The sequence below is a fragment of the Zophobas morio genome, unplaced genomic scaffold (genome assembly GCF_036711695.1).
Source record: "Zophobas morio isolate AGI-343-1 ecotype UQ-CSIRO unplaced genomic scaffold, CSIRO_AGI_Zmor_V1 ptg000017l, whole genome shotgun sequence".
NCBI classification, from domain to species: Eukaryota; Metazoa; Arthropoda; class Insecta; order Coleoptera; family Tenebrionidae; genus Zophobas; species Zophobas morio.
Genome location: NW_026972122.1, coordinates 10,142,481 through 10,379,026, shown reverse-complemented (window position 1 = coordinate 10,379,026; position 236,546 = coordinate 10,142,481). Strand labels below are relative to the sequence as shown.

The following is a 236,546-nucleotide window of genomic DNA, read 5'->3' as shown; positions in this document are numbered from 1 at the left end:
CGCCCACCCACCCCTTCTTCATTCCAATTAATACTCATAATATTGTTCAGTTCTATCTTAACAAAGTTTTGACCCCGCCCACCCACCCTTTCTTCATTCGAGCTATTACTCTTGATATTGTTCAGTACTATCTTAGCAAGATTTACCCCGCCCACCCACCATTTATTTTCTTAGAGGATATGTCATTTACCAAAATTAGTTTTGTCTTAGCAGGTACTAGCCCCGCCCACACACGCTACTCCCATTCTTACTATTTTATCTTTGTTCAGTTGAGATCCACCTTTCATTCGGACTACATAGAATGAATCACTGAAATAGAGGTGGGGTGGGTGGGCGGGGTTAACTATATTTTCTTTGGTATAGTGCGAATGGAAACTAATAGAACGCAGACTGTTCAAAAAAGCTCTAATCGTATTATTTTTTGTTATAGTATTTTCTATAACCTTCATTTTTTATTTCAGAAGAAAAAAGATGAGAAAACGGGTGGGTGGGCGGGGCTGAGTTTAACTTTTTCCTACAGAATCTTTCATAACAAGCAATATTGAAAAAAAAATCACTTTTAAATAAGTTCTCAAAAAATTCAGGGTTCTAGTTATTGACGTGCTGATTCCCAAAAAATATATATAGCGTGTTTAGAGTCATGGGGCAATATTTTCGAAATATTCGGAATGAAATGAGGATTTTTTGAAATTTTTAAAAAGTACGAAATTTCAATGGCGATTCTGGAAAAACGATTGGAGTTATCGAAGAGATGAGGCCGGAAGTGACTTTTGCTGCCGAAAATCTAAAGAAAATGTATTTGGTTAAATTACGAAAAACGTTGAAAATGGGTCGAAATTTGAAGAATTTTGGAAACATTTCACTTTTAAAAAAGTTGTCTAAAAATTCTCAAAAAATTCAGGGTTATAGATCTTGCCGTGCTGATTCCAAAAATATAGCGTGTTTAGGGCCAGGGAGAATATTTCAGAAATATTCTGAGTGAAATGAGAATTTTTTGAAATTTTTAAAAATCACGATATTTCAGTTAGCGATTTTGAAAAAACGGTTGTATTTCCAGAAGAAACGAGGTCGAACATGACTTTTGGGTATCGAAATCTACAAGAAAATGTCTTCAACTAATGTCAAAAGTGGTAAAATCAGTTTTATCTTATCAAGTACTAGCCCCGCCCACCCACCCTCTACCTAAATCAACTTTATCTTAAAAAGTACAGATAATGAACGAGAAAAAAAAATGTGTGCTCAATTTCTCAGTACATGTTTAACTTGTTTATGCTTCGAAAGAATTTGACTATCAGCACGTTCAGATTACAAGCATCAACGGCGGGATATGTGTTAAAAGAAAATGAAATCTGACTGATTTTGTTTGGCGTAAACACTCATAAATTTGAGGGGGGAGGGTGGGGCGTGACATAAACGGACAAAGATTGTTATAAAATGATGATTTTTATTCGAAAAATCTGGATTCTAGAATAAAAACTCATTACCCATCCATAAATCATAAGTGCATAATGTAAATTTTGGAGATGACGTCATCCTTGGTGGGTAGGTAAATTTTGGTTAGCGTGTTGCCATATACATGATATTTCCAAAATACATATAAAATTTGATAATCGATTTGGTAGTTTCGGACATTACGTTGACACAGATGATAGATGGCAAATACACATAACCGACAGACAGACAGACGGAAACGAGATACCTATTTTTTCGTACTCTTGGAGTTATGAAACCTCTAGTCAAACGCTTGTTTAGACTCGATGACAATACTTCCTTGCGTTAAGCTCGGGAAGCGATAAATAGGAACCTATGAAATGAGTATGCAAAAAGGTGTGAACTAGAAATGATTTACGAGACAGCATAAATAATCAAAATAACCAGAAACAAGCACGAAACAGCACAAACCGTGCATATATGGCCACAGCATATAGCAAACGTCACAGGACAAATACCTGGAACTATAATAATTAATAATAATAATCAATGAGTGAAGTAACTGGCAAACTATTCGAAATATTAGGTGAGCAATGGGGAAATTTCAGAAGAAACAAAAATAATGGTCTACAACACAATTTACATACTACGGACAGTACGGGGATTTTTGAGTAATCATGATGACAGACAGTCGGGGCACTGTGGTACTTTTTATAGTCAGTAAAGGGCCAGTTTCAAGTTGGATTTACAATTTCGCAAGTCCCCGTTGCCATGGAAGATGCGATGACAGCAGTCGCGAGGACGAATCATATCGCGAATCGCAACTGTTATTGAAATTACCATAGCAACGGCATTTGAGATTTCGCAAATCCCCGTTGCCATGGAAAATGCGATGACAGCAGTGGCGATAACGAATCAAATCGCGAATCGCAACAACTGTCATCGCAATTACCATAGCAACGGCACTTGCGATTTCGCAAATCCAACTTGAAATTACCCCCTTAGACATTTTCAAGATGCCGGCGAGTGGAGGGAATTTCGGGTAATCAACATGCGCTAGGGAGATTTCTGACGACATCAAGATGATTTTTTGACATAATCAAGATGGTGGACAGTAGGGTGTTTCTGATGTCACTATAGGCCATTTTAAACGTTATAACACGCAACTACTTACACTTACTCCTTAAAATGAACGGACTACATAATTCATTACGTCAATTCCCAAAAATTTTATACAGTCATTCAAATTCCCGTTACAACATTAATTACTTATTTGTAATTATTCTTTATTGCTACGTGATTTAATCTCCATCCTTTACTGGGATCTTCCCCTCAGCACCAGCTGCTTCTAATCGGAAGCGGAAAAGTAATTGCATGGAATGATTTAATTACTTCTGTTAGAAATAATGTTCCAACAAGAAGGTATATTGCTTTAACTAAATATTTATCCACTAAGTCTTGGTTTTTGACTCCAGCAGACTCAAATTGTTAAACTGAGGGTAACTTTAATGTGAACAAACAGGCAACCGTCCATTCGTAAACCTGACAGTTTCAGAACTCACTCAAGTTGTTTGAAAAGTTGTGGATACTCTCTGACTTAGATGAAGGTGATCTGGGGGAAACAAATACTGAATATTGTTGATGTTACTTACATTTACTTGATGAAACTGGCAGAAAATCGTGATCATAGTCGCTTTTTACTTCCCGAGCGTAATTAAACAAAGTATAGTAATCTAGTACGAGCGACTTGCCAGTTTCATGTTTTCTTGACGTTTCATAACTTCTCGAGTACGAAAAAGGTGGTCTTCCGTTTCCGGCTGTCTGTCATCTGTCTGTCTGTCTGTCGTCTGTGTCAGTTTTATTAAACAGATAATCTCCGAAACTGCTGCCCCGATTGTTGTCAAAATTTGTATGTATATTAAGAATATTATGTAAAAGGTTAAAAGCTAAACAAAATTTGTCCTACCATCCCCACCACCAATGAGAGATATCATGTCCGAAATTTACAAAGTAATTGATTTTTAATTTTTTCTGTACTTGCGGTGTATTAATTCGTGTCCAGTTTTCACCTTAGACATCCAGATTTTTCGAAAAAAAGTCAAAATCATATAACAGCATGTCACAATTTCAATTTAAATCTGCAAAGACCGAATGCTCTGCAAACGCAAACGTTTTAAGGTTATCGTAACCATGATAAGGTAATCGTTAATTAAAATTTCTTCGTTTATACCCTCCCAAAAATTGATGATGTCATCTCAAAATTTTGCCGAATAAATTGTCTCTGAAATATGATGATTAAGTAATATCCTTGTAACAATTCAACAGAGAAGTATTATAGATAATTAATATTGTGACATTTCACTTATGTGAAAATTAAATTACATAATCACAATTCTGCATAGTTCCGTCTACAGCTGCGCTGACTAATAATGTGACAACAGCACAAGATGAGAAATTATCCATTCCAGAAGATCTGTTAAATTGCAATTTAGAAATGTTTATTTATTCTTTGGAAAATTTTGATGTGTTTTTCTATAATATATTATAATGCGTATGTATATATTTTCAGACATGCTGCACATTGATTAAAAATTAAAGTGAAAGTATTGATTCCCATAGAGCATGCAGTATGCAGCAGTTTGGGAGATTATCTGTCTGATAAAAATCGAAGACAGACAGACAGAGCAAAACAGGAGATCTATTTTGTCGTGCTGAGGGGTCATGAAACTTCGAAAAAAACATGAAAATATTTGTCGGATGGACTCGATTACAACACTCTCTTAGCTTCGGCTTTCATAAATAAAAATGCTCTTTATCGGGAGTATCTAAGTGATCAATTTCACAATCTTTCACATAAATTCTCTTGAATCTTTAAAATTGACTTCAACGTCCAAAAAAAAACGGCCAAATTATGATGCTAACGCTATAATAAATGATTATGGTCTAAATAATAGGCAGGAATCATCGACGAGACTTTCTTTTCGCACTTGTTTTGCGTTGCCTAACCATGCTGTAATCAAAAAAGTTCTTTCACTCTACGTTTTCACTTACATTAACTGCGCAACGTGTGAAAATAAAGTTTGTTATTAAAGCCGCGTTAAACTCAACAGAAAATGTCAACCAGAATAAAATAAATGAATGAATAATGCAGCTTCAGATGCATTCGAGAAAATTTCAGGAGGAAAATTTAATCCTAGTCTTTGAACTTTCGAATTATAAGAGTGGAGGAACTTAAACGTGCAACCACATCAGAAATCACTCATCGATAACTGTGCTTTGGAAACTTGCCGATTGAAGTTATCCGAAATTGGTAAGACTCGAGGCATCTCCGATGAACCGACGTTTCATATCTTGACGAGGGTTAGATATAAGAAGAAATTCTTTGAAGAATAGGTGCTGCATTTATTAATAATTAATCAATAACGCACACCGAACACCGCAAACTTTATCCACCTATTGATGAAGCTTGAAGCCATCAAAACATGTCGGAAATCAAGTGGCGTTTGAAGCAATGAGGATTACAGTGATTCGCTGTCGTCAAGAAAGGCACAGTTTTGTTGTAGAACAGTATAGGGTTTCATTCTGGCGGAATATATAATCTCAGATAGTAAGTAATAGTCTTCTGTTCACTTTTCTTATAAAATAAAGTAAAAATATAAACTCAAATATTTTACAGTGGAAAAATTCATTCTGCCGATGGATGCATGTGTTTATGTAGAGAATTCAAATATTTGCAGTTATGTATTAAAATCATAAAATAAAACCTGAAAGTTATTTTTAGGTCGTGGATGACTGTACCAACTAAGCGTTCCCATACCAAATTTATATGAGGAGAAAATATAATTGTAGAGTTGCAGATGTTGATACAGCAATTATTTGCATTTTTGTGATACATAATATAATATTTATTATCATTCGTCTACCTACTTGTATGTCTTTATTCGTCCTACACAATTGGAATAGTTTGTTGATGAGCAACCAGTAGAAGATATACGCCATGAAAACCCATAAATAACTAACTCTGTAGTTATGAATGTAAGTGGTGAATGGAAAAATCGTTTCTCTATTTATGATAAGAGAATTATGTCCTGAATCTGCTTTTAAATATATTATTTAATGGACGATATGAATTATAGGTCTAACACTAATTCTGATGAGTTTTTATTATTACTTCCCGAGCGTAAGCAAAGGAAGTATTGTAATCGAGTCCGTCGGCCGACTCTCTACTTTTACGTTTTCTCGATCTTTCATGACCCCTAGAAGACGAAGAAATAGGTCTCCCATTTCCGTCTGTCTGTCCGTCTGTCCGTCTGTCCGTCTGTCCGTCTGTCCGTCTGTCCGTCTGTCCGTCTGTCCGTCTGTCCGTCTGTCGTCCCGGATTTTTATTAGACAGATAATCTCCGAAAGTACTCGACCGATTGTTGTGAAATTTTCTAGTTATATTAAGAATATCATGTAGATGGTAAAACGCTAACCAAAATTTGTCTAATCATCCCCACCACTAATGCGATGACGTCACTTCAAAATTGTACATAGTAAATGGGTTTTCAATTGTATAAAATAACATAGTCCTACACATGTAGTTTACAACTCCGAATCGACTTTTCACCCGAAACGTCCAGATTTTTGGAAAAAAAATCAAAATTATAAAACCACATTTTGAAATTTAATTTTTAATCTGCTAACCAGAATGCTTTGAAATGTTGCAGATATTTTAAGGCTATAAAGAGCATCATAAATCTTTAGTCAAAAAATATTTGCTTATTATCCCCTCCAAAAACTTGATGACGTCCGCTCGAAAATTTGCCGAATAAATCATATCTAAAATGTACAAAATATGATCAGTCTGTACTTGTTATCTATCACTCCATTCATATTTTTTGGATTTGCATATACAGGGTGACTCAAAAAAATTAATGAATGCGTGAATTTATTTTATCGATTTAATCAGGAATTACAAAACCGAATGCTTTGAAATCTTGGGAATATTTTAAAGTTATTATAAGCATGGTAAACTTTTGTTCAAAATGTATTTGTTCATCCCTCCTAAAAAAATTGATGACGTCACCCTTAAATTTTGCTGAATAAACCCTATCTAAAATGCAAAAAATATGATGAGTTTGTACTTGTGATTTATCATTCCATTCATATTTTTTAGATTTTCTTAAGAGGTGGTTAAAAAAAATTAATGAAGTCAATTTATTTTATTGATTAAATTAAAGGCAACACTTATTATTAGTATTACACCCCAACCAACCCAATTTGGTAGACACAAAATTTGTTAATGGAAAAACTCGGTTGAAACATAAGGGTAGCACGCTTATTTACATCGACTTTAACATTACAGACCTGCATTTGTTTTATGCGCTCACTTGGTTCCGCGAATGTGGAATAGACATGTTTATAATCAACCAATTGTGAATTTCACCGTCAAGAATTGAAATAAAACCCAATGTTTTATCTAATAAGCGGAAGTCGAAGCAATAAAACCGATGGTCGTTTTGTTTACAGTTTCTCTGTTTGACTCTCACGTATGCTGTTACGCTTGTCATCTTAAATTAAGAATGTTTATACATAAACGATTTTCAGTTGCCCCTCATACTACTAGACAGCGGATTTCTGTCGGGTTACGTCACGATTATAGGGGGGACGTGCTGGATCGCCGGGTGATAGATAATCACCGAATTTAATCGGTACTAATTCCATAAATATAATTAACGATTTATTAATCAAACGGCTAAGTAAATGAGAACGGGAATTAACAGCAGAGTGCAACGAAACAGCGTTATTCTAATCTGAAATAAACGAAGTGCAGTCCGCAACCGCAATGAATTCGCATCCCGTACGAGCCGTACCGAGTTTGGCCTTGCCTAGCCCGACAGAAATCCGCTGTCTAGATATTACACACCGGCGCCGTATACGTGAGTAAATTGTTTCGTTATTTTATTGATTATAAGAAATCAATATTCAAAACGACCCGATTCATTTTCCCGAAAATTTGGGAATACAATAATTTTATTCTTAGTATTACACTACATCTATCCCAACTGATATACGTATCCTTGCAAAAATGTTGATGACGTCATCACAATTTTTTTTTAAATTCCCACTACAAAAATGTAATGAGAAAAAAAAACACAATAGGCATGCAGTCGTCAAGTTTCCGACAGCGAGGGAAGTACTGTCTAAACTCTTTAGACCAATTTTTTCATTCGTGATTTTGATTGCTCTCGAACGAACAGAAATGTTTGTTAATTTTAATCTTTTCACTATTTTTTGTCTGGGATTTAATCCGGATCTCATTTAAATTTTCAGGTTTGTAAAATCGAGATTACGGGTTTCGATTTTATATTTAATTCATTTAAATACAGGTCTTTATACGAATCTAAAACTTCGAGTTACACAAGATAATTTTGTAAATTGAGATCGAATTCGGATTCGATTTTTTTGTGAAAACCGTACTTGTCATCCAGATTTCTGTCCAAGTCCAGTTATTTTTGTTGAAGATTTTTTTTACTGTACTGTTTTAATTTTGCATAGTATAATTCGCCACTGTAAGAATAAAATTCAATGCTCAGGTTGTCGAATAAATCAATGTATGCGAATACATAATAACAAGATATTGATGTACTCTTTTTACTTCCGGAGCGTAAGCTAAGAAAATGTAGTAATCGAGTCCCCTAGAGTATGAAAAAAGTAGTCTCCCGTTTCCGTCTGTCTGTCTGTATGTTCGTCTATCTGTCAGTCTGTCTGTCTGTCTAGCATCTGTATTCAATGAATACAGGGTGATTAGGGTGATTCAAAAAAAAAATATTTTTTTTTTCGTGCAAAGAGGTTCAAAAGTTTCTTTTCAACGTAAAAAAATACCAGTTAAAATTTGAGCTCTTAATATTAATATTAAGACCGTCCGCATCGCGTTTTTCTATTTCCCATAAGAATAACATGGGAAAATTTTTTTTTGCACCTTCTGATTTTTATTGCTAGCCCGTCGTGTGTCGTGAAAAAAATTTAATCACATATTTTTATAGAGAATTGAACGCTCTACAAAAAGTGTCTCCTATGATTTTGCGAGAAACCTGATAGTTGAAGAGTTATTTTAGGCTAAAGTTAAATTTATCGCAAATTTTGACGTTTTTGATGCATTACAATAAATTTGATGGTCTTATTGGAATAAATCACCACAAAAAGTTATGCCCATTTTAACTTTAGTTTTATAAATAGTAATTGTTTATAATTTTATGCTGTAATAAGGTCAGTGAAACTCGATAGTTATATCGAATGTACTGAATTTTTTAAAACGTTAAAAGTAACGAATGACGTAGCTGAAAGAGGAATTGCGTTAATTGGAGAATATAACAATTATCTCACTAAGGATGAAGACCAACTACAGTATTTATTACAAGTAGTTCGAGAACATCGGCAACGTTATCCAGATTGTTTAAAAAAAAATCTTCAATAATAACAAAAATTTAAATTACATTGGATTGCTAAGTAATTTTCAAACGATTTAAAAGCCTGATTTAAAAGTAAAGTAAATAAATTTTTTATTCATACAATACCAATCGTCATTTGATTTATTCCTTCGTAAGTATTTTAAATTACTGAAGAAAAATATTTGTCTTTAGGTTAAATAAATTATGATTTTTTAACCCACTGATGCTGAAAATGTCCGGAAAGAGTTTTACTGGCCTTATTATAGCATAAAATTATAAACAATTACTGTTTAAAAAACTAAATTTAAAATGTGTATAAATTTTTGTGGTGATTTATTCCAATAAGACCATCAAATTTATTGTAATGCATCAAAAACGTCAAAATTTGCGATAAATTTAACTTTAGCCTAAAATAACTCTTCAACTATCAGGTTTCTCGCAAAATCATAGGAGACACTTTTTGTAGAGCGTTCAATTCTCTATAAAAATATGTGATTGAATTTTTTTTCACGACACACGACGGGCTAGCAATAAAAATCAGAAGGTGCAAAAAAAAATTTTCCCATGTTATTCTTATGGGAAATAGAAAAACGCGATGCGGACCGTCTTAATATTAATATTAAGAGCTCAAATTTTAACTGGTATTTTTTTACGTTGAAAAGAAACTTTTGAACCTCTTTGCACGAAAAAAAAAAAATTATTTTTTTTTTTGAATCACCCTAGTATTCATTTATATTAGACACGTAATCTCCGAACCTACCGGACCGATTGTTGTAAAATTGTGTGTGTATATTAGGAATGAGATGATTCAAAGCTAACCAGAATTTGTTTAATCATCCTCACCAACAACGTGATACCATCCCCTCAAAATTTTTAACAGTAAATATTTTTTATATTATATAGAGTAATATACTCCTACATCTTGTTTACGAATCCGCATTTAGTTTTAAACACAATTACTTTACAAAAATGTTTCTGCAATATTTGCTGCGTGCTTGGGTTGCGAATAAAGGTTTGGCACTAATGAGTTCGAATCTCGTTCCCGTTACATCTTTTTTTTAATCAAATCAAAAACGGTTCACCCCATTTACTCGAAAATTACAGAAATGTCGCACCGCAGATAATTTTTATTACAATAACGATTCCTCAGCCAAAATAATTTTCGAACCATTTTGCTGTATTAATCAGCTCATTCCTCTGGTTTAAGGAGGCAAAATATATCAACTTTTGTTTTCTTTTATGCGACCGCTGAAACTTGTACGTGATTATAGTCGAATTCTTTCGAAGAATAAGCATAAATACTCAACGTTAACCATTATAATGACAAAGACTTCATTTTCCCGTAGATTATCTGGTTTAAAAACATATATTTTCTATCGATCGCACTTGTGTGGACCACGGTACATTGCAATTTGTGTCCCCGCGGCGTGGGGCTGTTATTTACGTCATTCGTATCACAAAACAAAAATCACAAGATCAAATTTCATAATTTTTCGAAGAGGCGGGATTTCAACCTCTTTTTTATTTTTCTGTCTTTAGTTAAAATTCTTATTTCATACATATATTAATAAGATGTAAGAATAAAAGGTAAACCTTTTTACTTCCTGAGCGAAAGGAAAGGAAGTATTGTAATCGAGTTGGTTGACCGAATCTATATTTTACGTTTTCTCGACTTTTCATAACCCCTACAGTACGAAGAAATAGGTCTCTCGTTTTCGTCTGTCTGTCCGTCTGTTCGTCTGTCTCTCTGTCCGTCTGTTCGTCTGTCCGTCTATTCGTCTATCCGTCCGTCTGTCCGTCTGTCCGTCTGTCCGTCTATCCGTTTGTCTGTCTGTCCGTTTGTCCGTCTGTCCGTCTGTCTGTCTGTCCGTCTGTGCGTCTATCCGTCTTTCCGTCTGTCCGTCTGTCCGTCTGTCTGTCCGTCTGTCTGCCATCCCGGATTTTTATTAGACAGATAATCTCCGAAAGTACTGGGTCGATTGTTGTCAAATTTTGTATTTATATTAGGAATATCATGTAGAAGGTAAAACGCTAACCAACATTTGTCTAATCATTCCCACCAATAATCCTATGACGTGACTTCAAAATTGTATGTTGTAACTGAGTATTAAATTTGCAATTTAATTTTGAATCTGCAAAACCGAATGCTTTGAAATCCTGTAGATGTTTAAAGTTATGATAATCATGATAAATTTTTAATCAAAATATATTTGCTTATCTCCTCCAAAAAATCGATAATGTCAGCTCAAAATTTTGCCGAATAAATCCTATCTAAAATGTCCAAAATATAATGAGTCTATAGTAGTGATTTATCATTTCATGAATCAATGCGTGAATTTGTTTTATTGATTTAATCAAGAACTGTAAAACCGAATGCTTTGAAATCTTGGCGATAGTTTAAAGTTATCATAAGCATGATAATTTTTTTACCAAAATTTATTTGCTCATCCTCCCTAAAGAACTTATGACGTCGCCTCAAAATATTGCTGAGTAAATCCTATCTTTAATGTGCAAAATATGATCAGTGATACTAGTGATTTATCACTGTATTAATATTTTTTAGATATAGATTAGATTAGAAATATATTTGTTTATCAACCCCAAAAAATTGATGAGGTCATCTGAAAATTTTGCCGAATAATTCCTATCTAAAATGTGCAAAATATGATCAGTCTATACTTGTAATTTATCAATGCATTGACATTTTTAAATTTACTTATACAGAGTGACTCAAAAAAATTAATGAATCAGTCAATTTATTTTCTTAAATAAATCAAGAATATCTGTTTATTCCCCCCAAAAAATTGATGACGCCATTTCAAAATTTTGCCGAATAAATTCTAACCAACATATGCAAAATATAATGAGTTTTTTCTTGTAATTTATAATAGCGCTCATATTTTTTAGATTTGTTTAAACCAGTCGCTCAAAAAATTTTATGAATGAGTCAATTTATTTTATTGCTTAAATCAGGAACGGCTCACTCCATTTTCTTAGAAAATTTTGGGAATACAATACTGTTATTTTTAGTATTACACTGCACCAGTCCAAGTTGATATACGTGCCCTTGTTGTTTCTTGTAATTGTAATATGCTGTGACTTCTTTTCTTTTGTGCTGTGACTAGTATTTGATAAAATAAGAGTTATAATATTGAGAACATTTTGTTGGATTGTGGTTTAATTAATAATTTTAGACCTGTGTTTTGAGAAGACAAACCCATTCAAATCAAACTAATTTCTACGTGACATTCTTTCGGTGCATAAACATAAATAAATACTTCAGCGTTAGATTGCTATTACCTAGTCTTGAAGGACAAGGGTTGTTAGAGATACCTATATTATTTTAAGTTCAAAATGGTGGGTCATTAGAATCTGACAACGGACTGTCAGTCAGTAGCGTAACATCCACAATTTAGAAGGGGGTGGTTTTTAAATTTATTTTTTTAAAGCGCAAACAATAACACGCGGAAACATATATTTAAGTGAACTGGTCAACACACTAGACGAATGCGGATGAATCTATTATGCACTAATCTAAACAGGTACAGGTACCCATCTCAGGTAGAAAAGTTCATTATGACAGAGAAACGATGGCGGAAGCCTGTGAGTTCACTTAAAAAAATAATAATAAAATTCGCAAATTATCAAGTTTTATAATATTTCGAAAAAGTTGAATATGTTGTAATATAGACCAGGGTCGAGGAAAGTTCCGTCGAAATAACTTTCGACCAATTTTTGTTACTTTTCTTCATTTTTCCGTTGTTGGGATAAATGATTCAGGCTGCCATTGATCTACAATTGTATTGTATTGATTATATAAATGGGTTATATAAGATTTCCTATTTCTGTATCTATTGTTAAGCCGATGTAGCTATTTTTATCTCCGATGTGTTTAATTTTTCCTGTATTTTCTTATCAATATTGGAAATGGAACGTCACGCTACTATTGAACGATTTGGAATTTTATAAAACGGAATTCAATTTCAACTTATGAAACATGTTGTTTTGCACAGGAATGAGCTGAAATATATATATATACGACTTGTGTCGAAGTTGTTCGTGGTTGGCCGTGCAACTTAATTAATTTGAAAATAACAAGGCTGCAGCCGCAGATATTTGACCCTTTATTTGACAGTTATTTGACCGTATCTGTCAAGCTCAACAAACAACATTATTTTATTGTCAACATCATTATTTTAAGAATAAATTGCACGGTCTACTATAGAGGTTTTGTTTCGATATTATGATATTAAACGAAGCTGATACTAATAGCACGGCAATTATTATCAAAATGAGACCTAGATCGTTATTTAGATCTCTTGACTTTGGAGAAGAGGATATTTGCGATAACGTTTCTTTTTCAATTTCGTCAAAATTTATACATTTGAAAAAAAAAACTTAATAAATTTGAAGTTTGGAGAAAGAGATTGTTTGCCCAAACTGTCAGTGAGACAATTCTAATGGTATATTTTCTGTAATTGGTACGATGATCTGAAATAACATAATGTGTTTATTAAATTTCGTCGATTTATGTAATTTTGCATTATTATAATAAAATAAATAAAATTTTAGAAAGTCAAATTTTATAATTTTTCAAAGAAACTAAGATTTGTTGGACTGTACGTCAAGAGAGAGGAAAGTTCTGTATAACTAAACCATTTTTAGCAATATTATAATAATTTCAATATGCACTTAAATTTTTAAAATACGGCATTGACATAGACGAACATAGAAACTTTCGTTTTTGTATCGCAAGACCTGTGAAACATCCAGACAACTAGATCTCCAAAGTTGCTACATCACAGTCAGCTATCACTGTCGCTCGGAAGTAAAAATTAACCAAAGATCGTATCAGTCCGCCTAAATCAAACCCCGGCAACAGTATAACAAATTCCGGGCGTCCGTGAATAGAATACAAAATTTTAATCTCCGGAAACAAGATCGCGCATATTTCAGGGAACATCATTCCAATTTGGAAGAGGAGCGGCGCAAATTCGGCTTCCAATAAAATTTAACGGCTCATAAAAACAAGTCCGCAACGCGTTGAAATATGGCCCCGAATGCAGTCGGCCCGGCCTTATAAATAAGAAAGGCCTATGTAAAATGCAACTGCAGTCACGTGACGACATTAACATTGAACCTTGACCCAATCGGAGGGTCAGGAAAAGTGCGCGCGTCGTGGATTACTACATGCGCCGCGACGGCGAACGTCAAGCTCGTTACGGTTGAGTCAGTAAACTGTTGCTGAAGTCGTCGCGGCAACTCCTCACCGGACGCAAGAGTTTTTCGCGCCGGAGTTCTACTCAATTTTGGACGTTCACCCTGTAGACGCTCGCGTTTTTTTGAAATTATTTTTCGTGCGCAATTTAACACAAGACATTAATGTTGGAAATGTGACGTGAGCAATTTTTTTTTCAGAAGATGTCATTTATTATTTTAGGGTGTCTGGTGCTTTTGGATAAAATTTTAATTTCAGAGTGACAAGTGGAGTGATTTAAAAATATAAAGAGATGGCATATCTGTGCTGCGAATTGTGTTAATTGTTTGAATAAAATAGGGTCCTACGAAATCTTAGAGCGTTGCGGAAGCTTTCAAATGTGAGTGGACAGAGACATTCTATAATTTTTTTCAAATTTTCTGGACCAAGTGTGTACAGGGTGTTTCAAAAGCATTAATTTTGGTGTTTATTTCTCCTATGTTATTGTGTTTTTATATATATAGGTCAGACTATTGATTGAGGTGGGTCAAACTTCATGTTTTTTTGAACCTTCTGTTTAAACTGGGACGTGAATCTCAGTCACCACTTATTATACAATATTAAGCCAATGCGGTTGTAAAGGAATATAATCCTTTTCATAATGAAACGCTTTATTAATTTGCGTATTAATGCTTTGTTAGAGCAGCTCAGTGTTGTACATGACAACAATGTCGGCTTTTGCTGCGTTGCTAATTATAATAAAATTGTGAGTTGCAAATAAATAGTAGTCAAAGAATTCAAAAATTATCGGCCCATTTCAAATTAGATTTTCTTATTTTCAGTTTTCAAGTAGCCGGTTTGAATGAAAACAGATCCATTATTGCGTGCTTAGAACGTATTAAATTTTCATAATGGTTTACATCTAGAAGATGTAATGAGCCAATTTATACAGCATGTTCGAAAGATCTATGATTTAATGAAACGAGAAATATGCATATGGAAATTAGTGAAATTATTATTTCACGGTTTTATGCATTAAACACTAAAAATATTTCTTCAAGCAGCAAAATTACTTTTCAATAGTATGTTATCTAATCTAAATATAACAATAAAAACAGTCTGTGATGGGTCATGAAATTTTAATTTTGATGTTTACCTAACATTTAACCAATTGTATGTTGAGTTATCATTTAGTTCTAATCGTTTAAAAGTGATTGTTTTAACCGATCAGAAATAGAGCAATAGTTTTTTTTATTTTTAAACATAGGAAGATTTTGAGTTGCATTACATTACTTTTATCGATATTTTTTCAAATGTCTATTCTAAAAATGGTTATGTTGTTCTTGTCCTCTATAAAAACATTTATGTTATCAATGTTTTAAAAGTGTTTATTTTTGCACTTTTAGTTTTATTTTTTTAATCGTTTTACCCAGACGTCCAAGCTGTATACGACTATATTCAGTTTTCGAGTCTTCTTTCAGATATTTACAAAGAAAGTAGAACTGACGGTTTTTGTAACTGGTTATGACAATATTGTTAATATTTTTATTATTATTATTAGGTGTGAAAAATCAAAAATTGAGTAACATTGCACCAAAATCTATGAAAGAATTTAAAAAAGGGACTAAACAGAAATTTGTTTGGATTTGTTTTGATTTTTAGCCGTATTGTTGTTCACAAAATGTGTTATATTTTTCGAGATGATGTCATCAACACATTGTTAAGGATCAATACATTCCTTTGACATGTACGTTTATGTATTTTCAAAAGTTGGATCACACATTTTACAAGATCTCTTGCACAACCAATTGCTGAAGACAAAGATTTTCTCAAGTACAAGAAATATTGTTTTTCAGAACTTTTACCATAATATTCAGTAAAGATTTGTTTATTGATTCTTGAATTGATGTTAGTATATATACTTTTTTTGTTTTTGAAAAAATATATGTATTAGTTTTGACATGTTGATAGATCAGTGGTTGTCAGCAATTAAAAAACAAACGACAATTTAAAAAAAAATATTTAGCCATTAACTTTTCGGAAGGAATGAAAAATTTTAGCTGATGTGCTGTATGTATTTTTTTGGGGTATGAGTGATCAAAATAACGTAATTAACGTATTCTCTGCAGTGTTATCTTAACATCAGTTTGGTAGTTTCGAGGTTATGCGTGTACTAAACATGAAATTAAACTTTCATAAAATGACCTTATTAGATTATGTCTGTAGTCGTCGCCAGAAAAAAAAACTCATAAATTTTTGTAATAAATATCTTGGAATTTATTTTGAAAATGTAGGTTTGATCCATTTAGCTAAATTTTAATCTTAAATTTTGTATGAAATTTATGCCATATATTAGGACACACTATGTACAGTTCTGATGACGTCACAGTATTCAAAGTTATATGATGTAAAGTAAGAACCGAGAAGATCTCGTCAAACCAAACTTGGTGTTGTTTCTTCTCACTTAATAATTAAGTATTTGAAAATATTTTGCTTTCTTTCGTATCTCGCTTTAAATTTTGAGAATATTAAAATCTGAGACCTGGCTTTCTATTTTTTTTAGAGTCTGTGTTGAATCTCTGGAACGATCGGACTGATTGTTGTCAAATTTTATATGTAAATTAGGAATATCATCCAGATGGTAAAAAAAATAGAAACGCCAATTAAGTTTTATAAAACACGCAATTTTGTACTTATGGTTTATGAATCTACTGTGAATTTTTTACCCTAGGCTTACAAATTTTTGGCAAATTGGAACCATATCTACATAGCGTAACATAGCGTTTTTCTTAAACTATGACTGATATGATGTATATATTTTTTAATTTATAGAGGTTATCACAAAAAATCTAAAGACGTGGGATTTATTGGAGTGTACTTCAGGGGCTAGGGAGGTTCTATCTAAATAATTTTAGACCAATTTCTCTTATTTTGTTATTGAAATATACGTCAAAACTGTCATACTGAAAAAGCAACGCAGTGACCATTAAGTGTAGCCTTCTCATGTTATTCTTGGTATTTTTTACAATTTACCTGTAATTTTGCAATACCCAAGCTCGTTGATTGACAGGCATGTCAATTATATTAACCAGAGCTGTTTAAATTTAACAAGATAGGCCGTCAACCAATTAATGTCAACAACATTATTCATTTTATTTTTATTTGAAATTGGCAAACATATTACAAACAAATCTCTCCTTTAAATTTTTTTGTTTCGTAATTTCTTAACCTTGGTCCCAGGATGTAAGTTTTTCAATTCAGACTGTGGAGTTGACTAACTGTTTCCAAGTTTTGTTTTGTTTTGCTTGCTGATTACTCGACCGACATAGTGGAAGAGCACGTCTTAAAACAATGACCCGTATAATTTTCAGTGTTTTATTAATTTCAAAAAACTAGCGATGATAAATTTTCTGGATGATTAAACTTTTGTATCTTGTGGTGTCATTGATTCTTAGTATTATCCACGGCTAGTTTAACAAACTCTTCACAGCGACAAGTATCAAAATTCCAGATAATAAAATAACTCTTCTTAACAGCAAAAAAAAAAAATTCTACGTTTCTCTATCAAAATTGTAGCCTCTTTGGACTATTAATGTTCAAATTCTTTTCTTCACAAATTATTTGGCATAAATTTTGTAGAACTTTCATCTTCCATTACGAAAATGTGAAAAAACTTTTTACTTTCCTAGCTTAAGCTAATGAAGGATTGTAAGGTAGGCGAACTTAAAATTGGGACTATTTTTCAAACGTATTTGGTATTCAAAAAAAAACAATAATGTAAGAATAACATTATAAACTTATTTCTTAATAACTCTCAATGTTCCATTAACAGCCGCTTCATTAATTCTCTTGCGGTTGTTCCACAGCAATCGTTTGAAGTATTTTTCGTCATATTCCTTGATTTTCTTTTTTATTCGCTGCTTCAATTGCCTAAATATCGAAGCTGACCAGTTTTCTTCATAATATTAAGTACATTATTCTTTAAATGTGACCAAATAATGTTTACTTGAAGACGCTTTGTCGTTTTGGAAAGAAAAATAGGATTCATCATCATAAATGATGTCTTTTTTGGCACTGAGTTTAAAATCACCAAAAAATAGGGCATTTAATCTGGCTCTTTGTCGTTCTTATCGTTCAGGTGTCGATTTTCATGCATCTATTTTGGTATAACGGTTAATTCCTTTTTGTTTTAATATTTTCGATATGTGCCGATCTAACACATGATATTTTCTTGCAAACTTCGATACAGTCGCCCCATTTTTCTTTGAAAGTTTAACAATCTTCCGAATTTCTTCTTCCGTTAATTTTCGTCTTTTTTTTCCAGACTCTTCTTTCCTTTCTATTCCACCACCTCCATCCAATGTTTCCCAAACTCTATACATAGTGGTTTTCCCAATTACATACTTTTTTAATCCCTTAACCGTCGAATATGGAGTAATCTTTGGCTGCCTGACATACACTAAATTTATTAATTTTCTTTTTTCAAGTTCTTTTAGTGGGCCCATTGCTAATATGACAGTTTTGCTTAAAAATAAATTATCATCATAACAATCTAAACGTCATATTTAAGATAGCACTATGCAAATTGCTTCTTTATACAAAAATTGTGGAAATTAATTATAGTCCCGATTTTAAGTTCGCATACCTTAATAGGGTGCATCGGTCAAATGGCAACTTTGATGTTTTTCTTTCATGTTTTTTTGAAATTTCTTGACCCCTACTGTATGAAAACATCGGCTGAAAATTATTTCGACAGAACTTAATTTCCCACTAAAAATTTGATGACGTCATTTCATTTTCGACCACCTTCGAAAATTAGCTAAAGACATTTTCATGTAAATCTCGATATTCAGAAGTTTTTTCGGCTCCATTTTGTCGAAAACTCCTACCACTTTTCTAGAATAGCCAATGAGGAAAAATTTAACATTTTTGAAAAATTCGAAGCGTATGTCGAATATTTCGAAAATTTTGCTCTGGGACATGCTATACGTTTCAAATCGGCATTCTTGTAGATTTTTAGACCATTTTTCAAGTTCAAGTTTTCGATACCTTATGAATTGTTGATCATTTTTCGAAAATTCGTCAACAAACTTTTTTTTTTTAGAATTCAACTTCTAGAAGTTATTTTAGCCTCATTTGTTTGAAAATTTCCATTGTTTTACTGGAATCGCCGATCGAAATGTAGCAATTTTGGGATTATTAAAAATTTTTCGAATATTTCAAAAACCTTGCTCTGGAACAATAAAACTTTTACATTTCTCGAATCAGCACGTTGAGATATACAACTCAAAATTTTTGTGGATCTCTTCTAAAAAACTCAATTTTGCAATATATACTCCCCTTTTATGAAATTTTTTACCATTTTTCAACCACCCCTGAAAATTAGCTAAAGACATTTCAACCACCAGAAGTTAATTTATACGATTTAAAAAATAAATGGATTTTTAAATTGAAATATAAAATTTAATTTCGGATTTTTTTGTGATAACCTCTATAAAGGAAAAACATGTTAATGTATTGATAAACCACAACAACAGAATCTTTTGCACAGAGAAAATCAGAGAATATTTGGCCATGGTGTTATCAATTTGGGGGGAGGCAAGTTTCATTACGATTTACCATGCTTAAGATAACCTTGAAACTTTTGCGAGTTTCCGAACCATTTTGTTTTCCACTTGCAAAGCTAAATTGCAAATTTTGACTTTTTTTCCAAAAATCTGGATGTCAAGGTTAAAAACTCAACACGGATTCTAAACTATAAATGCAGAAGTTTGCTATTTTATAAAATTTAAATTTTAAATTGTATTGTAACTTTTGGAGATGACGTTATCTCATCATTGGTGGGGATGATAAATTTTGGTTAGCCTTTTACCATCTAGACAATCTTCATAACATTTATACAAAAGTTGACAACAATCGGTCCAGTTTCGAAGATTATCTGTGTAATAAAATTGCAGACAGACGATAGATGGATAGACAAACGGAAACGGGGGATCTATGGGCCATGACAAACCGATAAAACATGAAAGTAGCTAGTCTTTCGATGGACTCGACTACAATACTTTCTTAACTTACGCTTGGGAAGTAAAAATAGACCTCCTGTTTCTGTCTATCGTATGCCATCTGCTGTCAATGTCGATTTTTATTAGATAAATAATTTCCGAAATTACCGGATCGATTGTTGTCAAATTTTATATGTATTTTAGGAATATCGTGTAGATGGTAAAACACTAACTAAAATTTGTCTGATCGTCCCCACCTTCCATGTGATGACGTCATTTTAAAATTTTGTATAGTACCATACTTCTTTATCTGTACTTTAACAGTACATACAATTCTTTATTTAAGTTGTAGGGGCTATCATAGAAAGTAAAATTAAATTTTACAATTTTCTGAATATTTGTTCGACTATACTTCAGGCGCAAGGAAAGTTCTGTTTTCAACGCAACATAGACGCTCATGCCAATTATAGGATTTATGAATTTTTACGTAAATTGTTATATTCTAAACCCAAAATTGGGCTGTTTTTGAAAACATTATGAAAACTGTTGAGCAACATTTTAGATCAATACTGCTTATAACAGATTCGGATAATTTATTACCCCAGGCACACTTGAATATATTTTCCTCTTTTGTAAGCTTGATATCCGTCTTATGTCATTAATAAAAAAATTACGAACTACAGAAAATGAACCTATATTTATTTATTCATCTCAATATTATCTGTATATTAATTAAATTACGTTATTAGATGGATTATTGCTTCTGCTTCTGTAACATTCTTTTTTTAGATTATTGTTATCTTTCGTCCCCTTTGTCTAAAATGTTGGTAAAATGGTAGTGTTAAACGATACATTTTTAAAATTCATGTGTTTAAATTAGTTGAGGACGTCATCTGAAATAAATAAATTTTCACTGAAAATACGTCTAGGCAAGCGAAGTTGTTAATATTTCAGCAATGTTTTTTCATTTTTTAAAACTGATTACCCAGAATAACTGAAAAAACGGACAGATCTATTTTATATTACTATTGAATTAATAATTAAACTATATTATATGAATTAATATTAGTTAAAATAATAATAATAAAAGATGTACATAAATGCTTTTTAAAATGTTAAATTTTTCAAATATTTGTCCTTCCAAAACGGTCGAATTATTATTTTTAGCTTCACGTATCAGTGCTTCAATTCATAAAATAACAGCTGCTCTCCATCATGTAATGTATACTACTCTAATGAATAAATCTCTCTAAGCAAATACATCATTTTCACATGGGTTGGTGGGTTTGACTTCCTCGTAGCAACCTATTTTTGTCACCTCATAGCTATAAAAAATATATACAAAATACTGTGTGCACATCTGCAGTAAATTAGGTTTCTAGAATTTCATATATCCATGAAACCGAGATAACAGCTTTAGCTAACATTCTTTTAATTTGTTTTTTCTTTATAAAATGGGTAATTAAGATTAATTTGTGTAATATAATTTTTTCTTTCCCTAGTTAACGTTTCAAGCTTCAGTAATATTATGTGTTGAGTTTGAGAAAGGAACGAAATTAAGACAAATAATTTGTCTTAATTTTTAGGAAACAGTGTTGGTTTTTATTTTGTTTCTAAATCATCGTCTGCCAAAAATTCGAATGTTTCTTTTGAGTTATTTTAGTACCTAAATGTAGATTGCAAATTCTGTTTTTATCTGTTCAAATGTTGTTTCAAATGTTTCATAGTTCAGTTAACTGTGTATCTTTGAATAACTATGTGTTATTGTAGTTGTAATATTTATTAATAATTCACGTATATACTTCAAAGTGCTTGTGGTTAAGCCAAGACAATCTTGTTTCGGACCAAAGCCTTCATAAATGAATCGCCATTAGTTATTTAGATGCAAATGTGCAAGTATCCAGTAAGTGCTCCCACAAAAAAATTACCATTCGATAAATAAGAAATTAGTCCTGAAATAATTATTATACTGAAAGCACACTTTTCGGAAAACAAACAATAACTGGGTCAATTTTCTTTACACGAAACATCAAAATCGGACATAACTCGGCCAAAATTATTTCCCACTAAAAAACAGCTGCTGTCATTTAATTTAAGACGTAGGTAAAAATACCTCGCAATAAATTCTCCAAAAATATATATTTTAGCTTGTAAACGCAGCGGCGGCCTTGATATAACCCTCTTTATATAAGAAAATTTTATTTGTTAAATTTGGATAAAAGGTAAATTCTAATTTAACCGTGAATGTTTGCTTCAGCGAATATTTAATTGCTTTTTTGTACGTACGCTGTTTTCGTAATATTTATTCAACAGTCAAATCCGATATCTGCCTGGTTTCAGTAAGAGTATCCAATATTCAAATTCGAAACTGTTCGTTTATTCACAAATCGATAACAACTGTTTGGTTGTTGGCACAGAATCTGCTGGGCATTACTGCTTGAAATATAAAGTGGGAGAAAAATGGTGCATGTCTTTGTTTACTTTAAACTTTTCAAGCGTTTCCACTTTTCGCGTTTCGAAAGTGACTTTTATATTAGGCGGTTGCGGTTATTACATATTAGATGCACTCTTATTGCAGAAATAATTATAATTTCTAACAATATTTCATGCTATCTATGAAAGCAATCTGTACTACGGAACATAATTTATGCTACGTGAGTTATTACTTGATATCAAACAATGGAAAATGGTGGTTAAAATCAGTTTAAATTCATAGTTATTCACCATTTAATTATCTTCTTTTTGCATTGCATAAACATGTTTGTAATTTCCTCTCACACTGTTGCAAATTTTCATCGTAATAGTAGTAATAATGCATTGAAAATTGCGATTTCGTTCCATTTTATTGCGATATTTACAACTTTAAATCGTAATAATTGCAGTATCTGCAGGCAGATTTTCGTGTTTAATAGATACAAAGTAAACGGAAAGTGGGAACTCTTGTTCTCGGAAGGAAATATTTTTATTGAAATGTCTTAGGCTGCGAAGTCGGATTAATGATTAATTTCTGGATAACAAAGAGAAATGTGTAGTTTGGAGTCACGTTTTTATTGCTCCGTCAGAGACTAGTTTCACAGCATAACAGAGACTACAATAAAATTTCTTCTACGCAGTTGTTATATTTTAAGGCGTTTTCTGTTTACTTTTAATAATCGCATTATGTTTAATTTAATGTTTTGTGGATGTTTTACAGTTTGTAGGATACAAAAATGTCGTTTTCCTGGTTGTCTGTTTGTCGTCATTGTCTGTCAATAATGATGATCACTAAAACACTGGACTGATCAGTGGGAATTTTGGGCACACTTCGACTCATTTTCAGTCATAGGTTTTCACGTTACTGAACATAGATTGAATTTATTTTTCTATTAATGGGTTCATTATTCCGTTGTTCTAATGGCAGAGTTTCTGTATAAATACCATAATATCAAATTGCTTTTACGGTGTGCGAAGTGATAGATAGAAGCGTTTGCTTTGCATGTAAAAGCCTCGGGTTAGATTCCCACATCTACAGTTTTTTGCTATTTTTTTAAAAGATGTCCATTTAGTTTTTCCGTAACGTTTATAGTGTTCCATTATCCTTATTAAAGTTAATATATTTTTACACATGATAAAATTTGTACTAACTAAATTTTTATTTAAAAATATACTTGACATGCTCATCGTTAAAAATTATTTTAGAAATCGATTTACGAAAGCATTTTTAACTTCGCAACGTGATTAATTCTTCATGTGATCAAACTCAACAAATCAAATTTTTAGCATGAAGCTATAATGTTTCATTAAATATATATTTAACAACATTAATTTTTAACTACCTTTTTTGTAACTGACTGAAGATAATGATTATTTTAACCTCAATTTTCGCATGAAAAACAAGGCTTGGACACTGGAAGTTTGCACTATTTACTAATATCGGTAATAACCAGTTATTGTGAAATTTTACCTGTCACATTGAATGATGTCCGTGTGATGAACTTTTTTAATTACAGCAAATACAATATGCCCTTTTGATATTGAAAACAAAAAGCAACTGAATATTTAAACTAATATGCTTTTTAACATGTGCGTATCAGCTGGCAATTACTGCTCTACAAAAAACCTTTAACAGATGCAAAGCAATTCCAAATAATTTGATTACAATGCATTTAATCTGCATATGTGTCAATTTCGAAATTGTGTTTGTTTTAAGTGCATTAATCGGTAAAAATATGTTTTAAGTTCTTTTTAGTACCGTGTGATTTTTTAAATTTCTGCTCTCATTGGCCATGATGCATGCGTCTGCTGTGCAATTGAATCACCTGATAAGTATTTATTTTTAGCCTACGGGCTTAAAAGATTCTTGATTTACAACACTACAATTTTTTTCCTAATTAACAAAAACTAATTAAAACATTATATAAACCAAATAACTCATTGTTTCCCTTTATCCCATCCCCCTTGCCCCAGTCTTACTCTTGTCCTCTCCACTTCTTTCATCCCTTCCACCCCTCTTCCGTCTTCATTCAATATCTCTGTCACACTCTCCTCTCTTTGTTTGCTCTCCTCACAGTCATCTTTCTGTTATTATCTTTCTATAGTCTGCTTTGTACCTAGATTTACTTACACTCGCTCTTCTCTCTTGTTTATCTATGTCTCTGTTACGCATACACAACTCTTCCCTCATACTCACCCCCATTTCTCTCTTTCTCTCTATTTCCATCCATGCGTATCCCAGTCTTTCATAATATCCTTGTCTACCCTTGTGATGTTTTTTCTCTGCTTCCTTTTTCTTCCTTCCAGCATTCATACAATATCCTACATTCCTCTCTTTCTTTCAACCTTTCATCATACGTTACAGCTCTTTTCCCAGTGTATACTCTTAATTTCTCGCTTTTACATTCTTCTCTTACTATATAGCCTGACGTCTCTTTCCGTAGCCTTAACATCCACCTCAAATATTTTTCTTGTACTGCCTCCATCTCTGTATATTCCTTCCTTCCCCATATCTCCACTCCATACATTAATACACTCCTATCTAAACTATCAAACATTTTCATCCTTCTTTTTACGTCATGTCCAAATATTCTCTCATCTATACTCCACACCATTCCCATTATCTGCATTGCTTTGACCCTTCTTTCTCTTATGTGTGCTTTTACCGTGTTAGTTGTTGTAAACTTAAATCCTAAATATTTAAACTCCTTTACTGTGTCTATGATTCGATCTTCCCAACGCTACACTTTTTCGTCCCCGTTTCTTCCTTTTTTTCTAAACACCATCATTTTTGTTTTTTCTGCATTTACGTCCAGTTTCTTTCTTTTAAAGTATCTTTGCAGATTTTTTTTCATCTCATTCATTCCACATTCATCCTTCGCCAATATTACCAAATCATCTGCAAATGTCAAACACCATACCTTTTCTCTCCCCACCACCATTCCTTCCGCTTGTACTCCTCTAAACATTTCCTCGATATCGCTTATGTAACAAGCAAACAGACTGGGACTTAATGCGCGTCCCTGTCTCAATCCTTTCGTCGTCCAAAACATTTCACTTTCCATTCCTCCCACCCTCACACTAGTCACTGTCTCTCTATAGATCTCTCTTGCTGCTGCAATTAACTTTTCACTCAGTCTTCTTCTGTTCATGCACTCCCACAAACACTCTATGTCGACCGTATCAAACGTGGCTCTTAGGTCTACAAACAGTGCATATACCCGACCTCCTTCCTTTAGCAACCCTTTTTCTATTAGATGATGCAGGATGTATACATTGTCCATAGCCCCTCTACCTCTTTTAAATCCCGCTTGACTTTCCGGTAATATACCCTTTTCGTTCATCTCTGTCTCCAACTTTTCATTTAACACCATTGCGTACAGTTTATATGCCGTATTTAGGAGAGTTATTCCACGATAATTCTCTACTTTTTCTTTATTGCCCTTTTTATGAATTGGGCATATTTTCCCTACTCTCCATTCCCCGGGAAAACTCTCTTAATCTTTCAATCATCCCATCCGTCCCAAATATCCACACTTCGCTTACCAACCCATTCCTCCCTGGTGCTTTTCCTCTTTTCAGTCTTCCTACTTGTTTTCCTACTTCCTCTACTCGAATGTCAGCCTCCCGTTCTCTACCACCATTCCCGGTTTTACTATCTTGGGCTACAATTTTCTCTTTCTTTCCATTCAACAGTTCCATAAAATGCTTCTTCCACTGTACTATAGGTATGTCTTCACTAATTGTGATTTTGTTCTTCTGTTCTTTATTTATATACTGCCATGCCTTTTGGTCAATTCTTATGGCTTTAATTTTTTCTTCTTCTTCTTGCTGTATCTCTTCTTTCTTTTCTTTGCATCGTTTTCTATAATTATTTTTTGCTTGCCAGTACTCTTTTTTTATACCTTTCCTCCTTTTCCACCTTCGTAAATATTTCCTTGCTTCTGTTTTTAAATTTCTGCGTTTGCTATCCCACCATCTGTTTCTCTTTTCTAAATTTCTCGTTACAATTTATTTTCTTATAGCTGCTTTTTCAATTTCTCTTTTAAATTCTTCCATTTTCTTTTCAGTTCCTTCTTCTTTAAATTCCACTTTCAACATTTTTTTTTATAATGCTCAATTACTTTTTCATTCCGTACCCATATCGTCTTCTCTTTTTCTGCTTCATTACTTAAGCATCCGCTCCCTCTACTTATGCCCCTCTAGTGGCATGTGATCGGAGTCCGCTCTTTCTCCTATTTTGAATGTTTTTACCTCTTCTTCTACTAATCCGTTTACTATTACGTAGTCTATTACCGATTTCCCTCTTTTACCTATCCAGGTAAATTCCCCCTCCTCGTCCCCTTCCTTCACCCCATTCAAGACTTCCCAACCTCTTTCTTCAATTAAGTCCCATAGCAATTTTCCGTCTTTGTTTTCTACTTTATCTTTCGATTTTCGTGTGTTTTCCCCGTCTTCCTCCCTGCTTTTGTTCCCTATTCTGGCATTAAATTCCCCTCCTAACAGTAGAAATTCTTCTTCGGACTCTTCGATTTTTTCTTGTATTTCTTGTATTTCTTGTTTCTCATTCCTCTACTATATATTGTGCAGATTCTCCATCTTTTTTTATTTACAATCAGTTTTCTTTCAACCATGCCTTCCATTTCTATCAACCCCTCTTCTATTTCTTTTATACCTTTCTTCACTCCTGTTATGATTCCACCTTTTGCTCTACTCTTGCGTTTTTCTTTTTTTGTTCCTTGCAATTTCCACTGAAATTCCTTTGGCAACATGTTTTTCAGTTTGTTCCAGTCTCAGTCTAGTATCAAATGGATTTTGTATGGATAAAACTTTTCCTTTTTCATTGTCGTTTGAATTGATTTTCACTAACACTGTGATTCAGCGCTAATTGTTGCATTGACGTTTTGGGATTTTTTGTTGCGTCTAAGAGGACATTAAGGGCATTTTCATCATTTGTAGCAGTTTTTGGCCTGCCAGGTTTTGGACGTTCTTTAACACTTCCAGTTTTATTAAATCTTCGTACGGTTTTTGAAACCGTCGACTTAGAAATGAGGTCTCGCTCAGGACGAATTTCATTAAAAATTGTTACTACTTGAGCAAAACTTCGTCTTTTGTCACCATAACCGATAATCATTAATAATTCTATGCGTTCAGTTTACTTAGATGCACCATTTTTGCAAGAAACACCTTACATGTCAAACTAAAATTAATTGCAAATGTAACTATGCCATATTTCTTTTTTATTTATTCTTATTTAAAATAATTTGTTTTTCCATTTCAATTAGAAAAAAAGCTCTATTCAAACATGTATTAATTAGATGGTGCTGCCATTTCAAAAAAATCAACTTGGCCTTGCATCTCGAAAACAAATGAAGCAAACAATTTTTTTTTGACGAATAATTAGAGCACAACTTCTTGTACCCCTATAGCTAATTTCAGTTAATTTGTACAATTGGTTCTCACGATATTTAACCGTTTCCATACATTCTAGCGACCCTGTATTATTTATTATATCATTGACAAACAGTATAAGTAATAATGGACCTGGAGTACTTCCCTGGGGCACACCTGCTTTGATTATTATGACTATGAATCACTTAAATAATTATACCACTTTTATCGTTTACGTACAGTTTGTTTTCTGTCTCTAATAAAATAAAACTTTAGCCACATGCATACATTGACTCGTACATCGTTTCGTCTAAGATTTGACATGGGAAATCATGATTTTTTGTTTCAAAAAATCTGCCTACAGATTTGTGTTTAATATTTAGATTTTTGAGAATTTGATTGTATATTTTGTAATTAGACTTTTCCGTATTTCTTTATTTAGTGAAACCTATGTAGTACGTACGATATGATGTTTATTGAAGAATGATAAGAGTCTGTTGTATACCTATAGTTTTGAGAGGGCCGACGGAAGAGCTGTTTTTTAACAACAATTTAGTTTGCCTCTTTCGTGGATTGCTGTTATAATAGCTTCTTTTAGTTGTTTCGGAAAGTATCCATCTTCAAAAGAATTGTTTTTTAAAAATATAAGAGGCTCAATAATAAATTTTGAGATTCGCTATTTTATCAAACCTTGAAGATGTTATCTTATGTCTTGTCTACTTTCTTCAATGGAATTATTGTAGAAGTCTTTGTCACCATTTTTATTCTTTTAGTTACTGCTTTCATCAGGTATATTTTGGGGTCTTGTTAATACTTTTGGCAGTACTGTCTACGAAAATTTCTGAAAAAGTGTTTTATGTTCTTATTGTTTTTACATTTATTTATAATCTGCCTGTCTTACTTATACTTATTTCTACAAAGATGTTATATGGTTTCTTTGCGTTTTCTACATTGACTTTTTTTATTTCGTGCGCATAAGCCATAAGGAGGTACTGTAATCGAGTCTATCGGACAACTTGCCAGTTTCATGTTTTCTCGACGTTTCATGATATCTAGAGTAAGGAAAAAGTGGTCTCCTGTTTTCCTCTGTCCGTCGTCTGTCTGTCCGTCCGTGTATCCCTCTGTCTGTGTGTCTGTCTCTGCCGATTTTTATCAGACATGTAATTTTAGACACTACCGGATCGATTGTTGTCAAATTTTGTATCTAAATTAGGATTATAATGTAAATGATGAAACGCCACCTATGGAATGAGGTCAAATTCAAAATTTACAATAGTAAATTTGTTTATAATTTTATAAAATAAGATACTCCTGCACTTATGGTATATGAATCCGTGTTAAGTTTTTGCTCTCGACATCCAGATTTTTGGAAAAACAATCAAAATTATACAACAACATTTTGCAATATAAACTGCAAAATTGAAATCTCTTAAATCTTACAAACATTTTAAGGGTATCGTAATCATGGTAACTCGTTAACAGTTATTTACCTACATTCGAGTTGCTGTAAGTGGAATTTGACGGCGCGACAGCATTATCTGGAGCACTGCGAAGTTCTTTCAGCACGAGAGTTGTATAACGTTTTTTGGCGGATAAATGGGTAATTAATAAAATTGACTTGGATACTTATGAGCGTCAGAATTGTCATTCTGTCACTGACAAATGAGGTTATGACAACCGCAGCAAAATCATTTTATACTTTTATTTTAAAGGTGAAAAAATCATCTTGAATAAAAAAATAACTTGTGTAAATAATACTTTGGTAGATAATAATATAATAATCTTCAATATGGCAATAACTGTTTATTTTTCAAATACTCCTGAATGCCCAGTGAATTCGATGTTTTTACCGTATTACTGGAACATTTTAGGCATTGTCGACGCAAAAATCAGATTGCAGTTGGTGTGTGCGCGATTGTAAAAGCTGCTTTGCAATTCAAGGGTTCAAAATCAAAATTTATTCGTTTATGCTTTTCCAAAAAATTGATGACGTCATCTCAATACATTGGCGAATCAATCCTTTCTGAAATATGCAAAATATTATGATTCTATACTTGTGGTTTATCAATGCATTCATATTTTTAGAACTACTTATACAGACTCATTTCATTTTCCCGAAAATTTATTTAAAAAATTTTGGAAAACTTGGATTCGGGGGCAAGGGAAGTTCTGTCGAAATACTTAACCTTCAACCAATTTTTTTTAGAGTGTATGTTTAACGGAAATGCTTTTTAACTTCTCGAGTTTAAGCTAATGAAGTATTGTAACTGGGTCCATCTGGCGGTTTTCACATTTTCTCGACGTGTAATGACCCCTAGAGTACGAACAAATAAAGTGTTGTATTAAAAATTAGGTTATACAAAGAGGTTTTGTCACATATCCAACCATTTCAATGGACTTTTCAGTTGAACACCCGTTACTTCAGAGGCGTGGGAAGCTTTGTCGAAATTACCTCCGATCAATTTTTGAAAGTTGGTTTTACTGTCATTTATTAGTCTAAACTTTATAAAGTTAAAATTTCAACCATAAGAAACACCAAATAAAACAAAAAAAATAGTGCTTTTGGCGACCCTCATTTGGAGTGCATTCGTTGACACGTCTGGGCATCGATTCCATTAGGTGATCGATTTCCTCCCAAACAACTGAAATTTGTTGCTGTAGCCGAGCTAAAATCTGTGAGGGATTTTGTAATGTCGTTAGTGTATTGCCATCATATCCCATATGTGTTGGCTTGCATTTAAATCCGGAGATATGGGGGCCAGGACAAAATGTTTAAAATTTTTAGAGGCAGAAGACGGAAATGTTTATCACAGTCTTTAGTATGAACAAAGACAAAGACTGCTAACATAAATCGATTTTTCTTAATGTTGCATTACTAATGTCATTTACTATATTTGCAGTTGTCCATTTGTTTTTCTAATTTTGTTAGTTCGATATTCACTTAGTTGAAGTGGAATGGCACAGCTGAACTAGTAGCAAAGTACAACATGAAATATTTTAAATTTATTTAGTTTAGTTGTAAACTTGTACAGATATTTCTTTTTGCTTGAAATAATTTATTTTGAAATCAGAAAAGATTCTCTTAGAATTTTAATAACTTTTATACTAGAGTGATCAGCTGATCAGTTTTTATGTTTGAAAATATATTAAGTATCACTTAAGGTTTTTGATTTACATCGCTCTCTTGAGTGGTCATAAACACACTGCTGGGGTCCCAACGGCTGCATTTTAATCTGTTACCGTTTGCACCTTTTTATTTGATTTATCAAAAAAATTCTAATTGAAACCTTATTGTGTCCTGTTCTGATGTTTTTGTCCATGATGTTTCTAGTTTCTCTATAAAATTGTGCAATAACAATAACCCTGCGGAGACTTATGACACATTTATGTGAAGATTTCTTTATGATTAACTATTATTTTTTGCTAGATATTAGTTTGTATTGTGTCCCGAAATTAGACAAAAGTAACTGAACAGGTATGTACAAGACAAAACAATGATTGCACTTTCGTGTTTCACAATTTACTGTTCAACGACTTTAAGATAATTTTTGTAAAAATTTTATGTATACTTTTCTTATTACACACTTTATTTTTACAGAGACGTAGAAAAGAGTGAAACATATTACAACTTACTTAAACATATGAAACATTCTAGATTTTATTGGGTGTTTCGAATTTGTGCTTCGTGGTTCTATTTGTACATACTTGTTTATTCCTCATTACATAAAGACTGAAACGAACTGTTTGTAAAACTTTTAGTATCGTACCTAATAAAATATTTTTTGTAGTGCCCACACTAAGAAAGTTTACTCCAAAGAAATCTTCAAACATCCAATGTTGTAAGACAAATTTCTAAAATAACCCTAATGCGATTTGTTTTTCTGAACCTTTCCATTCATAAAAAAATTCGAAAATAAACTGTGGTTACAAAGCCTAAGAAGTAGTCAATCAAAATTTGTAAAAGGATATAGGGTGTCCCATTTAAAAAAAACTAACTGTGGTCCTCATCATTGACCGGTACAATTTTAGTTTTCAAGTTTTTTTTTGTTTCTAATAAACTAATAAAATGATATACCGAGAGACGTGCGCATCGTGACTCACTCTGTATATAAGAAAGAAATTATAGTATATTTTCTAAATGAGTCGACAAGTGAACACAGAAACGTGTATTTTGAGCTACATAATTTTGTCCGTTCTTTTATAAAATAAAGTGTAGATAGTGGGGAATTTCCGAATAGAGGTTTATTTATAAGAACTTTTTACACAGAAAGGACGATTTTTGCAGCTGTAGGAACATTGTTGACGTGATTTGTCCAACAATACTCAGTTTTTCGACTAAACTTCTCTAGTTACTACTCAATGTCAAACATATAACGTCGTACATCGCACATCTGTCAGTGTTAAACTAGTTCTGTTACTTCTGTAAGTGCTTTCATCTGTAGACTGACTATCTGTCACTATGCGAGTTCTCTATCTAACTTCAAATTATTGTTAAATGCTACGCTAGAGATGTTTTTATTTGATCGCTCGTTATGTACTTGGTAGTAGTTATTGTGATCAATTAGTGGGGTTGAAATGTGCTGTGTTGTAGTGCACATCAAAATACACAGAACCTAATTCTACACTGGCTACATTGGAAGTTTTATAATAAAAATACACAGAAATTTAAACCGTCAGATAATTTAACCAACCCATTTTGCGGTATTTGGCGACATTTAAAGCACAATTTTTGCACACAACCGCTGTACATTATTTCCATTGTGAATTGTATTGCGAGTTATTTAAACTGAAAATTTGCGAAACCTGAAATGGCAGAACTTCACGATTTGTTTTGTTATGTAATCTCTACACAGGTTTGTTATATTCGGCTCTTGCAATTTCGTAATGAGCAATTATTCTGATGCTCAGGCTGGCATGAATTTACGAAAATAGACCCGAACGGGTCATGCGGTAACCAGAGCGTTCAATAAATTATTTTTCCAAGCAATTTCTGTCACTTGCGGCACTTCGTATCCAATCTTTAAAATTTATCACTTGGTAAAAAGGTGTCTAATGGCACTATTAGGTTTTACCGTGAGATTTTTAATTGCAAAATCGATGCTTTTCAAGGTGGGGAGAAAATGAATTTGTTGACAATTGTTGAGAGTAAATAGGAGTAAATGTGGTTACGTCTACTACGACGTTGCTATTTTTCATGATACGGAATGGTTTAATTTCTGGTTATGAATTAATGCGGTGTTTTGGGCCATAAATTTTTAGTAATAATCAAATTGAAATATATATCTGCAGGATGGTCTTCCAGTCGAGACGAAGTGGCTTATAAAAGTGAAAATGGTGTTATTTTATAGGACAAGGAAAGGGAACATAAAAATCGTTATGGCAAAGTCTCTTTCTTGTCCCCCACCCCCAAGTTACATTGACAACGTACTTAATTGGTTGCGTATATTTTGTAAGAGGACGGTAACGATTTAATCGCAATTATTTTTTATATTAATCTCAATGAGTGAAGACATGTAGTGTTGGTAACGGTTTTAATCCTGCTTTAATTAATTAAGACTATCCACCAGTTTAAAATTAATCCGTCAATTTTCGGAGGATTAAGAGTTTTTAAGGGGATTAATAAATTGACAGTTTGTATTAACATTGGCAGTAGCAGAATGCTGTGTTTGAGGAAAGTAATGACCAGGAATTTGGAATGCGTCGACCATAATTCATAAAACAACACCAACATTGTTTTATTATTACATAATAATATCGATTATTCTTTGTCAAACACTCACGTTGCAGAATTCAGTGTAACAAATATTTACTTTTTGAAAATGTTGCAGATTTTTTCGGTTGATTATTTAATTTTTACGGTTTGTTGTACCAAGCTACACATTTAAGTTTCAGTTGAAATGCTTACAGAACTCCTTTTGGAACTTTCCGTAATGGCAAAAAAAATACGTGATTTCAGTATTTATATATTTGGGTTCTTTTGAAGAATTACTTAGTGTTTCGACTTTTAATGATTTACTTTGGTCTGAGAAAGCTTTCAGGATGCAATTCCTGCTGATTTGGTCTAGTTTTTGAATTGTTGCCAAACGTGGGAGTTAAATAGTATCTATATGTTTTTTATTTCAAACAAAAATCGACTTTACTGCTTGATAAAGACAGAGAAGCTAAGTAGCAAAGTGAATGGTATCTATGTACTCTCTAATTTTTTTTGTAATAATGTATTTCAGTTTGTGTTGCACTGATTACCAATGAGACAGAAACAAAATCGTGATCTTAATTACTTGAACACAAAAATGCTAATACACTGACCGGTAAAAAAACCGGTCACCCTGAAAAATTTCGCAAAACCAAACTTCAAAAATTATTAAATTAACTAGTTTTTCACTTTAGAAAGCTTTACTTTTAGACAAAATTGAATAAATCTCTTGCGTCTTACATTTACATCGACACGGTAGATCAGAAAATTGGTTTAATGCTACCAGTATTTCGATAGAACTTCTCTCGCTCCTAAAGTACAGAACAATAGATCCATATTTTTCGAAAAATTATAAGATTTGATTTTGCTAATTTTATTTTTTAAAATAAAGATATGCATGTAACATTAAAGTAAAGGTAAAGAAGCGTGCTAAGTGTTTCTTTCAAGTGAGTTTTTCGATGACAAAATTTTGTGTGTATACCTATTTGGATAGATGTAGTGTAATACTAAAAATAACAGCACTGTATACTCAAATTTTCGCGAAAAAGGAATGAGTCGTTCTTGATTTAATAAATACAGTAAATTGTCCCATTCATTAATTTTTTGTGTCAGCCGAATAAGTATGTAGTTGTAAAAGTATGTATAGGGTTATACCCTATGTGAAATATTTTGCATATTTGACAGAGAATTTATTCGGCAAAACTGTGAGATGACGTCATCAGTTTATTGGGAGGGGATAAATGAGTATATGTTGATTAACCTTTTACTATGATTACGATAACCTTAAACCGTTTGCAAGATTTCAGTGTTTTGGTTTTGCAGTTTCAAAGTTAAATTGCAAAATTTTGCTATATAATTTTGACTTTTTTCCAAAAAATTGGGATGTCTAGGGTGAAAACTCAACACAGATTTGTATCTTACAAGTGCAGGAGTATCTTTTTTTACAAAAATAAAAATAAATTTACTATTGCTAATTTTGAAGGCGACGTCCTCAAATTGTTGGTGGGGATGGATGATTTGCCAAATTTCGATATTTCCAATATGCGTACAAAACTTGAACAATCGATCCAGTAGTTTTAGGAGATTATCTGTCTAATAAATATCCGTACAGACGGCAGACAGACAAACTGACAATGAAATTGGAGACTTATTTATCCTTAGTCTAATAAGGGTCACGAAAGGTCGAGAAAACATAAGAGTAGGTAGTTGGCCGGTGGACTCCATTAGAATACTTCTTTAGCTCACGTACAGGCAGTAAAAAGCGAGGTTATAACAAATTGAGGTGATCCAAACTTGGAAGCACGAACAACTAAACGAACTACGAAAATCCAAACGACAAATATGATAGAAGACGATAGGTCTGCTCACATTTAGTAGTTTTCTCCGACCTAGGTTCCCAAAAATATTGGTCGCCAATTTTTTATTTTCTTTCTAAAGTAAACCAAAAGCACATTTTGGATGATAAAATCAACATTAGAAACTTAATTATTGCTAACTTAAATGTCACTAAGAAACATTATTATTAAACTAATTAATTACACATTCCGAATTTGATAGCTTTACTGGATATTTGAAAGTATACAAACTTCAGAAATTATTTTTTTAACACAAGAGCGAATGTAATAATTAATAACTAATCAATTAATCATTAATAAAAGATATACTGCTAGAAAATACACTTAAATTTAAAAAAAATCTGTTGACTGCGCCAACAGGAAAACACAACTTAAATTTTAAATATAGCAAAATTTAGATATTTTTGTTGACTGAAAGTTGCAGGAATTGGCAAATTGTATCATGATTTTGTAGTTTATTTCATGTATTTTTTTCTTCAAGGGTGCTATTATTACTAATTTATAGTCGTAGATTCTACTCAGTATATACAATTCGTCATTCAGTTTAATCTGGCCATTTAAAAAAATCTAACTGTGTAAACAGAACATTCTAACAGGTGTTTCTTAAGTAGTTTTTACTTTTCGAGCGAAAGGTAAGGAAATATTGTTATCGAGTTGTTTGGACGACTAATTCCTGTCATGTTTTTCGACGTTTCGTGACCCCTAGAGTACGTCTCCCGTTTCCGTTTGTCTGTCTATTTGTCGTCTGTGTCAAATTTTATTAGTTAGATACATAATCTTGGAAACGACCGGACCTATTGTTATAAAATTTGATGTAAATATGTTAGAAATATCATATAGATCATAAAACGCTAACCAAAATCTCCATCACCAATGGGACGACGTCATCTCCAAAATATACATTAGTATAGTGAACCAAGACCTATAAGGTTATATGGCCATCATAAAAGTAGTTGACCGCAAATAAATACCCGCTTTGTGTGGTTCGCACTAAGCTTACCGGTTGGCAATAAATCATCTTCTAAACATTTCTTGCTCATATTTAACAGGGCCGGCTTTCAAAGCGAGTGATTATTTCGGAACCCTCAGCGGCTGCAGGTAGTAAAGAAATAGTGGAGTGGTGGATTTTCATATTTAGTGAAAGCCGCCCCTGAACGAAACCACACGAGCCGGTCGAGCTGCAGTGGACACGTTATTTACGACCCTAAAACCTTTTCTATTGTAAACAACTTAACTTCGACACAATGGGATGATTTTATGATGGCCATATAACCTTATAACTCTTGGTTCACTATAAATGTTATTTAAATTTTATTAAATTAATTATTATTAATTACACTCTCTGGTACTTGGTAGTAATTATAAAATCTTATTATTTAAATTATTTCTAACGGTATGGTTAAATTCCCCGGTAACTTAAAAAGGAGTTTTCAAGAATCCCTACATTTTTTAAGCATGCTATAATTTTTTGGTGTTATAAAAAGTTGATGATAACCTCCCAAAAAATAAGCCCGTATGAGAGTATGAATTGAACTTTTACGTTGTTGCACAAGTTTCCCATCATATAACAACATGAATACAAAAATTTGAATTATAGTATCGATATTTAGCCCTAACAACCTTACGTGGATAACAACTGGCACAGTAGATGAGCCAAACTTAACTAAAACGTTTCATATACGTGAACCGATTTTAAATTGCAAAGCAACATTTTTGTCCTTATTTAACAAAAGATTTATTAAAAATAGAAGAGGGCCCAAATTGGATTCCTGTGGAATGCTTTTATTTATAGTTTCTGGGTCCGATAATATGGTTTTCAGTTCTCACTTCATCTGATATTTGATACGAAAATTTTGAGATCTGTTTGCTAGATTATTATTGTATAATAATTAATATATCAGCGTAATACAATTAAGAAAATGAGATGCTGTGATCCAAGCTATCAAAGACCTTAGGAATATCAAAATGTATACCCATACATACCCATACATACTGAAGTTGTTTGAAAATAGCGGTGTGGGTAAATTTTCCTTTAACAAATTCGTGTTGATTTCTCGTATCAACTAAATAGTTATACAAACTACTATAGATAATTTTTCAAAGATCTTAGAGAAAACGGGCAAAATTGAAGTTGGTTGATAGTGTGATATCTGACTTCGATCCCTGATTTTTATACAGAGGAGTTGCCAATGCATTTTTAAGCTTTTCTGGAAAATGCCTTATAGAGAAAAACATTGGTTATTATGGCGCTAAGAATAGGAGAAATCTGTTTCCGAAGACCATTTAGAATTTTGCAGGGAACACCATCGAAGCTAGCAGATTCTTTTGTGCCAATTTTTTTTATTATACTTTCAAATTCAGTGGGACCAGTAGGAAACAAGAAGAAATTCTGAGCAAACATAACACTAGATTTTGAAGGAGACGATCCTATTGACATAAAGTGGTCATTATATACAGGGTGTTATTGAAAGCTACGTATAAAAAAATGGACAGTTCTTCGCGAAGTCTAAGAAGTATGAAAAACTTATTTTGTCCTATCAAAATTATAAGGGGAAAATTAACCCTTATCCAACCTTTTTAGACGCTACTGAAGGATAAATAGGTAGAACTAATTTATTTTGGTAAATCCTAGCAACTGTAACAATAAAACTTTTGTCGAGAATAAATGTTGCTATAGAAACGAAAGATGATGTTTTTATCAGGGGCGTACAACGAATTTGCACATAAATTTTAATAACTTTTATCTCTAAAAGGAGAACACTTTTACCTAAACTTTTTTTAACTTTTAGCACCCATACTTTGAGATCAATTGTCGATTTTATTTTGTACGTACCTTTCAATAACACGCTGTATATGAGCTAAAATATGAGGGTAATTTATCAATGTACCCTTCGATTTTTTTAACTGTATAGTACTAAATTTATTGGGATACACTGATAGGAGTAATATTCTAAATCACTCTTCCTCTCTGATGCGTATTAGCATGTAAAAGTTTTGCATCATTAGATGATATTTTTTATTTGTTCCTCACTTGTAAACATCAATTTACCAAGTCACTGTATTCAACATGAAAATGTCACTTAGCTGTAGTAAGTTTCTTAAGAATATATGAAAATAACAGATTTGAAGGAAATGTTCAGTATTCAAAATGTCCAAATATAAAAATATTTCTCGAACTTCTTTGCAGTTTTTCTAATATCATCACATAATCATAAAAAATTTCGGTTGATTTTCTTTTGCCAGACAATGGATTTGATAAGTTTTCGTCTTAGGTCACAAACATTTTTGAAACAAAGTGCACGGCTCACTTATAAAAATATTTTGAAAACAAACATCTACGAGGTCTTTGTAAGTTACATCAAATATGCCAGTAGGAAGTCCTTAAACTTATTTGCGTCGGTCTTAACTCAAGCTGATTTTTACCGAAGCGCAAATAATATTTCTTCATCAGAAGTTTTATTTACAATTAAATTACTTTTGGCATTTCCAGCGTAATTTATTTGTTTGATTAAAAGAAGAAAAACACTGTTTTTCTAGTACATATATGATATATGATACATGTCAGATATGACAGTAAAAAAACACACCAGTCTCTCATAATAACCAACGAAAAGGAGAAAAAAAAACAATGCCTATTAAGGTCTAAAAAGATCGTGAATATAAGATTACAGTATACATAGTTGCAGTTTCTTTAATTTTTATGATCGTACACCCATTTTTTACACTTTCAACTGGTTGTAAATAAAATCATTCTTTCATTGGCGTCAAAGGAGCATGTTGTTTTTTTTATAAAGTACAGTAAGAAACGAGAAATATAGTTTATCATCACGCACCAGCCAGAGGGCGACTTTTGTTGACTGCAGGTTATTTACTCTTGGATTTCCTTCGCAACAATTTTCTAGTAGTGTTGGCTGCATCAGGTGCGAGATGTTCAGATTGCTTGCTTGTTCAAACATCACTGTTATTATTATTCCCATAAATGCTACAAAATAACACACACATAGTTTTCAACAGCAGTTTACTGGTTTCTGTTCGTTGATTTGACTACTTTGGAATGTGCTTGCAGATTAATCTACTATTAGCAGAAAACGCACGACTTTTAACTTACTCTTAAATTGTATGACCTAGAAGATATGTCAATAGTCAGACCTTAAAACACTTTTTGTCTCCTCGTAATTCTAATGTCTTCTAGTTATCAGTAAACGTTGTTTTCATAGACGATTGTTTTGTAATCAGCCGGTGCACACTACTATTTATCTAAACTGTCTTTGCTTGAGACATTCTCATTTCTTTTAGTATCAATGTAATAAGTTAAAATGTTCACAGTTAGATAGAAAGTCAAATTACGTTAATTTGATTTCTTTGTCTTGAACTTCGAAACGCCCTGTACATAAGACCATATATCACGAAGACATTGTCTGAGAAAATTGAAAATTGTCACAGCTGTCCATTCAACTTCATTTTAATAAAACGTAAAATTGTATTTTCTTTTTTCAGTGTTGGAAGGAAAGTTTAATTAATTTCCAACGACGGTATTGCACGATACCTTTTAATAATTACTAAGTGTAAGTAGAGAAGAAGCATCGATTAAATTAAGTAATTAAAATGAAAGTGTTCAGTGCGTCTAGAAAAGTATCGATAGCAAACAGGCGTCCATCGTGATTTAGCGCTAAATTGAATTTAAAACTAAAATGGAGATAAAAGCTCAGCATAAAGTGATGTCTGTGAACAACAAAGTAATTTACTAGAGTTGTGTGGAATATACAGCAGAAGATACAAAGGAATGCTTTCTCATAAACATGCAGGTAAGCTCCATATTTTATTTACTTTCAATAGATGGATAGATATTGCTCGCTGTGCGTGGAATTAAATAAAAGTATCCTACAAAGGGCCGATCTAGTGAATTGAGAAACGGCCAAGATACTCCATTATGCTCTTTTGTCCTGAATGTCGGAACACTTATCTTCTGTTACATGAGTCGTCTTGTAAATGGTGGCGATAAATTGTCTTAATATTACGTCTGAAAATAAAATCAGTTCTTTTCTCTTAAACCGGCAAAAGTTCTGCTGATCGCACTCTTCTTTGGGAACGAAATAAAGCGTAATAATTTGCCGGATTTGCAGAATTTGACCGTCGTTCTCACGATTTTGTTTTGGCTAGTTTTTGCACATTTGTAAACTCGTAGGGACGAATTTAAAGGTAATGAAAAAATTAATTTTATTCAAATTTGCTCCTGAGTTACGGAAAAATGAATATTCATTAAATCTTAAGAGACGAGATAATTTTGTTCAAAGAAAGTAATTAAAATGTAGTCGTACATACTTTCATTTATAATTTAAGCATACTTACAGGTAAATCACTATCTGTTAATACATTCAGTCGACATTAATTCTGTTTAAAAACACCATATAAATTTGATACTTACTGCAATCCAATTTTAGGAGGAAATGAAGCTGATTTTTGAATATTTTTGAACGTGTTCTGTTTCCTTAATAGTACAATATGGAATTTAGATAGACTGCTAAGGTTATATGGAAGCATAGAATTTGCAAGACCTATTAATGAGGTCGTTTGCAGCGGCATCGGATATTCCAATAATTCATTTGGTACGTGCTGAAATTTTAAATGTCGAGAGAACCGCCTTCAGATTTATTTAACTGTTTTATTTATCTGATACTGGTAAAAACTAGAAATACTTATTTTTGACTTAGTTTTTAAAAAAATGTAGATATTTAATACACAATTGCTCCCTCTATCTCCCTACTCGGTTTATAACAAAATTTCCGAGTATGTCCATTCATCCCCGACAGCCACTTTGCGCCAATGTAATGTTATTTACAACCAATGCGGTTTTTCTTCAGTGCATTGGTTATTGACTTTTACACAATGAACCTGATTTTACTGCTGCCATATAACCTTAGAAGAGATGGCCAACTGCAATCAAATCACATCTTATTCAACATTTCCTTCGCCATGGAATTCATGTTTTATCAATTCACAAGCTTTTCTCGGCCACTTCTATTGAAAACTACAGATCCGAATGAATCTTGTCATGTCTATGTGTAAGTAATATGTTTGACAAGATATAATATGGAATAAATCATTTCCCATTTTAAGAGTGTAATTGTGATGGAACAACTTTTTTTTTTGTACACGATCTCTACCAATCTACTTGTTTATGTTAATGTTAAGGGACTTATGCTGATCTTAGCAAAACCTTCGATAAAGCAAATTAATAATTCGTTATTAATTCAATTATTAGAAACCTATGAAATTTTAGGTAATTTATTAGAGTGGTGTGCCTTTGAGTGTACCTCAAGCATCTATAAAGGGAACATTATTGTTTTTAGGTTTCTTTAACGATGTTAGGGTTAACTTCAAGTGTAAATTTAGCCTATTTGGGGACGATTTAAAAAATGTTAAGGTAATAGTAGTAATCCTTTTACTTCTTACGATAGTGACATTTTATTTCATTTGCGAATATTTCGTTGTGCTCAAATAATACATCAACAATAAAAAACACACTGCCCTGTTAGGGTCAGTATTTTATTTGACTTAAAAATAGCTCTGCAAGATTGCCTAAATCTTAAACTGCATAAAGCTCTGAACGTATTCTTTTGAATCAAAAAATCTTATTTACTTCTAGGCTTTCCAAAATATTATCCCATATTTTAAAATAGAACTGAAATTTGGCCTTGGTTGTGCTTGTCTAAAAAAATGGGACCCTACGTTGTGTGTTTTTTTTTTGTTGTGGAATGCGTTCAGATGCAAGTGGTGGACCCCAAGGTTGGAAAAGTACACCGCTAAATAAAATTGAAAATTTATGGAAGACACAAAATCATTTATTCCTCCACTGACAAAAAAAAAAGAAAAAAAAATCTGCTACTAAGTTGTGCCTATTGAAGACATCTCGGCTACAAAAAAAAAACTTCGGATGAAATTAACTTAAACGTTCTGAATCAATGCAAATATGTATTTAAATATCACAAATTTCATAAAAACAAAGAAAAATCTGAATTAAAGTAACTGGATGCAAATACACGCAAGTTATTACGAGCGTGTGGCGGTAAATTTAAAATTATGGCAGTCCACAAGAGAACAAAATTCTAATAAAAAAACTGTGCAGCGGCAGCGGCACCAGAGCGTTATAAGATTGTGTGCTTTATTCTGGAGCACAGCAAAACTACCCATGGGGGTGTTGTAGCACGAGCGGAGTCTGGGGCTCCTGGTCGTGACTGTTCTCCTACCCCCGACGGTGATTCTATTCTATCGCAAAGCACTGCCGCTCAGCAACCCTCTATCACGAATAAACGTGCCTAGACGAGCAGGCTGTTACGGTCGGTTATCGCAAAGCCGACAGCGTCACGTCAGCCCCAGCGCCCTTGACTTCTAGGGTTGCATCATTTGCGCAGATGGCGCGACCGCCAGATCGACAAGGAACCGCGCACTCCGCTTCCCTCACGTATTATTGTGTTATTTACCTCAATTCCATTTAAATGTTTCTATAAAATACATATAAAATTTCTATAACTCGGACATTAAACTACAACTGAACAAGTGTTAAAGTTTCAAAAAGAGCAATAAACAACATTTAAATTCGCCATATACTCTCGTGAAATTTTTAAACAGCAAAGAATTCTTATCTGACATTAAAATTGAATATCAGACAATTTATATGATGGAAGCATTAATCAACAAAATATTTATATGGAAAAAAACTAGCAAAGATTTATAAAAACAAAAAAAAGTTCTGGTGTGAAGTAAAACTTGTGCAGACAAAAATTACGTGAGGTTAGAAACTGCAGAGCATGAAAATTTACCTTCAATTTAAATTATACAACAAAGAAAATTACTGAAGTTAAATTTGTAAGATAGAGAAAAATTGTATGAGGTGAAAAACTGCAAAGCTAACAAAATTACATGAGTTTAATATTTTATGTCCATTGGAGTTATTGGTTAATTTTTAAAAGTGAAGTTATTCAGCTGCATTGTGGTCCATTGTTTTACATTCCCTCAAACAAACATAAAAAAACATAATAGGCAATCGGGAGGTTCAAAATGGCATCGGACGAGTGCGTCGTTCAAACAAAGTAATGCGTCAAAATATGTCTCCCAGAAATGCGATCAATCCTGTGGCGCTGTGCAAATAATGGTCTAAACTCTAAATCAAAGGAATAAAATGCACGTCCTAGGTGACCCACAATGTTGTTAATTTGTTCAACGAGATTCTACAGTTCAAACATGTGCTCGGTTCGAAAATAGTCTTTCGACATGACTGTCGCGAGAACAAGGAATTTACCTCATGTTAAATTATGCCACACTTTATCAACGATTCAAACGAAGAATTTACATTATGTTAAATGATGCCACACTTTATCAATGATTCAAACAAAGAATTTACGTTATGTTAAATGATGCCATCCAAGTGTTTAGTTACTTAACACAATTAGCTTTGAGAGTTTAAATCGTGGCCTGTCCCCAGATTATCCTAAACAAAAGACACGATAAATAAACAACACAAATAATGTATCAGGCGTTGCGAGAAAAAGTTCTCGGTAATTTTCCACGTTGCAGGAGAATATGTCCAAGTGATATAATTTTCACGTTGCGAGAAAAAGATCTCGGTGATGTGATGATAATAACGGTGATAAAAGGGAAAAATGTATAATTCCCTCCGGTACCGTAGTCCACGACATTATGAATTCTACCTTACTTTCAAGGTCATTTTCCCAGAGTGGAATAACGTTAGGCTAATATTAACTGCCGTAAATGACCTATTAGCAATCTTGTGTGAAGAATTAAGAAGTGATATAATGTAACCAGAAACTTATTCGTAACTTGGTAAACAAGGAGTGAATCCTGACTAAGTGAATTTCATGAAAATTCCTCCAAGTGCTCTGTCTGAACAAATCTAATGTCAGTTAAATTGTGTTAGAACCAGTCAACGATTAAAATCCTAACATGAACTGTGAATTTATAAACAGTAAAACAAATTTACACCACATGTTAGCGTCAGTCAAAAATTCACTCATTTCCGCTCGGAAAAACCGTAAGAATTAGTTACGCGTGCTGGGGAAACTGTTTCGTCGTCGTCGTTACGATTAATTGTTGTTAAACAAAGGATTTCTCCCTTTTATCAACTACCAAACCACCTAAACTTAACCTAGCTTCCTTACCGCATGCTGTACTCACAACAAACAAACCAAAAGTGACCCCCTACCCACCCTCTACAAAGCAAGCAGCCCTCTCACTACCAACCCTCTAATTAAAATTTCTTAGCAGAATTACGCACTACCAGAAAAAGAAGTAAACGTGCCCATGGTTGCCTATGTTTAACGATTTTCTTGATTGAATTTTAATTCAAATTTGATCCCATAGCATACATTTTCTCTCTGAACAGACCAACTTAAGGTGTTATCGATATGTATCTCAAGGAAACGAGTGGTCTTGACTAATTCCCTGGTTTTTGCAGCTAATGTAATGGTAATTGTATGTGGAAAGTCTTGGGTATTCTGTTTTGTTTTAAAAATCATTATATCTGTTTTTTTTTATTTTCGTTAAGTTTGTTATTACAAAACCAATCAGCTATTTTTTCCAGTTGACTCCCAGCGTGTATTGTTTATTCGATTACATTTGAACCTCCTAATACAAGGAAGATGTAATTAGTTATTCAGGACTGGTGCAATTTGACCCGTTTTAGATCATTTATAAAAATTATCAACAATAAAGGATGTAGTATGCTTCCTTGTGGAATGATAGCTTTTATCGTTTCTAAATTTGAAGTGTAATTTACAATTATTACATTTACCACTTTAAATTGGTCTGGAAAGATGCCGAAATTCAGTGAATTATTTGTAATGTGACTCAAAGTTTGACAACATTTTTGAACGCAGTATTTGATATACATATCTATTTTCGAAACTACCGGATCGATTGTTGTTAAATTTTTTATGTATATTAGAAATATCATGTAGATGGTTAAACGCTAAATAAAATTTGGCCAATTACCCCCACCACCAATGGAATTACGTCATTTCTAAAATTTATAATAGTAAGTTATTTAAATTCTATAATATAAGATCGATCCTCCAGCATTTAAATCTGTGTCGAATTTTTACAAAAAATTTGCTTCAATCATTAATAGTCACTTGGTATTACATTACGTTACAAATCAGTTCATAGGTTTATAGCAGCCTAGTCGATAGCATTAGTACAAAATTTTATCAAACAGTATTTATTCGAAAATTTTGTTATAAAATTCTTGTTGTTGTATTTCAAAAAATATGAACCTTAAACAGTATTATAATAATGAAAATGTCCATAAGCAGACTTTTTCTGTAGATTCTCTGTTGTATTATATTTCTGCTTTATATACATACTAATTTTGAAGTAATTAGATGAATCGGTTGAGAAGGAGCGTCTGCATGAAATTATAATGAAGTAAACAGACAGTGTTTCATTTCGCCTAAAGGAAAACAAATTATGTGATGAGGAACTTATAATATAGTATCTATTTAATGAAATCATAAAATTAATTATAACAATTCCAGTTCCTCTAAAAGCAAAGATAACTATCTTTATTTAACAGTTGTGATAACCTATTTTGCATAAAATATAAATTATACTTAATATAGGAAGAAACTACACTGCTGTTTAGGTATTTACGCATAAATATTCTAGGACTATTCGAATTTTGAACTCTGCTAATGTTATACTTTTTTTCTACATTATACAATATTGTGCTGGTGATGTATACACCACTTTTCATAAAAAGACCGATTTCAGGATTGCCAACACAGTCTACTTGAGCTCGATAATTTAATCCTCTTCTAAGCCACTTATTTAATGTAAATTAGATGTAGTCACGCTACCAATATTTGGAACCACCCTTAAAGTGACTTCAATGGATTCGTTAGGAAAGTTCGAAAGATATAATTCTCTTAAAATGTATAAAAATCAAATAAAGGGGAACCAAACAATAAAAAGTGAAACATTGTAATATCTCATATTGATATTAAAATAGGCACCTACCGCTAATATGTAGATATGGTATTTCAATAATAATTAAATATGTTAGATGTTCGTTTTTTCACAAAAGGTGTGATTTTTATTCATTTCATAAGTAGAAATAATATTTTCTGAAGGAACATTTACCCCAACTAAATTGCCACAAACTAGACTTTTACAGTAGATTTTAATCCAAACATATTTTGTTATTGTTTGGTGTAACTCTGCTGCGCTAAAGTATTATTTTGGGAACTTGCTAGCAGTTATTATAAGTGTTCTACGTTTGTTAAAAAACACTCCGTCTCTAATTTTCTGTCGTCTGCCTGTGGTCTTTTGGCGACATGGTTAGACATAATCTTTTAGAAACTTAGAACTAAGAAAAAACGTTATACATTTAACGCGTATTTTTTGTGAAAATTTTAATGTTGTACAAAAATGTATTAAAAATTAAATTAAACTCAATAAATGGCATGTAAAATTAGAAAACAACTTTAAAAACTTAAATACTTTAGTGCAAAACAAAAAAAAAACTCCAACTAAAATAAAATTAACGCTACAGCTTACTTTTCAAAAAAAAATAGGTCTATACTTTTAATTAGCAATCGAAAAAAAAGCTGTGATGAGTAGACAGCGGATTTCTGTCGGGCTACGTCACGATTTTAGTGGGGACGCGCTGCATCGCCGGGACTCAGTAGCGGGTGATAGGTAATCACTGAATTTAATTGCCACTTGATTCCATAAATACAATTAACGATTTATTAATCAAACGGCTAACTAAATGAGAACTGGAATTAACAGCAGAGTGCAACGAAGCAGCGTTATTCTAATCTCAAATAAACGAAGTGCAGCCGGTAAATGCAATGAATTCCCATCCCGTACGAGCCGTACCGAGTTTGGCCTTGTCTAGCCCGACAGAAATCCGCTCTCTAGTGATGAGGCGAACGAAGCTATTCCTCCAATCGGTCAAGCAAGAAATCGGAACGGTACCTTGCAAGTTACGTTCATTACTGTGTTGGCTCACTGACCAGCGCAAAAAATTGAAGTTCGCTAGTCCACTCTGGTTATCATCAGGAAAAGTGGTTAAGCCACGTTAAAAAATAAAATTGTGAAATTTCCATTTCCAAACATAGTTTTTCACAATTGGGACTTCAAAAACAGTTTTTGATCCATTCAGAGCGGAAACTTTTCGAACAATGAAATGAATTTGAAAAATGCATAGAATTCAGAACGCAGTGTTTTGTTCAGATTTAGGGAATCCGTAGAGGGAGAGCGTCGTTAAAATCTCATGGCATAAATGATCTCTGAGTACGGTTAACCGTCTCTGCCACCGTCGTTAAAAATGAATGTCGTTTCATCTTAAATAATTGCATTAGTGAACAAATCCATTGTAACTGAGAAACCGCCGCCAACAGCTGACATTTTACAAGACATTAAAGAAAAAAAATGCTAGATATTACTTAGTTCGCCACAAACATAATTTTGAAAAAATACAATTTAAAATTAGTTTTTAATTAGTCAGTGTTAAGTCGGTCATTTTTGTGTTTGTATGTCCCTTGCGCTTGCAAATGCGATTTGTGTTGCGCGCTTGTGGTAATGACATCAAAACCTAATGGACATTTGTGATATCATCTAGAAGCAACCAATGCAACCTTAATTATTCGTGATGTGACAACAAAATTTTATGATAGCAATTAAATATTACAGTCCTTTCAGTGTATGTAATTAATCTGTCAACAGAAATCGGCATTTACTCTTTCATATTTAAAATAAATAGCGTCATTCCTTTAAGCAAGTACTTATCCAATTACAGGTGTTGTAACAATAATATACAGAGGTCATATTTAGCTGCATATTTTTAATAAATTGGTGCATATTTTGACCAAAAATGTGTGCATATTTTAATAGATATTTATTAGAAACAGCACAGTTGTTGAAAATGTCACCGTTATGTTCTAAATACACTCATATTGTTTTCTCCTTATTTTTGGAAATGTCCTGCACCATTTCATAATGTAAGCAGTGTGCAATATCATTCTGCAGTTCTTCTAAATTGTTACATTTTTGTTTAAATAGTTGATGTTTCAAATAATAGTGAAAAATCGAATCGCAAAAGGTAAGAGGAATGTAATGGAAATTATGGATTAGGCTCCAGGCTTATTGGTCGATGGCCATAAAACTGTTGCAAAAAACCCAAAATTACACCTGTAATGACCGTATGAGCTGTTGCTTCATCTTGTTGGAAGTAACCTAAACTAAGTTCATCTTCCGGCTGGTGTATGACTAGATGATTACCAGACAAGTATCTGGGAATGCAGAAGGGCCTCAAGAAAAGTATGTGACTTTTCAGTACTCCACATTATAAAATTATGCGAAATAACCTCATCATAATTTTCAGATAAAAGTTCATGCACGGTAGTACTCTTGTAAGGATCCACATATGTATAATCTTATTTTAATAACTTTGACATGTGCTTAAAACTATATATCAATTCTTAGAGATAATTTGGGCAGAGAAGTTATGCGGTTTGCTCAAGTTTTTCGCTTAAAAGATCAATAATATTATCAGTTGTTTTACTTTACTTTTACTTACATTACCCGTTTTCACAAATCCAGTTATTAAATGCATTCCGGATTTGATTTAATAAAGAAGTCTCCTGAATTTCAATTTCTGGAACTCTGCAACGTACTCATCTCTGCAAGCTTGCATTAAGTAGATCCATTCACCGCTGTGGAATGTTTCATTACGATAATAAGACATTGCAATAAATGTGTCTACTTCCAAAGAATATGTCTCTTTCTACAGAATAGACTCGACTCCTGAAATACAACTCGAGCAATCTAAATCTTTTTAATTCTGAATACACAAATTACTCTTTGAATTAACACAATAAAGAAAAAAAACAGATTTGTAATCGATGAACGCTAGTACAATGAAATAACGAAACAAATTTACTGGAAGACGTAAAAAAGTTTCAAATCTCATAATTATTCTGACAGACGACATATTGATTAAAACTCTAAAAGTGTCCATTTCTCTATTGTAAATGTATATTCAAATCATCGGCGCTCGAATAACAAAATTTGTCAAATTTGACATTTTGTTTATGTAAAAATGTTGCGCCACTGGTAATAGCCAGATTTACGTTCATTTAAAAATTCAAAAAAATCCCTGACAAGTAATCTTCGGCTTTTAGGTCGTTAAAAAATGAATAAAAGGAGACATTTTTAGGTCCCAAAATTGACGAATTAGGTTATAAAAATCTTAGTTTAGGTTAAAATCCTGCAGGAATAAATATTTGCTCAACGAAAAAGCATACATCAAAAAAATACATATTAAAAAAAAACATTAAACAAAACATTATCGAAACAAATATTTTGTGTAATAAACAAAAAAATGATTAAATAAACAAACGACCTATAGTTACGTCCATTAATTCTAAGTTATCGCAAAAAAAATGGCAATCAAATTAAAGCAAGTCGTATTTAACAAAAAATAAAATATTAATTCAAGTATTTAAAATGAGTTACAAAAGCAAACTATATATTTCTCTAAATTTTTGATTGTAAATTTATACCTTTGATCGCTTAATAAAACACTTTTAAGTTTTGAAAACGTGCGTTCCACATCACAAGAAGTGATGGGTGCAAAATTAAATATTGAACAATCTACGTTTTCATTTATGTAAGTATTGTTGGCAGCATTTCCATTACCGCAAATTACGTTATTTACTGAACATATAAAATCGTATTCTGGATTCTTTTATAATAGAGAACATAATTTTTGGAATGCCATTTCCCCCACCTTTCCTGGTGTGTTTTTTAAAGATGTATACACTTTTTCCACAATTTCCGTGCTTTGGTTTAATTTTAAACCTATATTTTCTAATTCTTCTATTGTAATAATTTTAAAGTGAGTTTTAATGTACAAGAGTTCATTTTTCACGTTTGCTTTATTCAGGAATTCTTGAGCTTTTTTAATTCTTTGTGCATCTGTGGCTTCAAATGACATTACAACCTAAAACTATTCAATATAAGAATGATAGTAAAAAAACCATTATACATTTACTGACTTGTTTTAAAACATCAAAGTGTTCTACATAAAACAATGCTGCTTGAATCCAAGTGCCCTACCTGGTTAATACAGGTTCAGGTGGGAGAGGTGTATTTGGTAAACTGTTTTTATAAAACTCTACTCTTATTGGTGCTTTTAAAAAGATTTTCTTAACATTGCTAATTATTCCATTGACATCTGGATAATTCAGTCTAATTGTTTCAGACACTAAATGTAACCCATGTGCCATACATTTTAAGTGTGTTATATTTTCATAAAACACCTTCAAATTAGTACCAGTTTTGATCATGTATGAAGCACCATCTGATACAAAACCATTTAACGTTTTTGTGTTGAGTTCCTTTTGGCCACAATAAAGCTACAAATTAACAATTACATAAATTATAATATTTTCAATGCTTAAAATTATCAGTAGCACACCCAATGATGCGTTTATAAATCTCGAGATTGTGTTGCTATTAGTTTTATCAAGTTGCTGCAAAGCTAGTAGAAATGGACGGCCAGCTTCTTCAGAAGATAACTTTCCAATTAGTAAATGGGCTATGTATCTTCCTAATCTGTCCGTCGTCTCATCGACGCTAATACATATATCATTATTGCCAATAGAATTTCTAATTTGTTTAATTACCTATAATTTATAAAATTTATGTTAAAATTAAATGAAAATTCTAGTGCTCACCATATCGCAATCTTTTGGTAAATATGTTTTTCTCAGAGTGCTTTCTGAGGGTAAATGCCTTCCTGTATATTTATGCATAAATTTTTTAAACTCAGGACAACTAACTTTATTTCATGGAATATTTGCTGCGGTAAATGCCCTACATAAATCGGTGCAAAATTGCGTAAAATCATTGTCGCAACTAATGTTTAATAAAGTCTGTTTACTGGATTAGTTCTCGTTCTTTTTATGTGCATCGCCATTGCAGTGTTGTTCAAAGTGTGATTTTTTTTCGCACTTAAACTAGGAAACAAAAATGTGAACATAATTCAAGCTTCAGTTTTTTAAATGTTTACTTACAACTTTTCCACACACTTTGCAGAATAACTCATTGTCTTTGGTTGTAGGAGGAAATTGAAAATTAGTGTCCAAATTATTCCCTAACCATCATAATTTGATTTTATCTTTCATGGATGATTTTACCTCAGGAATTTTGAGGATTCTTTACTGTATGCACAAAAATCAAAACCGGCCCCAGCACACTCACTAACACGCAAACACACTCAGTATCATTAACAATAAACTTCTAAAATAAAATGCTTTTTCAGAGATTCACCTCCTTCCGGCTATAATCTAAATGAAATGCAGGACAGTGTTTTAAGTTGGCAACACCAACCCGTACCGTTAAACTCAAGGGCGTTGTTTACAACCCATTTTTAAACAATCTGCCAGCCAAAGCAATGAATTCACGGAAAATCTCTATTGTGCAAGCATGTCCGCTTCGTTGGTCGTGGAATCCTATTTTAAGCCTTTTAAAATTTACAATTAGGTCGTTTAATTAACACTTTAGGTCTCTAACATGTAACAGTTATCTTCTTAATTTGATATCTTGTCCATGTCAAGTCGTGGCTCAGACTGACATCCTGTGTTTGTTTCATCCAAAGATGATTAATATTTATCCGGAATGTTTAAGGAACAACCCCTACGACTCTGTGTGGATTATATGTATGTTATAGCCCCTGGGAAGGTTGAAAAGTTTTGTTAACTATTGCGTAACTGCGCAACACCTACGCTTAACTTGATTTGAATCCGGTCTTCTAGATCCGCAGCCCTTTGAGACTTTACAACCGGTTGTAACTTAGTGCAGTCAAAAACAATCTAATACTAATAATAATAACGAAAAGTTGGAGTTCTATGTCTGCCAATTTCCAATTTATTTGCGGGCAATAAAAGTATTATCAGGTACTTTTACAACGCAGAAAATTCGAGCTACAAGATACATTTCGATGATTAAAACTTCCGAATGAACGTTCCACAAAGAAATATGGTTGTCATAAAGGTAAAATACGACACGAAATGACTTAAGTAAATAAAAAACCAACCGATGTTTGCAATTGCACTTAAATGCTATGCGTTCATGAATAAGAAATAAAGCTTCTCGCGCTTGTCGTGAGATGAAAATATTGGTTATTATGGCTTTTGTTGCACTGCGGCGATACAATAAAAACCCACATAAATATAAAATTTTATCGCATCGATCTGTGACTTTCGGTGTTCGGAAAGAGATAGTGCTCAACCCGTAACAACTCCAAACAACCCGTTTTAACGAATTTTAAAAATACAAGGAACATGAACTGACAAAGTGGAAATGCTTAATGCTTGCTTTTATATTCTCTGAATTTATAAGTAAGTAAATACCCGTATCGAGCGACAGCGTAAAGACGGTAGTCTCAATAAAAGACCACGACGTTCAGACAGACTGCTTATGCTTTAGAAATGTCCAACGTTTTTCCGACACGACATACATTGACAAAAAGTTTTAACCCATAAAATCACCAAGATTTATCGAATAGCTTTCGGGATTTGAAAACTAAGGCCATTAGCTTTTATCTTCAGATTATGCAGATAACAATAATCTGAAACGATTCTCGCGTTATCATTTCATACCTATTTGAAAATGCTGCTAAGTTTTATGTTTACGTAACTTTTTTTGTGGTTCTAACCGATCTAAGGTTATTTGTTTTTGCTTTTTGTGTATTAGTTTACAATAACTTTGTTCTGATAGATTGAAAGCTTCACGATCGTGACGTCTGTTTATCCTTCCACACAAATATAATAGCAGTGTTTGAACAATGTTTTCTTTAAACAAAATTTACCTATACTTCCTCTTTAAAATAATAATAATAATATTAATATCATACAAAACACTAAAACGTCAAGCAGGTTAACATCTGCATAATATTTATTAAATGGGGCGGGAATGATCAAAAAATATATTTTTACTACATAATTATTATTATTATTAAACTGCAGCCATAGTGTTGTAAGAGTAGTATTTTGAGTTCCCCAGCGGAAGTTACTTCGTGAGTCAGTTTTTGTACAGAGCATTCGCCCAAACCTGGCACGATTTCTTGCGGTTCACTTTTTTATTTTTTTAGTCAAAAATGTAAGACCTTGAAAGGTATTTGTGTTACGCACGATTGAAATACTTATTTCTCACGTAATTTACATAAGGAAATAAGAAATTCCTCTTATTTGATTAACCTACATTATATTACGAATTAAAATCTAATGTGCGATTAACCGCTATTTGAGTGGTTGAAGTGGATCACATGACCGATTAATTCCCTGATTAAATTAATGGCGTGGTTAAATGCTTCTGTAAACCGGGTCATAATTTTTTAAGTAGCACGGGTGCTAATGGCAATATTGTTTAGCGTGAAAAAAGAAATATCATAATTGGATAATCAATATCAAAAACAAAAAAAATGTAAACATGACACCTGTTGCAAACGTTTCCACATTTCCTTCATCCCGTTAAATATATTATTTAAAACTGAACTGCGAAGAGGCATTCAATGAAGCAGTCCTGTTAGAAAAAATCCATTTTTGAGACTATGTTGGTGAAATATTACAGTTGTGTTTTGTAGGTCATTTGTGATGGAAATCAAAAAAATTAATTACATTACATTTTGTAAAGAACTTCATGTTACGAAATTTTTGCATGTAGGAATAAATAAGTAGCACGCCCTAATTACCGTATTTGGTGAACACTCGAAATTTTAAGTAAAACTAATTTCTTTGTTCATAATATTGTTCTTGTTCGAACTTTTACATGTGCAGCATTGTTTTGCTCCAGATGTTTTTGCATTTTAGTTTCTTAAATTACTCTACATTTAAAAGAAATATTAAGTATTTTGAATTTTTGCAACGGTTAGAGATTTCAAATTGTTTAATGTCGATATTACAAAGCCCTGCAAAATTGGGCACGAGTTTGTTAAATGAATATCCTTCGTTCTGCAAACTGTGAGTTGAAAGCTCCAGAAATTATAGGTTGCTTTCTTATCTTTTTGAAGATCATTTTATTTATTCAAATGTATAAATTATAACTACACAAGTTTGAAAGTATCATACTTTTGATAAGTGAACGTTTTGAGTTATTTGTTTTACATTTGTCTGTCAACCGTCAAACCATATAAATAAGTGCTCCGTATATAGGGTCGTTTTTATTTGATACAACCCCTGTAACTTTTTATTTTTGAAGAAAAGTCCTTCTTGAGACAAGTTTGTATCGTACTAGAAGATCGATTTGACACATTTTTTAATTCTCCTTCCGGTAACACCGGAAGTGACATCAACTTTATATTTTAAAATGGAATGTGTAGTATATGTTTAATTAATTCAATGAGTAATAATAATATTAATATTAATAATTACTAATAAATGAATCGTTGGCATTCTTTACTACAAAAAAAATCAAAAGTAATTAAATTAATCATAAAAAAGTTGCTCAGTAAAACAGATGAAAAGTTAGTATTTCTTTAAGAAAATCTAGTAGCTTATATGGGCCTTTAACTGTGACCAAACTAATTCCATCGGGTTAAACACACAACGATATGGGAGCAACCTTAAAATTGTGTGACCGTGTTTCTTTGCTATGTTATCTATTACAAATTCCTTTTGATAGGTTCTTGTATTCCTCTTCAAAATATGTCTTTTTGGCTTCGGTACTGGCTAGACTTGATATTTTGCTTTGCAGTTTGGGAATGGCATGCCACGTTATTCATAATTATTGCGACGAAATTCCAGAGGGCAGACCGTGACGGTCGGGAATTTAGCCGATAACGCGTGGGAGTAGCGTGCTTCGGTGTCAAGCCTTGGGCCGACTAGTGCTGCTGAGAAAGTAGCACGTTTGGCCGACCTAGGCTTATGTGGACACCTTCACGCCACCGGGGATAGCGCCTTAGGTCGGGAGCGGCGGTGCTCGGGCTCCAGCTCTCTCACCAGGGAGGAGATGCTGTAAAACCGAAGTTACGGATCGCCAGGTGGTCTGGTCTGGTGAGCGGGTTTATTCCCTGCCACTAGTTACACGGCTAAAGTAATCTTAAATATCTACAAACACAACTTTACAAAATAAAAAAAAAATAAGAGAGCCGGCACGGTCGTTCCCTCCTGGACGGCGACTTGATTCAGGACGATTTTTTGCTCGGGGGCGACGATTCGAAAACGGTACATAAACAGGCAGAAAACCCAAAACGATACTTACGATGGTCGGTTTTCACAGGGCTCTTAACTTCTCACAAAAATCGTCACACTTGCAATCAGCCACAGTACCTCCTCTCTCCTGGAGATTTGACGAACCAATTTCTCTTTTCCCGGCCGCGTTGGCGCGGCTATCCCGGATTCGCCCGTTTTTGACCCGCGAAAATTCGCTTCATAACATTATTATATTCTATTGGTTGCCAAAGGTAAACTTTCCACCTTTTAAAAAAAAAAAAATACAAAGGTCTGTTCTCAGATCTGCATTTTTCGATAGTGGTTAAATATTGATACTGCCAATTACGAATTTCATTCCATGATGACAACTCTTTTATTAATTGTTTTATGATAAAAACCAATTTTCTTAAGGAATTTACTAAGAATGGTTTCCGAACAGGATATTTGATTCTGGGTTTTCAATGTTTAATTTGTAATATAAATTTTTAATATTACTTTTTGATTACATAATCGTTAAATTGTTCGTCGAATTAAACCTGCGTCGCTCCCAAGAAGTTAACGGAACTTTTTAGCATCCGATCTGGTGTTCCTTGGCGTTACTCCTTCTTGTATGACGTTCTATACGGTAGAGTATTGCGACGAAACTCCGGGAACGGCGGATCGGTGACGGTCCGTTGATATCGCGTGGGGGTGCCGTACTTCAGTGCCAAGCCCTGGGCCGACTAGTGCCGCTGAAAACAAACACGTTAGGCCGTCCTAGGCTATGTGGCCACCTTCATGTCACCGAGAGTGGTGTTTTAGGTCGGGAGCGGCGGTGCCCGAGCGTCTCCTCGGGAAGGGAGCACAGGAGTGGCTCTAAAACCAGAAGCACGGATCTCGAGGTGGTCTCGTGAGCGCCAGCGAAAACCAGAAATAAGACGGAAGAAAAGTGCTAACAATAAATCGACTTTGATTTCTTGCCACCAGCTACATGGCGAAGATAATCTTACGGCTAATTAAAATAATTTTCAAATAATTTGTGCATTTATTGCGTTTAAATTGTGCTACAATAATCATCACACTGCATAAAATACATAATTCAATTTGAGTTGTTCAGTGAATACTGAGTGAGTTAGCACGAGTAAATCCTTAGCTTGACGAGCCCCCAGGACGTGTCACAATGCTGCCGATGGAGGTGTTGTTGTTGCTCAAAGGGCTTCATCTCGGGTTTATTGGATACGACCTGGGTGTCGTTGGAGATGGCTCGTTTGACGGGGTCGCGGATTAGGATCAGGTGTTTCCTGGAGGGATGCATTTGTTGCACCCACCACCAATATTTTTTTTTGCATTTATTCCGTATAATTTATCCTACAATAATAATAAATGGCTAATTCAAAGACGTGATCGTTGAACTGGGACGGAACGTTTCGCGACAAATTGGACTGCGCGCTAATTTCAAAATACGATTTTTAAAGCCTTTTTACAGTAAGATGCAACGATTTGAAAAAAAAAACAATAGCTTTAAAGTGAAATAGGAATTATAAAATAAAAACCAGTTCCCCATGTTAGTTCCCTTAGCAAACTTAGATGTGACACCCTGTATAATTCTATTATATGTGAGTATCAGAGAGTGTTCTCGTTTATTGGTTCAACATGAAACGCTTTGTTTGATCGCTAAAATAAACGAACGTTTATTTTTTTAAATTACAGTCTCTGTGCATTGTACAGTGCTATAATTTGTTAGCTATGTCCTTTTTTAAATCATTTTCCACCTCTTTGATCAGTTTATTTATCCTTTACTGTTGAAGTATTTAAAACCCGTTTGGATGGCATAATAACCATTAAAATCCTCATACACTCATTTATTTGATGTGCTGTGAAATTTCGACTTACTGCAACTCATCTAAAATATGCTCTATCGTCCCAATCTTCCAGAAATTAGACCTATCCAAAATTCTGTAACACATTTCGTTTGGCTGAATGTAACTAAAAGTAACGTGCTATAATGAGCACTGAAGAAAAATAAAAAACAAGCTATTAGTTAAATAAATAAAATTCACTTGGGACAAGGATAAAATTATAACATTTCCGGGAAATTTCGATATCTCTCGGCCCAATATTTCTGTCGTGTCAGGAGAATTGACGCAAGAAGTTTTTTTATAAACTTAACATGATTAATACCTTTAATGCTGAGATATATTTCGCAAATGAAGTCTTGGGTGTGGCCTTAAGGACTGCACTGATATAATGTCACTCACGTCATGCCATTTTGAACTTCTGCCAAAGTTGAATTTTGTTGACATTTTAATTATATGTTAATGTGCTAGCGGAAGAACAAGTTTTAAAACATTTAGACATTTGGCATTTTAGCGAGCATTTAAATTATCTTAACCAAAATAAAACAAATTAATCACGGTGACATCATTTCCACTAAGACTTGAAGTCAGACAAGCGTGTAATTTCCAGTGTACACTGACCTAATTTGAGAGACGCTTATAAGAATGCTGAAGTTTTGCTTTAATGAATGTTTTGTTAATCAGAACGATAACAAACTCGGTTTTCATAAATATGCGCTGCCAATGGTTGGTTGCAATTTCTCTAGCATTCAGCTGTAACTTGGGAATATTACAGTTTTCTTTGTTTTGAATTCAGGGACTCCAACTTGTAATATTTTCGGGGTAAAACTTTGTGCAGTATAATATCGCCAACAGGGGTTGGCAAACTCATTGAAACTATTTGCAGCGGCTTCAGCTTCTTTTGTCTAGGTTTCGTGATTTCTCCATTGCGCTACAATAAAGATTCCAATCTCAGATTTTCGATTACTGACCACTGTGGAGCATCAATTTATTACAAGAAGGACCATATCTTCACAGAAGTTGTCGTTTGTCTTGTCGGCTAGAATTAATCGATAAATTTAAGGCCGATTTTATCGAAAGGGCACTATCTCCGACATTGTATCGTCTGTAGGCAGCAGTGAGAGTAAAATTAGGATTGCATAGAATTTATAAAAAGAGATCACGCATCGTATTGGTCAAAAATTTATAATTAATTGTAACTTATGAGAGTGGAAAATGACGATCATAACATTGTAAATGTTGGCGTTATGTACTGCACATTAAACCGGGCTATTTTACCAGCGATTTGACGAGCCATTTCATGGGCTATTTGTTGTTTTAAATTTGACACTTCCGCTTCATTAATTCGCAATTCTGTTGACTTTTGTCAATGAGAATTTCCATTTGCTGGAGTCTGAGATTAGCGATCCTGAATACAGAGGGTTTTTTGTGTGCTTCATGCATGCATTTAGGACGAATAATCAAACAATTTATATCATAAAGAAAATAGTAAAAGGTTTAATTTTTTCACAAAATACGCCAGCATAACTTTTTCATTAGCACCAGCGACGATGTTGTTTTCGCGTAAATTTTAAAAAACCGTTTCCTATATGTATTTAGAGCTTTGACTATACAGGGTTTTTATAAATGATTATAGGTTCGAAGTAGATCATGAACACGTGCCGCCTCTCGCTTTTAGACCATACTAAATGCCCGAGGACGCACGATAAATATCTCACGCATCTGTATAACTGGTTGCCTAAATGCTTGATATCTTTAAAAGTTAAAACTAATTCATTATAATAAAAAGAAACATTTATTTCTGTTAAACATCACAGTAAATGTTAAAAATTTTGTTCAGGGTACATGTTCAATCTCTCTTAATTTCGAAAATGTTCTGTAATCCTTTCGTCAAGACCCATTGTTCAATTTCATGTTGCAGTAGGAACTCCTGACTGCTGAGGGAATTTTGTTAAAGATGTTTGCGGATTCTGCTCAAGTCGTCTCAAATCATTAACAACTTGCTCAGATACTGAAGATCTTCCACGAGATTTTCTTTTGTTGTTGACACTGCCAGTGCGAACAAATCTGTTGATTACATCTGTAATGTGAGCTTCTAACGATGTTTCCTGGATTATTAAATCACGCTAAGTTTTAGATATGTTACACCATGACATAAAAATGTTGGAAATGTGGATGGATTAAGAAGGAACTGAAGTGTAAAGTAAATAAGTGTGTGGAGATTCCTATTTTTTGATCCACTTTAATTTATTGTTATTAATGTTATTAATCTTATTATATTTTTGCTCCTTTGAAGCATCTTGGATGTTTCGATATTCCGGTAACAGCTGGTTTTTCTTTCTTCCATGGATACCTTTAATGTAATTTATTGTAGTGCTTTGGCCAACTCCGAAGTTTTTTCTTTTAATACAGGACCCCAAATTGGAATATTATTTTGTCTCACTTTGCAAAAGCAATCATACACAATTTGATCCAAAGCAAAATTGGCTGTTTTTGGGAAATCTTTTTTCTTTTGTAAATTTCTATTTTCCATAAAAGATGTTTTTGTCCAGTTTTTTTCTTAAAAACTTCTGTAACGTGGGTTTTTCAAGTTCAACATTTTTCAGCGAGTTGTCGTATGTTGGTTGAGTTTAACTTTTCGACATGTTCAGTTCTTTCTATTTTTTCACTAACGCAAATATTTTTTCTGTTTTACAGACGTAATCAGTCGCCGTTTAATACGATACAAAATTAAAATAAGTTTTTGTTGGAATATTTAAAACCGCGTGTTTTTTCTACACACCTACCAATAAATAATTTGGGTGTTTCTAACAACGCTAACTTTCACGATATTTCCTTGGGAATATCAATACAACAAGAAAACATTAGTAGAAATGTTTATAAAATTGCGTGCGGTCCCAAACAAAGAGTTACTGCCTTAGGAGCGGTTTATTATTATCAGTAATCGAACTTTTGCAATCATTTTTGTTGCTCACTATGCGGAGGTAAATAAAAATCTTTGTAAATTTCAGAATTTGTCTAAATTTCACTGTCCGTGTCCCCCTCTGGGAGAGTCTGTTAAAAATAGGTTTTGTTATATTATTTTCTTATAAGTATAGTAATGTCGACTCTTAACAAAATGTGATAGATGTGTTCGCTATTTGGAGCTGTCCGACAAGGGAGATTTGCCGACTGCTTTTTTCGATAGATTTTAAACATATGACCACTTTTTACTTCCCGAGCGTAAGCAAAGGAAGTATTGTAATCGAGTCCGTGGGCCGACTCTCTACTTTTACGTTTTCTCGATCTTTCATGACCCCTAGAAGACGAAGAAATAGGTCTGCCATTTCCGTCTGTCTGTCCGTCTGTCCGTCTGTCCGTCTGTCTGCCGTCCCGGATTTTTATTAGACAGATAATCTCGGAAAGTACTGGACCGATTGTTGTGAAATTTTGTAGTTATATTAGGAATATCATGTAGATGGTAAAACGCTAACCAAAATTTGTCTAATCATCCCCACCACTAATGTGATGACGTCACTTCAAAATTGTACATAGTAATTGGGTTTTAAATTGTATAAAATAACATAGTCCTACACATGTAGTTTACGACTCCGAATTGAGTTTTCACCCGAAATGTCCAAATTTTTGGAAAAAAAATCAAAATTATAAAACAACATTTTGAAATTTAATTTTGAATCTGCTAACCCGAATGCTTTGAAATATTGCAGATGTTTTAAGGCTATAAAGAGCATCATAAATCTTTAGTCAAAATATATTTGGTTATCCCCTTCAAAAACTTGATGACGTCAGCTCAAAAGTTTGCCGAATAAATCCTATCTAAAATGTACAAAATATGATGCGTCTGTACTTGTGATATATCACTCCATTCATATTTTTTGGATTTGCATATACAGGGTGACTCAAAAAAATTAATGAATGCGTAAATTTAATTTACTGATTTACTCAGGAACTACAAAACCGGATACTTTGAAATCTTGCAGATGTTTTAAGGCTATAAAGAGCATAATAAATATTTAGTCAAAATATATTTGCTTATCCCCTCCAAAAAATTGATGACGTCAGCTCGAAAGTTTGCCGAATAAATACTATGCGTATAATTTGAAATATTTTCACATCGTCTGCAAATAGCAATTTCTCCTAAGAAATCGTGTCTACAATGTCGTTAATAAATAACAAAAACAAAAGTGGGCCTAAATTGGACCCTTGCGGTACTCCAGAAGTTGGTCTAATAACCTTAGATATAAAACCACGATATTTAACATACGTACTGTTCACGACCAAGTAAATAGGATTTAAACAAGTCAAGTCAACAGTTCGAAAATCCATAATGACACAATTTCTGCATAAGAACGAAATGATCAATTTGATCAAAGGCTTTTTGGAAATCCAAATATATGGCATCAACTTGTTGCTTTTGGTCAGTAGTTGGTATTGAGTAAAACATGCCAAATTGGTAGCGGTGGAGTGATTTTTCATGAAACCATGCTGATGAGGCGTAATGTACTGCTTGACCTTGCAATAAATATTCTTGTATATAATCGATTCAAACACTTTAGAAAAGTTGCTTTATAAGGAGATAGGACGATAATATGTGACTTCGGCTGGATTTCCTTTCTTGAGAATTGGACAAATTAAAGCTTTCTTCCAAGCGTCCGGAAAAGTTGCGCTACTGAGAATTAAATTAAATAAATGATGCAACGGTGTTACAAATATGTGAGCACAGTCTCTGACGAGAAATGATGGAATTCCATCCAATCCCATAGTTAACGAATTTTTGGAATGTTCTAGCGCCTCTAGGATCCTCTTCTCTGATATATAAATTAAGAAAACACCAGTTGTTTTAACGTCCGTTAATTCTGGCTCATTAATTGGAATTGAAGCTGCATTTACCGTGTTGAAATAATCGCTAAATGTGTCAACGATATTAATTTGGGACAATTGATTTCTGTGTTGTTGTAATTTATTGGATCTGGAATTCTAGAAGTACCTCTTTTACTTTGAACAACATCTGCCCTTCTTGCGGATTTTCTGGAACAACTAAGATAGCTGTATCTTAGGGGATGTTATTAGGACATGCGGTAGCTATGTGATCAGCAACTTTACAGGAGAAGTAAATCAGTTCATCATACGATGTGAATATTCGGTAAGTTGTGTCCTCGAATTTAATTAGTATGGAGGTTGGAAGCTCTACCGCGTACTGATATAAACATTTATTCTGAAGCTTAAAATGTGAACAAATTGATCGCCCGGGATACCTGCCCTTAACAAGGCCATGCATGACAGTAATTTAAACCGCAGCCGCTCCACAAAGTTCTCCAAAAGTTCATATTATGCGGCGAGTCGGAGTTATTAAGAGCCGAATATTTAAGGTTCGACCATTGAACTTAATATTTGAAAGATTGGCGACAAGACCATCAACAATGTTTGTGCTCGAAAAGTAAATCCGGGCAAAGAGAATATTTTTGGGATCAATGATATTGGCTATAGTAGTAACATAATCACTCAGTTTAGTTTCTTCTATAGCGTTAATAATTATGTCTTGTTCTTTGCTTGGAAAGATGTTTTGAACAATACGTGAATATGGGGGTCTTCCGCTGTACTCAGGATATGCCATTTTAAGAAAAATAAAGAGAAATGTGTACTATCCGATGTAGTTAGTTCTGGAATATCTCATTATGATTGAAGACTACCTGCTTGTGTGGCAAGCGCCAACTGATATCGCCAATGCCAAAGATAAGTTTTTGCCGTATAGGTTATTAGCTAAGGATTCTGGGACTCCTTCCGGACAAATTGGGTGAGCACCCGCTTCTCCCGTTTATATGGGGAGGTACGATTGTCGCGAACTCTTCTCTAATTGAATCTGGTATTGTAAATTGCCAGTCTAGAAGACAATGCGAGTAATGCAAACAGCTACTGTCACACCACTTTTCAAACTCCGCAAAAAAAATCGTTTCGTCTTTTGACCAAATAAACCTATGCCTGTTGGTCGAAACGGTGTTTGAAGATTCTGTTCACGTGTGAATGTTTGTTCATGCTAAAGTGTTCTTTTTCACATATACACTAAAAAAAAACTTACATACAAAACAGGATTAGGTAATATTCATTTTTCGCAACTTACTAATTTTCCACAAATTTGCAAACGTTTTCGCGATCAAATTTAATTTGATAGTATATTTTGTTTAGGCATATTAAATACTTAAGTTGTACCTATTTTTATTCTTTGAAAAACACAGCCACAGTCTGTGAGTAGGGAACAAAACATGTCAGAAATAGCCACGAAAGAAAAAAATCTGAATTCGAATTTTCATAGTTCTAAACATGTTCATGCTCTTAAAAGATGGAATAGGCAATAAGAAGTGAACTACTTTTTGAATATGCTTGTAAATTACTTACAATTTTTGTTTCCTACCACAAGTAGTTTTCATAATTCATAGTCTGCCATGCTGTTATATTTCAAAAGTCGATATATTCATCTAATATTTATGTTTTGACTATCCAGTTGCATAACATCTGTTTTACTTCAAACATTCAAAAGCATAACATTCGTTAAAACTCGGACACTAGTGTACACTAATAAACGAAATGTAATCTGCATAATAAAATTTGAAAACTCTGTCACTTTGTTTGTACGAGTACAGCTATGAGGACCGACGAAATTCACACTTGTTATTCAGATAGTTATTATGCTCTGATTTACAAATTTCATCAAAATAATGTTGATGGGTACATAATACTTGGAATTAATTTAACAACTATTGTGGGATTTCAGTAGTAGTTAGGAGTTGGATTAAATTTGGGCCAGTATTAATTAAAAGCTTACGTAGTGTTCATTTACTGCCTTCTCATGACAGTATCCTGCTACTTAGCCACGTTTTTAAAAGTTTAAGCTTAGAGATGTCTAAGTTAAAGGTTAAGTCGCAACGGTTATCGGTTGCAAGAACTGAAAATTCCTATTAAAATCTTGCGTGTGCGTTTTCAGGTAAATTTTATCGCATAACATTTTGTAAATATGTCAAATGGCTGATTTTCATCGGTTAAATTTTAGAATATTTTATTAAAATGTGGCATACTTTTTATTTCGATATTCTCCATGTCAACAAGTGATTTAGATCGTGCAAATAAGTAATTAGTTACATACATTAATTAGTTTCAGACGTTAATTTGAAAATGCAAAACCAGCAGAAACTATTATTCATAGTTGGATAGGTTTTTAAGTCTGTAATGTCGCAGTTTTTATTCACGTCTACCCTTTCAGTGTATTTCAAGTAAAAGAGGTGAATAACCTTCCGAACCATATGAATTGTGACATGTTTCCCCAGAACGCAGATACATCGTTGTTAAAAAATATGGGATTTTTTGTTGGTGAAATATATTCAAATATAAAGTTTATGACGTTTCCTCTGAGACAGCATGCAGTCTACATTTTCCCATGCTATATTCCGAAAAATATGATATTCCATTTAAAACACTTGTGTGTCGCTACATATAAAATGATACAGACAGGCAGCATCTTATGAGACTGTTTATTAATGATCCCATTTTACATAAAAAGACAGTGTTGTGGCATTTTAGGAATAAAGCTGTCATAGTCGGTGTAACCATATCTTATTAAATCAGACCACAACGCTACGCTGTTCGGATTGAATTCAATATATTGCGGTGGAACGGCCGCAGAAAATAAAAGCAATAATAAAAATCGTGAGAAGAGATGATTATTGTTCTGTTGTTAGTGTTTGTATTTCGGACTAAAGTAATAGAAGTTATTTTGTTACTTTTATTGCTTACTCTGTCTAGAAGGAAAAATAATTGCTTTGGACTATTAACAATGTCGTAATACAAATTTTTCTCGTGTTGTTTTTGCGAGTCAATGGTTTGTTAACTTTCTCCTAAGGCTTAATTTCTACTCAACTCTTGTGAATTTGTAAATGGGGTTTAATTATTTAGGTCTCCGCGGTTGTTGTTATTCATTATGTTGTTTCAGGAGAAAACTAAGTGTTGTCTTAAATTAAATTGAACTTGACATTTCATCTGTTTTCAGATTCTATTGTGAGCTTCAATGGAAGTGGAAAATTAACGAAGTTAGCATCGCATGTAATGTTATTTCCATAACAAAGGTTTACTGTATTCAGAGGTATTTTATTAGACGGATCAATGTTAAAATTTGCTACTCGTAATTAAACTTTAATGATGTCCTTCAAACGTCGGTAATTATTTTATACTTTCATAGGATGAAAATCAACTCTCTCAATTTCCTTGATGTCAGTTGTCATGTAATTATGGAAGTTTGAGTAGAACTGATCGTTCGTGCGACAACCTGTATAATAAATACGTGAATCCTTTTTGCTTGTCACTAATTTTAGAACTCTTTTTAAATATTTACGCTTTGTTGTCCATAAGTAAGCAGTGTCTCTGCAATAGCTAACCGCAATGCCGAAAGATTAGCGGATAAATTGACCGTATAAAGTATTTATCTGCGTAAGGCTTCGTCCGGTTGAGATAAAAGAAACCCACTTTACTATAATATTTTAGATCATAATATGTCGTTTAAACCATACATGCATTCTCTGGAGAGTTGTTTTAAGCACATTTTTTCACAATTTTCGGCACTGATAAATATAAGAGCTTCTAGTAATCATTCAGCAGTTTTAATTTAAAATATTAAATGAAACATTAGATTTGTATGACAAGCATTTGAATATTTTCGTTGAATCAAAAATATTAAATAATTATGACATTGTATTTGTAGATAAAATCTTACGATTTACTGCTGTGTTATAAAATCTACCACATACTTTTTTATAGGTTCGTTCAAATATTTCTTCCAGGGATTATTTTTTGATTGGGTCCTGATTCTCTTGAATTGCTCCTCTTCGTTTCTCTTTTTTCGCCATGTCAAAATAGGTTATATCCAAGGTAAAATACGTCAGATGCACGACAAATTATATTGAATTTACTAAATATTTCAGTATCAAACATTCAAGGTTTCAAGGAGATTACATACGGAATTTTCCTGTATGGAACGATACGTTTTTATTAGTGAGGTGAACAGCACATCAATACTGTATTTTATAAATTTATCGTAGACGTCAAATAACATTTATTTCCTCGCACCAATATTATTCCCATGTCTTGAGAGTTTACGTTTTCGAATTTGTTCCTTCTTTTGTAGGTATTTAATCATGATTTTTGTCACTTTTCGCCTGTTACTTGTAATCTCTTGGACACATTGCCGCGTTTTGTTTATATAGGGTATTTAACGTAGGAGTGCCAGCCCCACGAACTCTGATTGCAACACCTACAACCAATCACTAGATCAAACAAAAATGCAGGTATGAAATATGGACCCAGGTTGGTTTTCATTAAATAGGTCAGACGGGTCATTTTCGTACTCTTGTTTACTGGTTTAAAACAAACTTAGTTTGGTCTGTGAAAAATCTATGTATGAGTGCATCAAAAGTCTTTAGGTTCGTACTACGATTAAAACCAGTCCCTACGTTTTTTGTTGTGGGATGTTCAATACATATTCAGCATCTAATATCTCCAGTGTTAACAGACTTATTGTTACAAAATTTTGTTTACAAATTTCTCCATATAACGCAATTACTATTTTTTAACAGTTTACCATTATAATTTTTTTTATTTTAGTGAAATTTCTCATCACGTATTTTTAAAAATCAATATTTCAGTTATTTTGGAAATTTCGGAATGCAGTTCTCCACACTGTTTTCAGCTTACATAAAAATTGGTTGCCCGTTTCAGACGGCCTGTGGCCTGTCTGTTGGCGTCTATGTTGTTATTTGACCAAACTACTGAACTAATTGTTGTGGAATTTGGTATGCATCATGTAGATGGTAACACGCTAACCAACAATTTGGTGACGTTATCTTAAATTTTTGCAAAGTCTGTTACTTTACTTCTTATAGAATACTTCTGACTGATGAATCTGCCTTGATTTTGTACCCTTAACATCCAGATTTTTGGAAAAAATCAAATTTACATAATAAAATTTTACAGTTTAACTTAAAAGACTGCAAAATCAAGTTCTCTGAAATCTTGCAAAAGTTTTAATAGTTCGTAAGCCTGACAAGTGATTATCTATTTATTCCTCCAATAGCTTGATGATTTAGAATTGCTTATATACAAGATGACTAAAAAAATGATGAATGAAGCAATTTATTTTATTGATCAAATCAAGAACGGCTTGCCCCATTTTCCTGAAATTTTGTGGACACAGTACTGTTAATTAGTACTACACGGTACTTATCCAAGTTGATATGTGTTCTTGAAAACTCATTTAAAACATACGTATAACGTAATTCTTTACCTGTTTAACAGTTCACATTTGTTTTTATTTGGAATTATAGGGCTCATCATAAAAATAAAATTTACAAAATCCAATTTTCTCAGTTTATCTAAGCAGCTATTTGTTTGATTGCAAGGAAGATTCTGCTGAATTTGATGTTGATTATTATGAAATTTAGTAGATTAGTAGTGATTTCACTTAAGTGCTCTTTAAGGGGAGCGTCTGATCTAGTTTCATCCCATCTTATATATATGGGGAATATCATCACCTGCGGCTTCAGGAGTTGCATTTTAAAAATGTGAGACATATCGCTTTAAAAAAATATATTTTGAATTAGCAAACTTGAGTCCAGGAGATCTCTTAATTTATATTCATGTTTAGTATGAAGTTTTTAATAAAAAAAATGTAAACTTGATTTTTTTATTTTCAGACCACTGTAAAGATAAGAGGTACTCCGAAGTAAAGTGTCAGCTTCCTTGTGATACCTAAAATATTTGCAACTGAGAGTGGACAACTCCAGAAGCTGTATTTTACAGTTAAATCGGATAACCATCATATTAGTAGCGGTGTTGTGGTATAGTGGTCCAACTCTGACTTCGTTTTTATGGCACTGCAATCTCAATTACTGCAAGTATTAGGAACTCTATTGAAAATGTAAATAGCCGTGCCATAAATCATCTTAAAGGTTTACGGGCGCATACGGCCCTGTGTAGTGTAGATAGTTGGTCCCTTGATGTCAGGGCTATTTCCACAAGACAATACAGGCTTACAATAATTGGGAACATTAAAATCACTCACTATTAGCACATCAGCATCATAAATATCATGGCAAGACACAAGCAAATCAAAGAAATAATCCCTCTCAGCAATGGACGTTTTTGGGGGCACATACACACATCCTAGAATAAGATATTTTCCCGGTAGTTTTATTTTGAGCAACACAACATCAATGTTAAGCAGATTAGTTAGATCTAATTTAATACAATGAGCAGTAATACTAACATGTAAGGCAAGAAGTACTCCACCACCTCTTATTTTCTTATTTCTTTTGTTTCGATCACAACGAAATACATTATACAGGGTACCATCAAATATCTCATGATCATGTATATTATATTATATTGGCAGAAGGTATTGTTATCAGTATTTTCGGTTAGAACAGCGTTTCATTGGTGCCGTTTTAATGCCGATATTTACGAGTGACACAATAAAACCTATATTGGTGACAGTAGGAGTTTTGTATATAATAATATAAATAGAGTAGGTATACAAAAAAATATTATAATTATTTAAACATAACATTCTCTGCGCAATTAATTTGTTCAATACTAATTATTTTTAATTCTCTGTAAAAAAAAAACTAAAATAACTGCAAAACCCCACGTTTAACTTCCTGACCATAAGCTAAGGAAGTATAGCAATCGAGTCCATAGGCCGAATTGCCACTTTCATATTTTCTCGACGTGTCATGACCTCTAGAGTAAGAAAAAAGAGGTCTCCCGTTTCTGTCTGTCTGTCTGTATCCAGTTTTATGAGAGACGTAATCTCCGAAATTGCTGGACCGAGTGTTGTTAAGTTTTCTACATATCTTAGAAATATCATGTAAATGATTAAATACTACCCACAATTTATCTCCACCAACAATTTGATGACGTCATCTCCAAATTTTATAATTAAAAGTTGTTTTAATTTTATAAAATAAGATACTTTTGTACTTGTGGTGTGTGAAACTGTGTCGAATTTTCACTTTAGATATCCAGAATTTTTAGAAAAAATTTAAAACTGAATAAGAATATTTTGCAATATAACATTGAAACTGGAAAGCCGATTGATCGGAAATCTTGTAAATATCTTAAGGTTATCGTAACCATGGTAAATGGTTAAGCAAAATTTATTCTTTACTCTCTCCCAAAAAACTGATGACGTCATCTCAAAATTTTGACGAAGAAATCCTATCCAAAATGTGCCATAATAAGTTTTACCTTAGCATCTACTAGCCCCGTGCACAGGACATGGTATTTGCCAAATCAATCTTATCTTAGCAAGCACTAGCCCCGCCCACCCACCCGCTATTTTCTCAGAGGGTATGGCGTTTGCCAAAATCAGTCTTATCTGAGCAAGAACTAGACCCGCCCACTCGTCCGTATTTGCTCAGAGAATATGTCACTTGCCAAAATAAGACTTATCTTAGCAAGTACTATCTTCTGAGGAAATAAAGGGCGGGTGGGCGGGGCTAGTACTTGCTAACATAAGTAGGTAAGGTACGGTCAATACTTTTGGGTGTGATAGCACTTATATACAGTATAGTACAAACGGTTTGCTCCTGTTTTTGAGTTTGTCTGATACAGGTATACATATACTTATACGTTCCCGACCCTAAAATGCTAAGAACTGCGGATATGGGACGAAAACAGAAACAGAAACATTCCAGATGTCGCAATTGGTACAGTTTTACAACAGTTTGCCAAAATTAAGAGATTGAAAGTAATAATGATGGTTATTTGATCATAGAGTAATACACCACTATTGTACAAAAGAGTAAAAGAATATAACACAATAGGAAAATGGGGCATATACCTTAATTACAAGAGCTTAAAAAAATACTAGTTCATATTCACTTGACCTCTTTATTTTTTAGTTTACAATGCAATTTCTTGCAGTTCTTGATCACTGCGCTTAATCATATTCAATTAATTTATGATCAACCATATGAATATTTTGTCTCGATTATTGTTATTGTCACTAAGCGCACGTTTCTCGATATGTCATTAATTCTAGTTCTAGTTTTAATGCTAAAAAAAGTTAAAGACTAGAGTTGTATGGGTTTTCAAATAACACTCTTGGACTTTTTGTTTGGAGGTCTATCAACTACTTAAAGTGGCGCGTAGACCTTAAGTGCGTTATGTCTTGTAATTGTTCATTCAGAGTATGAAATTTATTGCTTGGAGACTAACAGAGGATTCTTAAAATTGTTGAAAGCGATAGATTTCGTTCTGCTTAGTATTATCGGCAATAAATTAAAGTAGTTTTTAAATTTTAGTACAATTTACATTCCTAATTATATTTATGAAATTCTAGAAGTAGGAAAAATTCATTACTCATACTATATATCATAAGACTGAAACAATTTCATAAAATAGAAGCCTATGGGTGATTTACGTCAGCTTATTCTATTTTTCTCCAAAACGCATTAGATCTAAAACTGTCATGAGTGATGACCTACTTGCACTGAGTGCAACTTCTTTAGGTCATACATTTTTTGAATCATATGCTGCCAGGGTGCTTCGGCGGAAACTTAGTGTAAATTCACTGGTAACTGTTATAACTCTTCTGATTTGTAGGTAAATAACGTCATAAGCACTTCTAATTCATTATGTTGAATACGTAGGTATTAAACTATATTACTATTATTACACCATACTATCGAAAAAAGTCGTTTAGTAAGCCATGCAATTTATTTTTAAAATACTGATGTTGGTAATGCAGTACTTGAGTTTTTATGTGAAGTCGTTGGCCGTAAAAATTTCACCGCACAAAGAAGGCTTGGTTGCCAACATAAATTTTAACATTAAATTTTAAAAGTTGCTAGACGAGTTTTTTCTTGATCGTATGGTATTTCGTATTAAAATGCCTACTTATTGACTGTAATTTTTATTTTTATTATTGATAATTTCAAGTTATGAAGAAATTTCTACTTTCATAAATGGTGGATGCGCCGGGAAAATAAATTGAAATTTGGATTCTCTTGTAAGTTTTGATTTATGATTAGTAACAAATTGTTATTTGTTCTTGTTTGCAAATATTTCTTAAGTGAGAATTTACTTAAATACATTTATCGGCAGGAAGAAGAAAATGTTTCCAGAAGTTATACTTATTAGTTAGAGCTTCTAATATTGTTTAAACATGTGTGTTTTTAAAATAATGATGTTGGCAACATTACGGTTATATAACTGTCAAATAGCTACCAACATCATTATTTTAAAAATAAATTTCGAAGCCCAGTAAATTTTTTTTCGAAAATAGTGTATATAATTCCTTCGAAAATTATACATTATTTGTTGTGGAATAAATATGTTCGGAGAAGTAAATTGTTTTCTTTATAATATTTGGATTATAGCGTCTTCAAATTCAAAAAGGGTACACTTTGGCAGAAAAAAAAACGAAATTATTTTTTCTCCAACCGCCTGAATAAAATACCGTATTTTCAGAGTAAAAAAAGTAAGTCAAAAAAGAAGCTTAAATGTTTCGAGTTTGTTCGGATCAACGTGGCAACATGTACAAAAAATAATTTAACTTCGAGTTTGAGCCAACCAACTTCGGTTGGTACGTATTATGTGGGTTATTATTACTAAAACTAATTAATTTATTGTATAATTATTTTCAGTGCAAAAAGTTTGTTAGTTAAACTTAACTTTAGACTCTCAAAATGATTAAATCCCTAGAGAACAAAAACAAAGGTCTCCCGTTTTCGCCTATCTGTCTGTCTGTCTCTTCGCCGCCCGTGTGAATTTTTGTTAGACAGATATTTTAGGAAACAACCGGACCGATTGTTGTCAAATTTTATGAATATCAATCATGTGGATGGTAAAATGCTGACCTATTTCTGTGATGACTCAAAATTGTACATAGTAATTGGGTTTTAAATTGTATAAAATAGTTTATGCATCCGTGTTGATTTTTTACCCGAGACATGCGGATTTTTGAAAAAAAAAAAATCAAAAGTGTTAACCAACATTTTGCAATTTAATTTTCAACGGCAAACCCAAATGCTCTGAGATTTTGCATATGTTTTAAAGCTATCGTAAGCATGCCAAATTTCTAACCAAAATATATGTGCTTATCCCCTTCCCAAAAAATTGATGACTTCATCTCAAAATTTACCAAACAAATCCTATCTAAAATGTACAAAAGATGATGACTCTATACTTGTGATTTATCATTCCATTAATTTTTTTTGAACTTGCTTATGCATGGTGACTCAAAAAAATTAGTGAATGGGACGATTTATTTTACTGATTAAGCCAGGAAAAGCAAAAGCGAATGCTTTGAAATCTTGCAGACGATTTAAACTTATGGTAAGCATTGTAAATTTTTAACCAAAATATATTTGTATCTTCCTCAAAGAATTAATGGCACTGGGAAAATTATATTAAGCACACGGAAACAATCATAGTGTTACGTTGTGCGGACGAATTAAAATAGGCGTGGGTTAAACTCGACAATTTATTTTTTAATAACTCGAATTTACACGACTAACTATCACAGGGATTATAAAATAATTCCTGCGCAAGTTCTCTTGACTCAACTAGCTGAATCATCCGTTCCCCAAATTTAAATAGCATGCGGTCCTTCTCGAAACCCTACGTCACCGCTTCTAGACTCTAGGCGTTTCTTTAGCGCTCCGTCGCTCAGTCGCACTGAGGATGAATCATCATCGGCGTTAGACGAGAGAGTTCTCGACGGTCATAAGCGTCGTACCGAGGCGGCGTAGGGGTGTATTTCGTAACAATAGATTCGGAATGGCAAACGGAGAAGATTCTGGACAAGTTTTAAACAAATCAAGTCATTATCATCATTATCGCTTTTTTTGGTATGGTCACATACAATTAATATTTTGATTTTTTATTTTATATTTAGGTGGGGATTATTTTTTTACAGAGTGGCCACACTTATTACCATAAAGTTTCCATTACATCGTAATAAAATCCGTCCATTAACCAGAACTGTAGTGGCCAACGAAAATTGTAATAATAAACTTGTCTGTTACTCAGTCGAATGATGTTCGTGACCAATAACTTCGTGTTGAAATTAATAAACAAGGGAAAAAATTAAATTAAAAAATGCGTTTCGTTTTTTTAATTTTCTTGGCACTCTGTCGCATTGCTCACGTAAATTTTCATCAACTCTTTAATCCGTTTTCATTTTGGTTTCATACAAAACGTGGCATGTCAAAGTACATTCGTGCCTATGTTGTTTGTACTGTTTTTAGCATTTAGCAGCAAATATAAATTATAATGGGCAGGGCCCAACTTTTTAACCTTTTGTATAATATACACCGTATTTTTAGAATTTATTTAATTTATGCTTAATGACGTGATAAGATACTCGCAATCGTACAAAATTTGAATACTTCCGTAGCTAGTGAAACGACGAGAACAAACTTCGTGAAATCTCATCAGTGCAGCCAAACGCTGTAGTAAAATGTAAATTTAGAGGCAAGTCACCGGGGTATTACCCTTGCAAAAAACTCCACATCAAATGAAATTTGTATAAATTTAATGTGTAAGCTATTCCAACTTACTGAAGCTTTGAATAAAATTAACTTTATATGCGTGCGAAAATGCGGTCTTGCTGAGACTGCATTGCGTGTATGTGCGTAGGACGGCAAAGCAGAACGTTTTAAAGGAAACCAAATGGTCCGTCTGATGTATGGTGATGATGGAATTAATATTTTAGTAATCGTTGCTGTGATGTGTATTACATTTTATTTTTTAACGCTTTAATCTGCACCACTGCAGCTATTTCGATACCGCGGAAATTAGGGAAAACAAACTGTATGCGATTTCTAGTGCAACATCAAACAAACTTAAATTAACAGAGCGCGAAGTGTACGAGAAAAAGGCAATTTATTATTTTTAGCTTTGTACGTGATTTCTGTAGTAGCTTGTCGAAATGTACGTGAAATGGCTAGGAAACGGATTTATATTACGTCTTCCAATTCGAACTCGCAAAATACAAAATTCCAGAGCGAGATGCGCATTTTTTACAACTCTTAAGACTTTTAATGCCTAAATGTGGAACACCCGGAGGAGTCTTAATTTTGATGGAATGTTTATTGCATAATTTCAAATGTAACCAATTGATAAAAACAAATAAATTCATAATATGGAAACTCGTTACCACATTTGAAACTAATTATTGACTTTATTTCCCAATCGGCTCCTGTTCGGGCATTTGGATGCGTTGATTTCTGCAAAACAAGTAGATTTTAATCGCATCTGTTGACAAAGGTGGTGATAAGGCAATGAATCAAAAAATCGACACCAACAAAAACAAAATGTCGTGTTGTGCTGATTTTAGTAGGGAAAATAAGAGCTTTCAATATCTAACTGATCTCAAGCAATAATAAAGTGTTGTACCCAGTTCTGGATTAATGTAAGGGAGACCAACAGCGGCAAATTTTGAAGGATGGCAAATTATTGTGGACACATTGTCCCACAACTATTAACTTCAAAAATTACTGCACTACAAGTCTAAAAGGTCTTAACATAAATTATTGTCCTGGAGAAGCACACGATACAGAAATTTTTCAGGAACAATTTATTTTTTCGTGTCGACGTTGATACAATGTTTCTGAGGCAGTCGTATCTTGCATTTTTGTGAAGAAGTAAAGTTTTATAATAGTTGTCTAGAAAAATCTGTTAATAGTGAAAACAGAAATATGCCAGAGTTAAAAATTAAAAAAATTCTACTGTAATCATCATATTGTTACGTTGATCGGTGAATAAAATCGGCGTGAGTAAGACTCAACAATTTATGTCTTAATAACTCGAATTTACACGACTAACTATTACAGCGATTAGGTACAAAATAGGTGGCTTCTATTTAAATCTATACGTTTTCTCTCGATAGATCGAGAACGTCGCTTCGAGGGTTTTCTCGGCCCGTCGCGACATGCGCTTCCAGGTTTTCCTTTTGTGAACGGCTACATACTAGAAGAAACACATACATACTAGAAGACCCATAGGCGTCGTACCGGGGCGCCGTGTAGGTTTATTTCCTAACAATATTCTCATACATTCTCTGTTGTGCCTTCCGGTTTGAATTGGCAGCGTACGAAGCTCGTAAGCAATTCATTTTAAATGGGAGATTTCTGAAGAAGTTGATACATGAGTCTTACACAAATTATCATAATTTATGCCATTCCGTTTCTATTCGTGTTAAAATTAGATTTTAATATATTAAAATTTCAAAAATTTCTTAGTAAATCGAATTATTTCTTGAATTTTCATAAGTTTAAAGTTGCTTTATTAATGTTTTTAAATTTCTATCAAAGACATGTCGCATTTACCTTAATTTTTTAAAAATAATTTCAATGTATTGTTACGATGCTTGGTGATTGAAATCGGCGTGGGTAGAACTCAAGAATTTATTTGTCAATAATTCAAATTTACACGACTGATTACACAGCGATTATGTACACAATAAGTCCGTCGCAACTTGACTGGACTCGCTCAGCTCGACTTGTTGACTGAATACTCGTTCCCGACGGTGCCCTCTGTTTAAATCCATACGTTTCTCTGGATGGATCGTGAACAACAATACTGATTTTAGCAATGTAACTGTGATTGTATTTGTGTCTTTAAATTTGTTTAAAAAATCTTTTTTACCCACGAGTACACAGAGCGCATTTCGAAATTTTAATTAAACGAGGTTTTTTCATTCCTGGAAATTTTGAAATTGATAAGCGGTACTGCATTAGTGAATATACTGAAATTATTTTTGAATAACGAAGAAAATCAACACTTTTTTCTTCCAATTAAGAATGTTTGAAACCAATTCGTACCTCAAACAACGCATTAATCTCGCATCCCACTCATCGCTACAGTTTAAAAATTGTGACCTCAGAGTCAAAGATCGCTGTTGAATACTACTTTGCCGTTGACTGGCTTTAAAATATTCAATAATAAAAAAAAACTCGCACGTCTCAATGTCAACACACCTTTTGTGCAAAAGATTTTTTTTGTAGAAATTTAAAAACACTAGTACTTGGTAAGATAAGACCGATTTTGGCAAATGACATATCCTCTAAAAAAAGAGAGGATGGTTGGGCGGGATTAGTACCTGCTAAGATGAGACTGATTTTGGCAAATGACATATCCTCTAAAAAAAAAGAGGGTGGGTGGGCGGGGTTAGTACCTGCTATGATGAGACTAATTTTGGCAAATGATAGGTCTTCTGAGAAAATAGGGTGCGGGTGGGCGGGCCTAGTACTTGCTAACATAAGTCTCATTTTGGCAAATGACATATCTTTTGAGAAAATAGGGGGCAGATGGGCGGGGCTAGTACTTGGTAAGATCAGACTGATTTTAGCAAATGACATACCCTTTTTTTTCGACAAATTTCAGGTATACGGAATATTCCCTTTTTAAATCGTAACACACAATTTTGTTGTTTCAGTTTGAATACCATATATGTATATTTTTTTTTCATTCCAATGTTGTTGAAATTCTTAGCAGTGGACGTGTTCACACAAAAATCGCAGTAGGGTTGGTTTTAAAATTTGAGTTACAATATTTTGTAAAGAGATAGAAGCGTTTTGTTACAAAATTGAATCTTACATTCCTAGAATCAGTATTATTTGGTTATATTACAGTTAAAAAGATAAAATTTTGTATAGTTTTTGAAATATGATGTGATAAAAATAAAAAAAAACGCAATTTTAAAATTAGGAAAATTCAAGAAATAGTTCGATTTACTATGAAATCTTAATATATAAAAATTGGTCGAAGGTTGTTTCCATAGAACTGCCCTCGCCCCTGAAGTACTTACAATAAAACAAATCCACCATTTCGAAAAATTATAAAATTTGATTATGCCAATTTTAATTTTTATGACCCTTATAAATTAAAATAAAGATAAGTATGTAACGTTAAAGTAAATGTAAAGAAGCGTACTGCGCGTACGTTTCAAATGAGATTTCCCTAAACAAAGTTTTTACTTGACGTCATCAATTTTTAAGGGGGATAAAGAGATATATTTTTATTACAAATTGACCATGTTTACGATGATTTCAAAATGCCTGCAAGATTTCAAAGCATCCGGTTATGCAGTTTCTGATTTAATAAATAAAATACATTTATTCTTCCATTAATTTTTTTGAGTCATCCTGTATAAGTAATTCTAGAAACTTAAAATGTCTGCAAGAATTCAGTGCATTCGGTTTTGCAATCTCAAGATTAAATTGCAAAATATGTATATATAAGTGCGTGAAAAGATACTATTATAAATTTCGGAGATGACGTCATCCCATTGGTTGTGGGAATGATTAGAAAAATTTTAGTTAGTGTTAACCATCTACATGATATTCCTAATATATATACAAAGTTTGACAACAATTGGTCCGGTAGTTTCGGGGATTACGTGCCTAATAAAAATGCATACGACAGACACCAGCCAGACAGACAGACAGATACACAGACAGACAGACACACGAACGGAAACGGGAGAACACTTTTTTCGTACTCTAGAGGCCATGGCACGTGGAGAAAATATGAAAGTGGCAATTCGCCCAATGGGCTTGATTATTATACTTCCTCAGCTTACGCGTGGGAAGCAAAAATCATATTTTCACACCAATAAAAGTATCAAAAACTTTATGATAATTTGTGAAGGATTGATGTATCAACTTCTTCAGAAATCGGTAGGTTTCTGGATAATTGACAACACCGCAACGAATTCTCCCATATAAAATGCATTGCTTACAGGTTTTGTACGCTGCCAAGTCAGAGCCGGACAGTACTAATTTATTAAAACTATTTTATTGCATGTTACTTGGTACGTGTCAGTTTGTGGAATATTCTGGTTTCAATCTTGTTTGTATAGTGCTTCATCTGGTGCGACACAGGAATCTAATCTAAGTCCTTGTTGCAAACTTACGTGTACACCTGCGACTACAAAGTTTATAAATACACCTGAAAACTGTGTTAATCTACAAAGTAGTTTAGATAGAATCATCTCTTAGCCTTATGCTAAATATTAAAAATGTTGCATCATAAGTTCCTGTCACAGACTTAAGACTGGCTGATTTTTAAAATTTCTGCTCTAGTTGCCCATGACAGTTATGTCAGCAGTGAAATTATTTCATGCACAATGGTAGTTGTTTATACAGGCCCAATAGTGTTTTCGCAATTTGATCAAGCAAGCTTAAATCTCTCGTCAATAGATGCAACTATAACATCTGATTTATTTATAGTTATAAGTTGTTCAAAGATTTCGTTTTTTGCATGTCGTTATTCTCACAGCTAATTATAAATGTGCCTAGAATATCTTCACGACGTTGTGCCACTTTTCGCTGTCGTAACTTTAAGACTAATTAATTTAATCCTAATTTTACATCATTTATTGCAAGTTGAAAGAATACAGTGTGCGCTGATTTAATAATGCCTAATACATTTTTTAATTAAAATATGATTACGCGATTTTTGATTTATGAAACTAAAAGCTAGTGGCATAAATAACACAACCGCAACGCAAATTGCCAGGAAACGAGGTTCGAGATGCAGAAGATATGAAATATATATACAGAAAATAAACAAGGAGAAAAAAGTAATAATAAATCAATAAATATTGACAAAGACGGTGTGGAATAAACACATGTACCACATATTAAAAAAACTTTCTTCAAGATTATTTGCACAGTTTTATGCGAAATCTCTTTATCTCTTTTGGAAAATGAAAATAAATATTTTGGTAAGTGTAAAATTTTCTTTGTAAATTTATAGCATAATAAGTTTATTATTATGATTATTAACTTTATTAATTATTATTTTAAATTTTAGACATATTTTAACAACTTATAGGTGGTAAAACGTGAACCAAACTTCTCTGTACAAAATGATATGCTTCTATACCTGTGGTTTATGAATGCAGTTTTAGTTTTCATATTGCCCTTGTTTGTCTTAGAAACCATAAAACCGATTACTACTGAATTTTGTACACGTGAAGATGGTCAATCACTCATGATAATTTATCTTACCTTCCAAAAATTTTATGCCATTACTTAAAATTTTGAAAAGCTTACCTCACTGGAAATGTTCAAGACGTCATATGTCTGTGCATATAATTTCTTCAGACACTCTTATTTTTTTAAATTGTTTTTATAGAGTGTCTAACAAATTAATAAATGAAGCAATTAAATTTATTGGTTTTAATTCCTTCTAACCAATATTTCGGGAATAGTACTCATCTAAACGACTACTATTTAGTTGCATGAGTTTTATTTTTTCAAATAAGCATTTTGTGAGTGTCGTAATAATTTCAACACAATATCTGGGGAAATCATGTTACAACTTCCATATCACACGTTTCTTACCCATTAAGGATTTACGGGATTGCAATAAGAACGAGCGATTGTTCTACTGCAACAACAGTGTAAAGTCTGGCTTCATATTTTACACGCTCTTTTAGGATATATTCACCCAATGGAAATTAAAAGCGAAAATATTGTTAATATAACTCTGCTTTTAATTTTTTACTACTCGCAGTAGTATGGAGTATTAATATATTTGAGTTCGCACTCTACATGGTGGTCTACGTTGTGCAAATTTTCTAATTTCTTTTCCACAGCAAATTCATAATTTTTTCAATTTGTCCCGAATATTTAAAAATTTTGGATCAATACAGTTTGCAAGACGTGCAAACGAATGAACTTTAATTTTTTTATCTATTCATGAATTGATTACATCTTCAACCACGATGTTCACTACAGTTGAACACATAACAGTTACAAAGGAAATGACAAAAAAAGTTCTAAATTTACGCAGTATATACATGAAAACTTCTATACTATAATTGGCTGAAGAGGCACCATTTGGCATCAAGTTATGCATGGCGTAAACAGGCTTTTAAATTTGGATGCGGGAGCGAGTTTTATATTGGTAGGTTTGTATGTATTTTTAGATTTTCTTTTACGTTTTCACACTGTAATCTCTACTAAGAGAAGACAGTGTAGAATAAACACTAACTAATTTCCATGTTTAAAAGATTCGTGTGCTTCCATTACTCAAAACTTGTTATCTTACAAGAAAAGTATAGCTTACAAGGAATAAAGGGATTTCCATTTAAATCTTCCTAGACAATAATTAAAGCTTAAGGTAATTCAAACAATATCCCTTCTGTTTGTAGACACACATTAATTAGAACTGAGCTACCTAAACCGTTTTGTAGGAACGGAAGAGGATAATTTTATGCCGGGATTATTAGTAAAGCAAGAATAAACGAAAGATTCGTTGCCGCGGTAATTGGCAATTGTGAAAATTAAATTACCTTTTAATTTATTTTTTATATGAGGCTTATTAATCAAACTACTTATTATGAAAAAGTACTGAAGTTACTACAATGTGTTTTAATATTCATATCGATTAACCAGTTTTAAATCGTTATTTGTAGTTCGTTCAAGAAATAATTTTCTTGTCTACAGTTTAAACAAACTTTTTACTTTGTGGAAAACATATCAAGCTTTTACGGAACTTCGCAATTAATTCATATTGCTTCCAGGTACAGAACTTTTTCAAATTATTTCAGCTTTAAAGCAAAATTCAGTCAGAGGCATGTCACGTGTTACCAAGAAGGTGGGATTATAGTGAAGGAAATTTTAAAGACAAACAAAATACAAAAACAGAGGAAGAAGTATCGAACAAAAATTTTTTATAAGCATTTCGTATGGTATTATAAACATTTAGATCGATTAACTTTACTTTCACATATAAATAACACAAATCAACACTGATTTTTTGTTAAACAAAGAACACTTTTTTTTCTTGCTAATCAGTAATATATTTCTAACAACTTCATCATTACTTTCTTTCTCTAGTGAGAAAAAAAAAGTGGATATATCATAAAGATATCCTTGTAGATAATCATTTAAGTACAGCCAAAATATATAGCATTAAAAAAAAGGAATTGTGCGTTATACCTTAAAAACAGAACACTCTGTATAGTTAAAAATAATTTTAGAGTATAGGTAGTCCTCAATTCTGGTCTTTGACTTTTTTATATTTCTAATAATTAATGAAATATCGAGGCACGCGCCTTTAATGACTCACTCTGTATAGTAGTAACCACAAAATGTGTCCTTCGGCCTTGGACACATACGGATAACTTGGTGAAGTGTATTTTAGTTTATTTCTGTTCTCATGTCGATATCGCGTGCATGACTGTAGACGAATTAATTAAAATTAATTAAAAATTAAATAAGTATTAACAATATAAGAATGACGTAACGAAGACGCTAAATAAAATATGTGGGATGCAAAGCACTAGTAAATCTGAAGTTAACAATCCAGGCTGATGCATGTTACTGACAAAATCTTTGTTTTTACGAATTCGTCTACGTGTATATGTGGAAAATGGTGACGGGTAACTGACGTTTCCTTAATTCTTGTGTAATTTTTATACTAATTATTTAATTATCAAGTTGCCAGTAAATACTTAAAACTTAAGTAAAATAATGAAAAACAGAGATATTGATGAACACGATTCTCCCATATGTCAAGAATATCAATAACAATAATAATAATAGAGGAGCGAGGAGAATATACGAAGACAATTTTCCAGGAAAACAACTTTCAATCTGCTTTCGTACGTTTAGCAAAATATTTATGAGAAAATTAGAATCTTTACAAAGTTAAACGGAAAAGCTGCAACAAATAAGAAATAAAATATTAGTGTTTTAGGAAGCATTAATGTTCAAAACATATAGCCTCAAATTAATGATTTTTTGTATATTAACAGTTGAGTTAGCAAAAAGTTAAAACAAAATCGAGTATGAGCTGTCATTTTGTTAGTTTTTTTTTAAATTCGAAAAGCAATCTGCAATATTTTTATAAACAAAATACAAATCTTGAAGGTGTTAAAACTGTTAAAAATGTGCAGCATTTGAAAAACATATCTTTTTGATTTGAAATAAGAAAGTTGATGTCATTCTAGGAAAACCAGCAAAAATATAAGTCAACAACAAGTTATTTTATAGATTTCTTGATCCCAACTAATTGTTCCAAATTTAAAACTTCGGTCCTTTCGAATGTGCGAGATGTTGAGCTGCGTGTCTACTTGAGAGTAACTCGCGAAAACTCTCGATAGTCACTTTCAAAAGCTTGTCCATTTGCGAGAATATTTCGGCAATTTTCAAAACTGTTTTCATTGAAAGTAGACCAAATGTCTCAAAATTTCATGTATGAAATGTTGCAGTAGTAAAAATAATTAATTATAAAATTACGTGTCCACTTTCAATAGAAGCAGTCATAAACTTTTGTAAGCATTTGGGGGAAAACTCATAATTATTTTTTTGAAAACGATAAAGTGCATGTTACGTAGTTTATTATATGCATTAATCTAAAAGCATTGTTAAAAATAATAATAAAAGAAAATTACTTTTGCATAGTTTAATTCCGTACTAAAATAATAAATGAATGGTAATTATAATCATTTTTCACACGTTTGCAAATTTTCATGTTTAATTATAATTAATAGAGTTAACGTTTTACTACATGACAATTTCATAAAAATGTGTTAGCTAAATGTTTTGAATATACGTTAGTGTTAGTTTTTTAGATATACCGAATGTTCTTCAGAACGGAAAGAGATATTGAAATTCCGTAAACGCCATTGCTTTTAGCTTGATGGAAAAAGCTTAATTTAATACATTGCAAATATGACGCACACATGGCGTTGACGTCGCGACGTATACATATATTTTTTTAAATGCAACGTAATTTTTTAACGGATTTTTGTAGATCGTTAAATAGCGATTACAGTGATATACAATATTTACATATTTATTTGATTTTCAGTTAATAAAAAAATAAATAAATAAAATAAATATTAAAGGAAGCAGAAGAACTAATTTGTCTGATTGTACTCGGTGACAAAAACGTCAACATCTTTATACCAGAAACTAAAATTAGTTTTGTTTTTCGTAGTGCTTTCCGTAACTTTTAATAAACAATCTGCCTGAAGAATTTCTGATATTTTAAAAATCTCAAATAAAAACGTTTATTTAACACCACCTTTTGAAATTGAAGCACTAAATAATATAATGAAAATTACTTGGTAGACGCAGTTTTGCTTGTCCACTTGAGACTACATTCGCTCTCCGCAAGATCAGCCGAACTCTCCAAGAGTTGCTTTCACATGTGTATCAACATGAGAGCGAATAACTAAATTTACATTCGTTTTACAATTTTATGGACATTACTTTTAGAAACATTCGGTTCCATTTATAATTTTAAACATATTTCATATCTTTCTGGGGCATTTCTGAACCCCTAATAAAATGATATCTGTTTAAGGTAGGTGATAATTGTGCCGCGTCTTCTCGTCCGAACACTCTTTGTCTAACTAGATAGTAACGCTACGGACTCATTTCTACGCAGAATTAAAGTGCTACACACGTACACTAAAGGATCTCAAACGATCTCGTTCGTCGTCCTCGATTAGGATCATTGACGACCATTCTGATACACGGGTTCAGAGTCACCACAGAGCCCTCATAGCGCATCAAGTACTCTATATTTGCACAATGGCCGAGCATTTACCGTATTAATATATTAATATTAATATTCAAAGGAACAAATTTAATGACAGTGTTACCACCTCAGATGAAAACGAAATATCTCCTATCCCATGGAGTATTACCGCCAGCGGTGTCGCTATTTGGCGTTCGAGCAACTGCTGCAGGGGTTACTCGAAATCGAGGTCAGTGAGCCCTTGGTCAACCTCACTACAGCTCGAAATAGGTGGGCACATTTGTGCACCACGGTCGCTACTGTTGCTAAAGTAATTGATTTATACCCATCAAATGCCGATACCAGTTTTCCTACTTATCAGAGCAAGTAAAAGTTTTTTTCTTACAAGTATAAATATTCTCAAGGTTACGAATTGGAACAAACTGTTTTCGCCAAGCCATAATTATTAGAACTGTTGGAACATATTTAAAGCTTCCTCGCTCAACCTTATGTCTTAGTAACCAGTTCTATTTAGATTATAGATGCATATATTTTCACATCTGCAACAATATTTCTTTAAACGTCTACCTAGGAAATAGGAGATGAGATCATTGTTCAGACGATGTGATCATTTTAAAAATTGTGGAAACGAGGACGTTACTACCTACCTAGTTATCTAAAGAAAGAGTGTTCCGACGAGAAGACTAACACAATTTAAAGCAAACATCATAAAATCATTTGACCTGTTTAATTAGATATTATCTTCTAGAAGATGCATTTATGAGTCTATTTGAGAAGCTTAGTTCAGATATTTCATTGCTTTTTTTTGAGGTAGAAATAACGTAAATACGGTTGAAATGATAAAATGAAAATATTTCACAATATTTTTCTGGATAAAGTTGTTTTAATAGCATGTTTATAGACTGAACAATGGAACACTATGAAATAAAAAAATATACATGCATACAAACATCCTCTTTCATACTTATAAAAACAAGTACTGGTTGTGGGAGGTCGAATTTTTGCTATCTACCTGGATTTATTTGTTTCCGAAGCTATTATTTGTGCTTGTTTTTGTATTTTGTCCTAGGGGTTAGCGGCTGATTTTCTTTTTCCCTGTTCTGGCTTCAATATTAATTCTGAGGATAAGAAAAAATATATTCTCGTTTTCTATAAAACGATGGTCATAAAAACAATTTCAATATATGTAAAACAAATAGCGGATTTAATAGGAGGCTTCTAACTTTTTTTTAAAGTATTTAATGTACGATTGATATATCGTAAATGTCTCAATGGAAAAAAATCATTACTTTAGGTTTTTTCCAACACACATTACAAAATTCAGTAACATCGATTGATGAGGTTCTGGATATGCAGAGTAATACATAAAATTAGAAGCATCAAATCAAAGCTTGATAATTGCAATAATTTCGACAGAAAAAAAAAACTATATATGTATTAGAAATTTAAAATTTGTTCAATCTGGTCGATACGGTTGCTTTAAGTCGATTCATACGAAATATTTTTGAATATTAAACAAAACATAACGTTTTTACAAAAAGAAAATTATAATTTTCCTTTTAAAATGTGACATTTATTTCGTAGTATAGGTAGTTTTATGTATGTATTTTTCAAAGTCTACTTCCAATATAATAACTGAAAAATTTAAGAGTATCCATTTAAGGAGCTCGTGAAGAATAGTTAGGACCACTCGATTTCAGAGTAACACATTTAAAAAAAATAAAAATACATTAGAATAATATAGGTACACACACAATATAGGTAATATATAAATTAAGAATACGCCATTCGGTTGAAATATGTGTATCTTAACATTTAAAAAATATATATGTATTTTTTATGCTATTTCCAATCTAAATCACGTTATTTTGTTTTATTTATTTTGATCGCCCTGTCTGGTGAGAATGTAGAATACGGTACGTCTCCAGACGAGGCGAAGAGCATTTAATTGAAGTTCCTACAACTCGAATAACGACTTTGGAGCACACTTTAAACGGTTGGTCTCGAAAAGGCGATTCTCATCACACGAAAGAGGAGTCTGATATAATATTTAAGACAAGAACAATTTACAGCTATTACAGAAACGCTACGATGCGATGTCAGTTTGCTTTTCTCTCCAGTCTTAGCATTAAGAGCAGAAGCAGACTTGCACTTAGCTAATTAGAAAACTCTGCATGAATATTCGACGTAGTTCTTGTCTATGACATCAAGCATTACTGATGTGCGTATGTGTATTTGCCTTAGGTGTTAATTTATTTTGTATGAATTTATGCTTCGTAGTGTATTTCAATAATAGCAATTATCTTAGCTACTTCAACTGAAAGCACAATGTTATCGCTGAATAAATGATTGCGTGAAGTTTAAATTTGACTATGGAAAGTTTATTTTCTGTTATTTGCTCATTAAACAAAGTTGTTATGTGTCTTTTATAATCAACATCCATATGCCACTCACTAATAAATGCATATTTATTTAAAAAGTTGGTTGCATTTGTTCAGCTACATTCGAATATGGAATTATCTAAAAAGTGTTGAGTTATATTCCTTTACAAATAAAATTAATTTTGCAGGTGGCGGTTTCCTCATTTTTACTTCTCGAGCGTACGGTAGGGAATTACGGTAATAGGGTCATCTTGACGAATGTTTAATTTCAAGTCTTCTCGAGGTTTCACAGCTTGTCTCCGCTGTTTGTCGTCTGTGGGCAATTTTATTAAACAGAAGTTACCACACTGGTTGTTGTTTATTTTTAAGTGTACTCTAAGCATATCGCGTAGACGACAAAACAACAATTAAAATTTATCTCCTCGCCTTTTAAAAACTTGATGATTTCATTTGAAAATGTTGTTAAGTACATCTTGATTGAAATTTATCTTGTGACATGCTCATCATTCTGCAGCCTGTAAAATGAACTTTCACAATTCGCACAGATTCGAATTTTATTGAAAAAGTAACATCAATTAGTTAATTGCAAAATGTGGTTTAAAATTTCTTTATTCATTTCATTGAAAAAGTGGATGATGTTGAGAAAAACGACGATTTCTGGATATAAATAACTTCAAGTACTGTTTGTTAAGATTAGGAGATAAAAATGGCAAAACAGGAAACTTTTAAGTATGACTCACTTAATAAATTCCGTGTATTAGATAAAAATTAAGTTACCTTGATATATATATATTTTTTGTTCTAAGGAACTAAGCATTTACTCGAATGAATAATGATCATTTTCACACACGAAATTATAACTTTGGTGTGCACGAGGAAAATGATTATAAAGTGCAGATCTACATATGTGTCTTCTGTCAAAATGCGTCAACGCACTTTTACTACACTTCTACACCTGTGGTTTATGAATCGGTTTTGATCTTTACCCTAGACATCCCAATATTTTAGTATCAGCTTTGAAACTGCAAAACCGAATACTGTGACATCTTGCGGTTATCGTAACCATGGCAATCGTTAATCAAAATGACGTCATCTCAAACTATGAAGAATGGACGAGAGCTAAGGAAGAAATGGGAAAGAGAGTGGGTGAAGTAGAAAGTCAACTAGATCGAATGGAGAGAGAAAAGAGAAGAAATACAGTAGTGAGGATGGGATTAGAAAGAGAAACAGGAGAGCAGAAGCAGATCATTGAAAAGGTGACAACATTTTTAGAAGAGAAAGTCAAAGTAGAGAGTAAAGTTAAAAGCACGTACAAAATTGCAGAGAAAGTTTATGTAGTGGAATTCGAAAACAGAGAAGAAAAAATAAATGTAATGAAAAGCAAGAAGAACTTAAAAGGGTCATCAATTTACATAAATGATGATCTGACGAAAACGGAAAGAAAAATTCAAAACAAGATAAAAGAAGAAGCAACAAAGAGAGAAATAAAGGAAAAATGATTAGAATGGGGCATAAAAAGTGAACTGTAGACGGCAGAAATTTTGAATGGAATGAAGAAGAGAGCAGACTTAAGAAGGCAGAAAATTTTTAGCAAAGAGCCAAAAGAGAAGGAAGAAAATGAGGAAAAAAGGAAGGAAACAAGGCAAAGGAAAAGGAAAAGGAATAAAGGAGGCAGATAGGGAAATCGGAAAAAAGAAAAAGGAGTTCTGGGACTACTTGGGAAAATTTGATGTTGTGGGGCTAGTAGAGGCTTGGGTACAAAGAGAAAACTGGGAGAAATTGGAAGAGACACTACCACAAGAATATGTGTGGGAGTGTCAAGAGGCGACAGAGGAAAAGAAAAAGGGGAGAGCAAGCGGGGGAATAGTAATGGGAATTCGAAAAGAAATGCAAGAATTGAAAAAGGGAAGAAATAATAAAAACGGATTAATGAAGAAAGTAATACAGCTGGATAACAATCGATGGGAAATAATAACTGTTTATAGCAAGAAAACCAAGATAAACATAGAAAAGGAAACAAAAGAAAAAGGGATTTTAACGCAAGATTGGTCGATAAGGGGACAAGAATAATAGATAAAGAAAAGGGAGAGAAAAGAGGATGAAAAATAAAGCAAATAACAAAGAAGGGAAAATATTGTGGCAGATAATTTTGAATGGAAACAAGGAAGGAGATGAAAAAGGAGAATGGACGTACGTAGGGGCTAGGGGAGAATCAATTAAAGACTATGGGATTGTCAACGAAGAGTCGTGGGAAGAAATCGAGAATTTCAAAGTGGGGGAAAGAGTAGAATGAGACCACATGCCTCTAGAAATAAAAATCAAAGGAAAAGAGCAAGAGTACGAAAAACAAGAGAGAAGAAATGAAAGAAAAGAAATAGAAAAAAGAATATGGGATGAAGAGGGAATTCAAAGATACAGAAGTTGACTAGAGAAAAAGAAATTCGAAGTAAAAGAAGATATAGAAGCTATGATAGCGGAACTGAGCAACCTAATTGTAGAAGCTACGGAAAAAAGAATGATATACATATGGCAAGGGAGGAATAATGGATGGAACGGAGAATGTAGTGAGTTGAAGAGAAAAGCAAGAGAAAAATTAAGAAAATGGAAGAATAACAAGGGAAGGAAAGAAGAGTACCTAAAAACAAGAGAGAATTATAGGAGAAAGTGGGAAGAAAGAAAAAGAGAAAAACGAGAAGAAGAAGAGAAGACAATAAAGTCCCTGAAAACAGAAGAAGAAGTATGGAGATATATAAACAAGGACCGGAGAAGGAAGACTGAAGTCAGTAGGAAAATCAAAATACATGAATGGAAAAGACACTTTATGGAATTAATGGTAGGTTGTGAGGAAAAATGCTGCAAAATAAAGGAATCACAACGACGGAGAAAATGTGGAGAGGTTCGGAAATAACAGAAGATAAAATAGGAAGACTGATTGAACGACCGAAAAGAGGAAAGACACCAGGAGGGGATGGAATCCAGAACGAAGTGTGGATGTTCGGGACAGAAGGAGGGAACTGGTAGATGGAGTTTGGAAGGGAAAAGGGTTTCCTCGGCAATGGAGAGAAGGTATAATAATCCCAGACGAACATATAAATTTCAGATGCCAAAGAAAAAGACGATCACATTTTATCGGTACCGATATTTTATCGTTATAGAAACAAAATCCCACCCCAGAACTTGGTAACTAATGCCAAGAATACTCTTAGACTTAATCCTTTGTTCTAAGGATTTGAAAGATAGTGTAATACACTCCAGTTCTCCAGTAGTTGATGATGGTCACCATCCTGCGCTATCTATCATTCTAGAAGTTTCTGTAGCTAATTTGAAACAGTAGAATTTCAACTTTTTGAGAATTAATACGAAATAAAATTTTCGTAAAGGAAATTATATAGAGCTCTACAGATACCTGAAAACACATACTGGTCCCAACTACTAGTTATTAAAGATGTCATTGTTGCTTGTCACTATTTCTATTCCATTCTTTATGAGCTTTTAGATGGTTTCATTCCCAAGACGTCAATTAATACAACGATATATTATCCTGTTTGGTAAACACCATCTATCATTGGCCATATTAAACGTAAGCATCAAGAGTTATAAAAACAACAAATTTGACGGAGTATTATCACAAGTTAATGAATCTTAGGAGACTCATTACGAAAGAAATCAAAGTGTCATATATCAACTTTAAGAATCGGCGGAACCGAACATCAAGCAAGATCCAAAAAATTTGGGGGCATATATTAATGAAAAGAAAAATGTTTCGAGTATCCCACTAACTGATCCACAAGCAAAGTGTCAATCATTTCGCGACTCATTTCAGTAACGTCTTTAGTAGTGAATAATATCTGTGATAGTTCTCCAGTCTGCGATAGTGAAAGTGATATTGATACCTGTGACATTTTGAATGCCGTCAAAAAAGTCAATTCAAATTTTGCTATGGGTCCTTGCTTTCCTTGTAAAAGACTGTATTTCTTGTTTATGTGAACCCCTTTACTATTTGTTTCATTTAATTATTGCTGAAGCTACATACCCTAATATCTGGAAATCTACTAAAGCTATCCTGGTCTTCAAATCCGATGTACGTAATAACATCGAGAATTATAGGTCCATTGCAATAGTTTCAAATTTTAGTACGATCTTTGAAATAATTGTAGTTAATAATTTATATCGTCACACGTATCTAATCAACTTGGTTCTAGTCAACATAGGACAACAAATCCGATTCTCCTAAAATTAAAAAAACAAGTTGATATTATTTACACAGATTTATCTAAAGCTTTCGTTGTGGTTAATCACTTGATTTTGCTTGATAAGCTAAGCAAATTTGGCTTGTGTAGCAATTTAATAAAGTGATTTCAATCCTTTTTGTGTAATCGCATTTAGTGTGTTGAGTATCATGGTTTTCGCTCTAAAACTTATGTAGGTATCTACGAATGGTGTTACGCAATGGTCAAAACTTGGACCTATTTTATTTAATATATACTTCAATGACGCACTTCTAGAATTTAAGTGTCCCATCTTTATGTACGCTGGTGACCTGAAGGTGGCTAAAACTATTACCACACTCGAAGATTTTTACTCGCTTCAAAATGATTTTAATAATTTTATTATATGGTGTTACAATAATAAACAAAATATTAATATAACCAAATGTGAAGTAATAACGTTTTCTAAATCACCTGATACTACACAACATAAGTATGTATTAAACGATACAGAAATAGATAGAGTTTTCCAAATCAAAGACCTTGGTGGTGTGGTTGATTTAGAATTGTCATTTCAACATATAATATATATAATAAATTACCATTGTTATTATTATTAATATTATTATAACACAAAATATGGTACCAAGATTTCAGAAGCTACGAGTATTTTTCCCTGCTGTTATTTATCGTGAAAATAAAAGAAATCTGGTGTAAGGTGATTTAGAAAGAACTTCTGTTACCCCTGAAGTATAGTCAAACAATTGACTGTACTTCAGGAGTGAGTGAAGTTCTGTGTAAGTAACTTCAGATATTTTTTTTATTCAAATTATATAAATAAATTCTATCGGAATGTACAAAAGATGTAAATAAAACAATCATTCGTTAAACCTTGACCTACGTCTTATCGTAAAACTTAGAATTTTATTAGACTTTATCTATTACGTTATTAACATGATATTAACGCTTTAGCGTAGTGACTAGAGTAACAATTAAATCATAAAACTTTTTCATATTTTTTTAAACCGTATGTGACACAACGGGTGTACATGATAGAATATGTTTGGAGCAGGCCTTGAAATTATTATTTGTCGTTTATTTACAACAGGGCAATTATTTTCGGAAACTAAGTAGGTAACCGAATATACGTTACTTAGGTACAGTCGGATTGACAGATAATTAAAACATTACAATATGTTTTCTAACCTAACATTTTTTTGTTGTTAAATTGTCATTTTCAATAATCGTCATTTTTGACGTCACTCATTCTACACTCTAATAAAAAGCCGTAAACAATTGAATTTTCACAGTCTACTTCAAACATATTTTTAAATGTACCGTATTGTATTTTCGGGGAAATTTCAAACATTTGCACCTGGATTTAATTAGATATATTTATTGCAGATCATCATTAAAATTCGAATTGAAGAAATAAATCACCTGAATGTTTTTGAGTAAAATAATATTACAATAGTCCCAAGAGAAATCGTATTTTATCAATGATTTTAGAGCTAAGGTAAGATGAAAAAACGAATTAAAATACTATATTTTAGGGTCCGAAAAGAGATAGTAACGGATGGTCAAAAAATTTTCAGAGTACTGATTGTCATGGATATATTTTTCTGTTATTCTATTCATACTGGCACTGTTTAAAATAAGGCAGACGTTTATGATTTTAATCAGCTACGAAAAATTGTTCCATCTAAGGATTAAAGTATTAATCAGTATTTACTTTAGTAGATTTTCAATCTATAAATAAATTTAACTGAAGCCGCAAAATTGCTGCGCATTTTGGAGGAGCTTAACTTTACAAACCTTGCTTTCTTGCTCTATTTTACTTGTTACTTTATTACATGTCGCAGCTCATCTTAACAGCTTTAATCTAATAATATAATACGTTTCTTAGACGCAATGTTATAATAACGTGTCATCTACAACGACATAAATTGAATTTACTTCACAAATTAGAGCACTTACGGGCATGTAATTCTCACTTTATGGCTGCAATAACAATGATTCAAGCGGATAAACAAATAGGAAAACCAGGAACTTCACTCACCAAATTATTGATTATTATTCAGCAGCAGTAAGTTGAAAGTCAGTGAACAAATCACAAATCTGTAAAACTCACAAAGTTTACACATCGTGTTTATTTTGCCAATGTTGATGTATTTAGAAAGACGTTGAAAAAGCATGACTCAACTCCTCTTTATATTCCATGTTTCCATACAGTTCATTTATTTTCGTCAAATGACGTTCTACTCAATCAGACCATGGTAATTCATGAAAGATAAATCCACAATTCTTATTTAATCTATTTTGTGAATAATGAATGAATAATGAGGTATAATGCGTTTGCAGGATTTGTGGTGGAACGCAGTATAGTTGGTTCTAATTACAGACATTTATTATTGGTTACTGGTAAACCACTACATAATGCGTTACATTATTGATAAACTACAATCTAGTACATATCAGAAAAATAATCGCTAATGGTTTGTTTATATTGATAAATCAGTTACGTAAATGAAACTTCCTTGATGAGTATTGTATCTCAAATTAACTCATAATCATTCTGACAACGCACAAAATCGGTAAAAACGATGAGATGCGATTCTGATCGACTATTGTATTGTTGATATAATAAAGCTTTAAGTATTACTATGTCACACTTTTAAAAGATTTTGTTGTCTTGAGAGATTTAAAGGAATGAGTGGACGTGGTGTTTTAGCTCGAGTTTCCTATTTATCATGCAAGGAGAAACGTTACTTTGGCAATGACAGAATAGTCCCCAAAGACGATAAATCAACTTTTCAGTTACTAGATCCAACTAGGTTACATTTGAGGCAATGTTATCGCGAAGTCTTCTCTCTAAAGTAAAACGCTCTTTTAAAGCATAATTTAGTAGTTAAACAGCTTTATCTCGAAGTAAATTAATGAGGGATGAGAGCGTAATGCTGGGTAATTACACTTTCTAAACAATCTCGTTCTAATAAAATCCATAAGATTATACAGCAATTTTCTCATAAGCATAGCATGGCGTCCGTTTTCTAGAGTGAACATTAACTTCATTTTCACAGGTTTTTTAACCTCAATAATAATATACAATAATATAGTATAAACGTAAATAATAAAAAAAAAAACAAAAATAAAAAAGATATACTTTATTTGTATTTTACAAATTCTTGATTATCTGTTAAGTTATTTAGGTATCGTTCCATTAGTGATGGTAAATTTTACAGTTTGATGTAATCAAGCCACACTCCTCCCTCTGGACTTAGTGTAAAAGACGTCGGGGTTAATTTTAGAGGTACCTGCGTCTTCGAATTGATCGAAAATTTATAGTTTTTCAACAGAACACTGAGACCAACTTTTGTTTGTAACATGCCGAATCTGAGACCTAAAAATTTTTTTTTAATTTATAAATTCCATCACCTGTATTATCTTTGTTATACCTATACAAATACGAGGACCTTCACCAAACGGTAGGAAAGTACAGGGATGCCGCTTCTTCTTATTTTCCTCCGAAAATCTTTCTGGATCAAACTTTTCGGGGTTTGGGTAATACTCTGGATCATGTTGGATGCCCAGGACTGGAATCAATACCGTAGTCCCCTTTTCTATAACACGGTTTGTTCCAGGAACTGTGTAATTTTTATTACAAACACGATTTAAATTTGGAAGCGGAGGATATTTTCTTAATGTTTCTGCAACATAAAATACGTTTAGGAAACCTGTATTTGACGAAAAAGAGATTTACCATTAATAACTTGTTCCATGTAATGCATCTCCATAGCGGCATCGTATGTCAATTTATTATTATGTTTTTCAAGTACTTCTTCAACTTCTTTTCGCAATTTTTCTTGAATGTCAGGATTCGATGCCAGTTCAAAAAGACAAAAAGTCATAGTAGTCGACGATGTTTCATATCCAGCTAGGAAAAATACGAACGACTGAGCTGCAATTTCATTCACCGTTAAATTAACTTCTTGTTTCTTGTCACCTTTTTCACCCAGTACACTGTTATCATCAACCAGTTTTCCCCTGTTTTTGAGTTGCAACAATAAGTGCATGAAGTCTTTTCGATAAATATTATTCTCTTCACGATATTTCACCGTGTCTTTAACTACTTTCATGAAAAATTTTGACAATTTTGGTTTAACAATCCTAATTTTCAGTTTCTTTGCTAGTCCTGGAGCTACAAAAAGCATGAAGCCGGTCAAATTCTCCCAAAAAGTATCCACAAAAAATATTTTGAAGTATCGGTTGAATTCATTGTCTGGATTTTTCAGTGAATTGCAATCAATTCCGAAGGCACAGTTTCCAATGATATCAGTGGTGAACCGAACTAACATATCTTTGATGTCGACGGCTTGCTTGCCTGCAGTTTTGTCCATTTCTATTTCCAACTGGTTACCGCAAGTAACCAAAGTATCGAACATCATTTTCATCTTTCCAGACGTAAACGTTGGAGTTAATTTTGCTCTAAGGTTCCTCCATTTGGTACCCTCCAACGAGAATAAGTGAGCACTTAGAGGATCATTCTTTTCATCGTTGATGATTCCTCGGTCTACGAAATGACCGAAGTCGTTTTGTAGAATGCCTTTAATGATGTCTAAGTTTATGGGTATATATGCTGGCATGTAGAGCATATAGAGTCCTCCGTGCATTTCATGGCGGTTTTTAAAATATTTATAGTATTTTGAAACAAAATCGCCAACTGATTCGGATTGGGTGAAGAGTCCCTTACTATGTCCAAATGGAAAACCAGCAGGCGGCGTTGGTATGCCTTTACGTTGCCAGTAGGTGTGGGAATATTTTACCCATGTTAGAAAAACTGCTATTATTGCAGTCAACAGACCTAAGAAGTCTAGTAACCAATTTCCGGTTAATACACCCATCTGAAACACTACACTATAACGTTCACGTTGTATCTGTACACCAGGTACAGTTCGTCTAAAAATACTGTTTTATGTTATCGTGTTATCTAATCAAACTGGAGGCTTGCGTAATAAGTGAAATTTTTGATAAAAATTCAGTATTTTCTATAATCCCGTTTCATGATCGTTGATCAATAGTCACTATTTATTTTATTTTTGGACAAACAATCTAAATTATTGCGTCATTTCTTGTTTTAACCCTTAAGAAACACTTTTATGCTCAAAACTGAACTTAATTTGGTTCCTTTTAATAACTTACATTGCTTTCAATTACACTGGTCTGTCTTCCTTGGTCTTAAATATTTTCTCTTGATAATGGACGCAATACAGTTGGTTTACTCCTTTGATGAATAATGTCAATTTAAAGCAAATTCGTCATAGCTTCTGATCTTGTATTGGACAAATTAAATAATGTTAAAATAAAACTGAGTCCAAGTGCAGATGGAATTCCATCTTATTTCCTTAAATAGTGTAGTTCTAGTATAGTTTGGGCTTTAAGTCTTCTTTATAAAAATTCGCGTAATACTAGCACTTGTTTATAACATTTTGGATTCTATTATTTCTCAATGTATAATGGAAGAATACAAATATCTGCTTTCACTGCATCAGTACGGTTTTTTCCAGGACGAAGCACTGTTACGAACCTTGGTGTATTTACCAACTACATTGTCAATTCGTTTATAAAATGGAAATCAAGTTGATGCGGTATGGATTTATGGCATAAATGGGCAATTGTTTCACTGGATTACATCGTATTTATCAGAGTGGAGTCAAATGGTACAGTTAAATCATTGTTTGCCCAAATCTTTCCTTGCATTTTCTGGCGTACCCCAAGGTAGTCCCCTTAGTCCTACCTTATTTTCTCTTTTTATTATTAATGATCTTACATATCAATTATCATTTTGAAAGTATGTATTTATTATTTGCAGACGATGTAGAGGTCTTTCAATCAATACAATTTTCCATTGATGCCTTTTAACGTGAAGATCTTCTTTCTTTAAGCAAAAATCTTCTTTCATTAGGCGAAAATTTTGTTTCAATTTGTCTACAAAGACTATTATTTAATCAAGTTGGTTAACGATCTCAGCTAAAAAAGATCCCTTCTTACTATTTATACAAGAGCAGAGTCTACACTGCTCAAACGGCATCAAGTACTGCCCATTTCTAGTTGGAATTTAAATGTGGATTGCCCAAAAGAACAAGCAAAGGCTTTAATTGATATTTTTAAAGCCCATATTGAATTTAAATATATCGAATAATCCAAATGAGAGTGCAGAAAAATATGGAACTACAATACGAGGGAGTACAAAGATTTCAATCTAAAGTCTACCTTGTATTTTAGTTACCAGAAACTTAGTGTTTGTTTTTTAGATTTTGCTAATAATTATGAAAATAGGACGGAAGAAAATAAATAAATTTTCATATAAAAATGTACATGTAACAAACAGGATTTTCAGAATCCGCAAACACCTTTGACAAGATTTCCTTAGCAGGCAGGAGTTCCTGTTGGAACATGAAATTGAACAATGGATATTGACGAGCGGATTACAGAACATTTTTGAAATTAAAAAGGGGGTGAACATGTGCCTTGAACAAAATAGTAAACAATTTGAACATTTACTGTAATGTTTAATAGCAATAAATTTGTTTCTTTTTATTCTAACGAATTAGTTTTAATTTTTAATAAGACATGAAGCGTTTAGGCAACCAGTTAAACAGATGCGTGTGGTCTTTGTCATGCGTCCTTGAGCATTTGTTAAAGTTCAAAACTAAGAGGCGGCACCTTTTCATGACCTACTTCGATCATTTATAGAAACCCTCTATTACTTTATATTAATATATTATTTCTCCAGAGTCACTAAATTTTAGTCATATACACTCTCCACTCTTAGACCCAATAGTTAAAATTTTGTATTTAACAGCTTTATGTATGTGTGAAGAGTTGTGGTTCAAATAAAACTTGTAACTTCAAAGAAATCTTTAACTTTTTTTAACATAACATCCTTCATATTTTCACAAAAGTAGATTCTTTATTACAGAAGCAGAAAACTGACACACACAAAACTGTTTTGAAGTAAAAAATGTTCATATTAAAAGTTCTCAGTTCCACGATACGTAAAGATAGAGGTCTGGAATTTTGTACAAAACTTTTAGATTGATTTGATTGTCCCGACAAACGTATAAAAATTGAAAAGTGCTTAATTTATGTATACAAAGCCATCAAATTTACAAATTGTCTGTTCTTCAACTGGTCACTATTAAGTTTTGCTTTGATACAAAATTTATTAAGGTTTATCATAGTACATAGTTTATTTTGTAATTATAGTTATATAAACTCCAAAAAAATCTGTTATTACGAAAAAATTTAGTTAGAGAAAAGTTATTTTCATATGAAACATTTGAGAAAACTGATATGTTGTAAATTTAATCATTTGTATCAACAAGTATAAACCTTTTTCAACTTTTGACATACATATATGTTAATCTGAAGTGACTAACATCTACCCTACCTACCTCCAAATAATGTGTATGTCAATTTTTACATATGATTACTGTTTACTTTCTCAGCGTAAGTTAATAATCAGATCCGTTCTGCAAACGCTTAATTGTTTTTTGGACATACCACGACTTCTAGAGTATGAAAAATAAGTCCCTCGTTTCCGTCAGTCTAGGATGTACTATCTCTCCGGCGTATGTCATCTGTGATCTGTTGGCGATTTTATTAGTAAACAGATAATCTCAGAAATTACTGGACTGATTGTCGTGAAATTGTATATGTCTGTTTTTGTGGTATATTTTCCACCCTAAACGTCCAGATTTTTGAAAATAAATTGAACATCTTCGGTGTGTACATGTGAATTCGTACGTGTGTTGCTGTTCGGGTTTCGGTTTTACCTACCAACCGCAACCCTTGTCAACAAGCGTCCCCAACTTTCTCTTTTACCTGCAATGTATCGCTTCCGATTTTAACAACTTTGTACATAGACTCCGAACCGTTAACAACAAGTAAATACAGTGTTACACAGCACATGTTTGTGTTTCATTTATATCAATCTTTTTCGGTACGTATGTATGAATAATAATCATACATCCAACATTGGTCCTTCGAGCCGGATTTCTCCACATGTGTGATCCAGTGCTGTGAATTCAACAATAAAACGCGGTGGTGCCATTTTTCGACGCCTGTATCGGGAGACGTGATCTACCGGCCATCGGAGTTCCCTACCGGACAGGAGAGCAGCGAATCCAGCCCATCCAGTCGTTTCATCCAAGGTTCCAAGTGACCTTATCACGTTTTTGGTAATTTTCGACGCCTGTATCGGGAGACGTGACCTACCGGCCATCGGAGTTCCCTACCGAGCAGGAGAGCAGCGAATTCAGCCCATCCAGTCAATTCACCCAGGCTCCAGGTGATCTTATTACGGTTTTGGCAATTTTCGACGCCTGCATCGGGAGACGGGATCCAGCCATTGGAAATTCCCAACCGGACAGGAGAGCAGCGAATCAGTCTAGCCGTCCCAGGTGCCATAGGGCCTTATTGCGGTGAGTGGGTTCCAACTATTCCTTTTCTTTATCTATTTCCGGTCAAGCACGCATTCGACCGTAATTGTAAGTCATTTTATTTAAATTTCATTGGCAAGTACCATTTACCTTGCCCGAACTGTACCAGTTTTACGTATCTCAACTAAGCGGTTTTTCAAATGGTTATGACGCGTTCGCAAACTTTCGATGCTCCACACATGGCAGGCGCGGAAGGTGACGACAATGCCGAAACATTTTCGGACTCAAATCCTACACCAGAGGATGCAGGAAATTTACAAATTTTATTCTTAAAAAGAAATCGCATTCACGACGAAATATCGCGTTTCAAGTTGTGGTTTGAAACAAACAATCTAAGTACATCCGCTTCTCGACTAAGAGTAAGATTGCGCGATTTTGTACGTATTAAGGCTCAGTTTGACAAAATCCATTCTCAGATTGAAGCTCTTGATGACGCCACCCCCGATTTAGAACAAGCTACCACAAGACTTTATTTTGAAAACGCGTATTACGATTTATGTGCAGATGTCGAAGATGCTATTGAACAAAAACGCGTTAACACATCTTCACCTGCACCGCAAGGTAACGCACCTACGAGCACACCGTCACCATCGGTGCAGTTGCTCCCGAATGTTATTAAACCGTTTAGCGGAATTTATACTGAATGGCTACCTTTTTATAATACATTTAAAACACAAAAGGTGTCTACATTTACAGCGGCAGTAAATCGCAATAGTACACAATCCACTTGTTATTTTTGTAAAAAATCTCATTTAATTTACAATTGTATTACCTTTTCAAAACTCAGTGTTTCGGAAAGAAGGTCTCAGGTAGATAGGTTGAAATTATGTCAAAATTGTCTCAAACCATCGCATACGTCCGATAGCTGTAAATCTATGTCATGTAAATTATGCCAATTGAAACATAATACACTTTTACATAGTGACCAACCCTCCCATTCAAACGAAAACCAGCCTAGTACCAGTGGAGTTTATTGCTCATCCGCCCTTTTTCCACAACCCGTTTTGTCTACAGCAATAATTCTAATAAAGGATTGTAAAAACAAATTTCAAAAATTCCGGGCTTTGTTAGACGTGGGTTCAGAATCGCATTTTATTACTGAAGCCGCCACTAACAAATTGGGTTTAAGTACAGAAAATGCAAATGTGGTCGTAGCAGGTATTCAATGTTCAAATACAACCGCTAGACAAAAGGTTCAGGTACAGATCGAGTCGTTGCATTACTCATTTACAACAGCTTTAAATTGTCTGGTAATCCCAAAAATTTCGAAGAACATACCTGTCCGTACCTTTTCTAAAGATGAGCTGGACATACCTGAAGCGGTAAAACTTGCCGATCCTAATTTCAATTTGTCACAGCCAATCGATCTGTTAATCGGAGCTGGATTATTTAGGCAACTGTTAGGTGTAGGTCAAATTCAAACGATAGGACATGGCTTAATATTACAAAAAACTTTATTAGGTTGGATTGTAGGAGGGCCATTGCATGGATGCCCCACCAGTAACACTCGTCAAAATCTACATTGCGCGGTCAATAATGTCAATTTAGAAAACCAAGTTGAAAAGTTCTGGAAACTTGAAAGTTATTCAAACGATGATAAGCCGCTCACAGCTCTTGAAATACAACATGAGAACTATTTTATTAACAATGCCACTCAATTATCCAACGGACGATTTCAAGTCAGATTAACATTTAGCAAGTGTTTACCAAACTTGGGGAATCCGACAGAAATCGCGCTCAAACGGTTCAACACATTGGAACGAAAGTTCGCAAAAAATATTATGTTAGAAATCAACTATCATAATTTTATAAAAGAAGACATTAATTTAGATCATATGCTTTTACTAGGTTCATTTACAGAGCAAAAAATCGAAAGTAAACCCCATCATTTTTTGCCTCATCATGAGGTTTCCAAAACTGACGGGGTCACTGAAAAGATTTGCGTAGTGTTTGATGGGTCAGTCAAACCATCAGTCGGAAAAAGCATAAATGCTTGTCTGAGTACAGGGCCAAAAATACAAAACGACATTTCCGATGCAATAATTCGATCTAGGACGCATGAGGTTGCTTTTACAGCGGACATTTGTAATATGTATCATCAAATTTTATTTCAACCCGAAGACAGACGATACGAAAAAACTTTGTGGTGGGATGATCCCGTGCTTTACCAAGCACGTGTCACTTTAGCCAAACGGGCTTCAAATACAAATTTGCTGAATGATTTGACAACTAACCACATCAATTTTCATTTCATTCCGCCTTCCGCGCCACATATGGGGACTATCGGGGAAGCAATGGTCAAATCTGCGAAAAGCCAGTTGAAGCGCGTTACTGGTATATTTTTATTTGATTTGCAAGAAATGCAGACGTTGCAAATACAGGTCGAAACTTGTTTGAATTCGTACCCGTTAACCGCCATGTCCAAAGATCCAAATGACCTGACTCCTTTAATTCCCGGTCACTTCCTCGTTGGAACCCCTCTAACTGTTATTCCAGAGGATAACGTCACCACGGTCTCAAAGAACCGGCTCTCCAGGTGGCAACAATTCAGCCGCACTCAGCAGCAATTTTGGAAACGGTGGACAGCAGAACATATGGGTCAACTTCATCATCGCCCAAAATGGACCAAGGCCAGCCGCAACAGCATAAGGTGGACGATTTGGTGGTCGTTAAGGAAGACCACACACCTCCGCTTATATGGACCACTGGGACGCGTTATTACTGTTCATCCCGGTCTACATGGCCCCATTCGCGTAGTGACAGTGAGAACCGCGCATGATGTGATTAACCTGCAAGTGACTAAGCTGTGTGTGCTTCCGACATAAACAAATGTGCAGTGTCTAAATTTACCCTTTTTTTTCTATGTGTTCTGTACTCTATTTCATTGTCAATGTATGCACCTGTCATGTAGACACATATTATGTATTTCATATTTGCAATTGTTATACTTTGTCATGTTGAAAGTTAGTTCTTTCAAGGCGCCGGACCATGTTCGGGTTTCGGTTTTACCTACCAACCGCAACCCTTGTCAACAAGCGTCCCCAACTTTCTCTTTTACCTGCAATGTATCGCTTCCGATTTTAACAACTTTGTACATAGACTCCGAACCGTTAACAACAAGTAAATACAGTGTTACACAGCACATGTTTGTGTTTCATTTATATCAATCTTTTTCGGTACGTATGTATGAATAATAATCATACATCCAACAGTTGCGCTAACGCACTATTTCTTTTGTTTTAAATTTTATTTTGATGCATACTTTAATATTTAATAACTACTTAAACTCCAATTTTCTGTGCACCTTATATTTCAATGGCTTCTGACATTAGTTGAGGTATTTTTAATTGATGCTTAAGTGTTCAAAGACGATTCTCTTGATACATACTTTGGTGAAATGCTATATTTTTGTTGATGGCACTTATCGATACAAGCAAGATAAGAACTAAGATAAGTATACCCTATTATGTCTTTCATTGTCTACTTTTGGTTGTAAAAAACTTGAAGTACAACCTAATAAATTCCGCTTCTTTAAAAATTATAAAATTTGATTTTGCGATTTTTGTGATAATCTCTATAAAAAAATAACCCATGACGTGGGGGTGCAAATTCTAAAGCGCGCAAGCGTAGACAATATAATCTTTATCTGAAGCAAATAAGCCACGGGAAAATGCTCTCTCAGTAACAATAACATACTTAACTTCGAGCGTTTATGTTTATACTTCCACATAACTCGACGTTTAGCGTGTTCAGATACCAAGCTTCAACTTGCATTTGTGCTAAAAGAAAATGAAATTCGATTTATTGTGTCTCCTTAAAATAGAGCTGAACGGTCTGAATATTATTTTGGGTGAAGAGCTGCAATATGGTAATTATTATTATTAAAACATTTTTTCCGTCTGCTGCAGTTTACATTCGGCGCTTATATATGTACCAACTTTCACGTCATTTGGATAACCCAGATCTTAAACATATTGGTCTTGACTCATCTTAAACAGGTAAAACCAAGTCATTAACATGCAGCGAAAATGACCGCAATAAATGCAGTTAGGTATACTCTATGGAAAGTTGTTTCTAGGAAAAGCATGCAAATATGTGCGGTTTTTCCTTCGAAAAATGTAAGAAATAGAAAAAAAAAATGCAAAACAATCCAATTATGCATGCAGTTTGCATTTTTGATAGAATCCGGACTCTAATAATAATTCTTCTTACAAAAATCTTTTTTTTTAATGAATGAATGATACATTAATGAATTCAGAAAAACAGGCTCTACAAGATTCCAAAAAATATATACAGCGTGTTTAAAAATAAGTGGGATGTCGTATACACAAAAAAATCATAGGGTGTCAAAACAAATTATAGGATGCCATTTGTCTTCTTATAAGGTCACTGGTATCTATATTTATTTTAATGTATAAAGGTTATCGCAAATAAAAATTCGCAAAATCATTTTTTTAATTTTTTTAAGAAGCAGGATTTGTTGGACTGTACTTCAGGGGCGAAGGAAGTCCTGTCGAAATAACCTTCGACCAATTTTTTCTATGTAAGTTTAGCCGGTAATAACCTCAAACTTGCAGCATCAGCCTTCTCTTGGAGATCTACTGGAATATACGTCATTTCTTAGTCGTCATCATTGCTAATGCATTGATTTTTACAAATTCAAATCCAGAAATTATAAGAGAAACTTGTTTTCATGTTTTATTTTCAGAATTGACATGAAAGCCATAAACCGTAGCGCTAGATTTAAAGCCTGATATTCGAAATCTAGTGAAATTAATTAATTTTGATGATGTATGAACCTCATTTATAAAGCGGCTTTTTTTACTCCTGGATTCGCCCATATGTGTAAACTTTTCACTCGTAAAAAAAGACATGCGTTATAAACTTGTTGCATAAAATAGATCAAATTAACAACGGCTCACCGCTTTTGCGCGAAAATTTTTTGTTGAAATAAAATTTTTATTGTTGTAAATATATTATAGGAGGTGTAATACCCTTGAGGCCTTTGCAGTGGAGTGGATTGTAGGAGTGTAATTAGCTTAATAACGTACAGATTTATCAGAGCTGTTTGCTAGTTGTTGGCAAGCTGCCACGTAATTTGTATGAACAGTTACGATCAATTCCTTAAAATAAGGCATTTAGATAGAACTTACCTAACCCCTGAAGTATAATCAAACAAGTACAGTCTTAGATAAGTAAATTACTAAATTAGATATAAAATTTCATCTCGAATTTTTCACTAAGTTAAAATAAACATATGCGTGGATTGTTAAACTATAGGTAAAGAATCAAGATATGCGTTGTTTCATGTGAGTTTTTCCAAAAAAAAAAAAAAAATTAGCAAGGACACATCCATGGTAGAAGGAGACATGGTATAGGCATACGCATCGGGTGTGACGTCAAGTGGGGTGAAATTAGCGCGAAATTTAAAATACAATTCGTTATCCGACAACTAATTGACGTATTGGACAGAGCAATGACAACTGAAGCTGAAATTCCCTAGACTACCCTAGCGAAGCCACAAGCGAAGCTCACAAGAGTCACAAGGTCGTTGATGCCACCTAACGTCACAAATAAATGCGCAGAACATTTTTAAATTGGTACATCGGATGCCTATACCATGTCTCCTTCTACCATGGACACATCTATCAATTTGGATTGGTATATTTTTGTCACCTTGTATAAGCAGACACAGACTACACAGACAAGCCACTGCCCCACCACTGACAAACGAATATAGTCTTTAATTCAAGAGTCCAAACAGTCGATTTCAATTATTTTGCCCTTGAACACAGGAAAATGACGGTTTAGGTAAGGATGACCTTGATTCCGCTTAAAAATTTGCAAAATACTGTAGTGGCTATCCTGTTTAGTGGAAATTTTTAGGAGAATGTAACTAGAAAAACTAGAATTTTGACACTTCGGGTCAGAGATATTGAATATAAGTACATATATACATTTAAACCTCCTTGCTTTGGGTTGACAACATAACCACATATAACCTCAAAATGGGTCCGACCAAGACGTGTGAAGTGCAACGCCACAGTAGATCAGTAACGAAACTTCAGCAATATTTGCGGAACGGGTGTGACCTTGGGAGCCCGTTCCCGGGAAACACGAAGATTCAAATATTTCGTAGCATTCGTATGTGATTCATATAATACTAATAACACTGGTCAACAAAATTCAATTTTTTCTCTCTAACTTTGACATAATTGTAATGTTTTCGTTTAATTTGTGTCTGTGTTTGTAACAAAGGGCATAAACCTTACAACTTAGCTCAATTAAAAATAAAAATGCATATTTGATGTTAAAAACAAAAAGCAGGTAAAACAATTTAATTTTTGTATCTTTAACGGCAAAAAGTGATGTATTAACAAAAGAACAACCATAATTAAGAAAAAAAACAACGATTGTAGTTTAAAAAACGAAAAAAACAAAAGAAACAGCTAAGACCGACGTTTTTTCGGTTGCCTCCTATAGATTTCATTGGAGATCTCTCGCTTGATGGTCCCGCAGTATTCTGCGAGCATTTAGATGTTCCATCGATCTTGGTAACGTTTTTGTATCCACAAAATGCCCAGATGGAAGCGTTCTCTATGTCCGTCACTCACGTCGTCAAAATTTTTGGGGAAAAAATCAAGATGCGAATACATAAAATGCACTTTTAAGAATATGTTAACTTTAAATTTTTTATATGATGATAACATGTTTTCTACTTACTAAACGTAGTTTTCTTATTGTTTCCCAAGAAGTTTGTAGCAATTTGATCACAAAAAAATACACCTTATAGAAAGTTTCCTATTACTTAATAGTACGATTTTTGTATTTTTCAAAGGATAATATTGAAGATTACTTTTAAATGAGAGCTAAGTTTGGGTTTAGCCGTTTATAATATCATTTAAAATTGTTAATTAAATAATAATTGGCTGCTATAATAAAAGTTAGAGTTTAGCTGTTGACCAGTGTAATTGTACACAAAAATAAAAATGGTTGGCATGTACTAGTGACATTGGTGATTTTTTTCTTTCCTATAAATTATTAATATATTCAAGCAAAACATTTTTATTCAATTTTGACGTTTTAAACTGCGTTTATTAAAACCTTAACAAGTTTGACAAATAAGTTGTTATCCACAAGTGAATTGCAAAATTTTTAATTCACTCTTAATATTTTTAAATCACTCACAAAAAAATAAAAAACAACTTCAGGAACATAAACATTTTGCTTATTATTTTTAATAGTTTTCACAGAATACAATTTGTTTACAATTTTCACTAAAAGGTTGCTGCAACTAAATCAGTATTGTTTGACATATTTCTTTGGCTCTGTGAGGCGTCAATTTGGGAATTGTATAAATCCCACACCAATAGAATCCCAAAGAACGTTTCGGAAACTATTTACTACAGATTATTTCGATACAAGTGCAAGAACCAACTGTGAAACACTATTTTATTTGAAATGAAAAATTTGCCAAGGTGTTCTTTTAAATAAACTTCCACAACACATCTTCCCTGTATTCCGGTCTCTTCAACAAACATTAAGTGATGTGAGTTACCGGAAACTCACCTTGAAAGAACACAACTGTTTATGGTATGTTTGTGGATATTCATTAATACGAAAATTCTTACACCACCACTTCTGCGAAGTTTGTGAGAACTTTGCACATTCTTACGAAGTGGTACATCCTGTTTTAATTGTGACATTTTAAAGTTTTCAATGAAGATGTGATTTTTGGCGATTTAATGATGCCACCTGCACATTTTGCAGTTTATACTCCGGTAGTGGGTAATACATTTTGTGAGTTTTTCCCAATTTATGCACTGTATTCGTTAACTGGTTTGCGGCTAAAAAACGAACCATACAAAAATACCATTCCACCACCCCTGCAAAGACTTTCCTCTTGATTACCTCGTCTCAGTTTTTATTAGAGTTAGAATTTTTTACACACTAAAATTTAAAAATAAATCTTGGACCGCTCAAACACGCACACATCGAAAATTAAACTATTTCGTTTAACCTGCAGTTTGTTGACCTCTTTAGCCTGGAATTTTCTAGTATTTTTTACATGTATCGTAAGACTACGTCGTAAGTATCTATTACTTTGTTACAATAAATTTTACGTTTGTTTTTAACCCCATAACCCAACATCCCGTATGATTCCGTAAATAATATGACATTTCTTGTTGACAAAACCAGACAAAACGTTCACCGAAAACCTTAAAATGAAAAAGAAACTATGTTCTTCAAGGTCGGAGCACCTTTAGTGACGCCAGTGACCTCTTTATGTCGTTCCGTAAGCTCCCCATGTATTTCTTATGGAGTCAGCTGAGACTCTCATAGCCCTGGCAACGCACTCCTGTGAGTCCTGCGGCGACAGAATACACAATACAATACAATATAATCATTCACTCACTTTTAAAAAATGTATAAATTTAATTAATAGCACTCATAAATTTTTTAGCTTGTTCATGTTTTTTTTTTGACTATGAACGTACGTACGAACGCCTTTATTGTTTTAGTAAGTTAAACATAATATGACTTCTGCTGATGTATTTTTTTAACATTATGTTGGCTTTTATCCGAGATTGTGTTGTAAAGTGGAAGTCCTCGCGTTTAAAAATCGCGCGTATGAAGTGACGGTTGAGGTAAGTCGTCAATAAGGGTCACGTTCGCTCAAAGTGGGTATGTGGCTTGTCTGTGTAGTCTGTGAAGCAGATAATATTGAGATGTTGTCATGTAGTTTTTGAGGATAATAAATAGATAAGTACATTTTTAATAAAGATTTACCGTGGTAGTGATAACGTTAACCATGTTTCTGTGCTAAATTGTAAAATGTTGTTATTAAATTATGATTTTTTTGTCAAATGTAAACACCTAGAGCAAAAAATCTAGGTGGATTCATAAACTACAAGTACAGTGGTACAGCTGTTTATTGAAATTTAAATGGCATTTATCGAACAAAATTGCTTGTGGAAATGATTTTAAAAATTCATGGCTGTCTATGACCGTGTTTTTTATTACTTCGTTGATATACACCAAATTAAAAAGTATTTGTTTCAATCTGTGTGCTTTATTCGTCGTCTACAATTTTTGTTAAGTAAATTTTACACTTTGGTGTAATCAAGCCACATCCCTCCCACTGGACTTAATATAAAAGATGTTGGATCAAATTTTAGAGGTAACTGTGTTCTTGAATTAACCGAAAATTTATAATTTTTCAAGAGAACGCCTAGTCCAACTTTTGTTTGTAATAATCCGAAGCGCAGACCTAAAATTTAAAAGAAAGTTAGATTTAATCAACCATACAATTTTTTCATACCTATACAGTTTCGAGGACCATCCCCAAATGGTAGAAAAGTACAAGGACGCCGTTTCGACTTATTTGCTTCTGAAAATCTTTCCGGATCAAACTTTTCAGGATTTGGGTAGTATTCCGGATCATGCTGAATGCCCATAATTGGAATAAATACTTGAGTTCCTTTGTCTATGACACAATCTGTCCCCGGAATTGTGTAATTTTTGGTACAAACGCGAAGCAAGTTTGGAATGGGAGAATGTTTTCTTAAAGTTTCTGCAATGTAATGTGAATTTTAGAAATTCTGTCAATTTGATGAAAAAGCGATTTACCATTAATAACTTGCTCCATATAATGCATCTCCATCACAGCGTCGTATGTAAATCTATTGTCATGCTTTTGAAGTACTTCTTCAATTTCTTTTCTCAGCCTTTCTTGTATGTCAGGATTCGATGCCATTTCAAAAAGACAGAAAGTCATAAGAGTCGACGACGTTTCATATCCAGCCAGGAAAAACACAAAGGATTGGGCAGCAATTTCATCCACCGTCAGATTGACTTCTCGTTTAGTATCGTTTTCCTCCCTCAGTACACTATTATCGTCCACCAGTTTTCCTCTGTTTTTGAGTTGCAACAATAAATGCATGAAGTCTTTTCTGTAGATATTATTTTCTTCACGATATTTCACCGTGTCTTTAACTATTTTCATAAAGAATTTTGATAATTTTGGTTTGATAGTTTTAATTTTCAGTTTCTTGGCTAAGTCTGGGAAGATAAAAGTGATAAAAGCGTTCACGTTCTCCCAAAATGTATTGACGAAGAATGACTTAAAATATCGGTTAAATTCGTTTTCCGCGCTCTTCAGTGAGTTGCAGTCTATTCCAAATGCACAATTTCCAATGATATCCGTAGTGAAACGACCCAATATATCTTTGATATCGACAGCTTCCTTGCCTGCAGTTTTGTCCATCTTCGCTTTCAGCTGATCACCGCAAGTAACCAAAGTATCGAACATCATTTTTAACTTCCCTGATGTAAATGTTGGAGTTAATTTTGTCCTAAGGTTCCTCCACTTTACACCTCCCAAGTAGAATAGATGAGCACTTAGTGGATCATTTTTCTCATCGTAGTAAAGGCCTCTGTCGACAAAATTGCCGAAACCGTTTTGTAGAATGCCTCTAATGATGTCTAAGTCTATAGGTATATATAATGGCTTATACATAATACAGAGACCTCCATGTGGTTGATCGTGACTTTTAAAATATTATTTTATTAATATTATTTAAAATAATTTAAGATGAAATCGCTAGGTGATTCTGACTGCGTAAACAGGCCCTTAGCATGCCCAAGTGGAAAACTGGTAGGTGGAGTCATTATACCTTTACGTTGCCAGTAAGTATAGGAATATTTCATCCATGTTATAAAAACTACTGTTGAAGTAATTACCAGAGTTAAAAAGTCTAGTAACCAACTGTCCGTTAACATTGCCATCTCAAACACCACACTGTAACGTTCACGTTATAGAAGAGTACTAAGCACTAATAGCGCTTATGTGCTGTTTTATGGTTTTGTCATATTATCTAATCATTCTAGGATCTTGCGCAATATTTATGTTTGAGCCGAACATTTGTTAATAAAACATAATTTGTAACAATGAGTCTAACCAAGTTGAAGATGCAAGCTGAAATGCATTTTCGACGATTAAAGGTATAAACATTGAGGTAAAAAAAAATAATAAAAAAATCCAACGATCGAGGCCATGATTTTTAGGTAGACAACCAAATATACAACTCTTCAATATTGAGTCATCAAGAAGTCAGATAAAGAATATTCAAAGGATAACGCAAAATGAAGAGGAGACTTGGGGGAAGAAGTAATATAACTGTCGGAGCATTCAGAAAACGTTTGAAGCTGAAATGCGAAGGAAATAAAGGCCTTTAGAGAGGAAAACGTGGATTTAAAAATAAAATTTAATGAACTGAATAGAATAGTTGATAAAGAAAAAATTAAAAACAACGTGGTAATCAAAAGTGTTAAACTGGAAATAAAAGATGAAAATTTCTTGAAAAAAGGAGTAACAAATGCCCTCAAATAGAAGATGAGGGTGGGCACAACATTAGAAAAGAACCTAGGGAACAAAGAGCTCAAGGAAATATGTTAAAAGGTGGAACAGTGACAGACAAAAACTAGAAAAATTTAAAGACGACAGGGGAGGTTGTCCTAAAAAACTAGCACAAGAAGTAACAATGGGAATGAAAAAACTATGACCAACTGACAAACAAACAGGACACGATTAGTAAAGACAACGAATAATGCATAATAAGGTAAGAACAATTACTATTCATCATACGAAGAAGGGAAGTTAAAATATCTGATGGGAGTGATAAGAAAATATAAATTTGACAATCTAACGCTACAAGAAACAAACCAAGTGGGTCAAGAAGTTTTTTAAAACAAACAATTACAAATTTTTAAAAAGTGGGGTATAAAATAAATAGATAGTTAGATACGGACTTCATAATAAACAAAGAATTAAAAGAGGTGATCATCGACTCTCAACCAATGTGAGAGAAAATATACTAAGAATACAATAAAAATATCAAAAGATTACATTTGTAAATTGTATATACAGGGTATTACACGAACGAGTACGAGCTGAAATTCAATAAAAAAATCGTAATACATAGGCAACAATATATGCACGTTAGAGTTTGGGGTAGTTCGGCATGTTTTAGTTAGAGGGCGGTAGTCGGGTTGGTAGAGTAGTGTCCCTAGCTTTTAGAGAGTACCGCAATTGGTAAGGCCGTATAATGGAGTGAAAATGGCGACTGACGTTTTGTCATTGTCAAATGTCAAACATCAGTTATATTATACGAAGATTTTGGCTGCGGGTTTTGTTCAGGTTAATCGCGTCAATTGAAACTGTTGAAAACAACATGCTGAAAGTTCTTCTGAAAGTGTGTCAATGTACTTGTGGTGATTTAAAGTAATAACAACATTAATTCTGATTTACTTTTTATTTATAAAAAAACAACGACTTTGTAAGCTTACGTCGCACAACACAAGTGTCAATTCAATTCAAATCAATAAATTTGCTGCATAATGTAAAAATATTCAAAAGGTGATTCGACCGCCTCAAGTAACCGCGAAAATGAACTCATTAATTCCGCCTGTGATGTGCAATTTCAAATTTGCCGCCGCATATTGGAGTAAAAATGGCGACAGTTTGCGGTACTCTCTAAATCTAGTGACACTATGGTAGAGGAGAGCGGCATGTTGAACTAATGGGGGAGACCATTATGTTTCTGTTCGGTGTAGTGGACGCATGGTGAAAAGACGGTGTAAGTAGCTAGGTTTAAATTAGCTGGTTTGGTAGTTAATAAAAGAGAGGAAGCCCTTGTTTAACGACAATCAATCGTAACGCCGACGGCGCCCAGTTTCCCCAATCTGAGCAACTAATTCTTGCAGTTTTTTAATCGGAAAAGTGTTAATTTTCGGGACCAACGCGAACCACGTGCTGTGAATTTGTTTTATTGTTTGTAAATTCACCAATCAAGTGAGATCGTCAGCTAGTGCTAACACAATTTAACAATCAGGATCATTTAAATAAACTACTTGCTAGAAGATTTCATGATATTCACTTAGTCAGGATAACAATTCTTTGTTTAACAAGTTATAAATAAGTTTCTGGATGCATATATGTAAGTGTTACATTATAACCTTTCTTAATTCTTCACACAAGATTGCTGATAGGTCATTTACGGCAGTTAAATTAACGAAATTCATTACACCGTGGACTGACAGGGGGTTTAAAATAATTTCTTCCCTTAGGCGGTTACCATCGTTATTATCATCGTTATCATGATTACATCACTCAGGCATGTCCTCACAACGCTAAAGATTGCTTACATCACTGAGGGCATGTCCTCGCAACGCTAGAGATTGATTACATCACCGAGGCATGTCCTCGCCACGCTAAGGATTGATCACATCATCGAGGTATTTCCTCGCAACATTAAAATCTACATCATCTAGGTATTTCGTCGCAACGTTAAAATTTACATCATCGAGGCATTTCCTCGCAACGCTAAAATTAACATCATCGAGACACTTTTTCTTCGCAATGATGATTGGATATTTTTGTGTTTATTTATTATGTATTTTGTTAGGGTAACCAGTTCACGGTATTTTAAACCCTCAAAGTAAATTGTTTTTGAAGTAGCCAATCCTTTGGATCATGACATAATTTGACATAATGTAAACTCTTTGTTTGAATCGTTGATAAAGTGTGGCAAGTATTAATCTCATGTAACTTTTGTTAACTTTGCAATTTTTCACCCCATGCATATTTCTTTAACTCACAGTTTTAACCTTAGTAATTTTCTTTGTTGTATAATTTTCATCGGACGTAAATTTCATGCTCTGCAGTTTTAACCTCACATAATATTCACTCTTTGCACAAGTTTATTTCACACCAGCTCTTTCGTTTTTATAAATCTTTACTAGTTTTGTTTTGTAAATATTTTGTTGATGAATGTTTCCACAAGATTGTATGGCGAATTTAAATGTTGTTTATTGCTCTTTAGAAACTTTAAAACTTGTTCAGTTGTTAAAATCAGAGTTATAAGAGATTGAACATTTAAAATGGAATTGAGGTTAAATAACTCAGAAAACATGGCAGAAGCGACGTGCGGTTCCTAGTCGAGCTGGCGAGATCTATCGCGTCACCTGCACAAAGGGTACAGGTTTGGACAGATTCAGGGGCTGTCGCTCTCGGCTTCGTACTAGGTTAGATCCAACTGCGGGTCTGCGATCGTAACGGCCTAGTTTCGGATGGCATGTTCGTCATGGAGATGTGCTGTGTGGGTAGGCTTTGCGATAGGTAGAATCACCGTCGTGGAGGGAGAACAGCGCCGAACGGTAGCCCCAAACTCCGCTTGTGCTAGAACGCCCCAGGGGTAGTTTTGTTATATTCAGATATTTACATTGATTCAAAACATCAACGTAGGGTTTTTGTACTTGTTCGGTTTCCCATATGTGTATATGTGTCAGTTCGCGGTTTTCTTTCATATTTTAAGGTGTTTCATTTGCGATGTATTATATGTCGATAGGGGGCGAGATTTCTAGCCCCCTCCCAAAAATTGTGTGTATTATTTCTTGCGCTCTTGACTCGACAAATTTTGAATTTTTGAATTTTTCGAGGGCCTTTCAAACTTTTTCAAGGTTAATTTAAGGCGTGAAGTTTGGGTTTTCACAAGGTCAAAGAACACTTTTATAGTGAATCAGTAAAACAGAATGTAAACACGACAGAAACAAAAAACAAACAAATCCACCAGATTAAAATCCGCAGAACAACAGGCAAAATACAAAACGAAAATTCGAGAAAATAATAAGCACTATTGAAGGAATAAAGATGTTGAAAGATATTGGAATAAAACAACATCTAAAATGGAGGAGGCAACAAAAGAATGTAAGATATGTACTTTGAAGTTAAAATAGGAAGTAAGTCGTGATATGAAGAAGAATGTAAAGGAGAATTGCAGTTAAGGAACAAAATAAGACTGAAAAAGTTAAGGGAGGAGGAGATAGAAGAAGCAAAGAATGAGTACAAACAACAGAGAAAGGAAGCAAAAGTTACTGAGAAAGAGGAAAGGAAAATACACTAAAGAGTTATTAAAAAAAAAATGGAGAAATAAGAAAGCTGTACAAAAGAAAGAGGACTAAAAATGAAAGGAAATAACATCAACCCAATCTAGTATTTTATTAAGATTAAAAGGAAAAAATCAAACCAGGTTAAACCAGGAAAAAATCATTTCATCATCACCAATTTTTCTTTTGCATTCGTTAAATAATAATTAGTGATGGTAAATTTCAGGCTGTTGGGGTGTACATTGATTATTCTACAACCTTTGACAAAATAAATCATAATAATCTGTTAGCAACATTGTTTAACTTTGATTTTTCTGATTCCCTGATTAAATTGATCAATACGTTCTCATTTGTGGATTAGATTGCAGCGCGCCAGATATCAAGGTCATGAATCGATAATAACTGCTGTATCTCTGGTGTTCCTCAAGGGTTAGTACTGGGACCTCTGTTGTTTGTTGTATACATTAACGATGTCCTTAAATACATTAATTCAAAAGTATGCAGATGACTTAAAAAATTACAAGGAAATTTCGTCAGTTAAAGATTGTATGATTTTACAGAAAGACCTTGATATTTTCCCGCGATATAGTTCCTCCCACTTGCTTCCCTGTAAATTACAGTAAATGCAAGAATCATGTCCATCACTAACAAAAGCATACACTTAATGTTCAATTACAGCGACGTTTCTTAAAATACTTAACATATAGAGAGGACGGCATTTATTCTGTCATAAAATCACCTCATTTGGAACTTCTTGCAAGATTTGAGGTGGAGGATTTGAACACTAGAGGAATAAAGGTTTCATTGAACTTTCTTTAAAAGTTAATAAGTTTGATATCGATTGCCCTGACCTTCTCAACAAATTATGTTTTTTGTTCCTAGATCCTCAGCTCGCTTTCGCCCCTGTTTTATCTGCCAACACCTCGCCTTAATATTGAAAAACACTCACCTATCTATGAGATGTGTGATCAATATGACCTACTTCAGAATGCCTTTGATAAATTTAGATGATTTTTTTTCTCTTTATTCCTCCTTACATCTTCCCCTTAGTTTCTTAGCTTCTTAGCAGTAATTTGTTGTTGGTTTCTAATTGGATTCATACATGTACCAACAATAATATTAATAATAAGAATAAAATAATTACATTGGACTAACAAGGAAACCAGCGAATAGAGTACGAATAAATAACAAAAATTCAAGGTCAGGGACGGAGTGACCCGTTGTCGTCAGTTCTATTTAATTTAATCTTAGAAAAACCAATAAGTAAGGCAAAAATTAATAGAACTGGTAATGATAGCCAAAAATGAACAAGGACTGAAAGGAATTAGAGGAAAAATTTCAAAAATTGCGTCTAGACATAAATTCAACAAAAACGAGGTTTATATCAGGGATAGATCAAAAATTTAGAAAAGGACAACACCTGAACATACCCACGGAAATAGGAAAAGTACACAATTTTGAAGAGATTGAAAGATTGTTAAATAACTCATAAGTTCAAAATATTTTATTTGTCGTCTACATTTTGTTGTTGATTATCATTTAATTTATTAAGTGTCGTTCTATCAATGATAAACTTTATAGTTTGGTGTAATCAAGCCACATCCCTCCCAGTGGACTCAATGTAAAAGATGTCGGGTCAAATTTTAGTGGCAATTGTGTCTTCGAATTAATCGAAAATTTATAATTTTTCAGAAGAACGCTGAGTCCAACTTTTGCTTCTAACATTCCAAATCGGAGACCTATTTAAAAAATGGACGGAGATTTGATCACTTATATAACCTGATTATACCTATGCAAACTCGGGGACCTTCTCCAAATGGTATAAAGGCATAAGGGTGCCGTTTCTTCTTATTTACTTCTGAGAATCTTTCTGGATCAAACTTCTCTGGGTTAGGGTAGTATTCTGGATCATGCTGAATACCCGCAATTGGAACAAACACTGTAGTTCCCTTTTCTATAACGCTATTTGTTCCAGGAACCGTGTAATTTTTAGTACAAAGACGGATCAAAGTTGAAATTGGAGGGTGTTTTCTTAAAGTTTCTGCAACGTAATGTGAGATTCAGGAAAACTGAGAAAAGATGTTTACCATTAATAACTTGCTCCATATAATGCATCTCCGTAACAGCTTCGTACGTTAATTTATTGTCATGCTTTTGAAGTACTTCTTCAACTTCTTTTCGCAAATTTTCTTGCACTTCAGGGTTCGATGCCAGTTCGAAAAGACAGAAAGTCATAGTAGTTGAAGATGTTTCGTATCCAGCTAGGAAAAATAGGAAAGATTGTGCGGCAATTTCATCCACTGTTAGATTAACTTCTCGTTTCTTCTCATTTTCTTCGCTCAATACGCTGTTATCGTCTACCAGTTTACCTCTGTTTTTGAGTTGCAACAATAAATGCATGAAGTCTTTTCTGTAGATATTGTTTTCTTCACGATATTTGATCGTGTCTTTAACTACTTTCATGAAGAAATTTGACAATTTTGGCTTGACAACTTTAATTTTTAATTTCTTTGCTAAACCTGGACTCACAAAAGTGATAAAGCCATTCAGATTTTCCCAAAATGTATCCACAAAAAATGATTTGAAGTACTGATTAAATTCGTTATCTGGATTTTTGAGTGAATTGCAGTCTATTCCAAATGCGCAATTTCCTATGATATCGGTAGTAAATCGAACCAACATATCTTTCATTTCTACAGCTTGCTTGCCTGCAGTTTTGTCCATTTCTATTTTCAGTTGGTTACCACAAGTAACTAGGGTATCGAACATCATTTTTAATCTTCCGGACGTAAATGTTGGAGTTATTTTTGCTCTAAGATTCTTCCATTTTTCACCCTCCAACGAAAATAGATGAGCACTTAATGGATCATTCGTCTCATCGTAGTAGACTCCTCTGTCTACAAAATGGCTGAAATCGTTTTGTAGAATGCTTTTAACGATGTCTAAATTTACGGGCATATATGTTGACGTATGTAGAATGTAGAAGCCTCCATGCAGTTGATCGTGTTTTTTAAAATAATTGTAAAGATTTGAAATAAATTCGCTAACTGATTCTGATTGAGTGACGAGTCCCTTACCGTGTCCAAATGGAAAACTTGTAGGCGGGGTAAATATACCTGTACGTTGCCAATACGTTTGAGAATATTTTATCCATGTTACAAAAACCACTACTAAAGCAGTCAATAGGCTTAGAAAGTCTAGTAACCAACTGTCGGTTAACATCGCCATGTGGAACAACTCTCTGCAACGTTCACGTTATAGCACTGCACTAAGCCCTGATAGCGCTTAAGAACTATTTAATGTTTTTCTCTTGTTATCTAATCAAGCCAGTGACTTGCCTGAAATTTGATACTTGAGTTGAGTGTGTGTAAAATATAAATAATAATTAGTTATTTGCTATGAACTGTAAAATAGTGCCAATCACTATTTATTTTATGATTATGCAAAAATTCTAGAATTTTTCTTATTTTCGCATTTAACGAATTGATTGACGATTATTTCGCCCATAAAGTGCAGTACATCAAATTCAGCTGTTTCAAAAAATCATAAGATTTGATTTTGCAAATTTTATTTTTTTATGATAAGTTTTTTTAATTTAAAATAAAGATATGTATGTAATGTTCAAGTAAAGGTGAAGAAACGTGCTAACGTTTGTTTAAAGTGACTTTTTTCACATATATCAATTTGGATACATGCAGTGTAATACTATAACACCAGTAGGTACTGTATTCTCGAATTTTCGGGAAAATCGAGTGAGTCGTTTTTGAATCTTGATTTAATCAATAAAATAATGAAACAATGTAATACATGCATTTACCAGTAATTTAAGAAAGTTTGTGATAACGCTTGTCGAGCTGTGTACGTAAGAATGAAACAGAGAAATTAAATTAAACGACATTTTCGAACTGCAATAATCAAATCACAACGCGATGGTGCAGACATTTTTATTATTTCGACTTCCGCTTATCAAACAAAACATTTGATTTTCGATGTTGTAATTCACATTTGGTTAATTATAACTTGTCTAGTGTTGAAACGTCGAGAAAATATAACGGACTCGATCACTACAGTTCTCATTGTAACTTCTTGGTCATCAAATATCCGTCAGTATCGAAAAGTCAATGTTGCATAAGCTTAACTGTCAAGTGTCATTGACTGACGTTTTTTATTAAAGTCATCTTGTGTGAAATGCCGTCATTCTGTAAGCTGTAATCTCACAATAGTACCGTTGGTACAAGAAGTTATCACAGGAACTTAGTTTATGCTCAGTAAGTAAAAATGGCCACTCAACAATAACTTGAGTGTTTATGTTTAAAAAAAGAAAGAATGCCACGTAAAAATTAGTTTGATTTGAATGAATTTGTCGCTTCAAAAGAAAGGGTTAAAATTATTCATTAAGCCACAATCAAACAAAATGTTTGCTGTTTCTGATTTAATCCATAAAATAAGTTAAATCATTGATTATCTTCTTTGAGTCACCATTTGTATGCAGTTCTAAAAATATGAAAGTAATAATAAATCACATAAAACTGATTCGGCAAAATTTTGAGATGACGTCATCAATTTTTTTTTTGGGAGAGGATAAACCGATACATTAGTCTGTTATCAGTGTTGTCATTGATGGATGCACTCAGGAGATTATTACTAAAAAGTGTGAATTGAAAAGTCTGCACCCTTTTCGTGGAGAATCTCAATCTAAATAATAACAATAATAATATATTTATTTGTGTATCAAAATGCAAAATTTCGATCATTTAGAAATTCATAATTCTAGAAAATTTCCTTATGTAGGAAAGATTTAATTTTGTTTTAAAGCATAAATTGTAATTTTGGATGAATTAGTTTTAATAAAAAGCATCAAAAGATTTTTTAATAGTCCACAGTAATTGCGTAATCTTCTGCCACGAGATCTGGAGAACATTTTCTATATTCGGCATATATATACCAGTTTATAAAATCAACTCTCAAATACTGCTAGCTGCTATTTAAAATAATTCCGGTACTATTTTTCGAATTTCCAAAACACAGGCTGTCCAAAAGAGACAAGAATTCCCCCTTAGTAGATACGGTTTTAATCTAAGGGGGAGATTCTCGAAACTCGATAAGGCCTTGCAAGGATCTGCAAATTCAAAACCATAGCAACACGTATTGTTGTTGCATTGTATTTGCAGTTTCGATAGCGATTTGCAACTTATCGGAGTTTCCAGAATCTCCCCCTATGTAATTATTTTTTTTTTCTTACGAAAATTCAGCACAGTTTTACTATTCCGAATTTATAATTTATCAAAATAAATTCGTTGTTTTTTGAGTCAAAATATACTGCATATTCTTGCACATTAGAGGAAATACCGTGTTATTACGAGAGAACCCCAAAACTGTACAAATATTTACTTTAATTTCTGATGAAGTTACTTCCCGAGTGTAAGCTAAGGAAGTATAGTAATCGAGTCCATCGAACGAATGGCCACTTTTATATTTTCTCGACGTTTCATGACCCCTAAAGTACGAAAAAAGCAGTCTCCCGTTTCCGTCCGTCTGTCTATCTGTCGGTCTAGTGTCTGTACCCGTTTTTATTAGACAGGTTATCTCCGAAAATGCTAACAGAAATACGGCTAATCTCCCCACCAACAATTTGATGACCTCATTTCAATGAATCGTAACATAAAATGATCTGAATGTCATAAAAAAAATATAATTCTATACTTGAAGTATACGAATCTATTTTCAGTTTTTTCGTTAAACGTTCATATTTTCGCAAAAACATTTGCAAGCTATGACAACGTTATATTACGACCTCAGGATATAAGTCTCTTTGGCGCAGTGGCTATATCGGGGAAAACGGAAACCTGGTAATACACTGTGCCAAATTTTCTTTTGTGCTATGACTAGTATAATTTATGTTGATGACGTCAGCACATTTTTTTTTGGTCAAATTAAAGACGAGTCACCCCATTTTCTCTAAAATTTGAAGAATACTACGTCTTTATAACATAATGACAAAATAGGAATGATAATATTCAGAACATGTTGTTCGATTGTGGTGTAATAATAATAATAATAATACTTTTAGTCCTCTGTTTTGAGAAGACTAAGCCATTCAAATCAAACTAATTTCCACGTGACATTCTTTCGATGTATAAACATAAATAAACACTTGAGCTTCAGATTGCTATAACCATCTATTACGTAGTGCTAAATGACATTTTATCCCGTTACTTATGTGTTTTAAATATATTTTCACTTTTCGAGATGGAGCTGCGGGGGTGTTATTGATGCCGCTGGTTTTTACTTCACAGGGGTTATCACAAACCGAAAAGCGCAGTATCAAATTTTATAATTTTTTTTTAATGGCTGGATTTGTCCGAATATACTTATAGCCTTCGACCAATTTTTTATTGATCAAATTAAGAGCCTCATTTTCTAGAAAATATGAGAAAACCAACGTCTTTATTTAATTATATAATTATTGTATTCAAAACATTTTTATCACTTTCTGGCTTAATTATTAATTTTAGTCCTCTATTTTGAGAAGACAACTCATTCAAATTAAACAAATTTCCACGTGACATTTTTTCGATGAATAAACATAAACAATCGAAGTTAAGCATGTACGCTGATAATAATACAGTCTTTTCCGTTAGTTATTTGCTTTTGAATATACTTGATATTGTCCGTATGTCTGCGGACGGCATCCCCTTGAAATTTGCGCCCCCGCGGCGCAGGGGTTCGAGTTGTCATTCGTATCACTAATTGTTGCTATGTAAAATATATGAGAAAACAAAAATTTTGTATCATTTTTAAAAGAGGAATTTCTTGAACTGTACTTCAGGGGCGAGGGAACTTATGTCGATGTAATAACCTTGGACCAATTTTTTTTTCTCTGCCTTTACTTCACCAAATTACGTAGGCATCTCGTTTTTTCGAACATACAACTTGTGTCACCTACAATTTCGCGTTTTAGTATAACCTAAATTCTGTTTTTTTTTTTTGGAAGTTTTTGGCAATGACACGTCGAGAAAATATGAAAGTAGTTATTATTACTGGCAATTGGAAAAGCATCGTGTGACAATGCAAAATATTTGAAATTGCCTAATACTAATACATTTAGGCGTTCCTCAAATACTAACGTCATACAGAAATCATTAACAGATTCAGTGAAAGTGGAGTTTGGCAACTTAACGAATTCTAATATTTCTATTAATAATAATTATATACATTACAATAAAGAAAATTAATCAATTATTTTTCTATATAATTTCGTGTTTATTTAATGAAACAAAGTAATGTATTTGCTCTAGATTAGGTCGTAGAAAAGTATAGTGTCCAACATACGTGAAGAATTTTTTACTCACTTCTGGTTTGCAACACTCGCCTACGACTCGTGTCGCAAGTTCCATGGTTGTGTAAAAATTCTACTTGCTACATTTTCACACAGTATAATTTATGACTAGCATATCTTAAAGTAGGTAATCAGTAATCACTGTGACACTACAAAATATCTGCAAAAAAGGTAAGATTATCTTTTGTGGCAGATTAGATTATAGCGTCCGTTTTGCTTTAATATAAAAATAAATTATCCATTTAACAAGAATTATTTATTTTTGTCTCATACAAACATTGCCTTATTTTTCCATATAGTCTCCATCTATTGCTAAACATTTTTCACAGCGTGGGACGAGTTTGTGTATACTGACTGCATAAAACTGTAAGCAGCCGTTTATTTAGAATCAATAATTTTTTGTGATGGTTCTGGAATGAACACTTTAATAATTTTCAGCTTGGAAAATATTATTTTTATCGGACTAGTTCAATAAATTGAGCTTGAAGTGTTAGACTTGTTATGATGTACATGAATTATACAATTATATGCTGTTTGCCAATTCCGAACTTTCTTCCTGGTCCTATATTTTTTCGCCGTGTTAACTTTTTCTGAATGGAATTTTCCGACACTGATATAGACTTCCACCCTCCGTGTCTTTTGACGTCAGATAAAAATGTTGTCGAACTACGCCGAAAACAGTGACCAGTGAATTTTTCCGGATTTTGTAATTTCAACCAGTCTGCTATTTTACTTGGCCTTTTAGCTAAAGTGTGAATTCCAATTAGTTGGGTTTACAATGTCTTTTCTTGTAAAAAATTAAGAGCTGATTGCCGGGGATGTGGGCTGGTCGTATCGCAGTGTTTGCGACAAGGTATAAATGAAGATTTTCTTTTCCTCCGCTAACGAGGAATATTCTGCCCATGTAAATTTTCGTGTCACCAACGTTTACAATTAGCATTGAATCCTTTCATTTTTGCCAATTCTTCATTATCAGCACCACCCCTTGACAATCTACTTAAATAATTAGTAGTAATTAGTAGTCAGGATTTACTTGAGTTTTCATATTTCTGGTAGCAGTGGACATATTCTCTTTTCAGAAATTTTTAACATTTCGGCCGCCAGTTCGGTTTTTTCTTTTTTTGTACAACATCATGGTTTCTTTCTAGATAATCCAACACATTTAATATAACTTTTTTGTGTGATCACTAAATCGTTTCGTTGCTCAAAATTACATAGAGTAGTAAAATGTTAAATAAATCAAAGATTCGGTTTGACCATACAATTCCCGTAACAGAGAAGATATCACTTGCCTTAGTACGTTTTAGCGCAGTAGTATATAAGCAGGGCTGACGTCAACCCCCACGTGACGTCTGTCCTTGAATCTACATTGCTGGTTGCTCATCACCGGTGCGCTGCTGCTTGAGGACCACCGGCGTACGAATCTGGGTTGTGTTTTTGAATCTTGGTAATTCGACTTAGATATTACAATATATATATTTTGAAGGGATTTTGAATAGAATGTCACGTTTGGAGAAAAAAGTCAAATACAGTGCCAAGTGCAGGATTTGAAACTGCGCTCGTTTTCCGAACCAGAACTTAAGTCTGCCGCCTTAGACCACTCCGCCAACCTGGCTTGGAGTCGAAACGAATTAAAAAATTAGATAAAAAAAGTTTCAAATTTCCAGGTCAGTAATTTTGTTTGGGTATAAAACTACATTCTGATATAATTTTAATAAATTGTTATTGTCCTGTTAATATTATTTTGACAGTATATATCAATCCCTTGCTCATTTTCATCCCGAAATTCGCGAGAAATTCTAAACAAAAACATCGTTTTTCCAAATTGAAAAATGTTTATTAACTGCTTGCTAAAGTACACATATTTTTTATTATTTCAGAGCCCAGTGCAGGTATTAAATAAAACTATAAATTCTTTAGTTAAAAGTGAAAAATTTACGAATTTACGGCTACAAAAAACAATGTTATTCCTGACTAGATACGTAAATAACTATTTACTGCATAAGTAAGTATTATCGCAGTATCTCACAATAACGTATAACCTCAAGATATATTGTATTTGTTTTCGTATACACAAATTTTCAAATTTTATAGTTTTATGTAGTCAAGCCACATTCCTCCCACTGGACTCAATATAAAAGATGATGGATTAAATTTTAGAGGTAATTGTGTCTTCGAATTAATCGAAAATTTATAATTCTTCAAGAGAACGCTGAGTCCAACTTTTGTTTGTAACATTCCGAATCGGAGACCTGAATAAAAAAATATTAGATTTAATCATCCATACAATTTTGTCATATACCTATACAAATTCGGGGACCTTCACCAAATGGTAGAAAAGCACACGGGTGTCGTTCTTTCTTATTTACTTCTGAAAATCTTTCTGGGTCAAACTTTTCGGGATTTGGATAGTATTCTGAATCATGCTGAATCCCCATAACTGGAATAAGTACTGCAGTGCCCTTTTCTATGACAAGATTTGTTCCAGGGACTGTGTAATTTTTTGTGCATATACGACTCAAGTTAGGAAGTGGTGGATATTTTCTTAAAGTTTCTGCAACGTAAACGTGAATTTTAGAAACTTGTTTAAAGTAAAGAAAAGGAAATTTACCATTAATAACTTGCTCCATGTAATGCATCTCCATAATAGCATCGTATGTCAGTTTATTTTCATGTCTTTCGAGTACTTCTTGAACTTCTTTTCGCAGTTTTTCTTGTATGTCAGGATTCGATGCCAGTTCAAAAAGACAGAAAGTCATAGTGGTCGATGAAGTCTCGTACCCAGCCAGGAAAAACACAAACGATTGGGCGGCAATTTCATTCACTGTTAGACTAACTTGGTGTTTTTTCTCATTTTCTTCACTCAATACACTGTTATCGTCCACCAGTTGTCCTCTGTTTTTCAGTTGCAACAGTAAATGCATGAAGTCTTTTCGATAAATATTATTTTCTTCACGATATTTCACCGTGTCTTTAACTACTTTCATGAAGAAGTTTGCTAATTTTGGTTTAACAATTGTAAGTTTTAGCATCTTGGCTAATACTGGGGCTATGAAACTAATAAAGCCGTTCAAGTTCTCCCAAAATGTGTTCAGAAAGAATAACTTGAAGTATCCATGAAATTCGTTATCCGGGTTTTTCAATGAATTGCACTCGATTCCAAAAGCACAGTTTCCAATGATATCAGTAGTGAACCGACCCAACATATCCTTCATTTCAACAGCTTCCTTGCTTGCAGTTTTGTCCATTTCCGTTTTCAGTTGATCACCACAAGTAACTAAAGTATCGAACATCATTTTTAATCTGCCGGAAGTAAATGTTGGAGTTAATTTCGCCCTAAGGTTCTTCCACTTTTCACCTTCCAATGAGAATAAATGAGCACTTAATGGATCATTGATCTCGTCATAATAGGCTCCTCTGTCAATAAAATGCCTGAAATCGTTTTGGAGAATAGCTTTAGTGATGTCTAAGTTTATGGGCATATAAGCTGGTGCATTAATAATAGTTAGTCCTCCATGTGGCTGATCGCGTTTTTTTAAATATTTATAAATATTTAGAATAAAATCGCCCATTGATTCGGATTGAGTGAATAAACTCTGACCGTGTCCAAATGGAAACTTCGTAGGCGGTGTAGATATACCTTTACGTTGCCAGTAAGTATGGGAATATTTTATCCATGTTAAAGTAACTGCTAATAAAGTAATAAACAGACTTAGAAAGTCTAATAACCAATTGTCGGTTAAAATCGCCATTTCAAATACTACACTGTCACGTTCACGTTATAGAATTATACTGAGAATTATCAAACCTACAGTTACTATTTATCTTTTTATCATGTTATCTAATCAGAACTGTGACTTTTGTGATAATGAATTTTTAACACTAAAATGTTTGAATATGGTTTATGAAAATGGTTTCGTTCACTATGTATTTACAAATATGTCTGAAACTAATTATTGTGATTTAATACGTTGAAAAAGACATGGTCTGCCTATTGACCATTAACTCACTATCTCCATTTACTGCCGCTTTTGTAAATGTCCTTCTTCCCTTCTTATGGAGAGATATCACAAAAATAATTAGGCATTAAGTTATATAAGAATCAAATTTTACGTTAGTAAAAAGACAAAATAAATATCAAGATGTAATCAGTTCTTGAGGCTTCTAGTACAGGGAATTATAAGTAAATCCTTATCCATTCCCAGTTTGTTTATGATAAATCCTTCTTTTACGGGATCTGTTAAGTCCAACCGGGAAACTTTGATTGCCATGATAAGCTTATATATTTGTCTTTCCAAATTTTGTTTTAATTCGACGGGACTTAAAGCAGTAATAAATTTTACGTTTATCTGCGAACATTTTTAGTTTTTCTAACATATCTTTGCTCCGTAATTTTTTTTTTTTAGTTTTCGGTGGTTAAATTGTCATTAATAATTGTGTGCCTGATGCCAAATTTCTATTTCATATAATTGGTGCTATTTCTGCAGGAATCAGTTGGTTACTGCAATACGTAAGTACAAGGTTTTTCGGAACTCAATGACACCAATTTTTATAGAAAAACATCACGGCAATTTATTGATTTTATTCCTCCGTTTAATCCCAAAATTACCTCCCGGGGCAGTACTGTCTTGTTTGTCAGTCACCTCGATAGGGCCTGAAGGTGCGTCGCTGTTAATAATTTCTATAAATATATATTACTTATTTTGCTTATTACCTAAACCCTCTTTTCACCAATAATCATGAGTAAATGTAGCAACTGTAGCGAAAATATTAGATAAAACGCTTCAACGAACAGAAATGACACAACAAGATATCACATATATGTCTTTTTTAAAAGGTCTTATAATGTTGTTTAGTGATCTTCGTACTGAATTTATCCATAGAGAGTTTTAAACGTGAGTTGGAAGAGCAAATCATCAGCGCAAAATCTATCATAAATTAACAACCTCCAGGGTCACAATCATTTGAAGACGTTGTTCAAAAATTGTTAGAGCGATAAAAACGCAGTTCCAATATTATAGTTTTCAACGTACCTGAACATTCGGAACCCAGCCTTGCATTTCAAAAACAAATAAAAAATAAAATTTGAAAAAAAATCAGAAAATAGAACTTGAGTATTCCTAGGGACAGCCCAAATTTCAAAAAATATTTAACAAACCGTTCTTCCTATATTCAATTGCTTCTATACTTTTTAGCGACCATGTATATACCAAAAATTTTGCCGTTAACTCCCAGTAAACACAGTTGTGATGTTGACGTGACAGGTACGTACTCACAAAAGAACAATAAGTACATCGCATGATTATGTCTTAACGATATACCTGGAACGTAAGCTATATAACATCACAATGGAGTACTCATGCTATGTAACAAACACGTAATGTTGACTACATTTACTAGATATCTCATTATTATGTCGCAGCGATATAGCTTGCATATAAACATTTAAACATCACACTGTGGTACTCTTGTTATGTAACTAACACCTAATGTTAACTGCATTTACTAGATATCTCATTATTGTGTAGCAGCGATATAGTTGGCAGGTAAGCCTTGTAACATCACAATGGAGTATGTAACCAATAAGTAATGTTAACTGTCGTTACTAGATATCTGATTAATATATACATATACATTCTTCGGAATGTTTTATTTTTATTAGTTAATTATGCAAAGTGTTTTTCAGTTGATTTTACAAAATGGCATGTTAAATCGAAAATTAACGTTTCTGACAGGGCAACAGCAAAAAATATTTAAAAACATACATATCGAGTATTATATAGCTCTATTTTATATTTATTATTTATGTTTGTGTTGCAAGTAAATAGCATATTCATAAACAAAAGATGCTGAGTCTTAAAAAAAGAAATTTCTTCCCTGTCTTAAATCTTGCACAAGCGAGATGACGCCAATAGTGAGTTGCTCTTAATTTTTTTTTTCATATTATATTTCCTGTAATTATATTTATTTATAATTTTATTTTTATATGTCCATAACAACCTGCGCTTTATAAAACAGAACAAGAGACTTAATGCACATAGTTTATGATCAGAATTAAAAAATGTCCCATCTAACAGGTAATACGAATTAAGACTAGTAATGAGACATTATTTTTTAACCTCTGCCTATACGTCACTGCCAAAAAGGAACAATTATACATGTACAGAATTTTGAAATGAGCTCGAAAAATAAAATGATATATTTCCTTATTTTATTAATTCTAATCCAAAATATGTTGATCGGCAACAAAAGAAACAAAAAGAAAAAAATCGAAATTAAAAAACTAATCTATTTCAAGGTTAGCGATATCGTTCTTAAATAAAAATGAATTAAATAATTTCTTCACTTTGATCGTAAGGAAAACAAATAATAATTTGAATACGAAACAATAATTGATCATCGAGTTTTGTGTATTGACTTTCGCACTCAGTTATAGGTATATCTGTTTAACATTAAATTTTCAAAAGTTTAGATTTTTCCAATGTAATCTTGGGCTCTAAAATAAACTGGTAATGTATAATGTATAATTATAATTGAGTATTTTCGTGGTTGATCTTTAAATTATTATTTATTCAAAAAATTCACTTAATTTCATATCCAATATGTAACTAACTGAAAACTGCTAATAAAGCAGCAGATATGACGAAATAGTGTAGACTTTTTTTAATGTCGGTAATAGAGTGTATGTATAATAAGAAGAGAGCGGAAAATATGCAGCAAAATTTTGGGAAATATGATCATATGACATGCATCAAATTTATGCAAATATGCAATAACTTTCTTAATATATGCAGAGATATGCAGTTGCATATGCTCCAAAAATAAAAAAAAGCGTAATAACCGAACAAAATTGATTTACAAATTGCAAAAACACCTTACCTTTTATTACAAAAAATACATAAATCACATTGCAAAGTGTTTAATTAGATCTCACTGACAAATAAATGACATTTTTTAAGATAATATTCTTATACTCAAAAATAAATATAGGTAAACAGAACGAATTAAAAAATAGTAGTAATCGACTATTTAATTACTATTTTGGTAACAATTTATTTTTAAATATTTTTCGAAATATTCTAACAAAAATTTTTCCGGTGATTCTAAAGTATGTATTTGTAAATAGAAAAACTGCGTACTGCGTCCACAGATGTAAAAATACTTATCGGATTAGAGCAAGCACAACAAAACACAGTTCCTTCTTGAAGAATAAGTTCAGGAAAAGGTTTAATGCATAAATTAATTTGAGTTATCTACATATTGACACACATCTCTATCGCTTTAAACACTTAAATGCAAACTCACGATGAAAAATAATAGGATAACGTCCCTTCGACCACCATAAAACATACCATTAATACACTTAAGTAACGAACAATAGTTATTTATTATACAAGCGGTTAAAGTGAATGTTTAATGAGCGGGTTACACATTCATTTTAACCGCGAGTGTAATACAAACTTTTATTTAATTTTGACAACCCCAAGTCCCAAATTGTGAAAAAATTGGTGATTCAAAGTTCACATTCGAGAAACGTCAGAACTGACAGCGACCAAATAAAAATTTTATATGCTTAGAATTTAGGTTACAATATCAGGTGTGTGTGCGTAGTATGTGACTCTGGCGACGGTGTTTGTTTATTTTAAACAAACTAAAATTATCGAAAAATTGCAAAATCATGCAAAATTCCAACGACAAAACTTGCTCCCAGAAAAGAGGAAATCAGAAAGTGTATCAAAAGTTCCTTAAATGAAAAGAGCAGCAAGGCACTGGAGAAATTACAGAAATGGTAACCATGGTTTTAAAACAGCAAAATAAAAATTTTATTTCGCTAGCGGTTTAAAAATTTTATGGCGCTATCGGATAAACCAAAGCTTTAGTGGCCTACTGACGGCAAAATAAACGTTTGTTTACGTGTCAAAATTGAATAAAAATATTGAAATGAAGGGTATTTCCAAAAGTAATTAGGACCCGAATTTACCTGGAAGGATGGCTTAACACCCAGTGGTTCCTCCAAACTACCATAAAACCCAAACTTTCCCAGTTATTTGCAATATGATTCATGAAATTTCGTTTTTCTAGAAAAATGCCGATCGAATGGCTTTTTTTTTTCAAAGTAGCACAAAAATTGATAAAAATGCAAAATATGGACCCGTTACGTGAAATATGCAGCAGAAGGCAAATATATGCAAATATGCAATTTTTTTATAGCTGTATTCATTTTTAATTAGCATGATTCGTTCACATATTAAATATCAAGACTTATATGCAAAAAATAACGGATATGCAAATTTCATAAAATCCGCTCTCTAATAATAACCAATTCATCCGGTATGTTTCTGTTGTTGTCTTCGTTCGACACCACTGTATTTACAGTATTTAAGCAGGTATACGTTTCCGCCCCTAAAATCCCACGAACGGCATCCTTTGCCCACGTAAATACAGTAGGTACCTGAAATGAAAACAAAAACAGAAATAGTTTTACAACACCTTATCAAAATTTAAAAAAACCACTATGGTATTATTTGAAATTTATTGTTAAAGATTATATGGTCAATTAGATGTGGGTCGTCGTATTCTTTAAAAAGTGACCTTCGTCAGTGAGTTCGTAATGCTTAATTAATAATTATATTCAGAGCGAAAAATACAACGGCTTTATTAGAAATATACCAAAGACAAGTTCTTTTCATTGTAATAATTTCTAAGAATTATTTCTGTAAACTTGTTTACTTGAAATGTTATTTTGTAAGTACCTGCTTGGCAAATGATAAATAGAACATCTGTAAGATGACCAGATTTCAAAAGTCCGAAATCGGAACATTAGTTTCCATTTCCATCGTAATCTGATATATAACTGCTTTGAAAATTTTTAGTTGTAATATACTAACAGTACTGACATTTGCTGACATTTAAAACAGTGCTGACAACCGTATCGATACAAGTTTTGTTCCCAATTTTTCACAAAATAAAATTACTATTCATGAAAATTAGTGATTTATCCGAGGATTTATCTTTATTCTTATCAGATTTATAGAAATCGGAACATTCACGGAACGAATGTTTTAATCGGAACATTTATTGGACGAAATTTGAAATCGGAATTATTAGAGTATTGAAATCGGTACACTTCCGATCAAATCGGAACGTCTGGTCACCTTAAACATCTGCGGTAATATAGGGAAGACCCAACGACACAAACAAAGCCATAAAAATTCTTTGCCCATTGTCCCTGAAACGGGACAAGGTTTTGAAGAGTTCATTCGTCGAATTTTGATTTTATAAAGCGATGATGGGTAGCAAAAAAACTAGAGAGTGGTTAATTTTGATTTTATTAAATTTATTGTATCTAATGAAAAAATAACGCTCAACTTCTGCATTTACTATCCACCAGATGTTTGGGGGGTGCAGTCGGACCTTTGTTAGTTTGGTTTGTCTGTGAGTCGGACGATCCCTTTTTTCCATATTTATGGTTATTGCACTTCACACTCACAGTGAAGTTGTCGAATTCCATTTGGCCATTTGGGTCACAACCACCGAACCTTTCTCGTAAATCCGTAACTCACTTCATTTTTAATGCAGTTTTGTGAAAATTGTGTGGGTTGAATTTACACTAGGTAAGTTAATATAATTCTAATGAAGTAATCATTTTAATTTTTACATGCTTCTGTTGTTTTTGATAACTGTACGTAAATAACAACAACAGTTTTTTCAGACAAGCTGGAAATACCACCATTAATCACTGAAGATACTCCCGCTGATTTTGAAGAACTTACGGTGATTGTTTTTGAAAGTGAGGCGCTTTGCCATAACATGTTGCAAAGGTATGTTACTGCAATTTTTTATGAACTAGGTGCTAATGAACATAATTTTACTCTAGACTTGAAACAAATACAAAAAATATGTGCGAAACAAAAGAAATTTTAAAGGAAACGAGTGAACAAATCTCCAATATGAAAACGTCATCAAATGTGACAAATCAAAGAGAAAACAGTAATAGAAGATATGCCGCCAAGACCACAGATAAACAAATTTTGAGGAATTAGAAGATTATCTCTGCCTACTACAACAACCAGGTTTCTTTGTAAGTTAAAAAAATACAATTAGTTCAGTCAAATTAGCGATCAACCTCGCAATGAGAGATAATAAGCTGAATTTTCGTATATACCTTCATTTTAGCGTTCTAAAAGTTGTCTCAAAAGTCTCATAAAATCTCGTGACTGCGTCGTAAGTAAGTTATTCAAGGTCAAAGGTCAAGAAAAACATTATTTTGCGATTATCTCGGTTTCTATTGCTCTAATGATGTTAACACCTATTATCATAATTGTAGAGCATAAAATTTGGGACAAATTTTATTTGAAACATTTTTTGATACACTTAATCGTTTTTGAGATAGAGGGCAGTGGGCGCGCAGCGTTCATCCAATCATACTGTAATGCAATCAACCGTGAATATCTGTGAATACTACCTTGAATTTTGAAAAATTTGTATTATTTATGAGTTAATACATTGCATTTAATAACATTTTGCATATTTTCAATACATTTATTTAATGATACTTACCTACTTTGTATAATTAAAAACTCTTTAAATGACATATTTATTGTAGGTATATCTTAGGTTAGATTATTATATATCTTAAAATTATATTAATTTTTTCAAAGTAAATTTTAAGGAAGTAAAACGAGTTAATATATTTTAATTTTATCTTCATTCAGCAGCTGTACATTTCTTACGATTGAAATTGAATTGCAGTGAAAATCTATAAATTTTTAATAATTTAAAAAACAAAAGTATCAATTTTCTTCTTCTTCACCGTCATCTTCTGGACGTTCGGGAATTTCTGTTTCATCGTCGTCATCTTCGGTGCCCTGAATTGTTGTTTCCAGACCTTCCAGTTATAATCATGATAGAAAAATAAGTATTTAAAAACTTACACATTTTAAAGATATAAATAAATTGAGATATACAATAAATATTTCATTAAATGAGTTTTTAATTACACAAAGTAGGTAAGTATTATTCTATGAATATATTGAAAATATATAAAATGTTATTAAATACAATGTATTAATTGATTAATAATACAAATTATTCAAAATTCAAGGTAGTATTCACAGATATTCAGTTGATTGCATTACAGTACGTATGGACGAGCGCTACGCGCTCACTGTCCTCTATCTCAAAAACGATTGAGCGCATGAAAAAATATTTCAAATAAAATTTGTCCCAAATTTTGTGCTCTACAATTATGATAATAATTGTTAACATCATTGGAGCAATAGAAACTGAGATAATTGCAAAAAACTGTTTTTCTTGACCTTTGACCTTGAATAACTTACGACGCAGACACGAGATTTTATGAGACTTTTGAGACAACTTTTAGAACGCCAAAATTAAGGCGTATACAAAAATTCAGCTTATTGTCTCTCATTCCGAGGTTGATCCCTTTTTTATGCTAAAATGACTGGACTAAATATATTTATATGTACTTACATATAACATAATTTTGGATATTATATACAGGTAGATGCCTGTAATACTATAACACTTTTTAGGAACCTACTAAACATGACACATTTCGCTTAACACGTTACATACATAGTGGGTTGCAGAAAAGTCTTATAGTGAAGCACCCTGTAGGTTATACATACGCGGTGACTTCCAAATAGATTCGGAAAAAAAATCCTTTAATTGTCACACGGATTCAAAGTAATTAAATTGCTTCTCCAGTTTCAAGAAACAAATACGGAACATCTTATTAAATGTAAATGATGCGGCAATGATTTATTCAGCTTCCATTGTGACTAAATTTTTTCTTTATTTTTGCTGTGTGTTGTTTAGATGAAAACAAATGGCACTGAATGAGGTGTAGATCTTGATATTTTTTCCCCTGAATTAGGACTAGATAAAAGAAATTACTTAAAATTTTCTCTACTTCATGATGTTGTGGTTTTATTTTCCGAACTTATTTCAGAGTCGCTCGATATATACACATAAAAATATTTTCTTCTTTTCTTATTTCAGGAACTGCTATTGTCCCAGATAGGTGGTAATGGGAAAAAGAACAATGTGGGGCGTGTATTTAAAAAAAAAAAAAATCAGCGAATTTGCTGTAGCTTGTTTGTTCGGTAGGAAAATTCCAAAATGGCTGGGACAAAAACAATGAATATTATGAAAGGTATTTTTTTTGCAATAAATATAATTATTACAATTTTTATTTTTGAAGAAATTACAATGAAGACCCATTCCGCAATAGAAAAAGAAGTAGAACAACGCTGCTCAGAGTGGCTAAGGCATTCTAGTCAACGCCTGAAGAAAGAAAAAACAACGACAGTTTATAGTTTCTATGTCTTTTTTAAGTGTAAATTATATTGTATTATTTTCGAATTAGGAAATCATATATATATATTTATTTATTTATATTATGAATTTGTATTAATTTTTGTATTTTATTACTTATTACATATTTTATTTTTTCAAACATTGAATAAAATAATAATTTACTGTAAGCTCTAAATTTTACTCTCCATATCCATATCCCTAAATGGTAACTAGACTTTTTGAAATGCCTATTCATATCGCATAGATCATGTTAATAAAATATACTGAGAGTTATATGTTTACGATGTTGCGATATATACGTAACGTCTATGTCCATTTAATACGTTATATTGGCGTTTAAAATAAAACGTAACAGATACATCAAAATATAGAGAATCTAGCGACATACTAACACAACGTTATGATGATGTACCAGCGAGCACGTCTCTACTCTGAAACAATGTGGATGTCACCAGTATGTTACAAGCATGGGTCACTGTTGATTACATTACATAGCACAGGGAAAGCAAATGTACGCAGTTTGGTATGTAACAGCTAACAAGATCGTAGACAGAGTTAAGTGGCATTAACATCGCTACGACGCAACTGTGTTTACTGGGCTAGATACAGGTTTAATCCAAGTAATTATAATTTTGTTTCTTACGAAAATTGAGTACAATTTTGGTATTATGAATTTATAACTTACCAAAATAAATTCATTGTGGCAATAATTTTGATCTATTTATCCACAAGGAATAAATGAATATATTTTTAACAATTTTTGAGTTCAAATACACTGTATGTGCTTGTATATTACTGAAAATACTAATAAAAAATAAAACTGCCTATAGAGTTGTGACAAAATAATACTAACGTCATACAGAAATCATTAACAGATTCAGTAAAGGTGAAGTTTGGCAACTTAACAAATTGTAGCATTACTATTAATTATTACGATAATGAAAATTAACCAATTTCTGTAATTTCGTGTTAATTCACTAAAACAAATTAATGTATTTGCTTTAGGTAAGGTTGTAGAAAAATATACTGTGCAACACATTTTGTTTTCGTCTGCTTTGGTTTGAACTCGCTTACAGCTTGTATCACAAATTCCATACTTGTATTAAAATTCTACTTCACGCTCATTTTACACAATATACTTTATGACTAGCATATCTTAAAGTAGCTAATCATTGTGACACCACAAAAAAATCTATAAAAAAGATAAGATTGAAGTGTTTGGGTTTTGTCACAAAAAATACAAAACATTTCTCTGATGTTAGTGTTTTCATCTTATTTATTATACAAGACATTTGTTCGTCCAAAGTTGGAATACGCGAGTGTTGTGTGGTCACCGAATTATAATACAGACATAGTATCAATTGAGAAAGTACAACGTCGTTTTGCTAAATCTGCATTATTCTTGATTGACGGTGTTTATCCACCTCGAGGTTACCCACAAGATTTACTTCTTTTACTCGTATAAATATCCCATTTCTCTCTTGCAGGCGATCGTATTCTTCTGTAATATTCTTATTTAAATTAATTTACTGCCTAATCGATAGTCCAGACCTACTAAATAATATAAAGTTTGCAGTTCCAGCATTTAATAAAAGGCATCATAATATTTTCATTTCAAAACGAACATTCTATCAAACTGTCCTATCTATCAAATGATTACAAATTACTAAAATATTGAACACGCTGTAGATACTTTTATATTAAATTCCTTCAATAGGATTCGTGAACACTTCTTGCTCTGTTGGTTACATTGAATTCTTCTACCAATTTTCTTATTTATTAATATTCATTACTTCTAACCTGCCCTGTAAATGGAATTTTCTCCGTTGGGCAAATTAATTAAATAATAATATCAATTAAATAATAAGAACAAAGATTATCTTTTGTGCCAGATCAAATTATAGTACCTGTTTTGCTTTAATATAAGAATAAATTATCTAATAAGTAATTAACAACAATTATTTATTTGTGTGTACACTAGCACTAATTCATCAGTTACTCCACTTTTTTCCCGTTACATCATGTTTAACATTCCCCGAAAACTTTTCCATACCTTTCCCGTGACACAGAAGGTATTAAATTGTCACAGTACGCTTTAGTGATCTTGTTAATGTTATTTTCACAGTCGACATCACTTTCTCGCTCATGTTTAATCGGAAATCACCAAAATTGTAAATAAAAACGTCGTTTTTACAAATTGAAAAATTGAGTTGATTTGATTTCATTTATTGACGGAAAAACTATTAACAAAATATAAGTTTACAATAATAAAAACTAATTAATTAAAATTAATTCCTTAAGTAATTACTAGGCTTGGGATTTGTTTTTTGCCTTTTTATATCTACTTCAGGAATTGCAGCGAAATTTATATATTTATCCGAATTTAAAAAAATTTGTTTATTTAACGCCCATTTAGTACTACCTAAAATGCCTAATTTACCGTTAGAGACCTAAAGTGTTAATTAAACGACCTAATTGTAAATTTGAAAAGACTTCTTTTGGCTGGCAGATTGTTTAAAAATGGGTTGTAAACAACGCCCTTGAGTTTAATGGTATGGGTTGGTGTCGTCAACTGACAACGCTGGCCTGCATTTCATTTAGATTATAGCCGGAAGGAGGTGAATCTCTGAAAACGCATTTTATTTTGGAAGCTTATTGTTAGTGATACTGAGTGTCTTTGCGTGTTAGTGAGTGTGCTGGGGCCGGTTTTGATTTTTTTGCATACAGTAAAGAATCCTCAAAATGCCTAAGGTAAAATCATCCATGAAAGATAAAATCAAATTATGGTTAGGGAATAATTTGGACACTAATTTTCAATTTCCTTCTTCAACCAAAGGCAATGAGTTATTCTGCAAAGTGTGTGGAAAAGTTGTAAGTAAACATTTAAAATACTGAAGCTTGAATTATGTTCACATTTTTGTTTCCTAGTTTAAGTGCGAAAAAAAATCACACTTTGAACAACACTGCAATGGCGATGCACATAAAAAGAACAAGAATAAATTCAGTAAACAAACTTTATTAAACATCAGTTCCGACAATGATTTTACGCAATTTTGTACCGATTTATGTATGGCATTTACCGCAGCAAATATTCCATGAAATAAAGAAAGTTGTCCTCAGTTTAAATATTTTATGCATAAATATACAGGAAGGCATTTACCCCCAGAAAGCACTCTGAAAAAAAATTATTTACCAAAAGATTACGATATGGTGAGCACTAGAATTTTTTATTTAAAAACTTTTATAATTTACAGGTAATTAAACCAATTAGAAATTCTATTGGCAATAATAATATATGGATTAGCGTCGATGAGACGACGGACAGATTAGGTAGATACATAGCCCATTTAGTAATTGGAAAGTTATCTTCTGAAGAAGCTGGCCCTCCATTTCTACTAGCTTTGAAGCAGCTTGATAAAACTAATAGCAACACAATCTCGAGATTTATAAACGAATCATTGGGTGTGCTATTGATAATTTTAAGCATTGAAATTATTATAATTTATTTAATTGTTAATTTGTAGCTTTATTGTGGCCAAAAGGAACTGAACACAAAAAAGTTAAATAGTTGGTATCAGATGGTGCTTCATACATGATCAAAACTGGTACTAATTTGAAGGTGTTTTTTGAAAATATAACACACTTAACATGTATGGCACATGGGTTACATTTACTGTTTGAAACAATTAGACTGAATTATCCAGATGTCAATGGGATAATTAGCAATGTTAAGAAAATCTTTTTAAAAGCACCAATAAGAATAGAGTTTTATAAAAACAGTTTACCAAATACACCTCTCCCACCTGAACCTGTATTAACCAGGTGGGGTACTTGGATTCAAGCAGCATTGTTTTATGCAGAACACTTTGATGTTTTGAAACAAGTCAGTAAATATATAATGGTTTTTTACTATCATTCTTATATTGAATATTTTTAGGTTATGTCATTTGAAGCCACAGATGCACAAAGCATTAAAAAAGCTCAAGAATTCCTGAATAAAGCAAACGTTAAAAATGAACATTAAAACTCACTTTAAATTTATTGCTGATGCAATAGAACAATTAGAAACTATAGGTTTAAAATTAAACCAAATTATGGAAATTGTGGAAAAAGTGTATACATCTTTAAAAAACACACCAGGGAAGGTGGGGGAAATGGCGTTCCAAAAATTATGTTCCCTATTAAAAAAGAATAGATCGGTAATGGAAATGCTGCCAACAATACATACATAAATGAAAACGTACATTGTTAAATTTTTAGTTTTGCACCCATCACTTCTTGTGATGTGGAACGCACGTTTTCAAAACTTTAAAATGTTTTAAGCGATCAAAGGTGTAAATTTACAATCCAAAATTTAGAGAAATATATAGTTTGCTTTTGTAGCTCATTTTAAATACCTGAATTAATATTTTATTTTTTGTTAAATGCGATTTGCTTTAATTTGATCGCCATTTCTTTGGGATAACTTAGAATTAGTGGACGTAACTATAGGTCGTTTTTTATTTAATCATTTTTTTGTTTGTTACACAAAATATTTGTTTCTATAATGTTTTGTTTAATGTTTTTTTTTTAATATATATTTTTTTGATGTATGCTTTTTCGTTGAGCAAATATTTTTTCCTCCAGGTTTTTAACCTAAACTAAGATTTTTATAATCTAAACCGTCAATTTTGGGACCTAAAAATGTCTCCTTTTATTCATTTTTTAACGACCTAAAAGCCGAAGCCTAGTACTTACTTATGAATATAAATAAATATAAATTATAATTAAAATTTAAATTAATAAATAATATATACTAAATAATAATAATCAAATTCTTCCATAATAATTTGCAACCAGATTACGAAACTGAAACTTAGTAGTCTGGAAATGTGATACCGTGCTTTGGCTGGAATATTCATTTGTTGCGACCATCATTCGCTTCAATGGATGATTTTTAGCCAAATTCGTTGTTCAAGCAGAAATTCTGAAAATGTTTTTACTACGAGTACTGCAGCTGTCAATGGTGGGTACTAAGAATGATAATCTGGCTAATAAAAATGAATTGTCTATACTATTGTTAATGATGCTATGTAATACACAAGCATCTGAGGTGCACCTACGAATGTTAAGTGTTTGTATATTAAAAACATTCATAATCCAACTGTAATCACCCCTCACATGTCTACGACCTACTTAAAATTCTAAAGTTTGAAGAAATTTATTTTGAACTTTCCCCAACAATTGGCAGTCGTTACTATAAATTAGCGACCAGACAGATGAACAATAGTCGAAGTGCAAACGCACCAAAGAACAAGGTTTGCGGCGAAAAATCTTTTCCATTGCGCCATACAAAACCCCACATTCTCAAGGCTTTTTTGGAAATGTGATGATAGTGACTCTTAAACGACAGAGTACTATCGAAAATCACCCCTAAATCTTTAATTTCATGAACTCTGGAAACAGTTTTATTATCTAACCGATAATCAAAGTTGGTACTGGATTTTAATTTCAAAAAGATATAATATGACATTTTTTAATGTTTAATGGCAACCAGTTAACCCCACACCATTCGAACAATTTATCCAGATGTAACTGAAGATGTTCAGCATCCTGAGGACAATCAATAACCCTATACAACTTTAAATTGTCTGCATATAATAAACAATTAGAATAACGAAAACAGGACGCTAAGTCGTTGATGAACAAAAAGAATGGAATGGGACCACACTGTGTTCCCTGTGGCACACCAAAAGAAACCTCAAAAGGAGTCGAAATGTAATTTCCAATGCACACAATCTGCACCCTGTCCGAAAGAATCGATAATAACCATTGAGTTTCCAAATTAGAACTCTGTGATGTACACCATCAAACGCTTTCGCGAAATCAGTGTAAACAGAGTCTATTTGAGCCCCGTTGGAAAATGCCTTATTAAGAAATGATTGGTATTCCAAAAGATTAGACAATGTGGATCTATTCTTGCTAAAACCATGTTGTCTGTCTGATAGAATTGAAGATGAGAATCATTGCAGTTGACGTGTAATTATTACATCAAATAATATAGGTATAGCCGATTGGTTACAGACACCTCTATTATTGTCTATTTTATTGACTTCTCCAGATCTGAAAATAGAAACAACGTAACTGCTCTTCCATAATTTTGGGAATGTACCAGATAACAAGCACTTCTTAAACAACTCGAAAAGAGGTAAACAAAGCGAGGATTTGCATTTACATAAAATAGTATTAGAAACACCGTCCGGTCCTGGATTACACGATTGTTTTAAACTTGAAATACCATCAAATACATCTGAAATATTAATATCCAGACCGACATCATGAACGCATTAGGTTGCTTCAAAGTCACAATCAACAGGATTACCGTTGTCCTTAGTATATACGGAAGAGAAATATTCGGCAAAAAGGTTAACAATTTTTTTACCACCTTTAGCTGATATCTGATCTAGAAACATTTCGATAGGAATGCCAGAATAACTATTCTTCCTGTCTTGTATAAATTTCCAAAAAAAATTAGGATCGTTAGAAATGCAATTGTTGACATTGGCAATGTAAGAAGCATAAAGTTGTTCGCTACGCTCCTTACAACGGGTACGCAGAGATTTGAAATAAAGATAATCTTCCAAAGTACCAGACTTTTTGTATTCAAAATGACAAGATTTCTTTAACTTACAAAGACTTTTAAGTTCCTTATTAAACCATCTGGGATAAGTACCTACTTGCGTTTCGTTTTATAATTTTACGTGGAATATATTTTTCAAACCTCTAAAAAGAATTTCGTAAGAAACTGCTACCAGTTCATCTATGGAATCACCAACTACTTAAACAATTAATCCAATCAATAGAAGAAAAAAATATATTTAAATACTCATTAATCAAGGTTATCTTTATACCTAAGCCAGGACGACAAGATTACACCTTGGCTAAATCCTACAGACCAATTAGCTTAACATCATTCTTGCTGAAAACGCTAGAAAGACTAAGCGAAAAAGAAATTCGGGAGACTGCTTTGAGCAAGCAACCTCTACATCCGAACCAACATGCCTACATCCAAGGAAGATCCACTGATACGGCCCTACACACAGTTGTAAACCGTATAGAGTGGGGCGATGGAATGTTCTTGGATATTGAAGGAACGTTTGATAAAACGACCTTCGAAAGCATAGGACTATCCCTACGAGAGCACAACGTGGACCCCACCCTCAGTAGATGGGTGGCCGGTATGCTGAGGAATAGGGAAGTACTGATTAATGTAGGTGCCACTGAGATCGAGGCTGTTGTAGGCAGGGTATGTCCTTAGGGAGGAGTTATCTCTCCTCTACTCTGGGATACTGACGTTGATAGCCTGATACGACGCCTCAATGATCTTGGCTACCACACAATTGGATACGCAGACGATCTAGTCATTCTGTTAACAGGAAAAAACGCAGATACATTATGTGAAATAATGCAAGCTGCAGTAAAAATAGTCGAGGAATGGTGCAGCAGGCATACCCTCTCCGTTAATGGAGAGAAGACGAAACTAATTCTGTTGACTAGGAAAAGGAAAATTGGCACACTACAGATGCCAAAAATATTTAACACAACGCTTCAACTTTCGGACGAAGTCAAATACCTGGGAGTTGTATTGGATTGACGACTGAATTGGAAGAAGCATGTAGATGATAAAGTGAAAAAAGCACGCTCGGCTCTTTGGCAATGACGTAGGGTGGTGAGAAGGTCGTGGGATTTAAACCCAAAATTCGCCCTCTGGATCTACACGGCAATAGTCAGATCGATGCTGTGCTATGGAGCTTTAGTTTGGTGGCCCAGAGGCAGACAAAAAACAATAGCTCTGCAACTTGAACACGTTCAGAAAATGGCATGTCTCAGTCTTACAGGAGCAATGAGGACCACTCCCACAGCGGTTCTGGAGACTTTTCTTTGCTTAGCACCTCTTAACTTTTACATAGAGGAAGCGGCAATGAGGACGTCTCTAAGACTTTACTCTCTGGGAGTACGGAACAAGCAAGGCCGCATAACGAAGCACACTCGTATCTTAACGGAGGCGTTCAACAGAATACCCTTGTTAAGGATGGGTTGTGACCGAATGGGGACAAAATTAATATATGAGAAGACATATAGAATATCAATGAATGATAATTCTGAAGGAAGAGCCGACATCGATATCTATGTCAATGGTGCCAAAACAGGTAGTGGTTCAGGAGCCGGCATCTATTCCGAACAACTGAACGCACAAATCAGTGTACCTCTCGGCACCCACACATCTGTCTTACAAACAGAACTGATGGGAATAATGCTGGGAGCTAGAATCGTTGCTGAACGTAGAATCGGCAACAAATCAATACGCATACTTACTGACAGCAAGTCTGCACTACTAGCCCTGGACAGCTGCATGGTTCGATCTGGGCTAGTTTAGGACTGCAGACAAACGCTAAGGTATGTAACGTAGACGAATGGTGTAGAACTTTGTTGGATCAAAGGACACAGTGGTAACGAAGGAAACGAGAGGGCAGATGAGGTGGCGAAGCGAACCGCGCGCATGCCCTTCTGGGGACCCGAACTGGCAATCACGCCTTCGGTCGCCCTTTCGAACGAACTCGTAATACCCATAGACGCCATGAACAAATATGGACGACGCTGAGCAGCTGTCGGCAAAGTAGAGCTTGTATGCTGACACCAGACCGTAAGTTGACGAAATTTTATCTCTCACTTTCAAGGGACAAATTGCGTAAACTGGTAGGATTCCTTACGGAACATTACCAGTTTAACAAACATCTATATACCATAGGAGTGGTAGCAGACCCAATGTGTCGTGGATGCAATGAAGAAGAGAAAACAGCTGAGCACATTCTTCGTGAGTGTCCAGCCCTAGCCTCCTACAGGAAATCCATACTAGGGGACATCTGGCCTAGTATGGTAAAAATCAGGGAGTTTCCACCCTCTACATTACTCAAGTACATTCAAGTAGTTGGGTGGCTTGACGAGTAGAGGAGCGGAAAACACCCTGATATGGACTTGGGGAAGCTACAATGGGCCCAAAGGCGAGGCCTAAGTGCCGGCTGGCTACGGCCAGCCGCCATCAATTAAGAATCCAGAATCCAGAGTGACTACTTATCTTGCTAGCGAAGTAGGTGAAATGACAGAACTCAATAAAGGAACATCTTTAATTGTTTAATTGATAGCCTTAGCAACACAAAGAAGACCAACTCATTAACTCTCTGGGTCGACATGGTAAATTCTATTTACTCCTAATAATGTAATGTACAATTTCTAGATTTTTTATTATTGTTATTTAGGTGTAGTTCTACTAATAATAAGTGATACAAAAAATTTATAATTTCATGTAGTCAAGCCACATCCCTCCCACTGGACTCAGTATAAAAGTTGTCGGATTAAATTTTAGAGGTAATTGTGTCTTGGAATTAAGCGAAAATTTATAATTCTTCAAGAGAACGCTGAGTCCAACTTTTGTTTGTAACATTCCGAATCGGAGACCTAAATACAAAAAATATTAGATCTAATCATCCATACAATCTTTGTTGTATACCTATACAAATTCGGGGACCTTCACCAAATGGTATAAAAGCACACGAGTGTCGTTCTTTCTTATTTACATCTGAAAATCTTTCTGGGTCAAACTTTTCGGGATTTGGATAGTATTCTGGATCATGATGAATCCCCATAACTGGAATAAGTACTGCAGTGCCCTTTTCTATGACAAGATTTGTTCCAGGAACTGTGTAATTTTTTGTGCATATACGACTCAAATTAGGAAGTGGTGGATATTTTCTTAATGTTTCTGCAACGTAACGTGGGTTTTAGAAATTTTGCGGAAGTAAAGAAAAAGAAATTTACCATTAACAACTTGCTCCATGTAATGCATCTCCATAATAGCATCGTATGTCAGTTTATTTTCATGTCTTTCGAGTACTTCTTGAACTTCTTTTCGCAGTTTTTCTTGTATGTCAGGATTCGATGCCAGTTCAAAAAGACAGAAAGTCATAGTGGTCGATGAGGTCTCGTACCCAGCTAGGAAAAACACAAACGATTGGGCGGCAATTTCATTCACTGTTAGACTAACATGTTGTTTTTTCTCATTTTCTTCACTCAATACACTGTCATCGTCTACCAGTTTTCCTCTGTTTTTGAGTTGCAACAATAAATGCATGAAGTCTTTTCGATAAATATTGTTCTCTTCACGATACTTCACCGTGTCTTTAACTACTTTCATGAAGAAGTTTGATAATTTTGGTTTAACAAGTTTAAGTTTTAGCATCTTGGCTAACATTGGGGCTATGAAAGTAATAAAGCCGTTCAAGTTCTCCCAAAATGTGTTTACAAAGAATAACTTGAAATATCCATGAAATTCGTTATCCGGGTTTTTCAATGAATTGCATTCTATTCCAAAAGCACAGTTTCCAATGATATCAGTAGTGAATCGACCCAACATATCCTTCATTTCGACAGCTTCCTTGCTTGCAGTTTTGTCCATTTCCGTTTTCAGTTGATCACCGCAAGTAACCAAAGTATCGAACATCATTTTTAATTTGCCGGAAGTAAATGTTGGAGTTAATTTCGCCCTAAGGTTCTTCCACTTTTCACCTTCCAATGAGAATAAATGAGCACTTAATGGATCATTGATTTCGTCATAATAGGCTCCTCTGTCTATAAAATGCCTGAAATCGTTTTGCAGAATAGCTTTAGTGATATCCAAGTTAATGGGCAAATAAGTCTGTGCAGAGATAATGGTTATTCCTCCGTGTGGTTGATCGCGTTTTTTAAAATATTGATAAATATTTCGAACAAAATCGCCCGCTGATTCTGATTGAGTGAGTAAACTCTGACCGTGTCCAAATGGAAACTTCGTAGGCGGTGTAGATATACCTTTACGTTGCCAGTAAGTATGGGAATATTTTATCCACGTTAAAAAAACTGCTAACAAAGTAATCAACACACTTATAAAGTCTAATAACCAACTGTCGGTTAAAACTGCCATTTTAAACACTAAACTCTCACGTTCACGTTATAGAATTGTACTGAGCACTATCAAACCTACAGATACGGGTTTAACCTTGTATCATGTTATCTAATCAGAACAGTGACTTCTGTGATAATTGATAATTAATTTTTAACATTCAAATGTTTGTATACATTGTTAAAAGAAACCACTAATGAATTTTGATGATTTATGAAAATGTAAATAAATATCACTACCTATGTATTTACAAATATGTTTAAAACTAATGATTATCATTTAATACTTTGAAAAAGATATGCTCTGCCTTTTGACCATTCACTCACCACCTCACATTACTGCCGTTTTTGTTAATGTCCTTATCCACTCCCAATTGATTTATGATAATAATGATACATCTTTCTCGTACGGGAAATTTTTATTGCAACTGCAAAAAATAGTGCGAAGGAAGCGTTTTTCCTACTCGGAATATTACCCATCTTGACATGCGTCTCGGTGACTAGCCATTCTTATTCGTGTAAAATCACCGTTTTTTTTACGATTTGTTGCATAACTAATTTTTGATGGTATTCCGTCACGTATGAAATTATAATAACAAAATTACTGTTTTTTTTTAATTATTAATACTTTGTAGTTGACCTACCCATTTTTGCCAAAGGCTGAATCTCACGTGTTCATTTTCTTTACTTTGGTTTTTATTTTGAACTTGCTTTTTAAAGATAATAACTCAAGCTTAATTGTTTCCTGCTTTTAGCAATTGATTAGTAAATTAATAAATAGAGGTTTGGGTACAACGATCCCATTACAATACAAGGTTTCCTTAATCTTTAATACGAGTCCTCATTATAGCACTTTTTATAAAAAGCGTCCACAACTATTTATTATTTTGCTACTATATTTTTTACTGACCTGTTGCCCGCGTTTATAAAGCAGCTTATCTAATTTGAACCTGTCATTTTATGAAAGATATAGTCTGAATACTCTCGAATTATAAATTAATGTACTCTACATTATCCTAACGAAGTAAAATCGATTTTAATAATGAAATCATGGAAGTGCGCGATAAATTAAATCCACATATAGCGGGTAATCGCTTTATAGTAGACCAACTGTTATTACCAGTTTACAGTTTAGAAGTTTATAAATATAAGATTAGAAGAAGAAAAAATTAATCGAGAACCAGTGTTTAATCACTTAAATGATGATCATGAATAAACAGCGTCAGGGCAGAAAAATTCAGGCAAATTCAATTAGTTTCTTAACAGCATAAATTTCGGATAACGTTCCCGCTCTTTGCAAAGTAGCTTTTTATATCAATCATTTACCCTGAATGAATAATTTATGGAGGGCTGCAATGCGGGCGATTTGTTTACTAACAACATTTGCAAAATAAACTTTTTATCTCTTGACAAATAAGATTCTAATATATTTAGGCAACATGCGTATTTGATGATACATACTGTATTATCAGAGAATTTTCTGTTTTTCTCTCACACTGCTCATTTCTGGATCAGGGTTAGTTGTATAAAAACCACTGTGACAATAATTCATTGCAAGCGTACAAAGCCGAAATTATAAGAAAATAACTAGATACAGAACACATTGTATCTGTATTTTTGAAGCATATCTGTAAATATCGCTCTGTGGATGTTAGAATCAACATAAATGTTAATCTGGATGGTTAAGGTACATATAAATGGGTGTATGGATTCTCAGAAAATAACAACGGTACATACACATTGCGGAAACTGCGTGTAACTGATATAAATTTTGCAGCTTCAAATTTAATACTAATTATATCACCAAAAAACTTGAGAATAGCTACTTTTTTTTTTACTTCTGTCTTTTTTTAATATTGAAGAGCAATTTATGTCAACATTTTTATCGGTCTAACATCAAATCATTCTTTTTGTTTAGATGATAGATGATAATGTCTGTTAACAACTTGGAAAAACTATAAGGTGGTTAAGAATAACAGAAGAAATGGTCGATTTTAGCATACGTTTGCATATCTGTGTATGTTTTACTTAGTCAGTTGATAAAAAAAATCGAAACTAACTCTGTTATTAAAATACTACGTGTACGCGACCATTTGAGTCAGTGGTGCAGCATCTTCAAGATTATGGTACCTTCGAGCTTCAAACTCACGTTCGTGGCCATGGTAGGAGCGAAAGAATACTGCACGCTGAAGAACAAATTTTGGAACGGGACGAAAAAGAGCTCCACATCATCCCTCGCCGACTTGCAGCTGAAGTTGGAGTTTCACAATTTGTGGTGCATCGTACACTAAAAAAACAAGGCCACATCCATACCATGTTCAAAAAGTGCAAGGTTTCGAGCCCTAACTTTTTACAGTGCATTTTGTTTACGGGTGAAGCAGGATTCACTCGCAATGCTGTTTTCTACAGCCACAACACTCAAATTTGGTCCGATGAAAACAACAGTTTCAACATTTCTTATAAAAAGGTAGTAGCATTCTAAGTTGCTCTTATGTGTATTCTAATAAACAATGTGGAATCGTTGTGACGAGGACTAAGATCCGTCGAAATAAAAACAAATAATCTTGCGCACTGACCTTTAACAAAAAGTCGGCTTTACTTTTAACTGAAATTGAAAGTGTTTACATCGTTTTTCTTCGAACGTTTTTCCACCTACTGTGTACAAGGTGGATCAGTGACTTCGTATCGAGGGTGGTTCATGGGGGTTTTGCCCCATTCGATTTTTAATTTGTTTTCTATATTTCGACACTACTAGGGTAGGGGATGACGTGGTTAAAATTGCATATGTTTCGCAATCACCCTGTATAATTAACCTACCAAAGAAATCTAGGGCATCAGTATAGCGCTTCAATAGAACCACTACGCAAAAGAAAATTAATAACCGTAAAGAAAACAAAACAAAAAAACTATACATACATATCGAAGGAATGAATACACCATGCACTCGTACATCTTTTGTATATGGACCTTTATACTGTATAAAGAAATCCCAGATATGAAAAGCTAGATTCGAAAGAAGCTAGAAGTTCCATTATGGTCAATCCACAAAATGTATTTTTTATTTTGCACTCGAAGAGCAGGAATCAAAAGAAAAGTCTACACAGCTCCGTATTAAGGAGCATCAGCGAAATGTGAAAACTCGGTTTTCGCCCAACATATATTATCAACTTGAACACAAAGTTTAAAGCCATCTAATGTAGTGGTCTTTTCAAGTAAGATATTGGTATTTTTAAATGCGTTATTTTTTTACTTTTTTGTGGTATAGGTTTTGATATAGCTCAGTTGGTTTAATGCTTCAAAAATTTTTGGAATAAAGGCAACCCTATTTATCTGTTTCACTGAAATGTCCTTTAATATAATTACACATCAAATGATTTTATGACGTTCTGTCTTGATTGTGCTTGTCTTCTCATTCGAACATTCTTCTTTATTTCATTAGGTAGTAGTGCAGCGTAGTCGTCGGCATAAAGTCGTTTTGACTGTTTAATTGTGCTACGTCTTTTCATCGTTTAGCTAGGTGGATGCTTAAAGAAATATTTTTGCAGGTGTGTGAAAATATGGCAGTTGAAGGATGCTATTACTTTAAAATTATGTGTAGAAACGAACACGTTTCATTACTAGCTAGTTAAATAAAGAAAAGTGTTCGAATGAAAAGACGTAGTAAAACTGACCGTTGCTTTAACTTTTCAAATAAATCCCGTGTTTTAGAGAAAATGTAATCGGATTCATAACCCACAAGTACAGTAGTAAGTCATTTTATAAAATTTAAGTATCATTTACCATGGAGAATTCGGAAGTGATGTCATCATATAGTTGGTAGCGATAAATAGTAGATAATCTAATCTAGGGATAGAATACGACAAGGACCGAGGACGGAATACGAACAACAAACAACGGATCGAAACTGGACAAAAAAAGGACATCTGTAAATTTATAACAGCCGTTCCCACATCATCATCCGGAATATTAAGTTGATTATGAATAAACCATTTAACGAAGATTAAATGACCCACATTTTAAATTCTTCCTAAATGCTTTATAATAAATTAGACCCTTTACGTAGTTCCTTAAGTAACATACGTACATAACTAGCTGTTAAAAATGTCTATTCTCATTTAGAAGATATTAATACTCGGACTTGTTTTGTAGCCATCCTGTTTATTTTTAACAAACCGTTAAAATTTAATTTTTAACAATCCTGTTAGTTTGGTAAACATATAGGATGCAGTTATAGGGTTTGCCTAGGTATTATTTGCCCGAAATTCGACGTGGAACTACCCGGTACGCTATCTCAGAACAGGTCTTCTGACTCACTCTGCCGTAGCTGAATACCAACATGAAACTGGTCACACCATCCTGTTTGAAAATTCCCAAGTTCTGTCCAAAGAACCACATTTATATGACCGGAAAATCCGTGAAGCTATTGAAATCCATAAATGTCCACATAACCTCATCCGAGACAATGGTTATTATCTGTCAAATATTTGGAAGCCCAGACTGGATGCAAACGCTCGTTATAGACGGTTTCCCCCACTAGCCCACCACGTCTATAAATAGGTCGCAACCAAATTCTTCCCGTAAAAAGAGTTTCGCCTCTGGTATGGTTGACATACTGATACTGAGTTACCGTGCTCTTTTGCCTTATTCTTAACCCTACTCCTGAAGATGCCACTTACGGAATTGTGCGAAACGTTGAGCCTAAAAACTCAATTAACACGGTTCCAACACGGAAAACGATCGTGTATTGATTCCGACCGTGCAAGCCTAAGAAATTATACCCGGTACGTTAAAGTAAGTTCGAAATAGAAGGGTCGGGTGGCGGAGAAGCAAAAGGTAAAAAATAAAATTGGTTTAAAGTTATTTCAACAGAACTTCCCTCGCTCTTGAAGTACAGTTCAACAAATCCTGATCCTTTGAAAAATTATAAAATTTGATTATACTTAAATTTACTTTTTCTGAGAACCTCTATTGAGAAAAAACAATATAGAAAACATTAGTCACTAGTATAAGAGAAAAAATAGGACTTATTTTCTTAAAAAAAGACAGTTGGAGGCCCCGAAAAGGTTTCATATCCTCAAAAAAGACACTTGGGACTCCGAGAAGGTTTCACCGTGTAAAGAAAAACAGTTGGGTCCTCGAGAAAGTTTCATATTCTTAAAAAAAGACAGTTGGGGACCCCAAAAAGGTTTCACATTATTAAAAAAAAAACAGTTGGGACAGGCAATTTCGACATATTTAAAGCACATAACTAACTGGATAAAATGTCCCTCAGGACTAGGTAATATTAATCTGAAGCTCAAGTGTTTATTTATGTATATATAGAGCACGACACTACCCGAACCCGGTCGAGGTCAGGTCAACACAGGACAAGACGATGACCGACCTCAGAGGTCAATGATCGATCGATAAAAAGTAATGGGGCTGCTGGATCAGTTTGACCTCATTTGACCTGGTCTAGAAGCCCCACTATATAACTACTACCGCAGATCGGCCTACGAATGTTTAGCGAAAAAACTGAAAACGGATTCGTACACTACAAGTATAGGAGTATATTTTTTTTAACATTCAAATCATTTTAAAATACAATTCATTGAGACGACGTGATCAAATTGTTAGTGGGGATAATTAGCCAAATTTTGGTAAACGTTTAACCATTTACATGATGTTTTTAATATATTTACAAAATTTGAGCCTAATCGGTCCAGCAATTTCGGAGATTACGTATCTAATACAAATGGATGCAGACACCAGACAGACAGACAGACAGGCGGAAACGGGAAACTATTTTTTTCGTATTGTAGGGGTCGTGAAACGTCAACAAACTAAAAATTGGACATTCGTCCGATGGACTCGTTTATTGTACTTCCTTAGCTTACGCTCGGGAAGTAAAAATATAATCCTGTAGAAGAAAAACTATTATTATTGACAAATTCAGTGTAGTCGATGGGTTACCATCAAGCTAAATCGCGACGGTAACTAAATGCGAAATACTCTAAGCTGTTACAACTATGCATAAAAACACGTTTTATCTCTAAATACTATATTATAATATCAAGATGAACTAATAGTCGATTTTTTAATGGATGATAATGAAAGAATTATTCCCAGTGGTAATGTCTCCAACAATTTGAATAATGAATTTCCCCCAGGAATTGATCCACCGCTACCTGGCCCTTCGCAAATGCCAGCTCCCGTGTCAGAAGTCTCAATAGGAACAAGAAGAAGAGTGCGAACACCCAAATCTTACAGAAAGCCCGCCCTTATGAAAACCCTTATCAGAAGTAATATTAATATCGTGAGAGCGCTAATCAATATAGCCAAGGCTCTATCCAGAAATAGATAAATAAATGTACCTATGTTCTTAGGCGTACAAAAAATTGGTTAGAAAATTCCTGCACCAAACTTTTCAAAATGTTAAACTTCAAAGTTGAAGAATTAACTTCGTAACTCTGGTTGTTTTAATAGAAGTAATGTAATTAATTGTATCTGAAGGAATAAGTGGTGATCAACACAATCAAAAGCTTTGCTGAAGTTTCGTGTATTGTATCTAGACGGTCACATGATCTAATGAAATATCAATATAATGTATGTAAACAGCAAGATTTGTGACGATAAAAGTCATGCTGATGGGATTATGATCTAAATATTTTTGTATTTACAGAATAAAAATTAAAAAAATGCAGCACTGGTTGGAACTTTTTGTTTTGTGTGTAATCGTGATAGTTGATGCTGCATGAAAGTTCAAAATTCTATTCGCTGAGGAAAGTAATTGTTTTTAACCTTTTGCACCAACATAACAAAATTGATGCTTGCTTACATTAATTTGTTTTGAAATTCTCTAATTTATGTGTACAAAACAACTGTCACAAAAATCAAATAGTTTTTGTAAAATTTACAATTTCGTAGCACGTAAATAAATGCAATACTGTTTGTTTTAATATATTTTACTAGATTGTGTTTTTCTTTTGGTCAAATTGGGACCACGATCATAAAGGAAAATACCACTTACACGTAAGAGCTTCCCAACGAGAAAATCTATTTATTTAGGAAAGTGGGACAGTTTATCGCACTGGATTTTCGCACATCGATTGGACTTAACAATAGAATGAAGATTCTTGTATACGAACCAGAGACAGTTGAAAAATGATCACAAACCAGCACTCACGATTTGTACCCGCCGTGTCACAAGTAGAATGGTAAAATTAATAATGGCAATTTAAATCGGTTTTTGCTAACGAAGGGATAGTGCCTCTCCGAAAGTAGTAGGATTGAATTTAGAAACCACAGTGTTCCAATTAATTTATTATACTGACAGTAATGAGATTATTTTAGTTGACAGGCGCTTGTCTGGTATTTGTTATGGATTATTATAATTAAGGTAGAATGAAAACAAAGCTGTTCATTCTGAAAGCAATTAACATCATTTTATTATACTTTTTTGGTTTTACAACCGTAGGTAGCCGCAACAAATTAATTTTGTGGTTATTGGTGAGTGGTGAAGTTGAAAGCATTTTAAAAGAAAATTCATTTCGATTTATGGATTGACGAGGGATACATGCTAAAAATACACCTGTAATTACACATTATTTTTGGCGTTCGTTTCCTTGATGAGTAAATCACGCAATTTATTTTTGGAAAGCGAAATCTCAATCTCGTCGTAACATGCCACCTCGCAATTTGTTGAAAGCCTTTGTGTACAAACGTTACTATAAATTAGACCAATTAACGCGGCGTCGTAATTTTAAAAAATACGTTTTATAAGCGCTTTTTTAAGCATTTTATGCATATATAGCAGTTTTTAACATTACAAATTCATATTTTTTTTGAGTCTGAGTTTAAAAAAGAAACATAAATATGCATTATGTGCTACAAGTACATCAGAAGTTTCGTACTGTTTATCTTTTCAGATCCATCGTCTTTGTCTGCGCACATTGCTTGAAAATTTAATTTAACAACGAATGCCAACGATCATTATAATTTAAATGGTTGATTTCAGCTTCTGTCGGTAGCTGGGCGCCCACTTGAATCACATTGATCGAACCGACACTTATTTCGTATTCAGGCTTGTTCTCTTTAAACTAGAAAGTAATACGTCAAATGCTGAAAATAGTATAGTATCCATACGCGAATACCGAAAATTAAACTTGAACAGCACTTGTGCATAAAATTCGTCGTTGAGTAGACTGAAATTGAAATGTTCAATTTATGTGAACAAGTGTCTTTGTGAATATTAATTTTGTATTTTCCCATTATTCGCTCGACAAAAGAAACGGCATTTCCATTTTCTCGGTGTTATTGAACCGACCATTATTGCAATTTATCCCCACAACGAGATTGTGTATAACACAAGGGATTCTGAAATTATTAATTATGACCTATTCATGCTGTAATGCCTTAGCTTGATCTAATTGGGTTGTTAATAGAGTTTGTGGAGCCAAAGCAGCATGCGTTTGTTAAGGAACTTTGATAACACGATTAACCACAAATGAACCGAGAGTGTTATTGTACTAAGTTGTCTCGATAATTTGGTGACATACTGTTTGGAATTCTTGACTTCTAAAAACAGAATTTCATACGGACCTAAATACGATGTTTTCTCTTGGTTTGTTTGTTCTCTCCAATCCCGTTTTGCTACTTACAAACTTTAAGAATATGTTGCCGTTAGTAATACCACAAAGAGGATGAATATTTACCATAACACAGACGATATTTTAGCGACCGAAATTTATATTTCAATGGAAATATGAGGCTTGTGAAGTAATAATAAATCGACCTTGCTCGTTCAAATCTATATTATAAAAATATTCATCCCACCACTTTTTATTTGCGCATCAATGGCTTTCCATTGGATTTGTCTTTGAAAAGAAGGTATTTGAGTGTGTAAATTATATTATTTTTTATTATGGTTATTAAAGTTAAATTAGGTTAAGCTGTTTTATTGTTATTTTATTCTTAGTTATGTTGTAATAATTTATTATTTGATGTAAAGGGGACTCCCGTAAAATAAACATATACGTACGTAGCTGCTTACAAAGATCACTGTGTTGAAATTAATCAAAGCTGTGTAGGATATTTATTCCTTTCTCTTGAGTGTTTGGATGAGAAGACGTAGTACAATTAAAAAGGTGAAACGATTTTATGGCGTTCGACCTTGATTGTGCTAGTACTTTCATCCGAGCACTCGGTTCCCAATCCCGCCAACACAGATGATAAGATTTTTGAGTATTGTTACAAATTTACTTTAAACTTGACAAGTTGGGACGATCTCTAGTGACGAATAAGAGATGAGATCGATATTCAGAGGATTTCATCAAGTACTCAGCGTTACTACCTAGTTAGGTAACGGAAGAGTGTTCGGATGCGAAGACTAGCACAATCAAGGTCGCATGTCATAAAATCGTTTGACCTTTTTAATAATGTGCAATTTTTTATCGTTTTCCGAGCACCGGGGAAAATTACCAAAAAAATTCATGTTGCTGCTTTCGATCTCCAGAAGTTTCTTATGGCTTCGTGTCTCCGAAAATTACTAAACTTTTTCCAAAATCGCCAAAATGAAATGTGACAAATTTGTTGTTATTGTATAAAGATTCGATTTTGAGACTGAATATTTTGAATACTAGACAGCATAAAGCATCGGGCTAAATGAACAGTTCTTGTGGAATTACACTCAATTTTTTTTTTATAATTTTTGACCAACCAGTTTTTCCGAGGTTGCACTGAGTCCTAAGTGCTTAATAAAAACTATTGGTCCGGGATTTTCGATGTTCGTCCGCAATTTCGCTCCCGCACAAATTTTTTTGTGGATTTTTAGGCAACTTCGCGAAAAGCTCAATTTTTAGGTACCAATAGTATGAAGTTTTTAACTTTTTCTCAAGCACCATCGAAATTTATCATAAAGAAATTTTAAAGAATTTTGGAAGCGCCTAATGTTTTTTTTAATAATCTGAAACAGCCTTTGAGGTCCCTTGAGCTTAAATAATTTGGAAAGAGCTTTGAGATTACTTATGTTTTGTTTTTGAAAGAGAATAAAAAAATCTTAAGGGCTTGTAGGCTTTTTTAAATTAAAATGTAAGAAAATGTAGTCGTTTTTTCCAAAATTTGATACAGTTGATATGTGTATAATCCCTTTAGGAAGCATTTTAATTTTCTGCTGTTTTAAAAACTGAAAAAATAAATGTAGAATAAGGACAAAATATAGTAACTAGTTCGGATCAAGTCACAAAAATTGAAAAAACAATAAAAATCGGCAAATATTAATACCACTTTCTGAGAAGCAGAAAGTTCAAACTTTGAAGAACTGTGTCAGAGGGAAATAAATCAAAGCACTTCGTTAACCTCTAAAAAAAATACGAAAACGTTGACGATGCGCTGAACGAAAAACGCCATAATACAACTTAAAAGAACTTTAACTTTGGTAGAAAGAAAAGAAGAAATCACTTCCTGTGAAAATCGACGAAGGCGCAGACATTTTACATAAATTAAAAAAGAATTTAGCAGAAAAACGTAAAATTTATTACAGCTTCAGATCCCATCTAACTAAAACAAAATTTGGAAACACAAATAAGAAATAAGTATATAAGTTTATTGTGGCAATCAAAGTTTCCCGGTTGGACTTAAAATACAGATCCCGCTGAAGAAAGATTTATCATAAACGAACTGGGATTGGATAAGGATTTACTTATATAAAAAAACTTGATTCTTTTGGCAATTTGATTTGAAAAACTACCAAAATTTCTTGACTTCTGCGGAAGATTTTTACCGCAGTTGTTCTCGTCAAATTGTCAGGTAATAGATTTCGTTTAAAATAAAAATTTATCCGGCTAAATGAATAGTTGTGGTGTAATTACAGGCAATAAATATACCTCTCGCTAGGAGAAAGATAAAGAAAAAACAAGTTACATTATTACTAAGAGCATGACATTGCGACGAAATTCCGGAGGAGACGAACGGTCCGGAATCTCGCCGATAACGTATGGGGTGGCGGCGTACTTGGGTGCCAAGCTTTGGGTCGACTAGTATCGCTAATATCAGAAACACGTCTGGCCGACCAAGCTTATGCGGCGACCTTCACGCCGCCGGGGGTGGCGCCTTCGGTCAGGAGCGGCGGTCGCTCGGGCGCCAGCTCTCTCTCCGGGGGAGGGAGCGCCGGGGTGCTCTAAAGCCGGAGACACGGAATTCAGGTGGTGAGACTCCGCGAAAACACGAGAATAAAAATAAAATAAAACGGCAAGGATATTTTACAATAAATAGGGTTTATTCCCTGCCACCAGCTACACGGTCTAAAATAATAAATCTTACGGCTAAACAACTTAAATAATTACAGTTAGGTTTTACAAACAAAAATAGACTAAATGTCCGGCACGGTCGTTCCTCCTGGGCGGCGACTTCCCTCAGGACGGGCTTCTCCTGGCTCTGGGGGCGGCGAGCTTGAGGTCTGGAAATCGCGCAAAGACGGCACCACGACCCAGGAGGGGAGCGCGGTAACGGTAACGACACGTGCACGATGGTTTCGACTTCTGACGGTAACAAAAAAAACCGGTGACGGCGACACGGTTTTTCGCTCGGGGGCGGCGATTTGAAAACCGGTATTAAGACGGGCAAACGACCCAAAAAGGTACTTACGGTAGTCGGAGGGTCGAACTGCACACTTCTCAACACTTCTTCACACAGAAAACAGCCACAGCGCTTCCTGACACCCTGTAGCTTCAGGCAAGTCTCCTCTTCCTTCGCCGCGGCGGCGTGGCTATCGCGAATTTACCCCCGGCTCTCGCGGTACGCGTCACAATCACATTCACGAGGTTTACAGGGTTTCTATAAATGATTACATGGGTCGAAGTGGAAACGTGCCGCCTATCACTTTATATGAACTTTACTAAATGCCCAAGGACTCACGACAGACACCACACGCTTCTGTACAACTAGTTACCTAAATCTTTCATATTTTTAAAAAAATAAAACTAATTCATTACAATAAAAAAAACAAATTTATTGCGGTTAAATATCAGACTAAATGTTGAAAATAGTGACCATTTTGTTCATGACACATGTTCACTCTCTTTTTAGTTTCAAATATGTTCTGCAACATCCTTTCGTCAATGGGTTAAGCTACAATTCAATTTAGTATCAATGTGGATTAACACCACCTTGTCGTATAAAGAAATTGCTGTGATCTATACTCAAGTAAATGGTCAAGTTCAGATCAAATCTGTTACTTCTGTCATTTTATTTTGACACATAAATGTAGTGATGAAACTTTCAAAATTTTGAAATTAAAATAACACCAGGTTGACTGCTATGTCGGTCTTATACGACCGCTGATAATTTTTCCAACTCTGCCCAGCGGTTGTATACGACCGCCAATTTCTCCCGATGCAAATACGTTTCTAATATGCCAGGGGTCGTAGCTACGACTGCTTTTAATGCATCATTCGACCGCTGAGAGATACCGAATTTTTGAATACTTATTTATTTAATATTTCGTTAAACAAAGCCTCAAATAAAATTTTACAAAATTTTAATGCAAATTAAGGTACAATTTATAATTGGGTATACAATTTTAAACGAAAAAACATTTCTTATAAAATAAAATAAAATATAATGTCATTGTTTATGGGCAGTATAAAAACAATTCAAATACTTTACTTGATTCTTCGTTCTCCTAAAGTTTTAACCACAAAATTTTTTTATTTTATTTTGATGTATCATTATACGCCTCCACCATTGTATTCGATTTACAGTCTCCATGGCGTTTTACGATTAAGAGGTCTGCTTCAGAGTTTGCAAGCATCGAAGTCGAAGACCGTCTGAAGCAATGCCCTGTGTACTCTTTAGGATTTGATAAATTCAAAAATGTAGTGATATGGTTTGGCATAGGTACTTCCAAACGTATTAATACCTACAGGTTGTATTGTACAAAAATCCATCCTGTATCCCACAAAAACATCCATGGTTGGCATGCTGAGGACATAATTCCAAATATTTCCACCATATCAAGTCCCAGGATGCCACCAACCGTTCCAAAAAATTCTCTGGAAATTTTGGTTTTGGTGTTCGGGATTTCCTCAGCAGTGAAAAAACATTGGAGGATTTGTACTTTTTCGACAGATTGTTGAAGTATGTCAGCAGAACTTCACTGGTTACATTATACCGCTCCTAAGTTTTTTCATACTTCAGTTTCGATTTTGCTGGTAATAAAGCAGATAGAACACTGGTTGCAGCTACTCCTATATCTAAAGGAAGCCTCTCCGAGTCACTCATCATACAATTCGTGACACGAAAAACTAGTCATCATGGTATCAAAAAATTTAATACACTTTGATGCCAAGTTTGAAAAATTTTGTAAAATATTTATTTTTATTAGTTTTGTGTCTTATCTAAGCGGTCGCAGATAAAATGTTGTACATCACTGGTGGACTTTAGAGCATATTACGCACTCGTGTGTAATCATGATTCTGCCCCACTTGTAATGTAAATAACCATAATCCATCGAACTTACGCATTGATGCCAACTGTTGCTTGTGGTTTCTTTCTCTAAACTTTAATTTTTGTAAGGATTAAACTGGGGGAACTGTTTTCAAATCTAGCTCGTTGCTTCTAAAGTGTTTTTCAGAAGACTTACTTGTATTTTACTCCTTTCAGTTAGAAAAGTGCTTGCAAAACGAAGGTTTTTCCAGTGTTACAAAAACAGAGCCGACATGATGTATTTATGTCGCAACTATGGTTAGTCAAATTGAAAATACCGTTTTTAAATCCGACTGAAATACACAGACAGCAGGGCTTAGGGAGATAAGCTTCTGTTACATCGCGATTACATGAATGGAAAAATAAAAATAAAATATTGCTACTTACATGAATAAGGATTTAAAAATCTATTAAAATGCCAGTTTTATGGCATTAATAAGTCATTTACTGCTGAGGACATGAATATTCACGATTTTGTTTCCAGTCGATAATTCCACACCTTTCTGTTATTCTACATATTCACGTTAAAACACAGACAGTTAATACAGCAAAATGTTTATAAATAATTAATTGATCGACACACTCAAATTAATAATGCTACATTCAGAGAAATAAATTCTGCATAAACGTACTTGTACTTAATTACTATCTGTTTTTTAATTATTACAATTTTTAACGTTTTACTCCGTGCTTTGTTTTTAATTCGTGGTGATGAATTTTTGAGTTGCATTCACGTGAGATTAATTAAGGTGAAGTGTGCGTGTTATTAATAACAGAAATTTTGGCACAAAACTCGAATAGGTGTAGTTAGCTTGACAGACGTCAAAATATAGCCGTTAACCCACAAGCGCTAAATTCATTCCAATTATTATTTTAGCACCATTATTTTTAATCATTTAATCAATAAATTATTACAGTTGAGTGTAAATGCTCGCCTTAATGCGTTGAGTATTTATGATTATTATTTATTACAAAGGATTAGAGGAAGTTTAATGCTACCAGATCACTCACTATTCTGCCGATGGATTCTAATCTGGAACTGGTGAAACATCATTAAATTAAATACCTCCTGAATGTCAGACATATGGCCAAAACTTTCAAATAAGAGAAAAAATTGTAAGCATTTACTTTGCTCATTGAACGTATTGTACAGCACATCTTTGTAAGTAAAATGTTATTTTAAATCCTGTTAAGTTTATTACTGATAAAAATTCAACTCAATAAAATTTTAATTTTAGTTTCCCTACCAATCAATCCAATCACGATCTCTCGCGTGACGGGTAGTGACAGTGACCGCGATGCAAATGACTTTTTTTAACGTACTTATTATAGGCGGTATTTCAGTGGTCATTACTCTTTTATGTTTAATTATTTACTTAGCAAAATTTTGAGATGACGCCATCAAATTTTTGGTAGGGATTAACAGACAAATTTTGGTCAGTGTTTTACTATCTATATGTGGTATAATATATATAGCAATATTTCTGCTCTGGCCCTTTTTTCTTTGTTTATGCCGGATCAGACATGAATATAATTATTCAGTAGCTCGCTTCCCTGAAATTTCTATTTTGTCTCCGACTAAACTATGATACAGTAAAACCTGTCTATGCCGGAATCGCGCGGGTCCAGAATTTTGATCCGTCTTTAACAGGGTTCCGGCTTTTACAGGAAACCCGGCTATGACGGAAAGTAAACCTCTATAAAACGGAAAACAATTTTTATTAAATTCAATACATAGGTACATCTAAAAGAATTATTTGAAATAGTCGTTTATTTTTCTTTGATTCTTCGGCCATTGAGATATATTTTCCATTCTTGTTGTCAACTGCAAAAGGTTGGCTACACGCTCACCACTTTGCCATTCTTCTCTACTTTATTTTATGTTTTATAATTGCTTTTTTTTTGCAACCGAATTTGTTGGCAAAGTTCTTTAAGACTCAAATTTTGCGGCCCGTGTACATTAATTAAATCCATTTTGCCGTTGTTGTTGGTCTTGTTTTAGGCCATTGCGAACAGACTTACAACCACGAGACACACTAATCAAATAAGAATTGAAAACAGTGACTTTGTGTTGACAAAAAATGCACCTGCAGGTCTACGAATTGAATTACATGTTTTTCGCAGAAATCATCAATTTTGTTCTCGCTTCCGTTTTACACAGAGTTGGGTGCCTGTATTTTGATACCTTGGGACTTACAAACATTTTCCGTTTCCGCGTTATGCAGTTTCCGGCTTATACGGACCAAAATACATTAAATTAGGTATTTGAAAAAACGGGACTGCGGAAAATTTCCGCGATGAGCAGTTTTCCGCCTTCTACAGAGTCCGGCATAGACAAGTTTCACTGTATTTAGATAGGACTTTACATCAAGAATTTTCGAAATTTTATTTGTCATTTCTTGAACCTCCTAGCTTCCTATAATTGTAATCCAGTTTAGTTTTGTCTAGATAATGCCAACGTAGTTGGTGAAACGCGCTGACAAATATTTTGTGTGGTTTCGGTGTTTGGAGATTAAATGTTATCGAACGTTATAGAAATCTGTTTCTTTGTCATACGTTAACGCAGTTTACTTTCATCTTTGTTCCGTAGTTTGTTTAAGGTTCTAGGAGCAATATTTCTTTTCTACAGGTAATCAGTCACTGGCTCATTACCCCAACCCTTTCTTGAAGAACCAGAAATTTTCTGTTCGCCTATTCCATTAGTCACCTATTTGTACACCACATATTGAAGATGCCGCTACTCGTACTTACCTTCGAGGTCCACTCCCAACTATTTGAATACCCTTATTTTTAACTTGTACACAAAATTTTAAATTTTTTCTTCCAAACTACAAGAACTACTAATGCACCTATATGCTATGTAATTTTGCGCAGACCTTAAGCCTCTCAACTTAAAATACTAATTATCCCTTCTTAACATGTTATAAAACAACATGTTTTTGTACTTGTAGTATCATCATGTGCTCATATTGTTTGACTTTTTTTTTCTACTCCCATACTTTAATTGACGCATTACATGTGCACTACCCGTATTTTAAGAGGGTACGTTAAGATACAAATTCATAACCAATAGTAATATACAGGGTTTATATAAATGATTCCAGGGTCGAAGTCATGGAAACGTGCCGCCTATCACTTTAGTAAATGCCTAAGGACACACTACAAATACCACAGGCATCTATATAATTCCTTGCCTAGTTTCTTCATATTTTATTAGAAAATAAAGCTACATTCATTACAAGAAAAAGAAACAAAATTATTGTGGTTAAACATCAAAATGCTCACCACTTTGTTCAAGGCACATGTTCACTCTCTTTTTAATTTTATAAATGTTCAATAAGACCCTTTCATCAATGCTTCGAAATGTCCCGCTCCGATGATAAGACATAACAACATTTTCGTAGAGTTTTGAAAACGGCTGTTATTTTAAGCTTGAAAAACGTTAGAATAATAAAACTGTTGACTTTAAATGACAAGTTATAAATGATATTAATGACAAGTGAGAACTGTCAGAATGAGGCATATTTATTGTACTTGCATGAACATACGAGTACATTCTTATCTAATAGAAAGACCAAAGTTAAGTGAGATATGTAGAATTCTATCAAAAGTTTTACTCTTATAAAAATTGGCCTAAAGTTATTAAAAAAAAAAAAAATGTCGACAGGGATGGGATTCGAACTCATGGGAGCAAAGTTCAAGTTCAACAAAGTGCAGATAAATCCACACAGGTACACGTTATGCGCGTAACCCATATATCGGTTGTAGCAAATATTGCACAAAATATATTTGTAGAGTAATAGTGATATGCCTAAACCACAAATACGGAAGTATGTTATTGTATAATATATATTTACATCGTATTTGCTATGAGAAATTTTGAGGGGACGTCATTAGATTGTCAATGGCAACGATGTTTTTAACATACTTACAGTATTTGACAATAATCGGTCCAGTAGTTTCAGAATTATCTGTAAAATAAAAAAATCAAGAGAGACGACAGGCAACAGATGACAGACGAAAGGCGGGTGAAATGGGGTCATAAAACGTCGAGAAAACATGAAGTAGTTATATTCGTTAGCTTATAATCGGGCGGTAAAAATCAAAATTTGCAATTTTTAAATAAGTAAGTTTAGAATACCATTGTGTCAGTAACAAAAAAGATCTATAAAGTTAACAATTCTGTATTTTTTGATAATAATTTTATAATTAAATTTCGCATAGTCCCCAATTCTGATGTGAAAACTTATTTCTGTTCTATTTGTATTAAAAAAAAATCACAAAGTTGAAACCAGATAATATTATTATCATCTGCGTTCAGTGAAATGTGTTCCCTACAACTACAAATCATGTAGGAGTACAATTTATCACAAAGAGACATAATATTTACAAAAATTACTTTGTATAAGGTCATACCACAAGGATAGAAATAAATATTTGTTTGAACAGTAGAATTTATTTTTCTACAGAAATCACCTAAACAAACTACACCGTTCGAACTGTCACCAAAATTAAATCCCATAAACATCTTATCTCATATTGCAGAACTGAACCCTCTTCGATTGAGCTGCTGAAGCAAAATCTGGAAATATCAGCAGTGTAAAATTATTAGTGTATACGGCTACGCAATGTAAATTTTCACCATATCTCCGTCTATTTTGCTATACATTCACTTTTCTAAAAATCGATGTGAGCTAGAGACCATAAATAAATAGATATATGTGCATAAACTGTAGCAAATTAAAATTCACCATATTATAACCAAATAGGTTTTTTTTGTATTTACAAGTGTGCTGTAAGTACTTGCATACAGATAGACAGCATATAATATATGTTATTAATTTATAACAATTTTTGCAAGAAGGATAATTGTTTTAAAACTTGAAAATAATAAATTAAATCTATATCGAGAAAGTTATAAATATACTTATATATACTGACCAAAACGTGCATGAACAGCTGAAATATGCAAAATGTTATGCAACAATGAATTAAGGTATCGTACTGATTTTAATTATACCAGTTAATGGATTTACTTATCATATCGTGTATGTATACAATGCATACATTTTGCATTTTGATTGGTTTATTTTACACATTAAAGTGAAAGATTCGAGGTGTTAACAATGTTGGCAATATTTGGACGATCTAACGTTAGCTCGGAGGTGTTTAATATTGTCGCTTTATGTTCAAATATTAAATTTCATGCTGTAAACGTTTTATTGTTACATTCGCCATTAGAATATTGGAAGTGTCAGTCCTAAACTATAAACACTTAAAGATGTTATTAAATTTGATTTTCATGATTCTAGAAACACACAAGATGTTATCTGAAGTTTAGAATATATGTTACACATAAAAATAAAATAAAAATTATTCACGATATTATTTAAATTTTATGAGAAACGACAGATACGTTATAGTGGAGTTTTAGATATTTATTATTTAATATAGTTTTTAAACTATGTTTAACAAAGTTTACCGTATTTAAAATTAGCCGAATTAATATCAAAGCTCCTTTTCCCTCTACTTCTACACGGTTACAAACATAAATAAATAAAGTAGTAATCAAAATGCAGATTTATCCAAACTTCTATGTTGCAAATGTCACTAAATCAACCCATTAATTTTTAACAATTTAATGTAAAAATCTTGTTATTTACATTCAATAATCCTGTAATCTCATCAACTTCGAGAACAATTATTTTGCCGTTACTATAAATACACCGTTTAATTAAACAAAACTCATCAGGTAACGATAGATCCCGTTTTTTTAATGTAAGTAGACACGACCACCTGGAACAAAAAAGTACTTTTATAAATAGCTCATGTCAGATCAAAGGTTATTCAACGCAGTTTTAAATTTTATATAAACCACAAGAAGCTCTTAAACGAAGAACCATAAAAGACTGAAGGTTAGTGGAGCCACAATCCTTTACAAGTAAAAGTGCATTCAAATACGCCTGTCGCCTGACCCACTTTCCGGACTTCTACCCTTCAAGGGTAGCTAAATATAGTTCAACCCTCGCGTACAATTACTGCATTATGTAGTGAGGAATAAAAGGTCTGACAGAACTTTTTTGGGAATTAAACTTTTATTCCGTGTCGCGAAATTACCTGGGTTATGGATTTATATGTCAATGCTTACGATGAAAAGCTACATAAATGCCAACATAACGCAGTGTTTAATAAGTGCTAATATATTATGTAGAGGGAAAAAATGTCATTTTGTACAAACGTATCGAGTTTAAGTGGAATTTCATCAAACTATCTGTCCCTTGACACTTTACACCCTAGAATGTCTCTGAAGTTCAGAATTTCCGTCAACTCGGAACTTGGTAAGTTTATTCTACGGTTTGCTTCTCTGCGCCGAAACAATTTACAATATGATGTGGCCACCTTTAATTATAATATACCGACAAACTGATGTTAAGCAGACTTTCTATAAAGTATAAAGTTTAAAGACCTGTATATGAAGTTAAATGTATGGAGTACGATGTGGAAAAATTTGCAAATATAAAATTAGTAGTAGTCAGGAATTGTTCGGCAAATATTTGGGAATGCAGTGATTCTTATTGACTACAAGAAACATTTCGAATTTTGCAACCAAGTATAGAGTTTTGCGATTAATATACTCGAAATGGCGGTAAAACCTGAGATCCAATTTCATAAATGCTTGCATGTTGTACTTGTTTTGCGAAATGTATGCTTATAATTTATTTGAACGTAGATTTCAAAAAAGATGTGTGGTCGTGGCACTTTCCCAGATCCACTTATTATTGATCGCCCACCCGATGATTAAACGCTACTCAAATTCATTTAAGCTCCAAATAAATTATGTTCTTAATAATTGTTGTTTGGATATATACTGTCTAAACATAATTAAATTAGTATTATATGCTAAATTTAATTTGCTGTTATTTTATTCTTAACATTAATTATAATTTACATATCTCGTACATGGTAAAAATGCTTCCGATTATTTTAACACTTGGTTCAGAATGACCCATAATGACAATTTAACGTTCGTGTCAAAGATTAAATGAAAAATTTGAAGAAAATGAGTTCTGCTATAACTGCCAGAGAACTGCACGCTTATTAGATTTTTTTATGCAATTGAAAAAATTTCAGTATTTGATGATGAACGTATTATTACTTTTAATACTGAATTTTTTTGGTGTCTGTAAAATAAAAAAATTGTCTTAAAATTATATATTTAAATAGAAATTCATTCGCTTTTGCAACACAGACAATAAAACGAGTTTAGTTCCTCATACAAAAATTGTAAAATTTAATACTGCGAGTTTTATTACTTGTCTTAGGACACCTCTTATAATTTAGTCTAAAAAAGCCTAAAAGCCTGCAAGATTTATTGAAAGTTTTTCAAGGACAAAACAGGACTTTCCAAATTATTTTAAAAACAAAGCCCAGAAAAATTGGATGGCCACATATTACGAAAAAACTCGTGTTTGCGCAAGAACGATACGTCTATGAGGGAAATAATTCGAAGTCGTTATGGTCACTACTTTTCAAAATGTTCAGGCTTAAAGTCAAATTTTTATAATTGATATGTTAAATTATTTCGTATTTGATTTTAGTGATTATGAAAAAGTGTCGAAATTTTCAAACAAATGAAGCCGTAAGAAACTTCTACAGATCAAAAGTAGCAACAGGAATTTTTTTGTAATTTTCGACGGTGTTTCGGTAAAGGTCAAAAATTACATAATATTGTTAAACAGGTTAAACGATTTTTCTCAGTTTTATAATCCGAACAATCTTTCTTTATCTAACCAGGTAGTAACGTAAGGGCTTGTCATATGGGTTGGAGAGGTTGGGAACCGAGTGCTACGATGAGAGGAACAGCACACAATCAAGGTAGAACGTCGTAAAATCGTTTTACCTGCTTAAATGTACTACGTCTTCTCATTCGAACACTCTTTTTTCATCTAACTAAGTAGACTTGTTACTAGGAGGCAGAGCTTTAGCCTGATTTCAATGATCGAGTTACGCAATTTTCTTATGTGGCTGACTACAAATATGCTTGCCCGGGCATGTACAGCCAGGCGCTTTGAATACGCTAGGGCATGAAATGGGTTGAAAGGAAAAAAAAAACGACATCTAGCACTAACACATCGTGAAGGCATCAACGGTAACCGATCTAGTATCGAGGAACCATGTCACAATTGAGATTTATGTCGGCGCATATAGACCTAGCTCTAGAGATCCAAAGATTTTAGGATAATGTGTATTGTGTATGAAATAATATGTAGAAATTTAAAATAGGCTATACTCTGTCAAATCAAAATTGAAATATATCATATTTAAATATTTTGGATTTTTATCCGTGATGGGGTCAGGTAATTTTATTATCAAGTTTTCAAATGTGACAGATGCCAATGACTTGTAGGAAAGAAAAATCTATGCGACGCTATTTGTTTTTCCAAAAATTTGACATTGCAGTCATTGCATCCTTTTTCTTCAGTTGTAACATCGTACTGTTTTACTGTTTCTTTACAATAAATTTTGCAAATAATAAAACTGAGCAGAATCTGCAAACATGTTTGACAAGATTTCCTCAACAGTCAGGAGTTCCTGTTACAACATGAAATTGAACAATGGGTATTGACGAAAGTATTACAGAACATTTTTGAAGTGAACACGTGCTTTGAACAAAATGGTGAACAGCATAAATTTGCTTTTTTTTATTGTAATGAATTAGTTTTATTTTTTAATAAGATATAAAACATTTAGGCAATCAGCTATACATATGCGTGTGATTTTTATCATGCGTCCTTGAGCATTTAATAAAGTTCAAATCTGAGAGGCGGCACGTATTCATGACGTACTTCGACTCGATAATCATTTGTAGAAACTCTGTATTAGTAGGTTTTGTAGCTCTATCCCGTAGATACAGAACTATCTGTCGACTTGTGGAGGGTGTAAAACCCCATAGCCTGCTAGGTCTTGCTGCACATGCGTATTTAATTGTTTTTAGTAATTCTAATTTTTAAGATTTTGAAAAAGTAGACACAATATAAGAAAATTTTTATTTTATATTTTTCACACGCAATTTTTTTCTGTACGTACCACGGCAGTCTCATAAATTTTGTTTTTATATCAATTTTACATCAATTTTTATGACATTATTTGAATTCCTTGAATTTTATATCATGGCTAAATAGATTGCTACAATTTTGCAACTATTACGTCCTCGGATGGGTTGGTGCACGAGAAGAACAGACAACATGATTAACTTTTCATTCTATATACGATAGTATATTATCATATTACCTATTCTCTATCCCAAGTTTTCATTCAAATTTATGGTAAATCATAAATTAATATCTCTAATGTTTTTCCGGGATTCGATAACACCCAATCATTTCTTAAACGGTTGGAAAACTATTTTGAGAGATTAATAAATTGTTAGATATCACATCTAATGCGACCTTGTTCATAGAATCCTCAGAGAATTCTCAATTTATTACCCGATCGTATTTTCTTGGTAGAATTCTAAAAGAATGGCGTTTGAACAGGCACTAACATGTTGATGGAACAACTGTTATTTCAATTTTCTAAGTTTATAAAACTGTATTAAGCTGAAAATTTATTCGTGTCCAACAAACTTAACGAAAATAAGTCTATAAAGGCTACCCTGGGGCCTAAATAGTTTTTGTATTTAGATTATTATTAGGTTTTTAGTGTTTGTGTCGGAGATCCTAACTGCTTTAACTCTCTAGATCGTACCCAAAAGCATTTCTAGGGAAAAACTATATTTCCTAATGGAATTAAAAGCACTAGACATGAGGTTCTAGCATCATCCCGTATTTGATTACCGAGTAAAAGATACTAGACACGAAATCTTGAAAACTGTTTTCTAGAAGATTTTATGTGTACACAATTTAATAATTGCGGAATTGAAGGAATCTTTATATTTTACTTTTATGTAAAAGTTATGATCACTTTAAAAATTGTGCGTAGAAACGACTACGTAGCGTTGCTACCAGTTAACTAAATAGAGAGTGTTCGCATGAGAAGATGTAGCACAATTGGTATTGAAAACTAACCTTTTGGCGAAAATTCTGGAAGACAGATTTTGACCAACTCAGTCGAAACATTGCGTGTTCATGTATCAATTGTATTGAAAACTTATTCGGCGAACTTTCGGAAAAAGTGGATGATAAAAAATTATAAAAAAAAGTGTTTGCGCAAGATTATTTCAAACTCTTTAAAAAAAGTCCTCAAGTGATCCTTAAGATTCTTTCATATATTAAAAACAAAGATACGAAGGACTCATAACATTATTTCAAACATTTTCAAAAACAAAATACCAGACTTTTCCGAAGTGTTTTCTACTACTTTCACACATAGTACACAAAAGCCCGAAAAGATTCGCTTATATTCCTAAAAAGGATATTCGGCGGCCCCAAGGTTCTTTTAAAGTTATTCAAAAACAAAGGATCAAGAGTATCCGAGACATTTTTAAATTGTATATTACCGAAAACTTGTATATTTCACTAACGTTTGACAGTATAGTTTTCGGGCTCGGTTAAACATTGTGCTCCACCAGGAATACGACCATTGTAATCAAAATTAAATAATTTCATTGTCCGTTTACCCAAAACTTTGTAATTGTTGCATTAGAATAGGCTAGATCGTCAACCTATTTAATCTCATGTCTCACCGGACATATTTGTTAGTAATTCCACAAATAAATAAATGCCAGTATTAAACTGAATCACCCCGTATAGTTATAGCCCGCTATACACCCGAGAGGATTTTATTGATGGTGCTCATTCAAATACAGTTTTCTTTTTACTACCATTTTACTTTTCAACCCGATCAGAGACTAGAGTTTCGCAACTGAAAATAATCTTTTTAAAATTTAGTTTATTACTGCAGTATTATCCTGCGCTGCGGAAAAAATATGAAGTGCGTATCATGAACGCAAAGTGTCTTTGTTATTCTCAAGAGACTGTCGCACGCCCACCTTCTGTTTCTGGCACAAAGTATCACTCTGCGTTCTTGATATACAAATAACTGTTGTTGTTTGATTACTACAGAAACAATAATCGCACACTGTGGAAATGGGTCACTCAAATGCGGCGAAGTAGTTTCTAGACAACTTACAACCCCCAATTTAACAGAAAGCAGGAAAATTGCACGTAGACGTTTATATACTTTTTGATGTTATAGAAAAAATTTACATATAAAACGTGCAATAATGAAGAATACTGTTTGATATAATTTTGCTGATAAATTAATGTAAACATCTACGATCATTACCACCTCCGCTTCCTTTGAGATCTAGCTTTTGAGTATATCTTCTCATCGTGTACATACCAACAAAACTATTTAGTTAGTTAACGGCTGGATTATACACATAAACGTCTTTTTGTTTCAGAAACCATTACGAGAGCTCGGCTTAAAACGTTTATGGTCGGCGGTGAAGTCAACTAACAACAATACAGAACCACAGGGTGAACAGGGTTTAGAGTCTACCATAGAGGAAACGAAACCCGGTCCTAACTGCTCGCTTCCCTTATTGCAGGTAATAATAAAGATATAATTTCCTCAACGACTGCCGTGAAGTAATATAGCGTCCATGAAAAGAATACGGAATTCGGTTAATGATAATGTTTTACTCTTACAAAAATATTTTCACCCTTGAGTGCGAAACGAACCTACAATAATCTGTAATTGAAATCTGCTAGTAAAACAGAAATGCAAGTTAATTGGAAGGCTGTAATTGAACTACTTACTAACAATGAGATATTATTACAAATTCAGGAATTCATTCATGCACAGCAGGTAATTCGAGTCGAATTATAATGTTCCGGAATAACAAGATTAAGGAGAAAAGCTTGAAATGGAACATTAGATAATAGAGAATATGCAGATTTCCTGGAGTGAACAGATCACTTCAAATCCATGAAAATTCTATTCAAATAGATTTAACGTCTCCTATTTTAATCGCACAATCATAGGAGACACTTTTTGTAGAGCGTTCAATTCTCTATAAAAATATGCGATTGAATTTTTTTCACGACACACGACGGGCTAGCAATAAAAATCAGAAGGTGCAAACAAAAATTTTCCCATGTTCTTCTTATGGGAAATAGAAAAACGCGATGCGGACGGTCTTAATATTAATATTAAGAGCTCAAATTTTAACTGGTATTTTTTTACGTTGAAAAGAAACTTTTGAACCTCTTTGCACGAAAAAAAAAATTATTTTTTTTTTTGAATCACCCTAATATACATATATTGGACTTGCAAATCGCTTACACTCAATTTAAATTGATAAATCACAGACAACTTAATAAATTTTTGGCTTGATTTACAAAAAAGTGTTGAAACATTTTAGAGTTTTTTTTTTGTTCAACTTTCACAAGTTAGTTTTTCCAAAAATGTAGATGTCATGTTGGCTACTTCTAAATTATTTTATATCATCCTGTATCAAACATCAATGAATCATTTACGTTAGTGATTTCAGTCTGATGAATGAAACTTTGTGGCATTAAAAAAAGTATTTTATCTATGATGGTCCAGTTATTCGCTTTTAATATCGTCCATTTCAAATAAATTATGATAGTCCAAACTAATCTACGTATACAGTTCGATTCTTTTAATTTGACAAAGGGTTACGAAATACGCATATTCTTTGTAGTAAGAGCCACAGCGAGTTAGAAGAAGACAGAAACTGAAACATCCCAGATGTTTTATTTGCGATGGTTTTCAGCACTTACGCAAAATTACAAGAATCGAACTATAGTTACGAAATTCAACGAGTGCTACGAGTTCTGATTAGCTAAGTCGAAAACACAATTACCATTTGAATGAGATTTATTCCTCTTCGTCTTAAAAACAGGTTGTTACTATCATCAAGTAGTAATCAACTTAAATCCTCACTTATCTGCGACAAAGAGCATCTGAACATCCTTCAGCAACCCCACTTTTCTTCTACAACTCCTTTAAATACGGCAAAAGGTGAACATCAAACTTATAATTTATTATTTTTCATGTTACTTTCTTTTGTTTCGAGATCTCGTCCGTAAAGTTTTTCCAACCTGGGACTCCTGAAGTTAATGGAAACAGCACTGCTTGTACTCGTGTTTTGTGTTCATCTTCATAACATAACATCAAGAAATGATACTGATACTATAAACACATTTTAAATTCATAATATAAATATAAAAGAAAATTCTCGCAGTGAGAATCGAAATGTACAATCCTTTATTCATACAAATGTAAATAATTTTTTAAATCATTGTAACTTAAATACCCTTAGTATCGGGGTGCTCTGCTAGTACCCTTTCGTTGGCGCTGCCGTATGAAGTGAGGTGACACCAACGGATCACCATAACGCGCTCTCATTGGCTGTCACCACTCAAACAGTCCAGAGTAGAAGGGACAACCGCTATAAAAAGGTTGCGCTCGTTGCAATAAATCGGCTGACACGATTCCAACACCCTCCCCCAACTTACGATTGACAGCCCTTATGCAATCCTATACGGTCATTGCCGCGATTACACCCAGTAAAGAAATTCTTTATATGACGAGCGGATCAGACAGAGAGCCGCAATTCCACATCATCCAAGGCGAGAAGATTAAGAGGGTTAAGAGTATTACGAATTAAACTTACCGTCACTTCTGCGATTACGCCGAATAACGCAATTCCTTCTACGAAGAGCGGATCTCACAGATAGCCACAGTTCCACTTCACCTGAGGCGAGAAGACTAAAACTGCAAATTGCGTGGAATAATGCATATATATTTAAGAATAAATGTCTTGTACCACCATCCAAGAAACGGAATCTAGAAACTGATGTATATTTTTGAATCAGAAAACTTCTAACTCCATAAATTTCTGGAAATTTTTTATTTTAATAAAAATTCTTCATTTCCAATACTGAAAAAATAATTTTAATTGAAAAATTAATTACCAATGTTGATCCTATTTTATACTTTAAACATTTTCTTCTTAAAGGTCCAAGGATACGTTGCTCACTATTCTTGTTAAATGGGGGTAATTACAATCTATGATGCGTTAAAAAACAAAAACTCAGATTATTGTGGTTTAAATAAATACATTTAAATTAAAATTATGCAATGAGAAAATGGCAATGTTGCTGGGCCTATAATTCACCTAATTAATAACTGTAATTTGAGAGGTATGTTTCAGGAAGAGTTAAAAATAGCTAAAATAACGTCAGTGAATAAAAAGAAGGGAAATCCGAACTTACTGAATAATTAAACAAGTCAAACGATTTTATGATGTTCAACCTTAATTGTGCTAGTCTTCTCTTCTGAACATTTCTTTATCTAACTAGGTAGTACCGCACCGGTACTACTTCCATGTACAAATTTTTAAACTGATCACGTCCTCTGAATAGCCGCAATCCCGCCTTCTATTTTAGACTATAGTTGGCGCTGCGCTTCATTAAGTTTAAAATGAATGTGCAACAATATTCGGCTGTTCTTGCACATTAGGGTGGGTGAATGTTCAGATGAGAAAACTAGCACAATTGCGGTCGAACATCATAAAATCGTTTAACCTGTTTAATTGTGCAAATGTCTTCTCATCTGAACATTTCTTTATCTAATTAGGTAGACGTTTAAAGAAATATTGTTGCACAGCTGAAAAGTATGTATGTATATACAATTATACATGTACAGAAAAAACTAATAAGAGCATATAATGTTTATGAAAAGGTTGTGCCAAAGGCCAGAGGTCGCACCAGATAGGTACTGAAGAACTATTGTGGGATCCCAGGTTGTTAAATATCTCGGTTTTGTTGGTCTTTGTCGTTTAACCCCTTTCAAAAACCGCTTTATGCAAATGTTATTACCAACATCATTAGGTAATATTAGAGCAAGGGCAGAATTAAATATGGCATACTTGTGTGTCAATGTATCTAGTAAGTATTGGAAGAAACTCAAGATTTCAACATGTGTAGAACAGAATAGAGTTACGGCTTTTTGATTACAGTCAGTCCACCACAGTTTGTAGGTGACCTGATACTGTTTTAATGTGGTTGGAGCTAAGGAATTTATCATTGTTTCGAGGAAAGCAAATTTCCTTGCTTATATGCCTGCCGGAGACAAGTCCTGCCGTCAACATAAGGGAATCTGTCAGTGGGTGAACTAGACTGAAAGGAGAAGAAAGTGGGCCATTGCGGAACTACCAAGATACCCTCTGCTCTATTACGAATTTTCTTATTTAACATTCTCAATATACGAGAAAAAGGTGGAAACGCATAGAAAAAGAATTGGCTCCATGACAGGGCAAATGCGTCTACCGTGAGTGAGTCGTGGTTTACAGACCAGGGTACATATGTCATGCATTTATGGTTTAGGTAGGATGCAAATAGGTCTATCTCAGGATTACCAAATGTGAAGCGCAGCACCAACTAAGTAGACTCTAAAATAGGAGGCGAGATCCCGTTTATTCATAGGACATGATCAATTTAAAAGTTTGTGCGTGGAAGTAGTACGAATGCAGTACTACCTAGTTAGATAAAGGAAATGTTCAGATGAGAAGACGTTTGCACAATTACAAACCAACAGCTATTTTACCAATAATTTCTAAAATATTTGAATATGTAATTTTCAATAGTATTATTTTATTATAAATTAATTTCACAATATACTAACACAGGCATAACAAACACAAACTCGGTTTTTGTCAATCATATTTTACAAAACACTCTTTCATCCGGCTAAATGTCAAAATCCTACACATTTTAAACAAAAACGTTGCTCTTAATTTTTTAAAATACTCGAAATTTATAAGTCAGTCAAAGAGCTAAATTAAATTGTGTTAACGAACAGAATTATTTTAATACTTCTATTCTGTCTCCTCTTCTAGCGATTCCTTAAAACTTACTACACCTGAGTTCACTTAAGTTTTTTATACATTTTAGGCTTTGTCCTTTACAGTTTGGTATTTAGCGTCTCTGCAAACTACCCTGGAAATGGTGCTACTTTACTTTTACCTGATCACGTGTCTATTTCCGTCCAATTTCTCATTACTTGTTTGAGTTCGGTGTCAACATATCCCTCTGCAGCGCTATCAGACTTTCAGCCTCCATGACGCTTTAGAGCATGCATATCTGCCCACGTATCTGCCAATAATGATGTTGAGGATCTCCGAAAACAATGACCTGTATAATTCGCTGGTGCAGATAATCCTAATGCCGTGGCCATTTTCTTTGGAATTGCTCCAATTGTATTCACTTCATCAGGCTACTGGGTACATTTACCTTCGCTGTGGGTGATAAAGAATCGATTGTACTTGCCATGACTAGGACACAAATCGTTATATTTTCGAAATAAATAAATTTATTCATTCAATACTTTCTTCTGCTATGGCAAATTCCGCATAATTTTAGTTTTTGAATTTGGTAAGATTATCCTGATAAATCGTCCTTCGTCTTACCAAATTTGTGATCTCCTCGGGTTTGTCATCAAAAATTCCAACTATTGAAATAACCTGAAAGTGTAGTAAATTTGAGATTGTTTTTTCAGTGTAAATTTCAAGAAAATCGCAACTAGTACCAATATCTTGTATCACCGTTTGCTGTTCATTGGACTCATTGACTTTTCCAACCCGCATGCCATTTTGGAATCTGTCCCAGCGTTAGAAACAACCATCGCAAAAGTTCGGCGAAAACTGCGACCCGTATATTTCTAGGGACATTTTAATCCAACAAATTCTGCAATTTTGAGTAAGCATAAATCCAATGCTGTAAATAATAACATTTGAGAGAGTTTTTTCAAATATCAGCAAACAAAATTATAATTCAGAAACTTGATAATTTTTGTGACATTTTCAAAATAATTTCCAGCTTTTTTCAAATGAAATATTGTTAGCAGGATGAAATACAATGTTGTGTGTTATACGTCCGTGAACTCTGTTTACGGTATTCATTTCGATATTCACGACGAGGCGACGAAGCTCCTTCGTACTATAAAATATAAGTTCCCTGATTATAAGCGTTGCTGTTATTTTAAAAAAATACACGTTGCTATGAATAAATATACAGTTGCAATGCTGATCACGTTAATATTTATATTATCTGTATTATAAAAATGTATAGTATAAATATGAAATTTTCATTGCAAGAATGAATTCCATTTTAAAATAAATGATTAAATGTCAGGGTGCAGCGAAAATATCACACATCTGTTGTAAGTTTGCCCACTATATGAAAACCTTCGATTGTTCTTTTTAGGGAACGAGCCCGATCAACGAGTAATCTTTGACCTTTTGGAAAATCCAATACTTAAATTTGAGAGCTATCTACACGATTATTTTAAGAGAAGTGATGGAGTTAAGGTCCTACGACATCACATTACTCACTGGATGCTCCCTCTTGTTTGTAATTCCTTAAAAAATATAAATTGTGTATCGATTAATAACCTAACAACATATTTTGCGTATGTAACGTGTCAATAAATAAAGTCTCGACAGCAGTCAAATCAATCTTGTACAAAAATTAAAATTGAATCCAACCTTTTTTTTGTTTTTGATGTTGGAATTGTGAAGTAGTAAGTCGTAGACACACAGGTCCGTAAACTAAGGGTGCAGGATCGCTGCCACCAGTATTCAAGCTTGACTTTAATAAAGCAAGAACAGCCGAAATGTCGAAATGTGGAACTGTCGAAATTTGAATGCTCGAACAAAGCCAGCTATGGATTTTTTATTGTTCCATTTTCAACTAATAAGACAAATTTTCAAAAATCCATGGGTTTCTTTGATCGTCTTTTTTATACATTTCTCGATACTTCCGAGTTAAAAAAACTGATGAAAGATATACATGTGATAACTCTTTAAATTCAATGCTCACTATGATTACTAACAGATTTTCAAATAAATAGACGCCAGCTGCAATGTAATTACTGCCATCAAACGTCAAAATAAACAGTGCTTATTAAAACCATGCAGTCTTGCCTATTCGAAGAAAATCTACCTAGTTGTTTGAGGCTATTATTATGTAATTTACTAGAAAATTCGATTATAGTTGAGGCTGTAAATTACACGAGTTTTGCATGTTGATAACAACTGGAAAAATTCAAGGCAAACAGCTTTAATACAAGCTTTTCTGTTGTGATTACTTTTTTTATTTATTTAAACACGAAATCTGTGTTATTTTAAACCAAGTTTACTGCGAGAAAGAAACTTTCATTAAAACTGTTAACAATGTTATTTTGTCAACCAACAAAATAATATATTCCTGCCAGTTAAAAACAAAAGGTAACCATAATTGTAAAGCAATTTCATTATAATTAAATTTCGTGGGCAACAAAGGCCACGTGATCATTGCCTACACTTAAAACAGTTCATTCTATTTCGAATGGGGTCAATAAGCTTCATTTCGATGAATACTTTTCATTTAATTTATTGCGTTTGCGTGTAAGTTAAGTGTTTTAATTATAGATACCAATACCCATGGTGAAAGTAAAAAGGTTATTCGCGGAAACTTGATACAATTTGTTGTCAATATACCTCCAATGCTTTATTTCGTTTCGTTGTTTTTGGAAAGTGTATAACAAAGAATAGAAATTTACATGTAGTGTATCTAAAATTTAACCGTTGACAGATTCAGCCAGAGAAAAGACACCAAATCTTATGGTAACGTGTCTATTTTAGTTATTGTTAGGTACCTATTTTTCTATAGTCATGAAATGAGTTATGTCAGGACTCTTATGTTAAGTGCTTTATCAATGTAAAATTGCATGAGTAAGGAGCGGATTTATATGCACAAATATTTTGGAAATGTATGGAAACGGTTCACCAATTATTCGTCAAGAAATTTTTTTTTTGCTTCATCAAGGGTAACTTGTTTTTTTAAATTGCATTACCATATAATTAATGCATTTTTTAATAGAGCTTTTTTTCTAAATTCATTGATATAGCACAATCATGCTTTCTTTTTGAATGAAACGGCAAAATAAATTATTAAAATAAATTAATTAACCAATAATAACAAAAACCAAAATTAAACTTCTGTTTTCTACAAAAGATGCTCAAAATGCTCTCCATTTACTTTCTGACAGTAAAAAAGACGCTGAATAAAATTTTGTAGTGAGTTAATGAGCATTTCTGGACGAATGTAAGTTCCCGTAAGTCTTTAATGTGAATCGCTTTATTGATATAAACACGATTCTTCATAGTTTCTGCTGGTAACTCCGGATTTCGGTAATTAGGAAACAATTCTCTAAGTCTAGGCACTATACGTCCCCGCAACAGCTTTAAGTATCCCTCAGAATTTAAATTCCCATTAATAAAAAAAGGACCAATTACATGGTAACCAATAATACCGTATCAATAATAATTTTGCAGTAGTACAAAACTAACGTTTACTTGAAAATAATAAATACTAAAACTAATTTCAAATTTTTATGTACAGTGAATTTCTTGCAGTGTCAGTGTTAATAAATGTATTCATCCAAAACGAAAATCAGTGGACAATATGCCCCATGGTGTAATAAACAAATTATTTGCTTGATAAATGAAAAAGCTACAAAATAAACTGGAAAATGGAAACTTGCAGGACTATAATATGGTTAACGCACTTAGGGCTGATATCAGAACCTCAAAATATTTAGGAATTTTTTCAAAACAAAAAATAAAATTGCACCCCTTCCCTCTGTAATGACTTAATACTCAATTGATAGTTGATACATCTGTAGCTTTTTTATTCAAGCATTTGCTTCTCTTGGTGGATCAACTAATGGGATGAACGGACACAAACGAGTGGTAATAGTTTGACATTAATTAAAGTAGATGAGGAAGCTGTAACCAAAGCAACACGTAAGCTTAAATCAACGTTAACAACTGGGCCGGATTTAATCCAATTTTTTCTTTTTAAAAACTGTCCGTCATTTTTTCGAAGCCACTAACGAGCATTTTTGATGTAAAGCTTGCATGTCCTGATATTTGGAAATAATCCCGAGTCACACCGATTTATAAAAAGTAATCGGTTCGATATGTTCAATTATTTATTATAGGCTCCTAGTTATTATTAATAATTAAAATCATTTTTTTTTAACAGATTCTGTGTTATTTTATGTACTCTCATGTATTCAGCATAATTACTCATAATTAGTATGTCCTTGTAAACAGCAAGCCCACCGTCACTAACACAACGGTGAAAACTCAATATATGTTGTTCTAGATAGACAGGGTCAACTAAATATACACGGGCTTCTTCCAAAGCTTTTGATAGAATAAATCATATTTGTTTAATTAAAAAACTTGAAAATCTTAGGCTTTCACGTTATTTTACAGTTTTGATGGAATCTTATTTACAAAATCGTTCTCAGTATCTTTCCTGTTTGAGATAGCGTTCCATATTTATAGTCAGCAGTCTGAAGTACCACAAGGGCAAGTGTTTGCACCACTACTCTTTATAATATTGTTACGTTTTTCGGTGATTTAAAATCAGCGTGGGTAAAACTCAACAATTTATTTCTTAGTTAAGTCAAATTTACACGACTGATTACACAGTGATTATGTACACAATAATTCTGACTGGAATGGATTTGACTAGACTCAACTTCTCCCATTGTCTGGATTTCCAGACTGCTCCCGACGGTGGTTTCCCTTTAAACAGCCACGTGGTCCTTCTCGAAGATCTCCGTCACCGCTTCTAGGCTTGTTCTAGAACACCCATCGCGACTTTCGCTTCCAGGCTTTTCTTAAGCGAACGCTGTCCGGCCGCCGTCATGGGCGATGAGTCATCGCCGCACATACTAGAAAACCCATAGGCGTCATACCGGGGCGGCGTATGGGTTTATTTCGTAACAATACATGTATACCTATTACCTATATTATGCAAACGACATCAGAAAGGAAGTGACATCCAATTGTATGCCTCGATACAACTTGAGAATTAACGATTATTTTTAAATACCACTACCTAAAACTAACATTCTCAAACTTTCACCACTATATCGGGTTATTCTCAACCATTTGGATATTGAGCATAGCCTTGATATTTTTTCGCAGATGTCAAAGAAATTTATCTCAGTCATTTAGCGTAATTCTTGTTTGAGTTAGGTGTAGATATGTTTAGTATATAATTTACTGGTATTTTTTTAGTAACTTTGTAATTGCCCTTTGAGATAGATAGAAAACGTTTTCACCTGCGAACAGAAGATTTTTATGACCGGATTATATTTTCGTAACGAGTGGACCTACTAAATTCAACCAGTTTTCAAGGAATTTTAAGTAAAATTTGCAAATGTTACTGTTCTTTAGGCTGACTTTGCCCAGTCACTGAAGCATAGCATTCAAAGAAAACCTGAATTCGTACTGAGGTAGATATTGCAATTTTTCAACGGTAACTGGTTTAATAATGTGTTAAACAGATAGTCCTCAGTACCTCCGTTAAAGAGTTGAAGTGTGAGTTGGCATTTTGCAACGAAAATTGATTGGACTCATTTTTTTAAGACACTATAATAGCAAAAAGATACCGAACCAATATTCTAGATGTATTCATTAACTAATTATATGATAAATTAGGGAAGGATTCTTCCAGCAGGATGGGGCCACTGCACGTACAGTCAGGGATACTCTAGCTTTTCTACAACAATTTTAAGAGGAAAGAATACTTAGTCAGGATCTATGGACTGCAAGGTAACCTGACCCCACGCCTTCCCTATCCACTTGAAAGATATTGTTTTTAAAATAATCTGTCCATGCTATTGAAGAACTAAAAAGCAAAACTGGAAACTAGTGCAACCGAGACGCTAATAATGTGTTTTTGATAACATGAAAAGACGGATTGTAGTGTACCTGCAACCCAGTGGCTATCATTCGTGTTATTAGTCATTAAATAAAAAATAAGACATCAACCATGTGTAAACTCCATTAGTTTGTTTACGCCAACATAAGCTCACTTTGTAATTGGAATTGACTGGATTTATCCAGGATCATGACTTCAACAGTGGAACCAAGTGGGTGGATGGTCAAATATTCGTAATTTTATTATCGATACAAGAGTCGCTATCCTAGAAAGAATATCTGAGACAAAACAGACCACACGTTCTATTTTTTTTTTTTTTTGTTTTCAATGGTCACGATCTCTTATTTTTTGTTACTCGTCTGGTATTTACGAAAGCAGAATTTGACTTAAGTATCCTCCTAGTCATTAGTTTCTTTGGACCAATCGAAAGTTCCATGTATCTCTTATTAACCTAACAGTTTTTCGTCAAAATTTTCGTCCAGAGTTATTTCTAAAAATTAAAAAAAAATCGCTTTGAAAACCAAACACAGGTTATTTCGGTTACACAACTACAGTGTGGCCAACATTCTAAAATTAAATTTCCCTTCAATTCATTAATATATGTCCGTTTGTCCCTCAAGATAATTCAAAATTACCATACTTTTTCCTTGAAAATAAATAAAGCTATTCTTTTCTCCATTTATCCCTTGAAGTTTAAAAGTAAGATAATAAGTTATTTACAGTGGGTGAATAAAATTGAGTGAGTAATTAAATCTTTTTGTATTTGAAAAATATTAAAGCGAAACAAACACGATAATATATTTTTACTTCCTGATCGTAATCTACGGAAGTATTGTAAGAGAGCCCATTAGGTGACTGACTGTTTTCATATTTTCTCGAGGGGTCATAATCCATAGAGTACGAAAAAGTGGATCTTCCGTTTCTGTCTGTCTGTCCGCCATCTATGCCAATTTTTGTTAGACAACCAAATCCGAAACTACCGGACCGATTGCTGTCAAATTTTATACGTGTGTTATGAATATTATGTAGATGTTAAGACACTAACCAAGTTTTGTCTAATGATCCCCACCAGGAATCTGACGAGGTCACCTCAGAATTGTACATAGTAAAAGAGTTTTAAATTGTATTAAATAATATAGTCCTACACGTGTAGTTTACGAATCCATTTAAGTTTTTACCCGAAACGTCCAGATTTTTGGAAAAAAGTCAAAATTATTAATTGTTTAATTCTTATGTTGTTGCAGGTTTACAATAACTATGCATGTATTATTTGGCATCCATTTTATTTCATTCATATAAGTGCTATTGAGGGAGTTCAGAGATTTCTCAAATTTTGTTAGTTCAAAAAACATGGTATCTATCCGTAGCGTGGAATTGATAATTCCATTGCTTTCATATTTTTTAGATTTGCTTATACGAGGTAATTCAAAAAGAATAATGGATGATTCAATTTATTTTATTCATAAAATCAGGAATTCTGAAACTGAATGCTTTGATAGATGTTTTAAAGTTATTGTCAACTTAGTAAATTTTTAATCAAAATATATCTGTTTACTCCCCCTAAAAAATGATGACGTCATTTCAAATTTTTGAATAGATCCTACCTAAAATATGCAGAATATGATGAGTTTTTGCTTGTGATTTATCACTGCATTAATAATTTTTAGACTGGCTTATGTAGGCGGCTCAAATAATTAATGCATGAGACTATTTATTTTATTGATTAAATCAGGATCGGCTCACATTAAATTTACAAATGGAAAGTAATAGCCAGCGTGTATAAATACATTTCTGAATTAGATTTATTAGCTTCACTGAGAACACTAAAATTTGGTAAAGTGTTGGATTGGATTGTTCAGAACAGCATAATAGATGAAATAGTTCCATGAGTTTCAAAAATAAACGTGTTTGGAAAACAAACCGCTAAAAATACTTTAGGAAAATATTATTTTTCAAAAACAAAGAAAATGTATCAAAAATAATAAATATTGAAATTTGCAGAAGGTTTTTTGTTCAGTTTTATAGTAAAATAAAAATTCAGCAAATTTTTTTTGTGACGATTTTTTTTATTAATGTATTGTTAATTAATTATTTCATGTTAATCAACTGATGCATACATATTCCTCTTTATTTTAGATTAAATTCCATTAAGATAGGTTCATAAATAAAAAAGTTCTTCGAGGTGACCCTTCCTAGCTAACTCACCCTAGTTTTTTAATTTTGCCAGATTTGGAAATAAGTATATAGATACTAATTGTTATTATTGTAATCTACTGAAATCTTTAAACTGTCCAATGTCCTGTCACATCACACCAACTGGGTTATTGTATCCTTAGATTTATCATGGTCGCGGTTCACAGCGATGGTAGTTTTCGTCACTCTAAACCAGCGGTATCCAAATTTATCTGGCTCACCGCCCCCTTTTCAAAAAGAAAATTACTGTACCTCCCTTGATACTTTCAGCATACAAAAACAAAAAGTGTTATTGTTAACAAAATATTCCAACCAAGAAAACAAAATATTCACTACGAATTACGAACAACAATTTTAAAATACTGTTACGAAATAAACCCATACGCCGCCTCTGTACGACGCCAATGGGTCTTCTAGTATGTAGTATAACTCATAGGCCGGACTGCACGGCGTTCTGTAAAGGAAAGCCTGGAAGCAGTTGTCGCGACGGGCCCAGAAAACCCTCGAAGCGGCGTTCTCGAACCCTCGAGAGGAACGAATAGGTTTAAATCGAGGCCACCGTCAGGAACGGTTATTATTCAGTGAATTCAGTCCACGAGAGTACAGTGAAGTTGCGCCGGAATTATTTTGTACATAATCGCGCTGTAATAAGTCGTGTAAATTCGAGTTAGTAAGAAATAAATTGTTGAGTTTTACCTATGCTGATTTTATTCACCGATCAACGTAACAATACCTAATCCTAGTGCTGATGTGTAAAATCGCTTTGATGCCATCCTATCAATTTATATATATTGACCAGGGCCTTTTTTGTCAACAGCATGTGTAAATCATCGCGATTAGTTATTTGTAATCAATTTCTTTTTTTAGTTAACAAATTTTTAGTATTGCATTAAATATGACAAAGGAAATGCAACAAAATGTTTGCTCCATAACCTATAATTCTTGACAAAGTGTCGGTATTCAACTCAACTCAAATAGTACTTGTTGTCCAGATATTTTTCGTGCTTCCCCTGCAATTGATTAAACGCCCCCAATTTTCCCCAGGAGCTTTATGCGTCCCACTGAATCCCACCAGCGCTTCCCCAGGGGGCGGTTCCGCCCAATCTGAGAACCACTGCTCTAAACAATTGATATTGAAATTCAGTTAAAAGTATAAATCAGGAAATAAACCTCTTCTCCAGTGGCGTAGCAGGGTTTAACTAGAAAGCTACAAAACTTTAAAAGTTCATTATCAAAGAACCTTTTTAACAGCTTTTTGGTAATTGTTTTTAAATTGGAAAGGGTCTTCATTTATTCTGCTGAATGGTGTCTACATTTAATGATGTAAGTGAAGATTAGAGATAATCGAGATTATCGAGATGTTCTTTTCCGATTGGTCCATTTGATACTTCTGCTCACACAATTTAACTATAATTTCTCGATTTCTGAACAGTTCTGTGCAATGACAGCTTGTAATTATTATTCATAAGTGATTTGAAAACGAGGCTTGAGTTTTTGTGCCCTCGTCTGGAAGAGGCGGCACACATTCATAAAAAAATGTGTGGTCTGATTGGCCCCACACTGTTGTAACTTGCTTACCGAACTTGAATTGATGCTGTAAACAAAGATATATCAAACAGTGTGAAATAAAATGACTACAAACAGATCCTGTCTGGACGTTTATTGTGTTTGTTATTAATAGTGTTGTCTAACTCTGTTAACGATAGTTGCATAAAAACTAAATAAAATTTTATGAGCTGTCGGCAAAATTAATTTTTGTTTCTGAAATGCATCTTTCTATTAAAAGATTTGATTTTTCGGAGTCCTTAAGTTTATTTTTTAAGTAGCGGAAATTTCGCGGCATCACTGACGCCAATTTTTTTTACCATGTCACAGCATTTCTGCCTTCGTCCATGCGTCATGGCAAAAAACGCACCACAGTAAAAAAATCCTATACACAATGCATGCGTATCCATTCCGCTCTGACTCAAGGATCCTCAAAAAGTTTTATGGGTAATAAAAATTATTTTTGTTGGATGAAAAACGGAGGACATTTTATTCAGACTATTGGGAAACGTTTTCAAAACAGATTATTTTTATTTTTAACCAAGTAAATCGGATTAAAACGACCGCTAAAACCAGAATTTTTTTAGTGATGTAGCCGCTTTCCCAGCGCACTCATAAACCAAATAAATTCCGCTATTTTCGATATAGTTTTGTTTGTTGACTAGTATTCCAATTTCAGACTCTCGTTGATAATGAAATATTTACCACTGATCCAGGTTTGGCCGAGTGCGGATTCTCCGAGAGGCGAAGCAGATGGACAGAGTTTTGTTTTCCCAGTTTGTGCCGAAGATGCCACCTCTCAACACTCCACGTGTTTTGAAATCAGCCATCACAATGACTCCGGAATTGAGTCCACGCAGGTAAATGTTTTTCCTCGTGTTTTAGAAGTTTCGATAAAATTTTATTTGTTGTCACAAACTTAGTTCTTTTTACAACTTTGTTGTGTAGATACGTAGGTTTACACAATTAAGAATAAAACGTTCCGGAAATAGCAGACATAAACATTTCGGTAGTTGTGTGCTTAATTAAATTAAAGAAAAAGAAAGGTAGGACAATGCAACCTCTTTAAAGGCAAGAGTCAATTATTACGAAAATTAAAGAAACATGTAAAAGTTAGTAGAATCCTAGGATTTCAAAGCTGAAAAATTTCCCGTCGTGTAGCAATTGAATGATCCGGTGGAAGAAGAATTCAGTCGCATTTTATAAAACTTGTATAATGGGAATTTTCAACCTGTCAGTTTCAAACCTGCAGTTTCTGCTATCAGACAACAAACGTCTTCGAAAGTTGTTAGCTTTATCTTAAAAACTATAAAATAATTCTTTATTGAAAAACATAGTCTAAAGTAAGAGTTGCTTGAACTTTTGAAGTAAAACGCTTTTATTTTTTCTACTGGAGTAAGATTCTTCAAATACAATACATGGTCGATTTACGTTACAGAGTAATGATTATTATTAGAAACGACTTTTCTAATTTTGCAAAAGTCATATTGGACTTGCTATACTTCAGAAACGAGGCAAGTTATGTGTAAATATATAACTTTGCAGATTTTTTATTGTTGGTTTTCTCAATCAAAAAACTTTACGTATTTAAACGCATTAAATGTGTCCGCTTCGTGTGTTAGTACACTGAAGAGATTTACAGTTTGCGAGTAGTAAACTTGACATTCATCTATTTTTGTTTTAAGATGTTTTTGCCGCGCTCTAGGAAATTATAACTGTAATTGAATTGGTTATTTGAAAAATCCGTATTATATGTTTTGAAGACAAATACACAGATTTATTATTGTTGTCAGCATACAATTACGGTTAGATAAATTTTAGCAAGGGATTACGTTAGTTTTATTGTAGAATTTCGGTTTAAATCGTATTAATAAATCGAATTTTTGTTTTCCAAAAAAATGCTTGTGTAAGTACTAATTTTTTTTGCGACCATAATTTAACTTAAAAAGATCTATGAGAATCCGAAAAAGAAAAAGTTGGGGTTGCCATTTAAAAAAATCTTTTATAATGTCGGAATTATAAGATGTGTGCGGAGTTTTATGAACACTCTGTATTTATGTAATTAACATTGGCTCTTCTTTCTCAATAACGGTGATCAGTATCATGATTATTTATTCATATGTATGATTTATTTGAAGGAAAGGAATTTTGCGGGTATAAAATGGGGCATGCTCGAGGGGTGTGAAATTGAGAAAGACGAAAACTAGGGATAAATATCGGCTTACCATTTCTTACCCGGATAAAGACGGGATTCTTTATATATAGTTTTCGTATAAAATACATACATACAACATTTTATTTAAAGGTTAGAAAGTAATAAGATAAGAACACATTTCTCATAAGTCATCTTTAGCATGCATACTACTGTTTGCTGATAATGGAAGACCAAAGACACAAGCAAACTCTCTAAAAGTACGTGTTTAAAAAGTGGTCTAAAGTTATTTAGAGCGAACTTTCTTCGTCCTTGAAGCACATTCAAACATTCAGTCTCTTGGATAAATAGTAAAAGTTGATCCCATACTGTTTTTTTTTTTTGAGGGAATCTTAATACTTTAAAAAGTCATAATGTGTTTCCAGAATTTTTGCAAAGTTGGATAAACCACTTTTGACTGATTTATTCATTAATGTTTTTAAATGATTTTAAAATAAATTAATAAAACACAAATCACACTATCTTGAAGCGTATTTTTTGACAAACTTAACAAATTATTGGGATGACGTCAGTAACTTTTTACAGAGAGTGCGCTAAATTTTATTTTGATTAGAGACTAGATCTAGGGAAGGCTCAGCATTACCTAGGCTCCCTCTAGCTCCGGCCTTGTCGAGGGATAATCAAATATCCAGAAAATATGAAAATACCAAATTGCCCGATGGACTCCATTACTGTACGTCCTTAGCTTATCCTCGATAAGAAAAACAACTTGAAAGTGTTTATGTTTATACATCGGAAGAATGTCATGTAGAAATTAGTTTGATTTGAATGAGTTCGTTCCCTCAAAACAGGGGATCAAAATTATTAAGTAGTAAGGTACAATCCAGAAAATGTTCTGAATATCATTATTACAATTCTTATTAAATAAAGACGTTTGTTTTATCACATTTCGGGAAAATGGGGTGAACCATTCTAAATTTGATCAATGAGAAATGTGAATGCAATGATGAATCACAAGTTAAAAACTCATCATACATATTTTGCACATTTTGGGTAGAATTTATTCGGCAAATTTTGAGACGTCATCAATTTTTTGAGGGAAATAAACAAATTTATTTTGATTAACAATTTACCATGGTTACAATGACTCCGAAAACGTCTGAGTCACCCTGTATAAGCAATTCTAAAAGATATGAATGCAATGATAAATTACAAGTATAGACTGATCATATTTTAGACATTTTAGATAGGATTTATTCGGCAAAATTTTGAGCTGACGTCATCAGTTTTTTGGAAGGGATATGAATGTTTTGATTAAAAATTTATAATGCCTATCATAATCTTAAAATATCTGCAATTAAATTAGATTGCAAAATGTTGTTTTATAATCTCTATTTTTTTCCAAAAATCTTGACGTTTCTGGTAAAAACTCAACACGGAGTCATAAACTACATGTGTAGGACTATGTTATGTTATACAATTTAAAGCCCATTTACTATATACAATTTTGAAGTGACGTCATCACATTATTGGTAGGGATGATTAGACAAATTTTAGTTAGCGTTTTACCATCTACATGATATTGCTAATATAAATAAAAAAATTGACAACAATTGGCTCAGTACTTTCGGAAATTATCTGTCTAATAATAATCCGTGACGGGAGACAGACAGACGGACAGACGGACGGAAAAGGAAGACCTATTTTTTCGTACTGTAGGTCGAGAAAACATAAAAGGGGCAATTTGTCCGACGGACTCGATTACAATACTTCCTTCGCTTACGCTCGGGAAGTAAAAATGGACACCTGGATTTGTAAAGATAGAAATTCCAAAGTAGTAGGAATGAAGTTAATGAAGAGATTGAGTTTTCTTCAGCAAAGCAAAAAAGGCATTAAAACTGAATAAAAATAATATACATGGTGTTTCAGCTAAAACTCCGTGGCCTAGTTTCTTGAGAAAGGATAGAAATATTGGTATTCTTTAAACGCCATTCCTTTTAGCTTGAAGGTTAATTTAAAACGTTGCAACTATGAAACACACATGACGTCGGGGTTGTGACACAAACCTATAGTTTTAAAATTAAAATGTATATATTTGTCAACAGATTTTGATAGATAATTAGATTACGATTAGAATGATATGCAACACTAAAATATTTATTTCATTTTCAGTTGATAAAAAAATTAAATTTACAAACATAAAAAAATTAAAATACAGGGAAATAAAGAACCACCACTATTTTACTACAGGTCAAACATATGCTAAAATAATTATTTTTGCAACTATTGATTACAGAATAAAGTGCAAGTAGTGATTTATTTCACTCAAATTAATTTTTTTATGTTTATATTTAAATTTTATTTTATTAAAAATTAAATAAATGTCTAAGTGTATATCATCGTTGTTGTAATTTACAAAAATATCGCGACGCTGGCGTTGATGTCATTAATGCGTCATATATACCCTATAAAATTTTATTGACAATCACGAGACAGACAGTAGTACAATGGTAAGAAATATTTACGGCTCATGCCAGTTCACCGGAACTTGTCGGAGAACATTTAGCGGGTAGTTGTACTCATAAAATAATGCCCATTTTCGTTCATGAGTAACGATCGTCCCTGTCTGGACATAGATTATTCTGCTTTCTAACATGTAAGGATTACCGGCACGCGACAACTTTAAGTTGTAAATATCTCTTGCTATTGTACTACTGTCTGTCTAGAGTATTCCTAGGAACAGCCCAAATTTCAAAAAGAGTCACCAAACCGTTCTTGAGATATTCAACTGCTTCCATACTTTTTAGCGACCCTGTATACATGATTCAATCACAAGTAAAGGAACGCTTACTGTCAAGTTACAGCTAGATCAAAAGCTTTGCATACATAAACTGATAACTTTGTTGGGATTTCGTAAGTAAAGTAGTGGAAGCAGATGTTGCTGCTTGAATAATTGAGCTTGTGTGTAGTAAACCTCATCTGGGCTCAAATCAATACATATTTTAACTAATGAAAGTATAGCAATAAATTATTAGTTATTTTCAGCTTCGAAAATTGTTAAAATAAGAGTAACTATATATTACTAAAATTTTAAATAATTTAGAGTTTATTTTTTTTGTAAACTTGTGTGAAATATATAATTTCAATTAATGTCAGTTTAACTATAAATATCCCATTGTGGCTGTTCAAATTATTATTATTGCAACTATTCCAACGAATTAATTAATCATGGTGCGTCGTTTCAACAAGTTATTAAATTACCGTTAATTGAAAATACCATCTATTGTGCATTCGCTGTGTTTCAAAAGCGAGGGAAGTTACATGTAAATAAATAATTTAACAGATTTTGATTTCTCGAGCGAAGTAAATATTGTAGTAGGGTCATCGGGTGGCGGGCTACTTTAATGTTTTCGCGGCCTAGAGTACAAATAAGAATCTAGTCTCCTGTGTCCGTCTGTCTATCGTTTGTCGTCGACCTGTCTGTCTGTCATCTGTGTCGATTTTTATTAAATATATAATCTTCGAAACCAACAGAACCAGATCTATTGCCGTCGAATTTTATATGCATTTTAGACGTATTGTTTAGATTGTAAAAACGCTAACGACAATTTGTCTAATCATCCACACCAATAATTTGATGACGTCATCTCAACATTTTGCTTGGTATGTGCCATATATATTTTATAAAATAACGAACTCCTGCACTTGGGGTTTATGAATTTAGTTTGATTTTCTTTGTTATTATTATAATTTTTATTATTAAATATTTCTTGCAGTAATGCTATTCTTTTCTCACATTATACTTGCCAACATATTTAAAATTTGTCAAATTCAAATTTTGGGCACCAATTCCGTAGCTGCTGTTTTGATTATTTTTTCGGGTCAAAAAACTGAAAAGGGGAGAGTAATTTTCTAAAAATAATGCTTCAAAATAACAATAAACACTATTTCTCAATAACAATTTTACATTTAATAGGAAGTTGTTACAAGAGACAAATTTAAGTATAGATAAATAAAATGTGTATCAAACAAAAAATACATTAACTGTACAAACATTAAGCTAACAACAAACACAACAATTTATATATCAAGGTTAAAACTCTTTTTTAACTACAAAAACTTCTGTGAAATATCACCCCATAAGCGATTAACGATTATATTGACGCATAATAAATATTTAACAGCCTTGATAAAATAGTTTTGCCGTCACATATATTTGTGGCTAGCTTCATCAATTGAAATGGCGAAAACTAGATTTCTTTTGGATATTATAAAAATTAATTTATAACTCATTTTAAATACAAGTGATAACAGCGTGACATAATACAACCTGAGATGGTAAGTCGTTTATGTAAAGTAAGAATACGTCGAGAGTTAAAAGGGATCCCTGGAGTATTTCTAAGTCAACTTCGCGTTGTGACACAACTTCAGAGCCAATTTGTACACACATTTTTCTATTAAATAGGACACGATGCAAGGAATTTGTGTCGTATACCAAGCGCACTTAAATTTATTCTAAAAGAATTGAGATTAACTGGCTATCCAAACTTAGTTGTCTTTTCATGTAAACAGTTTTCTGAATGTTCTAAAGCCGCGTTAATTAAAAAATTAATTAAAAACTTTACTTAGAAAAGAGTACAACAAGCCATGAAAAACAGTTGTCATCAGTGAATCAATATTAGTTACATAAAAAAATATAAAAAAAAATGTTTTAATTCGGTCCAGCTCAAAAATGATTCATTCTACACTAATTATAACGGATAATTATTTGGTAAAAAAGCATTATATTTCTTTTCTGAGGAACCTAAATATTAAGCAACGTTTTCAATGGCGAGTAGTGCTTACTCCGACTTCTTTAAATCTTTTTATTGAAGCTTAAGATTTTGCTGGTCTTAGTGAAACCTTATTCTGATATTTTATAATTAAATGTCTTAAAGGACACGATTTGAAGTTTAATTTTTTTTGGAGTGCTGTACCTACTGTTTTTTAATACCTTTTTCATATATTTACAACATTTTTGATTAACGAATGTTACAAGCCGGATTATCACACTAGTATTGTCTGATCCCACAAAAATCGATGTTACTTACTCAGGTTGGTTATTATCACATTATTTCTGTTGTCCGAAACGTATGTTTGATTTAAAAATTATACTCGACATACAGACGACTTGTTGGCCCGTTGTCAAACAGCCATTTCTGGGCCAAACTTCACCCTTCAAACGATTTTGTTATATGACGTTGCCTGTATGCAAGCACTCTAAAATGCTGTTAAACATACAGATAGCTTTCGAATTTGAAAGTTTTCCAACGAAGATTTAGCAAATGTGCCAAAGTTGAGGTGTAAGTGTGTATAAAATGTAAGCACAACAAATTTGAAATGGTTACACTTTGAACATTTCACGTTCTGTCGTTTAATTAACCTCCTTACCGTCTTGAAAATACCTTTTCTTGGGGATGAAATACCCCAAGACTGAAACATAAAACAAACGCTGATCGCACAGTTTTACCACTGCTTTTCGCCATAAATTTACTGCTTCGGTGTTTTTCATTAACACAATCATGCAAAAGGTAACAAAGCAAAATGAAGAAGGTTTTAACTTAATGAACGTCAAAAGTGATAGCCTCCACCTAAGTGGCGTTTTATCTGAAATCGATTCACATTTTTGCCATCAAAAAATAAAAACTTGGTACAGCATTCATGGACGTATTTTCTCACTTCGCTCAAACTTTTATGTATCTGATCTGAAATGAAATTGTGTGTTTAAAATGACAAATAACGCCAAATATAGTAATAATATTATGATGTGACATTAATATTATCGATCAATATATCTGTATGCAGTCATCCTTGAACAAAGATTTAGTATGTGGGTGATTAAATCACAGTGCTAAATACCAAAAAATGACAAATATAAAAACAATAATTGCAGACACAAGATTAATTTTGTTAAATAATAGTAGATAGATATAAATACTTAATATAAAATAAAATTACAGTAATTACGAAAATGTTTTGGTCTTTAAAAAGGGACACAAGAGTAGTCTGCAGGAGTAAAATCACAACATCTCGGGGACCTGATATTCTCTGTATTTAGACTGATGATCCAGTTGTCAAAAATTCCAGTAATATTGTTGCTGTGATCTTAGCTGAAAGCGTTGTACCCCTATCTTGTTGAAAATAAACTAGTTCCATTTCTTTGTTGTGAATTTGTGGTATAAAATCTGTCAAAATTTCTTCAAGGTAACCTAGTAGTGACTAAGCTGCCTTGAAGATCTACACTATGAATTCTAATTCATATTCGGATTTGTCAAGTACTCCGCCAAAAATTACAGCGACCGCAAGTCATCCCCTATTATTTTTATCTAGAATTTCTTATCTCTCCTCTCTTCTGCTTCTGTATCTGTATCTCTTATGCGCTCATCTTTCAAAGTTCGTGGTCATGGTCTTTCTTTTGTAACACTGGCCTACGGCTTGTGTCGCAAACTCCACACTTGTGTAAAAAATTGCACTACCACCCCTTGTTGCACATTATACTGTAGCAACTAAACTGAAATGCTCGATTTAAAAGATTTATCTTCACCGTTCGCTTTTCCTTTAACAGAAATTTGTTCCTTTTTCGTAAATTTCCGTTTTTGCAATTAGGTGTGTAAACAACCCGTCTGCAAGTTGTCGATAAGCTTCAAATATATCCGGAGTTTGAACAGATTAGAAATTAAACACGAAACTCTTAATAGACCATTAAATTGGGGTTACGTACAGACTGATATGACATTTTACGAGTATTTCCTGAGCGTCTGCCGAAAGATTAATTTCTTGAATAAATTGAGTATACTTTCTTTCAAACCTGTGGGTTATTAGCCCGTCTTAATTTTTAACATTGTGAAGGCAGGTTTTTGAACCAATTTAATTTGGCAAAAGATCTTATAGTGCTAGTTACTAAACAGTACTTACTATTACATCATTTCATATTTTTACTGACACCTGTTTTAAGAATTTTGTTGACACTATTTCTGAAATTTAACATTTGTCCATTATTTTTGTCTCTTTTTGTCTGTTTGTATAGTCCGTCTCACTTTAATTCTTCAATTTCGTCTGTCTGCCCGTCTGTCTGCCCGTCTGCTGTCCTGATTTTTATTAGATAGATAATCTCCGAAAGTCCTGGGGCGATAGTTGTCAAATTTTGTATTTATATTCGGAATATCAATGTAGATGATAAAACGCTAACCAAAATTTGTCTAATCATCCCCATCAATAATGTGATGACATCACTTCAAAATTGTACATACGAGTAGTAAATGTGTTTTAAATTGTCTAAAATAACTTAGTCCTATATGATTCCGAATTGAGTTTTTACACGAAGCGTTCAGATTTTTGGGAAAAAAATCAAAATTATAAAACAAGAGTTTGCAATTTAATTTTGAATCTGCGAAACCAAATGTTTTGATGTAAAGTTATGATCAGCATGATAAATTTTTAATCAAAATATATTTACTTATCCTCTAGCCTACACTTGTAATTTATCACTGCATTGTATTTTGCAGATTTTCTTATACAGAGTGACTCAAAAAAATTAATCAGTCAGATTATTTTATTGATTAAATTAAGAATTGCAAAAGTGAATAATTGGAAATCTTGCAGACGTTTTAAAGTTATTGTAAGCATGGTAAATTGTTAATCAAAATATATCTGTTTATTCACATAAAAAATTTATGACGTCATCTCAAAATTTTGCCGAATAAATTCTACCCAGGATGATCAAAATGTGATTAATTTTTACTTGTGATTTATCATTACGTTCATATTATTTAGATCTGGTTAAATAGGTGTCTCAAAAAAATTAATGAATGATTCAATTTACTTTTTAATCAATAAAATCGGGAACGGCTCATTCCATTTTCCCCAGAAAATTTTGTGAATACATTTAATATTGTTCAGTCCTAGCTTAGCAATTTGTACTTGTGATTTATCACTGCGTTCCTATTTTTTAGATTTGCTTAAACAGGTGTCTCCAAAAAATTCATGAATGAGTAAATTTATTTTTTAATCTATAAAATCGGGAACGGTTCATTTCATTTTCCCCAGCAAATTTTGGGAATACATTACTGATATTCTTCAATTTCCATTTTACATTAAATAAAATAAGTAAGTAAAATGGAGAAATCAGTAACTCCGCCCACCCACCCCTTCTTCGTTCCTGTGACTACTCTTAATATTGTTCAGTCGTAGCTTAACAAGTTTTAGTCCCACCCACCTACCCTTTTTTTTTCTTATTAGATATGCAATTTACCAAAATCATTCTTATCCTAACAAGCACTAGCCCCGCCCACCCGCCCTTTATTTTCCTAGAGGGTATGTCATTCACCAAAATCAATCTTATCTTAGTAGCAGTTTGCTGTTCTCATTATAACGATTTTATCTCTCTTCAATTGAGATCGACCTTTCATTCGGACTAGACAAAATAAATCACCGAAATGAAGCCATTATTCGTTAACATCTCTAGTAGAATACCATTTAACATTTTTTATAGGTGCCTATGTGTCATCGTTTTGGCATTTCAAGGTCACTATGATAACGATTATCATCATTTGGGTACTCATCGACACGTTTTAAATTTGAGAACTGTGTCTTAATCGGTTTCCAAAACGACAAGATTTTGACCTAGCGACTAAACAAAGTAGTGTCCGTTGTAGAGTTCAAGTTAGTTAGGTCACTACATAAAACTAAGACATCTTGGACTCTTTGAGGTAATGTTATAACTTATAAAGAAGTCTTCTCTATAGTTAATCTAAAATGTTATTTTGAAGTGCTATTTAATACTGAAGCAGCCTTATCTAGAATTAAATTAATGTGACATCGTAATGCTGAGTAATCAAATTTTGTAAACAGTCTCGTTTTAATAAAGTCCATAAGATTATAAACATGGAATGGCACACGTTTTCTGCAATAACTAATAACATTTGGACTCGGTCCGATTTTTCGCGAAACGTTTCGTCTCAGTTCGACGATCGCGTCTTTGGATTAGCCATAAAAAATCAAGATGTCAAAGTGAATTTATAAGTTATTCCTGAATTCTCGCTGGGAAATCACTGAACAATTCAAATTGAATTATTTTATCGAGTGTGATGATTATTGTAGGACAAATTAAACAGAATAAATGCACAAATTGCACAAAATATTTTATGAGGTTAAGTTGCTAGTGAATTTTTTGTTACTAAAATCATATTAAAATGCTAACTTGAGTTGTTCAGTGATTTCTCAGTGGGGTAGCGTGATGGGCCCCCGGGACTTGCTCACGATGCTGCCGATGGAGATGTTGAGGAAGACGAGCTGCCCGAAGGGCTTCATCTCAGGCTTCTTCGATACAGCCTGGGTAGACGGAGATGGCTTGCGCGACGAAGTCGCGCACTATTATCAGGAGTTTCATGTGCTACACTTAGCACCCAGTAGCAATAAATGGACCAATTTGTGCATTTATTCCGTTTAATTTGTTTTACAATACTCATCACACTGGACAAAGTAATCCAATTTGAGTTAATCAGTGATTTCTGAGTGAGAATTGAGGAATAATTTCGAAATTCATTTTGACATTTCGATTTTCTAATCCCGGGACGCCATCGTCGAATTGAGAAAGCAAGAAAATCGAGCGCTAATTTCAAAAAACGATCAACAACTGTTTAATGTCTGTTTTCCGTTATCTAATCAAGTAATCAAGCAAGGACTTGCCTAATATTTGATGCTTGAGTCGAGTCTGTGCAAAATGTTAATAATAATTACTTATTTGCTACGAACAGTAAAATCATTACTTATTTTTTGTTTACACAAAGAGTCTAGAATGAATACCTAATGCGTAATTTCTCAACATATCGATCCTTCTCGTGTTTAAAAAAAACCTTTATCTTAAAATGTGAAGCAGGTTATTTTTCTTTTTACAATTTTTAATAATTTATGTAGCATTTACTCACATATTTATTATTTTTTATCTGCGTATATCTTACATAAATATAGGAAGTACTTTCATCCTTTCAAATCATATTTTTTTCTTTTCCATTGCTATCTTATTTTAGAAATTTTTTGGTATAAATATCAAAACAATGATTCCAGTTGTTACATACACAAAATGTTTTTTTTTTTTAAATTATCTACTTTCTTTGTAGTTTACGTTAACGTTAGTTTAACAAAATCTGCTTGCAGGTAAATTTTTAAATTTTACTATAACAATAAATAATGTAAGGAATAATGAGTCAGTGTAAGTCCTTCGTATTAAAAGAGAACAAAAATGAAAAACAAGTAAGAAATCGATAATGTGTTTACATTTCCAGCTATATATTGCCATAATTCATTACAGAACAGGCATAGTGGCACGTTATACGAACCAAACAAATGTACTAGCGACGGAAAAGCAAATAAAACTTGTTAAGAAACACATTAAAACTGGGCGGACGGCGTCACAAACAAAAAATTTGAACCATTCCCGCTTTAACATCTCTTAAGTAAAAACATCAACACTGATCAGCATTCAGTTAATACTATTTCTCGTGAATGTATGAACTATATCAAAACAACCCAATCAGTTTCCCTCAAATTATAACGGAGTAACGTTTTGATTAATTGAAAGGTCTATCTCTACGAAGATTAATAAGTGAATTAAGTATACGTGTATCCAGAATAGTTTTTGCTTAGGAAACGCGGCAACTTGTGCTTAATTAATTTTACACCTTTTTCTTTGTTTATCTTCCTTACGGATATTCGCATTCACTGCTAAGTTGTTTCGTCTTGTAAAGAGTCCACTATTAAATTATTATCAATGAAGATTGCTCTTAACATGCATTAACTAGAAGATTTAGTTTGGTACAATGCATTATAATTTAACACAAAACAATGTTTTCCCTTACGATGGTGCATCCAACTGGAGCTTCCGCTGAACTCAGCTGAGCCAAGGGAGGTGTTCCGAACCTATTTATATCTTAAGAGAGCAGAGAGAACATCACTGACGATGCCTTTGTCTGTTTGAATTAACAAAGCGCAATGAAAAAGCTACATTCTTTCATCTGTTCGACTTGTAAAGCGGAATTCGTTTGAGAGGATGCAGAAACTTCAAAATACCTTAGAATAGTGTCCCATGACCTGAAATTTTTTTGGAATTGTAAAATTGTACAGGCCAATGACTATATGTCTTCTATCGAAGTACACTTAACTTGTGCGAGTTTAGCGACACCTGAGAGCAAGGTTTTAGTGACTTACAAGTTAAACTTGAATAATTTGAGTATTTCGCAGCAATTTTGGTCTAAAAATCAAAAAGGTAATTAATAAAAAAAAAAGTTGATTAAGATATATTTAGTTCTTTTGAATGTCACCTCAAGTTTTGTTAATTTACTTAGCAAGACTTAAGATTTCGACGTGGAGTAAAACAGTCGGTTTCGAAAGTTCGTTGTTCCATTTAATTTGCGGTAGTTTAGGAAGTCAGTAACAGCTGCATGGCCGTGCATACTGGTATAGCTTCCAAATTGCATTATTACTGTTTTATGAAGATCATTGCACCGCTGCACTGGGGTGATTGTACGGGTGAATCCCTCAAATAGGCTACTTTGTACTCGTACTCGTTAATGAACTCCACAAAGCAAATTAGATGAAATCGTTTTGTATTTCGCGTCGCTTGTTGTTTAGGCATGCATTGTTAATATGGGGAAAATAAGAGATGAGAGAAAATTCATTTATTTGTAGACACAATTAAAAAAAATCTGGTGGATAGGAATTTTTATCTAGAAATCTTTGTGATCCGACTAGAATGTTAATCTGTATTTAAAACAACCGGTATAAAGTCGATGTCCTTAGTTTTAACAAACATGACAAAGTTGAATATTTATGTCGGTAAGCAATTAAACTTTTTTCCTAAACAGTAGTGAAGTGAAATTAAAATGAGCTTTCAGAATATGACATACGTGTGACGCATTAATTATATATACAATCACAAATCTTATTCAACACCCTTTAATTAATTTAGTCTTTCTTTCATACACAAGTTTGAATTTGTTAATATCTCAAAAAAATTAACGAATTTTAGTTCTAAATTTATTGTTACAAGTTGTCTATAAGACTAGCCACAATTCATTTTTTTTTGAGAGTGGCAAAAAAATTCGTCTAAAATTGTTTAGACAGAGCTTTCTTCGGTGAAGAGCACATTTTTTAATAAAAATATATTTAATAATTTTAGTATAAATAAGACATATTAAGACGTTCAGTGTCATTCTGTCTTAAGAAGTAAACCCACAGTTCTTAAAATTTTAGACAAAAAAAGAGAAATGGACGATTTCATTACTATCTTAAATGCAGTCGGGTTGATAGATAATTGACGTTTCACTTGACTTTCCTTTGCATAGAACCAAATTATTCTCATTGTTCTCAGTGTCACAGTATCTAGATTTTGTTTTTATTTTAAAATCTCCTGCGTCCCTCTTTGAAATAACAGTCTGTACCTTTATTACAGAATTGGAGGGTACAACTGCAACTTAATAAAGTAACACAAAGTAATAATAAAAAAAAATTACTAAACTCTAATGTTTTAATGAATACTGAATAGAATTACTGTGTGTTCCTGTTTAATATCATCTGTTTGTGGTTTATTTTACTTTCTGCTGGTAACTTTACAATTTTTTCCTTTCAGTAAGTACCTTTTAAACCACTAGAGTAAACATACTACATGTTTATAAAAATATTTATGAAAGAAAAAACTAGGAATATTGCCAGCGATAAACTGGAACCATATGCGTCCTAGAAACACGCTTCGACAATGACCCAAGGGACGTTTGTTATTTTATTTGTCAATTTATCTCTTTAGCCTTCTTTTCGTGAATTGTTTCCTTCATCCCCTCACTAACGTAATTTTAGGAAAATTATTTTTGCTGAAATCTAGTGGTATGTTCAAGAAAAAAATGTTAAATCATTTATCAAATTTTAATATTATTGTGGTCGTCATTTCGGAGTATTGTACATAATCGCAAAACCTTTGATTTTATATTCTCTTTATATTTTTCCGAATTTATTATTGCCCCGCACAAAGGATAAAAGAGAATTTCCAATAAATTGTCCTATTTTCTCGTGAAATGAAGTTTCTTTTTTTTAAGGCGCTCACCCTTGTGCTACAAATTTTTCTCGTGTTATATACTGTGCTAAACCTAAAACTGGATCACTTAAGAATATTTACTGAGATTTCTCCTTCCAAGACGACCTATATATTACTGAGATAAAGGTCACAATAATTTTTCTACTTCACTTAACGCAACCATAATTCTGATTTTCAGTCTAATACTTGTTGCAAGTACTTTGCTTATTTTGAACACAACACTATGTATTATAAAATACATAAATAAATTGTGAAAACAGATATATAATAATCAATTTTCTTCTTCTTAATGTTGACTTTCTAGGAGAATGATATAAGAGAGCCAATTATTTTTTTTTTTGTAGATACGTTCGCAATTTTCTTGATTTGTGGCGCCTAAGACGGCGCGTTATCCATCACGATAATGAAATTAACTGTTTTTCAAACCACTGTACGAATAAAGCCGCAGTTGTGTCCTCGTCGCAATCAGCTCGACAGTTTTTTACGTTTTTGGCTGAAATTAATCGTGCTTCATTAACCTAGCCATTTTCATTCCCGACATGGAGAATAATCACTCGTTGGCCACATGATGGTTACGCATTTAGAGCACATTTGCACGAATTGTCGCTTAATTCTTTTGTCCCCACGTCGCGGGTGTCAAACCATATTTCGTCCAAATGTACAATGTGTTGAGGCTTTTTTTAACACTTTGATTCTTTTAAATACATAAAATAAGCCCGAATAAATGAATTTCCTGCCACGTGTTTTAGGGGAATATCCAATATTAGAATCATGAACAGTTAAAAAAACTTGTAATATGCATTGTGAATTTGCAAACGATAAAACAAAAATAACAGGTGTTGGCGAATTTACCAAAGTTTCACAACATTTTTGAGTAGAAATCGCGAATTAACTGGTCATACACTAATTATCAGAGTTAGGTACAGTCGAAGTGATGGGGAATCAATCAGACAAATATTAAAAACGACGGCGAGACGTCAGGGGATAAATTTAGCTGGCCGATTGTGTAGTCTCACCTCAGTTTTCGCAAACAATTAACACAGTATAATAAAATTTACGACTAACCCAGGTTATAACAATCCATAGTCTTGCGGCTCAGGTGTCAATTAATAATAATGTGCAGATCATTTTCTTCGATTGTGTAATCAATAATTTTAGTCCTCTGTTTTGAGGAGACAAACTCATTCATATCAAACAAATTTCTAAGTGACATTTTTTCGATGTATAAACATAAACACTCGAAGTTAAGCATGTTATTGCTGAGACCACATTTTTCCCTTTGGTTATCTGCTTTAAATAGATTTTATATTGTCTACACTTGTGAGGCGTCCCCTTGGAATTTGCGCTCCCGGGACGCAGAGGTTGCGATGGTGTTATTTGCGCCACTAGTTTTCACTTTATATTATAATTTCACAAAACAAAAATCCCAAAATCAAATATTACAAGTTTCCAAAAAGCAGGATTTGTTAGATTTTTACTTCAGGCGTGAGAGAAATTCTGTCGAAATAAACTTCGACCGATTTTTTATGTCGTGAGTGTGAATTAATTTCGTGCGGCCTGCTTGTTGTTACTCAGCAATTATTTATGAACCTTCACCTTTTAAGCTAAAATTATTCTTTACCATGACATAGCAAGAAAGATTAACAGCAGACAAAGCGGCTAAACACAAAAATGAAGTAATCTCGTACTTTTAAAGGCACACACCGAGATTCAAAGGCAAACAAGAAGTTCAAATTTTATCACGAAATATTTACTAAGAAATGTTCCTTACTGTACTGCTAAAGATGTATTATTTCTACGCTATCTGCTAATTACTTTTAAGCATTTGTTGAGCAAAATATTTCTCTTTGTTTTTCTTTGTCCCTAATCCTTTTAGTCTAACGGGTGTCGGGCACAGTACTTCTCTGGTAATATTAAGTTTTAATGAAAAAATTATATAAGATTGATTAACAATATCAAATAGACAGACTAAATGTTCAAACATATTTTATAACCGTAGACGATTCTTGCCAATTCCCTTAGTTAAATTCATAATAATTCAAATTGTCACATTTTTGACACCTAAAACACAATCTTAATTAAACGAACGCATTCGCGTCGCCAACATTATTATTTTAAAAATTAATTGCACTGCCTTTTAGGAGTCTTTTTTTCAATCATATGGTACTAAGAAACTTTCTAAATATATCAACCCGTGGAGACAAATAATGAATCGAGCACATCGTCCGCACAAGTAGAGTAATGAATCTTTCTCAATTTCCTCGTATTGCTTTCAGGTGTCGCCGTCACCAGTCCCATGTGCCTCATCGTCCCCCATCCACTCGCCCACCCCCAGCCTCCGTCGACCAAGCAGCGCTCTGCTCCACCCCGACCACGCCAGGCTCCTCCGCCTGTACCCGATATCATCCCCCGAGCAGACCTCCATGGAAGACGTGTCCGACTCCCAGAACAACCACGTGATATCGCCTTCGTCATCCACGACTTCCTCGTTGACGTCCGTCGCCGCCGCCGTGTCGGCGGCCTCCCGCGCCAGCGACTCCGCCGACAGCCGCCGCCGCTCTTCCACGATGACGGCGCGCTACTCCCTCTTCGACGCCCTCGACCTGGAGTACGCGCTTCTGCGGGCGGCGGCCAGGGGCAGCGTGGGCCCGTACTCCCTCAGCGAGAGCCTCCACAAGCTGACCTTCACCCAGAGCCTGGCCTTCCCGGCCTTGGCCCGAGGCCTGGCGGGCAAGCGGCGGCGCTCGCAGCAGAACAACAACACCCGCCCCCTGGACCCGTCGGAGAGCGGCCTCAACGCCTTCGCGAAAGTGGTGACTGCGCTAGTTCTTGTTCTAGTTAGTGTTCTGGTGTTCGCTGTGGTCTACAAGTTCGTGAGGACGTGAGGATTGCTCCTGGCTCCCGCTGGAGGAGCAAGGAATGCGCGGTTTGCCGTCGGGAGGAACACGTCTGGGGCGTCCACTGGGTACCGGAATCCAGGGGACGTTACGTGAAAGCGAAGCTTACGAAGAAATCGTAGTGTTCGTGATAGCAGAAATGCGAAATTATACGGTTTCAAGGAATTGATTGTAGTCACGTAGCGTAGATGGGGGCTTTAGTCTTAAAGCTAAATCCTTGAATTATTCGCGATTGTAGTTACGGTATGATGCTACGGAGGAATTTTTATTGTGTAATAACGTATACAAAGCCTTTGTAAACCAGCGTAAATCCTTGTGGAATTGTGGGATGATTGTTATTACGTTTTTTGTTTTGTTGGCGAGTGGTGGAGCTATTCCGGCACGAAGGTGACATTTGCTTACAATTAAATATTAGTTTTCAGGATGCGTGTAAAATGCAAGGTTTTTATTGACTTGAACACAAATAGATGTGAAATTATTCTGTCTGTGCATTTATGTCGTGCACGTTATTTGTATAGGAATATTTCAAAAGCGCATTCCGTGTAAATAATGTAGGTACAGTATGAGTGAAGTAAGGAACGAAAATTTAGGTTATTTCCCTAAAAATTTAAAATCTTCGTGGGGTGAAGAAATTATGCAGTAGAGAATATGTGTATTAACTACTTTTTTAAAACTATACTTCACATTATTCGTCAGATGTTCGTGCGGAATAGCTTCATGTTGTCTCTCATGGCTAAAGATCCCTATCGTGAAAGGATATTCGCTTATTGATCCGCTGATTATTTTTTATAAAACCAACTTTATTTGTCTGTTAGTTTTTAATAACCTTTGTAAAACATCAGAAAATAATGGCCTTACAATACATAAAATGATTGTTTTTTGAGTGATAGTATGTTTGCATATCATAGTGTTTTTCTTAAATCAGTAATTAAATTGCATAATAAAACTATGTTAAAGTGTAGTTAAAACACATTTTCCAGTATTAACAAGAATCCAAAACACGAAGATATTAAAAAAATTTAAGGTGTTTTTTCTTTTCGTTTTAGCGCAGACTTGCAGTTATATTTTCACTAAAACTGGCCCAAACTTAATTAAAACTTAAAATTTGCTGAATATCTTCTACTAATTAAACAAACGCTTTGCAACTGCACGCTAAACCGATAATAATCGAGCTCAAGATCGTTAGTCGATGTTTAACTTTAATAACAGTGTCGGCTTTGATTGATGAATGCAACATCAGTTTCATGCTTACGAATGTCCTTGTAATGACGAAACAGAGCCGTTGTGGAAATAGTTGTTAATAAAATGACATATCTGTTATTTTCTGAAATTAAGAAACAGCTCTTCTTAAAAAAAATCACTGTATAGTTTTAAAATTTTTCGGTAGCATTGTACAGGATAAATCGGGCGATCATAAACTCCAGTCCTTGGTAGTATCTCGTTACACTGATACCTGGAGTGCCTTAATCCCTTGGCTTAACTCCGGCCCAACTGATAAGAGCACCTACTGTAAACTCGGCATAAATTTTAGCTGCCAATTTTTTAAATTCCAGTTTTAAAACCATTGCAAATAGAAACAAACGTGAAACTAAATAAGTCAGCAAGTAGACGTGTAATAACTGAAGAAGCTAAACAACGTTTGAATTTTATATTTCAAAATATATTACAATTATGAAAATCGCATTTCTAGATACGGTTTCGTGAAATGTGTTTCGTATTAGCATCATACTGTATTATGTTATAATTTAGAACAAATTTTTTAACTCCCTGAATTTGTAACATTGTCTAAATTAACCTAAAATAGGGGTAATTTTTAAGGTACTTCGCTTCCTCCTCCAAAATGAACTGAATGTGTTCCCGCACTAAATAAGCGTAATTAGAGTCAGGTCAGGTCAAATATTTGCCGAAATGGAGCCAAGGTGTCGGAACAGTGAACGCCCGACCCGGACAGAAGTTCAGGTTCTTCGAATGAATCAGCCAAAAGGGGATACCTCGAATAATGTTTTTGATTTGTTTACTGTTTTAAAAAAGCAAGGGAAAAATATTTTGCAGAAATACCTTTTCAGTTTTTTTTAATTTACAAATTTTGCAATTTTTTTTAATGTCAAGAATAGCTATTTCACAATTTAATATTAGCAAATCATTGCAATTTTTTCTTAAAAAAAAAATTATAAAAGAACTAATTTTCTGTCTTTTGTTTGCTAGTGCAACTTTACGTAAAAATTTGTAAAAGTTGGTGAAATGTTCCATTCTGAGCTTCATAAAAGCATAATAAATGAAATAATGTCATTAGTCTAAAAAATATTTGCTTTATTATTATTCGCTAAATTATCGCGGTCTCGTTGTCTTCGGTGTTTTGTTACAAACTGCGTAAAAGCGTGGAAAATGTTTTAATAAAATGTTATTTTACGAAAGCAAATAATTGTAATAAAAATTAAACTATTATTTTCTCAGTTTTGTATTAAAATGAAAATTTTTGTAAGTTAAAAAAAGTGTTCCGATTTTTAACATTTATTGTGTTTTCTATTAGATACCTATTTCATGTTAATGAAACGATGCATGCACAGAACCCATTGTTTTTTATTTATAAAGTAAATTCCATTGAGATAGATTTATGAACAAAAAAAAATTCGAAATATTCCTTTTGGCTGATTTATCGTGTACCTTAATCTTTTGTGTTAATAATGGTATTTGATCCTTTATTTGACAGTTATTTGACCGTAAATGTCAAAGTGAACAAGGAAAGTGTTCGTGCTGCCAACATCATTATTCTACAAATAAATTGCACGGCCTTTTGGAGGAGTTTTTTTTCGACCTTGTGTTATTATAATAAAGCGATAGTGTTGGTCACATCTACTGGTGTTGAAATTAATTTTGTTTTATATTATGTGATTAAAAATCGCCTTTTTTGGATTGTTTGGATTTTTCGATTTATTTTGTCTTTATACCGGATGTCCAAGCATACCTGTTCCACTTAAATATCTAAATTTTTTGAAAATATAAAAACTTTAATTTGGCATGTTCAATATGTAACACATTAAATGAATAGATTGCTGGCGTCGTATTAGTTTTAGTTTCGCCAAAAATGACATTAATTTTCTTTTTTTTAACACAATAGGGTATAATTTTTCATTACATTAAGTAGTGCCGTTAAAATAAAAAAAGAAGAAATTTAAAACGATCATATGAAACTAAGAATTTTAAATTAAATTGACAACCTTCTGCCTTTAAACAACATTCTGTTCGATGAGAGAGATCCCTACCTGTTATTACTTCTAACATTTCTGTGTTAATCCTATCACATTCTACCCTAATTCGTTGCTTAAGATCTTCTAAGTCTTCTAGAGGTTGCTAACTTTTAAATAACCCCACAAAAAAAATCGAGAGGTGTTAGATCTGGAAATTTGGGAGGCCACCGAATTGCTCCATTTTTGGCAATCCATCTAGAAGGAAATGTATCATTCAAATAATCTGTTATTATTCGTGTGTTATGTGATGGTGCACCATCTTGCTGGAAATACACTCTTTCTCTCACGACGAGTGAAACACCTTCTAATAACACAGGAAGTTCGTTTACGAGAAATTCGAAATAAATTTGCGAATTTAGATTTCCTTCGTATCATATCTAACTTTTCGGTATTACTGAATCTTTCGTTTTCCATTTTTTGACACTACAATATTTTATTTATTTTAATCTAGAAGTGACAAGCCAGAATACGAAAATAAAAGGAAAGGTTGCTTGAGAAACGGCTTGTTTTTTTTTTAATTCACAAGCGTTTTAAAGCTTCTAGATGAATGGTGTTATACGGTGTCATGAGTCATATATCACAGAGAAAAAAAAATCTGTCTTTTTTAGTACTACAAACCGTACTCTTTTAGAGTTAGAAAAAAAGTTGATGTCATTTCCGGTGAAACTGAAGCTAATACGATGTCAATGAGACCATTAAAATATTGAATGAGTAGACACTCATTCAATATTTTATATTACATATATTGAACATGCCTAAGTTCAAACTTTTATGTTTTAAAATAATTGAGAAATTTGAGTGGATCAGGTACGCTAGGACGCTCGGTATATTTTCACATATTTCGTAATCAAAGTTTATTACTGGCATTATAAGCAGACCTTTCCAAATTTAAGAATCAATTTAAATTACATTAATGACTTCAAACCAAAAAAAATTATTATATAAAAATGACGCAACGTTGCAATTCATTTGTTTTATCTCGTTTCAAATTCAAAGATCAAGATTATTTGCCACGTTTTTTCAACAATAATTTCATAGTATATCTCCATCTTTGATCAATTTAAAAATTCTCGGTATACTAAAAAAAAATTCTTGTCTGCAAAATTTTCAAAAGGTGGAAGGTGAAAGGTACATTTTGAAATATTTTCATCAACTGATATTTTCAATTGTATTGTAATGTTATTTTTAACTTTTCTGTAGTCTTGTTTTCGTTTCAAACATTTCAAAAATTATCATTCAACTACTTACATGCCAGCTTTGTTGAAAAAAACATTTAAGTTTTATACTTTTGTAACACTTCGACACATGTATGTAACTAACACTTAATTTTCGGTAATGGGATGTAAAAAATAAAAGTGGGTTTCATATTTAATAATATATGAAGTGCTGTCATTAATCCTAACAGTATCTCAAATTTATTAAGTATCACATGAAAACATCCGCTCTCTTTTAGTTGAAAAGAAATCGATATAGTACCATTAAATTTAATTAAGGGGTGATGCTAACCTTGTTAACGAAACGCGTTAGAATTTTATGTCAATTTTCATATTTTTGGAATGTTAACTTCATTGGTGTATGTTTAACGTAAGCAAGAACTCTGAAACATCATTAATTAACGTTACACTTGAGAACAAATTTTATCGTAACTTGTATCATATAATTTTATTATAATAAATACTGAACCTTGGTTTCTCGAGGCTATCTTCGCTCTGTACATGTAGATCGGCTTATAATTTCACTATTGTTGTATGTTCATTATCATTATTATAATGGTTAAATTGAATATTAGATTTACCGGAATATTGTTTGTTGTATGTGTCTACGTCAACATTTTTTCTAGATAATGCAATTTTATGCCCTCCACATTCGATACAATAACGCGAACAGTACAGATTTTCATTGAAATACTATAAAGCCAAGTTTTAATTGCGAGTACTTTAGGTGCTCTTATCTATGTATATATACAGGGTGTTGGGAAAACGTGGACCAAATTTCGGATGTAAACTCTATGGTTAACCTCGAAAAAAAGTTTAAATAACATTTTTCTAGAATGCAATCCTTTCCATGCTGCAACTGTTTGGATTTTAACACTTACCTTCACATTGAGTGAAGTTTACTATTTAAATTTTGTAAATCCATGGCAATGAAAAATGTAGGTAAACTATATCATTACATCTTATGTTTTATTACACTTTGTAATTGTCAATATGAGCGATTTTTTTTTTATATTTGCAGGTAAAGAGATGGAGAATGAGGACTTATGTTAGAAAAAAGTTTGTTGGAACATTTACTTCGGTGTTGGCCAAAAAATGATATCCAAGCTTTGGCTCACACTTACCGAAACACCCGGTATAATTGTACAACTATAGTCTTGTTGTCACTACAGTATCTAAATTTTGCAAGCTTTTTCGTTTTAAAACGATTACAACTTCTTGAAGAGAAGAAGAGTGTAGTGTCAGTTTTGAAATTTTCACGTCTAGAATAAGAAGTATTTTCCAGTATTTTAAATCAGTATTTCCAGCTTGTTAAAAATTGTTAATTAATGCCAAAACTAGTTCATTTGCTAAACAAGAATGTCGAAACGTTTAGAAAATACAAGGAAATATATAAATATCATAAACTGTAAGAAATATCAACAGAATAAAATATTTTTAAAAGAAAAATGTAATTAATTCAAATATAAATTTACAACGTTTATCATACGTCTTCGCGTTCATATTATATAAACAATAAGACTTACTCATCAGGGTTTTCTAAGAATAAAATTAATATCATTCGGCTTTTCGTAGATTTTAGATTGAATTGTCGCCGTCTAAAAAGGGTTACTGGAGGAGCAGTAAAAACAGCTACCCAAGTGGCGAACTTATAAAATGTTAAGTCTTCACAAACACTTCGAAAACGTTCCGCTGCGATCAATTCACGCTCCACATAGAAAATTTATAAATCTGTTGCAAGCAAACCAAAACGGACGTGTTTGGTATAAATAACACATATTTATGCAATCACTAGGATGATATGCAAGCATGTTATTAAAATTTATGTACATTTATTAGACTTAATACACGTTTGTTTTTCTTTGGTATAGATTTTTCGTTCTGTTTGATCTTATACAATATTAATAAATAATGTTAGGAATCTTGTTGTAATTTCTTGCATAATGGTTTTGTAATATTGCCAGTAATAATTTATACATTTAATTTTTGTTTAAAGTATGCATATTGAAGAAAATTGAATAGACTGTTTATTCTAATTTATAAATGTCGAATAGAAATAAACTTGATTCATAGGGACAAAATAAATTTAAATTATCTCAAATCTGTGTTCATATAGACACTACAATAATTATGCAGTTCAAGACAAACATTATAAAGTAAAACAAAAACGAAAATGACATACACAATGAAGGAACATAATTGTAGTTAGGATTATTATCTATCTCAACTATGCTTCGTTAATAACTTTCGCTATACAAACAGCTACTTTACATTTTCAAAATTATAGTTATAATTTTAAACCATGAAACCTATTCAATTTTCTTGGATCCGATGTTTTGTAACAATCTTTTAAAGATTATTTTTATTGTTAATACTACCAGTAGTCGTTGTTTTTAGTAATCTATTGTTATACGTTAATTATTTATTATACCGATTATGATGAAACATTGTGATTAAACGGCTTTATATTTTTATAACGAAACGTTGATACAATAGATGAAGATAATTATTGTTAAACAATTTTATTAAATCTTCTAAATAACCTATAAAAATAGGTATAACATTTAAATGTTAATATTCATGTAAATGTAGGTTAGGTTAATAAGTAAAGTAATAACAGTCTTATCGAATGGCCTAACTTTTATATGAGATATTTAACATAGTCGGTATGTATTTAAGACATGTTTGTTTACAAGAAGTTATTTATGCTTCCAGCCTACAACCGTTATTATCTTTGTATTTTGAGTATGAAAAAAAAATTAGATCTATGTATGTAATTATTGCCTAAAAGGCCTATACAGTTTTATTTATTGTTTCGAATATTTTCGAAATTGTGTGTCTAACATTATGAGATATCATATTCACAATTATTGTATTTTAAAAATACTAAATATTATCTGCGTAAGCATATGTACTTACTTATATTTAGATACAGCAACTGAAGAAATATATTCTTGTTACATGACAATCAATTATATGTTATATATTGTATTATGCACAATGATAAACTAGAATAAAGGCTTAATATTGAGTGTGTAGTTACTTTAACCATAACGTATACTGTAGCGACTTCTTTTCTTACTGTTTATGTCGAACTTAAATAATTTGTTAGAATATAAACAAGTTCATTTTTTACTGTTTGACAAAAATCCGTCAACAAAATTTTAGAAATAAGTATTAAACTTCATTAATAGATTCAGTTTTTACGAAAGAAACTAAATTTTTATGGGAAATAAGTCGCATTCCAATACCTCCAATTGGTATCTCTGACCCCGGTGTTATCGAAACTTTTGTACAGTCCACCTGCAAAAAAATGCGACATATGCGAATACTTCAAAATCGACTTTAATGAGTGAAATTCTGACAAAATAAACTGGAACTACCCTCTACAATATTACCAGTTGCATTCAAGCATAGAGTATTTTTACTATCATGTTTTTTTATCTTTCCCTCAAAACATTTTCACTTTTAATATTAAACGTAAACCCTGGATGATTTACCACTTCTTAAAACGAACGAAAACAAAAAAAAATGTAGGGCAAATACAAAGTTTCGAATTTCATCGAAAGTTTCAGTTCCAATTATCGGGCGAGCAACATAATTTATAATCGAATCATTATTGGAATCGAGTCCGTATGTCTTCCCTGGAATGAGATATTTACCGTTGCGTCTAAAGCTGTGCCAAAGAAGTTTATATTTAACAAAATTAATTTTAATGTCCGATAATTTTGTATACCTAATATTTAAAATAGACACCTAACAAGACGAAAAGTACAATCTTTATAAACTGATTTTTAAGTTTGAATTATATTTACATGAATTTACTAATCAATCTCGTGAGTTTAACAACTTTCATACAAAACGTCCCTTCTAACCTAGCTTTTCTTGTTTTCTTGCTCGTTGTTGCTTCCTGAAGAGCTAACCTTTACATTAAAAACAGTTCTTTTCAGAAATATATTTGTGTATTTGCGTATTCTCTCAAAAATGGCAATTCCACTGCAGTAGAAAGCGCTTATGATTCAGGTGCGTTTTCGAAATGGACAGAAGGTAAACGGTGTTGGGAGTATGTGATTCAAGCAGCGTGGGATGAATTTCGTGCCCATTTTTGCAACGATGTGTGACAAAGTTTCGAGAAGGAGGGAAGTAGCAGGTCAAAAGATAAGAGAACTCGATAAAATAAAATACTATTAATGTTAGACAGGTAATGGAGCAAAACCCCACAACATTCATCCACAACACCCATAAAGGTTTAACAATGCGTCCTTATTAAGTAACATGTGTACAAAAATTACCTCAAATCGATTTTCCAACTAGGGTTGCTTAGTGCAAGTTGTTTTAGCACACATTTGATGATATTTCTCGCAAATGAATAGGGAGGAGAAAAGACGAAAGTATACCATTACCTGCTTGCTCCGGTGCCTTAAATACTCTGGCGTACATGTGTGTTCATAGAATTAGTTTTTTTTTATAAATTTATTACAAGTTTTGACATAATAGTTTGTGTCTCCAACTACGAGTTTTAGTGAAATTAATACAAACACAGTATGTGTTTATGTATTGTCGACCAAGATGAACGATAAGTAAAGATTCATTGACATTTCGCCAAATCTAACCATGTATAGTTTATTACTAAATTCGTGACCATTAAGAAAATATGGCAATAAAAAGTACATTGTTCGATTATTGTGGATGAACTTCTCATAATAACTATTTTGCATATATCGTATACACATATATGACCAACTGGTTATCTGGTAGAAAACTGAATTATTCCGAATGTACACATACTCGGGTCTTAATGTTCACTAATTGGTACTCCAATTTTTCGAAAAACAAAGTCCAAATTTGATCTCTAGGAAAAGAGTTGCTTCCTTACCGTCAAGAAACTAGAAGCGGCAGTTGAAAAGATTCTGCAAGAATTATAAAATGGCAATTCATTTGCTATGTCAAAAATGGACGATGACAATAAAGAGAATTTTAAAGATAAATTATTAACTGTTAGTTCTGAGGCGGAGTCGGAAGTAGAATTAGATAAAGAGTTGGAATTAAAAAACAAAGCAGATGAAGGAAACAGTGAAGAATAATAATGACAGATAGTGGAAAATAAGACCAATAATAGATTTCTTTACTTAAGAAAATGTTTGCATAGATGAGCAAATGATACCGTTTCAAGATAAGATTGATATCAAGCAATATTTTATTATTTATTATTATTATTAATTTATTATTTTGTTGCGATCGGGCAGAGTCACTGCCTGTTATGCCCGTGCTAATCAAGTGATTGGTGTCTAGAATGATAAAATCTGGAAGAGAAGAAATTTCTTAAACATTGTAGGCGTCATATTTGCGTTTGAAACTGGAAATTGAATCACACATTACAATGTCGGAGGGTAGAGAATTCCATTATTCGAAAATTCTGTTTACGATAAAATGTTGTCTAACGGTGGTCTGAAATTCATCTTTGGACAATTTTAGGCAGTGTTCTCTAGTTCTACTGTTATGTGCTAATGGAAACAGGTGTTTAATAGGAGACAGAGGAGCTTTTAAGACTTGAAACGTAACAATTAGACCTCCTCGACGACCAGAAAGCGTAGGAAGCTGCAACATACTTAGATAAATCTGTCCTTGTATTTTGGACGAGTACGTCCAAACGGGATTCTTGATGCTTTTCTTTGCACTGACTCGAGCAACAGCACAATCCTTTTGGAATATATGAGCCCAGACACTATTAGCAAACTCGAGGATGGGTCTAATATAGGTCCTATAAAATTTACTGATGACGCTAAAATGACTTTTTGCAAATACTTTACTGAGGAGAAACACCAGTGAATTTGCCTTTTTTACAACACGCTGAACATGCTCAGACCAAGATAGGCAAGAAGTCATGAACACCCCTAAATCCGATAGTGATTCCGATTTTGTTAACTTGGAATTATCAATGGTATACGTATGTTGCGGGTTATTTTTACCAATATATAGAACCGACATTTAGATACGTTTAGAGGTAGTAACCAGGCAGAGCACCATTCGCCGATAGCTGATAAGTCGCTTTTCAGGATAGACTGATTGTTGCTGGTGTTGCATATCTTTATATCATCAGCATACATGGCGAAATGTGATTTAATAATAACTTTTAAATCAGCGGTGTATGCTATGAACAATAGTGGGCCCAAAATCGATCCTTGAGGTACACCACTCAGGACCGGTCTATGCTCGCTTAGGCCGTCACCAACCCTCACTCTAAACATACGATCATTCAAAAAGGCGCCAATCCAATGAAGTAGATTCCCCGCTATTCCAAGATTTTCAAGCTTGGCTAAAAGTCGGCGTTTGGGAACCCTATCGAAAGCTTTGGAATAATCCAAGTAAACAACATCAACTGGAACTCCAGAATCATAATGCCGGGTCTAGTTTGCGAGACAGCAAAGGAGATTCGAAACTGTGGACCTGCCGGGAAGAAAACCGTGCTGTTCATCCGGATTAAGATGTTGATCCAATAGGAACTTAATGAGAGTTTCGTAGATTATAAACCCCATGGTTTTAACAATGAGGGAGGTCAGACTAATGGGCCGATAATTACAGGGATTGAACTTATCTCCCTTCTTAAAGATAGGTCTTACCATTGCTGTTTTCCAATCAAAAGGCAAGATGCCTGAAGTAAATGATTGTTTCATTAAGAAACTCAGAGGTAGAGAAAGACAATCGGCACAGTGGGCCAAAACGGAAGAAGTAATTGCGTCCGGCCCAGGGGATTTAGAAAGTTTTAATTTCTTCAACTTACTACAAATGACATCTTCAGGGAACTCAATACTATCGAGGGAGACATTCGGCTTGGGTATTATTGCACTTGGTAATGTACTGTCAGTTTCAAGAGTGAAAGTTTTAGAAAATGTGTCTGCGAAAATATTTGCAACAGTAGCACAGTCATCGGTGATTTTGTCGTCGTCGTCTCTTAATTGAAGAGTCGACACGGGCCCAGAAAGTTTGTTACGAATATGTCTGTAAAAACGCTTAGTGTCTGTTGAGTCGGCAAGTTGCTTTTCGTATGCGATAGGAGCTTCTCGAATTATGACTGAAAGATTATTGGAAAAATTACGATGTGCTTTGTAGTCGTTTTGATTTCCTGATCTCTTAAATGCTCGCCATAGAGCTCGTTTAGTTCTTACCATTTTTAGAATTTTTTTACCAATCCATGGTTTAGTTGAGGATCTTTTGATGCTAATACTAGAGGAGTGTTTACACACGAGGTCGAGCACTGTGGTCTTAAATAATTCCCAGTTATCTACGACCGAGGAGGTAACGAACAACGACGGCCAGTGAACATCGGTTAAGGCCTTATTCACAGATCTGTAGTCAATAACAGCTCTGGTGTATGTGACTGTACTTTCCTTCGAAAGCGTGCAAATCTGGAAATTAGCCTTGAGAGTGGAGTGATCTGACTTTCCGACAGGATCAAGGTATTCCAAATGGGCCAGAGAGTTGTCGTCACTAGTGATAATTAAGTCCAATGTCGAAGGGTTTTGATTTATCCTGTACCGGGTGCGTTGCGTTACCAACTGACTTAAGTGACTATTCAATAACAGGTCGACTAATAATTGAGAAGATGGAGCACAAGACTGAGATGAGTTTAAGGGCCACTTTATATCAGGCATATTGAAATCACTAAAAATAAAAAGATATTGATAAACGTCAGTCATCTCCGAGATGCACTGGAAAAGGGAGTGGTCATCTTCGATTATGGACGTAGGTGGCCGGTAAATGCGACCTAACAGAAACGTCAACCTCGTATTTGTTATCTTCAGAAATATGAAGTCAATGTTACCCGTGTCGGCTGTAATGGGAATAACTGCAAAGTTCGCGCAAATGTGATCAGAGATGTAAACACAAACACCTCCACCTTTGTTGTTGTGACGATCTTTTCTAAAAACTGCATAACCATCTAAGGAAATCGGCGGGTCAGTCACTAAAGGGGTTAACCAGGTTTCTGAAATTAGTACAAATGATTGTTTCAGTTCACTGACTAGGGGGCATGATATTTCGCAAGTAATGACGTAAGGTTAGTGTAAATAATAGGATGAGTAAAATAGTGTGCATTAGCAGACGCCATTTTTATTAAAAAGATTATACAATAGTGGAAAACCAGTACATTTACTTGGAGGAATGACTTAAGTCATCCTCCATGCCGTGCTCACTAGTGACTGAAGTTAATTCAAACAAATTAAAGTTATCTGGATTATAAGCTTTCTTAATTTTTCTATGTATTTTTCGACATCTGTTTTTTTAATAATTTTTTGATTCACAATCGGGTAAACGTCATACAATAAATTCGTAACTTCTTGAATATCATTTGTGTATTCACGTACAAGGCTAAGAATATCATTAACACCTGATGCCTTATCCAAGAACCCGACCACTTCATCAAATTTCAGTGGAAACTGCTCAGTGTTGTTCAGTAAGTCTTGGGCAGGTAAAAGCAAATCAAGAGTCGGAGTTAAACTGTCGCAGGAGTCACTCGTTTTTTTCTTTTTTAAAGTATTATTTACTTTATTGGAAGTATCACCAGAGAGATCTAGAGGTGAACTGACGTCATCGTCAATCTGTCATTTTCTAGGGGTCTCTTCAATGCTTACTGTGGGATTAGGGTCCTGATTTGATGAAGTAACATTAGGACATTCGTTAGCATAATGGCCAGTCGTTTTGTATTTGTAGCAAACGTCATCATATGTCAAAAAAAAACCCGGTAATTCGTATCATCGTATTTTAACACTAGAGATATATAGGGAGATTTCGAAATTTATGCAGTGATTGTAACCACATCACGTAACGTAGTAATGTGAAAATGTGGAAAGAAACAAATTAAAAGTCGAATGGGACAAAACCCGCATGTACCATCCTTGATGCGATGCCACTGATCCACCTTTTAAATAGTAGCTGAGAAAACGTTCGAATAAAATCAATGTAAACACTTTCAGTTTCAATTAAAAGTAAAACCGACTTTTTGCTGCTTATTTCGTTCATCTATGTATTAATTCATTTTTGGAAGTTAATAGGAAAGATTATTAGTAGTAGAAACGAATGTTGGTCCTGAGAAGGACTGATATGTAGTAATGCTTCATGGTGATCGACTTTTTATTCTAACGAATGTTTGGTCCTTGCCACAACGATACCACATTGTTTATTAGAACAAAAATAAGAGCAATTTAGAATGCTACCACCTTTTTAAAATAAATGTTGATAACGTTGTCGTTGACTAGTAATACAGGCTTCACGGATACAAAATTTGTTCTTCAGCTTGCAGTATTCTTTCGGTCTTATCACGGCTACAATTCTTGGGCCAACCTGGCGTTTCCATCAGCCACACTATAAATCATTACGATGTCGACACACTCTAAATTGGAAAAATTCACTATTGTTAAAGACGTTAATCGAACATACGACCCCAACCAACTTATACATGACTGGCTTTTATCGTGTTTTTGCACATTGATTATTAGTGTGCCGCCTTTTTGGTTCTAATCCTCGTCATTCTGTGCCATTCATTCAATGGTAGTTATTCCCAAGACTTATTAGGAACGTAGTGCAATAATAATTATTGTGAGCTATTCCCCATTTTTTTATTGTGCACTTTTCGAAATCACCCTGTAATAAAAACAAGCTCTTGCTATGTGGAACAAGTAGTGTTGTACAGGATTTAATCGTATTTCAGGTAAAAACAACCCCATTGGATAATACAAAAGAATTTGGAATGTCTGGACCAATAACTCTCAAATTGGTTTAATGCATTCACCGCAGTCAAAATTTCAAATTATTTACTGGTAACTTTTGACGTCCATACTCGTTATCAAGTTGCTAACAGAAAAAAAAAATGGTACCCAGGAACGTTACGAAAAAATCATACCCACGCTTGTCCTTTTCAACTCAAGAACAAATACCTTCAACGGGCAATGGATGAAATAGTAAACTTGAAAGAAGATGTAGTGCTTACAGAATGGAAGGAAAACAATATCGTGTACATGACTTAAAATTTTGTTGGGATTGGCGAAACCGATGAAACCGATATTGTTCTGTTGTTGTAGGTAAAGCGTTGGAGGAAATCCAAAGAAAATACATATCTGTAAGTCGACCTGAAATTATAAAGGTCTGTAATCAAAATATGGGTTAAATGGACAAAAGAGATTCCCTTATTAAACTGTACAGGACCTTTCTATATAGTGGACTGTACGAGTTATTTTTCATTTTGTAAACATGATGGTATCTAATAGCTGACTACAATATCGCAGAGAATGTGAGCTTTCAAAAATGTCACGAAGGCAACAAATTCAACTTCTTGCCTTTTCTGGCAAAGTGGCGGAATCATTGCTCAAGTTTCAAAGAAATAAGGTTCAAAAAGAGGTTGGTATGTCGAGTCGGAACAAGGAATCTCCAATTACATCCAAAAGACTGAAACCACCAATTCGCCCCCAACTGAATATACAATTTGAAGGATTTGAACATTGGTCTATGACGGATAAAATTCCGCAAATGTATAAAATGGTACGTTGCGTTCAATGGTCACCACTTTCATGTAAAAGTTCAATAAATATATAAAAAATTTTGTTTTAATATTCATTTTGCCAATACTACTGCAAAAACCCGATGGTAAAACGGAAAGGTTTTTTACAACATAAAATACATTTTTCAGCTTCCATAAAGTTCCTGAGTCGAAATACAACCTCAAGTTAATGCTTGGATGCTACACTTGGACAAAAATATACCGATTGCCGCCATTTATTTTCAAAAATGTTTATCATCTCATTCCTTACCGTCGACTGCTGCAGCAATAAAATAATTATGGAATTAGACGTCTTTTTATTATATGTAGTTGATAGCAGCATTAGAGTGAGAGTAGATTTTTATTACTCTACCAACCTGGAAATGGGAGCAGGTGTTCCTCAAGGATCGATGTTGGGTCCGATGCTGTTTGTTACTTATACATCCAATCTCCTACCTTTGCTGAAATCGTTTCATACTTTTTATGTCAAGGACCAATGAACAACGAAGACAACTAACTATCTTTCTCTGAATATGTCACCCTTATGGTTAAGAAAGTCAATACCATCTAGCACCTAATACAAATTTAATTTGTCTCAGGTTCGTCCCAAGTTGGATTACGCTAGTGTACGCTGTAGAGACTTTAAAGGATAACTCCTTTGATACTAAACTTTCTTTTTTAGAGAAACCCCGATTCTTAAAAATGATCTCATGTGCACTTACAATTCTCTTTTCTAATACCTACTTCACATCTTCGTGGACATTCAGTGAAATTGCATCATGAAAAGTACACGATCAGGTGGTGCCAAATGTACTAACCATCAGTCTTCAATGTGTGGAACAATTTAGATACGGATCGTATCGAATCAAGAGTAGTGCTTCTTTTAAAAACAAATTGACTCTCTATCGCCATAACATTTAAACAAATTGCTGCGAACATATCGGAGATCTCCTTAATATAGTCGGTCCTGATCAGCTGCTACTGGTTCCGAACCTGCCGAACATAGTAGAAATTTGCTTCTCCTCTATCATTATAATAGTAAAAAAATGGCGTTTTTTTGTTGCCATTTTAACTTGGGAAAATCGGAGTCTAATTTTGTTTAACTCCATTTTCTAGCAAAAAGTCTATAGTGAAGTTGTTGATTAGCCATTCAGAAAGATCTAAACTGACGATTCAAAGTGCTGTAAGGGTTCTAGAAGAACAGAAATAGGTTGAATCATCTTCATCGAAATGACTTATGAGAGGACAATATAGTACGTTGAAAATTGACGTTTTCTTCATGTTCAAATCAACTGAAGAAAAACTGTTAACAACTGAGTTAGAACACTCTCCGGTCATAATGTGAGGCACAAGTTGCTTTCAAGCACACGGAGTACGTCGAAGAAAAATATCTAGTTCTGAAGTTTTACTTAAAACCTCGTCTTGCACTTTTGTCTGTTTCACTCTGTTTTTTTCATACCGATGACTACTCACTGTTTTTCGGCGTTTACATGAGCCCCTATCTATTTTGACTCCCGTAAAACAAACAGAAAAATATTGCATACATATCTACAAACGGCAGTTGATTAAAATTACCCTTACACTTTTGAATCGAACGATAAATCTAACCATATGCTGTCGTATAAGTTAAATTATGTTGTATTTGTTAATAGGGGCTAAGGTTTTTAAAATCTTGGTTATTTTCTTGAAATCTTGAACTTAGAAAGAACATACTGACAAAAGACAACTTAATACAACCAATTTTCCTTACTCAATTAACAAATACAAAAAATACTTAGAGCAAAAGTGCACATAATAATATTGATACTCAACCTATATTGGCAGTTATTTCACAATAAATAAATAAGGATACATTTGCTAATGTAAAGTTTATTCAGAGTAGTTACTAAACATTATTACACATTTTGTTACTAACATTTCAAATAGTAATATCTAAAATAAAGTCAATACTAGTAAATAAAAATTTATTATTTACAGCTAACTAATATAGCAGTTATTTATATAAATTATCGTCAAGCCCCTACTTGATCCCATTCTTGAAATTCATACTTTTGTGATAGAAGAATACTTTGAGCTCGTTTTGTGGTTCTAATGAATAATTTTTTAAACATTTCACAGAAATTACCCTTGGAAGTTAATCAGTTTGTACTTAATATTAAAAACAAAATTCGAAGTACAACTTAGGTCTGCAGTTATACAATAAGCTAAGCATTTCGTTTTGAGTATTACAATGATCTACATTTTTACATAAGATTCTCCTTCCAGAAATATCTCAGTAGTACCTACAATGCCAAACCAAAATACACAAACTAACTTAGTTTTCATAGATATGTGCGTGTTTCTATAAAACAAAACTTTCAATCAATTCTAGCATATAACGCCTCCTACCGAACACAAAAAGAAGAAAATAACGTCTACACCTATTATGCTTGGTACTCTGTTTACGCTATTTTACGCCTTACTAGCTATGTTATTCTGATTGTATATACTTAGACATGTAGGTATCAACCTATATCAAGATCTAAACACCAGTTGAACTCTATTACGAGAATGATTGATCGAAGTACAAAATGATTTATAAATGACAGCCTACAGTAGTCAGTGCTTTGTCTATTTACTAACTCATTAACTTTGAAGCAGAGGATCCCCTTCTTTGCTACTAAAATTTTGGTCGCAGACGGCCGTCTCTGCGTCGTTGGTGAAAACTTCGTCTTCGATTTTCTGGTCGTTACATTCGATAACTGTTTTATCTTCCGACTTGGACGTGGGGCTGTCGTGCGATTCGTCTTCTTCGTTCACCGTTTCCATAGCAGTGACACCTATGATCGGGGAAACCGGAGCTGTCGGAGGGGTGATTTTTCCGGCTTTTCCGAGCAAGTAGTAGGTCATCAGCTGCCCTTTTCCCTTAACCGCCACTAGGCCGCGCTGTTCGAACTGGTAGCCGAAATGTTGCAGGATTTCACATGTCTCTTCGGTCACCTAATCAATAGTAATCACAGTAATAATTAACGATCGTTTGAATTTGTGATTTGACTTAACAAATTAGTTCGTTGTTTTATATTTAACGGCAATGTTGGGTTATTTTGGTTTAAGCGGTGAATTATTGATAGAGTTCACGGCTAAGAGATATCGACTTGTTTGGTGTTACACTGCGTTTATGAAATTAATGTAAATAATAGATGACACTTGTGAGTCATTCTAGAATACAGGATAAACGTCAATTAAGAAAATGGTTGTATCAGATTAAATATGTTTGATATGTTTCAATAATTATAATGTTGTGTAATAATATGATGTTTTGTTAAGAAAACTTTGTTTTGAAAGGATAATTATTAATTATAAATTCAGCCATAAACCATAATATGTGTTGTGTGCGTTAGTTTTCTCGATGAGGACACAAAGTAAATTTATTTTAGAAATGTTTCTACATGAAAGAGGCACATATAAATTTATACAGCTTACAAAAAAGAGGGACATCAAACAGTAGCAGTAAATGTAATTATGTTGGTGTAGGTATAGTGGTGGAAATACCCAAGATAAAACTTTTTCTCTTTCTATCTTATGCACTTTGTGTGAGACAAAACATTACCCTTTTTCTCTTTCTATCTTATGCACTTTGTGTGAGACAAAACATTACCAAATTTTGAGCACCTATATTGTACAAATTTTATGTTAAATTTTGAAATTTGTCATCAGAATTATTTATCAATCAGAATCTTTGGTTCTTTTAACGTTTTATTACTCTACTTAATTCTGAACAATGAAACGATTTAGTGATCAAACAAAACAAGTTATATTAAATGTATTGGATTATCTAGAAAGAATTCATGATGTTGTGCAATTTAAGAACTGGCGGCCGAAAAGTTTCTGAATTTCTGAAAACTTTTTATATAATTTACAAAAAATACAGGTTCCAGTGATATGGAGAAAAAAAAGAATTAGAAATAGAAAAACTCAAGTAAACCCTGTAGATTTAAGATCACTCAGGGAAATTAATGTATAAAATGATTGCATTGAACGAACCATTAAGTCGCTTCATAGTAGAGTTATGGAAGACATATGGATCAGAAAAATTGGTTTTAAATTTTATAAAAAAAATAATTGATTGTTTCTAACTGAAACACCATCCATTAAGGTATGAAGAACAACATTTTTAGGTGAATATCAGCACAACAAAAAAAATTATACACAGCCCTTTTTCTCCATGAAATATGGATATTTACAATCTTCCAGAACCGTCTCTTATTGTAATGGATAATGCAAGTTGAGACAGTAGACTTATAGTGTTTATTTTAGTTTTGATAAGTACACTATACTTATATTTCTGCTTTATTTGTAGGAAGAAATTCCACGAAAGAGTTGGACAAAGAAAAAAATCGTGAAATGGTTAAACATAAAAAAGGTAGATTCTCCTGAAAAAGAGATGAAAGATCAGATTTAGAATGTTGTGCGCAATAGACTGCTCAAAAAATTGTATCATTTAAATCACTATGCTCAAGAACATGGATATATAAGACTTTCGCTATTCCACTGTCATTTTAACTCAATTCAAATGGTATGGTCGGAATGTAAACGAAAGTACGATAAAAGGATTCCAAAAACTAATGCATCTCCTGTTGATATACTGAAAACTTGGGAAAATGGAATAAACCAAGTCCCAATATACACTGGATTATTAAGTATACGGAAAAAAATCATAAATTCAGTATGGCAAACGGAAAAGATTCTGGATAATTTTGAAACAAATCAAATAATTACACTGGCCTACACACATTTTGGTGCATGGAATTTTAGACCTGATTTTAAATATGTCTTATCAACGATATCAAAATTGCCACTTATTTTTCTGTATCAGCTCTTCTTTACGTTCTGTAAAAATGCATTTTTACAGAACTATCGGTTTATTTTCAATTTATACTTCAAGAAATTGTCTTTTAAGTGATTTTGTCGGACAATCAAACCGGATATTTGTAAAATTTTGCCCTGGAACTGTGAACACGCTATATTTCTGGAATAAGCACACCCAGATCTAGATCCCAGAATTTTTTGTATATTTTGAGATTTTTTCAAAATGACTATTTTCCAATATGAAATTTTTGATCAATTTTGAAAATTATCGACATGGATTTTATAATTTTTGAAAAATTCGAATTTGAGACCGAATGTTTTTGAATTCGGACTTCAAATGAACCAAAAAAAAAAATAATTTTCGAAAATTTTCATTTCGTTTAAAACATATACAATACTTTATTGAAAGCATTTTTGTATAAACAAAAACAATATGTACAAGCTAGCTTTTCAGAAAAGTTTTAGTTCGTTAATAAGGTCAAAGATTAGTTGTTTAGTAGTTAATAGTTCCGTTGGTTCTCGTTCGTTTTCGTATTGTAAACACTTGTTCTTTTACATTTTCTGTAATTGGGTATAGTATCTAAAGCAATTAAATTATTATTATTAATTTTCTGAATGGGAAATAGGTCTTTTTGCTGAAGATATATTGGGATATTTCCATTTGTGTCGATTGTTTTTGTTGATGCCCACTATATAATTTGGCCAATGACATACACTTCAAGAAAATAGAGGGTGGGTGGGGGGGGCAAGTACCTGCTAAGATAAGGCTAATTGTGGCAACTAACATATCTTTTAAGAAAAGAGAGGATGGGTGGGTGGGATTAGTACCTGCTAAGATAAGACTGATTTTGGCAAATGACATACACTCTAAGAAAAGAGAGGGTGGGTGGGTGGTATTAGTACCTGCTAAGATAAGACTGATTTTGGCAAATGACATATCTTCTCAGAAAAGAGAGGGTGGGTGAGCGGGCCTAGTCCTTGCTAACATAAGACTAATTTTGGCAAATAACATATCTTCTAAGAAAAGAGAGGGTGGGTGGATGGGATTAGTACCTGCTAAGATAAGACTGATTTTGGCAAATGACATACACTCTAAGAAAAGAGAGCGTGGGTGGGTGGGATTAGTACCTGCTAAGATAAGACTGATTTTGGCAAATGACATATCTTCTAAGAAAAGAGAGGGTCGGTGAGTGATTAGTACCTGCTAAGATAAGACTGATTTTGGCAAATGACATACCCTCTAAGAAAATAGAGGGTGGGTGGGTGGGTCTATACCTGCTAAGATAAGGCTAATTTTGGCAAATAACGCATCCTCTAAGAAATTTAAAGAAATTTATTATAAGAAAAGACACTAAAGGCTCCAAAGCACTTTCAAATTCTGTTCAAACAGCAATACCTAGAATCTTAAAATTGTTTTAAATTTTTCGAAAAAAAGATGGGGTCCAAAAATAGAACACCGAAGTCCCCAAAATGCTTTTAAATAATTTACAAAAAAAAAACTCCATGGACTCCCAAAATAATACACCATGGGCACCCAAGAGCCTCCCGAATTAAAAACAAAAACACTGCGGCACTCAAGACTTCTTCAAATTCGTAAAAAATAAAACACTGAAAGCTCAAAAGATTTTTTTAAGTTCATTCAGCAACAAAACACCAGATTCCTTTAAATTTATCTGAAACTAAAACACCAGGAGACCTAAAAGTAACTGCGAACATGTAGGGTTTTGAAAACTTTGATAATTTTTGATACGTCAAATATTTTAAACTGCTTACTCGATTTTTGCTGATTTGTACCTTCGCTTTACAGTGGTGTCAAATGGAATTTTATCAAATTATTACAAAAACAACACACTCATATCTTTGTACATTCGAATGGTATCTAAACATAGTCATGGATGAGAGAAATATTAACTAAAAGTTTTATCTTACTAGTTATTGTGATAATGAATGCGTTGTTTGTGAGAAGGCATTTTTTTTACTATTTTTCCTGGACTCACCAGTTGATTTTTAAGAGCGTAGCGGAGAATTACTCCACTGTCATTTGCCAAAATCAGTCTTATCTTGACAGTCACTAGCCCCGCCCTCCCACCCTCTCTTTTCTTAGAGGGTATGTCATTTGCCAAAATCAGTTTTATCTTAACAGGTACTAGCCCCGCCCACCCGCCCTCTCTTTTCTCAGAGGATACGCTATTTGCCAAAATCAGTCGTATCTTAGCAGTCACTAGCCCCACCCACCCATCCTCTCTTTTCTTTGCCAAAATCAGTTTTATCTTAGCAAGTGTTAGAACCGTCCATCCGCCCTCCCTTTTCTTAGAGGATACGGCATTTGCCAAAATCAGTCTTGTCGTAGCAGCCACTAGCCCCCCCCCCCACCCTCTCTTTATTTAGAGGGTGTGTCATTTGCCAAAATCAGTTTTATCTTAACAGGTACTAGCCCCGCCCAATGTTAATTCCATTTTAGATTATAGTGATAGTGAAGATGATGAAAGTAGTGTTGATGATTTAGAGTTGTGTTAAAAATTAATATCTAATTAAAGAATAAAACTTATGCAAGAAAGTAATGTTTTTTCTGTTAATGAATATATTAATGTTTTACTTTTTGGAATATTTTTTACAAAAATTTCAGCAGTTTCAAGTAATCACAAATAATTCAAGTGTCCCGGTTTTTTTTTGTCTGGTAGTGTATTATGTGTAAAAAAAATACAAAATGCTATAATGAAAATCATACGTAAATAAATAACTAGAACAATAAACGGAACAGCGTGTTTGTGTTGTGTGTTTACCAGTAAGTCGGAATTTAGAGGAAGTGGGTAATAAAGAATAAAAATGTTGAAAATTTTATTTAAGGGTAGTTTTTATGCAAAACTATTACTAACCACTAATAGTTTCGTTTCAGTTGTGCAATAGAAATAAAATCAGTTCTTTTTTTCCCGTCGTACGAATACGGTGACAGAAATATCTAACTAAATAAATGAAATCTTGACGCAAATACTATCATTAAAAATAGACTAACAGTCACACATTAGAAAATTTAAATATCATCAATAATACAATAGCGGTTAAAATAGAAATATATTTTAAGCATTTGTTCTTTTGCACCAGAAAAAATAACTTCATCGTGAATATGTAATTTTATCACCAGATAAATATCACGTGCTCGGCATAATCTTCAATTACGAAGCTTTTATTGAAAAGAATATTTTCACTTTTATGTTTGTTTTATAGGTACTAAAACTTTTTATTGCTCCTATTTGCTTCCTTACCTTTTATTTTTTCGTCAGGATTTTAGTGTTTATCCTAAGATTGTCTGCGTTTAAGACAATGGTTTCTGCAGATTTCCCACTCGGATAATAACATAAACTAGTAATAATAGTCTGAACAGTCAACATAAGGAGCTAAATCAGTTGCTAAGATCAAGTTTATGCAACGAGTTTGGTGTTTATTAATTCTTTAATGTTTTGTTCACTCCATTTTACTTGTTGTTTTATTCTTGATATTTAAGAAATAAAATATTTTTAGTAATATTACAACACGCAGTAAAGTTGTTAACTCAACATGGGTTTTAGAACTTTTACTAGTTTATTATTGTCCATCTATGAACGAAGTCAGCCATGCTTTTTTTACAATATAACATTGTGCCCTTCAATTTCTAAATAGACGATTACTTGTTAACTTTTACAGGCTTTGTACATTTCTCCACAGGTCAAAAAAAATGAAGGCCATTTTTATTCATGTATGTGTACTACGCCGAACTGTAAACATATTTAAACAAGTACTATTTAAAAAAGTTGTAATAATTAATGGTAGTTCAAAGTATCGCTATGTTCTCCTACCGGGTTGTTCTACTATCGAAAGAAGCTCATATTGATTGTCTTATGAATGAATAATAACCATGAGGAAAATGTGATCCACTTATATTTCTCCAATGTCTTCTATATTTCAATATACGTAAAAAAAAACTTAAAGCCTTTGGCTTCTCTCCAAGTTTACTAAAACTGCCGACTTTGTATTTTATGAAATAGATTTTTTTGCTTTCCATACATTCTGTTTAATTTTGTCCGTAGATGACTCTTTAAATAAAACTACTAAACTGTAAAATTTTAATGGATGCTGTATCGTAAATTGCAATTAAGACAAAGCATTAAATTAGAGAAAAACAGGTATAATAAACTTCAGTTTTATGTATATATGTGTTCTTATAAACTGCATCAAGAACTTAATTTCGTTCACTACTGCTATGCTATTTACAGGGGCGGCTGGTGCCAACGTCTACAAATACACGGGACATAGTAAAAGAGTAATTTTCAATATTTAAAAAATTATCCGGGAATTTATGTCATAATTATCAAAACTAATTTTCTATCTCGCTTCACCTGTATAAAATGTATCAAAACTTACATCTAAAGATGTTGTGTCTTTGTTGTGTCTTGGATATATGATATGTCTGCTGATGAAGTGCTGATAAAAACGGAGATGAAGACCAAATCATGGCTCATTTAGACGTTTTGTTTACACCGTTGCCATGGAAACCATGAGTCTAGTCGCGGTACTGGGTTGGAATCGGGTCCTGTTCCGACAGTGACCACAGTAACTCAATTGTGGATTTTAAATTTCATTCTGCGCGAATGAAACTGTTTGATTTTAAATAAAAATAATGAATTCGGTTGAATATTTAATAAAAAACCGTCCTCTGTGTCACGACGATAAAATTTTGGTGAAAAATTTATTGAGAGCCACCCCGAATTATTAATAAAAAAGTATTCATGGCAAAACGGGAGACTTTCATAGATGTTTTAATAAACGTAACACGTATGATAAATATTCGTGGATGTGCGGTTGTGAAAAAAATAGTAAAAAATAAAAATACTTGTTTACTTTTATTGAACGTATTTTTGTACTTATTTCCGTCAGACAATTTCGTCTATTAATTAGTAATAACCTGTTTTATATGTTTATATTTAACTCATCAACCAAATTGTGTCCCCCTATTTCAAAAGGTCACGTGCCGCCACTGGCTATTGATGTGTGGAGATCTGATTAACAGGAAAAAATATTGGATTTATTCTTCATGAAACAAAAATTTCTTCCTTGTACTTTTGCATTTATTGTAAGCAAACTTGGTAGGATAACTAAAATCATCTCGTAATTGTAGTGACAAGCGATATTTTTGAAAATTTTAGGTATCCATAAATTTTCCAGTTACTTCAGTGCTCAAAAATAGGCAACGATTTTTTTTAAATACGTTTTTGGGACATGGAATGTTGTAAATCGGCTGCCATCTTTAAAACAACAGTAGAATATGTGAAAAAGGCATTTTTGTAGTTTTTGCTTAGCGTGAATAATAAAAAAGTTATAAGCAGAAAGATTAGAAATGAAAAGTTTTGAGGAGCGGAAAATTATTTGTAGTTCACATAAAAGATGCATAGCTGCTTTATAAAACATTTCCTAACAAATTGTACTTGGAACTTGCACTTACTTTCATTTTCTCAACGTTTCGTGACTCTTGGGGGTGGTTTATATAATACTTTAATTGAAATGAAACTAATCACACATTTAATGAGGCATTTAGCAACGTCAATATCAAATATTTAACTGAGCTTCTGTAAATCGGGTTCTAGAGAATGAAAAAATAGAGATCTTGTTTTTGCCTCCCTGTCTGCCATCTGTCCTCTGTCTGTCGACTGTGTCGATATTTATTAGACAGATCATGTCCGAAGTTACTGGACCGATTATTATTTTCAAATTTTTTAGGTAGGTATTTTATGAATATTGCCTAATTGGTAAAACGCCAATCAAAATTTCTCTGACCATCTCCATCAACAATTTGTCATTATGTTACCTATAGATTAAAACTTTGCATGGTAAATACTATTTAAGTTTTATAAAATAGCATACTGCTGTAGTTTATGAATTCGCCTTGATTTTTTACCATAGCATCTCCCCAAACATGATATGTACGGGGTTGCGGTCTTCCAAAAGTACACGATAATTTTTTCGATTGTAAATGTATGTTCAAATCATGGGCGTTGGAAAAACAAAGATTTTAAAATTTGACATTATGTTTATTCAAAAATGCTACGCCACTGGTTCTAGCTAGACTTACATTAATTTAAAAATTCGCAAAATTTCATTACAAAGATGACTTTAAAAAATTAATCAAAGGTTATTTCGACAAAACTTCCCTCGTCCCTGTAGTCATGTTATGCACATTTTATTTATGTATTTTTTATGACCCTTATAACGCAAAATAAATCTATGTGTGGACTGTTAAACTACGGGTAAAGGAGCATGTTATACGTATGTTTCAAATGAGTTTTCCATAACAAAATTCTGTTATGACTTGATGAATATTTTAAAAGGTACATTTACGTCAATTTGAATAGTTACCGGAAATATAAATAATAACAGTACTGTATTTCTGTATACTTTGTATATGTGTCTAAAGAACACGAAGGATTAAATGATAAAACAAAATCAGGGTAGATTCATAAACCGCAAGTATAGGAGTATGTCATTTCATAAAATTTAGATTATCTTAAATACGCAATAAAATGGGCAGATGTCATTAAAGTGTTTTGGGGACGACGAAACAAATTTTGGTTAGCGTTTTACCATCTACACGATACTTCTAAAGTACATTATACACAGCCGACAGAACAGAGACGAACGGGAGACCACTTTTTTCGTACTCTAGGGATCAAGAAACGTCGAAAAAAGATCAATAACGCCATGAACCCTATTGCGAGTACTTCGCTTACGCTTAAGAAAGAACAATGAATAAAGCAGTTTATTCAAAAAGCTGGATATGTTGTATCTACTGTACCTTAATGGAGAGGGAAGTAAACAATCTTAGACTAATTTTGATGAAAAGCTATTGAAAGTTTCACTTTTTTTCTATAGAATCCATATCACGTTTGGAAAGCTTAAAATTTTTTATCAAATATTTAGAAGTTTCAAAATATTAAAGAAAAAATTCTGTTCTGTACAAATTCCAATTTTAAACCCTAAAACAATGAATAATTTTCAAAGCTAAATTTACAATTCAAAAATACGTAAATGAAAGAAAATATTTTCAAAATATATATATATTTACGTATACACAGGTGAGTCACTAAACGGGCGTTCATCGATATCTCATGAATTATAGGACATAAAAAAAGTCAAAACCAACGTAGTACGGTTCTTTCCAGAGTGTCCTGTAACATAACACACTGGTATTTTTTATAAAACACCCTATATATTTTTAGATATCTAGATATTTTGATTGCCCTCTTCTTAGAATATGCAACCACAGTTTATTTTTGAAATGCCGATGCGACGTTGCCAAGTTATTCTAGCCTTCTTGAATTTTTTTAGTAATGGTGTTCACAAAAAATCGCATTAGGTTTATTTTTAAAATCTGTGTTACAATATTTTATATTATATTTATATGAAACAAAATACATTTTCGTATACAAAATGTTTGAAAAAAAAATCACGTATTACAATATTTTCAAATATCGATATTTCAGTTTTTTCAAAGAGAAAACAATGTTATTATTGTGCTTCTTTTTTTGTTAAGTATTTTGTATATTTAAAGTAGATAGTTATTAAGATTTTTTACTTTTTTAAGAGACAGTTCGCCATACTAGAAAAACCAGAACAAAAAATAGAGTAAGATACAATAATAAAATGCTGAAGAGTTTTAGAATTTTTTTAGAAACACTCTGTGCATTATAATCTGATTTAATTGATACCACAAGAAAGCGCGTACCTTTAGTTATCCTTCCAAAACTATTGTAACACAGATATTAAAAATAATCCTATTGGGAATTTTTTGTACCAAAAAACTTCATGAGAATTGGAATAACGTGGCAACGTCACATCGAAATTTCAAAAATGAATTGTAGTTACAAAGCCTACGAAGAGGCTAACGAGAATATGTAAGAATTTACAAGATGATTCAGAGCACTAGTGCATAAATTTAATGAAGAATTGTATGACAAAAAATAAATAACAAGTTTTAGTAACACTAAGATCATTTCTCAAAAATAAATAAGGTACAGAATTTTTAAATTCGCTACGTTTTCAAAAATACTTAAATTTATTATTAAGAAAGCACATGGTTTTCTTATGTACTTCTTTGGCAACGTCTAAAAATTGAACAAACTGTTACCAAGGTGTTAAAATAGAATTGTTTTCTAATACTTAATTGTACTTTAAGATTTTCTGAAAGAATCAACCATGCTCTTATTAGAATTATTCACTTATTTTTTGGCAGACAATCGCCAGTAAAATTGTCCAGCAGTGCTCTCAATCACACCGTATAGTGTATTTCTTTTAAAGAAAGTAATGTATGTCTTACCCCTTAAAAACAAAACAGGCATCATAGTTAAAAATAATTTTACAGTATGGTCTTCATAGAAACAATAATTAGATAAATATACATTTACTAACTCACCTTGTATACGTCAATTTTCAGATGACGTCATCACATTTTTGGTGGGAATGATTAGAAAAATTCCGGTTAGCTTTTTATAAAATCGCCAACAAAACGAAAAAGAGATGATAAACAAACAGAAATCATAAGAAAAAACAAAAACACAAAAAGTACGGTATGGAAATACAGAGAAATAGAATGGCGTAATTGTGTCCATAAGTGATTTTTTTGATCTGATTCCTATAGACTAGATAGGTAATTCCCGAATGTGTCATGTTATGCATTTCTTATCTGAAGTGTATCCTGTAGAAAGTACTAGAGATATTTAAAATTTTCGAAATAATCTCAGTATGATTATAAGTTCTAAAATTTAGAAAAACTTGTTAAAAAATAAGTACAACCTTTCTTACGGTTTTTAAAAAAGTTCTAACAAATTTTGACATGTAGATTTCACAAAACTATTAATTATCTTGGAAGCTTTTAAATGAAGTGTTGCTATGTGGGTGATCCTATTTAAAAAATGAGTTTGCAGAGTAACTCGACTAATGTCAGAGTGTTTACGAGTATGCAGGTGTACGTCCGGGCTCTAAAAATAAAACCTTTTTTTTATGTTAAACTGTTATAAAAACATTTCCAACGCAAGGATGTACTGCAAAATGTGTATAGTTTTAAGCCAAAACACGACCTTCAGCACAAAACAATCTTAATAAATCAGAAGTCATAAATTAATTTTCCCGTTGATTAATCGCCAAATAGTTTAGTACTCCTCCGCAAACTGTAATTAACTTTCCCAGCTAGTTTGTAATATGCTGTGACATTTTTGATAGGAACCCATTAGTAAGTTGTAAGTTCTTCTAACTGCTGTTCCGTGTAAGCGCTTTTTACCGAGAGGACATTTTAGCACTTATCACTACACTTTCTAATTTTAAGCATATTGATTTTTAACCTGAATACATCCAGCCTTCCCGGTACTTTCCATCCTGGAAGCCACATTGACTGTGTTGCCCCAGATGTCGTAGTGAGGCTTCCTGGCTCCGATTACACCTGCCGTTATAGGTCCGTGATTAATACCCAATTTTAAAACAAAATGATTGAAGCTCTGTTCGTTGATACCCTGCAAGGCTTTTTTCAGTTCCAGAGCAAATTCGACAAGGAGAGCCAGATGCGCCCACCGCACCGTAATGGGATCTTCAGGCTGAAAAATATATTTTATATAAAATATTTCAATTACGTGTGAAATCCCACTTTGACTTGACGTGTTGGATTTAGGCCGCTGGCTGCCATATAGGTTGAACCGATTGTCTTGATTTTTATTATGTCTTGAAACTGAGGCAGCTCCAAAAGCTGGAAACAGAAATGAGATGATCTGTGTCAAGGAAAAATGTGGGTCTTACAGCGTCAAAATCTGAAATGACTTCGTTTAAAAATCGTAGGCATTCTAATCCTTGGTTGTTGACGGTCTCTTCGGAGTAGAAGTCTGTAATTTCGGTTAAAATTAGTTTCCCGAAGTTCTAAATAAACAATATTTATTCATGAAAAACATATTTAAGGGTCTTTAAATATCAATAACGTTGACTAAAGATATAAGAGCGTTACGAGGGAATATTATTTCTGGCGAAAGTAAACACAACTCTGAATTATAAAGTTTAAAGGTTCGTAGAGCTTTCAGGTCTCACTTTATTTGCTCTTCGATTTTGTTCGTTATTTTGATTTTATTTCCTGCTTCAGCGGAGATAAAATTACGAAAGTTGGTAACTACATCTACGGAACTTTCTTTTTTGTTGCTAGAATAGTTAGTCTTAAAATACACTGTTTAATGGGTTTGTAGTGACTGAGTTCCATTCAACGTAATTTGTAACTAAACTTGGGCCCGGGAGTAACTAAAATGTTTTACCGATTTATTCTTTAAGTTTCTGATATAAAGTTTATTTATGAAACCGTTTCGCCTGTCGTAGATGATCGATGCTCGTAAAAACTCAGTCAATATTTTATCTGAATTGAAAGTTGCTCGTGAGATTAAATAGGCAGTGTTAGTTTAGCATTAAACGTTTTGATTCAAACGTTGCATTAGTTAAATTGAAAAGTAGTAAATGCTATTGTTCAGTTGGAGCTCTATGGTACTGCATTTTATTTTAAACAGAACATCAAATTCTGATTTAAATTTTGCCGCTAGATATTATTTGTACGAAATCATTCCCCATTTTTCTCGTATTTTCTTACTTTTGAAAATTATTTTATTATCAAGATTATATTTACTTTTCGACCTTAATATTGTTAGAACATTCCACATAATGCGTGTGTGTTAGAACAAAATAATAGTACTTTGGTTCATGAAACTCAATTTACACACCTTATTTGTATAATATACAAGGTGTTAAAAAATTAGCGCACCAAATCTATGGTACGTTGTTCAGGACCATTCATGAAGCAGAGAATAATTATTTATTTAAAAAGCCATTTTGTCCAAATGTAGAAGATTCAGCCTTTCAAAGTTTAATTTTTCTTTTCGAAATTTCACCATATCTTAATTCAATACCTGTGTTGTGTATCTGTAATCGATTGAATTTTAATGGTTCAAAATAATTTTAAAGGCACCTTGTCTTCATCTATAAATTTCTTAAAAATTGTTCAGGATGAATCGAACAATAGTGGCTAAATTTTCACGTTTTTTGATTCTAATTCGATATTTTGTTTTTGTGAGTGAATGTCAAATTGACGTAAAATTTGTTTAATGATTTTCCTCGAAGTTAGATTTGTGTCATGTATCGTTGAGTTGGTGCGCCATTTTTTGAACATCCTGTATAAACACAAGAAAATTTTTTTGCTACAATAATTATTTTCATTTTATTTTTTGAGCTACATTTCAAAAAAGTCATCTGAAAGTTTGTATTTTTGTCAAAATACTAAAATGGAATCTTATAACTAAAAAAATCATCAATATTAAAAAACAAATGACAATAAATATTTAAATTAAGCGGTAAAGATGTGTGTTTCATAGTGAGGTGACAAATAAGTACAAGAGTACCGAAACGTAATGAATCGTGCTGTTTGGGACCTTGATATTTTGAGAGTGAAAAATAATGAAAAGGAGCCATTCGGTGGTGGTGATGAAGAGATGAGATGGGAAACATCGGGGGTGAACGAGATCGACGAAAAAATTCTACAATTCTAGATCTAATAATAACGATCTTTATTCATGTTTACGTTATTGTTATTGTTATTACATTACCATACAAGTGCGTAATTGTTTTTAACTTTCGGTTTTTTTTTAATTATCTCGATCCTGTTAATGTGTAACTGTAACTCTCAGACTGAGGGGTGTTTACCATCTTAAACATGTTTTAGTTTCTTCTTGTGAAAAGAAGACTACGTATATTAAAAAAAACAGGGACAAAATATAGGGGCTATATTTTGTCCCTGTTTTTTTTAATATACGTAGTCTTCTTTTCACAATCGTCACAGTTGAGACTGTGATGATTTTGTTTATTCATCGTGAGTCAGAGAGTACACCTTAACTGCAAAATCCCTATTTCTCTGCAGAAAATTACCATGTGAAAAAAAGTATCGTGTTGTTTAAAGGAAACTATACCTATATTTAGAAAATAAAAGTCACAGCTTAAGCACCACCCATCCGTCCCGATCTCAGTTGTGATGAATTTTCTATTTATTTTCAGACCGAGGCGCTGAGCATAATTGCAAAATCCATGTTTTATTACAAAAATTTAGCTTTTTAAACATGATTAATGTTTCTTGCTGGGAAAAGAAGACTACGTGTATTAAAAAAAATTTAGAATCCAACGAAATTCCTAGATCTTTAACAACAGCAACGGTAGGGATAAATGCACCATTTAAATTATAATTCAAATTGAAGCCAATGATTTTTCTATGAATTTGATGGCAATGAATTTATCAACATTTGCCACTATTCTGTTTAGAGTACACCAATCAAAGAGATTATTGCTCTATAAATCTTTATATCATCAGTAAATAAAACAGAGTTACTCCGTAGACTAGAGCCAATATCGTTAATAAATAAGGAAACATATCGGACCTAGAATAGAACCCTGACGGACTCCTGATGTTGCAATCTGCTTACATGAAAACTGACCCTCAAGTCAAGTCTGCTGGGATCAAGGAAAGTACGAAACCACGATAAAATTGCGCCTGGAAAGCCATAGGCCCATAGTTTCTGTAGCAGAACTGAATGATTTACCTTATCGAACGATTTACTAATACCAGTCTAAACAGAGTGAACCTGAAGGCCTTCATACTAATACTTGTTAAAATAAGACTGATTTTGGCAACTAATATATTCTTTAAGAAAAAAGAGGGCGGGTGGGCGGGCCTTGTGCTTCCTAAGATACGAATAATTTTAGCAAATGACATACCCACGAAGAAAATAAAGGGCGGGTGGGCGGGGCTAGTATTTGCTAAGATAAGACTGAACAATTTCAAGAGTAGTACCTACTAGAGTGAAGAAGGGGATATAGAAAAAAGTAAACCCAGCCCCCCCCCTTCTCTTTTCTCCATTTCACTGACTTATTTTATTTACTGTACAATGGGGATTGAATTCTATTTTGAAAAACGGTAGAATCTAAGATTGTAAACAGTCAGAAGTGGCCCGACCCACCCACCCCTACTCCGTTTTCATCACTCATTTAATTGGCTCTCAGACGGAAGTTGTAAAGCTATTGCTTGCTTATAAAGGACCCTGTAGAAGCTGTTAGACTGATAGTTAACACAATCAGCAGTATTCCACTCGAACTGGGGGATCAAGATAACAGTTGAGTTTTGGGGGAATTCCGTTAGCAAAATACCAACAATTTAATAACCCAAATCTATTTTTCTGCGCGAATCACCAAGGAACAACATTTTTTTAACACAAGTACGTAGGTAGGTTTTAAAATAATTAAAACACCCATTTACAGACCCAGATACAAGTTGTCTTTTCCTTTTCGGGGAAAGACTTTGATGTGTTAAATACACCAAGCCCTCCTACAACTTTCTTTTCGAATTCTCTTCCTGTGTCAATTAGTTCGCGTTGGGTTTTCGTGAAGTGATGTTCAAAAGTGTAAAAGTGTTTTAAGTTGTAAGTACTAGCCCCGCCCAACTGTTTTCTTAGAGATTATATTATTTGCCAAAATCAGTCTTATCTTAACAAGTACAAGCCCCGCCCACCCGCCCTTTATTTTCTTAGAAGGTATATTATTTGCCAAAAAAGTCTTATTTTGACAATTTAGACTTTTTTTCAAAGTTACATCTTAACTTAATTTATTCCATAATTTAGTTTAAACATATACCTACTCAAGATTTTCACTGAAATTTATGTATTACGGAACACGTAATTATTGAATTAAAAATTTACACAAGAAAATTTATATTCCATACACTATCAGCATAAATGATTTGAGTACCTCAGATGACCATGGGTCAATAACACAAGATTTTACCCTTTGGTGTTTCTACAATAGTAGAAACTTTGACCATTTCAGTATAGGGTGTAGGTTTGCTAAATTAATTATACATCTTACGTCAGCAGAGAAAGTTCAAATGGAGTAGCAGGTAAAAAGAATATGTCTCTTTATAGCGTCCTAACACGATGTACTAAATATTACGTTAGGGTTATGCTAAAAAATTAAGGGTGTCTTTTTTATTTGATATAACCCAATAATTCTACTTGGCTTCTTATTAGTATCCACTCTGCAACTTCCTGTAGCCTGGGAAAATCACCTACTTCAAGATGTTGATACTTTCCATTCTTTAACGGACGCCCGCCATTTTTCTTCAAAAACCATTAAATGTCGAACTGCCAAATCAAACATTTATTTTTCAAGCAATTAGATTTGAATTAAATAGATAATTTTTCAATTATTCTACTAAATAACCTTTTAATTAATGATTTTAGAATATTGGTTCTATTTAATTTTTTTAGTAAAGAAATCAAGCTTCGTATTTATAAAAAAAATATACCGAGTGTTTTATCATTTCCGGCTGTGACAACAAGAGGGTGTGGTTACCATCCGTCAGATGTTTTAAAATAATACAAATCTATTCAAAAAACTAGTTTATCTTTGAAAAAAAAATACGTATTTCGATCGAGAAAACCAGAACCTGTAAATTTACTTTTTTCTAATGAAGATTTTAAATGTTGCACAGATAAATGTTAGCAAATCACGTGACCACAAGACACATTCCATTTTCAACCAGACTGACATAAAACTCTCCGTTCATTAGCAACATTGCGTGTTGCATAAATTCGACTGTACTTACTTTCAAGCAGTGGCTAATTAGAACTAACTGACCACGTGGCGCCCTATACGAAGTTAGTTCAAAACGGAACTCACTGTAGTGAAGTAAGCGAGACGGAAAATATTGT

At 33.2% G+C, this 236,546-nt stretch overlaps 7 protein-coding genes and 2 long non-coding RNA genes across 9 annotated transcripts in view; 2 read left to right on the top strand and 7 right to left on the bottom strand.

Annotated features, from left to right (window-relative positions):
* The first annotated feature begins 14,135 nt into the window (after nt 1–14,135).
* On the top strand, nt 14,136–202,857 carry LOC135130100 (uncharacterized). The gene is made up of 5 exons (XM_064057421.1): nt 14,136–14,461; nt 39,972–40,279; nt 169,650–169,796; nt 184,455–184,598; nt 201,290–202,857. Exons 2-5 carry the CDS (start codon nt 40,274–40,276, stop codon nt 201,896–201,898), a joined length of 906 nt encoding a protein of 301 aa, XP_063913491.1. The 5' UTR covers nt 14,136–14,461; nt 39,972–40,273; the 3' UTR covers nt 201,899–202,857.
* On the bottom strand, nt 93,835–95,636 carry LOC135130256 (probable cytochrome P450 6a19). The gene is made up of 3 exons (XM_064057611.1): nt 94,443–95,636; nt 94,138–94,389; nt 93,835–94,082 (listed from the first exon to the last, which is right to left on the bottom strand). Exons 1-3 carry the CDS (start codon nt 95,581–95,583, stop codon nt 93,919–93,921), a joined length of 1,557 nt encoding a protein of 518 aa, XP_063913681.1. The 5' UTR covers nt 95,584–95,636; the 3' UTR covers nt 93,835–93,918.
* Nucleotides 106,390–107,645, bottom strand: LOC135130310 (uncharacterized). Its single transcript, XR_010280724.1, has 2 exons — nt 107,204–107,645; nt 106,390–107,133 (listed from the first exon to the last, which is right to left on the bottom strand). It is a non-coding gene; the product is annotated as an uncharacterized LOC135130310 (long non-coding RNA).
* Nucleotides 108,237–110,105, bottom strand: LOC135130344 (probable cytochrome P450 6a14). Its single transcript, XM_064057707.1, has 3 exons — nt 108,814–110,105; nt 108,506–108,757; nt 108,237–108,454 (listed from the first exon to the last, which is right to left on the bottom strand). Exons 1-3 carry the CDS (start codon nt 109,700–109,702, stop codon nt 108,291–108,293), a joined length of 1,305 nt encoding a protein of 434 aa, XP_063913777.1. The 5' UTR covers nt 109,703–110,105; the 3' UTR covers nt 108,237–108,290.
* LOC135130080 (probable cytochrome P450 6a13) lies at nt 115,673–117,378 on the bottom strand. The gene is made up of 3 exons (XM_064057396.1): nt 116,217–117,378; nt 115,919–116,170; nt 115,673–115,868 (listed from the first exon to the last, which is right to left on the bottom strand). Exons 1-3 carry the CDS (start codon nt 117,355–117,357, stop codon nt 115,705–115,707), a joined length of 1,557 nt encoding a protein of 518 aa, XP_063913466.1. The 5' UTR covers nt 117,358–117,378; the 3' UTR covers nt 115,673–115,704.
* Nucleotides 123,325–125,246, bottom strand: LOC135130337 (probable cytochrome P450 6a19). Its single transcript, XM_064057701.1, has 3 exons — nt 124,080–125,246; nt 123,771–124,022; nt 123,325–123,720 (listed from the first exon to the last, which is right to left on the bottom strand). The coding sequence occupies exons 1-3, from the start codon at nt 125,218–125,220 to the stop codon at nt 123,557–123,559; spliced, it is 1,557 nt and encodes a 518-aa protein (XP_063913771.1). The 5' UTR covers nt 125,221–125,246; the 3' UTR covers nt 123,325–123,556.
* LOC135130518 (uncharacterized) lies at nt 131,078–133,796 on the top strand. Its single transcript, XR_010280809.1, has 4 exons — nt 131,078–131,289; nt 131,346–131,549; nt 133,493–133,646; nt 133,695–133,796. It is a non-coding gene; the product is annotated as an uncharacterized LOC135130518 (long non-coding RNA).
* LOC135130288 (probable cytochrome P450 6a19) lies at nt 143,073–144,833 on the bottom strand. Its single transcript, XM_064057652.1, has 3 exons — nt 143,666–144,833; nt 143,358–143,609; nt 143,073–143,305 (listed from the first exon to the last, which is right to left on the bottom strand). The coding sequence occupies exons 1-3, from the start codon at nt 144,804–144,806 to the stop codon at nt 143,142–143,144; spliced, it is 1,557 nt and encodes a 518-aa protein (XP_063913722.1). The 5' UTR covers nt 144,807–144,833; the 3' UTR covers nt 143,073–143,141.
* A 15,909-nt stretch (nt 202,858–218,766) lies between the features above and the next one.
* LOC135130440 (adenylate cyclase type 3) overlaps nt 218,767–236,546 on the bottom strand; it is a 196,541-nt gene continuing 178,761 nt past the window's right edge. Inside the window, exons 16-19 of the mRNA XM_064057818.1 lie at nt 231,565–231,647; nt 231,416–231,514; nt 231,117–231,365; nt 218,767–219,882 (exon numbers count right to left, since the gene is read on the bottom strand). Of these exons, the coding sequence (XP_063913888.1) occupies nt 219,529–219,882; nt 231,117–231,365; nt 231,416–231,514; nt 231,565–231,647 (785 nt within the window). The 3' untranslated portion in view covers nt 218,767–219,528. The remainder of the gene's footprint in view (nt 219,883–231,116; nt 231,366–231,415; nt 231,515–231,564; nt 231,648–236,546) is intronic.

Coding starts and splice junctions, on each gene's coding strand:
- LOC135130256 (XM_064057611.1), bottom strand. CDS start 95,583: ATGGGTGTATTAACCGGAAATTGGTTACTAGACTTCTTAGGTCTGTTG. Junction 94,390..94,442: donor CATGGAACAAGTTATTAATG/GTAAATCTCTTT, acceptor TTTATGTTGCAG/AAACATTAAGAAAATATCCT. Junction 94,083..94,137: donor AGGTCCTCGTATTTGTATAG/GTATAACAAAGA, acceptor AAAAATTTTTAG/GTCTCAGATTCGGCATGTTA.
- LOC135130337 (XM_064057701.1), bottom strand. CDS start 125,220: ATGGCGATTTTAACCGACAATTGGTTATTAGACTTTCTAAGTCTGTTT. Junction 124,023..124,079: donor CATGGAGCAAGTTATTAATG/GTAAATTTCCTT, acceptor TTTACGTTGCAG/AAACTTTAAGAAAATATCCA. Junction 123,721..123,770: donor AGGTCCCCGAATTTGTATAG/GTATATGACAAA, acceptor TTTTTTATTCAG/GTCTCCGATTCGGAATGTTA.
- LOC135130288 (XM_064057652.1), bottom strand. CDS start 144,806: ATGGCAGTTTTAACCGACAGTTGGTTATTAGACTTTATAAGTGTGTTG. Junction 143,610..143,665: donor CATGGAGCAAGTTGTTAATG/GTAAATTTCTTT, acceptor GTTACGTTGCAG/AAACATTAAGAAAATATCCA. Junction 143,306..143,357: donor AGGTCCCCGAATTTGTATAG/GTATACAACAAA, acceptor TTTTGTATTTAG/GTCTCCGATTCGGAATGTTA.
- LOC135130344 (XM_064057707.1), bottom strand. CDS start 109,702: ATGTATAAGCCATTATATATACCTATAGACTTAGACATCATTAGAGGC. Junction 108,758..108,813: donor TATGGAGCAAGTTATTAATG/GTAAATCGCTTT, acceptor ATTACATTGCAG/AAACTTTAAGAAAACATTCT. Junction 108,455..108,505: donor TGGTCCTCGAAACTGTATAG/GTATGAAAAAAT, acceptor TTTAAATTTTAG/GTCTGCGCTTCGGATTATTA.
- LOC135130100 (XM_064057421.1), top strand. Junction 169,797..184,454: donor GCTCGCTTCCCTTATTGCAG/GTAATAATAAAG, acceptor CCACTGATCCAG/GTTTGGCCGAGTGCGGATTC. Junction 184,599..201,289: donor CCGGAATTGAGTCCACGCAG/GTAAATGTTTTT, acceptor TATTGCTTTCAG/GTGTCGCCGTCACCAGTCCC.
- LOC135130080 (XM_064057396.1), bottom strand. CDS start 117,357: ATGGCGATGTTAACCGACAGTTGGTTACTAGACTTTCTAAGCCTATTG. Junction 116,171..116,216: donor TATGGAGCAAGTTATTAATG/GTAAACATCTTT, acceptor ATTACGTTGCAG/AAACTTTAAGAAAACACCCT. Junction 115,869..115,918: donor AGGTCCCCGAGTTTGCATAG/GTATAATCAGGT, acceptor TTTTTTAAATAG/GTCTCCGATTTGGAATGTTA.